This window comes from Stegostoma tigrinum, chromosome 1, assembly GCF_030684315.1.
Source record: "Stegostoma tigrinum isolate sSteTig4 chromosome 1, sSteTig4.hap1, whole genome shotgun sequence".
NCBI classification, from domain to species: domain Eukaryota; kingdom Metazoa; phylum Chordata; class Chondrichthyes; order Orectolobiformes; family Stegostomatidae; genus Stegostoma; species Stegostoma tigrinum.
The window spans coordinates 103201203-103489560 of NC_081354.1; the positions used below are offsets into that span (position 1 = coordinate 103201203).

Here is a 288358-nt window from a genome sequence, read left to right on the forward strand (position 1 = left end):
GGCCAGAGAAGCCCATATTTCTACATTTCAATGCCTTCAAAAAGTGCTGCTCCATTTGCAAATGTTGTTATCTTTAACAAAGATTAACCATTTCCAACAACAACCAAATTGTTTCCAGTAAATGTAAACACACTGGAAGCTAGGTTTAAACTCAATTACCGGAATGTCAAATCAATAGCCATCAAGAAATTTTAACTGAAACATAAGTAGTGATCAGACTATGTCATAAAGAACACAAAAAACAAGAGTGGAGTTCTGACCATGTAGTCTCTTGAGCCACCCCACCGTTCAATAAAATCATGACCAATCTTCAGCCTCAATGCCATTTTTCCACACTATCCCTCTCTTTTGATTCCCTTAGCACCCAACAATCTATGTACCTCATTGTACTATTGACTAAGCATCAATATCTTCTTGAATGGACAATTTCAAAGATTCATAATCTTTACGTGAAGGAATTTCTTAGACAGGTCTAATTTAGCCCATCCCTTTTTCTGGAATTAGGACCTCTAGTTCCATCTAGGAACTTTATGCAGTTCAGGGGAATTAACTCAGTACTCTAAATTCTGGGGAGTTACTGAATGTTTGACTCCTTGAATAAAATCAGCACAGATTACGACGATTCAAGTCATATCACCAGAGTAGGTTGGTTTATGTAGTATTTGATTACATTGATGGAAATGATTTTGAGAAATAGAGTATTACACAAGAGTCTCCACTTCCAGATTATAGTGTTTTCTTCTAAATCCTAAAGTGTATTGTTAAAGATGTGCACTCCGTTCAAATCTTTTCAGTTAAGTTTCTGCCTCTCCCAAAAAAATTAAAATAACATTCTTTGTGAAGGAAACTATGCTAAATTATCTTAACTTGTCTTTTCTCCTAATTTCAGATAATAATCGCATGCTATCTGTGATATATTTTTCTGATCATGGAACAGTCCTCACCTGGTTCCGTTCTTATGCATCCTAGGTAGACAAAGTGCGTATAAAAATTGCCTTTTTTGGACAAACCTTTCGCTGTTACCTGGGTCTTCATGAAGGATCCTTCTTTGGCCCTTTCTTAACTGCATAGTTTGTCTCAGGGACATAAGATTGAGCATCCACAGCTAATACTGACCTCCAAATTTCTCTATCCACCGTTTCACTTACCTTTCTCCCTCTTCACTGTCATGGAGAGAAAATGCTTTTCCAATGACATTGAACATAGAACTTAGAACATTACAGCACAGTACAGGCCCTTCGGACCTCGATGTTGTGCCGACCTGTCATACCGATCTCAAGCCCATCCAACCTACACTATTCCATGTACGTCCATATGCTTGTCCAATGACGACTTAAATGTACCTAAAGTTGGTGAATCTACTACTGTTGCAGGCAAAGCGTTCCATTCCCTTACTACTCTCTGAGTAAAGAAACTACCTCTGACATCTGTCCTATATCTTTCACCCCTCAATTTAAAGCTATGCCCCCTCATGCTCGCTGTCACCAACCTAGGAAAAAGGCTCTCCCTATCCACCCTATCTAACCCTCTGATTATTTTATATGTTTCAATTAAGTCACCTCTCAACCTTCTTCTCTCTAATGAAAACAACCTCAGGTCCCTCGGCCGTTCCTCATAAGACCTTCCCTCCATACCAGGCAACATCCTAGTAAATCTCCTCTGCACCCTTTCCAAAGCTTCCACATCCTTCTTATAATGCGGTGACCAGAATGTACGCAATACTCCAAGTGTGGCCACACCAGAGTTTTGTACAGCTTCACCATAACCTCTTGGTTCCGGAACTCGATCCCTCTATTAATAAAAGCTAAAACACTGTATGAATTCTTAACAGCCCTGTCAACCTGGGTGGGAACTTTCAAGGATCTGTGTACATGGACACCGAGATCTCTCTGCTCATCTACACTGCTAAGAATCTTACCATTAGCCCTGTACTTTGCCTTCCGGTTACTCCTACCAAAGTGCATCACCTCACACTTGTCTGCATTAAACTCCATTTGCCACCTCTCAGCCCAGCTCTGCAGCTTATCTATGTCTCTCTGCAACTTACAGCATCCTTCATCACTATCAACAACTCCACCGACCTTAGTGTCGTCTGCAAATATACTAACCCATCCTTCTACGCCCTCATCCAGGTCATTTATAAAAATGACAAACAGCAGTGGACCCAACACCGACCCTTGCGGTTCACCACTAGTAACTGGTCTCCAGGATGAACATTTCCCATCAACTACCACCCTCTGTCTTCTTTCAGCAAGCCAATCTGTGATCCAAACTGCTATATCTCCCACAATTCCATTCCTCTGCATTTTGTTCAATTGATGGAGCATTTAACGCTCCAACAGTTAAGTATTCAGAAAAAGAACTATTATCTTCCAATGCTAACACCAGCCTTAATATCCATGTCATAGACTTTTCTCGTATGAGTTTTCCAGCTAAACTACAATACACTCAATCTTGAAATTGTATTCAGTCCAAAACAGAGCATCTAAATTCTCATTTTTGACATGACAAACATTTATTTCTGCCTTAGTAATATCACTTGTGTCTGTCCTTAGCTCAGCCCATCTTCACTCAACTTAAATGAAACATTCATGTGTGCCTTTGACAGTTTCAGATTTAATTGCCTACTTTTTGAGTTTTACGTTTTTCACCCTCTATAACTATTGGCTCATTCAAAACAGTATGCTTAATCCTCAATTATATCAAATGCTCCATCATACCCATTCATTGTCTTATATTGACCATCACTACCTCTACGTCACAGACTAAAATTGTCATACTCATTTTTAAATCTTTCCAAGTCTTTATCTATGTCTACTTTTGTATCTTGCAACATTTAATTTGCCTATAGTTTCCATTTCTGGGACTATGTCGTGTTTTTGCTGAATCACTTAACTTTGCCATACTCTACACCTAGCTCCATATCTTTTAATTGCAGAAAAAAATGGCTTGGCAGTTTTATTCATTCCAGTTTGGCACAGAGGCAAGAACTAGTTCTAGACCCTGGAATTCCCTTCTAAATTTCTCTTTCATCCCTTGGCTTATTGAGATAGACTACAGCTCTATTCAATTGCTCATTTCAGGCAAGTGGGACTATTAATTTCAGTGATGCAGAACATATATCTTTTGTATGTTCCTCTGATTTGGGTCAGTCTAAGTTGGCAGTCATTCTTCAGCTCCATTAGAATGTCAGTGCTGAGTTTCAGAGCAACTTTCCTCGGATAGCTTCTATTTTTCAAATTTTCCAGGCAAGATCTTCTAGTATAGTTTGATTCGATAATGTTTCCTTGTACATAAGCACCTAAGTCAAAATTAGGATTTTGGCTTTCTCTCTCACTTTCTTCATGTATTCAGTGATTGCATGAATGTCTTTGCTCTGAAAACTGTCACATCCCAAACATTTTTTGCAATTATATGGTTCGCATGTCTATTGTGTCCTCAAGTCCGCCATCATCCTTAATGATATGGATCATTTTCTTCTCATTTGCCTGCTTACTCTGTCTCTGGTAATTTCTTGTCATTTATACATATTTTCCCCAGTGACTGAGCTTTTCACTGGGTAGACATTGTTTACTTGGATTTTAGCAAAGCCTCTGAAAAAGTTCTACATGTTAGCTAGTTATTAGACAAGTTAGTAAAATTATCGTAGGAGACAGAGGGTGTTCATGGAGGTTTGTTTTTCTCTCTAGAGACCTGTGACCAGCAGTGTTTCACAGGGATTGTTACTAGGCCATTTTTGTTTGTTATTTATATAAATGATTTCAATGAGAATATAGTAAGCATGATTAACAGATGACACCAAAATTGATGGCATAATGGACAGTGAGGAAGGGTTATCTAAGATTACAACGAGATTTTAACCAATTGGGTCAATGGGCTGAGGAGTGGCAGATGGAATTTAGTTTGGATAAATGCAAGATTTTGCATTTTGGTAATATGAACAAGGGCAGGACTTATATAACTAATAGTAAGGCCATGGGTAGTGTTGTAGAATAGAGAGACCTAGAGGTTCTGGTGCCTAATTCTTTGAAAGACTGGTTAAGAAAGCATTTAGCACACTTGCCTTCAGACCTTTGAGTATAGGAGTTGGGACGTCATATTGACATTGTTCAGGACATTAGTGAGGCCTCTTCTAGAGTACCATGTGCTGTTTTGGTCACCCTGGCATAGGAAGAATACTATTAAATTGGAGATTGTTCAGAAAAGTTTTACCAGGATGTCACCGGGAACGGTGAGATTGAAATGGAAAAGTAGGCTGGAAAGACTAGGACATTTTTCCACTGGAACACAGGAGGTTGACGGTGAACTTATTGAGGTTTATAAAGTCCTGAGGGACATAGTTAAGGTGAATGACAAAGGTCTTTACCCGAAAGCGGATGAGTTCAAAACTAGTGAGCCTAATTTTAAGGTGAGGAGAGAAAGATTTAAAAAGTACATGAGGGGCAATTTTTTAACACAGAGTGGTTCATGTGTGGAATGAACTGCCAGAGGAAGTGATGGATGCAGGTACAATTATAACATTTAAAAGACATTTGGATAAGATGGACAGGAAAGATATGGAGGGTTAGGGGCCAATTGCTGGCAGGTGGGGCCAGTTTAGTTTGAGAACATAATTGGTGTGGACTGGTTGGACCGAAGCGTCTGTTTCCATGTTGTATGACTCTGTGGCTCTTCAGTTTGATCCATATGCAAGATATTTCATTCTATGGTATCATTTTTTTGTTGTTGCACAGCATTAATACTGTTTTCCCCATGATTTAACCGAAGGCTTGCAGTTTGGATAGCGTTATTATATTCCTTGACCTCTTCCTCCATTACATTGATGACTATTGGTGCTGCCTTGTGCTCCCATGAGGAGCTTGAACAGTTTATCAACTTTACTAACGCCTTTCACCCCAACCTCAAATTCACCTGGCCATCTTCAACACCTCCTTCCCCTTCCTGGACCTCTCCGTCTCCATCTCTGGTAACCGCCTCAAAGCCAACATCTATTTCAAACATAGCTACCTTGACTATACCTCCTCTCATGCACCCTCTTGCAAGAATGCGATCCCATACTCGCAAATCCTCTGCCACTATCGCATCTGCTCCCAAGATACAGCGTTCCACTCCCTGATGTCCCAGATGTCTGCCTACTGCAACTTCCCTCCTCCATTGATCCAAAATGCCCTCAACTGCATCACTTGCATTTCCTGCACTTCTGCCCTCAAACACCCTGCCCTCAACAAAAATAAAGACATACCACCCCACCAACCTTTGCATCCAGTGCATCATCCTCCGCCACTTCCATCATTTGCAATCTGACCCAACCACCAAAGATATTTCCTTTCTCACCCCTCTCTGCCTTTCATAGGGATCACTCATTCTGTGACTCATTTATCTGCTCCACACTTCCCAACAACCCCACCATCCCCGACACTTTTCCCTGCAACCACAGGTGATGCTACACCTGCCCCTATACCTCCCCTCACTTCCTTCCAAGGTCCCAAACTATCTTTCCAAATTCAATTGGGATTCACCTGTACAACCTCCAACCTGGTCTAAAGTATCTGTTGCTCCCAATGTGTCCTCCTCTAGCAAGCAGAGACTTGGTGACTGATTCACGGAGCATCTGCGCTCTGTACGCTATAATCAACAGTACCTCCAGGTTGCCAGCCATTTTAACTCCTCCTCCCACTCCCTTGATGACATGTCCATCCCGGGCCTCCTCCAGTGCCACAATGACGCCACACACAAACTAAAGGAACAACACCTCATATTCTGCCTTAGGAGCCTACAGCCCAATAGCCTCAACACTGAATTCACCAGTTCCAAAACCTCCCCTTCCCAGCCTCATGCCATGTCCAACCCTCCCTCACATTCCAGCTTCCTTGACCTGACATAACATGTCCATTGCCTTCCTCATTTGTCTGCCACCTTTCCAATTGACCAATCTCCACAAACCCCTACCTGCATCCACCATCCTACCTACAATCCACCAGCCTCACCCCTCCACCCTCTGCTTATTTCCAAGCTCCCTTCCCCCTGCCCAGCCCTGCTGAAGGGTGCAAACCCAAACTGTTGACTTTCCTGTTCCTCTGATGCTGCCTGATCTGCTCTGTTCCTCCAGCTCCACACTGTATTGACTAATGTTACTGTAATCTTGTCCAATCAGAGAGTGTTTAGTACATTAGGGTGCACAGAGCCCCAGATCAAAATATAGACGGTCATCTGTTTTTTCTTTTAATTTAAAGAGCTAGTTTCTTAATGAGACTGAGAAACGAAAACTAATAATAGGGCCCTTGGTTCCTGCATCGGTTTTGAAATTCACATTGAAAATTCAGTACAGGTTTCCTGCCAAAATAACATTTTGTGTGGGTTTTTAAAACCGCTATCCTCCTTCACCTCCTAAACATCAAAAATATGCAAACCTTGCCCTGCTGTCCACATTTTCCATGCACTGGAGCCTGTAAGAAAATGACTGAACTTTAATTTGCACTTGTGGTTAGAATGCTTCAATGGCATCAACTGTGTCCCATGTCGACCTAAGCTGAAACTCTGAGTTCCTTGTTGAACAGAAGGGCATATCATTTTTGCATGAGTCACACAGTTTTTCCTCCCTGGTTATTTTTCTTCCCCAATCTAATTCAGATTTATATGCATTCCAAATGCTTTGGTCTAACTCAGGAGCCTATGGAAACTGCCAGGTCACACCTATACCATGTGGCTAGAGAGTTCATTGTCAAGTGCTCCATGCCTGCAGTAGGTAGTTGGCCATGACATAAATCTATGGAGGAGTGCTCCTCAGTGAAGTCTACGGGACATCATGGAAGTCAGGAAAACCTAGCACATTTAATCAAGGGGAGCCCCCCATATTAGCACCACAATGTTCAGCCACAGTCAAGCATCATGTCACACTGGGAGTCCATGACTCTGCATTCAAGGGCAAGATCCTGGTCAGTTCTTCATATCCATCATGGTCAGTCAGGGGAGGAGGACTGTAACAGTCATGGATGCATGTAGCCACCAGTTAGGACTCAGAGTATGTCTGAGCCAATACTAGCTGATCAAGTCACTCATGAGGATGGGCCATAAACATACCATCGGGTATGACTGCAGAAAGTAAGGAGAAGAGGGTGTGGTAGGCCAAAGGGATGTGTAGTTTGGCACTAACTGCCAATGTTTGGAACTTATGACCTCCATACACACTTTCCAGAGTAACCAGGTAAGACAATATATTTAACAAATTCATTTTTTTCAAAACATTACTCAATTTTTGCACTACCAAACAAGTATTTATTTAAAATATTTGTATAAATAATTCAATGACAGATAAAGCAGCAGGCAAGGAAGTGGAGAAAGATATCCTACATAGCGGTTAGTACCTGACTTTACTAGTTGACTGATATCTTAAGATAAGGTTAGTCCATCAGGATGAAAAGAAAGGACTGTTTCCGGCAGGAGCTACCCTGCTGGGTAAGTGTCGAGGTTGCATAACAGAACACTTCAGTCATAATGAGAATCTACCCTTAATGATGTACAGATGCCTTACAAAGAAGTCTTATGTAATTCAGATTAATATGCATAGCTGTTATTACATTGTATGTGATAACACTATTCTGTATCTCATCTGACCCTAGCTTCTACCAAAGGTGGCCATCCTTCCCCATTTGGTATCAGTAACATTGTCATAGAGTTATGTAGCATGGCAAAAGATGCCTTGGTCAACTCATCTACACCAACTAGATATTCTAATCTGATGAGGTTGTTGACTTGCTCGCCGGGCTGCTTTGTTTTTGTTCAGACATTTCATCACTGTTGATGTTACCTGGTATGGTGACATAACGTTTGAACGATAAAAGCCAGCTCGGCAAGTAAGACAACAACCTTACCCAGGCTACAAATCTTCACTAAAACTTTAAATCCTAATCTATCTAATGCCATTTGCCAGCGTTTTGCCCATATCCCTCTAAACCTTTCTTATTTATATAACCATCGAGGTGCTTTGTAAATGTTATATTGTACCAGTCTCCATCACTTCCTCTGGCAGCTCATTCCATACATGCACCACCAACTGCAAGCAAAAGTTGTCTCCACAGGCCTTTTATAAATATTTCCCCTCTCACCTTAAAGCTATGTCCTCTAGTTCTGGATTCCCCTATCCTGGGAAGAAGTCCTGGCTATTCATACTGTCCATGCCCCTTATAATTTAATAAACCTCCACAAAGGTCACACCTCAGCCTTCAATGCTCCAGTGGAGAAAATCCCTAGCCTATTCAGCCTCACCTGACAGCTTAAACCCTCCAATCCTGGCAACACCCTTTTTAATTTTTTTCTGCACTCTTTCTAGTTTAATAATATCCTTTCTGCAACAGGGCGACCAGAATTGTATGCAGTGTTCTAAAAGTGGCCTCACCAATGTCCTGTACTGCCACAACATGACATCCCACACCCCAACTCCTACACTCAATGCATTGACCTATGAAAACAAGAGTACCAAATGCCTTCTTCACTACCCTGTCTAAGTGCGACTTCACTTTCAAGGAAGAAGTCCAACAACAATCAGAAATGTTGGTGGCAGTGAATCTAACCAAGTTGTAGCAAATGGCTTTGCTGGTCACGATCAGAACAGATGCTGGCAGAGCATCTGGAAACACACCAACAATGTAGATTTTTGGAAGAAGGCAATCTTCCTTGGAGGAAAGGCTTCTTTAAGAGAATGCTTACAACTGCCAAAATGGATTAATTAATTGTGCCACATCAAATGGATCGTTTACTCAGTTAATCCCATTTAAAAAACCCATTTGTTGTGTTATAAATTTGACATCTGGCATGTTGAGTAATATTGAAAAATGTTAGACCTGAGTCATGCACATAAATTGAAGGACACCTCGCATTAGTTATTATTAATTGGCTGAAAATGAAAGATCATTTGAGGGAGCATTTCCCTCCAGGTTTTCATATGAATGAAAATAGGTTTCAGATAGGCGATAGAAAGTGAACTTTACGCTTTTAGCTTTTGTGCTCCTGAGATGCTACTTGGCCTGTTGTGTTCATCCAGCTCCACACTTTGTTAGCTTAGATTCTCCAGCATCTGCAGTTCCCATGATCACTTTACGCTTTCCTGTTTCCACTTTGAGGATGTCCTGATGTAGAGACTGAAATGGTTTACCAAAAGCAAAAAAGCTGGCAAACAGCACAGAGTTTTGAACAGGATTATCGTGATGGATTACTACACAATTGTACAGATTTTGAAAACCAAATGAAAATGTGACCCGAGCGTTTAAAATGGGGATTATGTTGTAAAAACACAAGGAAAGCTAAGGGACCCATAAAAACGGTGCTTTGGATAATACAGTAGAGAAGCCCAGTCAGCCTGACAGAGAGTTGGGTGACAGCCGCATGTCTGGTGGGCCCTGGAAATCCTTATCAAGCCTTACATTGATCAGGCAGTTAATTGTGAAAAGTTGTAGGGTACTTGGAAGTACATGGTAAAATAGACTTATGTCAGCATAACTTGATCAAGAGGAGGTCACGCCTAATAAATCCGTTTAGAGGTGGTAATGAGTAAGTTAAACTATAAAGAGCCAGCAAGTGTTATCTATTTGGATTTTCAGAATGCCTTTGAAAAGGTGCCATGCAGTAGGCTACTAAATAAGACACCCAAAAATTGCCAACCAACTGGTTGGCCCACATTTGAACACTTAAAGGACTTCAATTGTCTGAAGAGTGGGTTAATCATCTGCTTTTTTTCCCCCACCACTGGTAAAATGCCAGTGGGAACTACATCTCTATCAATCCAATCCCTCACCTAATGCTTGCTTCAGGGAGCACGGTAGAGTTCCAACAGCTGAGATTGCTTACATTTTCTCCAACCCAGTCTACCATCCTTCAAATCCATTTTTAAATCATATCAGAAAATTACGCAACCCATGAAATAATAATCTGATGTTACCACCCATTATAAACTCAAGCAGCTCCCATGCTTTCCCACATCACCATAAAGCCAGTTTGAAATGGGCATGTCTGCCAGGATCATCTGATAAAGGGCAAGATGACAGCCAACAAGCTTATGCCCAACATTGGAAATTGATCACAGGCATGTGGCCACTTCTCATTGTCAAGCTCTGCAGAAAAGCCTGTACTTCAAACCTCCTCCAAAGCATTGTGCAATGGTGATGTACTTCTTCCACCAAGTGCATGACCTCTAATATGACCAATAGCATCTCTTCGTAAACATTGGAGATCTCTGTGCCTCCTTAAAGGAGTTGCTTGTCTTTTGCCTGGAATGGTTCAAAGTCCAAAATGCGGTTGCTTCCTGACAGCTACAACACCTGATGAAAAAGAGTTCTACCAACAAAGAGCTACAGCTAAGGCATCCACACCTCTATTATGTTCCTGGAGAAAGAGGACTCAGGCTACCAAGTGACATGAAGACCATAAGGCCATAAGATGTCAGAGCAAAATTGGATCTGCTCCACCATTTGATCATTGTTGCTATGTTTCTCAGCCCCATTCTCCTGCCTTCTCCCTGTAACCCTTGATCCCCTTACTAATCAAAAAATTCTCTGTCTTAAATGCACTCAATAATCTGATCTCCACGGCTCTTTGTGGCAATTAATTCGACTGATACACAACCTTCTGGCTGAACAACGCTTTCTTCATCTCAGTTCTAAATGATTGTCCCTTCACTCTGAGGCCATGCCCTTAGGTTCTAGTCTCTGCTAATAGTGGATGCATCTTCTCCACATCCATTCAAACCAGGCATCTCAGCATTGTGTAAATTTCACTGAGATAACCCCCGTCATCTTTCAAACCTCCATCAACTACAAACCCAGTGTCCTCAACCACTCCTCATACGACAAGACATTCATTCCCAGGATCGTTCCTGTAAACACCCTCTAGATTGCCTCCATGGTGAGCACATCCTTCCTGAGGGATGGGGCCCGAAATTGCTCACCATATTCCAAATGCAGTTTGACCAGAGTCTTATACAGCCTCAGTAGCACATCTTTGCTGTTGTATTCTAGCCCTCTTAAAAATGACTGCCAGTATTGTATTGCCTTCTTAATTTCTGACTGAACTGCATGTTAACCTTAAGAGATTCCTGAACTAGGACTCCCAAATCCCTTTGTGCTTCAGATTTCTGAAGTCTTTCCCCAGTTTGAAAAAAGCCTACGTCTTCATTCTTCCTACCTCACACTTTCCCACATGGTATTCCATCTACCATTTCTTTGTCCATTCTCCAGCCTGTCAAAGTCCTTCTCCAACCTCCTCACTTCTTCAACGCTACCCATCCCTCCTCTATCTTTATGTCATCTGCACACTTAGCAGCAATGTCCTTTGTCCAGAACATGATGATATAACATGAATAGTTGTGGTCCCAAAACTGGCCCCTGCATAACTTCGCTAGTCACTAGCTGCCATTCTGAAAAGGACACATTTATCCCCACCCTCTGCCTTCTGCCTATCAGACAATCCTCTATCCCTGCCAGAACTTGTACATAACATCATGGGTTCTATTTTTATTTAGCAGCCTCCTGCGCAGTACCTTGTCAAATGTCTTCCAGAAATCCAAATAGTTTGTGTCCACTGGCTCTCCATTATTGAACTAGCTCATTACCTCCTTAAAAGAATTCTAACAGATTTGTCAGACATGACCAGCCTTTGACAAAGTTGTGCTGACGCATCCCTATTTTACCATGGACTTCCAAGCTCTCCACAATCTCATCCTTAATAACAGATTCTAAAATCTTACTAAGGAGCTAGGTCAGGATAACAAACCTATAGTTTCCTGTCTTCTGCCTCCCTTCCTTCCTAAACAGTGGTGTTACAATAGCATTTTCCAGTCCTCTGTGACCCTCCCTGTCTCCAGTGATTCCTGAAAGATGGCCACTAATGCCTCCAAAACCCCTTCAGGTTTCTCTTCAGTTCTCGACTCTCTTGAAGTTCTGGTATGCAATGAACGTCTTCCACCATCAAAGAACCTAGTTTTTTCCTCCACCACTTCTTTATTATCCTTGTAACTTCTCCAACATCATTTTCCACTGACCCAATGTCCACTCTTGCCTCTCTCTTACCTTTCATATATCTAAAATAAACTCTTACAATCTTCTTTTATATTACAAGCCAGCTTGCTGTCATATTTCATCTTCTCCCCCTCTTTTTTTAAATTATCCTCTGCTTGTTTTTAAAGGCTACCCAATACTTTGACTTCCCACTAATCTTCACTACATTGTGTATTTTTTCTATTGCTCTTATCCCGTTCTTGACTTCCCTTGTCAGACATGGTTGCCTTGTCCTCTTTTTAATATGTTTCTTCTTCCTTGGGATGAATTTCTGCTGTGCCTCCCAAATTACCCCTAGAAACTCCTGTCATTGCTGTTCCACAGTCTTCCCTGCTCAGTTCCCCTTCCAATCAGCTCTGGACAACTCCTCCCTCATGTCTATGTAGTTACCTTTACTCAGTTGTGATACAATTACGTCTGATTCCAGCTTCTCCCTCTCAAACTACAGGGTGAATTCTATCATATTATGGCCACTGTCCCCTCAGGTTTCTTCAACTTAAGCTTAACAAGTCTGCCTTATTACCAATCACCAAATCCAGAACAGGATGGAGCCAGTAAAGGTGAGTGTAGGTGGGGAGTTAGGGAGGGGATGGGTCAGTCCAGGAGGACGGACAGGTCAAGGGGGCGGGATGAAGCTAGTAGGTAGGAGATAGGGGTAAAACTTGAGGTGGGCGGAGGGGATAGGTGGGAGAAAGGACAGGTTAAGGAAGAGGGGACAAGCTGGGCTGGTTTTGAGATGTGGTAGGAGGAGGGGAGATTTTGACACAAGCTTCAATTCTCCTCAGATAACAAAGTGCAGAGCTGGATGAACACAGCAGGCCAAGCAGCATCTTAGGAGCTGAAAAGCTGACGTTTTGGGTCTAGACCCTTCTCCTCAGCCCTGTTTCACCCCCAATGGCAGCAGGGTAGACTTGCCTACAGAATTCATTAGGGATGTTTATGATGCTCTTTCAATTTTTTTAAAGCCTGGTAAAGCCTTTCATTTACTGAGAACAATGTTATGAATGCCAATGAGATACCAAATGTACCCAGTGGCCTATGCAAATCATCAAATACTCAGATTGCTTTCCAAGGTAAGGTGATTGCAACAGCCATAAAGATCCTCGCTTGTTATGAAGGCTAGACATATAAAAATAAGAAATACCCTTTATTGAATCCACAACCATGTTACTAAAAATATCAATGTTCCCGTTACTTAATCCAAAGTGAAGTCAGCCACCGGTTACTCATTCCCAGAACCAGTTCTTGTTTGTGCTGATTTGCATTTTTATTAGTATCATTGTTTAGACTCGTGATTATTATCTTAAATGTGAGCCACACAAATTTATTAAATTCTGACATTTACATTCCAACTGAAGCAGCAGCAATAGCCTTTTGAGGCTTGCCAATTTGAGCAAAGCATCCTTTGTTGCTTGGCAACAATACCTTACACTGCTAAAGGGCAATTGCATGCTTGCACTAATAATTTGCCGATGGCTCAGTTCCAATATATGATGTTTGCTGTTTTTGCTGTGGTTTTCCCATTTATACAACAGTTAGCTCATTTCTTAGGCATTAGACAATTACTCTAGCCCAAGTATTAAAGTGCCTAAATGATGTCAAATACTGGCAACAAAGATATATGCTGCCAACTCATAATGGCATCAAAGGTAGATTGTAGCTCTTGATGTCAATCATGTTAACGTAGGCATTAAACCTTGCACTATAAATTCCGTGCAGAAATGAAGCTACAGATCATTACAGACTAGAAAACTAGAAAGGTCACAAATTTATATCAGCATTTTAAACTCAGTGTAAAAAAAGGTTTGCTGTGAAGCTTTATGACCATAAAACATCCAAAATAATTTCCAAATTAACATGTAAATGAAGCATATGATAAAAGGAGTTAGTTGCCTCTAAATGTTTCTCAAACCTAACTTTTTAAAATTACTGTTTTTTGAAGAAGCAGGTATTCTGTCTTAATAAATTGTGGTAATATTTCACTTCATAGTGAAGCTTCATAGTGATTGTAGCGAGAGCATTTTTATGTTGGAAATCTTTAAAAATACTATTTTATTACACAATAAAGGCAGCGACAAGGAAATTAAATTAAAATTCAGATCTTGACTGCTGTTATAACCTAGGATAAAATCATAATTGCATTATATTACTAAAGGTTTCTTTCCTAAGGTATCAATGTACAATGAGATACATATTTTAGCATATTCTACCAATGGAAACAAGGAAAGAAAAACATCTGGTCTTAACTATTCCATGGCTGAGTTCATAATTCACTGTCAATGTTTCAGTCTCATCGCAGGATTGTGAAGGCAGTGTTGTAATCATGGATGAGACCCCAGAAGATGGCTGACTTTATTACACTTCTGGACATGACCAGCAACTATGTTACAATCTGGCTAGAAACCAACAAAACTTAACCTTGAAAATCTGGACAAAAAGAGAGAAATCTAGGTACTTATTAAAAGAATAAAGCCACAAAATTCCATGCCTTTGAACAAATACTACTACATGAAGTTGGAACGATAAGATTGATTATACATGTACATGTAAACTTATGTCTAATGTCTGGAAGTTACTGTGTGGTAAATATGGGTAAAAGCCAATGATCAAACACCCCATAGCACACATCAGCTATTAATAGGATCAAAACAGGTTCCATGATTTTTTAGCAACTATCCCCAGACTTCCTGATTTGCTTAATAGTCCAATGATAATACCCAGAGGCTCATGTTGATAGATGGTGAAACTTGAATTCAATTAAAAGAAGCCTGGGATTAGGAGTCTAATGACAACATGAAACTGTTGCTGATTATCAGGGAAAAAGAATGCCCATCTGGCTCGCTAACGTCCTTTAGGGAAGGAAATCATCTATCCTCACTTGGTCTGGCCTGTGACTCCAGACCCACAGTAATGTGGTAGACGAATTAGGGATGGGCAATAAATACTGGCCTGACAATGTCCCATTGATGAATAAACTAAAAAAAACGTCATAGTGGATCATCAAATCTCATTAAACTCTGCGTACGATTACAATTCCTCACTTTTTGCCAATTGAGCTTAAATCCCCTTCTCAAAAGCTGTCACACTATGGACTCTCTCACTGGCTACTCCTGTTGTAGTCAGTCACACTCCTATACTGGGACCACACTCCCCTAGATTTGGAAAATTGAATCCCAGTACGTTTTCACAAGCTCAACTCTGGCTTTTCGCGAACAGCTATCTTCACTATGGTAGTTCTTTTCTGATTCCCCCCCCCCCCCCCCCACCGCCCCACCCCCAGCATTCTAATCTTACTTAGTGTAAAAGAAAATTATGGAGGGGATTTTCAATTGTCACTCTCAGTTTTACTGACCCAATCGTGGCACCTAGCCTCTTGTGAGCCACTACACTTTCCAGAATTTTTGCAGTGAGGATTTAGAAACTTAGCTGAGGAATAACTCCTGGAGCAATTTCTGCTGGAGTTCTAATAGCAAATATATTCAACAATTCTCCATTTCTTTTTCAATTCTGTCTCACAATATTGCTTGGGTGCCTTCTCAGCAATTTGGCTCAAAACCAAAAATTATAACATGAGTCTTCTCTTGTATCCTTCAGATACTTATCTGCTATCTCCTTTGGCCTCCTGTTCAGTAAACTCAAGTTGTGATGAATGACTTATGAAAATGTTGTGATAGTTGCATCCTCTATTGCTGGACAGAAAAGAATGCTGTCAGCTAACAAGAATTGGTTCAAAATCTTGGCACAGCATTGCATTCATTTTACAGGTGGGCTTATTGAATCAAAGTGGTTGTGTGATAACTGATTCATTGTCTTATACAGGGTTGTGATTGTAGTTGAAACTGTTCAAACTACTGTTGTTTCAGGAAGAAAACTTTATTTTACACATAGAAGTCTGTGATGTGTTAGAAATTGTATTAAAAAGGAATTTGGTTGTAATACAAAAGACTAGGAACTAAGTGTGCCATGAAATCAGAGCTTGATGGCTTGCTCAAAGCAACAAGAAAACAATGGATGCAACAAGGAGATTTCATCACAGCAAATAAGAATCGAATACATATCCATTTAAGAAGAAAAATGTTTCAGCACATAACACATTGCGTAAAGAATCACTTGTTCTAAGAATCCATGACAATTCTTACATTGCTTATAAAACTGACAGCACAATGATTCAAATCAGATCAAGGTTAACAATTTCTGTTTAAGGAAATACCCTGGACTAGCATAGTAACACCTGGGCAACATTAAACCTTAAGATGACAAATCCACTGATGGTGCACACTGCATCATCTACTGGATGCAGTAACTGCCCAACCCATGACATGTGTCCTGTGACCTGGAAGAACAAACACACAACAGCAAGAGTTGCAAGTTCCTATCCAAGTCATATACCATCCTCAGATGTAAGTATATTACTGTTCCCTCACCATCTGTACTGTGGATGTACCTGCACAAGGAGTACATCACATTTTCAAAGGTAATTAAAGAATGGCAAGATTGTCAACAAATGGATAGAATTAAGTGAATCATTATCTTTTCAACGCCCACTTCCCAACAAGTTTAAAAGTAAAGATGATGCTAAAAAGATGCATACAGAAATTCAAAATCTTCTATCTCTAAAGTAATGAAAAATTACTAACCAGTTTTTCATGAAGAAGATTTTACTTTCAGACATCAGAATGAATTTGTGCCCCCTTACTGTCTATATATTTAGCACAGTAAAAACAGGCAAGGTGGAGGATCATTTCTGTTAATAACTCCACCTACTGTAATTTGTTAGCTTAATTAAAAGGAGAATCAGAAAGATTCTGGTATAGCTGCATGATCCACCTGTCCATTTTTTTTCTCTGCATGTCACTGGTAATGCCAATGCACTGAAGGTGCAAATCTGTTCCATCTACTGCAGAACTCATTGCTTAGACCATAGATTTACCTTGTGTTCCCCTTCTGGAATGGCATCTTTGACAGCTTTTGCCAGTTTCCAAAATTGCATGTGCTATCCAACAGTTTACGTACCTTCAGCTAAATAAGCAGGCATTAACACTTGACCATAAGAAGCTGTGAAATTTGTTAGGCTTAATTAGGCTATTGAGTGACACTCTGAACAATTATCCACAAAATATGAAAAAAAAATTAGTTTTAACAAAACGTATAAAGACCATTTAGTGTCACAGCCAATATCATAAGATGTTGTTATTTAAGATGTGTATTAACCCAATTGATGAATTACATTAAAGACAAGGAAGAGTTTTTGTTTGCAAATTGAGAAATTTTGACCTAATTTAATCCAATCTATGCTCTTTGCTACTGAAATCTTAGGAACAGTGATTATATTCAACTAGGAAATGTTTTTAAATGGAATATTATGTTATTACCATCCCAAAACATGCCTCACCTCAGAAAGAGAATCTGTTTGAATGGATACTTTATTCATGTTTCCTACAAAATTATTTTCCTTCTAATGTTTGAATTTTTACTGTGGGTGTTAATGGTTGTCTGTCAGTCCTTAACGCAATGTAATATCAAATATCCTTCTAAACTCATAATATGTATTCCCAGTCATCCATCAGCATGAATCATACACTCCCTTTTAAAAAGTTGGTGAGGAAGAGGTACATGCTCCCTACTGTTCCAAGTGATCAAACTAATCCTTTTATTTGTCAATAAGAGATAATGGGAACTGCAGATGCTGGAGAATTCCAGCATGTCAATGCTAGTTTATGTAGAAAACATTGTCAAAAATGCTAAGGGAGGATATATATTTGGTCTTTGGCAATATTTTAAATACTGTATTCAAATTACTACAGAAGCCAGTGTAAAATGTTGTCCTTTCAATGGAATCTGTAACAACGTGTAGAGGTAAAACTTTATAACCATGAATCTCCTCAAGCTAATTTGGCAAACTGGACCATGTCAGGAGGTCACTGATGATATACTCAGCACCTCCATTTGCAAGGATTATGTATCCAAAATCAGCACGTTTGCAAGCGTTAAAAAAAAAGCCGCTCACAGATGTTATCAAATTGTGATAGCTGTGGAAGCAGGCCATTCGGTCTATTGAGTCAACACCAGCCCTCTGAAGAGCATTCCACACTGACCTATCCCACCACCGTATCCCTGTAATGCTGCATCTCCCATATCCAATCCACTTAACCTGTACATCTTTGGACAATGGGAGGAACCCGGCGAAGACTGTGCAATGACTACTCCTGCAGAGGCTCGGGTGAGCATTTTAATGAAGCAGATGGAGCTGTTAAGAATGCATACAAAATGGTCGGCGTATTGAGAATCCTGTCGAAAAACCTATGAACAACGTCAAGGAGCACAGAAGACTGGCACAAACTTTCCATTTGGGATTTGCACAGACCAGAACCCGTTCTTTTCAATGAGGAAGTGGCAGTCAACTTCATCAGCATATCTGAGGCTCATATCCATGATTCAGTGCCTGATATTTCCATATCTCACCTTCATCTTAAAAGATCTTGTTAAGGCAGTGTAAGCTCAGACTAAAATCTTGCTGGATTAGTTTACTCTCAACATAACTACCAATTACACTGTTTCAAAAAATGTGCAGGGTCTTGTAGCAGTCCCAGCATTCAGTGCTCCAACAGAATACTAGGTCACTGAGACACTCTCTCTGGGTAATGGCAGTGGATTAAAGATCAAGAATCTGCTGTTCTTTCTTACAATGGCATCATTCATTCATTTACCCCTATCATTCCACCCTGTCAGCCAGGCAACCACAATGTCTGAACCATGATTAAACAGTCTGCAACCTGGCATTCTAGAGGGAACTATAATCAGGGTTAAACATGGCCAACCAACTGCAGAAACAGACCAGAGATGGCCACAATGGTACTACAGTGTACAGATGGGCTGGTTAGAAGGCTGGCTTTAATTCTCCATGATTTCATATGAGTTGTTTCTTTAAAAAAAACACTAATAGGCCCTTATCCCCTTTTCTTGGCATGCCCTCTTCACTTCACTCACATTTCATTCCCTTCATGATTCCATGCTACCTCCTATCCCCATTTCATCATCATGACACCACATCCCAATCTTTGCCATTCACCCAATATCGGCCATTGGCAGGCACAGGATCTAACTTGAATCTGAAGATAATCCTAATTCATGGGAATGAAAAATATGTAAGATCCTCACAATCCATAGAAATGTCACTCACAGACACTTAATATCAAAAGAAAATGCATGGTGGGTATGCTTATTCTCCTTGTGAAACTTAGGAGAATATGCTTCATATTCCCTTTATCTATTTTTGCTGGCAAAACAGAATGAACTGCAGTTTGCAATCAATGAAGAGAAAGTGTCAGTGACCTCACTAGTCCAACAGTAGATGGCAAATCACAGAATGCTGCAAATATGTCCAACTCTAGCCTAGAAGAAGTCAGATAGATTAAGAAAAATCATTGCTTCAGTCACCTTCATTTGGCAATTGGATTTGTCAAAATGCTCATTGTGTAACTATGACTGAGGCCAGCTAGCTTAGCACATCCTGTGCAAAGTTACTTGCCCTGTTGCATTCAACCACGTAATGATTAGATCTGACAATCTTTCAGCAAACTGATAATTTAAATTTTATGATGCTATTTTCCCCTGGCTGTTCCTACATTTACAAATTCAGGCTCAGTCTTTATTGAAATACAGACGCAAGATTTGAGGGCAGTTCTAATCTTGGGCAGTTCAAAAGCACTAACTAATAACTTGCTCACTTCATACCCTCTGAGGATGCTGAGTTCAAACAGCATTTGCATTCTAATGAAGTAATCACCACTTAGCACGAGCAATTTAAAAAGACCCTGTGCCACTTGCTTTTGGATGAGCGTCCTTTCTGTCTGACTGAGCAGGTTCAGTTCAGGAATCATCGCCTCCAAACAGTTTCAGACTTGGTAAATAGCATTCCCACAATTAATGTTCACCCATCTGATTCTGTTAGGCAAGTTTAAAATTACCTTCCCTTTTATGAAAAGCTTTTGAACATAAGCTTATTTCTAATGAAATATTTGGACATCCAGAAGGTATTTGATACAGTTCCACACACAATTTTTGTTTATAGCTTTCAAATTATATTTTAAAAAATAAGCACAACAGGCTGATAGAAATGGTCAATGAATAGGGGATGGCTGAAGATTCTGGGGAATCATGATACACCATCCAACAGGTCTGTTTCGTCAAGTTGATACATAAGACATCATTTATGGCTGTCGGAATTAGATTTGCAGGAGGAGAATATTAGATCAATGAAAACTGTCAGACAATCTCTGGTACATCATGCATACCATGGCCTGTGCAAAATGGCTCAATATGGTGATCTAAAAATGAAATGTTCAATGTTAAAGTTAAGACTGTTTGATCTCACTACACTTGTGCTGAGAGGACAGATTACTCTGTGAGCCTATCGCAGTAATTAGAATGTGATATCAAGTACCACATCATAAAAGATAAGCAAATGCACCACCTCTCAGCAAGAGTGAGTTGAAAGCTAGGACTGGTAATCCTCAATATGCCCAAAGTGATTTGCAACCTATTGCAGCACACTAAGCCATTTACCATGCAGTAGAGGAATGCTACAATGTATTTGCAGAATTAGGATCTCTTCCAGGAGAATACCAGCTCAAAGTATAGAACAGAATCGTAGAATCCCTACAGCGCAGGACAGGCCATTCAGCCCATGGAGTCCACACTAACCCTCCAAAGAGCATCCTTCTCAGACCCACCTCCGCTAACCCTATCGCCACAACCATGCATTTTCCATGGCTGATCCACCTAACCTATATATCGTTGGAGTCTATAAGCAATTTAACATGGCCAATCCAACCAGCCTGTAGGTGCAAATTACTGCAGTTGCTGGAATTTGTACTGAAAACATAAAATGCTGGAAATCATGAGTGGCATCTGTGGAGAGCGAGCTAAAGAAGAGTCACCTAACCAGTAATTTTGAAGTAAGGGGTTAGAATGATCTTGAAGAATCTATGAGTCATCTTGAGAGATATAATCTTGAATTCAGACCTGTGCTGATCTGCTAATTTAGCATCTTAGGACTGGATCATTTTTAACAGTCCATGTTTGCTTTCGTTACACCTCCACTATAAATTCTATTTAAAGTTGGCTAAAAATAACATAGTAACAAAGCAAAAAGTTAAACCAAGAATTAAATTAATATTTTCCGTGAAATTAGAGACAGGATAATTAAGCTTATAGCAATCACAAGTAAAATGTCTTTTTGTGTGTGAAGGTGCTGTTCATTTTCTCAGGTAATTGCATGATTTTTATGACACCATAAAATAAGCCACAGTGCCCGTAACTGAATATCAAATTAAATTATATTTTCTACTTTTGGAAATTGTGCTCCAGAAGCACTGTTTTCTTAACTGCAAATTTATGTTTGAAACTCAGACAAACAAGGGAACAACTGAATTCTGCAGGATTCTATCTTAACAGACCAAGGTTGTCTGACATGCCCAATTTGACTTGTAGCCAAGGGGGTACAAAAGGAAAAAAGCTTCAGATGCTGGAATCTGAAATTAAATGCACAAAATGCTGGAAATACTCAGCAGATTAGATAATGTATTCTTATACTTAGGCTTGTCCTACTGGAAATCAAGCACCATCATTCTTGGAGTTGTCACGAAAGTTAAACATCTTATAGAAGTACGCAGCATTCTTCTACTTACCTGCCATTTAGACTTAAATTGACAGAAAGCATGGGCCAGGTTTCTGTACTTAACAAGAATTGCGGTTTATTACAAGTAAATAGACTCTAACTACAGGTAAGCACTTAGGAACTTCTAACCTATATGACTATTCCCATTCAGACACAGGCAGGAAAAATAAAACAGATTTTACGCAGAGGGAAAGACAGCTTAGCGACATCAGGGGTCTCTGTTCACAGGATCTGCTGAAATGGTCCTTGTGCTGATCAGATGCTGCTTCCTCCTGATAGTTACACTGATTTGCACTGAGAACCGGCTCAAAATTGTAAAACAACATTTGACTTTTAATTAAAAGCCACAGCTTACTGCAACTGCTGAAGAAAAGGTAAACTAGTTTTCTTCATGCTGGAAGTAGCTTATATTGCAGAGTACTGAGAGAGCTCCTGAGTTGAATAGGCCTGAAGGCTTTCCTGTATCTTTTTCATAGTCCCAAGCTGATCAGCTACCTGAGGAATGCTTACAGGCAGGCAAAAAGCTTTCTTCCATTCGTCTGTTGACTAGCAGCCAGTTTTCAATCAGCTACTTCCTGCCAATCAAAGCTGTTTTTTACCGACAGCCTTTTGACACCAGCTCATCTGCAAATTACACCTCAACTGCAGTTGGAACCAGTTGTTGTGCAAACAATGTTTACACTGGGTGTCAGGTTACTTGCTTTCAAAGTGTGTAGCAAACCCTAAGCAATCTTTCATTTCAAAACATTTTCTCATTTCAGTCCAAAATGAAAATTACAGAAGAATAAAACAAAAGTATTTATACTGCCCAGAGTTAATGGGAACTGCAGATGCTGGAGATTCCAAGATAATAAAATGGGAGGCTGGATGAACACAGCAGGCCAAGCAGCATCTCAGGAGCACAAAAGCTGATGTTTCGGGCCTAGACCCTTCATCAGAGAGGGGGATGGGGGGAGGGAACTGGAATAAATAGGGAGAGAGGGGGAGGCGGACCGAAGATGGAGAGTAAAGAAGATAGGTGGAGAGAGTGTAGGTGGGGAGGTAGGGAGGGGATAGGTCAGTCCAGGGAAGACGGACAGGTCAAGGAGGTGGGATGAGGTTAGTAGGTAGCGGGAGGTGTGGCTTGGGGTGGGAGGAAGGGATGGGTGAGGGGAAGAACCGGTTAGGGAGGCAGAGACAGGTTGGACTGGTTTTGGGATGCAGTGGGTGGGGGGGAAGAGCTGGGCTGGTTGTGTGGTGCAGTGGGGGGAGGGGACGAACTGGGCTGGTTGACATTTCCACTCCCCCTCCCATTCTCTTGATGACATGTCCATCATGGGCCTCCTGCACTGCAACAATGATGCCACCCGAAGGTTGCAGGAACAGCAACTCATATTCCGCCTGGGAACCCTGCAGCCATATGGTATCAATGTGGACTTCACCAGTTTCAAAATCTCCCCTTCCCCTACTGCATCCCTAAACCAGCCCAGTTCGTCCCCTCCCCCCACTGCACCACACAACCAGCCCAGCTCTTCCCCCCCACCCACTGCATCCCAAAACCAGTCCAACCTGTCTCTGCCTCCCTAACCGGTTCTTCCTCTCACCCATCCCTTCCTCCCACCCCAAGCCGCACCCCCCGCTACCTACTAACCTCATCCCACCTCCTTGACCTGTCCGTCTTCCCTGGACTGACCTATCCCCTCCCTACCTCCCCACCTACACTCTCTCCACCTATCTTCTTTACTCTCCATCTTCGGTCCGCCTCCCCCTCTCTCCCTATTTATTCCAGTTCCCTCCCCCCATCCCCCTCTCTGATGAAGGGTCTAGGCCCGAAACGTCAGCTTTTGTGCTCCTGAGATGCTGCTTGGCCTGCTGTGTTCATCCAGCCTCACATTTTATTATACTGCCCAGAGTATTTTTTTTCTAATCATTTGTGGGATGTGGCTGGCCAGCGTTTATTGCTCATCCCTAGTTGCCGTCGAGAAGGTGGTGATGAGCTGCCTGCTTGAAACTCTGCAGTTCACATGCTGTGGGTTGACCCACAATGCTATTAGGAAGGGAATTCCAGGATTTTGACTCAGCAACAGTGAAAGAATGACAATATATTTCCAAGTCAGGATGGTGAGTGGCTTGGAGGGGAACTTGAAGGTGGTGGTGTTCACATATGTCTGATACCCTTGTTCTTCTGGATGGAAATGGTTGTGTGTTTGGAAGTTTCTGTCTGGGGATCTTTGATGAATTTCTGCAGTGCATCTTATATTCAGTACACACTGCTGCTACTGAGCATGGGTGGTGGAGGGAGTGGATGCTTGTGGATGTCGCGCCAATCAAGTGGGCTGCTTTGTCCTGGATGGTTCAAGCCTCTTGAGTGTTGCTGGGGCTGCACTCATCCAGGCAAGTGGGGAGTATTCCATCACACTCCTGAGTTGTGCCTTGTAGATGGTGGACAGGCTTTGAGGAGTCAGGGGGTGACTTACTTGCACCAGTATTCCTAGCTTCTGACCTACTCTGGTAGCCACTGTGTTTATATGGTGAGTCTAGTTGAATTTCAAGCTTCCAATGAAACTGACGATTCAAGTCTGTGAACGTGAAATAAGCAAAAAATAAAGAACAAAAAAAAAGTACAGCACAGGAACCGAGCCTTCAGCCCTCCAAACCTATTCCGATCATCATGCCCTAACTAAACTAAAAAAAATCTTCTGTCCTTATTTGGTCCATATCTTTCTATTTTCTCCCAATTCATGTAACCATCGGGATGCCCCTTGAATGTCACCAACGTGCCTGCTTCCACCACCTCTTCTGGCAGTGCGTGATGAGCTCTGACCACTCTCTGCCTGCAAAACTTCCCTCACATATCTCCCTTAAACTTTTGTCCCCTAAACTTGAACCTGTGCCCCCTTGTAATTGAAACTTCAACCCTGGGAAAAAGCCTCTGATTATCCACCTTATCAATGCCTCTCTTAATTTTGTAGACCTCTATCATGTCTCCTCTCAGCCATCATCTTTCCAGTGAAAATCATCCTCGCCTTTTTAACCTTTTCTCATAGCAAATGCCGTCAGGATCAAGCAAGTCCTGGTGAACCTTATCTGTACTCCGTTCGAAGCTTCCACATCCTCCTGGTAATGTGGTGACCAAAATTGTACACAATACTCCAAACACGGCATGACCAGGGTTTTATATAGCTGCAATATGATTTGCCATTTCTTGTACTCCATGCCCCAGCTGATGAAGGCAAGCATGTCATATGCCTTCTTAAACACCTTGGCCACCTGTATTGCCACTTTCAGGGAAGAGTGGACCTGCACATCCAGATCCATCTGTACATTAATATTCCTAAGGGTTCTGCCATTTACTGTATCATTCACACCCAAATTTGATCCTCCAAAGTGCATCACCTTGTTTTGTCTGGATTAAACCCTGCCTGCCATTTCTGTGCCGAAGTTGCTAATCTATCTGTATCCTGTTGTATCCGTTCACAATTGTTGGCACTACTAGCAACTCCACCAATCTTTGTGTCATCTGCAAACTTACGAATCAGACCACCCACATTTTACTTCAAATCATTTATACAGACTGCAAACAACAGAAAATCCAAGACTGATTCCCTGTGGAACACCACTACTTACTGTCCCCCATCCTGAAAAACAGCCTTTGACCACTACCCTCTGTCTTCTATGACTAAACCAGTTTTGTATTCACCTAGCCAGCCCACCCCAAATCCCATGTGATTTTAGTTTTTGTACCAATCCAACATGTGGGACATTATCACCATGTCCATATAAAGTACATCCACAGCCCTTCCCTCATCAATTATCTTGGTCATCTCTTCAAAGAATTCAATCAGCTTGGTGAGACATGACCTTCCCCATACAAAACCATACTGCCTGTCACTAACTAGCCCATTTTCTTCCAAATGTGCATATATCTTGTCCCTCAATATCTTCTCCAAGAACTTCCCCATCACAGACTTCAGACTCACTGGTCTATAATTTCCAGGATTATCCCTGCTTCCTTTCTTAAGCAAGGGAACAACATTGGCTAATCTCCAGTCCTCTGGAACTTTTTCTGTGGCCAAAGGGGATGTATAATAATAGTTAGATAATCATAATCCATTCAAATCACAAATGCAGAAGGTGTCACACAGCATATGAGGGGTAAAAAGAATAATCAATTGCACAAGTGGATGCATCAATATACTTTACAAGCAATAAATTACTGTTGAAGTGCAGTCCCTTTTGTACTGTAGGAACTGCAGCAGATTTGCACAGACAAAGTCTATTTAAACAATTATTTGGAAACAACCAATTTGATTTTTTTCTAGGATGTAGAGTACAGGGCGAAATATTGCCCAGGATATCAGGAATACCATTGCTGATCATTTCCAAAATCATGCCCAGAGATATTTTCCATTTACTTAATACATCACAGGGTCATCAGTATAATGTTTGATCCAAAAGTCAGCACCTCAGAACAATGCAGCATCCTCAGCAATGCACAGAAATTTCAACATAGGTTTCTATGCTCATACCTTGGTGCAGGACTTGAATATGCTGCAAACAAAAAAGTGGGACATTACCAATCCAGCAAATTACCACCCCATCAATGTACCCAATTGTCAGGGAGGAAATAATACCTGAGCCTGAGCGTACACCATCCTATCTCTGCAGAACACCTAGCACACCTAGTCCAAACAGTCCAAAGATGTGCAGGCTAGGTGGATTGGCCATGCTAAATTGCCCGTAGTGTTCAGGGGTGTGTGGGTTATAGGGGGATGGGTCTGGGTGGGATGCCCCAAGGGGCGGTGTGGACTTGTTGGGCCGAAGGGCCTGTTTCCACACTGTAGGGAATCTAATCTAATCTAATCATTAGCACAAATAGTTGTACCTAGGTGCATAACTCACCCACAAACCGCCTTTCCACATCCACTTTGTCAAGGAGTTCAAGATCTTATAGATGTCAATCAAATCATCCTTCACATTTCTAAGCTGTACTGGAAACAAGTCCAGATCTCCAACCTATTCTCGTTCTGGGTATCAATCTTGTAAATCTCCTCTGAACCATCACAAATGCATTTAAATCCTTTCTTAAACAAAGAGATCAAAACTGCTGTCAATAGTAGCCTCCATAACTGAGCATAGCATCCTTATTTTTCAGGTCAATTTTTCTCACAATAAAGGACAGCATTTCATTGGTCTCCTTTAGTACTTTTTTGAACCCACTTACTGACATTTTCTGACTTCTGCTGGAGCACATCATTCCCTCTCCACCTCAAAATTCTGCAGTCAGTCTACACTACAGTAATAAAGATAATGGGAACTGCAGATGCTGGAGAATACGCGATAACAAAGTGTGGAGCTGGATGAACACAGCAGGCCAAGCAGCATCTTAGGAGCACAAAAGCTGACATTTCAGGCCTAGACCCTTCATCAGAAAAGGGGGAGGGGGAGAGGGTTCTTAAATAAATAGGGAGAGAGGGGGAGGCGGACCGAAGATAGATGGTGGAGAAGGTAGGTGGAGAGGAGACAGACAAGTTAAAGGGGTGGGGATGGAGCCTGTAGAGGTGAGTCGGCTTCAGGTGGGAGGAGGGGATAGGTGAGAGGAAGAACAGGTTAGTGGGGCGGGGGTGAGCTGGGCTGGTTTTGGGATGCAGTTGGGGGAAGGGGAGATTTTGAAGCTTGTGAAATCCACATTGATACCCTTGGGCTACAGGGTTCCTAAACGGAATACGAGTTGCTGTTCTTGCATCATTCAGGTGGCATCGTTGTGGCATTGCAGGAGGCCCCGGATGGACACTTCGTCTAAGGAATGCAAGGAGGAGTTGAAATGGTTTGCGAATGGGAGGTGCAGTTGTTTATTGCGAACCGAGCGGAGGTGTTCTGCAAAGCAGTCCCCAAGCCTCTGCTTGGTTTCCCCAATGTAGAGGAAGCCACAACGGGTACAGCGGATGCAGTATACCTCATTGGCCGATGTGCAGGCAAACATCTGCTTGATGTGGAAAGTCATCTTGGGGCCTGGGATGAGGTTGAGGGAGGAGGTTTTGGGGCAAGTGTAGCACTTCCTGTGGTTGCAGAGTGTGGTGAGGTTGGAGGGGAGTGTGGAGCGGACAAGGGAGTCCAGAGAGAGTGGTCCTTCCGGAAGGCAGACAAGGGTAGGGATGGAAAAATGTCTTTGATGGTGGGGTCGGATTGCAGATGGCGGAAGTGTCGGAGGATGATGCGTTGGATCTGGAGGTTGGTGGGGTGGAATGTGAGGATGATGGGCAGTCTCTTTTGGTGGTTATTGCAGGAGTGGTGTGGGAGGGATGAGGTGCGGGAAATGCGGGAGACATGGTCGAGGGTGTTCTCAATCACTATGGGGGGATGGTGCAGTCCTTGAAGAATGAGGACATCTGGGATATACGGGAATGGAACGCCTCATCCTGGGAGCAGAGGAGGCGGAGGAATTGGGAATAGGGGATGGAATTTTTGCAGGAAGATGGGTGGCAGGAAGTGTATTCTAGGTAGCTGTGGGAGTCAGTGGGCTTGAAATGGATATCGGTTTCTAGGTGTTTGCCTGAGATGGAGACAGAGAGGTCCAGGAAGGTGAGGGATGTATTGGAGATGGTCCAGGTGAACTTGATGTTGGAGTGGAAGGTGTTAGTGAAGTGGATAAACTGTTCGAGCTCCTTGTGAACATGAGGCTGCGCTGATACAGTCATCAATGTAACGGAGGAAGAGGTGGGGTTTGGGGCCTGTGTAGGTACGGAAGAGGGGCTTTCCACGTAACCTACAAAGGGGCAGGCATAGCTTGGGCCCATGTGGGTACCCATGGTCACCCCCTTTGTCTGTAGGAAGTGGGAGGAATTGAAAGAGAAGTTGTTGAGGATGAGGACGAGTTCAGACTAATTTCTATTTCCTACCTCCTAACCTCATCCCACCCCCTTGACCTGTCCATCCTCCCTGGACAGACCTATCCCCTCCCTACTTCCCCACCCATACTCACCTCTGCAGGCTCCATCCCTGCCCCTTTAACTTGTCTGTCTACTCTCCACCTATCTTCTCCTCTATCCACCTTTGATCCGGCTCCCCCTCTCTCCCTATTTATTCCAGTTCCCTCTCCCCATCCCCCTCTCTGATGAAGGGTCTAGGCCCGAAACATCAGCTTTTGTGCTCCGACGATGCTGCTTGACCTGCTGTGTTCATCCAGCTCCACACTTTGTTATTGCCACTACAGTAATACTCTGCTTTTCTGTTCTTCTTCTCAAGGTGAATAAGTTTACATTTTCCCACATTATGCTTCATTGCACATGTTTTTGTCTCATTATTCAACCAATCTATATTGGTCTGCAACCTCCTTATGTCCTCTTCACAATGTATTTTCCGACCTGCCCTTGTGTTATCTACAAATCTAGATATGATGCCTTAGTTCCCATCGTTTAAATTATTGATGTAAGTTGCAAAAAGCCCCAGCACAAACCTCTTGTGAGATTACACATGTCATTTTCTGCAAATCAGAACAAGAATAATTTATGCATATTCTTTGTTGTTTTCCAACCAGTCAATGTATATGTACAGTAGTGTTACCTTCACACCATATAGGCTTCTACCTTGCACATTAGCCTTTCATGCAGCATCGTGTCAAATGTCTTCTGGAAATCCACGTGCAGTTTATCAATACATCCTTATCTGCAACAAATGTTACCCCTTTAAAGACATCCAATAAATTGGTTAATCACTACCTCCCTTTAATAAAATCATGCTGACGTTTCGCAACTACCATGAATTTTTCAAAGTTTCCAGGAACAGATAGCTTTGTGGATCACTGTGTGTCTATCCCTCGGGAATCAAAATTAATTTCTAAACTCTGCTTAGATTGAGTCCCTTCCTCTATTGTTTAGGTGGAACCTGATCCCCTTGGGATTTTATTTTGAAGGAATGAAAATATTGATCTTTACTGGCTTTTAATCCAGAAAGGAGTTTGAACTATGAGCTTGTCTTTCCAATTTAGATTATGATGAATCTCGGGTCAATTAATTGAAATCTCGCTCCGTTGCTCTTTTACAAACCTGCAGTGATTAGCTAATGTTCAATTCTCATGCCTGTTTTGATTAAAATTGATATATTTCTCACTCTGTACAAACAGGGGTGTTGTCAAGAAGAAACTATCTCCAGGATTGTATAATATAAAATACTGCCTCGGTTTTTAAGGGCTGTTCTTTTACCTGTGTTTGAATCTATATAACGCACTAGCAAGAGATAGATTGAAATTCATCGAGGTGAAGCTGATTGTTTTTCAAATAAATCAATTGTGCATTTGGTGAGATCTTGTATAGATTGTTGTAGCTGGTATGAAGTTGGCTTCTGCAGTGATCTCAATGGAGGCCACTATATATTTTCCTCTCACACCTTTTTTTTGAAATTGTTCACATTATGCTGCCAATCATTTACTCACCTAATATTTACATCCATGACAGCCTTAATGAAATGTTGTGAGATGCCATTAAGACCTCCAGCTAGCTCCTGGAATCACCCCAGCACATTATATTTCAAGGCAACTTGAACTGATATCTCCAGTCACCCTGAGGCAGGGTGGGAGGGGTTGGGGGGAGGTGGGATACTGAACATAATTCACCTTTTGCCTCTAGACCCTGTGCTCAGAACAGTTCTCCTACCAGTGACTGCCTGTGATTGTTGTTTCTCTCCTTCTGGCCCTCATACAGCAACAAGCCTCTCACTTGCCTGCACCACAAGTTGCTGGACAGCTGCCCTCTTCTGTTGTCTCCTCACTGAAAGAATCTCTTCCAGAGTACACTATTCTATTAGGAACAGTGATTAATCGATTCCTCTGCTGGAGTTCTTGCCCTGGATACCCCTGTCTCCAGGCCCCTTTCCCTCTCATGCTCTCTTTGTTTATTATGATTATATAAAAACAGTGAATAAATCTCACTGAATTTCCGCCCCCTCCAGCAGCAGACCTTACTACGTGTGGCCGAATCCTCCTTGTACCTAGCATAAGTCACTCCCAACATTTTTGCACACAGCAGCTGACCAATGCTGTTGGCAATATAATATTTAAACACAACTGCACCTTTGACAAGCACATTTGCCTGTCAGTTTCATGATTCAGAATGTGAGGCAGACTTCCATTTTAGATAACTCCTCATCTATTTATAATATGGGAGATTGACTTGATGTTGTCGAACAGCTAACCAAACATCATGGCATCTTATTTTAAACAGGTGCAGTGGGGATAAGGGCAGCAGATTCCATCTGACTTCTGGCTGGAGTACACATTGTCAGTTAGTGAATGCACATCTTGAACGCTAAGCAGAGAAAAAGAATCTCAAAAGATTTTAAACGGAGAGCCAGGAACTGCAAATGCTAGAAAACTGAAACAATCAAAGAAAAATACTGGAAACATTTAACAGGTCAGTGACTTTCCATGCCTGCTGGACACCTGAGCCTGACATGTATACCTGAGTATTCTCTATAAAATTGATACCTTTTCCTAACCATGTATATCAGCAGAGCACATACAATCTTACTGTATATGATGAAATTGCAGCTTGTGGTAATTTCCCTGATTAGTTTCCAGCTCTAGGAATAAAATCATCACATACACAGTGCATGGAAATGTGGCTTGAAGAAGCAGGCAAGCAAACTAAAATTTATACCCTCAGCTGAACCTGACTGAATCTACTCTTGAATTTAATTTGTTGTGAATGTTCACTATTTGATACAGATTATTTTCCCAATTACCAAACTTTAGCTGAAAGGACTTGCATACTGACCTTGTAAACAAACTGGCAAGGGCTTTCACAAAGTGTAACTGGTCAAGATAGTTCACTCACTAAGAGACCAACCTCCTGGATTATCTATCACAGTAATAGTGTTGTGAAGCCCCCATACTGGGCAGGGGTGTCCCCATAAATAGCAAACCAAACTCTAAAGATGTCATTGAAATATTAGCATTCTCCTAAGGATCCCAAAAATAATGAGATGTTCTTGGGTCCCGTCAAATTTTGGCACAGCCCTAGGAAATAACCCCAGCCTGTTCAGGCTCACCCTATGGCTCAAACCCTCCAACACCAGCAACATCCCTTGTAAATCTTTTCTGAGCCCTTTCAAGTTTAACAACATCTTTCCTGTGGCAGGATGGCCAGAATTGCGCACAGCATTCCAAAAGTGGCCTCACCAGTGTCCTGTATAGCCGCAACATGAATGAATGAATTAATTAATTAAACTGATACGGTCTGGTGCTTGCATTGCAATTCCAAATAGCTACAAATCTCTGTGCAGATTGCAAAATGAGTATAGATTTCAAGAAGAATGAGTTTGGTCAGTGGTGATTTAAATGAATGTTGTGGGGGAGGGGGGTGGTGAGACCAAATTCTTTGCTCCTTTTGTGATCTTCACCATCCAGTGCTTTCTTCTACATCAGTGCACGAGGAGGACCTTTTGGTGAGTGACTGGTAAGCTATCCTGCTTGCAATAAATAGTCAGTACACTTAAATATGGCAGGGCAGTTTAGCTGAGTAGAATTTGTAGCCTCTCAAGAATTATAAGCTACAGACACATCATGCGTCCAAGGCATTAGCTTGAGCCCTGGGTTTCAGAACTTGAGCAGCATTGGAGTCATTGTTCACTTGTGAGGCTGAGATCGACATGGATAGCCCATTTAAGGAGGTGGTAACATCACAGTATAGGATTGTGCAGATATATAAGAAGATGGTGACCACCAGTCAGAGTAAAATCAACAGGCAGGTAATGTAGATGTTACATACAGTGAAACCATGGGTAACTCACCCACACAACATGGAAAGACAAAGAGCAGGACCACAGAAACCTGACTCCAGGGTAGCAGACTGCCAGGGTCAAGAAAATCACAGAAAGACTGCAGGAATCAGCTGGAGGTTGTTGTCTACGTTGGTACCAATGACATAGGGAGTCAGGAGGATAAGGCCCTGGAAGCAGATTTAGAAGAGCTAGGAAGAAGATTGAAAAGCAGGATCTCTAATCAATAATCTCAGGATTGCTCCCAATCCTATACACTGGTGAACATAGAAACAGGAAAACTGAGAGTTTGAACACATGGGTGAAATTGTATAGGAGAGAGGATTCAGATTTCTGAGGCACAATGATACCTTGTTTGTGTGCTATCTTTTGGAAGTTTATAGTGTACTCTACCATGAAGTCCAATGCAAAATATTGGTTTTGGTTATATGCATCCTCCAATGGTTGTACACTTACTTCAGCATTTCCCTTTTCATTATACCCTTAGAAAGTCTTATTATTTATTTTAATATTTCTTACCAATTTACTTTCACAATCAAATTTCTTCATCTTTATTAGTCATCTGCTGCTGATCCCTACAAATATTTCCAGTCTTTTGGCCTACCAATAGTTTTTGCCTTTTTGTGTGTTTTAGTATGCGTCTGGATGCTCTCCTTGACTGCTTTGTTTAACCATATGTTGTTCAACATTCTCATCCAGTTTTTCTCATGTCCAAAATAAATTTTTGCAAAGCATTACAAAATGTCTGCTTAAATATCTGTCATGGCTTATTCACTGACTTTACCCTCGGTTTACCCAGTCCATTTCAGACAATTGTTTCTTCATACCTCTCTGACGCCCTTTATATCAGGTGAGGACACTGGTCGAAGACCCAAGTTGACCTCCCTCAAGCTGCATTCTACCATGTTTTGATCGAAACCTGCAGGAAGGTCCTTAACTACATGATCTCTTGTTAATCCCACATCATTACATCTCACTAGATTTAAAAAGTAGCCTGTTCCATGGTGGGTCTGCAGAGTAATCGCTCTAACTATGCTCTACCCTGGTGCAATCTAAAAATTTGTTTTACATGTCACCACTGGCCATCTGACTTGTCTTGTCAACATGTAGATTATAATCAATCATGACAATTGTAGTGCCCTTTATGCATGCCTGTGTCATTTCCCAATCTACAATTGTGAGTAGTGGTCATAGCAGAAAACAAAAATAGAAAGCAGACAAAGCAATGGTAAATATCAAATAGAATCAAAAATGAGAATAATGTTAAAAAGAATGGAGCAAAGGCATTCTAATTTGAAGCGACATGGTGTTCACAAAAGGGTTAGGTTTTTGAATGTGCAAATTCTAGCAAGTAGGGTAAATGATGGCCAAGTGTTATTATCACTTGCCTATTAATCGAAAAACTCAGGTAATTTTCTGACAACCTTAGTTTGAAATCTGGAAATAAGAGTCAATGATGACCATGAAACCCTGTCATTTTCAGGAAAAACCCATCTGGTTCACTAAGGAAATCTGCTATCCTTACCTAATCTGGCCTAAACGTGACTCAAGACCCACAACAATGTGGCTGACCTCTGGGATATTAAGAATGGGCAATAAGTGTTGGTCCAATGAGCCATGTCCACATCTACGAATGAATTTTTAAAAAAGGATATGATTTAATTGCCATTAGATAGACCAGGTGACCAAGGTTGGGGACTGAATATTCAAGGGTATACTATAGTTAAGAAGAATAAACAGCAGCTTTCATCATTCAAAGGAAATGACCCACTTAACTTTAACAAAAATAACAGAAGATAAGGGATTTTTAATGTACTGCTACTGTGCAACTTAAACTGTACCCCTTCAAGGCCCCACTAAATCACCATTAAGGCCCATTGAAGTTAACAATCAATAGAAAAAAAAGACAAGGTAAACAAAATTTGAAAGATTACAGTTTAGATTTCAATGGCATGCTAGATTGTCTCAGTTTTTTAAAAAATTATTTTAGTATTGATTACACAATGTCTGCAGATTGATGGCTGTCCTCTGTTTCTAGAGTTGATCTGGTGGATCTTGGCACTTTTTTGTTAGAATTCCTTCCTTGAAGCTTTCTTGCTTTTTCTATCTTTCTTCCAGCTGGAGATGGAGGGACAGAGGTTCTATTTTTGTCATACAGTGTGGAAAAGGCCCTTTGGCCAATCGAGTCTGCATCCACAATACCTATCACAAAAGGTGCACTCATCCCAATTTCCTGCATTTGTCCCATATCCTTGAATGTTGTGATATTTCAAGTGCTCGTCCAAACCTTTTTATAAAGGTTACAAAGTTTCTGGCCTTACTATATTAGGGAGAGTCCTCAGTTATTTTATAAATACATTAAATGGAAGAGGTTAACGAGGGTAAGATAGGGTTCGGTAGCAAACTCGGAGTCAAGCTGCAGGATATTGGATGGGTGTTAAATGAATGCTTCTCTTTGTTTTTCATTCTGGAAAAGGAGAACATTGATACATCCATCTCTGTAGATGAATGCGATTAGTTTGTAAGCTCTGGATGTTTCTTTCTGATGCCTTGGCACTTCTATCTTGTAACACTCTGAAGCTCAAATAGTCCGATTGCTGTCATCAGGCAGGTGGTCATTCTTAACGATACCATCATCATAGAAACCCTACAGTGCAGAAATTTGTCCCATTGAATCTGTACTGGCCCTGTGAAGAACATCCCACCAGTCCCCTACCCTATCCCTGTAAACCTTCATTCCCCATGGCTAATCCACCTGGCCTACATGTCCCTGGGCGAGACAATTTAGTGTGGCCAATTCATCTAATCTGCACATCTTTGCATATCATGGACAGATAAATCTGCATCTAGGAAGATTAGATTAGATTCACTAGTGTGGAAACAGGCCCTTTGGCCCAAACAAGTGCACACCGCCTCTTGGAGCATCCCACCCACATCCATCCCCCTATAACCCACACACCCCTGAACACTATGGGCAATTTAGCATGGCCAGTCCACCTAGCCTAGTCCACATCTTTGGACTGTGGGAGGAAACCGGAGCACCCGGAGAAAACCCACGCAGACACGGGGAGAATGTGCAAACTCCACACAGACAGTTACCCGAGGCTGGAATTGGACCAGAGTCCCCGGTGCTGTGAGGCTGTAGTGCTAACCACTGAGCCACCGTGTCGCCCAATATAAGATTTCAGCTCTTGTTACACCAGAAGGGTATGACAATGCCAAGTAATTGCATTTGTATTTAAAAAGGGAGTGAAAAAGGAGACTTTGGAATTAAAACTGGTTCTTCAATATTTTGTAGTCCGCATGCTTCATTTTGCAAAGAAGCACAAATATATATCAATCATAATTTTCTAGCTTTTTGCTAGATTTGAATGCAAGATTGTTCTGATGTAAAACATTGATTCAGCTATTTTGTGCAAAAATTGTTCATATTGCTGAGAAAGATGATGTGAGTGTAATATCAAGTACATGAATTGCTGAAATAGTTTTAGAATTTGGGATGTACATTATAAGAATTTGTTGAATTCTGCATAGGAAATGAGAAAGGGTGAATCAATGTAATTTTTTGTGTTGGTTAGTGCATGTGTTGTGTTTACCTGGTGATGAAACACATAAAAATGTCATTTCATTTCTTTAACGGCTGAGGCATGTAGGAGACCACATATTTTTTCCTTTTCTAGGACTAGAACTGAAATAGAGATACATAAAATCAAAATACCATGAGAGTTTAGAACCTTGATCTTATTGAATTTCAATTGGTACTTTATTAAAAATAAAGAACTGAGTTTATTATTCCTCTATTGCTTTACTTATAGTTGTCCTTGAAGGAATAGCTTCTGGAAATTGGGTTGTCCTAGCTATACATGTGAGGGTATACTGGTGTCTTATTTTCATATTCAGTAATCTTAGTTTGATCTCTGGTGATGCACTAAGTTTAACATTACTGTCATCAACAAATATTATGAAAAAATGTTTGGAACTTGTTCTTGAAACTATTCAATCTCCTCAAGCTTATTTGAACTTTGTATGATAATAGACCATACTACAAATCTTATTCCAGTTAAATCCCCACTGAGGAATTAGTCAACTCTGTCTAAGATAATTTGTGAACAAGAACTACTACTAACATTGTGGACAAAATGCCCCTCTTTAATTGCACTTTATAGAACAGAATGGGAAATACTGTCCATTTATCCCATTTATTAATGCTTTGATTTTTAATTCTCTCTGGAGTAGAACAATGTCATTCTCAGGCAAGGATTTGAGCAGCTGCCATGTCCCTTAGCTGTATCATTTGAATAAATGAGTTCTTCTACTTTTGCAACTCTCATCTACGTTATGCCCCTCTCATCCACTCACAGCAGGATTTACCTCTAGTTTCTTGGTTGTTATTAAAGTTACAATTTGATCTATGGTTTTTTCTTGTAGTTCCCATTCCATAATCATTCTTACAGACTCTGATAAGCCCCGTAGACCTGTTAGGCAGTTTACGGCATTCTAAATGAACATAGAACATAGAAAAGTACAGCACAGTACAGGCCCTTCGGCCCACGATGCTGTGCCATGGAATAATCCTAATCCAAAAATAAAATAAACCGAACCTACGTTCCCTTCAATTCACTGCTGTCCATGTGCATGTCCAGCATTCGCTTAAATGTCACTAATGACTCCGCTTCCACGACTACCACTGGCAAACTATTCCATGCTCTCACAACTCTCTGGGTGAAGAACATCCCTCTGACGTCTCCTCTATACCTTCCTCCTAACACCTTAAAACTATGACCCCTCGTGGCAGTCAATCCTGCCCTGGGGAAAAGTCTCTGGCTATCAACTCTATCCATGCCTCTCATTACCTTGTACACCTCGATCAGGTCACCTCTCTTCCTCCTTCTCTCCAGAGAGAAAAGTCCAAGCTCAGTCAACCTTTCCTCGTAAGACAAGCCCTCCAGTCCAGGCAGCATCCTGGTAAACCTCCTTTGCACCCTCTCCAAAGCCTCCACATCTTTCCTATAATAGGGCGAACAGAACTGGACACAATATTCCAAGTGTGGTCTCACCAGGGTTTTGTAGAGCTGCAGCATAACCTCGCGGCTCTGAAACTCGATGCCCCTGTTAATGAAAGCCAAAACACCAAATGCTTTCTTAACAACCTTATCCACCTGGGTGGCAACTTTGAGGGAGCTATGCACTTGAACACCAAGATGCCCGCTGTTCCTCCACACTGCCAAGAATCCTGCCTTTAATCCTATATTCAGCATTTACGTTCGACCTTCCAAAATGCATCACTTCGCATTTATCCAGGTTGAACTCCAACCATGAAGATGTCTGACTTTATTACATTAGAAATAGTTAGGCCTCCAGTTTTAATTTCCACCCTCAACATCTTCTTTTCTGATCTAAGAAGAGGTTCATGGGCTATTCCCAGCTGTACTTTTCCTTAGCCCGGTTGCTTGCCTTTCTTTAACTCATCAACCCTCCGTCCTTCCTGAGTTTTTGGAGGTGATGAAAAAATTTGTGTTGTTTTATGGATTAACTCATAATCATGAGCCATTACCACTGCCAGTCTAGCACTTGCAATGTAAGGTGTGTGATTTGTATATATTTTAACATCATTTGTTTTGAAAGTTTGGATTTGAACATGTACTGTGAATTTTAGTTGCTGCGCATCAGGGTGCTTAACAAATGATTTGTTAGTATTTCTGGAGCCAAATATTGTTTTTATCAGTATAAGGCAAAGAGCATCTGGGATGATAATGGGTATTTCTTTGCATTGAGAGAACTTTATGAGCAGATGGAGCAAATGTTGAGGACATTAGCTTGTTTTCTGTTTGGAATTTCTCTTTTGTGTTACAGGGAACGCTCATGGAGTCACAAAGTCATACAGCACGGAAACAGACCCTTCCGGTCCATTTCACCCGCACTGAACATACATCCCATTCGGACCTAGTCCCTTTTTTCAGCATTTGGTCCATATCCCTTTAAACCCTTTCTATTCATATACAGATCCAGATGTCTTTTAAATGTTGTAACTGTACCAGCCTCCAACACTTTCTCTGGTAACTCATTCCATACATGCACCACCCTCTGCATGAAAAATTGCCCCTTAGGTCCCTTTAAATCTTTCCCCTCTCATCTTATACCTATAGCCTCCAATTTTCGATTCCCCCCACTCTAGGAAAGAAGTCCTTGGCTATTCACCCTATCCAAGCTCCTCTTAATTTTATAAACTCTATGAGGTCACCCCTCAGCCTCCGGCCGTCCAGGGAGAAAAGCCGCAGACTATTCAGTCTCGCTCTATAATGCAAACCCTCCAGTCAGTGACATTCTTGTAAATCTTTTTGGCACCCTCCCAAGTTTATCTTTCCTAGAGAAGAGTGACCAGAATTATACGCAGCATTCTAAAGGTGGCCTCACCAAAATTCTGTACAAGCAAACATGACGTCCCAACTCCAATACTGAATGTTCTGACCTTCTTTACCACCCTGTCTACCCATGACTCCGTCTTTAAGGAACTATGCACCTGCAACCCCTGGTCTCTTTATTCACCAACACTCCCTGGGACCCTACCACTGCATGAGAACGTTTTGACTTTTCAGTTCACAGATGTCTTGATAGAACATAGGCATGTGAAACCATTTCCACTGAAGAAAGTTCCCCCAAAACTATTAGGAAATCAATTATTTCAGTGTGCAGGTTTTAGTTTAAAATTTCCAGACCAAAAGTGTTTGTTTTGTACCCTAAGGATGTTAATTGAAGCTGAGAAAGTCTAAGCTCAGTTGTGTGACTAATCAAGGAAGAGGCTACCATGCACTCAAGAGTGAGAATGAAAATAAATAAATGAATTAAACCTATAGAGGTAACTGAGAAGTAAACCTTGTCTTCTGTTTAAGTGCTATAATGTAGTGGTGTTGAGATATTGTATTTCTATTGTTAGTCTTGAAATATTTTTCACTTGCATTATATGTGAATAATGTAATTGCTTTTGTTCTATCTTTTATTTTGTGTAATAATCTTTGGTTTAATTGTTAAACTGCAATTTTGCATGCTTGTGTTTCTTTGAAAGACCGCCTTATTAAATGAAAAATAAAAAATAAAATCTTTTAAGCAAGTTGCAGACTGAGACTTGACTTGCTGGCTACTGACAACTGCCTGGATCATAATATTTGATGGTTCTTGTGGGATTTCAATTTAGAGGGCACTGTGCCTTTCTTTTTCAAGTTACAGGTGGATCTAGATGTAAAAAGACCGTGTTATGGTAGGGATTATTGTGCAGAATTTGAAGACGGATTTAAGTATTTGTAAGAGTTTTCTAGACTTGGAAGAAATAAGAATCAAAGTATTGAAATCTTTGACTAAAGCTTAAATAAGACATTTAACAGATGAATTAAAGGTATAAGTTGAAGGAAAAATTTCAAAACGATGAGATACATTAATTGTTAACCAACATTTAAAATTCAAAATAAAAAAAAGGAAATCTTAAAATGAGATGTCACTGCTGGAATCGGTGAAGACGCTGTTTGAAATGAAAAGACATGACTTAGAATTAAAAATAAAATAGTGTAACTTCAGGAAAAAGAAAAGCAAACAAAGCTGGCGAGTGAGGAGAAAGAAAAGTAGGGAGTAATGGGCACGGATAGAGAGTTGAGAAAACATGAAGTGACAAGTGATTCAAAAGAAAAATAGAAGGAGATTCATATTAATATCTGAGCAGAAGTGCTGAATATCAGTTGATGTGTAACTGAAGCCTATACGTTTATCTACGGTATGGTTTAATTAGGACTGATCTAAGTTTGGCAAGGAAAAGATCTCTGCTATCTAAAGATCCTGATTATTCTGTCACAATGACTAAGATAATACTTCATAATATTCAAAATATATTATCTCAATTCATTGACACAAGTCATCCAAATAGTTATTAGTCATGTTTGCTCCTAAGTCTATACTGAAAATAGCTTCCCATTGCAGGTTTCCTCTGAGGATAGTTTCTTGCTGCACACTACTTTCAGTACTGGTATAGTTTTCCACAGACCATGCTTTTATGATTTTTCAGCAGATGGTCTAGATTTCCTGAACAATTGCTTTATTCTTCTCTGTTGGTGCTCTAGATGCCCTAAATAGTTGTGTAATTGAAATCCACGTTAAAGATTTCATGAAATAATCCCCAAGATCTTTCCAGAAAACTGCTTTCCTACCTCTGTGGGTACATTTTGGATTAACTGAAAGCTAGGTTGACACCCCATTTTGCTTGATCTTACCAATCCTCAAGATATCTTCCCTCAAGATCAACTAAGAATGGGCCAGAAGTGCTAGTCCAGCTCAGTGGTGAAAATCTAGCACTGACAAGTGGCAATCATACTTGGAGCATCACAATTTCTCTTTTTATGATCATTGCCAAAAAATTGATGTATGACCTAGAAAGACTTTGAGCTACGGAAGCATAAATTTAGATTGAAGCTGACTCAAACTTACAAGTCCCTCAACCTAAGTCATTTCCTGCCATCCTCCTCTCTAATAAAGAGCTAAAAAGCAATTACTTTTCTTTGAAAAGCTTGTTTCTTGATTACATTAAAAGCTTTTCTGGTCTTTGACTTGTTGAACGTTTCGATTCCCAGCCACTTCAGCAGTTGAACTCTATGTTGAGTGTGTACTCTGTTGAAGGTGTTATCATTTTGAGGAAGGTCATAGACATTTGCCTCACAGGAACTCGAGGAATTCTGAAGACAGGTCTGTTACAAGCAACTGAGAAATAATAGAATGCCTCTCCTCTGTTTCCATATGGTTAACAGCAACAAATTTTTTTTAAGAGTTTGCTTGCCAATTCACAAAGGTTTAACCGCTTATGTTTTATGACTATAAAAGAAACATAGGTAGCTTGCCTGGAAGTTTCAAATAAAGTGAAGAATATTAATTGGACGTAACGTTAAATCTAAATTAGAATAATAAAAACCCTTCAGCTCTCACACAGAGAAGAGTACATTTCAAAGACTCTTAAATAATCTCAGAGTCTGATGGATGATTTTTCTTTGGTCTCTTGAAGTCATCATCACTGGAATGATTCTTAAATCATTTCTTGCAGCATGTGGATAGTCAAATATCTGGCAGGACTGAAGTTTACAGGATGAATAGCGAAAGGGAGAAAGGACCTCACTTATTGTCCCTTTGTCTTCTTTCCTTCTTCTGTTATTGTAGCCTGTGAAAAACAGTTTCTTAAAATACCGAGGTTTTAAAATGGGCCGCCCCACCTGCTGCCTCCTCCACCTGCCGTAATATTGTGAGGGTGCCGCAGAGGGTAGCACAGTAGGCATGCTCCCAGTGGCATGGACCACTGAGAGATGGGTCCACCCATTCATCTTACCATCTGTAATAGGCCCATAAACCTCAGCCCTTTATATCCTCCTCACAGCTTGCATTCCCACCTAACTTTGTATCATCAGCAAATTTAGGCTCATTTCTCTTGGTCTCTTCATCTAACTCATTAACGTAGATTGTAAATAGCTAAGAGCCCAAAACCAGTTCATGTGGCAGCCCACTTATAAACTGTAAATATTCTACGTTCTGTGCCTTGCCCACTGGCTAAACCTCTATCTGTATGAATATATTACCCCCAACTCTTCAGTCCTTATCATGTGTAATAATAACCTTTTATATAATAATGTCAAATACATTTTGGAAATCCAAGTACACGATGCCTGCTAGTTTCTCTTTATCTACCCGTTTAGTTACTTGCTCAAAAAATTCCAATACTTTTAACAGGCAAGAGCTTTCATGCATAAAAATGTCTTGATCAGGTGTTTGGATCTTAAAATTCCATTCCAGAGATGTAGCTTGTTATCTAGATTGATACAACAGCACCGAAAAATGGCTTGCACAATCAGAGCTACTGTATTCTAGATGAAAAATTAACCTAACACTCTACCTGTCACCTCCATTTGGCGTTATTTTGAAGAAAAGCAAGGGAGTTATCCCAGGTGTCCGGATCAATGCATATCCCTCTACAAACACTAAAATTACTAAAACAGATTACCTAATTATTATACCATTGCTCTTCAAATGTAGGTGTCCTGAGTTAGTCAAAATTTCACCCTATACTTCAAAATATACCATCGGGTGCAATTTACTTTTTACATGAGAACATGGATCAATCTTCGTATATTTTTGTAAGCATTTATTGACACTGGCATTACAATGAATGCTCAAACAGTTTCAGGCTCTCCCATTTTATAATGGTAAAAATAAACCACCTATAAGATGTCTTGAGGTCAAGAAAGATGTGACATAAATGTAAGCTTTTCCGTTTTGTTTTAGCTGGGAATTCAAATCTTGTTCTCTTCAGCATTCTTGCCTTCACAATACACCAGCAGGAATTTCTGCCTTAATAACAGGAACCCTAGCCCTCCCATGGAAGTTCATTAGCTCAGCTCAGGGAAGAACAATACCAAAGGGAAAACGGACATATTGTTTTGTTAAAGCAGAACTCGCCCCAATGACATCCTTACTGACTTGGCTTTCAGAAAAAGAAAATGCATATATGAACTTCCCACAATCAACAATGAAATAAATGATCCATATGTTTGTGAGTGGAAGGATAGAAATTGACAATGAAACTGAGGGAACTCACTAATCTTTACATAATGCTATAGAATCTTTAATGCAGTGAATGGTACTAAACTAGATTGCATTGACTGAAATGTGGAGACAAATGGAACAATGTAAACATCTGAAGAGACTCCTTTTGCAGGAGTATATTTGACAAGACAGGCAAGTGGGACTAGCTAAGTTGATCTTGCACAGAGTCAGCATGGATATAACCAACTGTTTCTGTGTTTTAACTATTCTATGATTCCAGCTACCTCAATAGTAGGCTGTATTCCAGCACACTTACAGCTTTTTACTACAATGTTAGATTTGACCACAGCCTGGATTTTTGCCATGTTGGGATGACTTGTGAGCCTATTTAAAAAAAAAGGTAAGTGAGTCTTCATTCTGAGATAATCAAACTCAGCCCCAGGCTTTTTAATTCTCCAGAATAATTCTCTATCTCTTTCTCCCAAATTAGCCAACTTTGTTTTGGAGATAGGCATGGTATACTGTTTTGCAATTTCATTGAGTCTGATCAGCTTTTAAAAGACTCATGGTTCACAACACCTCAGCGATGTCAGGAACCACAAGTGAGCTTTGTGAAAACAACGATGTAGATACCCAACCACACATGAGTAGACTCCCATCCCACGCCTTGTGCAGCGCATAGTATTCCCTGCTCCCCACTTACCTTTCTCAGCCACGAATACGTAATGAAGTTTGTCCGATTGCTCAGACATCAATTACTTTTTTGAAATGCTTGAGCCTGTCTTGGATTGAAAGCCTTGACTCTTTGATCACTGCTGTAATTTCCAGAATATTTACTTGTAAAAGGTTAAGGTTTCAAGTATTTGCTATTTTCATTACTGATCCGCTGAAGACTTTGGATGAAATATATTTATATTGACTTGTAGTAAAAAGTGAGTTGTCTTTTTAAGCAGAGAAACAGACAACTTTACCACCCAACAGTCCCTATGAATGCCTCCAATCTCTTTCCTGAGTTGACCAGTCTGACTACAACTCATAACCAGCCCAGTCCTTCCTGGCACTGTCCGGAGTGATGGCAGGCAGAGCCAGGAATCTTCTACTTGTCTCAAGAATGAAAATTCAAGCCAATGTACTGAAGTTTTGAATTAGGGCTTTTGAACCAACTCCTTTAACACGAAGCAAAATCATTAACAATTGAATCTGACTGAGTTGAATGTTGTACAGAATGCAGCGTAGAATTATTGAGCCAACAGTTCTGTGTTCATTAACTTGTGATTCTGAGTTTGAGATTCTGGCTAAATTGGCACTATTCACTGAAGTCAGTGGAGATGGAATCAGGTGAGATGTATTCCCACCTCAATATCCACTTTGAGTGCCTTACACACTCATACAAAGTCAAGATCTAATCTGTTCAGTGTACTCTCAGAAACCTCTGAGCATCCAATGGTTGCATTGTTCAGCACTGTCCAAATCTGATACAGCTGGATTTCAGATTTCCACTTCCAATAACATAGAGACATTGTGCTTGATTGGTATCAGTTTTAGCACCGCTGCTCCATCATATCATCATTTCACCAGCATAATCTGCTGCATCATACAAACAGCCCAAACAGCAGTTCTAACTCAAATGATATTGCTCCTTTTGCAAAAGACAGGTTCTCAGTCTACAATGCTGCAATGTTTCCAAACATTATCCTGTCACTTGAAATGTATGATCAGATAGCCAGCATTTCCCTAAAGGTGCAGTAACTCAGCTGAATCAAGATTGAGCAAAAGGAAGTGAAACATTATTTCCTCCTGCTCAAAGAGATGCTAGCTCTGAGACTGTGAGTACTCAGATTCACAAAGTCTTGTCTGACAAATTAGCTGCTCCACTACTTCATCTATTTTAGTTTTCCCTGTCAACTAGCATTTCCTATTCAAGTGGAAAATAATGAACAATGTCTCTATGCACAAGAAGGGATGAAGGTCAGACACTGATAACTATAACCAGTATTCCTCCTGCTATTCATGTTGATTTTGATGGAAATCAAAGTTTCAAAAAATGCTGTAAAATCTCACATACTGTACCCTATGATTAATCACCAGTTTGGATGTAGAGCAAATCATTCAATTTGTGGAATGCTCATTCTGTAATTCAGATATTCCATGATAATCTCACAGTCAGAACATAAATGTTTTACACTTTAATATCTAAATGTCTATAAATCTGTATGATGTCAACCTCATGGAAACTCTGGCTTTCTTCAGAGAATGTTAACAGTTAAAAATGGTCAATGTGCTGTCGTCTTATTGCCACACTTATCTATTGATTCAAGAGGAAGATGTGCGAGAATCATCATTTCAGACAGGCTGTTGAGAGGCATTTCAAAAATGATGGATAAGCCTACAACTTGGAAGACCACCCCCCCCCCCCCCCCCACCTCCTTGGAGGCAGTGGTTGCCATTTTCATGGGTGCAAAAATGGAGCCATATGCATTTCATGCTTGTGTATGAGTCACAAAAGCAGTTGGGCATGTAAATCATCAACTGTCTTCATTTCAGTTCGAGTTTGGTAGTCCAGGATTATCCAGCCTAAAGTGTTTGGAGGAGACCTGGTCTAGGCAGCTGTGAACTTCTTGCATTTATTCTTTGGAGAGAGAACATACCCTATTGGATGTGGTTCTAGGATTCATTAGGGTAAGGTAAACTCGCATGAAATAGAATCATTACAATTATTCTTTTCAGAAAGATATAATATTCTTATGGAACTGGTTGGCTTAGCATAAGTTCACATCAGTAAATAAATACCTTTAGTTTTTCTGTAAAGCACATAAATAATCACTAGAAATCTCAAGGTCTATTGATTCAGGCTTCTATGTTGATATTCCTAAGTTGATAGGACTGTGTCTTACACCTCATTATCTGCAAGAGTCTGGTAAGGGATTTCAAACAGCCCTCAGCATGCTGTAAACTAAAAATGAGTTACGATATTCAGAGAAGAGAAGACTATGCTGACATCTGAGGTTTGGACGCTTATTCATTGTTTGAAATGTTCAAACACATGAATGGCAAAGGGTAAACTCCCAACCCCTAGAAATAAAGTATATGAATGAGTGCTCGGAGACAGATCGCAGTCCTTGTTAGGCAAATGGGAGGATGGACAATGAGCAACAGAGGAAGGTAGGCAGAAGGGTTTTTCAACCAGATATTATCCCGATTTGCAAGCTTGTACCTTGCTGTCCGGAATAGTTAGGGTTGTGTTTCTAGGATGAAATGGGTATATGGGTACAAATTTGGCAGAATGGAAGGTGGTTGACAATTGAATGTCGAAATCCAATCTGACATTAGGTTTGTTGTGAGGGAGGCTGGTTTAATTGTCTTCTCAAATTGAGAGTATGTACTTTTGGTGGAGTCCTGAGGAAGCCCATTTGCAAATGGAAGGGATAGGATAGTTGGAATGGTTGCAATCACGGTGTGAAATAGTTTGCTGGAGGTATGTACTTCTGAATGGAGGCAGGTTAGCTTGGTGAGGGGCAGCACCCTTCTTCAGGCCTACAAACCGTACTAACTCTACAAAGCAACTGCTGGTGCCTCCCCTTTAATTGCTAACTTTCAACTGGCAAAGGAAATTCAGAGAGCTGGATTAAATCTGGAGCAAAGTTTAAAATTTGAAGCACACAGCCTTTCTTAAATATTTAATTAGGCCATTAGCCACCAGGAAGCAGCTTTCTTCCCAGCACCACTTCTCTTGCCTCCAGTAAAACTGGAATACCTAGTTTGAGGTGAGTTAGGCATGTGTTTGAAATTCTAAACCAACCATTTCTGGGGGATTAAAATTCTTTTTCTTGCTTTTGCAACAACAGATTTTTAAAATTATACAGAGATAATGGGAACTGCAGATGCTGGAGAATTCCAAGATAATAAAATGTGAGGCTGGATGAACACAGCAGGCCAAGCAGCATCTCAGGAGCACAAAAGCTGACGTTTCGGGCCTAGACCCTTCATCAGAGAGGGGGATGGGGAGAGGGAGCTGGAATAAATAGGGAGAGAGGGGGAGGCGGACCGAAGATGGAGAGTAAAGAAGATAGGTGGAGAGAGTGTAGGTGGGGAGGTAGGGAGGGGATAGGTCAGTCCAGGGAAGACGGACAGGTCAAGGAGGTGGGATGAGGTTAGTAGGTAGCTGGGGGTGCGGCTTGGAGTGGGAGGAAGGGATGGGTGAGAGGAAGAACCAGTTAGGGAGGCAGAGACAGGTTGGACTGGTTTTGGGATGCAGTGGGTGGGGGGGAAGAGCTGGGCTGGTTGTGTGGTGCAGTGGGGGGAGGGGACGAACTGGGCTGGTTAAGGGATGCAGTAGGGGAAGGGGAGATTTTGAAACTGGTGAAGTCCACATTGATACCATTAGGCTGCAGGGTTCCCAGGCGGAATATGAGTTGCTGTTCCTGCAACCTTCGGGTGGCATCATTGTGGCACTGCAGGAGGCCCATGATGGACATGTCATCAAGAGAATGGGAGGGGGAGTGGAAATGGTTTGCGACTGGGAGGTGCAGTTGTTTGTTGCGAACTGAGCGGAGGTGTTCTGCAAAGCGGTCCCCAAGCCTCCGCTTGGTTTCCCCAATGTAGAGGAAGCCGCACCGGGTACAATGGATGCAGTATACCACATTGGCAGATGTGCAGGTGAACCTCTGCTTAATGTGGAATGTCATCTTGGGGCCTGGGATAGGGGTGAGGGAGGAGGTGTGGGGGCAAGTGTAGCATTTTCTGCGGTTGCAGGGGAAGGAGCCGGGTGTGGTGGGGTTGGAGGGCAGTGTGGAGCGAACAAGGGAGTCACGGAGAGAGTGGTCTCTCCGGAAAGCAGACAGGGGTGGGGATGGAAAAATGCCTTGGGTGGTGGGGTCGGATTGTAAATGGCGAAAGTGTCGGAGGATGATGCGTTGTATCTGGAGGTTGGTAGGGTGGTGTGTGAGAACGAGGGGGATCCTCTTAGGGCGGTTGTGGCAGGGGCGGGGTGTGAGGGATGTGTTGCGGGAAATACGGGAGACGCGGTCAAGGGCGTTCTCGATCACTGTGGGGGGAAAGTTGCGGTCCTTAAAGAACTTGGACATCTGGGATGTGCGGGAGTGGAATGTCTTATCGTGGGAGCAGATGCGGCGGAGGCGGAGGAATTGGGAATAGGGGATGGAATTTTTGCAGGAGGGTGGGTGGGAGGAGGTGTATTCTAGGTAGCTGTGGGAGTCGGTGGGCTTGAAATGGACATCAGTTACAAGCTGGTTGCCTGAGATGGAGACCCAAGACATTTTTCCATCCCCACCCCTGTCTGCTTTCCAGAGAGACCACTCTCTCCATGACTCCCTTGTTCGCTCCACACTGCCCTCCAACCCCACCACACCCGGCACCTTCCCCTGCAACCGCAGGAAATGCTACACTTGCCCCCACACCTCCTCCCTCACCCCTATCCCAGGCCCCAAGATGACATTCCACATTAAGCAGAGGTTCACCTGCACATCTGCCAATGTGGTATACTGCATCCATTGTACCCGGTGCGGCTTCCTCTACATTGCAGAAACCAAGCGGAGGCTTGGAGACCGCTTTGCAGAACACCTCCGCTCAGTTCGCAACAAACAACTGCACCTCCCAGTCGCAAACCATTTCCACTCCCCCTCCCATTCTCTTGATGACATGTCCATCATCAGCCTCCTGCACTGCCACAATGATGCCACCCGAATGTTGTAGGAACAGCAACTCATATTCCGCCTGGGAACCCTGCAGCCTAATGGTATCAATGTGGACTTCACCAGTTTCAAAATCTCCCCTTCCCCTACTGCATCCCTAAACCAGCCCAGTTCGTCCCCTCCCCCCACTGCACCACACAACCAGCCCAGCTCTTCCACCCCACCCACTGCATCCCAAAACCAGTCCAACCTGTCTCTGCCTCCCTGACCGGTTCTTCCTCTCACCCATCCCTTCCTCCCACCCCAAGCCGCATCCCCATCTACCTACTAACCTCATCCCACCTCCTTGACCTGTCCGTCTTCCCTGGACTGACCTATCCCCTCCCTACCTCCCCACCTATACTCTCTCCACCTATCTTCTTTACTCTCCATCTTCGGTCCGCCTCCCCCTCTCTCCCTATTTGTTCCAGTTCCCACTCCCCAACCCCCTCTCTGATGAAGGGTCTAGGCCCGAAACGTCAGCTTTTGTGCTCCTGAGATGCTGCTTGGCCTACTGTGTTCATCCAGCCTCACATTTTAAAAATATACATATATTTTTGCAAGATTTGCAATGTGCATCCATTCATTTCAAAGCCTCCTGCAAAGCAAATACATTGTTATACATTTTAGATTTGTCTTGCAGTTTAATAGTGCAGTTCTTCATCTGCGGATTTACTCTACAATATAGACACTGTAAGACCATTACACACAGTTTGCTGAATAAGTCCATCACTTAAAGTTTGATTGAGAAATATCAAAGCATTGTGAAGATACTGTTTTACACATGTTGGTTGACTGAATCTTGTGCATTATTGTTTGCCTCCTTTCCTATTCCTTTCTGCCAGTTTCCTTCAATTGAGCTGTGACTTGGTGCACACTGTACTTCGAATGCATGCTGCAGCTGTTAAGTTGTGCTGATCAACAGTATTTTATTGGCTTTTCCAGTGATTGTACAGAACTTAGAAGGGGATAGGGAAATCCTGCAGGTAGAGGACATTACCATGGCAACAGGTGACACAGGACTCATGTCATATCTTTCAGCTATGAATCATTTGGATGTACAGCACTGAAAGCAGTGTTGCTATGTACAAGTGAAATAGGGAGGTGGTCTTCGAGCCACATTGTCTTGTGATGCTGAGCGCAACTATAGCCCTGTGGTGGGCAAAGTCCCTATTGCATTAAACTTATATGATAGCGGCTCATGATTAGGTATTCAACCATACATCACTGAATCAACAAAGGTTCATATCATCTTTTCTTTAAGGCACACAAGCTTAATATATTCCCATTTGAAAGGGGAAGTATCAAAGAAGGTCCCACATTCTGTATCAGATCTTACATGGTTTCCAAAATTTCAGAATCCAACGTATGTTTCAGGTTACCCAGCTATGATCCCATAGCCTTGAACAGATGCAGCTGAGTAAAGGTGGAGACTGCAGATAAAGACAGTTGTACACCCATTAGAAAAAACTGGATAAATGTTTTTTTGATGTTTGTTGATGTGGCATAGTTAGCCACAGGGGAATCACAAATTTTAAGGTCACACACACATTGTTTAAACTTTGGAGATTACAGGGATCCATATCAAACAGACAAAAGCAGAATTATAGGAACTGTAGGAAATAAAGCTAGACCAATTCACAGGAACTTTTAGAGATTGACAGGGCTATAAGCAATTATACATGATGCCCAGTGCAACATGTAAAACATATTTTGAGATAAAATGCAAATACACAATTGATGGGTTCAAAAACAACTTGATCAGAATAAGCCATTTTACCCTTGTGTCTCTGCAATTGCTGTAGCCAATGATTGATATTCTAACTAAAACAAAATATGAGAAAGAAGAGAAATACTCTTCAAATTAGTACTTGTTGATATTAATATAACCACAAACATAGAGTGTGGTTAATCACAGTGACATTGGGAAAGCAGAATTGCTGCAGATTGCTCTTAACTCTATGGCAATGACATAATTAATCTCCCCTAGATTAAACCAAACATTTATTCATTTAGCAAACATTTTACGTCATTTTTCTAGTTAAATGATAGCCTGAATTTTCATTTCTAAAAGTCAGTGAGTAAAGCATGAGTTTTTTTACAGAACAGTAAACCAGAGGTCTGGATTAATGATCTAAAGAGACTGTTATCAAAGCAGTAAAAACAGACTATTGAATATTAGCTTCTATCATCTGATTGTTATAACTGAGACCTGGCATGGACTAAAATGATTTTTATAAAGCAAGGTACATGGACCTTAAATGACTGGAGTTGCAATATTAGCACAAATTGAGGTAAGCGTCAGGAAACTTATGTAGAATAAATGAAACCACCTATATTATTATTTTTTATAATTTATTATTTTCATTAATATAATCATTTATTATTAATTATTGTCATTTTTATCTAAGAACATCAAAAGTAGGCAGCTGAGTCAGTGTTAAGAAATTCACACCTTGTCTTTTAGTTCACATGTGCAGGATAATTTCACATAATGGTAGATGAAAGACTCATCTTCTTGTTAGCCAGCTTGAACAGACAATGAATCCATATCAAGAAATACACACTGGACTATGTTCTATTAGCTAATTTGAGTAGCAGAGTAAAGACCATAAATTGGGAACAGCAATGTCTAAAATACAAAAATACACAATACACAATGGCCTGTTTACCTCCATCGTCATGGAAGGCAGTGCCTGGTGAGAAAAAAATGGGAAAAAAATCACAGAACTCAAAATCTCTCTTTCTCTGAAGTCAGCATTGAAACTGACCCTTTTAATTTCCACGAGTATGGTACTTCATTGAAGTCTACAGCTGGATGCTGAAAAGAAATAATAATATTGATTGACTGAAATGGGGTTTTAAAAGAAAGGAAGCTGATTTATCCTCGCCCTCAAAACAACATGAATTTAACTCTATCAGCAAAATATAAATGAATTCAATAAATCTAGAATAAAGATCTATAATTGTCAGCACTGTCTATGAAACAATTGTGTTGTAAAACAAACAAAAAGAAAGGCTTAATTTTCTCAGCCTCTGAATGACTTGGGCAATGGTGAGTCATTGTAAATAAAACGGTGTCAGAAAAATAAGATTCTCGACCTTGAGAAGAAAAAGATGGATTTTCCATCCAAGGTTTGAATGGCAAAGTGAGAATCTTACTACTGAGATTTGAGAAACCTATTTGCATGCATTTATATCCCATCAATACCCAATCTCACTTTAGAAATACATAATTTCAGCTCGTGGCTCCAGTTCATCACATGTTTCTCTAGGCCTCTATCTTGGTATGCATTTCCCAAAATCTCAGGATGCAGTGAGGAGGGCCTTGAGGAGCAACTGTTTGCACTTCACTGTCCACAGAAGTAGAAATCGAATATGCACGAACCCCATATCATCACTAAGGCATATTCTGGACTAACATGGAATAGAGTTATTTAAAACAAAGATCTGCAATGCTGGAGATTTCAAACAAAAGCAGAAATTGCTGGCAAAACTCACCAGGTCAGCAGCATCCATAGGAACCCTGAGTTCAGGTGAAGGGTCGCCCCTCTCGAGATGTTAACTCTGTTTTCTTCTCCCAGATGCTGTCAGACCTGCTGATTTTCACCAGCAATTTCTGTTTTTTCTTGAATGCATTTCTTCACTTCAATGCAGCATCTTGTACTAGCTTTCATTGTAATGCTGCTGTCAGGCCACTTTGCACATCGGGACTGGCGCCCACCTTGTGCAGAGCACATCTCAGGGCTCCTCATTTGCTTTCTTGATGCTCACTCACTTAATGTCTACTTGGATATCAACAGCATCTCCGTCTTGTCTTGCTTTTTTTTGTGCAATTCTGCCTCATTCAGATCTTATATGTTCACAGTACTTCTGTCTTGTCTTGCCATTCAGCACAGACATAAAGCCAGGTAGATCATCATATTTGTGAGCAGTAATTGGTTAAGGACATGGGTATATTGCTGCAAGGCACCATGCAACTTTAATGTCACATCTACAGCATGAGCCAGTAGCTTATGTGATAAAAACACAACAAATATATTGTCACATTCCAAAGTTTAAGGGGCATTTCATCCCAAGCTGTTCAGTGAAATGTAGACCACAGTCAGATCCTCAGACTCTGCTCACTGAAAGTCATAGGGAGCTTTCAGGTTTGGTGCTGAGGTAGTGTGGAAGTCCATTTCAAGGACTGGAGGTAGCATGCTGGCAGGGACAGAGACGGTAATTGTTAAGGGTGGGAGATGATAGTCCATTAGTGGACATGGGTTACTGTTTGGGGGATGCAAGGATAGCGGCCATCATTGAGACCTACCCTCACCCTGGCTCTGACAGCAGGAGAGACTGCTGCATAATGGTTGGCATGACTATAATGAAAGAATAAGGCTCAGGCAATAATATTGTCAAGTGATTTGAGAAATGAAAGCATTGGGTGAAACATGCAGATGCTCCAAACTGTTGAGGTTACCAGGGTGTGCAATGAAGAAAGGAGAATGACCAAACCTGACCCAAAACATCAACTTTCCTGCTCCTCTGATGCTGCCTGACTTCCTGTATTCCTCCAGCTCCATGCTGTGTTGACTCTGACTCCAGCATCTGCAGCTCTTGCTATCTTTGAGGGCAGAGCAAATGTTTGTTTTCTGTCTGAGCACACAGTTGTACTTGTGAGCAACATTATTCCCTTTGAAAGGCACCTACACAGCACTGGACATCTCTAACTATAGCATCATGCATGTGAATGCATGCAGCATCCAACTGAGTGGGCTACAAATCCTGGTTACAAGCCATCTTCTCCATGATTTTGGTCATTTCAAATCTTTGCTGGAGTCCTCCATGTGTTGGTGGCGCAGTGGCTCGGTACTTAGCATGTTGCCTCACACCACCAGGGATCTGGGTTCAATTCCAGCCCTGGGTGACTGTCAGTGTGACGTTTGCAAATTCTCCCTATGTCTGTGTGGGCTTCCTCCTGGTGATCCAGTTCCTCACAATTGAAAGCTGTGCAGGTTAGGTGGATTGGCCATGCTAAATTGCCAGTGGTGTCCAGCGATGCGCAGGCTAGATGGATTAGTCATGGGAAATGCAATGTTACAGGGATAGGATAGACAGGCGGGTCTGGGTGAAATGCTCTTCAGACAGGCAGTGTGGATTCATTGGGCCAAATGACCTGCTTTCACACTCTAGGGATTCGATGCGTCACTGTAGGCAGGAGAATGTTAAACTGCCATCTGATGTGTGTGACATGAATACTGACTGCTCACATTATTGAGGACCTGTTGTGATTCTGACATTCCCTGCATGAGGGGGTTCACTGGAATGGAGACCAATGTATCCAGCCACTGCAAGGCTGTCATTGCTGTTCCTGCTGTGTAATGAAGGTAAAAGATTGTGAGGGGGACCGGGTGTACAACTGAGCACAGGAGCAGTAGTAACCTCCTGCTGCAGTTGAACAGCTTCCATATGAAAAAGTCACAGCAGGAAGTCTCTACTGGATGCAGAGGAATTACAAGAGGAGCAGAGTTTATAATCCTTAATGCCATTTCCTCCAGATTGGTGAGGTGCAGACAGAGGGTGTCCTGGGACACCGTTACAGAATCATGGCATCTGCTGAGCAGAGACCAGTGACCTGAAGGACTTGGTGGCCATACTATCCCAGGGCTGTCAAAGTAACAGTTACACTAAAACTTTATGTAACTGGCTGCTTCCAAGGATGCACTGGACCTCACAATCCCCAACTCATAAACAAATTAAGGCGAAAAAAAAAGAGAACTGTTGATCTTGGAATTCAGAAACAAAAACTGAAAGTGCTAGAGAAATTCAGCACGTCTGGCAGCATCCGTGGACAGAGAACAGAGTTAACATTTTGATCCTGTGACCCTTCTTCAGAACTGTAGCTAGGAAAAGGTTGGTATATATGCTGAAGACAGAGGGTGTGAGCCTGCGTGTGTCTGTCAGGGGAAGAAGTCGGGAGGGATGGAAGGGGAGGGGGTTGGCACAGGAAGAGTATGTGGTAGTTGGAAATGGAGCTCAGAGAGAGAGAGAGAGAGAACAGCAGCTAAGGCAGGCAGCGGGATGGATAGTTGTGAACCAAAGAGAAAGAAACGCTGCAAATGGGGATCATTATTAGGTGAAAATGGGTTGTCAGTGATGAAATGTCAGCCCATATGATGGCAAATGTAGTGGTGTGAGAGTTGGGGTAGGACAAAGAAGGAGGTCCTTAGCTTCTGAAATGATTGAACTCAATATTGAGTCCTGAGAGCCACAGAGATCCGAAGCAAAAAATAAGATGTTCTTTCAGTTTGTGCAGAGCTTCGCTGGAGCACTGCAGCAAGCCTGAGTCAGAGATGTTAGCCAAGGAACAAGGTTAGGCTGTTGATTTGTTCACCGAGCCGGCTTGTTTTCATTCAGACATTCTGTCACCATGCTTGGTAACCTCATTACTGAGGCTTCTGATGAAGCGATGTTGTTCTACTCCACTTGGAATTTACACTGTCGGTTCTGTTATGGTGAATACCATCATTTCCAGTTTTGTTCTGTATGGGTTTGTATATCGGGCCCAATTCTATATGTCTGTTGATTGCATTATGGATTGAGAACCATGCCTCTGGGAATTCCCGTGTGTGTCTATGTTTGGCTTGGGTTACATTGTTTATATTGTCCCAGTTAAATTGATGGCCTTCTGAGTGTAATGATATTAAGGAAAGTTTGTCATGTTGTTTTGCTACGAGCTGTTACTTGTATTTTCTGATGGCTAGTTTCCTTCACGTCTGTCTGAAAGAATGACTAGAATAAGATTAGGGCCAGTCAAGGACAGTAGTGGGAAGTTGTGTCTGGAGTCCTAAGAGATAGGAGAGGCGCTAAATGAATATTTTTTTGTCAGTATTCAGACAGGAAAAAGACAATGTTGTCGAGGAGAATACTGAGATACAATGTATTAGACTAGACGGGATTGAGGTTCAAGAGGAGGAGGTGTTGGCAATTCTAGAATGTGTGAAAATAGATAAGTCCCCTGGGCTGGATGGGATATTTCCTTGGATTCTTTGGGAAGCTAGGGATGAGATTGCAGAGCCATTGGCTTTGATCTTTATGTCATCATTGTCTACAGGAATAGTGCCAGAAGACTGGAGGATAGCAAATGTTGTCCCCTTGTTCAAGAAGGGGAGTAGAGACAACCTGGTAATTATAGACCAGTGAGCCTTACTTTGGTTGCAGCTAAAGTGTTGGAAAGGATTATAAGAGATAGGATTTATAATCATCTGGAAAGGAATAATTTGATTAGGGATAATCAACATGGTTTTGTGAAGGGGAGGTTGTGCCTCACAAATCTTACTGAATTCTTTGAGTAGGTGACCAAACAGGTGGATGAGGGTAAAGCAGTTGATGTGGTGGAGATGGATTTCAGTAAAACATTTGATAAGGTTCCCCACGGTAGGGTATTGCAGAAAATACGGAGGCATGGGATTGAGGGTGATTTAGTGGCTTGGATCAGAAATAGGCTATCTGTAAGAAGACAGAGTGTGGTGGTTGATGGCAAGTGTTCATCGTGGAGTTCAGTTACTAGTGGTGTACCGCAAGGATCTGTTTTGGGGCCACTGCTGTTTGTCATTTTTATAAATGACCTGGATGAGGGCATAGAAAGATGAGTTAGTAAATTTGCTGATGACACTGAAATTGATGGAGTTGTAGATAGTGCGGAAGGATGTTGCAGGTTACAGAGGGACATAGATAAGCTGCAGAGCTGGGCTGAGAGGTGGCAAATGGAGTTTAATGTGGAAAAGTTTGAGGTGATTCACTTTGGAAGGAGTAATAGAGTAATAGAATACAGAGTACTGGACTAATGGTAAGATTCTTGGTGATGTCGATGAGCAGAGAGATCTTGGTGTCCATGTGCATAGATCCCTGACAGTCGCCACCCAGGTTGATAGGGTTGTTAAGAAGGCATAAGGTGTGTTAGGTTTTATTGAGTTTCGGAGCCATGAAGTCATGTTGCAGCTGTACAAAACTCTGGTGCAGTCACACTTGGAGTATTGCATACAGTTCTGGTTGCCGCATTATAGGAAGGATGTGAAAGCATTGGAAAGGGTGCAGGGGGGATTTACCAGGATGTTGCCTGTTATGGAGGGGAGGTCATGTGAGGAAAGGCTCAGGGACTTGAGGCTATTTTTGTTAAAGAGAAGAAGGTTAAGACGTGACTTAATAGAGACATACAAGATGATCAGAGGATTGGATAGGGTGGACAGTGAGAGCCTTTTTCCTGGGATGGTGATGGCTAGCACGAGGGGACATGGCTTTAAATTGAGGGGTGATAGATGTAGGACAGATTTCAGAGGCAGGTTCTTTACTCAGAGAGTAGTAAGGGCATGGAACGCCCTGCCTGCAACAGTAGTAGACTTGCCAAGTTTAAGGGCATTTAAATGGCCATTGGATAAACATATGGATGATAATGGAATAGTGTAGGCTAGATGGGCTTCAGATTGGTTTCACAGGTCGGCGCAACATCGAGGGCCGAAGGGCCTGTACTGTGCTATAATGTTCCATATTCTATGTTCTATGCAAGGATTGCAACAAACATTACATTAGCTAGCAGCAAAATGACACAATGAACTGGGGTCCATGCAGGTACCCATGGCCACCCCTCTGACTGGGAGAAAGTGACAGGTGTTAAGAGATGTTATTCAGTGTGAGGATGAGCTCGGCCAGGCAGGGGAGGGAGGTGCTGGGTGGGGATGGTTCATACCTTTTAACCAGGAAGAAGCAGAGAGCCCTGGGACCATCCTGATGGGGATGAATGTGTAAAGGGATTGCACATCCATGGTAAAGGGATGGCAACTGGATCCCGCAAACTGGGAATTCTGAAACTAACAATGCGTCAGATGAATCATGGATGTAAGTGGGAAGGAACTAAATGAAGGAAGGAAAAGATCAAGTCGAGGTAGGAAGAATTAAGTTCCATGGCGCAAGAATAGTCAGAAACAATGGATCTTTGTAGTCGGTCCTCTTTGTGGACTTTGGAAGAAGCGAGAAGTAGGTTGTGTAGGGGTGGGAGACAATGAACTTGAGGATGTATGGGGGAGATCAGATGAGATCAGTGACTGTCATGGACACAATAGCTGAATTGGCAATGCTGGCATCATGGTCCAGGGAGATAGGAGGAGAAGATATTGGAGAGCTGGTGCTCAGCTCTCGGCAATGTAAAGACCAGTCAACCAGGCTACAACAGCACTACCCTTGACAGCAGGCTTAATAACAAATACAGAGTTGTAATGTTTGTGGCAATCCTTGCATAGAACATAGAATATGGAACATTATAGCACAGTACAGGCCCTTCGGCCCCCGATGTTGCGCCGACCTGTGAAACCAACAAATACAGAGTTGGATCTGAGAGCATAGAGTGCAGTCAGTTCCCAGGGAGATAGGTTCAAATGGGTGAAGAGGGAGCTGAGAGATTAAGGTGACTGATGTACTTTTTTTTTACCAAAGCAATTTGTGCCAAATCACACTACTTCATCTCATTTACTCATCCTGAGACCCGTGTTGCAACCTGGGCAGTAGGCATTGCTAAAATTGTGGCTTATTTCAGGTCCAGAATGTGATAGACTATGAAACTATTTCATTCTGAGCACCATATCATCATGCAACTGACAAAAGGTCACATTCCATCAAAGCAAAAATCATCTGTGACCTTCGATGCCACATCCTAGCAGTCGGCACCCTGCCTCACAGCACCAGGGACCTGGGTTCAATTCTACCCTAAGATAAACGTTTGCTCACTCTCTCCGTGTCTGCGGGTTTCCTCTGGGTGCTCCAGTTTCCACCCAGAATCCAAAAACGTTCAGGTTAGGTGGATTGGCCATGCCAAATTGCCCATAGTGTTCAGGGATGTCCAGGTCAGGTGGATTAGAAATGCAAGGATAGGTTAGGAGGATGGGTATGTGTGGTTTGCTCTTCAAGGGGCTGCTGTGGATTCGATGGGCCAAACGGCCTGCTTCCACGCTGTAAGGATCCTATGATCCTGTGGAAGTTCTCATGATACTTGAAAACTGACAGGTTCCTGATTTTTTTTTTGCGCTTTACAAGGATGTTTATTCAGAGGCAAAGGCTACCCTCTGGTACCGTGGCTGATGCCTCCACTATTCACCCCTCAGACTGACTGCAAAGTGTGGCTACAATGCAGTCTGTACTTTGAATAGGATTATCGTGGAGCAGAACACGGGCCTCTTGAAGATGAGATTTCAATGTTTTCACTGGTCTCAGGGGGTCTTACAATACAAGACAGACACAGTGTGCTGCTCAATCTTAGCACAACTGAAGCAGGGAAAGGATAATATCAACAGTAGACTACAAAATGTAGGAACAGAGATAGACCAGTCAGCCCACTTAGCAACGCTGTTAGAGCCCTTACTGATATTCATTGTTTGTATTTTTATTCTTTTATTAATTTTGGTTTGTTGCTATGAACTGGGTACTATGAGTTAAAGATGTCTTTTGGACTGTGGGTAACAGTTTATGTTAAAGCAAAATAGACCAAATAGACAAACATTTTTCGCTCGCCATCCTTATCTGCATTCCGGAGGGACCACTCTCTCCGTGACTCTCTTGTCAACTCCACACTCCCCACCACCCCACCACACCCGGCACTTTTCCCTGCAACCCAAAGCAAGTGCTACCCTGCCCCTACACCTCCCTCCTCAGCCCGATCCCAGGCCCTAGGAAGGCTTTCCCCATCAAACAGATGTTCACCTGCACATCAGCTAATGTGGTATAATGTATCCGCTTTTCCCATTGTGGCCTCTTCTACATTGGGGAAACCAAGCGGAGGCTTGGGGGCCACTTTGTGGAACACTTACAATTGCTTCACAACAAACAACTGCACCTCCCAGTCGTGAACCATTTCCACTCCCCCTCCCATCCCTTAGACGACATGTCCATCATGGGCCTCCTGCAGTGCCACAACGATGCCACCCAAAGGTTGGGAAGCCTGCAGTCCAATGGTATCAATGTGGGCTTCACAAGCTTCAAAATCTCCCCGCCCCCAACCTCATCCCAAAACCAGGCCAGCTCATCCCTGCCTCCCTAACCTGTCTTTCCTCTCACCAATCCCCTCTGCCCACCTCAAGCCCCACCCCATTTCCTACCTACTAACCTCATCTTACCCCCTTGACCTGTCCGTCCTCCCCGGACTGACCTACCCCCTCCCTACCTCCCCACCTACACTCACCTTTACTGGCTTCATCCCCGTCTCTTTGACCTGTCTGTCTCCTCTCCATCTATCTTCTACCTGCTTGCCCCCTCTCCCATCCCCTCCCCCATTTCTGAAGCAGCGTCGAGGCTGAACATCAGCTTTCCTGCTCCTCTGATGCTGCTTGGCCTGCTGTGTTCATCCAGCTCTACACCTTGTTATCACAGACCAAACAAGTTTTTCTTTATTTGAGAGGCCAGGCCTGAAAGTTAATTGCATTTTGGTTTCTAATCAAAAGGTTCTGCAGACACTTCATCAGCAGCGAAGAGTGATGTTTAAACAGTGAGCATAAGTTGGCTATTAACAAGGTCAGTATCTGGGAACTGGTTCTAGCAAGTCTGTAAAAGGACCTTGTGCTCATGCAGATGGAAGATGTTGTAATGGTAACAGGGGCCTCGTGGAGGAGATGATCAGTCTGTCAGGCAGTGGTCAGTGTTCAAAGTGGGTTTTGGGCTGTGTTTTCTGAGTACAAGATCCCGCCTACTGATGCTACCACTTGAAGATTTGAAAGTTTCCTGCCTAATGTCCCTTGACCAGTTCCTGGAAGCTAAGAGAATAGAAATCTCAATTAGAAGTATCACTGCCTTTATCTGGGTGAACTGAAAATGTGACCCTGATCAACACCTTGAGGAAATCAACCAAGAAACCATTACCAATGCCTGTGGAACAACATATCTTGACAACCTTTAATCTAGCCTGTATTGTTATTTACTTTTATTTATCCCATAATTGTTTGTTTGTCTATATGTCTGTTGTGTGAATGGGAATGAAAACAAAGGAAAACTTTTTCTGAAGAAGGGTCTAGACCCAAAACGTCAGCTTTCTTGCTCCTCTGACGCTGCTTGGCCTGCTGTGTCCATCCAGCTCTACACCCTGTTATCTCAGATTCTCCAGCATCTGCAGTTCCTACTATCTCGATAACAAAGGCTTTTGAGTTCAATGCACAGATCAATTAGATTACACTGTTGCTATATTTGCCTACTGAAGTTATTGTATTGTTAATAAATTGCTGAGTCTTTTGTTTAAGATACACACTGGTGTCTGGAATCGATTATTCACAGTCTGAGATTGGTTATTCAAAACGTCTAGTTATGAATCATTGGGGTTGTAATTTTACTGTGTTGCAAATACAGAGGTAGAAATTCTGATTTAGTCTACCTGGCTGTCTCTGTGTCATAACAATACCACCACATCAGTATCTCTTCGGAACAATTAGGAGCCTCACAATAACAGTTCCAAAGCAGAGAGGTAATGACATTCAGAGGTAGCAGGAACTGCAGATGCTGGAGAATCTGAGATAACAAGGTGTTGAGCTGGATGAACACAGCAGGCCAAGCAGCATCACAGGAGCAGAAAAACTGATGTTTCGGGCCTAGACCAAAATGTCAGCTTTCCTGCTCCTGTGATGCTGCTTGACCTGCTGTAATCATACAGCTCTACACCTTGTCATCTCAGGTAACAATATTTCTGTCCTCAGTCTTTTAACTTCAGTGTGTGCGTAACATGTACAATGTCTGAGTGCTTTTCACTCTCTCTTCCTTTGTTTTTATTTTTAGTTATCAATTTAAATAAAAAAAACGAGTTATGCTCCACCAGTGAGACTATTGCAATACTCATTTACCAGTATTTGGCACATATCCTACTAAATCCTCACTATTCATGTACTCATTCAGATATATTTTAAATATAATTGTACCAGGTTACATACTTGTATAGGATAAACAAGGCAAAAGAAAACATGGTGAATGGTAAGATCCTGGGAAACACCAAGGATCAGAGAGATCTTAGCTGACATGTCCACTAGGTTCTTAAAGTAGAGGGACAGGTAGATAAAGTGGTTAGGATAGCAGATTGGATACTTGCCTTTTTTAGCTGAAGCATAGAGTTTAAGAGGAGGGATGTTATATTGGAACTGTTTAAACATTATTTGTGCCAAAGCTATTCAGTGTATTATGTGCAGTTCTGGAACCCACATTCTAGGAACGAGATGACTGAACTGGAGACGGTGCAGAGGAAATTTATCAGAATGTTACTTGGGCTGCAGAGTTTCAATTATAAAGAGAATTTGGACAGAATGGGGATGTTGCCTTAAAGCAGAGGAGATTGGGGTGGGGATCATGCTTGAGATGTATTATAAGAAGCATAGGTAGGGTATACAGGAAGAAACTTTACACCTTGGTGGAGGCATCAATGACGAGGGGCAGAAAGAGATGTGAGGGAAATGTTTTCACCCAGAGCGTGGTAGGAATCTGGAACTCGGGGCCTGTACAGGTGGTAGGGGCTGAAACACTCACCATTTAAGAAGTATTCAGATGTGCATTAGCGATTCCAGGACAGTGAAAATAAGCACTCTCTTAGACAGGGTTTCAACATTTTAAAAAATTCATTTGTGGAATGTAGGTGTCGCTGGCTGGGCAGCATTTCTTGCCCATCCCTAGTTGCCCTTGAGAAGGTGGTGGTGAGCTGCCTTTTTGAACTGCTGCTGTCCTCCTGCTGTAGGTTGATCCACAATGTTATCAGGGAGGGAATTCCAGGATTTTGACTCAGCAACAGTGAAGGAATGGCTATATATTTCCAAGACAGGATGCTGAGTGGCTTAGGGGGAATTTTGAAGGTGTTAGTGTTCCCACACATCTGCTGCCCTTGTCCTTCTAGATGGAAGCGGTCACGGGTATGGAAGGTGCTGTCTGGGGATCTTTGATGAATTTCTGCAGTGCATCTTGTGCATATTACACACTGCAGCTACTAAGTGTCGGTGGTGGAGGGACTGGATGCTTGTGGATGTGGTGCCAATCAAGCGGGCTGCTGTGTCCTGGATGATGTCAAGCTTCTTGTGTGTTGTTGGGGCTGCACGCATCCAGGCAAGTGGGGAGTATTTCATCACACTCCTTACTTGTGCCTTGTAGATGGTGGACAGGGTTTGAGGAGCCAGGAGGGTAATAACTCACCGCAGTGTTCCCAGCTTCTGGTCTGGTCTTGTAGCCGCTGTGTTTATGTAGTGATAATGGGAACTGCAGATGCTGGAGAATCCAAGATAACAAAGTGTGGAGCTGGATGAACACAGCAGGGCCAGCAGCATCTCAGGAGCACAAAAGCTGACATTTTGGGCCTAGACCCTTCATCAGAGAGGGGGATGGGGAGACGGAACTGGAATAAATAGGGAGACGGACCGAAGATGGAGAGAAAAGAAGATAGGTAGAGAGGAGAGTATAGGTGAGGAGGTAGGGAGGGGATAGGTCAGTCCAGGGAAGATGGACAGGTCAAGGAGGCGGGATGAGGTGGTAGGTAGGAAATGGAGGTGCGGCTTGAGGTGGGAGAAAGGGATGGGTGAGAGGAAGAACAGGTCAGGGAGGCAGAGACAGGCTGGGCTGGTTTTGTGATGCAGTGGGGGGAGGGGACGAACTGGGCTGGATTTGGGATGCAGTGGGGGAAGGGGAGATTTTGAAGCTTGTGAAGTCCACGTTGATACCATTGGGCTGCAGGGTTCCCAAGTGGAATATGAGTTGCTGTTCCTGCAACCTTCGGGTGGCATCATTGTGGCACTGCAGGAGGCCCATGATGGACATGTCATCTGAGGAATGGGAGGGGGAGTGGAAATTGTTTGCGACTGGGAGGTGCAGTTGTTTGTTGCAAACCGAGCGGAGGTGTTCTGCAAAGTGGTCCCCAAGCCTCCGCTTGGTTTCCCCAATGTAGTGGAAGCCACACCAGGTGCAATGTATACAATATACCACAATGGCAGATGTGCAGGTGAACATCTGTTTGATATGGAAGGTCATCCTGGGGCCTGGGATAGGCGTGAGGGAGGAGGTGTGGGGGCAAGTGTAGCACTTCCTGCAGTTGCAGGGGAAGGTGCCGGGTGTGGTGGGGTTGGAGAGCAGTGTGGAGCGAATGAGGGAGTCACAGAGAGAGTGGTCTCTCTGGAAGGCAGACAAGGGTGGGGATGGAAAAATGGCTTGGGTGGTGGGGTCAGATTGTAGATGGCGAAAGTGTCGGAGGATGATACATTGTATCTGGAGGTTGGTGGGGTAGTATGTGAGGACGAGGGAGATCCTCTGGGGGCGGTGGTGGCGGGGGCAGGGTGTGAGGGATGTGTTGCGGGAAATGCAGTCAAGGGCGTTCTCGACCACTGCAGGGGGAGAAGTTGCGTTCCTGGAAGAATGTGGACATCTGTGATGTGCGGGAGTGGAATGCCTCATCCTGGGAGCAGATGCGGCGGAGGTGGAGGAATTGGGAATGGGGGATGGAATTTTTGCAGGAGGGTGGGTGGGAGGAGGTGTATTCTAGGTAGCTGTGGGAGTCAGTGGGCTTGAAATGGACATCAGTTTCTAGCTGGTTACCTGAGATGGAAACTGAGAGGTCCAGGAAGGTGAGGGATGTATTGGAGATGGCCCAGGTGAACTTGAGGTTGGGGTGGAAGGTGTTGGTAAAGTGGATGAACTGTTCAAGCTCCTCTGGGGAGCAAGAGGCGGCGCCGATACAGTCATCAATTGTAACGGAGGAAGAGGTGCGGTTTGGGGCCTGTGTAGGTGCGGAAGAGGGACTGTTCCACGTAGCCTACAAAGAGGCAGGCATAGCTTGGGCCCATGCGGGTACCCATGGCCACCCCCTTTGTCTGTAGGAAGTGGGAGGAATCGAAAGAGAAGTTGTTGAGGGTGAGGACGAGTTCGGCTAGGTGGATGAGGGTGTCGGTGGAGGGGGAATTGGTCGAGCCTGCGGGACAGGAAGAAGCGGAGGGCCTTGAGGCTATCTGTATGAGGAATACAGGTGTATAGGGACTGGACGTCCATGGTGAAAATGAGGTGTTGGGGGCCGGGGAATTGGAAGTCCTGGAGGAGGTGGAGGGCGTGGGTGGTGTCATGGACGTAGGTGGGGAGTTCCTGGACCAAAGGGGAGGAAATGGAGTCCAGATAGGTGGAGATGAGTTCGGTGGGGCAGGAACAGGCAGAGACAATGGGTCAACCCGGGCAGGCAGGTTTGTGGATTTTGGGAAGGAGATAGAAACGGTTCGTGCGGGGTTGGGGAACAATGAGGTTGGAGGCTGTGGGTGGGACGTCCCCTGACGTGATGAGTTCATGAATGGTGTTGGAGATGATGGTTTGGTGCTCGGGGGTGGGGTCATGATCAAGGGGGCGGTAGGAGGTGGTGTCGGAGTGTTTATGTAGTGAGTCCAGTTGAGTTTCTGGTCAGTGGTAAGACTCAGAATGTTGATAGTGGGGGATTCAGTGATGGTAATACCATTGAATGCCAAGGAGTAGTGGTCAGATGGCAATAGCCTGGCATTTTAGTGATGTGAGTGTTACTTGCCAGTTGTCAGCTCAAGCCTGGATATTATTCTGCTTCGGTGTTTGAAGAGTTACAAATGGTGCTGAACATTGTGCAATCATCAGCGAACATCCCCACTTCTGACCTTATGATGAAGGGAAGGTCATTGATGAATCAGCTGAAGATGGTTGGGCCGAGGGCATTACCCTGAGGAACTCCTGCAGAGTGGCCCTGGCAGAACCCAAACTGGGCATCACTGAGCATGTTATTTCTGAGCAGATGCTGCTTGACAGCACTGTTGGTGACACCTTCCATCACTTTACTGATGATCGCGAGGTGAATGATGGGGCAGTAATTGGCCAGGTTAGATTTGTCCTGATTTTTATGTAGAAGATACACTTGGGCAATTTTCCACATTGTCGGGCAGATAACAATGTTATAACTGTACTGGAACAGCTTGGCTAGAGGAGCAGCAAGTTCTGGAGCACAAGTCTTCAATACTGTTGCCGGAATGTTGTCAGGGCCCATAGCCTTTGCAGTATCCAGTGTCTCCAACCGTTTCTTGATATCACATGGAATGAATCGAAATGGCTGAAGACGGGTATCTGTAATGCTGTGGACCACTGGAGAAGGTCCTATGGTATACGGCTAAGGATGGGTAGTCTGTCTCGCTTCATTGTTGTAACTGCAGTTACAATAAGATTCAATCATAAAGGTGATGATGCCAAATAGCATTACATTTACAAATGTTTTATTTCCAAGAAGTGTCACCTATATCACCTATGAGCCTTCATCTATTGTTCTTTCTCTGTACTATGTGTACTCTGAGCAGTTACTAATGGCTGGCAGTGACTGAAATGGTGCTGGGCTTTAAATGTGGAGCTGGTAGCACAATCCCACAAATTCCCAGCAGTGGGGAGGCCTTCCACTCCAGAAAAGGTGAACATAGAGCCACAAGGATGTGGAGTATACATAATGATGAGAGTACTGTCAAATTGCATGAGATAAATCACTAGAAATGAACACTTAGCCAAATGTTGGCAAAGTTTAGCCCAATTAATTCACTAATTTCTATTCGGGAAGGAAATCTATTATTCTTCCCTGAATAAGGCTGTGTACTACTACTCTCAGGACTAAGGCTGGAAGAGTGCAGTGTTATATTCATCCCACCGCTTGATGAGTTACAATATAAAATGAAAATAATTGTTCCACATACCAAAGTGACTAATTAAACATTCGCTGTCTGTATCAGGTGTTTAAGCAAAAACAGCTGTCAACCAGATTTCTTAATAAACTCAATTATGGGATAATTATCTAAACAAAAGTTATTCAAGCAAGATGTAATATTTGATTGACATATTGTCAGTAATATAAAATATACATACTCCTATAAATATCCTCAAAACACACATGCAATCTGTTTCTCTCTCTCTTTCTCTAGGAAAAAAGTGTGACAAAGCAGATTTCTATGCAGAAATAGACTTTCTGAAATAAAACACTTCTGTTTTCGAGAATAACCATTGGACAAAGGATAAAACTTTGGGTGTCCCATAGTCTGTTGCTCTAATGTTCTGGCGCATGTAATTGTCGCTAATTATGCACGATTGTCTCTGCAGCCTTGCAGACACAGCTTGCACAATCTTAATACAATCTTAAGATCTTCTTTCAATTTCTCTTTCAAAAGAACAAATAGGTTTCAAAAGAATAAATAGGTTCCGGCGTGAATTAACTTAAAGACCTTCCTTTTCAGAAATGGGAGAGATCTGTTGACATTTTTCCATCCCCACCCCTGTCTGCTTTCCAGAGAGACCACTCTCTCCGTGACTCCCTTATTCGCTCCACACTGCCCTCCAACCCCACCACACCCGGCACCTTCACCTGCAACCGCAGGAAATGCTACACTTGCCCCCACACCTCCTCCCTCACCCCTATCCCAGGCCCCAAGATGACTTTCCACATTAAGCAGAGGTTCACCTGCACATCTGCCAATGTGGTATACTGCATCCACTGTACCCGGAGTGGCTTCCTCTACATTGGGGAAACCAAGCGGAGGCTTGGGGACTGCTTTGCAGAACACCTCCGCTCGGTTTTCAATAAACAACTGCACCTCCCAGTCGCAAACCATTTCCACTCCTCCTCCCATTCTTTAGATGACATGTCCATCATGGGCCTCCTGCAGTGCCACAATGATGCCACCCGAAGGTTGCAGGAACAGCAACTCATATTCCGCTTGGGAACCCTGCAGCCCAATGGTATCAATGTGGACTTCACCAGCTTCAAAGTCTCCCCTTCCCCCACCGCATCCCAAAACCAGCCCAGTTCGTCCTGTCCCCCCACTGCACCACACAACCAGCCCAGCTCTTCCCCTCCACCCACTGCATCCCAAAACCAGACCAACCTGTCTCTGCCTCCCTAACCAGTTCTTCCTCTCACCCATCCCTTCCTTCCACCCCAAGCCGCACCTCCATTTCCTACCTACTAACCTCATCCCACCTCCTTGACCTGTCCGTCTTCCCTGGACTGACCTATCCTCTCCCTACCTCCCCACCTATACTCTCCTCTCCACCTGTCTTCTTTTCTCTCCATCTTCGGTCTGCCTCCCCCTCTCTCCCTATTTATTCCAGAACCCTCACCCCATCTCTCTCTCTGATGAAGGGTCTAGGTCCGAAACGTCAGCTTTTGTGCTCCTGAGATGCTGCTGGGCCTGCTGTGTTCATCCAGCCTCACATTTCATTATCTTGGATTCTCCAGTTCCCATTATCAGAGATCTGTTGTGCAGTTTGCTTTTCCTTCAACTGAATCAGGTAAAACTAGAGTTTCTCCAAGCCAGTTGCTGCTCCAAACAGCTCCAACAGGGTATTAAAGAAAAACAAGCGCTTATCTCTAATGTCCAAACTGACTTCTTTTGAAGGGACCACTCCAGGTATGACGACAAAGATCAAAATAAATCTATTTTTTCCACAATCTTTCAGACTATAGGTCCTTCAATATTAAATAAAATATTTTCCCAACATGGAAGAGCAAATGTGAATGTTCTTTAATTTCCACTGAACTAGATTCCCAACCACCTAAACTCTATTCAACAATGTGGATCAACATCACCTTAATTTTGGATTGAGAATGAATGCTGGCCTTACCAGCAACATCCACAATTTGTAAATGATTTTTTGAGAAAATATTCTGGAATGCACTGTCTGAAAATGCATGTACAGTTGCTCATAAAGCTTAGAATGAATTGATATGTTTGTCAACAGAACTTTCTGGAGCCTGGAAGGCAGATGACTCACAAATTCTGCAACGAAAAGCATTTGATTTTTGAGCAATTTTCAAGCATGTTGAATCAAAAGTGAAAACTAATCCTCTTCAATTCCTCCTTTGCTCCTTGCTATTTTGTATTACCCCTCAAGTCATTTCTCCTGCCATCTGCACTTTTTTCCACACTTGCACCAAATTCCACATAAACAGTCCTCATTCATTGCTTGACCTCCATGCTCCTGAAGTAATAACCTTTAAATACCTTTTTGACACGATCCAGTCTCAACCGGCCAGTTCGTCATCAGCGACAAAGTATGATACAAATACATGGTCAGTGCAAGTTTTTAATCTGAATACAAACTGAATTCCTACATTGGTCTCATGACGCACTCTCACCAACTTTTTGTTTAAATCTTCAGATTAGTTACAGTTTACCATCATTTTGCCATGCTGTTTGCTATCTCTGATCGTCTACTGCCCCAATCTTAGCTTTCTCCTAGAATTGCTTTTGCCTTGTTGTGAAGATGCTCACACACAATTGATAGATAAAGATATCAACCCAATGTTTATAGGTCCATGTCACAATTTTACGTGGTTTGGGAGGAAACTGAAAAGCATTCGAGTTCCCACACAGAGGAAATTGAGGTGTGGTTTAGATACCTTTACCCTGGCAAAAGGGTTGCTTCCGCTAATTCACGTCTTCCATGCATGCATTCCTCAGTCCTCTTGCTCCTTCTCTTTGCAGTGCAAATGTAGCAAATTTTCTCAGTATTACTTGCCAACAATTGGACCAGACTCAAATTTAATATTTGACTTTTAAGAAGCCATAAATTAGATCAGACCAGATATTCTCAACCCACCACCTCAATGCACTTTCTTAGTCCTTTTAGTTCACTGGCAATAAATATTTCCTGGAGGGTTTAAATGATTTTAAAAGCATAGTTTAGTGCTAACACTGCATGTTAGCACCAACTATTAATGCAAATCTTTTATTTACCAATAGATATCAAATCACACTGTTATTGCTGACCCTTCATAATTGGTCACTAAACTCAGAATCAGACAGAAGGCTCCACATCTAGAAAGCTAGTGAACTATTAGAAATGTTGCAGCACTAAACTTTATTATTCATTAAAAAATAACTCCCTCTCCCTTTTCAAATGAGCTAGCTATCATGTACATAGGTGCTCTTTATTCAATTTTATGGAGTAAAATAAACAAATTTGCTTATAAAAGAAATCCGAAATTGATTGTAAATAGTAAATCAGCTTGTTTTAATACTAGGATTTGAAATAAAACATACATGCAATTAACATCTTTCAGCACTTTGTGCATGGAATCTGTATTAAATTTACAAGGTTTCTTATTGTATTGTTCAACCCTGATCAAACATAATTTCAGCCAGTGACATTGTTGCCCATTCATGCAATATTGTTTATCTGTAAGATTCTTAACTAAACAATATTGGATTCAGCAGCTGTTATTATACACAGAAGCAAGATTTGCAGGCACCAGTTTGTTATTATTCACAGTGTATCCAGTTAGATTTCAGCAAATCACAATACATAGACACATAAAAGAAGAGGACACATAACATCAAACTGCACATGCAATTACCACAGGAATGAAGTCACAGCATTTTCATTTTGTTAAACTGAATTCCAGATTTTCTGGAGATACTAGATTTACTGGAGACACTAAAGTTAGTTTTATTTTTACAGCCCACAGTTACAGCAGAAAGAAAACATTTAAAAATTGGGATGAGAATGGCCAAGATTCAATATTGTAAAAGTGTAATAACTATTTTAATGAGTGGCTGGAAAAATGATTGCCATTTGTGAGGAAATAGAAGCATTGCTGCAAATTGAACTACTTAAAGTTAAATAAAATTTAATGATAGCTATCTTCTGTTGTTTGGTCCTACTTATAATTATTAAGGTCCTCTAATTTCAGATTGTTTTACCACAATTTAAACTAAAATGTTAATTAAATGAATAAATCACAGCATGCAACAATAATTTACTGAAATGGCTTTATCAGAATTTTAGCCTCACAATTTTTTCAGTAAGTCAAATATGTTGAGTTTTACCATATTGTTTCATCATGACATTTTATACTGAGGGCATTTGGTGTGGACATTGTCAGGGAATAAATGTTAGGGGTCATGCTTAATACTGTGCACAAAATTTACAGCACAGAAACAGACAATTCATCCCCAAAATATCTGTGTCAGTATTTTTACTTTGTGTAAGCGTCATCCCACCCTACTTCATTTTATCCTAGCAGCATATCCTTCTCCTTATTTTGCCATTGTACAACTAACTAGCTGCTAAGTAGGGGGGGTTAAAATAGTATCAGAGATAATGGGAACTGCAGATGCTGGAGAATTCCAAGATAATAAAATGTGAGGCTGGATGAACACAGCAGGCCAAGCAGCATCTCAGGAGCACAAAAGCTGACGTTTCGGGCCTAGACCCTTCTGGGCCCGAAACGTCAGCTTTTGTGCTCCTGAGATGCTGCTTGGCCTGCTGTGTTCATCCAGCCTCACATTTTATTAGCTGCTAAGTAGGTATGTCTGTGCTATTCACCACTGTATATTGTATTCTGTGAATGGCACCTAAGTATGAGTGATGGTACACACTTTTCATTGTTTTTCACATGGAATGCACATGACAATAAAGGATATTCAGAATCATTCATTGTGACTGTAGGTTCCATTTCTTAATTACTCTCTGGATAAATAAGTAGGCAGCACAAAACTACTTGGTGGAAAACTTTCTAATGTCATATATCTGTGGATATGAAATAAAATTCTGTGCTATCCAGCAAGCCACAGTGGCCTTGAAAGAAACATGGAGTTGTGAAAATAACTAGTTAACTAATAATTGAGTGCTCACTGTTGCTTATGCACAAATCAGACATGAGTTCCATGAGTGAACATATAAAATTAAAATCTAAATGCTAGAAGTTACTGTCTGAGATTTATTTATCATAATATGTGTGAAAACGGCTATCTTGCTATTTTGTTCATTATCCAACTGCACTGAATAGTGTATAATTACTCCACTGACATTACAGATGCTCTTCACTAAACTCACCATAAAAATATTAGGCCTTATCCATTCTAGTCTAAGTACTCTATAAATTTTGTCATAAGACGTAATTATTGCTAAACAACCCCTCCTGCACTGAAACTTAACATTTACAATGCGTGGTCACAATCCTTCAGCTGTAATTACTGTTGGAGACTTACAATTTTTAAAAACTTCCTTTGTCTGTTTCATCCTATTCTCCCTCAGCCCTGTCTTTCATTCCCTCTCTACCTTGCTTTCTGCACCTGAGCTGATATTAAATCCATTATTTTAAATTACATTTTTGCTTTTTATACACTGCTCATTCATGATCTTACATTATAACTGGCTGAGGAAATACCTAGTTTCTTGAACCATTCATTGAGGGCACAGATGGCCTTTAGAGTTCATCTATACTCAATTTCCTATCCTACTTTGAAAGGCCCCATTGAGTGCAAGTCTAATGCACACAGGTACTAATTAATCAGTGCTCAAAGCCCCAAAATCAGGCCCATCATACAATAGCTTTACTTATTTCAGAAGGGTTTAACTGAAGATAACGTTATCATATAAAACATTTCAGTACTGCTGGTAATAGTATGGCATTGAATCAGGTGAACTGGCTATTGGACTTATTAATATAGTGCCCTTGGCCTAATATCAATGATTTATATTGATTTTCAGTTCAGTAATGCCTTAAATATAAGATTATCTTCTGAATTCTCAAATCCCAAAATGGTCTCATCCTTCCCTCTCCTGACAACCATTTCAAGTCCTATGTCTCTCAAAGATCTCTGTACTCCTCCAATTTTAGCCTCATTGGATCCTCAACTTCAATCACTTTATCACCGTCAGCGATACTTCTATCTACCCAGCCCCAGGCTATAGTTTCCTCACAAGAGCTGCCCACTTATCTCCCACCCAGAAGATAGTCCTTTCTGACACATCATGGCTTCATGCAGTGTGACGCTTTATTGAATTTAGGATCTTTTTCTGTGCCAAATGTATGTAAATATTTGTTTAGGGATCTTGTGGCACAGTGGTAATGTCCCTAGCTTTGGGCCTGGAAATCTCTGTTCAAGTCCAAGTAATCATTCTTCCCAACAGGCTGGGTATAAAAAGAGTAAGTTGTTATTATTGATGTTCATGAGAATTGTGCATAACTTTATTTTCTGTGGACAGGGGCAACTAAAGTGATTAAGAGTTATATCACCTCATTAAATTGAAACAGAGTGAGCCATCTATGCCTGTGTCTCGGAGTATTTTATGTAAATAAACATAAACTATTGGAAATTTGAATTCTATAGACCAAAAATAGCAAATAGAAATCCAAAATCAGAGGATCCTAATGACCAACAATGGTTATGCCAGGGACAAATCCTATTTAAAATCTATTAAAGAGCATAGTACATCATCTTATTATGACCTGCTGTCTCCAATGCCATGAGAAACCAATGGTAAATTACCAGATTCAGTGATTGTATATTACTGTATAAATGTGACATGAACATAAAATACAAGAAAGATAAAAACATACTACGCACATCACACTGATGTTTCATAAACTTGGATAACTCACAGTACAGCAACCACCCTAGGGTCTTTAAGAACTGTAAAATAGTAGCATGTTACAGCAACAGGCTTGTTACAGAGGCACAGTCCTCCATTTGTAGTTAGTAATTCAAGTGTAAACACAATCTTTATGACTGAGTTTAAGGTTGATTACAAGTAACAAATAAAGGAATAATTCTGCAGAGTATTTCATATGTATTTTCATCATTAGCTAGGAAACCAGAAACATTTATAATAGAAAACTTTATGGAATGGGATTACGAGAGTATGAAATTCTTTTACAAAACATTTTTTTCAATTGATTTCATTCAAAGGGATATTGCAAAATATCTGTACATGGCAATTTTATTTTCACATGCTTATCTGTAAAATTAAACTTTGATATTTCCTTTGAAACCTTTTTTTTTATGAACTTGCCACGAATGGTAATTATCCATCTGAGTGAGCTTTATACTTTCATCATAATTTCAAAACCTGGACACTGAAATGTGGCATTCTATGGCTGAGTACAGCTTCAGGTATTTCACAATGCTCAAACGCCATACCTGTAGTAATGATGAAAGTCAAGGTCCAATAATATACAATTTGCCTCATATGCTCGAGCTTTAGCTGAGAGTGAAAGATGGCGGTTCTGAGTAGAAGGTTGACTATTTCCTGGCAAGTTTGCAAAAGATACTTCTAAATCATTTTTATTTTGTTTGAATACTACATACAAGAATATATTTGTAAATAAAACAGCTCTGTGATAAAGCTATTGAAGCATTTTTTTCTGTGTATTATTTCACAATGCTCACAGTTTCAGTTTCTACAAAGTTCACAAGGCGAACACTCACAGAAATGTTATGGAAAAAGACAAGATAGAATCATAGGAAACATTTACAGCCACTTGTCCCTGAAAAATTTCCATTGCAGCTTCTATAGTGAATTCTCAAATTCAAACGTTACATTACAACAAGATTACAAATGGACAAATTCACAGTAGTGTTAAGAATTGCTAAACATAATGGAACTCATTAATATTGTCCAATAATATACTGTTGTCTTAATGAATATCTATAATATCGAATACTGTAACCTTGTCATGTGACTTTTCTACATATCTGACTGCAAGATCTTATCATGCTACTTCTGCACCGACTTATTGTAGTTACAATTGAGCTCTGAAGATTTTAACAGTTCTCATAATATTTTCTAATGAATTGTATCAAGTAAAGTTTAATTTTCTTGATTCAATGTCCAGTGTAATTTAAATCAGAGTGCCATAATTAGTGTTACATTAGCATATTAATTTTAGGAGCACATCACATTCCAAATTTTCCTCAATTTCTTCCATTTTAGTCTTACTGTTTCACACCCACATTTCAGACAGGAGGGGAGGCAGGAAAAAGCTTTCATCAGCCTTTATTTCAGCATATTTTACATCTATCATTGTAAAATATGTTATTTCCTAACTAGCCCGTGGATCTAATGACAGGTCGGATCTGGAAATCAATGAAGTAGGAAATTATGGCTGACAATGGAACTTGATCGCAATGCATTATAGCATATATATTTATGAATTACAACACATAGCAGAAAGCAGGCCAAGTTTGGTGCAGACATCTTTCATAATAGAAGACAGAGGGATCTGGAAAATGTTCTTATTCCTTCAATAAACTCACTGGGAAATCATAAGGGGTTGCAATGACTAACTTCTTGTTATTGGAAAAAATTGCAAACTAAAACCTAAATGCAGTTTCACAATTACTTTTCATTTGTAGCACAGAGCAAATTTCTTGTGGTATGTTCAGAAATAGAATTTAATTTTCACTGTTTGTGTCATGAATGCAGCACTAGTTAGTTTGATCTTCAATGATGCCATTGTGAGATATGTGATAACTTGGTCACCACTGCAGACACCTTGCAGAGGTGAGAGACTTTAAATAGAGAAGAATCAAGCAGCAGTGGCAGAACTGTCAAATTCAAGTGAAGCTCCTAAAATTGCATGAAGCAAAGAAGGAAAAGTATTTATGTAATACTTTATTGGCTGGTCTTGTCTTTTTAAGAGAAAGGTAATTTAGAAGCATAGAGATGGCAACGTTACAACTGATTAGGTTTGTGACTAAATTATGACATGCACAATAGCTACTGTCCAACCCAAATACCTATTTTGTCGGGCATAATTTTGAATTTATATACATGCTTTATTTACAATAGGCTTTCAAAAACTTGTTATTCATCAGGATATGAAAATAACTAAAAATCTGGCTTTGTTACGAGTAAATCAAGGCTGTCCATTAATTTATATAAGAATTAACCTACATTTAAGTATCACACATAATCACATCTTTCAGGAACATTTTAAACTTTGTCACATAAAAAAAGTTTGAAAATGCATTATTGTTACATGTGAATGAATGCAAAAAGATCCCACTATCAACAAGATGAATGTCCAGCCAATCTGGTTTTAGTGATGTTAATTGGGAAAGAAATGCTGGCAAAGACACCAGGGCAAATCTCTGATCTTCAAATATTGCCCTTTTTTTTGCTTTTACATGAAACAAACTTTATTCTCATCCAAAACACTGCACTAAGGTAGCATTTCTTTCAGCTGTATACTAGTGTTGGATTCAATTACAAAAGAGATTTACCTTGATCATGTAGGAAAAGTTCCACTTTTAAAGAACTTTGGATGGGTTCTTCACATGCTTTTGCTTTGAACTATCCATCTCACTGTGCTTACTTCACCAACTGAATTCACTCTGCATCTTTCCTTATGTAAATAAGTTGGGAAGTAGGGCTTGAAAAAAACCTTTTGATTTAGAGGAATTAATCCTACCAAATAAACCAAACTAACAGATACTACCGCATTCTGCATTCCTAAATTTGCTTTTCTGTTTCTTCATCGATTCAGCACTTCACTTGATGTTCTTTTGTTTCAGAACATTGCTTGGGGAGACATTATCATGTAGAGTGTTATTTCATGACAATTCACTTAAAAGAATGTTTCCACATGTTTTCCAATTATAATTGGCCAGACTTTTGTAAAACATGCAGTTTTAGACATGGTCAAACATTGCTAAATTACGAGACAAAATATCCCCTCTGACAGCAATAGTAAATTTGTAGCTCACCTTCAGAGAGGCCATACAATGAGACATAGTCCAAGGCAAACATCACAATGAGCAAAAACAAAAAATATCAATTGCAATGCAAAGTTGCTGAACATCTCTTGAATGTGTTAATGATTGACAGTAGCTAAAGATAGTTAAGGCAGTATAATTAAAGAAGGTATTGATTTATATGGATAAAATGCATGGAACTTGTTTCCACTGCTTTAATATGTTTTAAAAATGGATAAAAGAAATGTATTAAAACTTCTACAGTTCAGGAAACATGTTCTGCAGGTGACAATATATTGACTGTTGACTTTAAATGTTTCTTTCAATTGATTATTAAATAATATGAAGGCAAGATTTAAATGGAAAACTTTGTTGGCTTTTGTATTTCTTCCACAATATCTGAACTGTTTTTTTAGAATTGTGCAACTGTTATAATAATGACAGCTAAGAATGTTTCGACCTGCGGTTACGCAGAATCACTTGACTGCCTTGGAACATAATTATGAGTGACCTTGCTTGTTTACGTGCTGATTTATAAATCCATTAAGTGTGTTTCTGGGATCCAGTACCAAGCTGCCTAGCTCGTGAGGAGGAGTAGTGCACACATGGAACACATCATGAGCGGCAGAATCAGGTTATGTTCTCGAGAGCTTGGTGTCTGGGGGAGCTTAACTGTGAAAGAGGTAGAGCCCAACATCCAGGGCCTGAAGCTCCTATGCGTTTGGGTTGGGAGCAGGGCCGTTATGTTTGAGGCAAAGTTTTGCACAAGAGGCAGGGGAAAGCCCCACTGTGCTCAGAGTAAGGTTGGAGTCCAGTCCACTCAGGGGGCAGGGGGCCAGACCAGGAGCAGCATCAGGACTCATGCGTTTTTTTTTCCCACCCCAGCCAAAAGCAGGTTGAGACTGCGATACTGCATTTTCAGAATTTTGACAAGCAGATTGAGCATCCCAAGGCCAAGAGTCAGGACGTGTCATTTAGATGTGATATACACTCATTAAAAGGCACTCCCCCCAGAGTTACGTGCACCTTTCTGGTAAAGTTATCTGCAAGAAAATCAATGGCCTTCATGCTGACTACATCCAGTGGTGTGCAACAGATGATGTACTGCACTTGCTGGAGTTAGAGGGCTGCTTTCTTGGGGAAGTATTGACTGACCTGCAATCAGCCATGATTAAGATTGAGTGGTGGCAGGCAAATTACTGATTTCATTATTTGAGAGATAAGATTAACTGTTGCTTGGAGAAGCATGGATTAATCTAGGATAGTCAGCATAATTTTGTTAAGGTGATACTGTATCTTACTAATTCAATGGAAATTTTTTGAGGAAGTAACAAGCAGGATTGATGAGGGTAGTACAGTGATTATTACCAACATAGATTTTAAGAAAGCATTTGTTAAGGTCCCATATGGAGACTGTTAAGAAAAATTAAAACCCCTGGTATAAAGGGGAATGAGAACAGTTGGATGTAAATTGGTTCAGTGACGGGAAATAAAGGGTAAAGGTCAACGGTCTTTTACAAATTGGTAGCAGTTTCCATTGGCATTCTACAGGACTCAGTATTAGGACCCTTGCTGTTTATAGTATATATCAATGATTTAGAATTAACTGTGGGAAGCATGATTGAGAAATCTGTAGATGACAGGAAAATTGGCCAAATAGTTGATAGTGAAAAGGACAGCTGTCAACTGAAGGGTGACAGCAGCAGTTTGGTTGAGTGGGCAAAGTGGCAAATGAAATTCAATCTGGCAAAGTGTGAGGTTATGAATTTGGGGATGTCAACCAAAGCAAAGTAATGCACAATAAATGGGAGGCGATGAGTGGGTAGATGAAGTGAGGGACTTTGAAATGCGTGCTCCGGGTCCCTGAAGGTGGCAGAACGGATTAATGAGGTGGTAAAGAAGACAAATAGAATGCTTTCCTTCATGGGCGAGGTATTTCATTCCAAAGCAGGGAAGCAATGTTGGAACAATGTAAGACACTGTTATAGGCCACAGCTGGTGTTTTGTGTTCAGTTTTGGTCACCAGAAGGACACAGCTGCTTCAGTGAGTACAGAAGAGAGTGAAAAGAATGTTAACTACTCCTTTGTCTTTTGCCTTCGGTCTCTACACCATCTGCCCTCTTGTTTGTTGTTTGCCTCTGCCGAAGGTGCAAGAAAGATTTTGGGAAACAGATTCTTTCAATTCTGAGGAAGTCATACCAGAGACTTAACATTAACTCTGCTTCTCTCTCCACATAACCGCCAGATCTGATGAATTTTCCATCATTCTTGGTGTTTCTATAAGAATGTTGCCTAGGCTTTAAAGTTGAAGAAAAAAAGGAAGTAGGCTAGGATTGTTTTCATTGAAAGAGAGGTGACTGATTGGTGGCTTGATTGAGCTGCACAAACTAGTGAGGAACTTGGCAACTGTGGATGGAGAAGACCTGTTTATCATGCTTAAAGCGAAAATGTTTTCATCCAAAGGCTGGTGGATATCTGGAATTCACTGCCTAATGTAGTGGCTGAGGTAGAAACCCTCAATACATTTAAAAGGAACCCAACGTGCACATGAAGTGTTGTAACCTGCAAGGCTACAGACAGTGTGCTGGAAAGTGTGTTGAGAGTGTAGCTAGTTTATTCAGCAATGACAAATACAGACATACGGGTCTGATTGACCTTGTTCTGTACTGTAATTTTCTCTGGTTCCACTGTACCTAAGAGATCCTTGTGAATAGCAAGCAGTATTCACTGAGACAAAGGGATTTCACTCTCTGAAGGTGCAGCTTTTACAGTGAGAGTACTGATAACAAATGTTCCAGATGTCACACTCACCAATCTTATACTCTCACATTTGCCACAAGTGTTTGCTCCACTTCATCAACTGCATGGTTGGCTCCTTGGAGACAGGGTTACCCACATAAGACCTGGCTACTGACACGAGAATGGAATGCACCCAGTACAGCTGAGGAGTGATATAGTGGTGACCATCAGAAGCAACAATAGAGCAGACTATTGGACTGCTGAATATTGCTTGGACCACACATGCAGAATGCCACATTACTCACTAGAATGAGTGTCCTAAATTGTTGTGGTATGTTATGCCCTGCGCAAACTTGCTCTGAAAAGGGGATAGAAATTTTCAGAGAGAGAGAGAGAAATCTGGCTCCCCGAATGAAGAGTGGGGGAAGCCAATGCTGTATGAGGGAGTGAGTGTTATAGAAGCAACAAAAGGTGGCAAGACAGTGGTGCAATCTGCAACACAGATCCAAGACAAATCATTACCACCAGAGTCAAGACTAAGAGAGGCACTACAACAGCTCTAAGTTGTAATGTACTATTGTGCTCAATTTGCAAGGAGCCCTTGGTATCATCATGGGTCTGTACATCTTTTTTTTATTGCATTGTACTTATGTTCTGGTGGTCGCACTGAATTTGGTATTCTCACTCACCGTGACTGATCCTGTAATTGTCAGTGTGGACTGATTTAAAGTAATTCATGTCACACTTATGCTGCTGATCAAACAATATTGCGATGTTTTTACCAGCAGGATTGGGACTTGACCCATTTAATATGGCAAATTCATGCAGCCTTTGGCGTCTGGAAGGAAAACTGTTGAGGGGCCCATCACAAACCAGCCCATATACATGCTAGATAACAATGTGTGAAGCTGGATGAACACAGCAGGCCAAGCAGCATCTCAGGAGCACAAAAGCTGACTTTTCAGGCCTAGACCCTCTCTGATGAAGGGTCTAGGCCCGAAACATCAGCTTTTGTGCTCCTGAGGTGCTGCTTGGCCTGCTGTGTTCAAACAGCTCCACACTGTTATCTTGGATTCTCCAGCATCTGCAGCTCCCATTATCTCTGCTCCCATATACATGCTACACTGGATGTCACATGCCCTTGTAATTCAGTAGCAAGTCACATGCGTCTCACCAGCATATCCCCCAAACATGCAATGCAAAGACCTTGGACATGTGGGCACCAGTAAGACATGGAATGACTTGGCTGCTGGTGCTCAGCCTCCAAGTAATTACAACCAGGTAAACATTCTTAGATTGACCCGCCATTCTCAGACACATCACAATAATCACCTGACTACTGACGTTGTGAAATATTGTTTTATATGTTCCATCCATTGGCCATATCGTCCAGAACTGATCAGGAATAAGATGCCAGCATTTGAACGCATACAACAATTGCAGTGACTAACAGCACAATTAAAGTTTTTTTAAAAAAAATCAATAAATTTAAAATAATCATCAGTTTACAGATGCACATACACAGTGATTAGGCATCTGAGCTACTTTTGCTTTTCAGACAGCTTGGTAAATTGTTTTCCCAATGGGTGCATAACCATTTAAGCATGTGCTCTCCCCAGACACTCACACTGTCCTGCAACTAGTACAATATTCACAACATGAAACAGCTCCCACATTATTCAACCCACATGTTCCACCTACTGTGAAGCTCACAAACCAACCCTGACAGGCCTCTACACTCACACCTTTACACTTATGTTCTGGTGGTCGCACTGATGCCCTTGAGTGCCACGTTACAGAGATTACAAATTGCCACTCAACCTTGCAGAACACACATTCATCTTCTTTCTGCACAGCCACCAGGTTATAGAATCAGCCTCATTGCTGCTAACCTGTGCTGAGATCTCCACAGAGGCCCTCCTTGTTGAGTCCTCAGTGATCCCTGGGAAACAGGACCTTCTACCTTTCCTGGATGGGCTGGAGGAGAAACAGCCCTGTGATCTGGATGGTGATGCAGCAGTAGATTATACACAGAGGTGAAAAAAAGTGTCAATGCCTCCAGCTGCACTGACATTCTTGACTTTCAGGGCTGAATGTCTGGCCGAATGCTCTTTAAATATGGTGCCTGGACCTTTGACCCCATAATGTAACTGCAGGGGAGACACTCTCATTCGCTGGATGATTAGCTCTGCTGCTCAGACATACGTAACTAATTAAAACTGAAAACCAACATAATTCCAATATTAACAGGTCACATATTATTTTAAATATTTTATTTATTTCAAATAAAAAGATGTAACAATGATGTGCCTCAGAAGCATTCTTACTTCCTGCACGCCTGTCAGACCACATGGAATCTCTCAATCTTTCCAACTCTGGCTGCATTGTTTTTAATTTCTCACTTCCCATCCAAACATTTCTGTCCTTGAACTGCATCCACCACAGGTTATATTCCATCTTGTCACACGTGGCTAACACTGACAAATTGCATGTCTACAAACCATTTTCTCTCAAATCCCAGAAGTTCCCATGGTACAGAATCTCCAGAGACTCACTTTTCAACATCCGACAACACAAGAGTACTTTAATGGGTCTTGCTCAGTTCATAATCACTCACCCTTCCTGTAGTCAGTGTTTTGTCCTTTCTGACTGTATAGCATTTACAGCAGAACAGTTTTGACTCTATTCTGAGAGCCATGTTTCAGGACCAAGATCTGTCCTAAATCTGCCAAACTGAAAACGGCTTTATTCAGAGAACCTTGCCAATTTTTGTTTTACATAAATTCCCAATGTTCTGAACTGCCAAGCAGAAAAGCTAAACTGACCACCCCCACTGTAATCAGCTTTTTGCATCTTAGCTGTATGTCGCATGGTAACACCAAGTTACACCGACATTTATTTATAAACTATTTATGTCACGATCAGAAAACTAATCAACCCTCTTCACAAATATGGGGCAGCTAGTTTGATCTTAATTGCACAAAATAACATTTCACGAAAGAAAACACAAAATCCTGAAAGCAAATGGGTCATCATCCATCCAGAATTCCGTCCTGGTACTCTGTGCTTCTCTGTTGCAGCACTGTGTTGGAAAACAGGGAAATGTTAGTTATGTCACTCTGATCTAGCTGGTAAGATCCAATTGTGAGAAACTGACGCCTAAATCAAATTCAGTTACCGACAGACAGAATGATCCTATGAAGCTACAGATCTCGTTATATGAGTTGACAGAGGTCTGTGAGCACCTTCTTGCTGAATTATAGGCAGAATGCACTGTTTCTCAAGTTGGTATCTGAGGCTCAAACATCTTCAGTTGCATCATCAATGACCTTGGTTCTTTCATAAGGTCAGAAGTGGGATATTCGCTGATGATTGTGCAATGTTCATGTCCATTTGCACCTCCTTAGATACTGTCTGAGCCCATATGCAGCAACACCTGGGTTGATAAGTGCAATTAACTTTTGCCGTACACAATACTTTAGAATTATCTTCTCCAACAAGGAAAGAATGTAATCAGCTCCCTCTGACATTAATGGCATGACTATTACTGAATCCCTCACCACCAACACCCTGGAGGTTACCATTGACCAGACATTGAAATGGACTGCCATTCAAATACAATGGCCACAACAGAATGGGAGTTCTGTGGCAGAAATTCACTTGCTGACTCTACAAAGCCTATCTGCCATCTACAAGGTAAAAGGCAGTGCGATGGGGTTGTCTCCACTTGTTCAGATGAGTTCAGCTCTATTAATACTTATGAGCTGCAAGACTTGACAAGTCAAAGCAATCCACTGACCTTCGATAGTCACTCCCTTCTTTACTGACGCACAATTTGCTATGTGCACCATCAACAATGTTTAAGGGAGGGCATTACCTGGAGGAGCATAGTTGCAAACAATGGTGCATGCAGTGTTTGATAATGATGGATGCCATAAACTCCCTACACTGAAAACTTCTGGCATGGCCTTATAATACTTATGGTAATGACCACAACAAGACAACTTAATAATAACCCTATTGCAGGCCATGCCAGGTGTGAAAGGAATGGCCATGAATTGGAGATTAAATGGCACACCTCGTACTAAAACTACTGACATTACTGAGGCACATATGGTGCACTGGAGTTCACTTGGCTGAGCAGTTCAAAACTTCACTATCTGCAGTTAATTAGTTGTGAAAAAGCCTGAGAAACAAGATCAGATAACTGGCACGCTGAAAGGAAAGGTAGTTTGCTACTTTTGTTATTTAATAAAGTTATTTCCTGTAAAAGAACCGATTCTGACCACTATGAACTGCACTAAATTCCCAACCTGCCTCTAAATTTTGATTTAATTCAAATTTAAATACAAGTTCCTGCTTTAGCAGTTCATTGCAAGATTCAATGCTTAGATGTACTGGGCAATGTAGTAGGTTTACACATATTTTGTCATCTCTTTATAAGTGTTCAATCCAGGCTAAGAAACAGAGGCTAAATTCAGAAATTTGGAGATTTAAACAATGCAGCTGTCTTAAAGGTCATTGCATATTGTAATAAGCCCATTACATTTCGAAGAAATAATTTTATCACAGCTTTAAAATTGTGTTGTAATGCTGTTTGAATGTTAACTGTGTGATATTAACATTTCTGAGGATTCTCATCTGCCCTCAACGCCTAATATTAAACTCTGTGTGGAAATCTTGGCCTGGAAATTCAGTTCTCCAGTCTTGCAGCTGGATTAAATAAATTGAGCAGATGTTTAAATCCCTGTACCTGCAGAATCAAGGTTGAGTAAGGGTTAATGATACAATTTTAATGAAAAATGGAGGCTACCAGGGCTGCAGGGTTTGATGGCCTGAAGTTCAGGAAGTGAGTATTGTATGCCTGGAGATCCAGTTTAATTCTTGTCTTGTTGTAGAGCCTAAGGATTCTGATCTCAGAGGCCCTGATTGTAATAGGTGATTATTATCTATAGAAACATTCAGAAGAGTGCCTACAATTATAGAACAATGTATCGATCTGCAACGATAAATCAGAAGATGGAAACTTACAAGTAAATAATTGAAATGCTGCATGAAATCATACCTGCCAAAACAAAAAGATAACCCCAGATAATACTGAGATAACAAGATGTAGAGCCGGATGAACACAGCAGGGCAAGCAGCATCAGAGGACTAGGAAGGCTGACGTTTCAGGCCTAGAAGAATACTGATCAGGTGTAGGTGACAACATAATGTGTGCAGCAGGGCTGACTATCAGGCAGCTCCAACAAGTCTGACAATCAATTAATAAAATAATATTGAATCTCACCTCAGGGAGCCTCAGTTGGCAACAGTCACATTCAAGTTTCTCTCCTCTGCCAGGTGATCCTCCATAACTGACTCTTGCCTTAAGGTCATGAGCACACTTTAGGGGAATTTTTGTGGATTTACACCCTGTCAGACTGGTTGGGTTATTTGCGAGTCAGGGACCTGATTTACAAATGGCTTTTCCTCTGTTCTGCAATCAGGGAAAATGGGCAAGATGACAGTTCCAAAGAAAGGATTTCTGATGAAAGATGCCACACTAATTGTTACAAGCACTCAGAGAGCTGTTCCATCCACAGGAATGGGGAGGTGTTCCAGGCAGGTTCCTCCTGGGAGGTCTTTGTGCTGGATCTGAGGACTGAATAGGGCGAGGCGAGTCTTCTCCAAGATGGGGAGCAGTGGACTACTCTTCAAAACAGCACAGAGAGAAATGGATGAGAAAGTCAGCAACAAGAGTATGGTGCGTCCAACCCGGAGACAGTTCATCTTGATGATCTAGAAATTCAGGGTGGTAGGACAGGGCAGTGCCACAACACTTTCAGCCACCAAAGCTTACACGCTGGTTTCTCTAGCTTTGTCCAGCACAAAATCCCCAAGACCAACCTACCTTGCAACTGCTGTCACTCTTCTCTCCTGACACATCTCACCACCTCACTACCCCCACCCCCCAAGCTGCGCAAGGCTTTCAGTAACATTTAGCCTCAGCCTATATCCTCTTGCACCTACCTCTCATTGTCACTTTTCACAAATGATGTCCTACCTTTCAGCTTCATCCCACTGGATCCCATATTCACCCTCCCTCTGGCCTTCGGAGGGTTCCGTGGCTGAAATGGCAGCTGCTGCTGATGGTACTGCTCCTGGGGTGGTGGGTGAGGTGGGGTGAGTGGTGTTGTTTCCGCTCTTGTCTTTCATCTTTCTTGTCAGAGTTGCAAAGTGGAGCGGAGTAAGCTGCACCTGAGATTCGAGGGAAGGCCAGCAGGAAGCAAGTGCAGCTGAAGATGAGCGAGCTGTGAGACAAGTGAAGTGTGATTTCCAACAAGTTGAGAGTCATATGTCCTGTAGTGACCAGAGTCTCCCGCCAGGCCATGGTCGCAGCTCTTCAGTGGAACTGCTCAGACAGAGCTTTCCATGTTTGTCAGTTTCCATGAACATCTTTTTCCGGCTTGCCCGCCGAGGACATGTAACCTGCCAGACAATCCAGCAGGATCACCAGCGAAACAGCAGTCATTAACTTACTCACTCGCACAATAATCCCCATAATCCAAAGCTCAAATATGCACATGATGTCCCAAACAAATCGAAAATTCAATTGACACCTTTCTGCTGAAACTTCCTTTTTGCAAATGGTGCATGTGCTGGGTATCTAGACTACAAAGGGATTGGGCAGCTGGCAACAAGCCTAAAGCAATCAATGCGTTATGGGTGAGATGACACATGCGCTGACACGTTCAAAATAGCACTGCAGAGCCAAATGTTCTCTGCCACAACATTAATTGGTACTTTTTTAGACACCGAAATTTCTACTTCAGTTGGAGCAGAGAGAATCTCTTAAACAGTAATTATGCTGATAGAATAGCTTAAGGTGAAAGGGTAGTCAAAGCAGGCAGGTGGTAGCGACAAAGCTAGAGGAGGGATAAATCTGTCTTTCCAGTTATGATTCTGTTTCAAGCTTTTTATTCGAGATGTTTGAATATAGTGTTTATAATACTGGATAAATTGAAGCAGAACGTATATTATGAAATATTCTATTTTACATTAAGTTTAGCTCTAGGTTGGTTTGGAACACTGTGAATTAAAATTGTGCAGGCACCATTTTTTTTAAACTGATGCCTTTTTTGTTACATGCTCTCAAGAATAAGACTTATTTTAAATCAATTTCTAATGTTATTGATGCTCAGGCAAGAAAAATGAAAGCTGAAATGAACTGAAGATATGCTGACAAAAATTGAATAGTAAAATATAATATTTGTTGTATAAAATTCAAATGACAGTCGCTATATCATGTCCATATGTCAAAATGCAGCAGATTCACTGAAATGTCTATATTATCGAATTATTAAGAAATGTCAGTATTTCAGTTTATTGGATTTGGGTACTCAGTTTAAATACTAAATGGGATTATATAAAAGGAACGTTATTTAATGTGGGCATTTTGTTGAATCGTACAAAAGATCTGCTTACATCCACATAAACGTGCCTATTGAATACACCAATAAAACAAATCTATTGTTGCCCATTTTCCATTATTTACATATCAGAAATGAATATAATGCTGGGGTTTCTCTTCATTATAAAAATGCAATATCCATCGTACAATGTATTTTTGGATATTATTTTTCCCTTGAGATTATGTTAGTATTTGGAGAAGCTGTACAATGTTCTATAGATATAGTTCATTATCGTTAGTTTCAAAATTAATGCTAAATCTTCATTTTCATTTGCATTTTAGGCTTTGTATTACTCACCATAAAGCATACCTGTGGGTTTTGAACCTTGGGTGGTTGCCAAACATGTAGAACAGTAACTCATGGGTAATTTAAATATACGGACTTGCCAGGATGCTAGACCAAAGCCACAGAAGTTATGATAAAAAAAACCTGATGTATTTATTAGACAGTTAGAATGCACAGTTTGCACTGATGCAAAGCTAAAACTTTTTAAAAATTGATACGAGTTGTGCAATACAAGTCAAATGCGAAGTCATCCCCAATAAAATTCAGGCAACTGACATCCTGGGCAAAGAATCAATTTGGGGCCAAGAGGATCTGCATCTCTATCAGTAATAATGGCACCCCAAGATGGTTGATGCCTTTTCTTCATATCATAACTTGCTGACCAAGATCACATTGATGTTAAGTGCACTTAGTCTTTATGAAATGCAAACATGGTCAGCAACTCATGAAATTGTCAGAAACACATGTATTGATCAGTTTTATGGTGAATTTTACATAGCCTAAATGAATACCTTCTTAGAAATCACATCATTTAGTGATGTACTATTGTAAAAATTCCTGTTTGAAAATGTGCTAAAGGTTAGCTGTGTTTATAGTTTTAGTCAAAATACCACCATGTTTCATAAATTAGAGTACAGGAATTGAGCAGAAAATGGGCTTGTTTGCAGCTCATAGTTAAGCATGTGACATTTCACATTCAATTTAGATTAGCTTTAATTCCATTTAGACTTTAGAACTAAATTGTTCTTCTTGAAATGAATGATAGGGATTGTCCAGATTTATCCTAGATAACTTGCGTGTACTGTCCAAGATGCAATGTGGGTCACATATCCCGTCAGCTGTCTGTTGTATGACAAAAATGCAAGTGTTAAAATGAATATAAATGTATGTATTTTATCAAATTTACATCTTGAAAAATATCATTATTTGAAAATGTGCATGACTCGTGTATATGGCACAAGAATTCAAGATAAGCTGCACATTTGGCAGTAAGTCAACTGATTCAAAGATGATTTCAACACAATCAAATGTTGTATAGGCTAAAATTCTACCACTGCAGATTTATTCATCCTCCTCTTATGTCACTGAATTGTAGTTTTTATAGGTAAAGGTACGCGATCCAATAAACCAGATTGAACAGACCGAATGCTGTAGGGAAGAATATTCTAGAGTAGGAATCAATTTTGGTTATACGGATATGTATTTGACCCTGCCTCCATGCGCCTGTACGACACTCCTCGAAACAGCAGAAGAAGCTCTTACAGTCTTTCCCATCCAAACATTCATAGCCATAGTCATCCCGTTCTTGTAGGTGTGCAATGTTGTTCACCTGAATTAATGTTGATCCTGGACGGACTTTAATAACAGGTGATTTCTGAAAATACAGTGGAAAATCACATTATATAATCAGTTTTCAGTCAGAATTTGAATTCTGCCAAGATCAATATATCAAAGATACAATATATCATAGATTAATGACTATCTCAGAGTCACAAAAAGAAGGGGACACGTGGATCTTTGAGTGGCTAATGCTTACAATTTGCAGCTCATCAAGTGTTATTCTTGACACTTCAGTGATGCACAGAATCATCCAGGACTGGAGGCCTTTTCATACCAAGTGCCTGAACCAACAACGTTTGTCCAATCTTTTTGAAACTTGCAACTGAATCCGCTTCCTTTTACACACTCTACTGCAGTTTATACATAAAAAGAACTCTTGTGATTCATTTGGGAATGATTTTAATTCTATGTCCTGCAGCTTCTAGCCCTTTAGCTATTTGTATAGAAATACCAGTGCAATAAAAATCATGAAACAGTCTTTAAAATATTACAGTAGCTACTGTTTCAGCTCATGGGTTGAAGAAAAGATTTAACCTATGACTGGTAAACTAATCTATGATACAATTTCTGTTCCCTTTATGCTGTCACAGCACAGATGGGAAAGCAATTGTGTGATCAGTCAGTGAATCAACATTTCTGGCTGTTTTGGTTCATTTTTCTCCCATTTTCTGGGTGAAAATATCTGTCATGTGATCAGTAATCCTCAAACAACTATGATTTAAGATAACAACTCAATAGCTAGAGTATACTGCAGCTTGAAGCAATTCTATAAAGCAGTAATTTCTCAGACATAAATATATTTCTAAAAGTAATTGAGAAAATAACATCAGCATTTTAAAAATTTGATTTAAAATGCAATCAATTAGATAATTTTATCCAGGTTTTTATGTTCTGTTAAAACTTGGATCTAAAAGATCTTCCAATACCATTTAGTTGAAATCAGTACTGTTTTGGGAGATTCATGAAAAAGCTAGATGCTTTCTGATCTGTCATGTCACGGAGTTTAGCAGTTAAAACTTGCTTACAATTTTCTTAATTATGCAATTTTATATATGCCAATCTTTTAAATAGAAATATTCGGAGGACGGCAGAAGTAGAAGAATCTGTAAGAATATAGTTACAAATCTGTGGCTGAGGCAGAGCAAAATAACAGATAGCTAAGAAAGCCTGAACAATACTTGACACAGTAAGTTGGGGCATTGAATAAAATAAAAACAGAACCATGGCTTCATGGAAGAGAAATTAAACCTGACAAATTTAGTTAAATAACAAAGTGTGAAGCTGGATGAACACAGCAGGCCAAGCAGCATCTCAGGAGCACAAAAGCTGACGTTTCTGGCCTAGACGCTGCTTGGCCTGCTGTGTTCATCCAGCTTCACACTTTGTTATCTTGGATTCTCCAGCATCTGCAGTTCCCATTATCTCTGACCATAAATTTAGATAAATTAATTGAGGATATAACAAGTAGGTTCCCTTATCAAAGAAAGGTTATACTGGCATTGCAGGCACTCCAGAGAAGGTTCATCAGGTTGATCCCAGTTTCAGAGGAACTTTCTGATGGGGAGAGGTTCAGTAGTTTGGAAGAATGAAGGACAACCTTATTGAAATGTAAGATTCTTTGTGAGCTTGACAGGGTAGATGTGTAGAAGTTATATGAACATAGCAACAAGAGTATGTCATTCTGTCCCTTGAGCCTATTCCACCATTCAATGCAATCATGGCTGATATGTGGCATAACTCCATATATCTGTGTTTAGCCCATATCCCTTATTACCTTTGCTTAAAAAATATTATCAACATCAGCTTTCAAATTAACAACCAATCCAGTATCTGCTACTGCTTTGCAATAGAGTTCCAAACATCTACCACCTCCTCTCCTGAACGTTTTGGCTCTCTTCCTCAGACTTTGTTCTCTATTTCTAGAATACCCCAACCAGTGGAAATAGTATATCTTTACTGAATCTGTCTTGTTATTAGCTTGAAGACTTTGATCAAATCACCACTTAACCTTCTAAACTCTACAGAAAACAAGCCTAATTTGTATAATGTCCCCACATAACTTAACCTCTGCAATCCAAGTATTATTCTTGTAAAGTTAATGCCATAATCTCTCCAAGGTCAATGTATCCTTCCTAAGGTATGCTGACCAGATCTGCTCACAGCATCCAAGTGGGGTCTAACCAGGGTTTTGTACAGCTGCAATATCATTTCTGTATTCTTGTACTCCAATCCTTTAGATATAAAGGCCAGCGTTCCATTAGCTTTCCTGCTTATTTTCTGCACCTGTTCTTGAAATTTTAAAGATCTGTACACCTGAAGTTTCTTTAGACCTCAACTGTATTTAATTTCATACAATCTAGAAAATACTCTGATTTGGCTTTCTTTGGTCCAAAATGGACAACCATACACTTAATTACATGGAACTTCACATGCCACAGTTTTGCCCATTCAACTAGTCTATCGACATGCCTTTGTAATTTTATGCTACTATCTACATTGTCTATGATGCTGCCTAATTGGATATATGACTTTCTATGCCATTATCGGAAACGACTATTACGAAGGGACATTATTTTAAATTGACTGGAGGAAGGTATAGGGGAGATGTCAGAGGTAGGTTCTTCACACAGAGTGTGGTGGGCATGTGGAATGCACTGCCGCAGTGGTAGTGGAGTCAGATACCTTAGAGACTTTTAAGCGAGTCTTGGTTAGGCACATGGAGGATAGTAAAATGTAGAGTATGCAGGGTAGTTTGATCTTAGCAGGATAATAGGTCGGCACAACATCATGGGCCGAAGGGCCTGTACTGTGCTGTACTGTTCTATGTTCTTATGTTAATTAATAATGTGAATAATTGAGGCCCTAACACAGACCCATGTGGCATACCAATGGTCACATCCTGTCAATTTGAGCACTTAGCCATGATCTTAACTCCCTGTCACCTGCCACTCAACCATGTCAGCAACTTGTTGTCAATTCTGTAGGCTTTTACATTACTTAGTCTTTTATATGAGATGTCATCAAATACCACTGCAAATCTATATAAATAACATGAACAGACATTGAAGAGGTGACTGAAGTAGTGAACAGGGCAATGAGATTTGTCAGGTGTGACCTATCTGTCACAAATCAATGCTGGTTCTCCCTAGTTAACTTGAGGTGCTCAGTTGCTCCAGTTTGATTACTGATATCAACAATTTCCGCACCACAGATGTTAGGCTGACTGGTCTGTAATTCCTTTGTTTTCCTCTTTCACCCTTTTTAAAAAGCAGAGTGACAGTGTGCAATTTTCCAATCCAGAAGGCGGACTCCTATATTGAGGGAATTCTGAAAGATTATAGTGAGGGTGTCTACAATTTGATCCCCTATTTCCTCAACTGAAAACCATCAGGTACTGAGGATATGTCACTCGTTAGTTCCATTTACTTCCTCATTATTGATGTATTATTTATATTAATTTTAATCAATCCCTGTTCCCAATCCACTAATTTCCCTGGGACTACCAGCAATCTACCTTCCTTTTCTACTGTAAATACGGAGGCAAAGTAGTTATTCAACATGTCTGCCATTTCCCCCTGGTCACTGACAACACTCAACTTTCAGCCTTTACTGAGTTAACATTGGTCCTGAACATCCTCTTACGTAACTATAAAATTCCTCTTCTTGATTTTGATGTCCCTGGCAAGTTTCCTTTTATAATCCCTAGACAAGCAAAGAACAAAGAACAAAGAAACTTACAGCACATGAACAGGCCCTTCGGCCCTCCAAGTCTGCACTGATCCAGATCCTCTATCTAAACTTGTCACCTATTTTCCATGGATCTGTATCCTCTGCTCCCTGCCCATTCACGTATCTGTCTTAAATGATGCCATCGTGCCCGGCTCTACTACCTCTGCAGGCAACGCGTTCCAGGCGCCCACCACCATCTGCGTAAAGAACTTTCCACGCACATTTGAGTGGCATGGTGGCTCACTGGTTAGCACTGCAGCCTCACAGTGTCAGGGGCCTGGGTTCGATTCCTCGGGTAACTGTCTGTGCGGAGTTTGCATATTCTCCTCGTGTCTGCGTGGGTTTCCTCCGGGTGCTCTGGTTTCCTCCTACAGTCCAAGGATGTGCAGGCTAGGTGGATCCGCCATGCTAAATTGCCCGTAGTGTTCAGAGGTGTGTGGATTATAGTGGGATGGGTCTGGGTGAGACGGTTCAAGGGGCGGTGTGGGCTTGTTGGCCAAAGGGCCTGTTTCCACACTGTAGGGAATCTAATCTAATCTAATCTCCCTTAAACTGTTCCCCTCTCACCTTGAAATCATGACCCTTAGTAATTGAGTCCCCCACTCTGGGAAAAAGCTTCTTGCTATCCACCTTGTCTATACCTCTATTGATTTTGTAGACCTCAATCAGGCCCCCCTCAATCTCCGTCTTTTTCATGTAAATAATCTACTCAACCTCTCTTCACAGCTAGTGCACTCCATACCAGGCAACATCCTGGTGAACCTCCTCTGCACCCTCTCCAAAGCATCCACATCCTTTCTGTAATGTGGGGACCAGAACTGTATGCAGTATTCCAAATGTGGTCAAACCAAAGTCCTGTACAACTGCAACATGACCTGCCAACTCTTGTACTCAATACTTCATCCGATGAATGAAAGCATGCTGTATGCTTTCTTGACCACTCAATCGACCTGCGTCACCACCTAAAGGATACAAGGGACCTGAACACCCAGATCTCTCTGTGCATCAATTTTCCCCAGGATTTTTCCATTTACCATATAGGTCACTCAGGGACAAATTCATAATCAAAAAATAAGCTGTTTACTGGCCGCTCTTTAAATCTTTCCCATTTAAGGCTGAGACAGATAGATTTTTAATCAGTAACAGAATCGAGAGGTGGGAAAGGTGGAGTTTAGGAGAATCCGATATTCCATGATCCCCTCAAATGGCGAAATAAACTCAATAGGCTGAAATTATTACTTTAGCTCCTACATCTTATGATTTTGTAGTATCTTGCCGTGCCTTTGTGCACATTTTCACTTTTGATTTTCCCTGTACATGACAATTTTTCCATGCCAAGGGAGGCAGAGGTGGGGAGGTTTGTTCAGATCATTATGACTATGCTCACGTGGAATTCGTAAGCAGGACTTCCTGAGCTCTCAAGTGACTGACATGATTCAAGTTGGTTATGCTTGTAATGCCTGGTTCATTATTCACTTTCTTCTATCTAATTAGTGCTCCAACTACTCCATACCCTAAAACGATAAGGACTTCAGGTGAATAAGTCAGAAGAACTGACAGCCATTTGACTTTACTCGCTGATTATTCATGAAAAACAAAACATGCTTTATATAATCATGATCTCACAATTTTGTCTGATCTCACAGGCATTGGAATCACAGAGCAGTCTGGGCAGGATAAAACAGGAAATCAGAATTCTAAACTTCCTGCATAAGTTCACACGGGCACTTACTCTGGATACCAAAGTGCATCAACAGTCTAAGGAGTGTCAGAGGTATCTCCTCAAATTGGAAGACTTGAGACAATATGCACAGACATCACCATCTTTCTTTAATGTTTTCTTGCTTACTAATAAGCATACGCCAGTTTATTGAGGATTTTTCAACTTCTTAATTAATCCTACATTGAAACCTATATGATTGTTAAAAACCATGAAAGGCAGGGATCGTAGGACTGTGTCCAGCAAAATCTCACCAGAATCAATTTTCCAGTCACAAAAACGTTCATTAGTCATTACCTCTTGTGTCCTACTACTGAGCCAATTTCACATCTGTGTTGCCACTTTCCCTAGGATCTTATGGACTTTTACATTTTTAACCATTCCACCATGTGAATTCTTTCAAACTCTCACTAAAATATGTGTAGACTGCATCAGATGCACCAAAACTGATTTTAATTTCCAATACTATTCATGTCCACTCTTTGTGTTCCTAATTTTCTTCTTAATTTAACAACAGCATGCAACAAAACTCACCAAATGGCATATCAGTACACATCTTGCTACAATAATGGTCACAAAATCTATGTTATGAATGTGCAGTACACAGTATTGTTCATGCTGTATGGCCAGCAACCAACTCAACCATTTTAATCACATAATTCTTTCAATAATGAAAACAGACATTGTAATCATATTACAATGTTATTTTTTCACTGACAATGTTTCCTAAATGGGTATCAAAGCCTTGAAATTACTGTATGATGACTAGCATCTGAAATGTCTGCTATGATGGCTGCTACTTCAACAGACATCAACACACTCTAATTCATTGAGAAAGAAAGAATTTACATTTATCAATGCACTCCAAGCAATTAAATACTTATGAAACATAATCTGTTACAATGCAATAAAGAGAGCAGCCAAATTTACTCTCTGCAAGGTCTGAGATTAAATGACCAGATAATCAACTTCATTGGTGTTATATGAGGAATGGATGTTATCCAGGGACCAGAAATTTCAACTTTTCTTTGAATAATGTTTCGGGATTTTTAACATCAATCCAGAAAAGCAGATGTTTAATGGCTGGTTTGGAAGCTCCAAGATATGAGACAAATGGATTTTGTATAATCATGCCGGATCTTTGTATGTCATTTCAAAGTAAAGTACAGTATTCTAAAATTCAACTTGCTTTCCTAAAACAAAGTTATTACTGATCTTCAGTCAAATAAGACTTTTTTTAAAAAAAAACTTACAGCTGGTTTGGATTTCTGCTTCTTTTTTTTGCTGTTATTTCTGTTGCTGACAAAATAATGCAGGGTCCCATACTCCATGAGAGCAGCGAAGACAAAAAGGAAACAAACAGATACAAAGAGATCCATGGCAGTGATGTAGGACACCTTTGGCAGCGATTTCCGGGAAATTGTACTGAGTGTTGTCATAGTTAGAACTGTTGTAATACCTAGTAAACATGGAAATAGTTATAAATACCATACAACACGTGAGACTTTGCCTTCACTTTGCAAAATTTGTTAGCATCAAAGCCCATCCAATGTCCTTCAATGTTCTTTCATTGGTTGTCTCAAATATCACTGCTGCATGTTTTTCTACATGCACACCTTCCGCAAGTTATCAGCAGGAAAGCCATGAATCCTAATTTTTCCATGGCTGTTAACATTAGCATTGCAATAAGAAGTAGCTGGAGAACTAACTGTAGGGAGGAACAAATAGATACAGGATCTTTGTCGCTGCTTTTCTATATTACATCTCAGTTTAAAAAAAATTTGTCAAGAGAATGTCAAAACCCAGCTGATCGAGACAATAAATTGAAGCATTACGCAGTACCAAGGTCAAACTTTAGATCTGTCAGAATGTCAGAGACCTTGCTTTGCAATTGGAAATAAAATCAAGAATTGCTGGGTAAACTCAGCAGGTTTGGCAGCTTCTGTGCAGAGACAGCAGAGTTAGTGTTTCAGGTCCAGTGACTCTTCTTGAGAACTGGATCTTCCATTTTGATTTCCAGCATCATTGGTTCTTTGGTTTTCTGCTTTGCAAATGCTTACCTGTAATTACATTCAGAAAAGTGTTTAACTAAAGTTGAATGCTTCCTGATTGTAGATTAGGCATCAGGTTGATGCTGCAAGGTTTAAATAAAGGGAAGGGCTGAGATTACCTGCCCATTTTTTATTTTGTGTGGTGAGTCTGAGGGAGCTATACATCAAAGAAGTACATGACCCGACGTTATTTTCCAACCATTTATGTTTTGCTGACTGGACATATTCATACGTAGAATACTATATATAGATGGGCGCATAAAAGAATGTGAAAATCAGCACATACTCCTTTAATTTATATTAATCTCAAATGCGATAAGGTTTTCTTTTTCAGTGGCAGAGCCTCTTCAATCAGTCATAGAGCACTAGCAAGTGGGAGTGGCATTTTGAGAAAGAACTGTGGGCTTTGGCAGCATTTTGGAATTACACTGCCCTGGATCACCATTGTTGCTGCAAACATAATCCAGCCCCAACCCCATGGCACTTCCTCGAAGACGCTGGGTGCCTTCCAGAAGACAAATCATAGAATCATAGAAGAATCCCTACAGTGTGGAAACTGGCCGTTCGGCAAAACAAGTCTACACCAACCCTTGGAGCATCCCACACAGGCTCATACCCCTATAAACCACCTAATCTACACATCCCTGAACCCTACGTAATTTAGCATAGCCAATATACCAAACGTGCACATCTTTGGACTATGGGTGGAAACCGGAGCACCCGGAGGAAGCCCACGCAGACACAGAGAGAATGTGCTAACTCCACACAGACAGTCGCCCAAGGCTGGAATCGAACCTGGGTCCATGGTGCTGTGAGGCAACAGTGCTAATTACTGAGCCACCAGGCTGCCTTGGTCACCTTTGTATAGGGCATTGTTTCTGAAAGAGTTAATATTGGAAACTGCATTAAGCTTCACCCAGTTTGATGATATCATACTGGGTTGGATGGGGATACGGTTTAAAATTAGTAAACTACTCTCAGTGAGCATTCCTGCACTTTTAGAATCTCATGGAATACAAACCTATGTCCACAGATCCTCTTATATTCTTCGTAACAATGCTTACCAAACTGATGTAATCGATAAACTAAGAATCTTTTCTTTTTTAGGATGCAGTAGTGGTTGATGCTCGATCACTGTAAGCCAATGACCCCTCTAAACCAGTTAGAGGAAACAGGCTTCCTTAGATACATGAGTATGACATGGCTATGAGTGATGGGTATCATTATTTCCTTGGTTGTAACACAAGGTAGAGCAATGAAAAAACTGAATCGACCCAGGAGAAGAAATTTCCAAACAACCAAATGAGTTTACAGCTTTAAAGAATTTACTGCTTCAAGAACTACCCAGTCAGACATTAGCTACATGCCCTTGACCAATTTACAGTCAAGTGAAACTTGTGAAATGATAAACATGGGAGAAACAACACTATGTTAGTCGTTACTTCAAACCTGGTAAGGAGCATAGAGGAATCAATGAGGGATAGAAAGAACTTAAAGACCAGTTACATCTGACAGTCACAGATTCCATTGGGAAGCCAGGATCAATTGCAGCATCCCTGGTTATAGGTTTACCTAGTAAGTCAACATATTAGATCCCTGATTGTAAAGTTAGAGCTCTTGTTGGGTAAGGGAAAATAGACGGCACAAAAAAAACATCAGGCTGAGAAGACGAGGAGTGAAAATAGGAGTATACAGCTCTCAATGAGCATTGTTGTCACATTGAGCAGGCACCACAAGGTATGATTCAACAGAGAAATTATGGCCCACTGAAGTACAGTACACCAAGGTCTCAGCACTGGGAACATTGTAAAACAGAATTAAGCCAACAAAAAGGGCAATTAAAAAATTAAAATGATGTATAACGGAAATAAATGATTGGAAGGTCCTTGACATTGTTGGAGGGTTGGAAATCCACACATATATTGCATTTCAAAAAAGAAGTTTTTTTTAAAAGGTCACAGGCACAAGGTTATATGTTGGGGGAAGTTGTGTTTGTGTATTAGGCCCTGAAGAGTGGGGAAATGGTCAGTTTTGCCCATAAATTGGCAGGAAACTTCTATTTTGTTTGTAGAAGGCTGGAAACCAGTTAATGGCTGCAAATAATTGGCAAAAATCCCACAAAGAAATACCATTTTTTTATATTATACAATGTAACAGGATTTAAAACTTTGAAAGAAGGAAAACAATAAAGCATTGCTACACTGCTCTGTGTTAAAACTTTCAGACAAGGGATATAAAACAGTGGTGCTACTTACAGAAGTAAATATTTTCATGGGAAAGATATTATAGCGGTGATAAGGTTAGGATTAGGGTTAACCCAAACCCTACTGCAGCATTCAAGATAACAAAGTGTGAAGCTGGATGAACACTGCAGGCCAAGCAGCATCTTAGGAGCACAAAAACTGATGTTTCGGACCTAGACCCTTCATCAGAAAAGGGGGTTGGGGAGAGGGTTCTGAAATAAGTAGGCACTTTAACATTCTACAGTGAGAATAAATAATACACTAGAAATAGTTGGCAAGAGAAATAATATTACCTGTAAAATCTGACAGCAGAGATGGATCAAATGGAACATATGTTTAGATTTCTTAGGGAAAACAGTTCTGGAGATACAGAATTGCTTCAAACAGAAACTAAAGATTGTACAAGTAAATACATAACTGTATTGAACAGGACCTACAGGTGATGATGTCATTAGTCGTCCAAACGGAAAAGACATATACATTTGAACAGGTTCTACAAGCTTTTGACAATTAATTCACTCTAACAGCAAAAATTACTCCAGAAAAATGTAGCATCTGGGGCAATCCATTGACAATTTCATTAATTATCTCTATTCACCGATATTGGACCAGACACCAACATCTCAGGGCATGTTCCATGGGCACCAATCACACATACCCATGGCATAAAGACTCAATATCAAGAGCCATGTGGGGCACCTCCAGCTTAACACAATGCTCACCTGGGGGCACAATGACTTTTTAAAGATGACGACAACACAAGGGATGCTCGTCCATCCTGGGATATCCCAACAGTAGTGAGCTGAGTCATTCCAGGTATGGAAAGGGATAGAATGGAGCTATCAGATGAGTAGGGATCCATAGACATGGGGTAGGTAGTTAATGAGATGGGTTTGGCAAGATGCGGTGAGAAAACAGACCAGGCCTTGCCGAGAGAAATTCTTAAGAAACATTATGGAATTCACACTATGTCAAAAAGAAAGAATCAGGGTCACCTAAGCGTCAGCGTCAGCTCTGAGGAACAACAAAGCCTTACAAGGACAAGCAGTGTTCAGTTATGAGAAGTGATTGATACATTTGTAAAACAATAGACCACTTCCAGAGGATGTGCAGAAGTATGCTACTGTTACCCATCAGAAAGAAGTTAAATGCCTACTCGTATAAATATTAATGCATTCAAACCAGCAGTATGAGAAAAGATACTCAATGCATTCCTAGGGAAGTTGGTGATCTAACTGATTCAAGTTTGACAGAACATGTTTACGTTAATGAACGTTTAACACATTTTAAGCTTGAATCAGTGTCATTGCCTTAAAGACTCAATTGCCATGGATGAAGAAGCAAATGTTGCAGCCTACAGAGATGAAAAAATGGTTCTCAACAGTCAAGACTAAAAGCTATACTACAAGCAATTCTGCAACACAAAATGTAAAGCAAAACTGAGGGTCTACGTGTATTTTACCAACAACATTTCACACTTTTCAGCCTATATGCATGCATTTGGGGAGGCAATGGCCCAGTGGCATAATTGCTGGACTGTTAATCCAGAGACCCGATAACATTCTGGGGACCTGGGTTCGAATCCTGCCAGGGCAGATGGCAGAACTTGAAGTCAATAAAACATGTCTGGACTTAAGAATCTAATGATGACCATGACCCCATTGTTGATTGTCGGAAAAACCCACCTGGTTCACTAATGTCCTTTAGGGAAGGAAACTGCCATCCTTACCTAGTCTGGCCTACATGTGACTCCAGACCCACAGCAATGTGGTTGACTCTGACCTGCCCTCTGGGCAATTGGGGATGGGAAATAGATGCTGCCTGGCCAGCGATGTCGTCATCCCGTTAATGAATAAAAATTAAATTGATCCCAAACATCCTTAAGTTGGCAGACGATATTCAACTAGTTCCAAGAACTCAAGAGAGTCCAGGTGATATCTAGTCCTTTCAAAGAGAAGCCAGTCAGAACACAGCTGGTCTAGTGATAAATTGCTATTATCCAACTGGTGAAGAGGCAGCAGGGAAGATTTCATTGGTCTTCCGCGACTCATGGCCGAAACTAAAAAGAAGAAAGGATCTGTTGGCGTTACCTAAATTGGCATAAAATAATTATTTCATATTGTCAACAGGAAGGAAATTTGACAGGAGTGCTGGAATGTTTTACATCCCTGTCGACACTGAAGAGCCTTTAAATGACTGAAATAAGTGAAGTTTGAGTGTAGGAACAAATACTGACGACAAGAATTTTCTTGAGTAGTATACGCAATGAGGAATATTTAACTGAAGCTATTCAGGCAGTAAAACTGTCAGCAGAACAAATTTGATTTACAGATTTTGCTTTCATGCCAGATGACGAGACAACCTAAATTCCAGAGGAATATTTAAAATTCTTCATTTTTCAAAGTGGAATTATCAGCGGTAGTGATAGGGATAATGTTTAGCCGCAGTCTTGCAGAGCCACGACTGAGGGCAGGAAACTTTCCAGTACACCAATAAATTGCCAGATGGCAAAGGGAAATGTGTTATCTAATCAATAAGTTTTGCAGAGTTTATGTACTTTGTTGCAGAATTATCAACAAGTTGAGAATAAAGATGTTCTTGTCCAAAATGAAGATGAACTGTACATGGCTCAATGGAAGCCAGACTAACATCCACAATCCAAGGCAAGGTCAAAAATGAATTAGTTGGTTCAGCTATCCAGAATACAGCAAAAACGAAAATATTTGTTTCCATTGAGCAGTTGTTTTCCACAATGCGTATGAAAACCACCCTTCCCCTTACCCCGATGTTATTTTCAGTCAATTACCCATTTCCACAGGGAGGAGCCTACTTCCACAGGGAGGAGCCTACTTCCACAGGGAGGAATTCATCTGTGAACAACATGCAGGAAACTAACATTTCTCCAACTAAGAAAATGCACTAAACAGTGTATAGGAAGAGAGTGATGCCCACCACAAAGATGCCCCAAGAGACAAAGTGTCCTTTAGCAGAAAGACAGTTTACAGGCCATGCAAAGCCAAGGTCAGAATGGAGGTGAAAAGTTGTCAGGCCAAAGAACGATCAATATCCTCAAGTTTGAAGAGAACACATTCTTCAAGAATTGTGAAACCTCCAGAGTGTGTGAATTTGTCGAGTCGAAGACCTGGGGGAAGATTGGGTATTGGTAGATATATACATATGAATGTAGAGATAGCAAGAACTGCAGATGTTGGAGTCAGAGATAACAAGGTGTGGAGCTGGAGGAACACAGCAGGCCAGGCAGCATCAGAGGAGCAGGACAGTTGATGTTTTGGGTCGGGACCCTCCTTCAGAAATGGGGGAGAGGGAAAGGGGCTCCAAAATAAATAGAGAGAGGACGGGTGGTTTCGGAGCTCCCTTCCCCCTCCCCTGTGTTCCTCCAGCTCCACACTGTATGACCTCTACATATGAATGTATGAGTTAACCAGGGGGAAAAAATTGGATGGGGTATTAATGATTCTGAAGGGGTTCATGCTAGAGACTGCATGAGATGCCACCATTCCAGATGTTGCCAATATTGGCTTTTGTGGGGCTAAGGCAGAATATCTGAGGATCTCATACGGTGAATAGCTTTATCCACTTGTCTCCTCATTGACGTAGGAACAATGTCTTCAAGCTAATGAAACTTGTACCTAATTCCTGTCATACCATACACTACGCTTGGAAATGATGCCACCACCAGACACATATTCCCCTCCCCTCCCTTGTCCACTCTCCACGAGGACCGCTGCCTCTGGGACACATTGGTCCACTCTTCTTTCACCCCCTAAACCTCCCCTACAGCCCTACAGCACCTTCCCCTGCAACCAGCAATGGTGTAACACCTGCCCATTTACTCCCCGCTCCTCATTATCCAAGGGCCCAAACATACCTTCCAGGTAAAACAACACTTCACCTGCACTTCCCAGAATCTAGTCTACTTCATTCACTGCTCTCAATAGACTCCTCTACATTGGGGAATCAAAGCTTAGACTGGGTAATATCTATATTCTACTCGCAAAAAAGACACTGAGCTACCTGTTGCTTGCCACTTTAACACATTACCCTGTTCCCTGGCCAACATGTCTGAGTCTGGCTTGCTGCAGTGTTCCAGGGAAGCTCAACACAAGGTGGAAGAGCAACACCTCATTTTCCACTTGGGGACCCTGAAGCCTTCCGGACTCAGTAACTAGTTCAATAATCTTAGGGCCTAAACTCTCCCATGTCTTCGACCCCTACTCCACACACTAGACCTTGTTATCACATAGCCCGCCATTACACACTACCTATTGTTAGTCACTAACAATTCCCATTAACAACTACTCACCCTCCTAGCCAGATCGTTATCTACTCCTTTTTCTGTCCAACTACTCTTCTCTCTCCCCTCGGGATTTATCCTATCATTTACTCCCTATCCCATCTCCCTCCCGATTTTCTGCATATAAACTAACCTTTTCCCAGCTACCATCAGTTCTGAGGAAGGGTCACTGGACACAAAATGTTAACTCTGATATTTTTCTTCATAGATGCCGCCAGATCTGCTGAACTTTTAAAGTAACTTCTGTTTTTGTTCCTGAAAATGACAGCTCAGTCTTGTTAAGGCTCAACAGAGATTGAACCTCAAGCAATGTAAACCACTGGATTCTTACACCCAGTCAAAGTAAAGAGCTGATGCCAACATTCTTTGACTGAAAAGTGCCACAGTCAGACCACAGCTTTATGCCAGGCAGAAGGCTTGTCCTGAGAGACATAAATATTATTTCAAAATAATTATGTATTGCAACAAAGCAACTTGCAATTACATAACACCTTTAACCTGGAAAACTGTCCTGAGGAGCTTCACAGGGACATAACTGAAAAACCAACACGAAATCAAAGATGAGACGATAAGCTATGAAAGTAAAATTATTGTCAAAGACGTGTTAATAAGGAGTTCTTTTAGGATGGTTTTATGAATGGAATTTCTAGAAAGATTTAGTGATAGAACAGCATTGTGGGTTTAAACAGCTCAAGGCCAGGTTCTAACCAAAAGTGAGTTGACGAAAGGAAATACGTACAAGATACCATTCAGAGAAAATAATTGTTTGACTGGTATTGCATAGAGAAAACACCACTATTCAGAGAATTAAACCCAGGATAAGAACTTAAGATAAATTTATTGGAGCAGACAACAACATTTAGATGAATGTGGAATGGTGCAACAGCTGATTAAGTGCATAATGGGAGCACAGGAAGTACAGTATGGTAAGTTTCTAGCGTAGGAAGAATGTATGTGTGTCAGCAAAACTTTGGATTAGTTGAGTTTAAAGATGGCAAAGACATCTATGAAAAAAAAGGAGACTGAAAAGAAGAGGTTTCAGGGAATGTCCTTGGTGGCTCAATGGTCAGCATTACGGTCTCACAATGCTATGGTCCAGGATTCGATTCCTGACAATGGAGGCAGGGATCATGAGATTACAACCAATGAGGAACAGAAGGTCAGAAAACAGATGTGGTGTTCCGTGATCTCGACTAGCGAGGAGTGGGTAACTCCAAAAGGAGGCAGTGTTCTGTTCAATCTGGAATCGAGGAGGGGAAAAGGTGGCAGATCTCCACATCCCTGCAAGCACAGTTGAATGATACGTGGGTTCAGTGGATTAGCCAGGGGAAGTTCAGGGTGGTAGGGGTAGGGGTAGGGATAGGGATAGGGTAGAATGCTCATCAGAGGCTCAGTTGGTACTTGATGGGCTGAATACCTGATTCTACATTGTACAGATTCTCTGCACCCCACCACAATTGTTGGTTTTAGGGTGGCATGGTGGCTCAGTGGTTAGCACTGCAGCCTCACAGCGCCAGGGATCTGGGTTCGATTCCAGCCTCAGCTGAATGTATGTGTGGAGTTTGCACATTCTCCCCGTGTCTATGTGGGTTTCTGCTGGTTGCTCTGGTTCCCCCACTGTCCAAAGATGTACAGGTTAGGTGGGTTAGCCATGGGAAATGCAGTGTTATCTGGATAAGCTAGTGGGATGATTCTGCATGGGATGCTCTTTGGATGCTTGTCGGTATGGATCTGCTGGGCCGAATGGCCTGTATCCACACTGTCGGGTTGCTATGGTTCCATGGAAAAAAATGTTTACCTTGTCTTACGGAAAGATATTGCTTGAGACTGGATGTCAGACAAGAAATCCAAAAGCACAGAAACAATGAAGTGAGAGAGAAAGAGACATGGCGGAAAGGTGATAGAGAGTTAAAGTTAGTTATCAATGAAGCAGTTGGAATTTTAAAGCATTCAATTATTATACAGGTTTTGCTACATGGAAGCGAAGATGCTTGCCAAAACACTGCTTAAAACAGTACTTCCAAGAAAATTGTTTCTGCTGCTTTCAGCAAAATAAACTGTTTGATTGGGCACAAGCCAGAAGCGGCGAGTGGAAAGTAAATGAATTGGAGCATAATTCTACCCGAGAAGTAGTCATCCCTGAGCTTCTGGCCCTGGACTTTGGCACTTTATCAGGCCGATTTGAAAATAATTGTAGTTATCGCAATATCCTACTTGTGATTATCTCTGAACTAAAAGGTACAGGTTCAATTTCCACCTGCTTCAGAGGTGTGTAAAACATTTTTTAACAGGTAGATTAGAAAATATGTATCTTATTTGAGTTGTATTTGCTTCTGAAGCCAAAGTATTCAATTAAATGAAGGAGTTCTTATGGCTAAAGGTATCAAAAAGTATAAGGTGAAAGCGTGAACAAGATACTGAGTTGAATGAACAGCTATGGCCATTATATAAACATCACAGCAGGATCAAAGCATCAAATGGCTTAATCCTGTTCCTATCTTCTATGTTTCTATGACTTATTTGTAACTTTGGCCCAAGCTAATGGAAATTTTCAAGATGACAGCCAAATACTTCCAAACCAGCTTGGGAAGAGAAACGTGTCCCAGACAGCATACGTGCATGTATTTGGCATTTTTGTAAACCTGCAACCTTCAGTATTTAAATTTGAAAATATTACTTTTGTTCAAGTTTGAGTTATGCGTCAATTTGAGCAATACTTTAAGGTCTACCTCGTTAAACAATTTCATAAACAAATTCTGAACTGATGACAAGACAGTCATATTAACGCTCCCAGTCACATCCAGTGTAAGTAGAAATCAGCAACTTGAGCCTTCTCAAACTCAATGCATTGTTTTGAAGAAAATGACTTTCATCTTGCACTGCTGTAATTATCGTTCAATCAAATTCATTTTGGGTAGAATAAAAATTCTTTAAAGGCTGAATTGATTAACCCAAAAATGGGCACAGGAATCTCAATAAGCAATGGCCTGGTCCCACTGAGTGCAATGCAGACAGTGCGGTCTTCCTGTTGCGTACATGATTACCACTTGCAGCGAACACTCACTGTGCTGTTCATTGGCTACTCGCATTGACCGGATTCAATATCACAAGTGGCTAGCGCCACTTGAAGCTAAGATAATAAAGTGTGAAGCTGGATGAACACAGCAGGCCAAGCAGCATCTCAGGAGCACAAAAGCTGATGTTTCGGGCCTAGACCCTTCATCAGAGAGGGAGATGGGGTGAGGGTTCTGGAATAAATAGAGAGAGGGGGAGGCGGACCGAGGATGGAGAGAAAAGAAGATGGGTGGAGAGTAGAGTATAGGTGGGGAGGTAGGGAGGGGATAGGTCAGTCCAGGGAAGATGGACAGGTCAAGGAGGTGAGATGAGGTTAGTAAGTAGGAAATGGAGGTGCGGCTTGGGGTGGGAGGAAGGGATGGGTGAGAGGAAGAACAGGTTAGGGAGGCAGAGACAGGCTGGGCTGGTTTTGGGATGCAGTGGGTGGAGGAGAAGAGCTGGGCTGATTGTGTGGTGCAGTGGGGGGAGGGGGCAAGCTGGGCTGGTTGTGGGATGCTGTGGGGGAAGGGGAGATTTTGAAGCTGGTGAAGTCCGCATTGATAACATTGGGCTGCAGGGTTCCCAAGTGGAATATGAGTTGCTGTTCCCGCAACCTTCGGGTGGCATCATTGTGGCACTGCAGGAGGCTCATGATGGACATGTCATCTAAAGAATGGGAGGGGGAGTGGAAATGGTTTGCGACTGGGAGGTGCAGTTGTTTATTGCGAACCGAGCGGAGGTGTTCTGTAAAGCGGTCTCCAAGCCTCCGCTTGGTTTCCGCAATGTAGAGGAGGCCACACCGGGTACAGTGGATACAGTATACCACATTGGCAGATGTGCAGGTGAACCTCTGCTTAATATGGAAAGTCATCTTGGGGCCTGGGATAGGGGTGAGGGAGGAGGTGTGGGGGTAAGTGTAGCACTTCCTGCGGTTGCAGGGGAGGGTGCCAGGTGTGGTGGGGTTGGAGGGCAGCGTGGAGCGAACAAGGGAGTCACGGAGAGAGTGGTCTCTCCGGAAGGCAGACAAGGGTGGGGATGGAAAAATGTCTTGGGTGGTGGGGTCGGATTGTAGATGGTGGAAGTGTCGGAGGATGATGCGTTGTATCCGGAGGTTGGTGGGGTGGTGTGTGAGAACGAGGGGGATTAATACAGTTTAACACAGTAATTAATACAGTTTCAATTTATTCATGTCACTGTTTCATAAATAGCTCAATACTTTGATAGTAGCAAGCAGACAGTTGTTAGGAATCAAGTCATACCTAATGACGTTCTCGCCGGTACAGCATCTTTATTAATCCAGAATGAAACCCATGACAGGACAACTGTAAGTGAGCAAGGTATGTAGGTCTGAATTGTGAAGTACCCCATTCTTCTACTTAGATCAAAGAATATTGTCATTATGACATAATCTCCTATGAAGAGAAAAATTAAATCACACTTTACTTAATTTGAATAACAGTATTTTTAAGGATGAGTTAATAAATGGGAACTGTTCTTCCAAATATTTGCTTGATCATCATTTTGACAGAATTGATTACACATCTTCTTTGATTACATTATAGGGTGTACTTGGAATTATTCACGAAAATAATGACATTCTGTGGGGGTCTTCTACGTGAACAGACTGGCGAGAGACTTTCCTTTAAATCTGTGGTGATTAACTAGTACATGGATGTTCTACTATATTTATTTACCTATGGTGGTGTGAAAATGAAACAAAGATCTCAGTGCCATTAGACGGACAAGCATTCATGGCCCATTTGATGCATGCGTGTGCAGCCCTCGATAACCAGGCATTCGGCAAAGGCCTGTTTCAAAGGTAAGACCTTCAATTTTACAAGTGAAACCAAGTAGTCTGGATCACTCAATTCCAGAAATTCCAAAATTCTAAGTTGTCAGATGAATTTGGTAGAGGATCAGCAGCATTTCACTTCATCATACTGACTATTAAATGTCAGGACCATGACCCGCCTGTGGGAGCAGGCCGGGATATGAAAATAATAGCGGGTACATCCCGGCATAAGTGCCTACTGACTCCATCAGATGCCTGGAAATTCTCATTTTGTCTCACATAGCTGATGTCCAGCAAAGGACAGCAACTGTTTTGTCCTGAGAAAGCAGGAATTATGGTGAAATGAATGATAAGTCTGTGGCTTTATTGACAAACAATCATTTTTCAACAGTGTGGACCTTAAACAAACACTGAAGCAGTGTCGGTAGAACTAAATGGAATCATTGAATCCTGAAGCGAAAACAAGGCTACTCCAATCTCTGGGCTCGTTGAAACAGCTAATCCATTTAGTTGAACCATAGTCGTTTCTTCCATTATTTTGCAAATTAATGCACAGTACATTTTTACGTCATTTACATTGCTAAATGGACACAAAAAAAATCAATGCTTTTTATCTGGCACTGATCAGGCCTGGGATGCAAGGCTCTGACTTGACAAAAAAGAACATCATTTTATACAGCATATAGGATTGTTTCCAAATAGTAGGACAAGTGCAGCACATACATGCAAGTCTCCTTCAAGTCACTGGCCATCTTGACTTGGAAGTATATTACTGCTTCTTCACTGTCACTGGGTCAAAATCCTGGAATTCCCTCCCTAAAGACATTGTGGGTGTCCTATAGCATATGGACTGCAGCAGTTCAAGAAGGCAGCTCACCACCACCTTCTCAAGGGCAACTAGGGATGGGTAAGAAATGCTGGCCACCCAGTGATGCTCATGCCCCACAACCATATAAAAAATAAAGGACGCTGAATGTTTGGGTCATCATTGACATGGAGTTGCAGCAAGCATAGTCATACGTTAATTTTAATTCTCAGGTCTACCTACCTGGTGATCACAATAGATAAGGCTTTTGACAAGCTTTTGGCATGGCAGACTGATTAAGAAACTGAGAGCACGTGGGATTCAGGACAATTTGGCAAATTGAAACAAAAATTGGCTTCGTGGCAGGATGCAGAACATAATGGTCAAAAAGTGTTTTTGTCATAGGAAGTCTGTGACCAGTGGCATACCACATGGGTTTGCTGTTGTGATCTTTGCTGCTTGTTGTTGAATGATCTAGACATTAATGTAGGAGGTATGATTAGTAAGAACAAAGAAAATTACAGCACATGAACAGGTCCTTCAGCCCTCCAAGCGTGCACTGAGCCAGATCCCGTATCGAAACCTATCGCCTGTTTTCCAAGGATCTGTATCCCTCTGCTCCCTGCCCATTCATGTATTTGTCTAGATAGATCTTAAATGACACTATCGTGCCCGTCTCTGCCACCTTCGCAGTCAATGTGTTCCAGGCACCCACCACCCTCTGCGTAAAGAACTTTCCACGCATATCTCCCTTAAACTTTTCCCCTCCCAACCTGAAATAGTAATTGAGTTACCCCAATCTGGGAAAAAGCTTCTTGCTATCCACCCTGTGTGTTCCTCTATTGATTTTGTAGATCTCAATCAGGTCCCCCCTCAACCTCAGTCTTTCTAATGTAAATAATCCTAATCTACTCAACCTCTCTTCATAGCTAGTGCCCTCCACACCAGGAAACATCTTGGTGAACCTCCTCTGCACTCTCTCCAAAGCATCCACATCCGTTTGGTAATGTGGCGACCAGAACTGTACGCAGTATTCCAAATGTGGTCAGACAAAAGTCCTATAAAACTGTAACATGACCTGCCAACTCTCGTACTCAATACCCCAACCGATGATGGAAAGCATGCCTTATGCCTTTGACCACTCTATCGACCTGCATTGCCACCTTCAGGGAACAAAGGACATGAACACCCAGATCTCTCTGTCCATCAATTTGCCCCAGGGCTTTTCCATTTACCACATAGTTCACTCTTGAATTGGATCTTCACATGAGAGACTACAGAAGACTTGAGATGAGACTAAAATTGGTGATGTGGTTAATAATGAGGAGGAAAGCCTTAGACTATAATGACAAGACAGGTAGGCGGATCAGATGGACTGAACAGTGGTAAATAGAATTTAATCCCGAAAAGTGTGAGGTGATGCATTTTGGGAAGACTAACAAGGCGCAGGAGTACACTTTGACTGATAATACCCTCAGAAATACAGAGGACCAGAGGGACTTTGGTGTCCATGTTCATAGATCCTTGAAGGTATATGGGATACTTGGCTTCATTAGTCAAGGCATTGAATTCAAGCAGAGTGAGGTTATGCTTATACAGAAGATTCACCAGGATGGTGCCTGAGCCGGGACAATTCAGCTATCTTGAGGCATGAGATAGACTGGAGTTGTTTTCTGGAACAAAGAAGGCTGAGGGAGATCTGATTGGTGTGTACAAGGTAGTGAGGACCATAGACAATGTAAATAGGGAGAAATGTTTCCCCTTAGTAGAGGAGTAAATAATCAAGGGACATAGTTTTAAGGTAAGGAGCAGGAAGTTTAAAGGGGATTTGGTGATTTTGTTTTCACCTCAAGAGGTGTAGATATTTGGAACTCACTGCCTGAAAGGATGGTAGAGATGGAATGATTAAGATATTTGAGAATTATTTAGACGAACACTTGAAACATCATAGCAAACAAGGCCAATTGCTGGAAAATGAGATGAAAATAGATGGATGTTTCTTTGCACTACAAAGACGCAAATCACAGTGGCCATCTGCCTGGAGAGGCACAGACTCATGCAGCACTGATTGCTTGAATATGTTAGACAGCTTCGTCTTCACTGGTTGTATCCATTAATTCAGGTTCAATTTCTACAGTTCCTTTTGCAGTGTGGCCTAGGCAACAGCCCTGAAAGGCCAGACCATAAACTGCACTAACTTGTCTGTCCCAGCAAGGTCAAAAATTACATGACACCAGGTTATTGTCCAACAGGTTTAATCCAACAAGTTTTCGGAGCATTGCTCCTCCTTCAGGTGTAATGAGAAAGGAAGCATCAAGACACAGAATTTATAAGCAAAAGATCAAAGGATTATACAACTAATGTGAGTGTATTTAATAATCCTAAAATGGCTGGCTGATTCCCCACTTTAAAAGCTTGATCAGTTAGAAAGGCGATATAGGTTTCAATTGATTAATATGCAAGTCTCCGAATTTCTTTCAAGTTAATGTCCCGAGACAACTAGAGGTTTTATCAATGAATACAAGAGACGACATCTCAGGTCAGACAATGCCCTTTTGGTGTGAGGCCTTGTTTAGAAACTGCGTTTTAATGTGGAGTCAGATTGGTTTTATTTCCAAAGCAGGAATTTAGAAAATTCCTGATCAACCCAGTCTGACACCGGCCCTCCACATCATCTCACAGCGAGAGCTAAAGTTGCTGGCTGTCAGGCGGCAGGGAAGACACCAGCCGAGCAGCAGTAGTGGGAGGGTGAATGCTGTCCTCCTGAGCCATACTCCAGCATTTTGCCCAAGCTGACAGTGTCTGCAGCCAACTAGGAACACCAGCATTAATCCTGGCTGTTGCCCAGCATGTTACTTGGGGTGCAAGTCTCCGTTATGATCACACCATTCAATGGTAATGACTGAGCCTGCAGCTGAGGTGCTATCATTGAAATACGCCCCCATTCCAACTGGACTGCCGAACACTGGCAGGCTCAACAAAACCTAACTTGTCTTGGACGGCAGCCTGGCATGGAGGTGCCTGCTCTTCCATGTGGCAGCTTCAGCAATCACCACTTCTATATTTGGTATTACTAAGTGCTCAGCCGAACCCACATGCTTGGATGTTGTCATTATCGGGTGTAATGCTGATTTTACACACTGCTTGGTTGTACTCTTCAACTTTCCTTAAGCTTCTGAGTTTAATGTCTTAAAATAATTTGGTGGTACTAGCACGTGCTAAATATTGTTTCACAGGTGCCAGCTACCTTTCAGTTTGACAAGCTGTGGTTTTTCTGAGAGTGAATTTCAACGGTATGAGCACTGCTGTTTTCACACTGATTAAATCCTCAAGCTGAACCTGATGCTCTCTTGACACACACGTCTAGCAGGTTCCCGACTGAATGAACAAAAAGGATTTCAGACTTTAGATTAGCTCGTCTGCTGAATTATGGGAATCCTACTGTCAGTTTAGCTGCAATAATTCAGTATCAACTAGATGATAAATTGGCCTGTTTTTGGATTTCATCATATAATGCAACACTTTGACTACATACCTATAAAGACAGGTACCAAAGGAATTATATTTTATCATACCATATTGTTTGATGACAATGTAATCACACTTAGCATTAAAAAATGGAAATTTGCTGTAGGATATTTAACATTTTTCCTGAAACATCAGTATTGTCTTACCGGACTGGGTGTGCATTACATCAGTTGTGTTCCTGAATCCATCAAATGCAAATTGATAAAGTCGCCAATGCTTTTGATGTGCAATTTCAACTGGATCTTTCTTCCAGCGATACACAATTTCATTTTTTGGGTATCCATCTGCAAAGGAAATTTATGAGAAATAGAAGAAAAAAGACATTAACTCTTACTGACTTCAAAAGTCTACTTCAAAAGCAAATGCCTGTAGTCAGTGGACAGATTAGTTTAGATTTTCTGCTTGAGCTTGGTTGGCTCAAAGGCATAACTCAAATGAAATGCTGTCGCAGATATACTGAGATTTGTTGACCAGCAAAATGATCACCTTAGTGATTACTGGCACTTACTCTAGGAGTCTTATATCAGGCTCTGATGTCAAACAATTTGAAAGAGTAATAAAATCTGTCCCTTCTTTGGGTCTCGATTTGGGGCTAAGCAGGTCAATGAAAGGCTTTGAATGTCTTATACAACCATTCATTAGCTTCTCCCAGGTGATCAAAGTTATTTGAACTATTTAACCCCAATCAGGATTGGGGCAATTCAATGTGGCTTGTCACTCTGCACATCGGCCAGCTTTACATTTCAGTAAAAGGTTATTGTAATTTAAGGTAATTAAGTGCCTTTCTTCATTAAAACACTGAGCCTAAGTTTTTGTCGGGCTCAGCCTGATTTTCTGACAACCCTGATGAAAGACAGGGTTGGTTCTTTCGTTTAACAAACTTTCAGGGTCAATGCCAATAGATGGAGATACGTCAAAACAAATGCAGCCTATTCGTGTCACAGTGAATATGAGCTATATCAAACTTATAGACTAGTGTTGCTTGGAAACTGAGTTTTCATGATGAAAATGAAACGTTTCTGTTTCTCCAGAAGGGGCAAGTAAAAAACTTGCCTCAGAGATAGCAGGAACTGCAGATACTGGAGAATCTGAGATAACAAGGTGTAGCGCTCGATGAACACAGCAGGACAAGCGGCATCAGAGGAGCAGGAAAGCTGATGTTCTGGGTCAAGACCCTTCTTCAGAAGATTACAAGAGAGTTGCAGTGTGAGAGAGATCCACTGAGGTCTTTCCAGAGAGAGGAGGGTAACTTCTTCAAGGTAGGCATCCTGAGAAGAGGCTTTGCAGTGGGGTTAAAATTTTATCAGCGATCGTAGGAAATGCAGATGCTGGAGAATCTGAGATAACAAGGTGTAGAGCTGGATGAACACAGCAGGCCAAGCAGCATCAGAGGAGCAGGAAAGCTGACGTTTTGGGTCTGGACACTTCTTCAGCTCTACACCTTGTTATCAAAAAAACTTGCCTGACATTTTTTCATGAAGTCACGTTTTGATCTTCATCAGTGAATGAATGAAGTGGATTATTGACAATTTCTTTAATGGTCAGGCAATTTCCTTCACCATTAATGCCTAAATCAGCAAAAATCTAAATCCTTTAAAATGTAGGATGGACATTCAGATTAACGACTGGGGACAATATATGGAATTGAGTTTACAATTTCTCAAAGCCTCACTAAACCTTTACTTCTAGAGATTCAAATAAGTTCTGCAAATGAATCAAAGTTAAACTGCAATCCATGCTTCAATGGGTTTACCTTGTATTTGGGTTTTGCTCAGGAAACATGGCATGAATTTTCTTAGTGGGTCAGCAATGCAGATTTGGGAAAACTTGCAGATCTAAGAACCAGAATTGGGAGAAAGTGACCAGGGAAGTGGTGTGGTGGGAAGGTGTAAAGGGAACGGAACAGGTTAACGCCATAAATAAATCGAGGCAAATTTAGGGACAGCATTAGTTGGGCAATTCAATCACATTTAAAAAAGTGTGAGAGTAAAATCATCTACTTGATGAAGTTGACACTGTTCTGACTGTGTCTTGGCAACTGAGGAATTAAGTGTATATCAAATCTCTAAATGTCCAACTGCTTGCCTTCCCTGGATTTGATGACCTAAGAGGTGCTTCTAATATGGTAAACCAGTCATTGTTGCTGCTTATTCAAATTGTACAGAAGCAGCACATTAAAACACAAAGATGTGGGCAGGCATTACAAACACAGCCATATGGCCACATCTTGGCACTAATGGCAGCTAATGATAATCTGTATCACGATTATCATGCCACGGGGCATTTATGATACACAATGCAAGTGGCACAGACCTTTGTGCCCTTATCACTCATCTATTGAAGTGCATCCACTCAATTCACCCATGATCAGTTTCCATAGGGTCATTCTAACTAGAATACAGCATCAGGGAGTGAGAGCAGCACAATGCATCTGTAGGAAACCATTTCCTTTCCACTACCCACCCCAAGTACCAACTCAAATATTTACTGATGAGATGGAAAAAATGGCTAATTCATGAAAATGCACAAATGTTTTAGACAGCCATGCAGACTACATGCCTCAAAACCTTTTTTGCTTTAAATTTGTATTGCTGGAATATCCCACAGAGTTCAGTATGTGGAAGGAATGGGAGATTCTGATTCCATGTTTAGAAATTTGGATCTCTAGATTCTGGTGGAGGAAATGCAGAGGAGAGACATCCTATATCGAGCTAGCCAGTATAACCTACTCCTGTCAATATGGGGGCGGGTCGATGAACCTATGACTGATAGAATGTGGAAGAGACTAACAAGGTAGCTGGGTGTCTATTTGACTGGTTCACTGATGACTGGTGATTGCCCAGACAGGGGTGATTAAAGTGATGGTAAAGTGACTTCAAGAAATGGTCAGAACGGTGGAAGCCATGCTGATGAACACAAGGGGACACTGACGTAAGAGGCAGTGTCAGGATGTGGCTGAATTATAGGGCAGTTTGGGATAGTTGCATCAGAAAAGTATGAAGGGCTCTACCTAAAAAATTTTCTTTTATTTTACCTCAAACAGGTCCTAGCTCTACCAGTCGCACACCCTCCTCAACCGGGTCAGGTCATCCCTCAGAAATCTGGAGGATGAGCAGATATTCAAGAAGGCACTGCAACAACAGAGCAGCTCACACTGCACCACCTCAGCGGATGGATGTTACACATGTTTTGATGTTATGGCACAAAGTGAATGCAACCACATTGTAGTGTATGAGGAGGTATCAGAGTCTGGTGCATTTATGCACAATTCTTCTCAGTGGAAGGCAGATGTCACAATGTTGCTCCAATAGGTAGCAATGGGGTTACTTGGGGTTACTGTTAGTGACATAGAATTTGTCAAATCAGCAGCAGATGTGTGGACATCTGGCAGATTTCCCAGAAGCAATGTGAGCTCCAGAATTCTGAGTCTCCTAGACTCTGCTCATAGCCTTAATACATAGAACCAGCATATTTGAGGGATCATTGGCAATCTTGCTGAAGGTGGGAAAGTGAAAAGACTACAGCCCAACAGAACGTAGTCCAGGAAAACACCCATAAAAAGTATTTCTGGAGGTCACTGGAGCCCAACAACAACTGACTGCAACTGGATGAAACATTGGAAAATGCTGGACGAAGAAACCGAGGGCTTTGTTACTAAGTTTGCAGATGACACAAAGGTGGAGGGACAGAAAGTGTTAAGGAAGCAAGGAGAGTGCAAAACAGGTTAGGAGAGTAGACAAAGATATGACGGATGGAATGCAATGTGGGAAAATATCAGGTGATATACCATAGTAGGAAGAATTCAGGCATAGACTATTTTCAAAATGGGCTTCAGAATGTGAAGCAGAAAGGGACTTGCGAGTCCTAGTTCAGGATTTGCATAAGGTTAACATGCAGGTTTAGTTGGCAATAAGGAAGGCAAATGCAAAGTTTGCATTCATTTCAAGAGAGCTAGAACACAAGGGCAGGGCTGTACTGCCGAGGCTGTATAAGGCTCTGGTCAGATCATGCTTGGAATACGGAAAGCATTTTGGGCCCTGTATCTGAGGAAGAACGTACTGACCTCGGAGGGGGTCCACAGGAGGTTCACAGAAATGCTCATGGGAATGAAAGGCTTGTCTTATGAGGAACATTTGAGGACGCTGGGTCTGTAGTTGATGGGAGTTTTAAAGGATGAAGGGAGGATCGCGTTGAAACTTACAAGTATTGGGAGGCCTGGATAGAGTGAGTGTGGAGATGTTCCTGCAAGTAGGAGAAACTAGAACCCGAGGACATAGCCTCAGAGTGAAGGGATTACCCTTTTAAAGTGAGATGAGGATCCTTGACTTCCTGATCCACAGGCCACAATCAGTAAGGATAGGCGACAACACTTCCTTCATGATAATCTGCGACATCGGTGTCTAGAAAGGCTGTGCACTCAGCTGCTTACTATACTCCTTATAGAATCATGACTATGTGGCCAAGTTCAACTCTAACTCCATTTACAAATTTGCTGATTACACTACCTTAGTGGGTCAGATCTCAAGCAACAAGGAGACAGAGTACAAGAAACAGGCAGATAGCTTAATGGTATGGTGTAAAGACAACAGTCTCTCCTTCAATGTCAGCAAAATGATGGAGCTGGTTATCAACTTCAGGAAGTGGAGCAGAGAACCTGCCCCTGTCTGTATCAATTATGCTGAGGTGGAGATAGTTAACAGCTTCGAGATCCTAGGAGTAAACATTATCGACAATCTAATTTGGTCCATTCACGTCAATGCGGCAATCAAGAAAGCACACCAACACCTATCATTTCTCAAAAGGCAAACGAAGTTCAGCATGTCCACGATGACAGTGACCAACTTGTATAGATGCACCATGGAAAGCATCCTATCTAGATGCATCATAGTTTGCTCTGCCCAAGACTGCAAGACATTAGTTAGCGTTGTGAACACAGCCTGGTACATCGCGAAAACTAACCTTCCGTCCTTGACTCTGCCTGCACTTCCCTCTGCCTCGGGAGGCACCCAACATGATCAAAAACCCCTCCCATCCCAGTTATACTCTCTTCCACCGGGCAAAAAATACAAAGTTTGAAAACACATCTTAACATATTTCCCTGCTATTATCAGACTCTCAAACGGGCCTCACATATACTAGTATTGATCTTTCTCTGGATCTTCTCTGCAGTTGTAACAATATTTTCTGCATTCTGTTCTATCACCCTGATGTACTTACATAAGGTACAATTTGTTTGATTTGCATGCAAAACAATACTTTTCACTGTATCTCAGTAAATGTGACAATAATAAATCAAATCAAATCAGGAAGAATTTCTTTAGCCAAAGGATGGCAAACTTATGGAACTCATTGCCACAAAAGACTGAGGAGGGCAAGCCCTTGAGCGTATTTAAGACAGAGATAAGTAAGTTCTTGATTAGTAAGGAAATCAACCATTACAGGGAGAAGGGAGGAGAATGGCGCTGAGCAACATATCAACCATGATCAAAAAGAGCAGACCTGATGGGCTGAATGGTCTAATTCTACTTCGATTTCTGACAGTATTATGGTCTAAACAATGGTTCTTGACCAAGAAGCACACTAGATTAATTGGTGTCTCCACCTTGGCAGGTTTCCAATCACTGCTGCACTCACCCAAGAGGCCTGACAAGGGTCAGCCTGGAGTATTGATGTTTGCAATCAGCAGCAGTGCTGACACCATTCTGGTTTGACATGGGATCAAAGAAGAAACTGTCAAATAACGGAAACATCATGAAGGCCTTTGATTCTTATTTTGCTTTGCAGAGAAACCCTTTAAAGGTGGAGGAAAGTTCAATTGGCTCAGTTGTGTATTATTGATTCCCTCAGCAATAGAAAGAGCCTGATACATAAATTCAGAGTTATGATAACATTTTAGAGCCACTGGCAGGTACGAAGAGGTAAGACTGTAATACAAGATGTTGCTCCACAGAGTGATATATGTCAATTATCATTTCTCAGGTTACCTTCAGCCACCTTCTGCATTAGTTTTCAGTCATATTTAGAAACGGCCTTTATGCTCAGCATATTCTTACTTTAGGAATAAGTTTAGTTTCAACAATTAGTTTTCATTTAGTTATTCTGACTTGATTCACCAAATGAAGAATTAAGTTCCACTTAGCTCAAGTGTGGTCAGTACAATACCGTACAGTCAAAATACACCTGTACTTCTGTGTTTAGTGGAAGCTGTAATTTAGCCTTGAAGCAAAATAAACAAATGCTGAAAGAGATCACTTTTGTGGTTGAATGGTTGCAACAATGTCCTATATTGGTTTACCTTGTAAATTAATTGTTTTAAATGGAAAATAGTTAAAGTATGAAACTAGTATATTACTTTGAAATTCGAATTAGCTTTGACATTTCTGTAATTTGCTGTGTCTTGCAATGATACTTTGTTACCTACTGTGCAACACACTTCAATACAATTATAGGGTTTGATTCATGATATTGTGACACTCTCTTGGAGAACAAAAACTATAGTTATCCTTCAACAATGACTTTGGTTAACTTACTAAATGTTTCCCTTAACTAAATGAAATTGACAGGCTGTGGAATCTCCCCGAATATTTGGATGAATCAGATGAGGCGTCTCTGGGCAACGTTGATCATTAGCAAATGATATTATAATTCTTTAAAGTGGACAACAAATTACTCTGGTGGTGATTCATTTTGGCAGTGATCTATAAAGTTAGTTTACTAAGTTATAACAAAAGAAATATTGACACAAGTAACTGACACAAGTCTCAAGGGATACAACCAGTCAGGAAATCATAGAAAGCAATGTAAGTAAGATAAGCATCACTCTCAAGAACATAGACACAAATTTGGCACAAGATGCTCAGCAATCCAGTTCACAGAAGGAAATGGAATGTCAGAGTGGCCGAAGGGTGGTGATTTATAATTTCTTGAAAGTGGCATCACAGGTAGACAGGGGCTTTTGGCATGCTTGGTCAGAGCTTTGAGTACAAGAACTTTTAGAATACTGCACCCAGTTCTGGTCACCCTGCTATAGGAAGGATGTTGTTAAATTAGAAAGGGGATAGAAAATCATTACAAGGATGTTGCTGGGATTGGAGGGTTTAGGTTACAAGGAGAGACTGGTCAGTCTGGGACTTCTTCCCCTGGAACAGAGGCTGACTTTGTAGAGGTTTATGAATTGGTGAGGGGCTTAGGTAAGATGAAGCACTAAGGTCTTTTCCCCAGGGTAGGGGAGTCCAAAACCAGAGGGGATAGGTTTAAGGTGAGAGGAGAAATATTTTAAAGGACCTGAGGGGCGACTTCTTCACTCAGAGAGTAGAGTGTGTAGGGATGAGTGCCAGAGAATGTGGTAGAGGCGAGTACAATTACAACATTTCAAAGGCATTTGGACAGGTACTTGAATTGGAAAGGTTTAGAGGGATACAGGCCAAATGCAGGCAAATGTGACTAGTTCAGATTAGGATACCTGATTGGCGTGGATGAGTTGGACCGAAGGATTTGCTTCTGTGCTGTATAACTCTATGACTCTATCTGTGAACAGAACAGAATGAGAGACATATGGCCAGACAGCCAGAAGTCAAAAGCTGCTGTCCTCAAGTGAGTTAATTGAAAATCACTGCTTTATTAAGAATTATTCCTTTCCACTTATTGTGCTTAATTTTAAAAATTCCGTGAAACATGTGAAATCATACTTGTACCTGGACTTCTTTTAAAATTAACAATAAACTTTTATGTTAGTTTTCCCAAAACAAACTCAGCCTATTCATTCAACTAAATTAAGTCTTACTATTAAACTAAATCTGAAACCCAAGACGACCCGGAGGTTATTTCTAATTGCCCTCTTTATTCTCCTTCCTTATATTCACTCCTTTGACCCTACCACCTCATTTATGTTTATGGTGCCAATGTGCGAGGACAACACTCCCATTTCATCTCTCTTTTGGTACATTGCCTAATGCTTCATTCTCTGACACACTGTCCTTCTTTCGTGCCAGCTAGGTTCCCAAATCAATAGCAGCATTGATCCTCCAAGTCCAGCAGAACCACCCTCCTTCCCAGTTGGGTTAAAGCCAGGCATTGCAAATTGGTTTTGTCATACTTCTCTGGCAGTAATTACAAGTTTACAAACACATCACTATCTCCCACCTACCCCTTACTCTGTTGTGCTTCTAGATACGATTGCACTGAAGTCAATGAAAGCTACGTGTAGGTGCAGCAAACTCAGAATCCCTTCAGTGTGGCAGCAGACCATTCAGCCCATCGAGTCCACACCAACCCTCCAAAGAGCATCCCACCCAGGCCCAAGCCCACGCCCTATCCTTGTGACCCTGCATTTTCCTTGGCTAACCTACCTAGCCTGCATATTCCTGGACACTATGAGCAATTTACTGTGGTCAATCAACCTAACCTGCACATCTTTGGACTGTGGGAGGAATCCAGAGCACCCAAAGAAAACTCATGCAGACACAGAGAGAATGCGCAAACTCCACACAGTCATCCAAGGCTGGAATGAAACTTGGGTCCCTGGCATGGTGAGGCAGTGGTAACCACTGAGCAACTGTGCCACCCTCAGAGAAGGGCCCATAGAATGTTAGCCTTTATCACAAGAGGAGTTGAGTACAGAAGTCAAGAAGTGTTGCTTCAGTTTTACAGAAGCTTGGTGAAACTGCAACTGGACTACCTGTGTGCAGTTTTGGTCATCTTATCTGAGATGGGGAAAAGGCAGAGAATGGAACTAAATGAATTGCTGCTTCACATTATCAACTTTGATGGTTTGAATGGCCTTCTTACATGCTGGAGCCACGTTGTCATTCTGTTTTTTCCAAAACACTAAATGCAACATATTTAGCCTCCGAGAATCTAGAATTGATTAAATCATCTCAATAATAAATTATTAAAAAGATTTGTTCACATGACTCAAGGTGAAACAAAATTAGTTTCTAGAAACTAAACAAAATTGTTAAAACATTTATATCAAATAACAGGGGGGGAGAGAGTTTCACGCCAACTATTTGAAAATAATCTTTATCAGTTTTTAACATTGCTGCGTAGTTTGTAAATTACTGGTTTGGGTAGGTTACTTTGTCCTAAGTAAAAGGCCAGCATGAAGTGAACTAACATATTCAAACAATAAAGCCACATTTGACTAATGGTGCCTTGAAGGATCATTGCACACAACAAGGCTACAATGCACCATTTAATTCTTTTAGGCCGTTATGTAGTGAAGTTAATGGCCTATCGATTACTTGATGCAGGTACCAAGTAATTTGCTGTTATTATAGCATTATTTATATCCCAAATTATTTTGTATTAGAAATAAAGACGCACATTATGCAACACTTACAGCTTGAGAATTCCAGGGGACAGGAATGATGATCCATAGGAAAGTCATGAAGCTGAAGATAGCATTCCGCATTGATGGTTAACCTAATGTGGCAAACATAAAATCATCAACTTTTTCCAATCAAAATTAATGTTAATGTTATTAATTAGTGTTAATTTTAAAGTACAAAGGAAGGAAAATTGGTGCCTGCTGTACAGAACTTGAGTAGTGCTTAAGAAGACACATATCCATGAAGCTTTTCATCTCATATTCATTAGGACAGGTGCAAGAATTTGAAATATTAAGGAGAACAATAATTTTCACTGCAGGAGAAAAAGGGTGTTGACTGGTTTGCAAGTCAGCTCTGATTGGTCAAGGTGTTGCTGCGGAGAATACACAAGGGAATAGCTGCAAAACCAGGATAAAGGGTGTGTATTTTTGCAGAGCATAGGGGTCCTGTCTATGTAATGTCTAGCAAGTGTAGGTGAGCCCACCCTGAACCAACTGATAATCATTCCTAGGTTGTTAATGTAGTTAGTACCCTCGGGGTCATTCAATAACTCACAGCAGCATACTTAATGTTGGACGTTGTGCTCTGAGCATTGCCAGCTGGGGCTTGTACTCTGGTCAGGACTCAGTCTGTTTTGAACAGCCTAAGAGATACGCTGTATGACTGAATCCATCAATTGTCGGGATATGTGACCTACGTACATGGAATTGCACTGACAGTGACATTTAAACACCACATTATTCATTTGTGTGGTAGGCAGAAAATCCTTTCGGCTTGAAGACAGCATCTTGTTAGTTGAAAACAGCACTTATGTTGCGACTGGCTAGTAACAGTGTACATTGGCTTGTTGTTCAGATGTTTGAGTCCCCTCTCCCTTCCAGGTTAACTTGAGATACACAGAGCACTTTTCAGGGCTGGCAGTGCTGGCCTTATGCTGATTCATGAACTTGTGTAACGTACAGTGTGCAGTGATTTGACTGAGATAGGTATTATCCTGCAGAATAGCTTTAATGAGCCCGTTCCAGCATCAAACTTGCATGGTGAACAAATGGCTCAGGGCCTATTCATGTTGGTTCCTGATAGGGCTTATCTTATTGCAGGTACAGCTATGGGAAGAGATAGTAGAAACTGCTTTCCTGAGGGAGGAGACCTTCCAGTCCCGAACACCTCAACTGTCCTCGTTTTTCAAGGACCGCAACATCCCCCCTGAAGTGGTCAAGAACACCCTCGACCATGTCTCCCGCATTTCCCACAACTCATCACTCACACTCCCTCCCCGCAACAACAACCAAAACAGAATCCCCCTCATCCTCACGTACCACCCCACCAACCTCCGGATCCAGCGCATCATCCTCCAACACTTCCGCTATCTGCAATCCGACCCCACCACCAAAGACATTTTTCCCTGCCCACCCTCATCTGTATCCTGGAGGGACCACTCTCTCCGTGACTCCCTTGTCCACTCCATACTCCCCTCCAAACCCACCACACCTGGCACTTTCCCCTGCAACCGTGGGAGGTGCTACACCTGCCCCTACACCTCCCCCCTCACCCCCAACCCAGGCCCCAAGAAGACGTTCCACATCAAGCAGATGTTCACCTGCACGTCTGCTAATGTGGTATATTGCATCCGCTGTTCCCATTGTGGCCTCCTCTACATCGTAGAAACCAAGCGGAGACTTGAGGACCACTTTGTGGAACACCTACGCTCAGTTCGCACTAAACAACTGCACCTCCCAGTCACAAACCATTGTAACTCCCCCTCCCATTCTTTAGACAACATGTCCATCATGGGCCTCCTGCAGTGCCACAACGATGCCACCTGAAGGTTGCAGGAGCAGTAACTCATATTTTGCCTGGGAACCCTGCAGCCCAATGGTATCAATGTGGACTTTACAAGCTTTACAATCTCCCCTCCCTCAACCGCATCCCAATGCAAGTCCAGCTTGTTCCTGCCTCTCTAACCTATTCTTCCTCCCACCTATCCCCACCTCCCACCTCAAGCACTACTCCCATCTCCTACGTACTAGCCTCATCCCGCACCCCCCCACCCCCGACCTGTCCGTCCTCCCTGGACTGGCCTATCACCCCTCAATGCTCACCTACACCCACCTTTACTGGCTCCATCCCCACCTCTTTGGCCTGTCTGTCTCCTCTCCACTTATCTTCTCCTCTATCCATCTTCTTCCTCTATCCATCTTCTATCACCCCCCCACCCCCATCTCCCTATTTATTTCAGAACCCCCTCCCCCTCCCCCATTTCTCAAGAAGGGTCTAGGCCCGAAACATCAGCTTCCTCTGATGCTGCTTGGCCTGCTGTGTTCATCCAGCTCTACACCATGTTAGCTCAGCTATGGGAATGCCAGTGAGTATTTGACCGGGACAGTTAAGTCTGTGGTAAAAAGTATTAAAAAGCCTAATTTAAGATTACCAGTTGGTCAGCCAATGCAGCTCACCTACACTTGCTAGAATCTACATATATTTGTATTACAGAACACACCCTCTGGAAACAGAGAGAATATATCTAGGCTTTGCAATTTTTACAACAAAATAAAGGTTAGGAGACAATAATTCCCCTTGTGTATTACACCATTTTCAACACCTTAACTAATCACTCTTCTTTCCTAAATTTAAACAAATGTTGGCAGACAACTATTCTCTGGTGCTTTTCAATCAGTGTCCTCAACCAATTAGAGTCCACTTGCAAGCCAATCAGTATGCTGTTAACTTTGCATTATAAACTATTTCTTTTAGAACATAGTCTTCCTGAATCTGTCTTAATGAAAATGCTAATAGGCTGAATTCACCGAGTAAATATTTTAATGGGGATGTTCATTTCAGAGTTTTTCCAAAGAAAATGGTACCAACTACTGTCAGGATCCCAAGACCTGAATGAGATCACAAATTGTTCTAAAACTTTGCATTTTTGTTTATTTTAACATACTAGACTAAATCTGCGACAAGGTAGCTACAGTTCTATAACTCCTGCATTTTAATGACAAAACTAAAGTGTCTATCCTCCTGGAATCTCCTTCCATTTTGTGACCCACAGTCAATAAATGCAAAAAAGCAGTTAGATGGTGCATCTCCTAAGCAGGGGTCAGCCAAGAAAGAGTGACTGAGGTTCATTGTACCGTAAGTGGTGCAATTAGATCAACAATTATGTTGTATAATAAATGGTGGTTTTTGATTAGGTCCATCAAAATTCCTCATTAAGTTGAAACTGACACATCCAGGAATAGTCACATGACAAAAACCCCTCTGTTTTATGCAGTCTATCTGTTAATATTACAGTCTATTAGTATCTAACACATGGCACTATAACCGGACTCAATGTTTAACAAACCTTGCCTCTAGTCTAAGTTTCCCTTGTAACCTAGTTTTAAAAATTGGACAAAATCTGGACACCACTTTAGAGGGAATTCTGCAACTTCAGCCAATTAAACCAATCTGAATTCAAGATCATTGGAAAAAAAACCTTCACTGGATGCTGTCCTTCCAGACTCAGACATTGATCACATGAAGTGATATTGCCACTTTGATTTTTAAGTTATTTGTAATTGTAGTACTTGGAGTATTGTGTTCAGTTCTGGTCACCACATTATAAGAAGGATGTGGAAGCTTTGGAAAGGGTGCAGAGGAGATTTACTAGGATGTTGCCTGGTATGGAGGGAAGGTCTTACAAGGAAAGGCTGAGGGACTTGAGGCTGTTCTCATTAGAGAGAAGAAGGTTGCGAGGTGACTTAATTGAAACATATAAAATAATCAGAGGGTTAGATAGTGTGGATAGGGAGAGCCTTTTTCCTAGGATGGTGACGGCGAGCACGAGGGGGCATAGCTTTAAATTGAGGGGTGAAAGATATAGGACAGATGTCAGAGGTAGTTTCTTTACTCAGAGAGTAGTAAGGGAATGGAACGCTTTGCCTGCAACGGTAGTAGATTCGCCAACTTTAGGTCCACTTAAGTCGTCATTGGATAAGCATATGGATGTACATGGAATAGTGTAGGTTAGATGGGCTTGAGATCGGTATGACAGGTCGGCACAGCATCAAGGGCTGAAGGGCCTGTACTGTGCTGTAATGTTCTATATAAACTCTATATAAACGTACAATGTATTTTATAGAACTTTTAAAATAGTAACTATCGTATTGTACAGCTATCTTATAGCCACAAAGATCGGGACCCCATGAATGTCCTAGATATAAATATTTCATACAGAATGAGAAGGTATTTTCGATTAATGCCAGTAGACATACCCAAAAAGAGCTGATTGTTTAATGTCAGATACTGCTAGGTTGGATGAAGTAGTAAGGCAGTATGGGATGTCTCTGAAGCGCCCAGTAAGTCCCTTTGCAGTCAGTTTCCATCACAAGGAGGCAGTGATATAGCAATAATATCACTTGTGCAGTAATCCAGCAACTCGGGCTTGAACTGAGATCACACGTTTGACTTCTGCTATGGCAGACAGTGGAATTTCATTTCAATTAACAAAACTACTCTGATAGTAACTACAAAATTATTGTACGTGTATTTGGTGAACTGATATCCTTTGGGGAACTAAACCGACTGTCCTTACATTGGTTTGGCCTACATGTGACTCCAGACCCACAGCAATGTGCACGACACTTGACTGCTGGAAATATCCTAGCAAGTTTCTCAGTTGCATCAAACCAATCCAAAGTCTAAAAGGAATGTAACTGAAAAAAACATTCAGTATTGATATAAACAATGACATCAAACCCTGCTCGGTCAATACTGCAAACATTGGGGAAATGAAGTGTAGTCTGGGTGCCTGCTTCGCAGAACAGCTACGTTCTGCCCCCGAAAGGACCGTGAGCTTCCAGTTGCCTGCCACATTAACGCACTACTCTATTCTCTGGCCAACATCTCTGTCCAATTTTGCTCTCGTGTTCCAGTGAAACTCAGTGTTACCTGGAAGAACGACACCTCATTTTCTGCTGGGGATCCTGCAATCCTGTGGACTAAATTGAATCAACAATTTTAGGGCCTGAACTCTCCCATGTCCTCGCCCCCTACACCACACATCAGGCCTTGTTATCATATAGTTTGCCATTATACACTACTGATCGTGAGCCACTAACAGTCTCCATTAACAACTATTCATCCTCCTAGCCAGATTGTTATCCACTCCTCTGTCTGTCCAACTGTTTTCTCTCTCGTTGGCCTCTAACCCCACCTATCATTTGTTCCCTACCCCTTTTCCCCACCCTATTTTCTGTATACAAGCCAACATTTTCCTAGCTACCAACAGTTCTATAGAAGGGTGACTGGACCCGAAACATTAACTCTGAATTTTCTTCACACAAGCTGGTAGATCTGCTGAGCTTTTCCAGCAATTTCTGTTTCTGTTCCTGATTTATAGTATCCGCGGTTCTTCCATTTTTGTTTAAGACTTTAAACTTCTCCTTGGAGGCTTTATGTCAAAGTTGGGAGAGCTGTCTCAGTATTAGTCAGACACCACTCTATCATAATTGTATGTATACAATTATCTCTCTGAGACAATAACCGAGGCACCACAATCCTGGCGTGTGTGAACACGCTATCCCACTCGCAGGACAGACCCAGCAAAGTTTGTGGCACAGTGATAGTCAAGAGTGAGCTTCCTGACAGTCATCAACATTTATTCTGGAGTCATTGGAAATAGACAATGAAGTCTAATGGCAACAGGTCAAACATATGGGACAAATTTTCCATTGTGGATTATTAAATGTCACCTTCATCCTCAAACATCACACACCCCCACCAATTCTACCCTCCCACAAACACTACCCTCTTACCCACACCTCTCAGCTAATACATCAGTATTCTTCCATGTTGGACACCAGCTGGAAGAAACACAGGGCAGCAAAGATATATAATGTACTCTAGGTATGGAACTTCATCATCCATCACCGAAGATGACTTGGCTATATCACTACTGACGGAAACAAAAGGAGATAGCTGCAAAGTTGGGTCTGTGGCTAGTCTACAAGAAGACCAACAACTGGGATAAAAAATGTTCTTGACTTTGGTTTCTTCAATTTTCTTACTGTAGATGCATCTGCCATGACAGTATTAGTAGGAGTAGCCTTTGTGGACAAAGGTCCATCTTCATATTGAGAGTATCCTTAATTGTGTTGTGTGACAATATCACCTTACTAAACATAAGAAATTATGAACAGATGTAGTAACTTAAACCTGGACATTCATTCGTCACTGTGGGCCATCAGCAGGCACAGCATTGTATTCAACCACAATCTGTAACCTCATGGTCCTATATATCCCCCACTCTACCATGACCATCCATTCAGGAAATCAACACTGGTTCGCTGAAGACAGCACTTAATTTTCTGCAATTTGACAAACCTTTCAATCTGTGGGTTAGTACAGCCTATAAACACTAGATGGGAATTGATACAGCCAGTCCATTGCAAGAGGGTTTGATGATGTCTTTCCAATGTCCCTCTGGGAGAACTGAAGGAAGTCCACACTTCCTGCAGTTCCACTGGCCACGGTGAATTTTTCAAACAAGTTAGCTACCCCTCCATTTCCACATTAGCTAATGAGTGTCTGAAGTAATGTGCAGAATTTGTCAGCATAGGTAAAGTTGCCATAGTCCTACTGGACCAGAGGGCTCTTCACTGATTATAGAGATAAATATTAATGGTTTTATTTGAGGGTCAACACACCTTATCAGCAGATTAAAAACAGAGTCTTTCGTAGGAACATAAGCAGTGCAAGAATTGAACTGTTGGCATTACTCTGTAGCACAAACCACATGCCTAGCCAACTGAAATAACTTTCTGTCCCACATCCAGACTGACCATTAGAATCCTAACCAAAAAAAACACTTGTTTTACATAAGTACAACTAATATTTAGTAAGTTGGCATAAATACAGCTATCAGAAGCCAGTTTCGTCACATCTGTCTCAATCAGAATCTCGTGCAACACTGTTTCTCCAAAGATTATGAGATATCATCAGAATGGACAGAGCTTTCTCAATGTTAACTCTTCCAGAATCAATACTCTGCACATCTTTCACAACACCTTTTCTTCACCCAAAGTTAATAATTATATATTCAATAGCTAGTGCTATTCGGGTGGATTTAAACTAGCTCAGAAGGGGGATGGGAAACTAAGGTGTAGTCCTAGTACACAGGAGGATGAGAGGAGGGAGGACATGGTCAGGATCTCACTGTCACAGGAGTGTGCTGGCAGACAGCAAGCTGGATTGAAGTGTGTCTACTTTAATGCCAGGAGTATCCGGAATAAGGTAAGTGAGCTTGCAGCTTGGATAGGTACCTGGGACATTGATGTTGTGGCCATTTCGGAGACATGGATAGAGCAGGGTCAGGAATGGATGTTGCAGGTTCCAGGGTTGAGATCTTTCATTAAGGTCAGGGAAGGTGGTAAAAGAGGGGCAGGTGTGGCTTTGTTGGTCAAGGACAGTATAACGGCGGCAGAAAGAAACTTTGAGGGCTTGTCTATTGCGGTGGTATAGGCTGAGGTTGCCGAGGAAGGTTTGTTGACTGAGTCAGTATGGGTGGAAGTTAGGAACAGCAAGGGAGCAGTCACCTCACTGGGGGTTTTCTACAGACCCCCAAATAGCAGTAGGGAGATCAAAGAACTCATTGGCCGGCAGATTGTTGAAAAGTACAAACGGAGCAGGGTTGTTGTTATGGGTGACTTCAACTTTCCAAATACAGATTGGAACGTCCTTAGTGCAGATGGTTTGGATGGAGCCGTTTTTGTCAGGTGTGTTCAGGAGGGTTTCCTTACTCAGTATGTTGACAGGCTGACGAGGGGGGAGGCCATTTTGGATTTGGTGCTCGGCAATGAGCCAGGACAGGTGCCAGATCTCGTGGTGAGAGAACACTTTGGCGACAGTGGCCACAACAGCCTCACATTTACCATTGCCATGGAAGGGGAAAGGAGCAGTTACCAGGGGAAGATATTTAACTGGGGTAAAGGAAACTATGATGCTATCAGACGGGAGTTGGGAAGTACAGATTGGGAGCAATTGTTCCACAGAAAGGGCACAGCAGACAGGTGGAGGCTGTTTAAGGAGCAGTTGTTGTGAATGATATATAAATTTGTTCCTCTGAGACAGGTAAGAAGGGGTAAGATTAAGGAGCCTTGGATGATGGGTACAGAGGTGCTTCTTGTCAATAAGAAAAAGGCAGCGTACGTAAGGTGGAGGAAGCAAGGGTCTAGCACAGCTTTAGAGGATTACAGGCTTGCTCGGAGGGAGCTCAAAAGTGGACTGAGGAGGGGGCACGAGAAAGGCTGGGCAGGAAGGATTAGGGAGAACCCGAAGGCATTCTACTCATACGTGAGGAATAAGAGAATGATCAGGGAGAAGGTAGGGCCGATCAGGGATAGCGTAGGGAACTTGTGCATGGAGTCTGAGCAGATAGGGGAAGCCCTAAATGAGTTTTTTGCTTCAGTTTTCACTAAGGAAAGGGACCTTGTTGTGAATGAGAACTTTGAGGAGCAGGGAAAACAGGCTTGAACAGATCGAGATTGAGGAAGTTGATGTGCTGGAAATTTTGGCAAACATTAACATTGATAAGTTCCCAGGGCTAGGCCAGATTTATCCTAGGTTGGTCCAGGAAGCGAGAAAGGAGGTTGCTAAGCCGCTGGCGAAGATCTTTGCTTCTTCACTCTCCATGGAAGTTGTACAGGAAGATTGGAGGGAGGCAAATGTTGTTCCTCTTTTCAAGAAAGGGAATAGGGAAATCCCTGGAAATTACAGACCAGACAGTCTTACGTCTGTGGTCAGCAAGGTTTTGGAAAGAATTCTGAGGGATAGGATTTATGACTATTTTGAAAAGCATAGTGTGATTAAAGGGTGTCAGCATGGCTTTGTGATGGGCAGGTCATGCCTTACAAATCTTATTGAGTTCATTGAGGAAGTCACGAGACAGGTTGACGAGGGTCGAGCAGTGGATGTGGTGTACATGGACTTCAGCAAGGCATTTGACAAGGTTCCCCACGGCAGGCTTATTCATAAAGTCAGGAGGTATGGGATACAGGGAGATTTGGCTGTCTGGATTCAGAATTGGTTAGCTGACAGGAGGCAGAGAGTGGTTGCAGATGGTAAGTATTCTGCCTGGAGGTCAGTGCTGAGTGGTGTCCCGCGGGGCTCTGTTCTTGGGCCTCTGCTCTTTGTAGTTTTTATAAATGACTTGGATGAGGAGGTTGAGGGATGGGTTAGTATGTTTGCTGATGGCACAAAGGTTGGAGGTGCCATTGATAGTATCGAGGGCTATTGCAGGCTTAAGCAAGACATTGACAGAATGCAGAGCTGGGCTGAGAAATGGCAGATGGAGTTCAACCTGGATAAATGTGACGTGATGCATTTTGGAAGGTCGAACTTAAAATGCTGAATATAGGATTAAAGGCAGGATTCTTGGCAGTGTGGAGGAACAGCGGGATCTTGGTGTTCAAGTGCATAGCTCCCTCAAAGTTGCCACCCAGGTGGATAAGGTTGTTAAGAAAGCATTTGGTGTTTTGGCTTTCATTAACAGGGGCATCGAGTTTCAGAGCCACGAGGTTATGCTGCAGCTCTACAAAACCCTGGTGAGACCACACTTGGAATATTGTGTCCAGTTCTGGTCGCACTATTATAGGAAAGATGTGGAGGCTTTGGAGAGGGTGCAAAGGAGGTTTACCAGGATGCTGCCTGGACTGGAGGGCTTATCTTACGAGGAGAGGTTGACTGAGCTCGGACTTTTCTCTCTGGAGAGAAGGAGGAAGACAGGTGACCTGATCGAGGTGTACAAGGTAATAAGAGGCATGGATAGAGTCGATAGCCAGAGACTTTTCTCCAGGGCACGACTGACTGCCACGATGGTCATAGTTTTAAGGTGTTAGGAGGAAGGCATAGAGGAGACATCAGAGGGAGGTTCTTCACCCAGAGAGTTGTGAGCGCATGGAATAGTTTACCAGTGGTAGTCGTGGAAGCGGAGTCATTAGTGACATTTAAGTGACTGCTGGACATGCACATGGACAGCAGTGAATTGAGCAGCATGTAGGTTAGGTTATTTTATTTTTGGATTAGGAATATTCCATGGCACAACATCGTGGGCCAAAGGGCCTGTAATGTGCTGCACTTTTCTACGTTCTATGTTCTATGTTCTATACATAGAACGACTGGCAAAGTGCCATTTCCACATCTCCCATGAGGATTTCACAAATGCAGGTGGTTTGGAGGGTTTCACCTCTTCCAGACCACGTTCTCTTCAGAAAGATTGATAGAGTCTTTGTGCGGAAGCCTGTTGTTTGTAAATCGGATCTTGACCGTGATTAGTCTGTAAACTGTTATCATAAAGGTCATTTCTCATTGGGTTCATCCCAATCAAGTATTAATGAATGCTTACTGCTCAATGAGGCAAGGTTCCTGTAGTCCCTGCATACACCTTCCTCTGCTCTCGAGACAATATACAATTATTACTGGTTCACTCTGTTACACTTCACTGGAGTGGCACATTGGAAGCCTTGATCTTCTTGCAGTCATCACAACAGCCAAAGGTGTTTTGAAAGTACTCAAAATCCTCCAATTTACCTGCCACTTAAAGCCAGGTTGACAGAAAGCACAGACCACATTTCTGCACTTAACAAGAATTATTATCTCTTAAAACTAAAGCTACAAGTAAACAATTATGAACCATTGACCACACACAGACACACACACACACAGATGCAGACGCACACAAGGACCTATCTTTCAGAGGTCTGACCATCTTATTCAGAGTCAACAATTTGTTCAGCTGCCTGGGGGCAGTCTACAAAGCTTTGTCAGAAGCCTTTGTCATTTACAATTGTTCTTCATGCCACAGGTGAATCAGCTACTAGCTGCCAGGCAAATACACTCACTCTGGTCTCTAGCTCCCAGTCTCTTTGGACAGCACGGTGGCTCACAGCTTCAGGGACCCGGGTTTGATTCCACCCTCGGGTGACTGTCTGCGTGGAGTTTGCACATTCTCCCCGCTTCTGTGTGGGTTTTCTTTGGGTACTCAGCTTGCCTCCAACAGTCCAAAGATGTGCAGGTTAGGTGGAATGGCCATACTAAATTGCCCATAGTGTCCAGAGATGGGTCTGGGTGGGGTGTTCTGAGGGTTGGTGTGGACTTGTTGGGCCAAAGGACCTGTTTCCACGCTATAGGGATTCTACTGATAACTCATCTCTAGTGACCTCTCCGCTACCTGGTCAAACAGCTGTTTAAATGTGTGTCAGGCAACTTAGTTTTAAAAACTGCGTAACCTTTTCCACAATCTTTGATTTTAAAAAGATTCCTTTTGTAATCTCAATGACCAATCAAAAATGTGAGAAATTAAAAGATACAGCCTTTACAGTTGACTGGTGGATGACTGCACTATTCCTACTGAGGTCCTACATCCATATCCGCTGTTCTGGGCACAACTCTAGCAGTCATCATGCACGATTATTATAACCAACAGCCTGCTGCTCCAGTTAAGGCTGCCCTTTTTTTAACAAATACTCTTATAGTCCCATTAGGTCAAATGTGTAGTTAATCAATTTCTTATAAGGAATTAAGTTTTTAAGCTTTTGCGCCCCCTCAGCAATTCTGATAGCAAGAAGCGAAAGAGGAGTGGAGTGGACCGCTAATTGAAAAAGGCTGTGTTTTCCATTAAAAGAGAATACTCACAATCACAAATTAAGGGAAAAGCTGGGTATGGGGTCATTTTTGCAAATTGGTTACATGTATAAATGTAGAATTAACCTCAAGCTGACCATTCTTTACTGAGCACCCAATTGGGAACTGTGGTGCACTGTTGGATATGACCACACGTGTGATGCCATATGTAGTGACCATTTCCACCTTTGGTGGAAGTGATATCCAATCTGCTTTACCTGTCTCCACCTTGAAAAATGGATGCAATAGGATAAGAACAGTCATTGAACATCAATAGGTCAATATCTGCTCTTTCCCATGGACTGGTAGGGATCAGTGGCTCTCTCTGCTCAAGTCTGCGACATAGTGCAAGTTTTAAAGTCAGCTATGAAGGCCTTGATCGCCTTGAGATCCCTGGCCTCTGACTGGCTAACCAAGCTCAGCTCTGCATTTGGTAAAAACGAGGTTACTCGGGCTTTCTTGTCTAGGATGTTATCCCACAGATAAACTAGAAAGGCCAGCCTTTAATCAAACAACAATGAAATAAAAAAAACAAAAGAACGGCGGATGTTGTAAGCCAGGAAACAAAACTGAAGTTGCTGGAAAAGCTCAGCAGGCCTGCCAGCATCTGTGAAGGAGAAAACAGAATTCATGTTCTCGTTTCCCACTTCTGAGGAAGAGTCACTGGACCTGAAATGTTAACTCTGTTTTTTCCTTCACAAATGCTGCCAGATCTGCTGAGCTTTTCCAACAATTTCTGTTTTGCATCAAACAACAGGTCGAAAATTGTGAAATGCTATTGATGCTTAAAATATGTCTACATGGCCACTCTTCGAGTCTTTGATCGGGTCACCCTTCCATTCAATACCAACGTTATTGGATTTTTTTTTGTTCTTGTCAGAAATGATTGAGCCTGTTTTAGGTTGGTGGCCACTGGATCACCGTAGCCTGAGCATATAATTCAACGTCACTAACAAATTCCTCATAAAATGTAAGGGTTTCAACAGTCATCTTGGAAAGAACATCAGTCATCTTTGTAGATTCTCTTGCACTTATTTGATTTTATTGGCAAACCTCGTAAGTCGGAGTAGGAACCTCCATCTAACAAGGTCAGGCTTGCCAAATTTTTCATCATCTTATAAGGAAATCAACAGCCTATGGCCCATCTGGTTCTCTCTTGCTCTTCAGGGAAATAGCTTTCCTTCCATACCGGGTCTGGCCTAAACATGGTCCCAGACCCACAGCAATGTGTTTGAGACTCAACTGCCCTCTAGGCAATTAGAAATATGTAATAAATGCTGGCCTGGCTAGTGACACCAAATGCTGTGAATAGATAAAAAGAAAGACTGATCCTGTCTTCTTAAAAACACTAACGTTCTTAAAGTATTAAAATCACTTGACTTCAAAAACCCTTCTCCTTCAGGTCTAATTCAATTCAAATCTCTACCGATGCTCACCATATTGCAGTGCCAGGTATCAGCACAGCTTCTGTATACCAATCAGAAGTGACTTGTGGCTGGGATAATTCACTGTCATCATTCCAATGTGTGGCACTGTCCCCATTTCTCAATGTCAAATGATTTGACCAAGCACTAAATGCCTTTGAATGAAGAGCCCCTGCTCCAACTACAAATACGTTCAGCAATACTGATGAAAAGCCCATTTTCTTGCACTTATCAGGACAGACAAAATGCCAAAATTCAAAATTTGTCTTGTGCATCTGTTCCAATGAATACAAGATGAAAAACTTTGAAAGCCTGCCTTTTTGTTCAGCAAAATTCAAATTCTGTACGACCAAGCAACTAGTTGTAAGGTTGAAGTTAGTTAGGTGTAGGGCACTGCCCAAAGAAATTCTTGCAATGATGTTTTGGGGTTGAGGTGTTTGGTTCTCAACAACCACAACAATCTTCCTTTGTAGCTTGTATAATTTTACCCACTGGGTTGTTGCATCCCCTATTCCCTTTTGGCTACAGTCAGACTAAGAAACTGCTTTAAAAAAGTGTTATTTGAAATGTACTTTACTGTTGTAATGTTCGCTGGTTTCACCACAGATCCAGTGATATTTTCACATTATGATGTTGGCTGTCCTTAAGCGCTGACGTTTCTTCCTCATCGAGTAATGCACTCACAAAAAAATGCCCAAGCAGAATTACACTGAACTTCATTCATTAGCCACACTTGAAAAGTTCAACCTAGTTTTCATGTAACTGGTCTTGATTAGCTGCCAGATCAGGGTTTGAATGTATTGCAAACAAACAGTCATTGCTTCAGCATTTAATATCCTCGTTGTAGGAAAGTATCTAAACCAATTTGAAAGATTTGTAACTAAGCATTACATTAAAATTTTTGACAAATGCAAAAATGCAAAATGAATCATCAGTGTTGATACACACGGGTTGGCCAAGTTCTATTGAAAGAACCTATCAACTGATGATGCACAGTTCCATACAGGTATACCTGTCATTTTGAGTAGCTGTTGCTAAAGAATGAAAATGGAAGAATATATTTCTAAAGGAAAACAAAATCACGTTAAAACTATAACAAACACACAAAATATCTGCTGAATTCAGGAAAATAATGAACACTTTCTGTTTGAAGTCTTTTGACATGATTTTACAGGCATACTGAAGTGGACTTGTTGCATTTAAAAGTCAGCTTGTGCATGGTCAGAAACAATGACTGAGACCATTTACAAAATAAAACCCACAGGGTTTGTCACCTGGTGCATTTTTCTCTTAAAGATTACGGTGAATCTTTTAAATTACAGATAGAATTTATAGAGATATTTTGTTAATTCCAGGAGAACTTTCCAAAAGAAACTGGATGATATCCTTGCCATTAATTCTCTAGTCAATGATGCTTAATAAAATATACCCTGTACTTAAAATTAATACGTAATGTTGTTGGCAGACATTTTTATGCATAAACAGATGATCAGTATATTTGTAGAACCATAAGCCAATTGACTGCAGATAGCTTCGGCACTGGTCCCACTGACATCAGTTTACAACCATAATATCACATGGAACTTTTAAAAACCCTGAGCTTTAATATCAATTAAATTCTTCACTTAGTTGAAAGGAAATAGAACTGCAGTATTTCCAGCTAACTGTTGATCCACAGCTTTTAGCATTTGTATCTAACTGCTTTACCTTAGCGTATACAGTATTTTTCCATCATTCCCGATTCGCAGCAATCGATTGGGAGTTGTTATCCAGTGAGCGTCTGATTTCTTGGAATTTCGGAAAAATGTGTCCGGGATCCAGATTTTGCCAACCATGTTACTATTTAGCAGGAGAACCTTCATTGTACCATTAAATTTCAGTCTGCTATCATACCAAGATTGCGCAAAAAATATGTCGATGGTATATTCCTGAAAAAAAATCAGAATTATATTCCTTGTACCTGCTACTTCAACATTTCCATTATTAAATTGAACTATATTTGCTTTATGCAGTCCATAAATTACATTCCTGTGTTTCACAATTATTTCAAGGTAATTTATTAAATCCAGCACAATAATAAACACAATGGACATGACATGCACACAAAATTGTTTTCAGCATCAAATCTAACTTCAGAACAATATCAAAACCTAAATGTAGGTGCAATAAACTTGATACTTCAAATGTTTAAAACAGAATTCAACAACAAATGAAAACCACACTTAATGATTATTCCTAAATATTTTTAAAAAGCCTACATTGAGTTTCATAGGCAAAAGTTTAAAAAAATGAACAAATTAGACAAGTCTTGAACGTCTTCAGAAAATTGCAAAAAATTGAGCCTGGTCAAGTAACTGAACAAATCTACATTCAAATTAATGTTTGCAATTTAAAGGTAGTACATAAGATACTTGACCAACGATGAGCTAGAGGAGCAGAATTGGGCCAATCAGCCCATCATGTCTGCTCCACTATGCGATCGTGGCTCATATGTTTCTCAATCCCATTCTCTTGCCTTCCCTCAGTAACCTTTGATCCCCTTATCAATCAAGAAGTTATCTAGCTTTGTCTTAAATAACTTCAATGACCTGGTCTCCACAACCGTCTGTGGTAATGACTTCCACAGATTCACTACCCTCTAGCTCTAGCTATTCCTCCACAAGTCAGCTCTAAAGGGTTGTCTCTTCACCCTGAGTCTGTGTCCTCAGGTCTTAGTCTCTCCTACAATTGGAAACGTCTCATCCATGTCCACTCGATCCAGACCTCCATCAAGTACAGAACCAGAATCCACAGTCACTCCTCATACAACGTGCTCTTCATCCCTGGGATCATTCTTGTAAACCATTTTTTTAAAAACCTCCAACTCCAGCACATCCTTCCTTAGATATGGGGCCTAAAACTGCTCACAATATTCCAAATGTGGTCTGACCAGAGACTTATAGAGCCTCAGCAGTACTTTACTGCTCTTGTGATCTAGCCCTCTTGAAATGAATGCTGACATTGCCATTTACCTTCCTAAGGTGAAACTGAGCCTGCATGCTAACCTTAAGAAAATCCCAAACCTTGAGAAATCCAAAGGCTTATCCCATTTGGAAAATAGTCCACACCTCTATTCTTCCTGCCAAGGTGCATAACCTCACACTTTCCCACACTGTATTTCATCTGCCACTTCTTTGCCCACTCTCCTAGCCTGCCGAAATCCTTTCTGCAGCCTCCTTGCTTCATCAACACTACTTGCCCCTTCACCTCTGTGTCATCAGCAAACTCAGCAACAATGACCTCAGTTCTTTCATCCAGATTGTTAATGTATAATGTGCATAGTTGGGACCTAATACTGACCCCACTAGTCACCAGCTGGCATCCTGAAAAAGACCCCTTCATCCCCTACTCCCTGCCTTCTGCCAGTCAGCCAAACCTCTATCCATGGACAAAAACAAAGTTGCTGGAAAAGCTCAGCAAGTCTGGCAGCATCTGTGAAGGTAAAATCAGAGTTCATGTTTCGGGTCTGGTGACTCTTCGTCAGAAGAGAACAATCCTCTGTCCACGCCAGCCCATAACACCATGGGCTCTTACTCTGCAGCCTTCTGTCCTTGTCAAAGTCCATCTGGATGGTGTCCACTGGCTGTCCTTTGTTTAACTTGCTTATTACCTCCTTAAAAATATTCTACAGATTTTTCAGGCATAATCTCCCCTTGACATTGCTGTGTTGACTTCGCCCTATTTTACTATGCTCTTTCAAGTACTTTGCAATCTTACCTTTAATAACAGATTCTAATACCTTGTCAAAGACTGAGGTCAGGCTAACCAGCCTATAGTTTCCTATCTTCTGCTTCCTGGCCTTCTTAAACAAGGGTGTTACATTAGCCATTTTACATTCCTCTGGGACTGTCACTGACTCCAATAATTCCTGAAAGATCACCATCAATGCTTCCAGAATCTCCTCAGCTATCTCCTTCAGAACTCTGGGTGTGGTCCAACTGGTCCGAGTGATTTATCCACTTTCAGACATTATAGCTTCCCCAGCACTTTCTCCTTAGTGATAGCCACTACTCTCGCCTCTTCCCCCAACTGACCTGAAGTTCTGGTATGTTTCAACTTTCTTTTTCTGTGAAAACTGATGCAAAGTACCTACTCAGTTCCTCCACCATTTCTTAGCTTCCCGTTCCTATTTCTCCGGCATTATTTTCCAGCAGACCACTGTCCATTCTTGCTTCTCCCCTTCCTTTTAGATATTTAAAAACAATCTCTTGCAATCTTCTGTGGTATTATTTGCTAGCTTATCCTTTTATTTCATCTTATCTTCTTTATTGCTTTTTATAAAAGAAAAAATTATCCTCTACTGGTCTTTAAAGGCTTCCCCTACTAAAATTCATCACATTTCTCTACGTTACCCTTTTGTCTTTGTGCTGTCCAGGATTTCTCTTGTCAGAAGTGATTGCTCCATATGTTTCTCCTTCCTTGGGATAATTTTCTGTCGTGTCTCCTAAACTGCCCTCAGAAACTCTTACCATAGCTGCTCCTCCATCCTCTCTGCTAGGCTCTCCTTCCAATTAACTCTGGCCAGTTCCTCCCTCATGCCTTTGTCATTACCTTTACTCAGTTGTCACACTATCACATCTGATTCAAATCTTCACCCTCTCCAACTGCAGGGCAAAGTCTATGGTCACTGATTCCTTCAGAATCAGCTCCCTAATCAAGTTTGCCTCATTACACATCACCAAACCCAGAATTATCTGTTCCGTCGTGGGCTCCACCACAAGCTGCTCCAAGAAAAACATTTCATAGGCAATCCACAAATTCCACTTTTTGAGGTGTGTTACCTGATTTTCCCTATTTGCATATTAAAGTCCCTACGATTATTGTAATAGTATCTTTCTCACATGCCTTTTTTATCTCCTGATTTATTTTCTCTCCCCATCCTGACTACTGCCAGGAGGCCTGTACATAGCTCCCATCAAAAGACAATATTGCATTAATTTGATACACAGAAAGGCACAATAGTTTATAAATGCTTCTGTTTGTCGGTAGTTTACTGGTCAAATATTTTCTGGTTATCAACATTCTGTGCTGTAACCTGTGAGAGAAACAGAACATTTCACTTACAGATCCTGGCTACCCACTTCACTTTTCTTCCTGTTCACTAACCAGTTTTTAAATGTGACCCTGCAACAAGCTTAAGAGGCCACTGAAGGTCACAGGAGTACATTTTATGTAAATTATTCATGTGTTTTATGCTAAGTGATGTTCTCTTCAGGCCATTTTCAGGATTATACACCCAGTTCTCAATATATCGTATGTTAAAAATCTCTGATCTATAAATGTTTAAACGTTGAAACAAATGAAGTCATACATGGATGCCTGAAATAGTTGTGCTGATTGCAACCAGGAAGGAAGTCAAGCCCATCCATTCTGAGAGGTTGGAGTGCCTGAATTCAGTTGTAACAACATGCCATGCAATTACTCGTCAAATTTGCAATTGTTCAACATTTGATATTTATATAATAACTGAAACAGCCATGCATATCAATGACCAGTTAGTGTTGACTATTGGGTGCAAGTTTTATGTTACATTTTAAACTATGGTTGCTGGATTTCCACAGGGTAATGCAATAGGAACTCAACAAATAAGGAGCAATATAGACAGCTATAGCAATTTTACAGAATATTATGCTCTTCCAACCTATATCATCAATATTGATTGATTTATTTTCACTGTATTTCAGTACACTTGACAAGCTTTATTTACGAGCGGTACAGGCAGATCATTGCAGGCAAAGGGTGTACAGATCAAAAAGACTTATACAGAGGGGTACAGGTTACATTGCACAGGACGTGCACTAGGCAAGTTCTATGTTAGCAAGATCAGCTTTATATGAGGCCAGAGGGTCCATTCAACAGTCTGATAACAGTCGGGAAGAAGCTGTTCCTGAATCTGCTCATGCATGTGTTCTGGCTTCTGCCTGACAGAAGAGAATGCACAATGGGTACATTGGGTCTTTGATGATGTTGGCAGGCTTTACATGGCAGTGGGCTGTGTAAATAGAGTTCATGGATGAAAGGTTGGCTTCCATGATGGTCTGGACTGTGCACACCACTTTCTGCAGTTTCTGACAGTCCTGGGCAGAGCAGTTGCTGTACCAGCCTGTGATGCACCCAGACAGTAGCTTTCAACGGTGAATCTGTAGAAGTTAGTGAGGGACTTTATGGGCATACCAAATTTCCTGAACCGCCTGAGGAAGAAGTGTTATTGTGCCTTCTTGACTATCGTATCTAAATGGGAAATCCTGAACAAGTTTTGTTGGTTATTGTCACTCTAAGGAACATGATGCTCTTCATTCTCTCAACCTCAGTTCCATTGTTGTAGATGGGGGTGTATTCACCTCCTTTCTTTCTGAAGTCAATGATCAGTTCTTTAGTTTTGCCGACGTTGAGAAACAGAATGTTTCATTGCACCACATTACCAAGCCTTCTACTTTCTGTAGTTTGACTCGTTATTGTTAGATATCCGTCCCACTACATGGGTGTTGACAGCAAACATGTAGACGGTGTTCCTTCGGATTTTGGCAACAACACAGTCTTAGGTGTGAAGGGAGTACAGCAAGGGGCTGAAAACACATCCTTGGCAGCTGTGGGGGCTCCAGTGTTAGGCATTATTGTGGAAGAAGCGCAGTTATCTTTTTTTACGCAAGTATAACTCCTGAAGAGTTATAGCATTTGGATAAACTTTATAATAGATTGTTTTGTTTCAAAGAAAGTGACAGATCACTAATGATGATCACATAATGATCATTGTGAATGATTAAAAATCATGATTAGTTATGGATTGCTGCTGCTTTAACAATTAAGTAGACTAGGTTAGCATTCTCTAGAATTAGAAAGGATGATAGTTGATTTAATTGAAGCATGCAACATTCTTAAGGTACTTGAAAGGGTAATTACAGGTACAAGTGTTCCCCCTGGGTGGGGAGTGTAGAACTATGAATGACAATCTCAGAAGAAAGGCACAGACATTTAGATTAGAACAGAGGAGAAATGTTTTCCTTTAATCATCATAAATCTTTAGAATTCATTATCCGAGAGAACGGTGAATACTCAGTTATTGAGCACGTTTAAGGCTTGAGCCAATAAATTTTAGGTATAATGGGAATGAAGGGATTATGGGCAGAGGCAGAAAAGACAGGGTTGGGAGGGAGAGTAAGGAAGATAAGGTTGAGGCATTTTGAATCAATTAGAGAGAATGCTGAAGGAACTCAGCAGGTCTGGCAGCATCTGAAGACAAAGAAACAGAAGTAGGCTTTTGGTTCTTATATGACTCTTTGTCGGAACACACCTGCCGAGTTTCTCCAGCAATTTTTGTGCTTGTTTCAGATTTACAGCATCTGCAGTATTTTGCTTTTTGTAAAAATTCGTTTGTGGGATGTGGGGTCACTGACTTGCTGATGATTAATGCTTGTCCCTAATGGCCTTTGAAGCTGAGGAAGAGCTGCCTCCTTGAACCATTGCAGTCCACCTTCTTTGGGTTGGCCCACAATGCTATTGGGGAGGGAATGCCAGGATTCTGATTCAGCAATAGTCAAGAAACAGCGATATATTTCCAAGTCAGGATGGTAATTGACTTGGAGGGGAACTTGAAGATGGTGATGTTCTGCTGCCCTCGTCCTTCTAGTTGCAAGTGGTCATGGGTTTGGAAGGTGCTGTCTGAGAGACTTTGGTGAATTTCTGCAGTGCACCTTGTAGATAGTACACACCACTGCTACTGAGCGTCGGTGGTGGAGGGAGTGGATACTTGTGGATCTACTGCCAATCAAACAGTCTGCTTCATCCTAGATCGTGTCAAGCTTTTGAATATTGTTGGAGCTGCACCCACCCAGGCGAGTGGGAGTATTCCATCACACTCCCGACTTGTACCTTGTAGACAGGTGAGTAACTCACTTCCTGACTTCTCAAAGCCTAAGTATTCTTAGCCTCTGACCTGCTGTTATAGCCATTGTATTTATGTGGGGAGTCCAGTTGAGTTTCTGGTCAGTGGTGCTAACACCATTGAATGTCAAGGGGTGGTGTTTAGATTGTGTCTTATTGGTGATGGTTACAGCCTGCCATGTGTAGCATGTATGTTACTTGCCTGGATGTTGTCCAAATTTTGTTGCATTTGAACACGGACTACTTCAGTATGTGAGGACTGGTGAATGCTGCTGAACACTGTGCAATCATTGGTGAACATCCCCACTTCTGACATTATGATGGAAGGAAGGTCATTGATAAAGCAGCGGAAGATAGTTGGGCCTAGGGCACTACCCTGAGGAACTCCTACGGAGATGTCCTGGAGTTGAGATGATTGACCTCCAACAACCATGACCATCCTCCTCTGGGCTAGTTATAACTCCAACCAGCAGAGAGTTTGCCCCCTGATACCCAGTGATTCCAGTTACGCTTCTTGATGCCAGACTCAGTCGAATGCAGCCTTGATATCAAGGGCTGTCCCTCTCACCTCACCTCTGGAATTCAGCTCTTTTGTGCATATTTGAGCCAAGGCTTTAATGAGGTCAGGAGCTGAGTGGCCCTGGTGGAACCCAAACTAGGCATCACCGAGCAGGTTATTGCTGAGTAGGTGCTGCTTGATAGCACTGTTGGTAACACCTTCCATCATTTTACTGATGTGTACAGGACAGACCGGGGAAAGTTTCTGCATTGTCAAATAGATACCAGCGTGGTAACCTGTTCTGGAAGAGAATGTTGAATGATGAAGCAGGCTCAAAAGATCAAAGGGCCAACTCCTGTTCCTATTTTTTTGTGTTCCTAATTATTTGAAGGAACACTGACAAGGCATGACATCAATTAATTGCGTTGCTTCCCAAGGCCTCATCATGGGCCTATAACCAGGTAAGTTAAGTGAAATACCAAGGTTCTTTGGAAATAATGTTGTCCAGCAGAAAATGGTGGAAGGAATTGATCAATTTAACCTGAGTGTCGCTTCAAACCATTTTCTTTCAGCATTGCGCAATAGTATTTTGAAGTATATAATTACCATTAGAGAGGCAGTAAAATACACATGAGCCCAAAGTTGCTAGTCTTAAGTGTAGGGTAGGATTTTTTTTCCCTTAAAAAAAGGCATGGCAGGGGTGCTCAGTGCTGTCTGCTGGAGAGTCTGCTGCATGTGGGTGACCTTAGATGATCCTGGCAGTTGAGATGAGCATATCTGCAGGCAGTGCCTCAGGTTTGATCAGCTCAAGTGCTGGGCTTCCCAGCTTGAGCATCACCTGCAGGCACAGCAGTGTACCCACCAGGCTGACAGTTACATGCATTGCATGTTTTTGGATGCTGTCATCCCACAGATTGAGCAAGTGCAGTTTGGGGAGGAATGGGTAACCATCAGTCAAAAGAAGAGGCTCAGTAAAGCCTCAGAGCATACAAGGCACTCAAGAATGATTCTTCTGTGTTGGAAAATGATGAGTGATGGAGCTCTGGGAAGTGCAGTCAGAATTAGCTTCACAAATAAGGAGTAGACAGAGAGAACGTCTGAAGGAGGTAGCAAACTCAAGAGTGAGCAGGGCACAGATGTGACTTTAGGATGGTGTGTTGGCTCCTTGGGACCAGAGTTAAGGATATCATTGAACTGCTGCATGGTATTCCGAAGGAGAGGGTGAACAGTCAGAGGTAGTGGGCATGGGCAGAAAGACTCACAAGATCCTGTAATAAGTAAGAATTTAGGGAGCTAGGTACAAGATTAAAATGTGAGCCATCGAAGGTGTCACGTGCTGGTAAATATAAGAATAGGCAGATAGAGTGGATGAAAATGTGGCTGGAGAGCTGGTGCAGGAGAAGAGCTTTAGATTCCTGGATCACTGGCTCTGTTTTTGAGGAAGGTTGGAGCTGTGCAAGACACAGCTTGACACAAGCCATGCTGCAAACAATACTGTTGTCGGGAATGTGGGTGGTGGGGTTGCTAGTACAGCTTTTGACTAATTTAGCTGGGAATACAATGCTGTAGAGATAAAATAGTAGGTGGTAAACAGATAAACATAGAAACATATAACCAAGTCATTCTGGCAGGCACAGCATATACTGTCAAGTTAAGGCTCAAGGGAGCATGACATGGTTAGGTGGCATTTATTTGAATGCAAGAAATCATGTAAGGCACAACATGTTGAAATGACAGAGATAATGGGAACTGCAGATGCTGGAGAATCTGAGATAACAAAGTGTGGAGCTGGATGAACACAGCAGGCCAAGCAGCATCTGAGGAGCACAAAAGCTGACATTTCGGGCCTAGACCCTTCATCAGAAAAAGGAGGATGGGGAGTGGATTCTGAAATAAATAGGAAGAGGGGGGGAGGCGGACCAAAAATGGATAGAAGAGAAGATAGGTGGGGAGGAGAGTATGGGGGGTTGGGAGGTAGGGAGGGGATAGGTCAATCCGGGGAGGACGGACAGGTCAAGGGGGTGGGATGAGATTAGTAGGTAGGAAATGGAGGGGTGGCTTGAGGTGGGAGGAGGGGATAGGCAGCCTTGTTTACAGAGATGGCTGAGGAAGGGGCAGGACTGGCAACTCAATATTCGAGGGTACAGAATCTTCAGAAGAGATGGGGCAGTGTAAGAGAGGAGATGGTGTTATAATATTGATCATCGAGTCAATTACTCCTATAAAGGAGTGATAATATCTTAGAAGGCTCCTCAAATGAGGTCATATGGGTAAAAACTAAACAACAGAAAAGGGAGCAATTACATTTTTGAGTATGTACTGTAGTTCCCAAACAATGTCAGGAAGAGGTTGAAGGGAAGATATGTAAACAAATTTCAGAGCAAGGTAAAAACATTGTAAAATATGTTAATAATAGTAAAGGTATTTCAATTACATAAGACCATAGACAGAAGAGCAGATATAGACCATTCAGCTTATGTCATTTCCACCATTCAGTGAGAACCATGGCTGATCTCATCTTCTACTCTGCTGCCTTTTCCCCATGACCAGATTCCCCTAATGATTAAACATCTGTCTATCTCAGCCTTGAATATACTGAATGATCCAGCCTCAATAGCCCTTTGCAGTAAAGAATTCTTCAGATTCACCAAACCCAGAGAAGAGATTCTTACTCATCTTTGTCTTAAAAGGGCATCCCCTTAACTTGAGATTATTCCCTCTAGCCCCAGATTTTCCCACATTGGGAAACAACATTCCCACACCCGAAACGTCAGTTTTTCTGCTCCTTTGATTCTGCTTGGCCTGTGTTCATCCAGCTGTACTCCTTGTTATCTCAGATTCCCCAGCATCTGCAGTTGCTACTATCTCATTTCCACATCTACCCTGTCAAGGCCTCGAAGAATCCTGCATGTTTCAATAAGGTCACCTTTCATTCTTCCATACTGAATCAAGTCCAGAGCAGATTTTGTGATAATGGGAACTGCAGATGCTGGAGAATCCAAGATAATAAAATGTGAGGCTGGATGAACACAGCAGGCCCAGCAGCATCTCAGGAGCACAAAAGCTGACGTTTCGGGCCTAGGCCCTTCATCAGAGAGCTGCTCTCTGATGAAGGATCTAGGCCCGAAACGTCAGCTTTTGTGCTCCTGAGATGCTGCTGGGCCTGCTGTGTTCATCCAGCCTCACATTCTATTACCAGAGCAGATTTTCTTTGGTTCCTCCTAATTCTCATCTCCATGCTGAATCACGGTGACATCACCTGAAAGCAAATTTCTAATTTTCTTTTGTTATTGCATGCTGGCAAACACAACTCTAATTCAAAAGCCCCCTCTTGACTTCTGCACAGTATTTAAAATTTCAAACTGACTTTTTGAAACCCTTTACCGGGTGAGCAGAAATTTCTTCCAATTAACTATTGGGAATCGTAAAGCCATTGTCCTCAGTACGCACTCAAACCTCCATTCGTCAGCAACTAACTGGACCATCTCTCTGACAGCTGCATATTCAAGCCGTCACTAAACCCACCTATTTCCACCTTTGTAACACTGTTCAACATTCCCAGTCTCAGCTCATCTGCTGCTGAAACCCTGATACATGCATTACTGAGCTTTAGATTTAGCTATTTCAATGCAGTCCATGTTGGTCTCTCACAGATACTATGCCTCTGTGAGCATGAGGACAATCCAAAATCTGCTGCCAAGTTCTATTCCACTATTAAGCTAAATAAAAACCAAAAGAACTGCGGATGCTGTAAATCAGGAACAAAAACAAAGTTGCTGGAAATGCACAGCAGATCTGGCAACTCTATTTTCTCCTCCACGGATGCCAACGTTTCAGGTCTGGTGACCCTTCCTCAGAGCAGCTCTGCTGCCAGACCTGCTGATCTTTTCCAGCAGCTTTGTTTTTGTTCCATTATTAAGCTAACAACAGAAAAGGGAGCAATTACATTTGCAAAAAGTTAAGTCAAGTCAAGCGCAACACTGATTTTAGAATTCTCACCAATATTTATAAGTCCCTCTTTGGCTTTAACCCTCCCCATCTCTGCAATCCACCTCCAACTCTATAGCTTGAAATATCTGTGTTCATCTACTTCTGGCCTCTTGAGTAACACCAATTTTACTTGCTCCACTGCCAGTGTTGCCCAAGGCTTTAAGTTCACAAATGTCTCATCCTGATTTTTCTACCTTACCTCTGCCTTTAAGTCACTCCTTAAAACTTAGTACTTTTTCCAAGCTTTAAGTCATTTGGCCTAAATTCCTCTTATCTGGCTTTGTGCCGTATTTTGGTTTATAATGTTCCTTTGAAGCTTGGGAAGTTTTATTATGTTAAACATGGCATATAGATCGTTGTACATCTTGCTATACCATCTGTTTGGTGGCAGCAGAGTGATTAAGTGATATGCAAATGATGCCACAAGGATACAAAAAGTAAATAGAAAAAGCACCACTAAAGTTGTTCAGGGCCTTAGTGACAACACCTGGAATACTGTGTGCAATTTCGGTATCCTTTTCTGAGGAAGAATGCTCTTGCACTTGAGAGAGTGCAGCAAATGTTTACCAGGCTGGTTCCAGGATGGCAGGTCTGATGCAGGAGGAGAAGTTAACTAGGTTGGTAACAAAAGCAAAGTTGCTGGAAAAACTCAGCAGGTCTGGCAGCATCTGTGGAGGAGACAATAGAGCTAACGTTTCGGGTCCGGTGACTCTTCCTCACCGGACCCGAAACTTTAGCTCTGTTTTCTCCTCCACAGATGCTGCCAGACCTGCTGAGCTTTTCCAGCAACTTTGCTTTTGTTCCTGATTTACAGCATCTTCAGTTCTTTTGGTTTTTAACTAGGTTGGGATTGTTTTCACTAGAGTTCAGATGAATGAAAGTGGAACTCAAGAGACGTTTAGAATTCTAACAGGCCTGGACAGGGTAGATGCAGGGAGGATGTTCCTGATGGTGGGTGTGCCCAGAACCAGGGGTCACAGTAGGAGGATCCAGTGACCATTTAGGACAGAGATGAAGAGACATTTCTTCACACAACAAGTGGTGAGCCTGTGGAAGTCATTACCACAGGAGGTAGTTGATGCCAAAACATGAACGTATTCAACAGGTGACTAGGTATAGCACTTGGAGCAAATGAGGTCAAAGGATATGGGGCGAAAGCAGGATTAGGCAATGGAGTTGGACAATCAGTCAGGATCTTGAAGAATGGAGGAGCAGGCTCAAAGGGCCGAATGGCCTCCTTCTGTTCCTGACTTCCATGTTTCCATCATAACTCAGACTAGATGCTATAGTATTGTTGCCCTGCCAGCGACCCATGTTCCTGTTGAGCGAGTTACCCTGCTAAGATTGCAATGACCTCTGAATTGTTACACGAAATGGGCATCCCTTAGGAGTTTTCCAACAGCTGCTTTGATGTCCGATGTTCCAAAAGCAATCACGACATGCTTCAACTCATTAGCAGAATGCTTACAAATAGCAATGCGGATGGATCAAAAGGATCTCATCTTCTGTCCTGTCACAGAGATCGGTAGTTAACTGATATGCTCAGTACACACGGGCACAGATGCAGCTATTGGGCACTTACTTCAAAAAGAAATTCTGTATCACCTGCAGAAATTACAGCAGATGCAGCCGCTAAAAGCAAATTACTTAAAATTCCAGCAACGGACATCCCTCAAAGCACATCAAGTTTTGCCACCCATACAGATAATAGCTATCTTCACCATCTGTGGCTGACCAGTAATTATTCAGCTACTTATTATTGTTCTTTGCTATTGAACTCAGGGACAAAATACAATAGCGATGCCAAGAACAAACACTGGTTCACAGCACATAAAAACAAACAAAACAACAACAAATGAGACGCATACTTCAGCACCAGAATATATTGTTTTAAAATCACTTTAATATTTCTTACAATGTGCTATTATTTTCAAAGTAAAGCACAGTTATCCAAACTAAATTGGAGGAAATGTACAGCTTTCTACAACAAAGTGGACAGGCTGGGACTTTTCTCACTGAGGTGTTTGGGAGGTGACCTGATAAAAGCTTATAAAATAATGAGAGGTTTAGTTAGAGTTAATGGTCGTTGTCTTTTCCCTAGAACGGGGTTTTCAAGGCTAGGGGACATATTTAAGGTGAGAGGAGATAGATTTAAAAAAGACATGAGCAGCAAGTTTTTCTTTTACACTGAGGGTGGTTTGCATGTGGAATAAACTTCCTGAGGAAGCAGTGGGTGCAGGTACAATTACAACATTTAAAAAGGCATTTGGATATGTACATGAATAGCAAAAGATTGGAGGGATGTGAGCCAGGAGCAGGCAGGTGGGACTAGTTTAGTTTGGGATTATGTTCAGCATGGACTAGTTGGGCGAACGAGTCTGTTTCCACACTGTGTGACGCCATGAATAAAATTAACTGTAGTAATGTGATGGCAAATGTATGTTATGATTAACATTTAATATTGTTTCTCTGATTTTCTAGTGTGCTTTACAGTCTGATCTCTGCCCAGCAGAGAAATGTTAGCACTGAATGTTCTGATTACTGTGTTTCTCAAACGTTTACCTCCCTGGCAATGGAAGCTAATTCCTGCTCAAAAGTTGACATGGTTGACTGCTTGATGATACAGGGTTTCAGATGGTTTCTAAATGAATTGAATTATGATGAAGTAGCTGACGCCTAAAGTGCTTGGAATGTTGCTGCAGCATAAATGTTGAGGGCAATGGTGGCACCCATCACCAATACTATCACCCTTCGGGGATTACATCCAACCAACTCCTCCTTCTAGCAGACAGCACACCTCGCTACTTCCATTCTGCTCGCTCATTCCCACTGTAGGATGACAGGACAACTGACAATGGCTTCTATACTTATTTGCCAGCAGAGAAAACTCAACGCCACCATTTATTTCAGTCCCTGTTAAAGAACAAAGAACACTACAGCAGGGGAACAGGCCCTTTGGCCCTCTAAGCCTGCACCAATCCAAATGCTCTATCTGAACCAGTCGCCTATTTCCCCAAGGATCTGTATCCCTCTGCTCCCTGCCTATTCATGTATCTGTCTAGATACATCTTAAAAGACACCAACGCGCCCACCTCTACCACCTCCGCAGGCAACATGTTCCAGGCACCCACCACTCTCTGCGTAAAGAATTTTCCACGCATATCTCCCTTAAACTTTACTCCTCTCACCTTGAAATCGTGACCCCCTAGTAATTGAGTCCCCCAGTCTGGGAAAAAGCTTGCTATCCACCCTGTTTATACCTCTCATGATTTTGTAGACCTCAAATCACATCCCCTCTCAACCTCTATCTTTCTACCGTAAACAATCCTAATCCACTCAACCTCCCTTCGTAGCTAGCACCCTCCACACCAGACAACATCCTGGTGAACCTCCTCTGCATCCAGATCCTTTTGGTAATGTGGCGACCAGAACTGTACGCAGTATTCCAAATGTGGTTGAACCAAAGTCCCATACAACTGTAACATGATCTGCCAACTCTTGTACTCGATATCTCGTCCGTTGAATGAAAGCATGCTGTATGCCTTCTTGACTACTCTACCGAACTATGTCGCTATCTTCAGGGTACAATGGACCTGAACACCCAGATGTCTCTGTGCATCAATTTTCCTCAGGGCTTTTCAATTTACCATATAGTTTGCTCTTGAATTGGATTTTCCAAAATGCATCACCTCACATTTACCTGGATTGAACTCCATCTGCCATTTCTCTTCCCAACTCTCCTATCTATATTCTGCTGTATTCTCCGACAGTCCCCTTCACTATCTGCTACTCCATCAATCTTAATGTCATCTGCAAACTTGCTAATCAGAACATCTGTACCTTCCTCCAGATCATTTATATATATCACAAACAACAGTGGTCCCAACATGGATCCCTGTGGAACACCACTGATCACAGTTCTCCATTTTGAGAAACTCCCTTCTACTACAAATCTCCTGTTATCCAGCCAGTTCTCTATCCATTTAGCTAGTACACCCTGGACTCCATGTGACTTCACTTTCTCCATCAGCCTACCATGGGGAACCTTATCAAACGCCTTAGTGAAGTCCATGTATATGATGTCCACAGCCCTTCCCTCATCTATCAACTTTGTCACTTCCTCAAAGAATTCTATCAAGTCAGTAGACCTTCCCTGCACATAACCATGTTGTCTATCACTAATAAGCCCATTTTCTTTCAAATGAGAATAGATCCTATCCCTCAGTATCTTCTCCAGCAGCTTCCTTACCACTGACGTCAAGCTCACCAGTCTATAATTACCCGGGTTATCCTTGCTACCCTTCTTAAACAAGGGACAACATTAGTAATTCTCCAGTCCTTCAGGACCTCACCCATGCTCAAGGATGCTGCAAAGATCTCTGTTAAGGACCCAGCTATTTCCTCTCTCACTTCCATCAGAAACCTGCGATAGATCCCATCCGGACCTGGGGACTTATCCACCCCAATTGCTTTTTAGAGTACCCAACACCTGCCACCTCCCCCCCATGCCGACTTGACCTAGAGTAATCAAACATCTATCCCTAACCTCAACATCCATCATGTCCCTCTCCTCAGTGAATACCAACACAAAGTACTCATTAAGAATGTCGCCCATTTTCTGACTCCTCCCATAACTTCCGTCGTTTGTCCTCAAGTGGGCCAACCCTTTCTCAAGTTATCCTCTTGCTGCTTATGTACAAATTAAAGGCTTTGGGATTTTCGGTAATTCTCTTTGCTAAAGACGTTTCATGACCCCTTTTAGCCCTCTTAATTCCTTATTTCAGATTGGTGCTACTATTCTTCCCAAGCTTTGTCAGCTTTCAGTCACCTAGACCTTATGTATACTTCCTTTTTCCTCTTTGCTAGTCTCACAATTTCACCTGTCATCCATGGTTCCCTAATTTTGCCCTTTCTATCCCTTATTTTCACAGGGACATGTCTGTCCTGCACTCTTATCAACCTCTCGTTAAAAGCCTCCCACACATCAAATGTGGATTTACCCTCAAACAGCTGCTCCCAATCCACATTCCCCAGCTCCTGCAAAATTTTGCTACAGTCGGCCTTCCTTCAATTTAGCATTCTTCCTTTAAAGGCTACTCTCATCTTTGTCCATCAGTATTCTAAAACTTACAGATTTGTGATCACTATTCCCAAAATAATCCCTTACTGAAACTTCAACCACCTGGGCAGGCTCATTCCCCAACACCAGGTCCAGTATGGCCCCTTCCCGAGTTGAACATACTGCTCCATAAAACCCTCCTAGACGCTCCTTACAAATCCTGCTCCATCTAAACCCCGAAACACTGAGCAAATCCCAGTCAATGTTGGGAAAATTAAAATCTCCCAACACCACCACCCTGTTGCTCCTACATCTTTCCATAATCTGTTTACATATTGGTACCTCAATCTCATGCTTGCTGTTGGGAGGCCTGTAGTACAGCCCCAACATTGTTACTACACCCTTCCTACTTGAGCTCTGCCCATATTGCCTCACTGTTCAAGTCTTCCATCGTGCCCTCCTACAGCACAGCTGTGATATCCTCTTTGACCAGTAATGTAACTCCTTCACCCCTTTTAGCTCCCTGTCTATCCCACCTGAAGCATCTATATCCTGGGATGTTTAGTTACTTCAGAAACTTAGCTTTTATAATTTCAGGCTTATCTCATAATACAAACTCAAACTTTACTATTCTGCATTTTATTTTTGTTTCATTTTAATAAAAATGTTGTTTTTCTATTAACTTCAGTTGCCCAAATACTCCATATCAGAACACACAATTATGGAGATAATGTTATTTGCAGCAGCAGAGGTTCAAATAACTTGTGGGTTTATTTTGACGTTGTTGCATTTCTTTTAAATCAATTTCCAAAATCCTCTCAGCAGATAATTTAAAGGAATAAAAGTATCAGGAAACAGAATGTGCCTCTAAGTGGGGAGGGTGGATGTTGTGCCCCCATTTTTGTCTCTAGCTAAAACAGGGCAAGTCAGAAGCTCATGTACTGCTGTTTAGAACTGACTGGTGTTATTCTGGATAACAAAGTGTGGAGCTGGATGAACACAGCAGGCCAAGCAGCATCTCAGGAGCACAAAAGCTGACATTTCGGGCCTAGACCCTTGAAGAAGAAGAAGAAGACGAAGAAGACGAAGAAGACGAATAATAATAATAATAATAATAATAATAATAATAATCTAGGCCCGAAATGTCAGCTTTTGTGCTCCTGAGATGCTGCTTGGCCTGCTGTGTTCATCCAGCTCCACACTTTGTTATCTTGGATTCTCCAGCATCTGTAGTTCCCATTATCGGCGTTATTCTGGAAGTGGGTATTTCAATACTGCAGCAATTTTTGGTGAGGCAGCTGTGTTGTGGAAACCATTCTAAATCACACCTGCAGAATAGACTATGATTGGCATTGGAGATGTAAAGAGTTTAGAAGGTGAATAAAAAGGGTGGTGCCGAATTTTATAGCACATTAGTAAATGCAATAGCTAGAGTTACATCTGGGCAGACTAACCTGAGTTAAGATAGCGTGACAAAGGTGAATGACTACTAATTAATAGTTATTACATCTTCCAACTAGTAAGGCATCAAATATAAGAAAGCCATTGCAAATGTAATAGACTTCAGATGCATTAGATTGGTTTATCACTTCAGGATGTCTTACTCTGTTTTGTACAATATTGAAAGGCTAGCCCAGCGTGAGATTAATCAATAATTGTTAAAATTCTCTCCAAGGCTTTCCCTCATTCTTTACAATAAGTGGTCAGGCATCTGTTTGATTTAATAGTCTGGCAAACGTCTAAGCTTGTTCATTATTTGTAGAACGGCTCAGATACCTGTTTAGGTGTTAGAAAGCATTGAAAGATGTGGAATCTTGTGCATGCCTTTAAAGATACTAATAAATTTTGTACTACAGGGTTTACTTATTCAACTATCCAATGGGAAGTGAGTATGTTGCCTGTGACAGACTTGCAAGATTTTCAAAGAAGTCAGTGCAGATTTGAATGCTTTTCTAAGTGATCTTTATTTATTTTGATAATCTTATGAACTTGCCAAAGAGTTTTAAAATATATGGCTCGTGAGATCGGTTCATTAGGTCGATACTAAGTGAGGGGCTGGGGGCTGGGGGCTATAAAAGGAACTGGCTGGGGCAAGTGATTAAAGTGTGATGGGTAAGAGGATGAAGTGGGAAATTATATACGGGGATGAAAGAGATAGGGAAGTTAAGAGACTAAACATGAAGGTTGATCTGACCTGAAAACCTCAGTTAAGTGGATCTTTTAACCAGGATGTCTCAGTATCGGCCTGCTTTTATCCCCACATCAGGCCTGTCCAACTCCAGGTGCGTTACTCTCAGAGAGAGGAAAAGTCTGCCTATAGCATTAGGAAAAGTGCCAACTCCCAATTCCCATCTCCATGATGAAAATTTGGTCTATCACAAAACTGAAAATGCAGTACTCATTCATCTTCCATGTTACCATGCACAGCAAAGTCTTAAAGGATCATGTTCAAAATTTAGTGAGTATTAATAAACAACATTAAAGCTAAAAGCAACTCAACAAGTTAAACCTACTTTACATTTTTGTGTTTAAGATTGACATTCATAAACTGTAACTGAAACAGTGACAGGATGTTGCTCTAGCTACTTCACTGTATGGTGTCCATTTTGTTTGAAGTGGGCTCACATACATAAGCAGAGGCAGCTTACAGCCAGAGTGGAAAACTATGAACTATTTATCATGCATGATATTGTTAGGCCTGTCAAATTTCTAACAGATTGAATGTTCAATCCCATTAGCGAGAAATGATCTACTTTAAGTTGGAGCAATTTTTAGCAGTATTGTTACAGCTACAAGATTATCGCAAAGTTTACATTCCTGGCATTTTCTTTTATTGCCCAACAAAACCAAATGTAACTAATGAGTATGGTGTACTTGTTCAACTGCCATCGTCAAGCAACATATAGAGCATAGAATTCAATCCAAGCAAGTTTCACTCTGCAGAAACAAAATGCCTAATGTTAACAAACTGTACACAAAATCATTAACTAGTAATGGAATCTGTTTGAAAGCCCTTATTGAGACAGACAATCTAATTTAAAATGAAAATGGAGAAGAAAATTGTGAGATCAAACCGACCTTGCTTTCTCCCCCCGCAAGAAAACTGAAACTAAAACAGAGATTGGAAACCATAACAGAGATAATGGGAACTGCAGATGCTGGAGAATCCGAGATAAGAAAGTGTGGGCCTGGATGAATACAGCAGGTCAAGCAGCATCTTAGGGTGCTCCTGAGATGCTGCTTAGCCTGCTGTGTTCATCCAGCTCCACACTTTGTTATATTGGAAACCACAACTTCTGGGGAGATTGAAACAAAGTTATCATAGGACACAACCATGCAATGCTGGTAGCAGTTGATGAGTTGTTTGGTGTAGCCAAATACAAGCTGAATGGAACAGAGACTGGATGCAGAAGCTGAGAATAAGCAAAGAAAGTTGCAGCTGTTTCTGAAGACTGTTTTGGGGGAACCTATGGCTGAGTTGAGCAGGCTCTGCAGACATGTACCATTTGTGATGGAGATCAGGCACACAGAACTTGTGTTGGTATTGTAATGCTGTCAGCGGAGGTTTAGGTTAAGTCCCACAAGGACAGAAGCTCAAATTCTTCAGGTGGAAGACACAGTTATGAAGGATTTTGAGACAGAGTCTGATGACTTGCATTCTGAGTATAGCCACTTCATTAAAATCAGACATAGTTCCATTTGTCATTTAATGGACAGTTTACAAGTGACCACATTTTGCCTATTATTTTAATGTTTATTTTACAATGATTTTGAGTTTTAGGGTATAGGAGACTGGGCAACATAATATTTGGTATTTACTTCAATTGACTCATTTATAGCAAGATAAAATTCTGTTTATAGCTGTTGAATGTTATGGCTTCAAATTGGAATTTCATTTCTTTTAAAAGTTACTGCTCTCCATTAAAATCACAGGACTTCACAGGTGTGTGTCAGCCAAAGAAACACAACAAAATTATGGGATTAATGATTGTCTTGCCTATTAGTATTTATTAAATAAAAGCCTTTTGCTGAAGCTTTTCAACTCAACTCATCAGGACAATTCGCAAGAATACCAATTCAAGGAGAAAGCCAACAAGGAGGAGTGCTAGGGAAGTCATGTATATATTTGTGTGTGGGAAGTCATGCCTGACAAATCTTTTAGAGTTTTTCAAAAAGGTAACCAAGAGACTAGATGATGTTAGGACAGTGGATGTTGGCTATGTGGACTTTAGTAAATCCTTTGACAATGTCCCCCGTGGCAGACTAGTCATAAAGGCTGGATTGCATGGGATTCAGGGAGAGCGAACTAACTGGACTCAAAATTGGTTCAATGTTTGAAGGTTTGGTCTCAGACTGGAGGCCTGTGACTAGTGGTGAGACCTTCGCTGTTTGTTATTTGCATAAATGATGATGTGAATGTACAAGGCATGATTAGCAAGTTTTTGCAGACAGTACAAAGTTAGCAGGCATCATTGATAGTGAAGAAGGTTACCAAAAATTACAGAGGGATCTTGATCAGATGGAGAAGTGGGCTAAAGATTAGCAAATGCAATTCAATACAGATCGGGGAGGTGATGGCCTAGTGGTGTTATCGCTAGACTGTTAATCCAGTGACCCAGATAGTGTTCTGGGAACCCGGGTTTGAATCCTGCGACCAGCAGATGGTGGAATTTGAATTCAATGAAATATTTGGAATTGAGAATCTAATGATCATCATGAGTCTACTGTTTAAGGTCGGAAAAATCCTTCATCAGTCGAGGCTTTGTGTACAGGAGTTGGGACATTATGTTACAGTTGCATAAGTCTTTGGTCAGGCTGTAGCTGGAGTATTGTGTAGAGTTTTGGTCACCCTGTTATAGGAAAGACATGGAAGGGGTGCAAAGAAAATTTACGAATATGTTGCCAAGACTAGGAGGCCTGAATTGTAGGGAGAAGTTGGACAGGATAGGACTTTATTTTTTGGAGAACGAGGGGTGACCTTACTAAATTGTATAAAATCAAGAGAGGCAAAGATAGGATGAAAGCACATAGTCCATTTCCCAGGGATGAGGAATTCAAAACGAGAGAGTTTAAGGCATAGGTTTAAAGTGAGAGGGGCAAGATTTAAGAAGGCAGCCCTGAGGGGCAACTTCTTTTCACAGTGAGTGAAACATATGTGGAATAGGCTGCCACTGAAATTAGTTGAGGCAAGTACAATAGCAACATTTGAAATGGTACACGGATAGAAGTGATTAGAGAGGTCTGGACCAAATGCAGGCAAATGGAACTAGCCGAGTGGGTACCATGGTCAGCAAGGACCAGTTTGGGCCGAAGGGCCTGTTTCTATGCTGTATTACTCTTTGGCTCTATGAGTGACGATTGTTTGGCAAGTGGACTTTGATGTGCAGAGATGTTTCCATGGAAGCTGCATCAACTAATAATGACTGACAATAGATGGCCAGGCTGTATTTAAATTTTAAATCAGGCAGATTGATCCTGAGTAATCAAGGCATTGACTTGAGAAATGAACAGACATAATGTGTGCCTGTTTTAATAAAATAGGTTGGTTCATTTTTTAGGGAAATGCTTTGATCCCTCAGACCAATCACCAGTTCACAGTGCTTACTGGCATCAGTGATGTTAGCACTAGAAATTTTTCTCGCCATTTGGGGCTGTTAAGTAATTGGATTGTATTTTGCCAGTTCAGCTTCAGATGCCATCTAGTTTGTCAAATCAAAATAACCAAATTACTGATGATCTCCAACTCCTTCAAGTAGAGAAAATTATATTTAGAGTTTAATATTTGTAAAGAAGAGGTATCTGACATTTAGGTACTTACCACCAGCACCTGAATGGTATATTTTTAAATTTTCCACGTAACACTTATTTACACACTTAACTGGAAGAAAACCCAAAGGTAAAGGAGGTGAGAATGGATACAATCTCTGCACATGTGGTCAAAGTTTAATATCTTGACAAATTTGTGTGGTCTGTTTATTTTATACTGATCTCCAGCATTCTCATTTATTGTCAAGGTACTGAAATAAATTATGGAAATTTAAGTTATAAGATGTGAGCCATTAAAATTAAAAAGGTTTTACCCACTGGTTTGTGCCTTAAAATATTTTAGAGTCTGTCAGAATTCTGCTAGTGAACTGATTTAAACTTGACCTTTCTAATTACTCAGTTGGATTAAAGCAGACAATAAAGTAGCTTTTCCTCAAACATGGAGTAGATTTTCTGAATGGTCCCAAATGACTGGAAAGATTGCAAAGGTCATATTATGGCCAACCGGTGACAGCACAGTGAGATTGCAGTTTCCTCCTCTCTAGGATCTAATACACGAAACTATTCCCAATGACATGGGAAAAATTTCCATGAGCTAAATTTAGGATAACGTAGTCAATACAGTGTGGAGCTGGAGGAGCAGAGAAGGTCAGCCAGCATCAGAGTAGCAGTTAAGTCAATGTGATGGGGTCCTGACCTGAAACATCAACTTTCCTGCTCCTCTGATGCTGTCTGGCCTGCTGTGTTCCTCCACCTCCACACTGTATTGACTCTGACTCCAGCATCTGCAGTTCTTGCTATCTCCTTCAGGACAATTCAGATTCTTATTTTTAAATCCACAAACCGAATTTCAACTGTACAGTAAAAGAGAAGCCAAGTCCAGATAAAAATAAGAGTATTCTATTTCCAAAAATGAATGATGATTATACTTTGGTTATAACATCAACCAGCATGAATGTGGGACCAAGTAAGCAACATTGGCCATTAAATTAGGAAAGTGCAAGGGAACATATATAAATGACTTCCCTGCAGACAAGGAATAAAACTTATGTCACTTCCACTGCCTATGATTGGAATGCCATTACCATCTGAAAAGGCCAATCATGCAACGTGGATTTTAGATTAAGGCTTGAAGGATCTCAAAGCAAGAAATGAAGATGTCTTACGAGGAAAGGCTGAGGGACTTGAGGCTGTTTTCATTAGAGAGAAGAAGGTTGAGAGGTGACTTAATTGAGACACAAAATAATCAGAGGGTTAGATAGGGTGGATAGGGAGAGCCTTTTTCCTAGGATGGGGACGGCGAGCACGAGGGGGCATAGCTTTAAATTGAGGGGTGAAAAATATAGGACAGATGTTAGAGGTAGTTTCTTTACTCAGAGTAGTAAGGGAATGGAACGTTTTGCCTGCAACGGAAGTAGATTCGCCAACTTTAAGTCGTCATTGGACAAGCAAATGGACGTACATTGAGTAGTGTAGGTTAGATGGGCTTCAGATTGGAATGGTCGGCACAACATCGAGGGCCGAAGGGCCTGTACTGTGCTGTAATGTTCTATGTTTAGGGGCATTTAAACAGTCCTTGGATAAGCATATGGATAATGGTGGGATAGTGTAGGGGGAGGGGCTTAGATTAGTTCACAGGTCAGTGCAACATTGAGGGCCAAAGGGCCTGTTCTATGTTCAAATGCTAAAACCATTCTGCTGAATTCAAATGATTGCAATTTTACTCAATGTTCATTACCACAAATGAAATTACCCTACAAGGCAATTTAATGGATAACAATGAGGAGCACATATGATAATCACTACCATTTTGACTTGAATTTGATGTCTACATTTCTAATAATGTATGTCACCATGCGATCACCTGCTCTTTCCAACTGAAGTATCAGTGATCAGACGGATGTTTACCCAGGAACTTGGAGCACAACCAAGAATTAGATGTCAGCTGTGTTGTGGAAACTAACAAGCACTTAACTTCTAACATGTTTTAAAATAATCTAAGCATGGACTTTTGCACTAGGCTTTAAACCACAATCTTCAGCTTCATATCCACTTAAGGGGAAAGAGAGTATTTAAGGCACAAGAAAGAAGTGTGCAGATATAGTAGACATTAGGGGCTGCATGTGTGGTACTTAAAGGCATAACCAACCCATCTCAAAGAATCAGCAGCACTAATCTGTTCAAAATTTAAACAATTTTTTTGGAGCAGTCCCAGGTAAAGTACCACAGTTGTCCTCACTAAAATTCTGAACATACCCAGTTATTTGTTTAGGAACGGTATTTAGAGAATCAGAAAAATGAAGGAGAAAATAGAAAAATTAATTCCTTGGGACTGTGATAACATTCTGCCAAGGAATTCATGAGAGTACCTAAGGAGTTTTAGGGCCTGTATCAATTAAGCACTGAACTACCCGCATCTGTATTTCACCACGGCAAACAAACATTATCAGGACGGACGTTGACCAGTTCTATCAAACGTCTGTGGAAAAGGTACTTGGATACTATTAACTCAATTTTTGTGTTGAAAAATAAAACTCTGTATACTTGCCTTGAAACAAGTATTGGGCATTTCTGAAAAATAAACATTTACCATAAAGTGCAAAAGCGAAGTTTCAAGAATTATCTCCTTACTCACTGATAAAATGAATGTTGCTGTAGCATGAGCTCTGAGAAAAATCATACCTGCAAATACCATATGAAACAGTGACCAATACAGTAAGTGCAAAAGTGAAAAACACATATCGCATAGAGAATAACTGACTTACCATATTGATCGCATCAACTGGGCCAATGCTGTTCACGTAGACATCACTTTCAATCATTGTTGGCCTCACTGGAAATGTATCATATTTCAGGTTGGAACCATAGCAGAGAGAGATAACAACATCTATTTATAATGCTTTTTGTGCAACTTTAGCAGACCAAAATTGTGTTTATCAAAAACTGTTTTTGACGTAACAGTATGCTATAAATAATTGTCTGATGTTAAATAGTTTTACAAGAAAAGTTTCATTTATTCTCATTTATAATTAAAGTTTAAACATTAAAAAACATTCTGCAATTGCAGTTGCATAATTATGTAAGATAACAATAGCATTTTTAAAAAACATTATCTATATATCCTGTGTTAGTGTTTATATTTGGCACTTTTAACTTTACAATTATGCTGAAAAAGTTAACATATTCCCTTTATCACTAATAACATGCTGCTTTGCAGGTTTTTAGGTGGGTCAGAGCTTCAGGTATCTGAATAGAGAAAATTATAATTAGTTCAATGGATTTTGCTGACTAGCCTCAGGCTAGAAAATGTATCAAAACAACTCACCCACTAGATGTACTTCACAATGTAATAACTTGCTTAACTAATATCGACCACCATTTAGTTACCAAGAAAATAAATGGTTTCCAATAATCAAAAGAATGAACACATTCTTTCATCTTATTATTTTACCAATAAACACAAAAAAGCCTAAAATTGGTATCTATACAGTGTGCAAGTATAAACACAGAAATCACCTCCCGAAGGAGTGTCTCTGGCCTGTTTTATATTCAATGATTAGAATCATCCACATCCAAGTGAGCTACATGCGGCTAGTGGTTCCTGTATTGGGCAGCATTGAGCTCCCAGTCACAGGGCTCTGCACCCAATTAAAGATGCAAGTTGGTTGTCCGGTGGCAGATTGAAATTCATCTTCTAATTTCACCTGATGCTCATACTCATTCGTGCTTCACCTAGCGCATACTCACAGAGGGTGGTACGTATATGGAATGAACTGCCAGAGGAAGTGGCAGTGGTGAGTACAGCCACAGTACATAAACAACATTTTCACAGGTTCATGGATAGGAAACATTGAAAGGGATATAGGCCAAATGCTGGAAAATGCAGCTAAATCAGTTTAGGAAACTAGGTGGACATGAAGAGACTGCTTGCACACTGTAGGACTCTGATTGGCTAATTCTCTAGAATGGTGCATCCTGTATTATTGGCTGTTGAAGACAGAATAAATGCTAGGTTTATGATTGATAGTGAATGGTGCCCATTCTATAAACAGCTTATTATTGTGAAAGAAAATTGAGCAAGGCTTAAAACTAGCTGTTAATTCACTGTAATCAAGCTATTTACTCAGAAATGAAACGTTAATGTATTATCACTGAGTGTAACTTGATATAATGCCACCAGCTTTCAGATTCGTTTTTCAGGATGAAATAAGACAGCATTACACAATCTGGACTGTTGGCTGAAACCCATTCGTGCAATAATGCAAGCAAGGCAGTTCATGATGTTTGTTGTAGGAGACAACAAATCATATATTGCAGGTTGTGATACAATCCTGGTTGTGGTTTGGGTAGAACTCTCACAGATACTCTTTTCTGCACTGAATCAAGGAGGATAAACTTCTGTTGCGTCTTAAATGAGAAGAGGGACTTGTCTTACATCACAGGATGTAATGTAAGACTCCAGCTATGTTTAAATGCAGTTACTTTGATTAGTCAGATATAATTACAAATCCAGTTAGTAAGGGATCTGCCAGAAGTGAGAACTAATGTTTCCAGTGGAAATATATGTTGGATGATCAATAAAATACCAATTTACATTGTACCATAGGTGAGCAAATGAATTTGTGCTTCGCAATCAGCTTGCGATTTGAACCAGCAATGATTGACAGTACTGACATGGATATGCAGCATGGAGTTAACAGTTTGTTCAAGGCTCAGCGCACACCAAGCTGCTATAAGCAGAGACAAATTTATTTGTCACCTGCAAATTTTGCCAATTGACTTGAATGACTGCAATGTTCAGACTTCCCTGGATAGGCTGCTAGAAACTGCTCATAATTCTGCTCACCTGCTTTCACGCTCTGCCATATATAATGAGAGCCACCTCCTATCAAGCAGGCAGTATGTTTCTTCAGAGAAAGGTATGTGAGATGCAAAGCCTGCCTTTGACTTGCTTTTTCTTAAGAGAGCCAACAAACATCCAAGGCTGAATCTGATCTGCACCCTCCTATAAACAATTCTCTTCTTTTTGCCTAGCATCAACAAACGTACCTTTAATAAAAAGAACATCTGGAGCTAACAGTTTCTTGTTCACACTGCCTCTTTTTAAAAAATCAGCAAATCCAGTTAGGCTACGAGATCAGCATCAATAATACATGGTACGATTGCAGTGCTGGATCCTGAAAATCTCCCCCTGCATTTCTCTGGGATCATTTCATTTAACCAAAAAAACAGGGTACAATGTCTTAATGATTAGCCCTTTCTGAATGCCTTATTGACTTCAGCAGATTTAAATTAAAGTTTTGATATTTGAACATTTTTAATATTTTTCAGCTGAAAATTCAACTCAACCAAATTCCCTCTTACTGTCTGTATTCTAAGCTTAACTCCATATGCCAATGATGCTCCGTGAATATAAAAGGGAAATATTTACACTGCTTACACGGGCGGCAGATTATAGCTGTTGTGAGAAAGCAAAACAATGTTTGAAAATAAAACTACATTTAATTCTAAATAAAAAATGGCAATGTCCATTCAAAATTCCAACCCAGTAATAGATTTACCTTTTGGACAGAAACATAATTTAGTTTGCTACCACTGTGTGAAATTGCTGACAATAGAATTTCAGCACTTAATATAATTAATTTGAAAAGGTGTGAAATGCAATTTTTAAAAGGAGAATTCTGTTGGGTATCTCCTGTTGATGATATGCATTAGTAATTCCTGAGGAATACGAGTGATTTCCATCCAGCTGGTAGGAAGCTTTCAGATTATGCAGATACATTGAGAAACTGCTAAAATAACCTAGTAGTAGTTATAGCTAAAAATTGCAATTCATTGCTGTAATATTACAATGACTGTATACACAAAAGGAAGCAACATGAAAATTTGGAAAATATTTATTGGCTGTCCGATCAGTCAATAAATCAGCACAATGTTAGACTCTGCTATATCAGCCAATATATGCCAGCTGCTCTGTACTTAAATCAATGGAGGCATCTGGAATCAGCGGAAATTTGCAATTTCCAAATTTTGTCATGGATGGGAAAATCATGGGGAACGTATTGGCAAACTTTCAATGTATATGACTCCATGATCCCCTGAAACACCACCAAATCCCACACTATCAACATCCTGGGTGTTATCATGGATCAGGAACTATTTGAATTCATGTGATTTTTGTTGACTTTCATGAATGTTTTCTCTCCTCAAGGCCTGTGTATTTTCTCAAGTAATCATCCCAATGTGCCTCATTAACCAGGTGCAAGCCCTCTATGGTGCTAACTCCATTATCCATTCACCCTCAGCAAAAAGTACTCAACACTGCCAGGACATCCTTGCATTCCTGTACCAGCACCATATTTAAGACACCAATGTATGCCTGTCAAGTACTGGTAGTCCAAGGACAAGTACAGAATGTGTCAGAAAAACTCAGCAGGTCTGACAGCATCTGTGAAGAATGAAATCAGAGTTAACTTTTTGGGACCAGTGGCCCTTCCTCAGAACTGATGGTAGCTGTGAAAACATTGGAATATATGCAGGAAATGGGGAAGGGAGTAAATGATAGGATAAAGGATAGAGCTCAAAGAGAGAGAAAAGCAGTTGGATAGACAAAGGAGTTGATAACCATTTGGCTAGGAGGATGAATAGCTGTAAAAGGGGACTGTTAGTGACTAACAATAGTTAGTGTGTAATGGCAGGCTGTGATAGCAAGCTGCCTGCATGATTAAATGAACTTGCCCCAAAACATGACACAAAGGGGAGCTGGTGGAACTTTGCAGGCAGGATCCTGGAGGCCTTGGTGGATGGTGAGGCTCTTTTCCACAAGACAGACAGAGGCAGGCATAGTACCAGCCCCTGCCAGCCTGGTTAGAGGCTGCTACCCGAGTCAGTGCAGTCTTAATCACTTGGATAAATGACCAGCAATGCTTCAATAATGTCAATGGTGCTCTCTGATCCATCAGGATAGGTGTCACCGTCTACTCTCTGCATCTTTACACTTAGTCTGCCTCTGCTGCTGCGCCTCTCTCACCAAGACTCTCACTCTACCACACTCACTGCTGCATGCAACATTTTCTCTCACTGGCTTTAACAACTCATTGCTACTACTGTTTAGTCGCTTGGGACATCTCACCACTTATCCCCCACATGCACCAACACTAAGAGCGGTGTCTCCCACTTTCATCTCACTCAATTCATCCTTTCTCTCAGTCCAATAGAAAATGGCCCAGTACAGGGCCAAAAGGAATGTCGGCAGCGGGGGAAGAATCTGAAAGCTCATCACTTCCCAGAAGAAAGGATCTTGACTCTTGCCTACAGTGGCCAGGACATGTCCTTTAGAGATACAGAATCATCCATGCATTAGCCAGCAAGGAAAAAAGAAAAGACTATCCATTATTATACTACTCTTCAATTATCCCCACTGAAAGTGTATTATATTTTATTGTTCACTCATGGGATGCAGGCATCCTTGGCTGAACCAGAACTTGTTGCCCATCCCAAGTTGTCCTTGAGGAGTTGGCAGTGAGCTGCCTTCGTGAACTGCTGTAGTCCATGTGCTGTAGATAGACCCACAAATGTCCTCAGTGAGGGAATTCCTGGATTTTGTACCAATGACGCTTGAGGAATAGCAATATATTTCCAAGGCAGAATGATGGCTGCAAATGAGAGTACAGGATGGTGTGTTGCCTCCCTGGTGCTAAGATTCTATATGTCTCAGAGTGCCTGCAGGACTTTCTGGAGGGGGATGGTGAACAGTCAGTGGCCATGGTACGCATTGGTACTAATGATGTGGGCTTTAAAAAAGGAATGAGATCCCAAAACCAGCATATAGAGAACTTGGAAGAAAGTTGAAATATAGGACCTCAAAAGGTCATTATCTCAGGATTACAACCAGCGCCACTAGCTGGTCAGACTAGAAACAGCAGGATATATAGGACGAAGACATGGTTGAAAACATGGCATGGGGGAAGGGTTTGATTTGCGGAGCATTAGGGTCAGTTCTGGGGGAGGTGGGGCCAATACAAACTGAACGGTTACACTTGAACAGGAGCAAGACAGATGTCGCTGGGGGTTAATTGGAAGAGCAGCTGGGGAGGGTTTAAACTAGGGTGGCACGGGGAACGCGAACCAATGGAGAAGGGCCAGGATTTGCAGAAATTGAGGGACGTTGAAACCAAAGCAAAGCAAACAGGACTAAGAACAAGAACATGTAGGGCAATGCTGCTGGAAAGAGCAGGGGGAGGTGGTCTGAGATGCAAGTGTTTTAATGGATAAGTGGAATAGGTAAGGTTATTGAACTCAAAGCTTGGATTAGTACTTGGAATTATGACATAATTGTGATAACTGAGACCTGTCTTAAAGGGACGAGTGTGTTCTTTGGGGTGTAGGTTAGATAGACCTTAGACTTAGGGTAAAAGTTGGCACATTTTGGGCCGAAGGGTCTGTACTGTGCTGTGCAGTTCTATGTTCTATGGTCCAGGATTTAGATATTTCAGGTATGAGAGAAAGGGTTGTAAAAGAGGTGGGTGAGTTGTGTTAATGGTAAAGGAGCATGTCACAGCTGTCCTAAGGGAAGATAACCAAGCTGGGACCAGTGTTCTAGTGAAAAGGATAAACAGGGTGGTCAACAGTGGTAAGAAATGAAATTAAATCAATAGCAAGAAATGAAATAGGATCAGATGATAGAGAATCCGTGTGGGTAGAATTGGGAAATCACAGATGCAAATAAACCATAATGAGAGCTATGTACAGGCCTCCAAACAGTAGTCAGGATTTAGGGCATAAGATATTTTGGAAGATAGAAAAGGTGTGTAAGACAGGCAAGGTTACAGTGATCATGAGGGATTTCAATATGCAGGGGGACTGGGAAAATCATCTTAGTGGATTGCAAGAAAAAGGAGTTTGTGGAATGTCTATGAGGTGGCTTTTTGGAGCAGCTTGTGGTGGAGCCCATGAGTAAACAGGCAATTCTGAATTTGGTGTTGTGTAATGAGACAATCATGATAAGGAAGCTTAAGATGAAGGAACCCTTAGGAGCCAGTGATCAGAATACAATTGAATTTACTCTGCAATTTGAGAGTGAAAAGGTGGAATCAGATGCCATGTTATTACAGGGGTGGCAATGGCCTAGTGGTATTACTGCTGGACTATTAATCCAGAGACCACGATAATGTCCTGGGGACCCGGGTTCGAATCCCGGCATGGCAGATGGTGGCATTTGAATTAAATAAATATCTGGAACTAAGAATCTAATGATGACTGTGAATCCATTGCTGATTGTTGGGAAAACCCATCTGGTTCACTAATGCCCTTTAGGGAAGGAAACTGTATTCCTGAACTAGCTTACATGTGACCCAAGACCCACAGCAATGTGATTGATTTGAAATCACCCTCTGGGCAATTAGGGGTGGGCAATACATGCTGCCTAGCCAGCACTGCCCGGATCCCATGAATGAACTAAAAAACACAGCTGAATAAAGGCAAATACAGACGCATGAAAGAGGAGCTGACTAGAATTGACGAGGAGAGATGCCAAGTAGGAAAGACTGAGGAACAGCAATGGCAAAGGTTTCTGGGAGTAATTTAGGAGACTCAGTAAAAATTTATCCCTAGGAAAAGGCAGCAAACTAAAGGGAGGACGAGGCAACCATGGCTGACTAGTGAAGTCAGGGGCAGCATAAAAGCATAAGAGAAAGCATATAATACAGGGAAGGGCAGTGGGAAGCCAGGGGATTGGGGAGCTTACAAAGATGAACAGAGGGCAACAAAAAAAGAGAAAGAAGGATGGAGAAGATTAAAACTGAGGGTAAGCTAGCCAGTAATATTATAAAATGCAAGAGTTTGTTTAGATATATAAAAGGCAAGAGAGACGCAAAAGACGACACACTGCTGGAAAACGATACTGGGAGTAGTAGTAATAAGGGGAAACAAAGAAATGGCTGAGGAACTGCGTAAGTACTTTGTGTAGTCATCAGTCGAACATGGGGTAATATCCCAAATTTTCAAGATAGTCAGGGCCAGAACTAAGTATGGTGGCTATCACCATGGAGAACGTGCCAGAAAAAAAACTTAAAGGCCTGAAGATGGATAAATCAACTGGACCAGATAGACTACACCATGGAGTTCTGAAGGAGATAGCTGAGGAGATAATAGAGGCGTTAGTAGTGATCTTTCAGGCATCACTAGAGTTAGAGAGGGTTCCAGAGGACTAAAAAATTGCTAATATGATCCCCATTTAAGAAGGGAGTAAGGCAAAAGATAGTAAATTATAGACCAAGATAGTAGGAAGGGGCTAGGCCCGAAACGTCAGCTTTCCTGCTCCTCTGATGTTGCTTGGCCTGCTGTGTTCATCCAGCTCTACACCTTGTTATCTCAAATTATAGGCAAATTAGCCTGACCTTGGTCATTGGTAAGAAACTGAAGTCCATTGCAAAGGATGAGATTTCTGAATGCTTGGAAGTGACAAATCTACTAGAATTCTTTGAGGAAATAACTAGCAGGGGAGACCAAAGGAGAGTCAATGGATATTATCAACCTGGAGTTCAAGGCAGCCTTTGACAAGGTGCCACACAGGAGGTTGCTGAGTAAGATAAGGGCCCATGGTGTTAGACGCAAGGTGCTAGCATGGATAGAAGACTGGCTGTATGGCAGAAAGCAGAGAGTGAGGATAAAGGATCCTTCTCAGGATGGAAACTGGTGACTGGCAGTGTTACACAGGGGTCAATGTAGGGACCACAACTTTTTTAAATTTCTATATTAATGATCTAGGAACTGAGGGCATTCTGGCTAATTTGCAGATGATAAAAAGATAGGTGGAGGGACAGGTAGTATTGAGGAGGCAGGAGGCTGCAGAAGGATTTGGACAGGTTAGGAGAGTGGGCAAAGAAGAGGCAGATGGAGTATACCATGAGAAAGTGCAAGGAAAAATAAAAGCATGGACTATTTTATAAATGGGGAGAAAATTCAGAAGTCTGAAGTACAAAGTGACTTGGGAAAGCTCATCCAGGATTCTCAAGGCAAACTTGCAGGTTGAGTCAGTAGTTAGGAAGGCAAATATAATGTTTATTTATCTGGAGAGGACTAGAATATAAAAGCAGTAATGTACTTCTGAGGCTTCATAAAAGCTCTGGTCAGGCTACATTTAGAGTATTGTGACCAACCTTGGGTCCCAAACCTCAGGAAGGATATACTGGCCCTGGAGCGGGTCCAGAGGACATTCACGAAAATGATCCCAGGAATGGAAAGCCTAACATATGAAGAATGTTTGAGGACTCTGGGTTTAGAAGGATGAGGGGAGATCTAATTGAAACTTGCAGAATACTGAGCAGTCTGGACAGAGTAGACATTGTTTCCATTGGCAGGAAAGACTAGAACCCAAAGGCACGGCCTTAGAGTAAAGGGAAGACCCTTTGGAATAGAGATAAGGAGAAACTTCTTCAGCCAGAGAACATGAATCTGTGGAATTCACGGCTTCAGAACATTGTTGAAGCCAGGTCATTGATTATAGTTAAGATCGAGATAGATAGGTTCTTGATTGTCAAGGGGATCAAAGGTTACTGGGAGAATGCGAGAGAATGAGTTTGAAAAACTTTTAAGCCATGATTGAATGGCAGAGCAGGCTTGATGAGATGAATGGCTTAATTTCTGTTCTTATGTCTTGTAGTCTTATAAATCAGAGGATTTGTGCAACTTGGCAATATGGGTAGAACTGAGGAATAGAACAAGTGAAATCACAATGCTGGGGGGATACTACAGGCCTTACAATAGCCAGGAGATAGAGGACAGAATATGTCATCAGATTTTGGAAAGATGTTAGAACAACAGGGGTCTTGTGGTAGATGGTTTTAACTTCCCCTATATGGACTGGGGCTCACAGCCAGGGGATTGGATGGGGCAGAACTAGGGGGGAAATTGGCAGATTGGATTCAGAATTGGTTGACCCTTAGAAGACAAAAGGATGGTAGTGGACGGAAAATATTCAACATGGTGCTCAGTTATGAGTGGTGTACCACAAGGATCTGTTCTGCGTCCTCTTCTACTTGTGATTTTTGTAAATGATTTGGGTGAAGGAGTGGAAGGGTGGATTAGTAAGTTCGCGGATGATACAAAGGTGGATCAAGTTGCGGACAGTGTGGACGGCTGTTCTAGATTACAAACAGACATTGATAGAACGCAGAGCTGGGCTGAGATGTGTCAGATGGAATTTAACCCTGAAAAAATGGTGGAGGTAGCTATTATGAGGGGGCATAGTTTTAAAGTGAGTGGAGGTAAATATAGGGGAGACGTCAGAGGTAGGTTCTTTACTCAGAGTGGTCGGGGCGTGGAATGCATTGCCGGAGAGGGTAGTGGAGTCGGCCTCATTAGGGGCATTTAAGCGGCCATTAGATAGGCATATGGATGACAGTATAAAGGTAGAGGTGGAGGTTGGATAGACCTTAGGATTAGTGTAAAACGTCAGCATAACATTGTGGGCCAAAGGGCCTGTACTGTGCTGTATTGTTCTACGTTCCACGGTAAGAATTCAGAAGAGGCACATTCCTGCAAGAATGAAGGATAAGTATAGCAAGTTACGTGAACCTTGGATGACCAGGGACGTTATGGCCTTGGTCAAAAACAAAACAGAAATCATTTATAAAGGTTTAGGAGGATAGGAACTGATGAAGCCTTTGAAGTGTATGAGCAAAGTAGGATTGAACTTCAAAAAGGAATTAAAGGGTTAAAAGGGGACATGAAGTCATTAGCAAACAGGATTTAGGAGAATCCCAATGCTTTTTATACATATATAAAAAGCAAAGAACCAGGAAAAGAGTGGCCCACTCTCGGGCAAAGGAGGGAATGGGTGTGGTGCTAGAAGAGGTAGGTGTGGTCCTAAACAAATACTTTGTGTCGGTATTCTCCAAACAGAAGGAATTGGTGGAGGAGATCTCAGGGAAGGGAGCATCGAATTGCTAAGCTAAGTTGATATTAAAAAGGAAGAGGTGCTGCACATCTTAAAAAGTACTAAGGTAGATAAATCCCCAGATCCTAATGGGATCTATCCCAGAATAGAGGGAGGCAAGAAAACAAATTGCTAGAGCATTTGGCCACAGGTGAGGTCCCAGAGGACAGGAAAATAGCCAATGTTATTCCATTGTTTTAGGAGGGTATCACTGATAATCCTGGAAATTACAAGCCTTTGAGCTTTACACTGGTGGTAGGGAAATTATTGGAAAGATTCTCAGGGACAAGATCTACACACATTTAGAAGCAAATGGGCTTTTTAAGCAATAAACAGCATGGTTTTGTGCAGGGGAGGTTGTGCCTCACTAAATTAATCAAATTTTTTGAGGTGACGGAGAACATTAATAAAGGAAAAGCAGTTGATGTTGTCATGGACTTCAGTAAAGCTTTTGACAAGGGACCGCTTGGCAGACTGGTACAAAAGGTGAAGTCAGTGGTATCAGATGTGAGCTGGCAAGATGCATACAGGGCTGGCTTAGTCATAGGAGACAGAGTAGTGGTGGAAGGATGCTTTTAAGAATGGAGGGCTGGGACTAGTGGAATTCCACCGGGATCAGTGCTGGGACCACTGCTCTTTGTGGTCTACATAAATGATTTGGAGGAAAACGTAGCTGGTCTAATTAGCAGGTTTGAGGATGATACAAAGATTGGTGGCGTTGCAAATAGTGAGGAGGATGGTCAGAGTGTCCAGCAGGATATAGATCAGTTGGAGGCACGGATAGAAAATTGGCAGATGGAGTTTAATCCGTGCAGATATGAGGTGATGCATGTTGGAAGGTCAAGCACAGGTAGAAATCATAAGTGAATAGCAGAACACTCCAGCAACACCAAATGGACCGTGCTGCCTCTGCGATCCTTGATGGAAATCTCTTGTCATGGCTACATACTGGGCTCAAAATGATCTTACACCTTCAACCAGCACCTCAGCCCTCCCTTTGTGCTGGCTGATTGTCATGACGTGCTGTTTGTCTTCCAATGCTTTGAAGATTAGATAGATTTGACATCATCCTGGTTAAGTATTTTTCTCATCTTCACTTCCAATTTGCTCTGCCTTGGCTCCTGAGTGTCCCTGACACGTGGCCAATGAGAGATTTTGAGAATACATCAGAGAAACGTGAAGCACATTCTGATCAAATGTCCCTTGATTCAATCCCAAAGTGTAGTATTGCCTGCTGTTTCTTTTTTTCTGTGTTGCTGCTCTGCCTAATCATTGAAGTGTTGTGACACAACGTGTGATTAAACGTGATGAGAGGGAGGGGGAGGAAGGGGGGTGGTGGGGGAGGGCTTCAGCCCTGCGCGTTGCTTTGGTCTCTATTGAAAAAGGTTGACCATTTGAGAGTTGAGAAAAGAAGACATGTTGGGGGAGGTGGTTTTTGGGCAGCTGAATGGAATGTTGAGTCAATTGTTTCTGATTTTATAGAAATTTTGAGTGAATGCTTGTGGGACTGGTTCCAAGCAGGATACAAGCAATTTTTTAGGCTGTCCTCACATGATTCCAGAAGGTGGAATGGAGACATTGCAAGTGGAATTTCCTTGTATCAGTGCCACAGTCCAGGTTGTACTGTCTTACAGGCAATGGTGACGACTGACATAACAATGACTAAGGTTCTCTTAAGCCTATGCTGTTGCCTTTGTGTTACAAGCGGCAGCCTCCTACTTTTAACGTTGAAAGCGTGGTTCAAAGATCATTGAAACATATAATTTTTCCGGTGAATAGCAATTAACCCAAAGTCATATATTCAAAATCATTGATTTTAAAAAACAAACAAATTTTTAATCCAATGAAATGTGAAACAGGATGCAAATCCTGAATCGATCCACGTTTCATAAGACAACAAGATATAAGAGCAGAATTAGGCCATTTGGCCCAATGAGCATGCCCTGTCATATGATCATAGCTGATGGGCTTTTCAATATACTTTTCCTGTTTTCTCTCCATAACCCTTGATACCCTTACTAATCAAGATCTTCTCTATCTAGGGCCCTCTCAGACTCCAGCAATTCCTGAAAAATCATCAATGCCCCCCCCAATCTCCTCAGCTATCTCCGTCAGAATCCTGGGACATAGCCCACCTGGTCTGGGTGATTCTTCCACCTTCAGACATTTCAGCTTCCCTAGAACTTTCTCTTACCACTGTCAGAGTCCTACAGCACACAGACAGGCCCTCTGGTCCAAATGCGTCCATGGTGACCACAATGTCCCTCATGTTAACCCCATCTCCCTGCACTTGGCACATATCCTTCTGAACCTTTCCAATCCATATATTTATACAAATGCTTTTTAAATGTTGTTAATCAAGAAACGGTTGGACACAATGGGCACTGTAAAGGCCACTGGCCCTGACCACATTCCGACAATGGCACTGAAGACATGTACCCTAGAGCTTGCCTCTCCCTTAGCAAAGCTGTTCCAGTACAGTTACAGCACTGGTATCTACCCGAGAATGTGGAAAATTGCCCAAGTATGTCCAATACATGAAAATCAGGACAAATCCAACTCAGCTAATTACCCCTCCATCAGTCTGCTCTTGCTCATCAGTAAAGTGATGGAGGGTGTCACCAACAGTGCTGTCAAGCAGCACCTGCACAGAAATAACCTAATCAGTGATGCTCAGTTTGGGTTCTGCCAGGGCCACTCAGCTCCTGACCTCATTACAGCCTTGATTCAAACATGGACAAAAGAGCAGAATTCCAGAGGTGAGGTGAGAGTGACTGCCCATGACATCAAGGCTGTATTCAACCAAGTGTAGCATTGAGGAGCCCGAGCCAGACTGGAATCAATGGGTATTAGGGGGCAAACACTCCGATGGTTGAAGTCATACCTGACACACAGAAGATGGTTGTGGTTGCAAGGAGGTCAATCATCTCAGCTCCAGGACATCCTTCAGGAGTTCCTCAGGGTAGTGACCTAGACCCAACCATCTTCAGCTGCTTCATCAATGACCTTCCCTCCTTCATAAGGTCAGAAGTGGAGATGTTTGCTGATGATTGCACAATGTTCAGCACCATTCATGACTCCTCAGATACTGAAACAGTCCATGTTCACACGTAACAAGATCTGGACAATATCCAGGCTTGGGGTGACAAATGGCAAGTGGCATTCGCACCACACAAATGCCAAGCTATGACCATCACCAATAAGAGACAATCTAATCACAATTCCTTGACATTCAATGGTATTACCCTCACTGAATTCACCCATTATCAACATCCTGGGGGTTAACATTGACCAGAAACTCAACTGGACCCACCACATTGGCAGAGTGACTACAAGAGCAGGCCAAAAGCTGAGAACACTATGGCGAGTAACTCACCTCCTGACTTCTCAGTGCCTGTCCACCATCTACGAGGCACAAGTCAGGAATGTGATGGAATACTCCCAACTTGCCTGGATCAGTGCAGTCCCATCAATACTCAAGAAGCATGGCACCATCCAGGACAAAGCAGCTCGCTTGATCGGCACTACATCCACAAGCATTCACTCCCGCCACCATCAACGGTTAGTAGCAGCCATTTGGACCATTGACAAGATGCACTGCAGAAATTCACCAAAGATCCTCAGAAAGCACCTTCCAAACCCCATGACCACTTCCATCTAGAAGGACAAGGGCAGCAGATATATGGGAACACCACTACATCCAAGTACCCCTCCAAGTCACTCACCATCCTGACTTGGGAATATATGGCCACTCCTGCACTATTCCTGTGTCAAAATCCGGGAATTCCCTCCCTAATAGCATTGAGGGTCAACCCAAAGCAGGAGGAATGCAGCAGTTCAAGAAGGCAGCTCGCCACCACCTTCTCGAGGGCAACTAGGGGAGGGCGAGAAATGCTGTCCAGCCAGCGACATCCACATCCCGCAAAATAAATAGAAAAAGGCATAATGCACTCATGTCAACCACTTCCGCTGGCAGCTCATTTCCATGTGCATACCACCCTGTGTGTAAAATAGTTGCCCCAGGTTCCCACGTATTGCTTCCCCTCTTATGTTAAACTGATGCCCTCCAGTCCTCGATTTCCCGATTCTGGGAAAAAGACAGTGTATTCACCCTATCCATGCCACCCATGATCTTATACACTCCTGTGAGATCCTCCCCCTTTTCAGGTTCCTATGCTCTATAAAGAAAAAAGGCTAGCTTGTCCAACCTCTCCCTATAACTCAGTCCCTTAAGTCCTAGCAACATCCTTGTAAAATTTCTTCTGCACCTTTTCCAGTTTAATAATATCCTTCCTATAGCAAGATGACCAAACCTGAAACGATACTCCAAGTGTGGCCTCACCAACATCCTGTACAACTGCAACATACCGTACCAACTTATGTACTCAATGCCCTGACTGCCGAAGGCCAGTGTGCTAAAAGCCTTCTTCACTGCCCTGTCTACCTGTGACTCCACTTTCAGAGAACTGTGCACCTGAACTCCAAGGTGCCTCTGTTTCATTACACTCCTTAAGGTCCTACTATTCACTATGAAACTCCTACCTTGATTTGACTTTCCAAAATGCAACACCTCACACTTTTCTATATTAAACTGCATTTGCCATTTCACAGCCCCCTTCCCCAGCTGATAAAGATCCTGCTGCAATTTTGAGAACCTTCTTCACTGTCCACGGTGCCGCCTATTTTAGTGTGATCTGCCTTGTACATTCTCATCCAAATCATTGATATGGATAACAAACAGCAATGGGCCCAGCACCAATCCCTGAGGCATACCACTAGTCAGAGGCCTCCAGTCCCCGACTCTTAAGAAGTTCTGCCAGGCTGCAAATGTAAACTACCCTACTCAGTTCTTCCACCATTTATTTGTTCCACATTACTACTTCTCCAGCCTCATTTCCCAGCCGTTCAATGCCCACTCTTGCCTCTCTTACCTTTTAGATATGTAAAAAATTTCTTGCAATCTTTCATATTGCGAATTGACTCTGGTCATTCATCTTTTCCCTCCTCATTAATTTTAGTTTTTCACATTATTAGCTTTATCACATTATATGACTATAATAATATATTAAATGTCTTACCTCCTATATCTGGTCTAAGTTTGTTGTCATATCCTTTCAATAAGTCATTCAGAATATTGGTGACATCACTTTCATGAACTCTTGGTGCCAGGACCCATGTTTTATTTAACACTGTATCTTCATAATCTTCATCATCTACTTTGTTTGCGCTAGATACACAAAAAAATGCACATCAGAAACAGGGTTAAGAAGTAATAAAAGACAATTGCAGCAGGAAATGACAGTGATCCACAAATTCAGAGCAAAACTGGAGAACACAATAATCTTTGACATTGTTCACTTGTGTAACACTCCACGTTTTTGTATTTCAATATATTTCTTGGCTGAATGTCAACACCAAGTAATTGAAGAAATACCTTGAATCATAAAAATCTTTCCAAAAGGTTCAATGAAAGAACAACCTAATTAATCTCATTTTTAATTTTCCCCCATAACCAAACAACTCAAGTACTTATGCTATCCTTTTCGAAAATTATTAAATATGTTTCCGCACTTTTGCAAAAAAAGGTGTACTTTTGCTTATAACATCTCACAGCATTAGAAAATAACTCTTGTTTCTCCTTTTGTGCCAATTATCATAAATATAAATGTTTTGGCTCGTAATCTGTTAGCTAATTTCTTCCCATTTTATAGTAGCTGTACAGAGCAATCGTGGGACCACATCTGAAATACTGTGGACAATTTTAGTCTCCATTTTTGAAACCAAAACACAACTTTTTCAGTAGCAATTGACAAAGTTCACAGATCTGATTCCCTGAATGAACGGCTTGTGTTATGAGAAACGGGTGAACAGGTTAGGCCTGTGCCCATTTAGCTTAAACAAACATTTAGAAGGCAAGTGCAGAAAAAACACCAACTAGACACAGGGTGGTGGTGGGGTGAAAAGAATGTTATAAAAGTGGAGGGCAGATGTCTGGGCTGGGGTGTCATGCTTTGGTATTGTGGCATTCAATATTGAAACTTCATGGCTATGAAGTGCCAGAGTGGCAAATGATGCGTTGTTACATTGTGTCGGATGGAACAGGCGGCCTAAGGCAGAAATGTCACTTGACAGCAGGTTTATTGAAATAGCAAGCAACAGCAAGGTCAGGGGCATTTCTATGGGCAGAGGGGAGGTATTCTGCAAAGTGGTCACCCAATCTTAGTTGGGGAAAATGGTCATGTCAGAAGCACCCAAGTGGCAGGTGACATCACTGGAACAGATGAGACAGAGATAAAGAAACTGGGGATAGAATCCTTGCAGGAAATGGGGTTGAGCAAGGTCTAATCCTGTTGATGTAGAAGTATCTAGAAGGAAGGATTGCTGGTTGCAAATTACCCACCCACAGACTAGAAGTGTTTAGCGTCTTGAAGATAAAATACAAATCGGCAGTGCTGTGGCCTGAAACTACAACATCAGTGATGATCAAGGTGACTTGCTGAATAGCTGATATGGCTTGGCTCCTTCCAGCCCAGGTAATATTTGTAGTATTTTACAGCAGGCCATTGGTTGTTAAGGGAGGCCACTGATACACACTTTTCTTTGAGAACTAATTACATTTCACTCTCCCTTGCCAGAGAAAGACGTTTTTCAACTTCAGATGTGATTTATGCACATGCACACAGCAGGAACCATGCTGACAACATAAAAGAGAGGGAAAATGTTTGGTGCAAAAAACAATGATGTTACTGCCTGAACAACATTGCAGAAGTCAGGAAAGTGGTGATCAAGATTCATACTGGTTTGTAGCATACTGTACAATCTCAATCTTATAAAGCAACAGCATTTGCCATCAACTCCATAATGAACAAGTTAGGGCTAAGATGACAAATTCAGAAGACTTAAATGGTATCTGTCTGTCAGGGCTATTGTAAAGAGATTATCAGAATACAACAAACACTATCACAATTCCTCATTCACCAACAGTCTCACACTATGGACAGAGCTTTCATTGCCAGGCAGAAGCAACTGACAGGCATGCCGGAAGGTATGAAAATGTACGCTGCTGTCAAACTGACATTTCTGTCTTAGGCCACCTGTTCCATCCAACACAATGTAACAACACATCATTTGCCACTCCAGCACTTTATAGCCATGAACTAGCCACGAACTAAGGGAACTATGGAGCTATGAGGGAGGAGCTGGCCAAAGTTCAGTGGTACAATACCCTAACAGGGATGACAGTGGAACAACAATGGCAGGTATTTCTGGATATAATGCAGAAGGTGCAGGATCAGCTCATTCCAACGAGGAAGAAAGATCCTAAGGGGAGGCAGGGGCGGCCGTGGCTGATGAGGGAAGTTAAGGACTGGATAAAAATAAAAGAGAAGTAGTATAACATAGCAAAGATGAGTGGGAAGCCGGAGGACTGGGAAGCTTTTAAAGAGCAACAGCGGATAACTAAAAAGGCAATACACAGAGGAAAAAAAAAAGAGCTATGAAGGAAAACTGGCCAAAAATATAAAAGAGGATAGTAAAAGCTTTCTTAGGTACGTGAAAAGAAAAAAAAAAAGTTACGACTAAAATTGGGCCTTTGAGGTCAGAAACAGGTGAATTTATTATGGGGAACAAGGAAATGGCAGATGAGTTGAATAGGTACTTTGGATCTGTCTTCACTAGGGAAGACACAAGCAATCACCCAGATGCAGTAGTGGCTGAAGGACCGAGGGTAATGGATGAACTGAAGGGTATTTATATTAGGCAGGAAATGGTGTTGGATAGACTGTTAGGTCTGATGGCTGATAAGTCCCTGGATACTTAAGGAGGTGGCTCTAGAAATTGTGGACGCGTTGGTAATTTTCCAAGGTTCTATAGATTCAGGATCAGTTCCTGCGGATTGGAGGGTGGCAAACGTTGTCCCACTTTTCAAGAAAGGAGGGAGAGAGAAAACAGGAAATTACAGACTGATTAGCCTGACATCAGTGGTGGGAAAGGTGCTGGAGTCAATTATAAAAGATGAAATTACGACTCATTTGGATAGCAGTAACAGAATAGGTCAGAGTCAGCATGGATTTACGAAGGGGAAATAGTGCTTGACTAATCTTCTGGAATTTTTTGAGGATGTATCTATGAAGATGGATAAGGGAGAGCCAGTGGATGCAGTGTACCTGGACTTTCAGAAAGCCTTTGATAAAGTCCTGCACAGGAGATTGGTGAACAAAATTAGGACACATGGTATTGGGGGCAAAATACTGAGTTGGACTGAAAATTGGCTGGCTGACAGGAAGCAAAGAGCAGTGATAAACGGGTCACTTTCGGAATGGCAGACAGTGACCAGTGGGGTACCACAATGTTCGGTGCTGGGACCGCAGCTGTTTACGATATATATTAATGATATAGACAAAGGCATTAGAAGTAATATTAGCAAATTTGCTGATGACACAAAGTTGGGTGGCAGTGTGAAATGTGAGGAGGATGTTTTGAGAATACAGGGTGACTTGGACAGGCTAGGTGAGTGGACGGATGCATGGCAGATGCAGTTTAATGTGGATAAATGTGTGGTTATCCACTTTGGTGGCAAGAACTGGAAGGCAGATTACTGTCTCAATGGAGTCAAGTTAGGTAAAGGAGAAGCACAACGAGATCTGGGTGTTCTTGTACATCAGTCAATGAAAGCAAGCATGCAGGTACAGCACGTAGTGAAGAAAGCTAATAGCATGCTGGCCTTCATTAGAAGAGGAATTGAGTATAGGAGCAATGAGGTCCTTCTGCAGCTGTACAGGGCCCTGGTGAGACCGCACCTGGAGTATTGTGTGCAGTTTTGGTCTCCCAATTTGAGGAAGGACATTCTTGCTATTGAGGGAGTGCAGCGTAGGTTCACAAGGTCAATTCCCGGAATGGCGGGACTATCATATGTTGAAAGAATGGAGCGACTGGGCTTGTATACACTTGAGTTTAGAAGGATGAGAGGGGATCTGATTGAGACGTATAAGATTATTAAGGGATTAGACACTGTGGAGGCAGGAAGCATGTTTCCGCTGATAGGTGAGTCCAGGACCACAGTTTAAAATAAGGGGTAGGCCATTTAGAACAAAGTTGAGGAAAATCTTCTTCACCCAGAGAGTGGTGGATATATGGAATGCTCTGCCCCAGAAGGCAGTGGAGGCCAATTCTCTGGATGCTTTCAAGAAAGAAATAGACAGAGCTCTTAAAGATAGTGGAATCAAGGGTTATGGGGATAAGGCAGGAACAGGATACTGATTGTGGATGATCAGCCATGATCATAATGAATGGTGGTGCTGGCTTGAAGGGCTGAATGGCCTACTCCAGCACCTATTGTCTATTGAAGTTTCAATAGCCAATAACATCCAATCCTGATGTCTTTGGTGTGGCCTGTGGAAGGTGATTGATCTTAACTGACATGAGACTGCAGATGATTGTGAAGATGATCTTAAGCAATTCTAAAAGTCCAAGCACAGAATGCATCATCATGGCATGGGCTACACAATGGCAGTGGTGGTACCATACAGGAACAGAAGAAAGAGGATTGTGACGAGGCTCATACACCTCCTCATACAAGCTCCACTGTATATTGTAAGCACAGCTGACTTACAACCTCATCTGTACTTTCCTGCTTAGTCCCCATATCATAGACTCCCATTGTTTCCAAGAACATATCACAATTTTGAATATACTCTGTAACTAATCATTTACAGGTCATTTGGAGATCTCAGAGAAAATTCCAAAGATTTGTGAAGAGTGATACAACTCTTCTTAATCAAACTTCTCAATGGCCACCTTTTTATTCCAAGATTAAATATTAGTGGTAGGCCCACTAAGCGAAGATACAGTCCCTGAATCAACTCAGTTGTGTTACACATCACAAGGAGGTCACATATCAAAATTTCTGGAAGATATGGGACTGTTCTAGTCTTCCTTTATAGGGCAGGCCTCTCATCCAAAGCATCTATTTAACAGTTGTAACACCCTCTCTAAAAGGCAAGTGTGTACTTACTTTGCTACAAAGACCAAACCTGATTCAGTACAGAAGTGTTACAGCCTTTCTCTGATCACGTCTGTATCGGCTCTTTAAACGAGCAGCATTACCTAACATTCCCCCCATAGCCTCACACATTGGATGATTGTTTGGACTAAAACAATGTCCTCGTGACTGCCTCAATTGACTCCACATTCATGACATACCATAACTACTCACTGTGTGAAAATGCTTTCTTTCACATTTGAGTTGCTCCTTTTGAAACTTACTCAAAATATATGCCCTCTTATTCCTTTAACAAGCAGGAACAATATGGTTTCACAGAAGATCTGTGAGATTGGAGCAAGAACCATTACACTTTGATGACTGGGAAAAAGTGGGGGGGGAAATAAAATCAACATCAGTGGTGGCAAGACTGAAAGTTTGAGATTTCCTCTCAAACAGGGCTCCGAATAGCTGGAAGATGATTGGTGTACAGCCCACATGCCCAGCCTCTGATGGTCAACATTGACAGGACTAGGGGGAAATCTGTATCTTGTGCCTTAGCATTTTCAGTGTCTCAGGCAGGTTTTGGAAATCTTTGGAAAACCAAAATTGAGAGAGGGAGAGAGAGGGGATAGCGGGGGAAGAGACTAATAACAGAACTCTATCCTGCAAAGTTAAGTTGATTATTAAGTTCACCTGCATTGTGGATGTATTCATTGGCATTACAGTGATTGAGAACTCTAGTGTAATGACCTGAAGTAACATAATGTGTACAGCACTGAAATATAGGAAACAAGTCTGCAACAACTGGTGTCCAAAGCAGTTACTATCTGTTAGAGTTAACTGCCATCATGAGTTAAATTTCATCCATCAACATGGATCTGTTGCTGGGAAGTGCTAACCAGTATTCCAGTTTGGTGCAATTCAGTGTTAAGTATATGGGTTAAGTCTAAGTTCTTAGGACCAAAGGGATCAAAAGGATACAAGTCAAAAGCACTTGGTAGTATATAAACCATGATCGTACCGAATGGTCGAGCAGGCTTGAAGGACTGAATGGCCTACTCCTGTACCTGCTTTAGGTTTCTGACTAACAGTAAATGTATATTCACTCTTAAGTCAAACCTGAAGTCTTAAAAAGGACTGTCATGTAACTCTGGTGTAACATAACTAGCTATTAAGTACAACGTAATAAATTTTGTTGGTTCATCAAGACTGAGCCTCACTTCTCCTGTAGACTGTTTTTGGGCATCGTATTATCAGATGTTATCAGTAACAGACTAATTATGAATAAAAAAGACACTGCAGTCAATCTACCGAAGGCATCTCAGACCCTTCTGATGGATATGATCATAACAGATAGCATGCTGGGAGAGCCAGTTTCCAAAAATATATCATAGTGATAGCAGTATGGCTTACGCCACATGTATCATGCAGACAGCTGGGAGGCATCATTGGCTCATATAATATGCTAAATGCGATCTTTTGAAGAAATTTTCAACTCTACAAAAACTATAACCATCCAAGAACAAGAAGTAGGAAGAGGGGGATTCCAGCCAGAAAACCATGCATTAAATATTCAGCAGCATGATAGCTCACAGAGCCAGTCAGTTTCTGTGAATGTAGCAGCCAGTAGTTAAAAAGGTTGCATATGCCTCCTGGTAGAAGCTCAAAAGAAGTCAGGAATTGTTAGGACTACCGAATAAGCTTGTGCAGAACTTGGAGAGTCTTACAAAGGCTACAAGGAGAAAATTATGAATCTTTATCATAGGATAAAGTAATCAATACTGAAATAAATAAAATAAAATTCATCAGTCAAAGTGTAAAAAAGTCTTAATAATAAGCATAATAAAATGTGAGGCTGGATGAACACAGCAGGCCAAGCAGCATCTCAGGAGCACAAAAGCTGACGTTTCGGGCCTAGACCCTACATCAGAGAGGGGGATGGGGTGAGGGTTCTCTCCATCTTCGGTCCGCCTCCCCCTCTCTCCCTATTTATTCCAGTTCCCTCTCCCCATCCCCCTCTCTGATGAAGGGTCTAGACCCGAAACGTCAGCTTTTGTGCTCCTGAGATGCTGCTTGGCCTGCTGTGTTCATCCAGCCTCACATTTTATTATCTTGGAATTCTCCAGCATCTGCAGTTCCCATTACCTCTTTAATAATAAGCATGTTCCTTGACGTGCAAAGATACAATCAATATTGAAAAATAAAGAAAGAAAGCTTAACTCACTATATTCAGTACACAGGCATTGTACTCGGTTAAAATTGTCAGAAAAAGCTGGTGAACAAATGTTTAGTAGTAAACATTTGATCATTTAAAAAAAACATGAAATCAGTGGTAAAATTTAACTTAAAACTGAAAGAACTGCCGATGCTGTAAATCAGGAACAAAAACAGTTGTTGGAAAAGCTCAGCAGGTCTTGGCAGCATCTGCGAAGGGAAAAACAGAGTTAACGTTTCGGGTCCAGTGATCCTTCCTCAGAACGTTGTGTTCTGAAGAAGGATCACTGGACCCGAAACGTTAACTCTGTTTTTCCCTTCGCAGATGCTGCCAAGACCTGCTGAGCTTTTCCAACAGCTGTTTTTGTTCCTGGTAAAATTTAACTAATTAGGTCAGAAAATCAAAAAGGTGTAAGAAACGCTTACTAAAAAATCACCATTTTGAATCAAAAACAATTTTTTTGTTCTATAACGAAGGAAAATCTTGGAAACAACAAAGCAGGAAAACAGCACAATGCCATTGGGCAGCTAGTATTGTGTTCAAGGTTCAGGAAGTACTAAGAGTTGTGAGGGACTCAAAAAGAAGTCTTTATACAATTATGAATTCATTACAGCTTACAATTGGATTTAAAAACCCATAAGCAGTCCTCACTGTGTTCAAATGCATACAGTTTAAAGGCAGAAAAATCCATGAATAGTACTGGATTGGTGAAGCACGCTATTTGTAGAAAGCCGATGTGCCTGTGAGGGAGTAAAGTTTCCAGAGTACAGGGGAACATTGACCAAGGAAAAGAAGGCAAGTGACCAGAGCAAGCAGAATCATTCATGTAGTCCATGACAGAGTGGCTCAAGAAAACGGTTCAAGGCCAGATCAGCAAGAGAGAAGAGCTGTGTTTCTGTTGTGACGTTTAATGCAAGTAACCAAGCGACATTAACATTTGGCATAAATTGTTGAGAGAATTCTGTCTTGCATCCATCTGTTATTTAATGTGCACTGTAGGGTGCTCAAGTCACCCATATTTGTCAAATACCATTCCTGGGTGTTACAGATTTTATTACTATTCCAACATTGCATAGTAAAGTTTATTGGTGTTTGTTTGAACCCGTGGAATTTATGACTTTTTGCTTTACAACTTCTTTGAATCTCACATTTTTCTCATTTAAAATTTAAAGACACTATCTCTAGCCAGATCATAACCTAAATGTGTTTGTCTTGTCCTGATCTTGTCTTGATCACAAAGCCATTACCACGTGAAACAGGTATATATCAAAAACAAAGACTTCTCATTTCTGAGCAGGAGAAACATGATTTCTTCTTAAAATTCAACAGAATGTTGAAGAACCTCAATCAGTTCATCTGCTAAATAGCTAACTCCACTCAATGAGTGGTACAGTGGGTGCCAGAAGAATGACTGCTGCATCAAGGAGGAAATACATATCATTCAATTTTAATTATGCTAAAGTACAACTCTTCCAGATGGAGATCAGAATATAGCACTGATCTTACACGTTTGCAGAAATTACTCAATTGTCTTCCATCCAGAAAACAAAACTACTAAAACTGATCATCAGATATTCTTGACAACACAACCACTGTGAGTAAGCCACAAGTAGGCTTTTAGTACAGTTGTTTCGAATTTGCAGTCCTAAAACAGCAGTCACATACTACCCCACCAACCTTCACATCCAGCATATCATCTTCTGCCACTTCAGTCACCTACAATCCAACCTCAAAGCCAAAGAGATATTTCCCTCCCCACCCCTATGTGCCTTCCATAGGGACCACTCACTCTGCAACTTTCTCGTCCGCCCCATACTCCCTACCAACACCACCACACCCAGCGCCTTTCCCTGCAACCACAGGAAGTGCTATACATGCCCCATACCTCGCCATCTGACCTCCGTCCAAGGTCCCAGACAATCTTTCCAAATCCGACAGGGATTCATCTACACATCCTACAACCTGGTCTATCATATCCATTGCTCCCACTGTGACCAAGCGCAGACTCAGTGACCGATGCGCTGTAAGCTATAATCAGCACCACCTTACAGTCACCAACCATTTTAACTTCTCCCACTCCCTTAATGACATGTTTATCCTGGGCCACCTACAGTGTCACAATGACACCACCTACAAACTGGAGGCGCAGCATTGCATATTCTGCCTCGGGAGCCCACAGCCCGCTGGCCTAAATATGGAATTCACCAGTTTTAAAATCTCCTCACCCCCAGCCTCATCCTACGTCCAACCCACCCTCTCATCCCTGCCTCCTTGACGTAATACAACCTGTCCATCTTCCTCCCCACCTATCTGCCGCAACCTTCCCACTGACCAATCACCACCAACCCCACCTGCATCCAACTATCACCATCCCACCTACCTTCCCCAGCCTCACCCCTCCTCTATTCCCCAGCTTCCGCCCCCTCCCTACTTCTGATGAAGGGTCCCAATCTGAAACATCGACTTTCCTACTCCTCTGATCCTGCCTGGCCTGCTGTGTTCCTCTAGTTCCACACTGTATTAACTCTGACTCCAGCATCTGCAGTTCTTGTATCTCTGAGCAGTTGTCTTTACTGTATATAACTGAACCTCAAAAAAAGATACTATCCAAAGGCATATGAGAATGAAAAGATCGCATCGTCCTCTTTGCTACCTGTAAAAGATCTCTTTCATTTCAGAAACACGCCATCTTCTTGAACATGATTTGAGGCAACAAGATCCTCAAGGGAAAAGAAACATTCTACCGAAACATCGAAACATTTGAAACCATTCCTGCAAAAAGAAACCAAAGATCCAAACTTCCAGCGTGACAATGAACCGAACATGTGATTTCTCTCCTCAAGCAGCAAATCTTCAACACAGCCAAGTCATCAGCCACTTACAAAGTGATCAATCACAGAGAAGATGGCTTGAAAATAAAGGTACTTCATTTATTTTAAAAAAAAGTGAAGTGAAGCAAGAATCTAATAGCCAAAGAATGGCTTGAGGAGAATGGTCACATAAAACAGCTCATACCTAAAAGGTTTAACGAATATCATAAGACATATTCTTAAGAGACTAAAAGCCAGAGTAACTATGGATGCTGGCAATCATAATCAAAATCAGAAATTGCTGGAGAAATTCAACAGATCTTCCAGAATCTGTGGAGAGAAAGCAGAATTAATGTTTCAGGTTCAATGACATGAAATTCTGATTGGATTCAAAACATCAACTCTGCTTTCCCTCTACGGATGTGGCCAGACCTGCTGAGTTTCTCCAGCAGTTTTCAAATTTGTTTCAGAATGGAAAGAGGCTGTTGCTGTTGGAGTGAACTAGCGTTCTGGTTCAGTTCAGTTTTGACATCACATATACACAGCTAACAGTAATATGCATTTACTCTTAAGTCTGGCCTGAAACTTGAACATGTAATGTACATGTAACGCAATGAGCTATTAAGTACTATGTAATAAACCAAGTCCAATTAATCGAGACCAAACCGAAGATTTGTGTGAGCATCCTTCCCCACTTGACATCATTTAATTTATTCTAATATCAATAAGGATTGATGACAGTGAACCTACTCAAGGCATCTCAGATGGTTCTAATGGACAAGACCACAACAGATATCACACTGGTAGAGCTGGTATCCAAACAAAAATTCAGTGTTAACTTGGGGAGAAAAACCACCTGCTTCTGGATTCTTTGAATGACAAGCCACCTACAATAACTTGGGAGAAAAATGATCTGTTCTTTCAGTTTAGATTTCATTGTCTGGGAGTTGTTATAGTTTGTTTAAACAACTAAGCTCATTACAAATATTTGGCTGATGTGCAGAAGTTTCTGAAACACAACATGAGCTGAACTCAGTGATAATGGGAACTGCAGATGCTGGAGAATCCTAGACAATGAAATGTGAGGCTGGATGAACACAGCAGGCCCAGCAGCATCTCAGGAGCACAAAAGCTGACGTTTCGGGCCTAGACCCTTCATCAGAGAGGGGGATGGGGTGAGGGTTCTGGAATAAATAGGGAGAGAGGGGGAGACGGACCAAAGATGGAGAGAAAAGAAGATAGGTGGAGAGGAGAGTATAGGTGGGGAGGTAGGAAGGGGATAGGTCAGTCCAGGGAAGACGGACAGGTCAAGGAGGTGGGATGATGTTAGTAGGTAGGAGATGGATGTGCGGCTTGGGGTGGGAGGAAGGGATGGGTGAGAGGAAGAACAGGTTAGGGAGGCAGAGACAGGTTAGACTGGTTTTGGGATGCAGTGGGTGGAGGGGAAGAGCTGGGCTGGTTGTGGTGAGGTGGGGGGAGGGGACGAACTGGGCTGGTTTTGGGATGTGGTGGGGGGAGGGGAGATTTTGAAGCTGGTGAAGTCCACATTGATACCATTGGGCTGCAGGGTTCCCAAGCGGAATATGAGTTGCTGTTCCTGCAACCTTTGGGTGGCATCATTGTGGCACTGCAGGAGGCCCATGATGGACATGTCATCTAAAGAATGGGAGGGGGGGTGGAAATGGTTTGCGACTGGGAGGTGCAGTTGTTTATTGCGAATCGAGCGGAGGTGTTCTGCAAAGCGGTCCCCAAGCCTCCGCTTGGTTCGCTCCACACTGCCCTCCAACCCCACCACACCCGGCACCTTCCCCTGCAACCGCAGGAAATGCTACACTTGCCCCCACACCTCCTCCCTCACCCCTATCCCAGGCCCCAAGATGACTTTCCACATTAAGCAGAGGTTCACCTGCACATCTGCCAATGTGGCATACTGCATCCACTGTACCTGGTGTGGCTTCCTCTACATTGGGGAAACCAAGCGGAGGCTTGGGGACCGCTTTGCAGAACACCTCCGCTCGGTTCGCAATAAACAACTGCACCTCCCAGTCGCAAACCATTTCCACTCCCCCTCCCATTCTTTAGACGACATGTCCATCATGGGCCTCCTGCAGTGCCACAATGATGCTACCCGAAGGTTGCAGGAACAGCAACTCATATTCCGCTTGGGAACCCTGCAGCCCAATAGTATCAATGTGGACTTCACCAGCTTCAAAATCTCCCCTTCCCCCACCGCATCCCAAAACCAGCCCAGTTCGTCCCCTCCCCCACTGCACCACACAACCAGCCCAGCTCTTCCCCACCCACTGCATCCCAAAACCAGTCCAACCTGTCTCTGCCTCACTAACCCGTTCTTCCTCTCACCCATCCCTTCCTCCCACCCCAAGCCACACCTCCATCTCCTACCTACTAACCTCATCTCACCTCCTTGACCTGTCCGTCTTCCCTGGACTGACCTATCCCCTCCTTACGTCCCCACTTACACTTACATTTACTGGCTCCATCCCCGCCTCTTTGACTTGTCTACCTCCTCTCCACCTATATTCTCCTCTATCCAGCTCCGATCCACCTCCCCCTCTCTCCCTATTTATTCCAGAACCCTCACCCCATCCCCCTCTCTGATGAAGGGTCTAGGCCCGAAACGTCAGCCTTTGTGCTCCTGAGATGCTGCTGGGCCTGCTGTGTTCATCCAGCCTCACATTTCATTATCATGAGCTGAACTCAAATTGGTAGTTTCAAAAGACTATAAAAGGGCATAAAAAGAAATGAGCGAATGTGAAATGTGTTGACTATTCAGAATGAGGATGCATCAAAGGGGAAGGCACTGGCATTGTGGTAATGTTACTGGTCTAGCAAACCCCATAACCCAGGCTAATGAGCTGTGGACACGGTTTTAACTCCCACTACAACAGATGTTGAAATTGAATTCAATAAAAAAACTAGAAAAGAGGGCTGGCCCAATGATGACGATGAAACCATTGCTGATTGTCCCAAACACCTTTCTGGTTTATTAATGTCCGTTAGGGAATGAAATCCTTTATCCTTTCCTGCCCTGCCCTGGTCTATATGTGATTCCACATTCGCAGTAATGTGGTTGACTCTCAGTGTCCCATGGGCAATTATGTATGGGCAATAAATGCTGGTGTGACCACTGATGCCCACAGCCTGTGAACAAATAAATAAATATTGACCGGGCTGGGAATTTCCTGTGTTTTATGGCCAGTACATACATGGACAATGTCCCACATTGCTGGAAAGATGCTGGTGTTAGAGCGGGACTGGAACAGTTTGGCTAGAGGTACAACTAGTTTTGGAGCACTAATCTTCAGCAGGAATGCTGGATTGTTGTCAGGGCTTATCCAGTACCTTTAACTGTTTCCTTATATCATGCAAAGTGAATTAAATACAAAGAAAAGCTGACAGCTGTGATGCTGAGGACCACAGGAGGAGGCCAAGATGGATCATCCAATTGGCATTTCTGGCTGAAGGCGCATGCAAATACTTCAGTTTATCTTTTTGCATTGAAGTGTTGGGCTCCCTCACCTATTGAGGTTGGGAATGTCTGTGTAGCCTTATCCTCTATTAATTGCCCACTCTTCATGACTGGATGTGGCAGGACTGTGTAGCTTTGATCTGATCTGTTAGCTGTGAAATCACTTATCCCATCTATTGAATGCTACCTCAGCTACTCGGCCTTCAGGTAGTGTTGTTGTAATGTCACGAAGTTGATGCTGCCTTCATGCAGGGTGCTCTTGTCATAACCTCCTGCACTCTTCACTGAACCAGGGTTGATCCCTGGCTACTGATGGAGAGGCGAGGATGAGACCCATTACATTTCTTCTTTTGTTGATTCTCTCAGCCCCCCGTTACTGTAGCAACTATATCCTTCAAGACTAGGCCAGCTCCTCAGTATTGGTGGCACTGGTATACGTCAATAAGGTTGCGTGCACCTTTGGAATTTGTGGTACATTGGGCCACCCAACATCAACCAGTCAGTTTAATTCCAATTGTCAGATATGTGGTGATTTGATACAACCGAATGGCTTGCTAAGTTATTTCAGAGGGCACAGTGAAGTCAGATACAGATTGGACCAAGTAAAGAATACAGCTTTTCCTGCCCTATATGACATAAATGAACAATGCGTTTTTATGATGATCAAGAATGATTTTATGGTTATCATTGACTCATTTTTAATTCTGAGGTTTGAAATCATCAAAATTTGAATCCAACCTTTCTGGCATGGTAGGTAGGATTCAAATCTACATGCCCAGAGAATTACCCCCATTCCCTGGATTACTTGTCCCCTGACACTATGACTAAATAAAAGGCAAAAGAACTGCAGATGCTGTAGATCAGAAGCAAAAGCAGAAATTGCTGGAATAGCTCAGCTGGTCTGGCAGCATCTGTGAAGACATTAGAGTTAATGTTTTGGGTCGACCCAAAATATTTTCCCTGATTTCTTTCAACAGATGCCGCCAGATCTGCTGAGCTTCTCCAGTAATTTCTGTTTTTGATACTATCACAAATGTCACCAGCGAGGTCCGTTTCAATTAGGCTCACTCATGTTCTGTGGCCTACAGTATCCACAATTGCTTTTTCATAGGAGGGTGATTAGTATGTAGATATGCTGGCTGCTGTTTCCAGTCATCCTTTTATTAATTGCCAGTTTATCTCATAAAAGTAAAAATTTTGAAAACACTTCCTCACTGGTGCATTTCAGAAGAGATCTTTGCCAGCGCTGTGCTCAGCCTGCAGATTTCAGAGTTTGGGCCTCAGCCCACTTGGCGCAGGATGCCCAATTTGGCAGTGAAAAATAATTTTCTCTTTGACGCAATAGCACATGTATGAGGTGATCTCTGTACACATTACAAATTTGAACCTGTAGACTGCACACTGGGCACAAATTAGATCCTCTGCAATTTTTCAGATCAGTCTTGGTTAATTCACTATCTTTTAATAAAGCAAAATGATTCTGTCCCACAAGTCCTTCAAAGCCAGCAGTGTCATCCTGAACTCCTGCCTGAATTTTAGTCCTAAATTAGCATGGGGGAAATTTCTACTTCTTCCATTGTTTCATATTCATAGAAGTCCACTTGGCCTATCGTGTTTACAGCTACTCCTCAAATGAATGACAAACTCTGCCATTTTCCCACCTTTTTCCTTTAACCCCATTCATTCTTCTTTACCAACTATTAGTGTAATTCTGTTCCGAATACTTGAATAAAGCTGCAAGCCCAGACTCTCCATTGCATTCCTGACCTTAACCTGGTGCTGCATGACTAAGTTTTCTTTTCTTTTGTGTTGCTATTGCTCCTTTTACCAAAAATTTCAAACCTCCATCCGCTTGTTCTGTGTCATTACAGCAGTGGTTAAGTTTCTCTCCATCGATTCTGTTCAGAACCTCATGATTTTGAATATGTCTATCAAATCGCCTTTTAGTCTTTTCTCCCAGAAACTGTCTGATTCTCTCTAATCTATCTTCAGAGCCAATGTTATGTTTCTCTCTGAACATTCTTGTAGATGTTCCTGCACTTTCCCCAATGTTTTCACATCCTCCCTAAAGTCTGGTATCCAGATGCAGTACTCCAGTTGAGGCCAAACTAGCAACCTATACAAGCTAAGAGTATAAAAATGTGGAAGTTATGCTATCTCCTTATTAATAAAGCTGAGAATACTGTTTATTTAATTGTTTTGTTAATCACACTATTAGCCTCGCCTGTAACCTTTAATGACCTTGCATGTCAATTAGGTCAGCAATACATGCATATTTCATGCTGAATACTTTAATCCATAAACTGAACATTCCTCAGAATGCTTGTTTCTCTTCCATCTGCGTACATTGCTTTTTGCTGTTCTTTTCTTTCGATTTGATTTGAATTTGTTATATCTCCTGATGGAACCACTCATTACCCCTGCAGCTACAAGTACTGTTGTCTCTCAGTATTACAGTAGTTATGCAAAAGCCTATCCATGAGCTTTTTTTCAAAAAATAATTCACTAAGGCGATGTGTATGAGTCATTAGTAGGACAAGTATTTATTCCCCATCCCTAGCTGCCCTTGACAAAAGGTGGTGGTGAGCTGCCTTCCTGAACTGCTGCAGTCCTCCTGCTGTGGGTTGACCCACAATGCTATTAGGGAGGGAATTCCAGGATAATCACCCAGTGTCAGTGAAGGAACAGCAATATATTTCCAATTCAGGATTGTGACTGTCTTGGAAGGGAACATACAGGTAGCGGCGCTCCCATATATCTGATTATCCTTCGAGATGAAAGTGGTGATGGGTTTGGAAGATGCTGTCTGAACAATCTTTGACAAATTTCTGCAGTGCATCTGTAAATAGTACTGCTGTTACCACCAATCAGCGGTGGTGTAATGAGCAGATGTTTGTGGATATACTTCCAAATCAAGTCGTGGATAGTGTCAAACCCCTTGAGTGTTGTCAAATATGCACCCATCCATAAGTCCAGTTGAGTTTCTGGTCAATGGTAACCCCGAGTATGTTGATAGTGTGGGATACAGTGACGGTACATGCTGTTGAATGTGATTAGATTGTCTTATTGGTGATGGTCATTTGCCTGTCATTTGTGTGGTATGAATGTCACTTGCCACTTGTCAGCCCAACCCTGGATATTGTTCAGATCTTGTTGCATTTGAACATGGATTGCTTCAGTATCTGAGGAGTTGCAAATGGTCCTGAGCAATCAGCAAACATCCCTACTTCTGATCTTATAATTGATAAACAGCTGCTCTGAGGAACTCTGGCAGAGATAACTTTTTTCTTCACGGATGCTGTCAGATCTGCTGAGTTTTTCCAGCAAACCGTTTGTTTTGGATGTGATCCATTGGTTATGGTATTGTTTAGCTCTCATGTTGCTGCTTATGCTGTTTGACAGCTTCACAGAGTTGAATCTTTATTTAAAGGTATGCCTGGTGCTGCTCCTGGTATACCTTTCTGTAGTCTCAAATGAGCCAGGGTTGATCCTATGGCTTGATGCTAATGGCAGATTGCAGACTGTGCTGGAGTACAATTCCAGCTAATTGCCCACAGCACCTCATGGATGCCCAGTCTTGAGTTGGTAGATTGGTGCAAAGTCTGTCCCTTTTTGTACAGTGCCACACAACACGATGCAGCTTCTGCTCAGTTTGAAGGCAGGACATTCATTTGAATGCAGCCTTGATGTTAAGTGCTGTCACTCACCTGTTCACTGGAATTCACCCCTTTTGTCTATGTTTGCACCAAGGCTGCTTTGAGGTCAGGGACTGAGCACTCCTAGCATAAATCAAATGGAGCAGAGAGCACTTAGTGCTGCATACATTTGCTTGATAGCACAGTTGTTGACACTTTTTATCACTTTACTGCTCATCAAGGTGATTTGGACAAACACACAGCACATTGTTTTATCCTCTGTTACACTGAATGAAGTCAAAGTGTCAGATGTAACTGACCAGATAACTTAATTCAGTCAGAGGAATCACTTAAAATAGGTCACCTCTTCAACCCAGGATCTAGCTTGCTCTGTTACCATTAAAAATAGCCAACTATTTTCTCCCAAATCATTTGAAGCTACTACTAGGTCAGATTCATAATATTAACTCATTGGCAAAAAAAGCAGAAGTGGTCGATTTTAAATGTATCTGTAAATAGAGAGGCAACCTATTTGTCATTTCCCTTTTAGACAGCAGGGCCCAGGATATTAAAAATGCAGAATGTTTTAAAAAAATAATACTGAAGCACATTTGGATCAATAAAAAAGTTTTTCATTTGGTCAATTTGCAGGTACCTCAAGATCACCATAACCAAATAAAATATGGGACCATGTTACAATATTTCAATAATTGAAAGAGGTGGAGTTCTTTGGAAAGCAGAAGGATTAGCTTGTAGAAGAGGGAAATCCATGAATCCAGAAGGCATCACCTTGCCTGCAGAGGATGAGGAAGATAAAAAGAAGATGGTCTCACTTCACCAATTACACAAACTCAATGCCAAAGGCTAAACTGAGTAAATATTTAACTCATGCTCAGGTCACTTTAAAAATGTCAGGACCCATGAGTTTAGGTTCAGTGTAGTAACCATACATTGAAAACAACATTGAGATCATAACAGTAATCCAGCAGTATTTGAAAAGTCCAAAAGATCCAAAAATGTACCAAAAAGCTGAACCCATGTTCTCACCAGGTATATCGCAATTTAAGTACTAAGCATTAAACAAAGAACTGTAGATGCTGGAAATCCAAAAAACCCAAAGAGATTGCTGGGAGAAACTCAGCAGGGAGGACAGAACTGGACTCAAAACATTAAGTCTGCTTTCTCCCCACAGATGCTGCCAGGCCTGCCTAGTTTCTTCAGCAATTTCTGAAGAGCTGAGTACTTTTACTGCATGGCAGCCATAAATGCAGCAGAGGCTGCTGATTCATAACTCCAGGGTTTATCTTAATTTTTGGAGATTATGAAAATAAACTGAGATGCATTCATTAAAATCAGTAGGTTAAAAGGAAGACTTACAATATATTGTTTTTATTTGTAAACGTGGCTTCCAACATTGAGAAAACTATGTGCCGCCTTAAAGTTTAATTTGTACATCTATAATGCGTGTTAAGGAGAGGAGATTAGTTAGCTCAGTTGGCTGGTGTGCGATGCAGTGACACAAACCACATTGGTTCAAATCCTATATTGGCTAAGGTTACTATGGAAGGGCTTTCTTAACCTTTCCCTTGGCCTGAGGTATGGTGACTCTCTGGTTCAACCAACACCTAAGGGGGGCAGCATATGGGCTACGGCAACTTTGAAGATAAGGGAGACTTAGTTTTAGCTTCACTTTAGATTTGTTCTGCAGGTAGTACCAGGGAATGTGAGGCATGTTGATAAATACATTTTAAATGATAGTTGTTAAAATCATTTTGAATCATGTATAATTCAGTGTATTAGGTAAAACGCTGGAGAGAGAAAAACGAGGCCAGACAGTGAGCGGATTCTGTCAAAGCAAACAAACAAGTGCCTTTAATTTAGTCTCAAAATTCTGGGCTGGGGGAAAGAAAGTGTCCCAAGTAGCTCAGAAAAAAAATCCCACAAGGCAGAAAAACTTATCTTTTCCAGCCCATCAGCTCCCATGTGTTTGTCTGGAAGTGCTTAGAATTCAGTAAGAAAGCTCTACAAATCAGTTACAGCCTTGCCAACTGAAGGGAGAATTTTAAAGTGGAAACAGTGTAATCATGGAGGTTTGAGTATTCATAAAGTAGCTAAGAAGAGTTGAATCTTTATTTATAATACAAACATGGAATATATGAGCAGGAGTGGATCATTTGGCCCAGCAAGCCCTCACCATCATATAATATGCTTGATCATCCAACTCAGTAGCCTGTTCCTGCTTTCTTTTCAATTCATTCACAGGTTGAGGGCATTTCTGGCTGGGCAGCATTTTTGCACATCCCTATTTGTCTAGAGGATTGTTAAGCATCAACCACATTGTTGTGGGCCTACAGTCACACATAGGCCAGACCAGGTAAGGATGGCAGTTTTCTTCACTAAAGGACATTCATGAACCATTAGACTCTTAATTCCAGATATTTATTGAATTCAAATTCCACCATCTGCTACGGTGGGGATTCATACCCAGGTCCCCAGAACATTCTGGGTCTCTGGATTAACAGTCCAGTGATACCACCACTAGGCCACTGCCTCCCCTCTTTCTCTCCATGAGGATTGATCCTTTCAGCCATCAAAACTATACCCAACTCAACCCTGAAAATAATGTTTTGGCCTCAATCATAAACAGGAAAAACAAATGCATCTTTTATCAATAAATATCTGAAATTAAGAGTCTAATGATGACTGAATCCATTGTCGATTGTTGGAAAAGCCATTTGGTTCACTAATGTCCTTGAGGGAAGGAAACAGCCATCCTTATCTGGTCTGGCCTAGACATTTGTGGTAGAGAATTCCACAGGCTCACAGATCCTGGGTGGCAAAACTCATTTCAGTCCTATATAGCCTACCCCATATCCTTAGACTGTGATCCCTGATTCTGGTTTCCCTGGTCATCAGGAACATCTTTCCTGCACTTACCTTGTCTTGCCCTGTTAGAATTCTATAGGTTTGAGGTTCCTTCCCTATCATTCTACTAAACTCCAGTGAATACCAACCAACGTGATTTAACCTCTTCAAAAAGGTCAGTCCTGTCATCCCATTAAATCAGAGCTATTTCTTAACAGAAAAACATTGGAGGGGAATGGAGGAAGGGCATGTCTCATGGACCAGAGGCCAATGTGGGGAGGCAAGGGCAAGTTTTGAACCCCGGCACGGTCTGGAGTCAGGGCCTGACATTGTCTAGACGCTAGGCGCTGACACAGGCTGGGGTAAAAAGTGCTTTAAATATACCGTAATTTTCTTCCCTCTATTCTTCTGTTGGACTTATTATTCTTTCAATTTTGTACCAAATACTTAAGTGTCTGTACCTAGGCATCTTGTACCTAAGATGGCACCATAAGCAGCAAGATTGCAAATTTTCACAGTACTCATTTGAGTGTACCTGATTACAATGCTAATTCAACTCAAAACAAAATGGAGCCAACTGGCCCTCGGGCTGATTTTCTGCGGAGTGGCAGTCAATCTTTCCAAGTGTACTTGTAGTATGAAGAAACTGCAATGTTGTTTTTTAAATGAATTAGTCTAATATTCAGTCAGTGATTACTTCTGTTGCTGATAGCAGAGTGTACTGTGTTGGATTTAGCAATGAAAAATATCTAGAGAATACAAAATTCCACGAATCTCAGAAGTAATATAAAAACAAATTGAAACTACTAGTGACTCAGTAGTTACTAACCGAGTTTGCTGGAGGATGTAGGAACAGGACGAAGTACAATTTATCTGCAAATACCCACGTGCTAGCGTGCATCTCAAACACCCATACAATCAACTGTTTATGAAGCATTAAAGCCTGATTTCAATTCAAAGTATTAGGTATTGCCTAAAGCAGTCAGACAGTGACATTATCTCAGCGTGTAGGGCCCAAATCTCATCATGCAATGCTAGCACTGACTCCAACTGAAGCCAGAGGGAAGAGATCCCAGTCAATGGGTAGAATGCAAACTGGTGGCAATGTTGAGCCACTGCTGGAATGTTTGAGAAGGAATAAAAGGTGGCAGTCAGGAAAAAGTATGCTCAGATGGGAGGTCTGGGACACAGAAGACTCCAGCTTTCTTTGCGGGCCAAGAGAACCTGCCAGTTGACAGAAGCCCACTGGTTGACAGTTATGTCAGCAGTCTCAAAACTCCTTAGGTCCTGATGGGTCTGCAGTTCAAACTGCATGCACATCAGATGGCATCAACAAGCATGCACAAACATATCAATTTGGCCATTCAGCCTATAGCATGAGAACTAAGAGTGGACAATTCAGCTCTGTGAGCCTGTTCCACCATTCAATACGATTATGGCTGATCTCAAGTTGACCTCCACTCCAGTCTCCTGCCTGCTCCAGTAACCAACAGAATCCTGCAGAGTAGAAAATGTGGTGGTTGGGGTGTGGGAGGCATTATGTTTAAAATCTTACTACTACCCTTGGGACTTTACACATGACATACTCGTTTCTGTTCTGGAGACAGTGAATGTGAACCAACCAAGCTTCATGATGAAAGCCTGATGGTCTGAAATACAGCTGACAACACTGATCCCAGTTGATGGTAATAAAACTGGATCAAACATGCTCCAGAGTAAAACCCAGCTCAATAGATCATAACTATTTTTGCCAATTCATCACGACAGTAGTCACTGAACATAAATGCACTTTTGGCAATCTCATATTCACCAAATAAAAACGTGTACACAAGGAAAGACTGGTGAAATCTCAAAAACAGGAAAAACAAATGCAACTTGAGATTGAATTCAAATCCCAGTCCCATCTTCATTCTTTAAATGTATTACTAAACTGATGAGGTTTGAATCTTTTTTTGACAAATTTCTGCACATTTACAAATTGTAATTTCTCCACTACTGTCAAGATACTCAGATACAAGATAACAAAAGCTCAGGGATTTTTCCAGCTGTGACACTGGACTAAGAACAACTCAAGTCTTCGATCCAAACCTGCTTGCAGTCCCTCTGGGTTCAAAAAGCTCCAAAATCAGTGAACACTTCAGCTAAAAAGGGCTAAGTAATTGCTGAAGCTACACGATTTCTTGGGAATTGGTTTTGACCTGCTGCTAAAATAAATGAGTTTCAGAAACTTAAAAGAAAGTCATCTTCATAGAACTAAAGAGAAAAGAACCTATTCACCTCAACTTTAGAGTCAAAAAGTTCCCCAAAATAACAACAAACATTACAGTCACAATAAATGGTAGTAGACTTGTTGAGTAGAACATTTCCTAGAGAACATTTCCCTGTCTTTATTCCTTTATCCTAGCTGGCAGTGCTTGGCAGCCATATGCCAGCCCAAAAGTTAGGAACATGGGGGTACTAATTACAAAAGTAGGAATCTTTCTTCTCAGCATATGTGCAGGCCATGAAATAAAATGACACTGGCCTTGATTTTAACTTGAGGCAAGTATGCAGAGGTCGGAATTTTTTTTAAACCCTAGGAGTTCAGAACATTGATTCTGGACCCTTGAGGTACAAGGGCATCAGATCAGCCAAAAGGCAAGGAAGACTCTGCAATGCCATGTACTTACCCCCCTGACCCCCATTTACAGGTAGGATCGTCAGATGGAGCCAAATCCAACAGGGGCGTATGGATTGCAAGCCAAGTTCTCTGGGGTGTGAGGTTCATTTCCCACACTATGCCATTGAAAAGACATGAATCTTTATGAATGGTGGATGATTCAATTGAGCCATTAGATAGTCAAATTAAATACCTTGCCATTTAACATTTTCAAAAAGCCCCACAAGCGATATCTCTGAATTGTAAATAGGTGTATACATGTTCGATAGCTATTCATTAGCATAACCCAAAACAGGAACAGTACAGTACAATTGCTGCTCGACTGCTTCTATTACCTGGCACTGTGGGGCATCAAGTTCATAATATTTCAACTTCTTGATGCAACATTAAGTGAATCCGACACTTCTCTCTAGGGATTAAGTACACAATGAGATTAAATACACTGAGCATTTACTAATGAGTATATTTTCATATATAGTGATATCGGCACTATTAGTTTTGGATCATAGGATCCCTACAGTGTGGAAACAGGGCCTTCGGCCCAACAAATCCACACCAAACTTCAGCATCTGTCCCAGACACATTCCCCTAAACCACCCTTTCCACACATCTTTCCTCGAACCAGATTTTGTTTCATTCCCTCATGGATCCTGAGGATTTTGAATGATGGATACACTGGTGAGTCTGCATGGCGGGTGCAAAGGATTTTAAAAAGGGAGGTGGGGTGGAATGGGTTTGCAATGAGCTAGAATGTAGACCATAAAAAGGACCAGTAACATAGGAATGGGGTGTCCTAAATGGCTTTTAAAAAGAAATTCTCTCAACATTATCCAGCCTGGCCTATGAATGTCTATCGACCCCTATATGGTGACTGACTCTTGTCTGACCTTCCAAGAGTGGCCCTAACAAATCACTCAATTCCAAGGCATTTAGGAGTGGTGAAAAATGCCAACCCAGCCAGACCTGCCCACAAGCTACAGGTGAGTGATAAAATACAAGGTTAATGAAGGAATTTAATGGTCTGATTAGTAAGTTTATGGATGACATGAAGATTGGTGGGGTTGCTGCTCGTGATGATTGTATCCTTTCACAACAGAATATAGAAAGATTGGGAACTTGGGCCCAGAAATGGCATATTGAGTTCAATCCAGACAAATGCAAGGTGATGCATTTTGAAGGATCAAATTTAGGTTTGAATTATACTGTAAATGGCAGAACCCTTAGGAACATTAACGTACAGATGGATCTGTGTGTGCAGGTCCACTGTTCCCTAAAAGTAGCAACATAGGTAGCCAAGGTGATTGAGAAGGCATATGACATGCTTGTCTTCAGCCATGCATGGAGTACAAGAGATGGCAAACCATACTGCAGCTATATAAAACTCTTAATACTCCAAAAGCGGCCTAACATGTGCAGTTTTGGTCACCCCACTACTGGAAGGATGTGGAAGCTTTGGAGACAGTACAGATAAACTCCACTAGGTTATTCATCCGTCACGAGGGCATTGGCTACGAGGCAAGATTAAAAAGAATAGGATTGTTTTCACTGGAAAAGACAGCAGCTGAGAGGAGACCTGTTAGAGTTCTACAAAATTATGATTGTGTGGATAGTCAGAGGGGGTGGGGGCAGCAGCAGGCAACAGATTCAAGGTGAGGGGGCAAAGGTTTAAGGGGAGATGTGAAAGAGTTCTCTCTTCTCTCTCTTCCCTCCCCCCCCCCCACCACAGTGATGAACCTAAAATGCACTGCCAGAGGTGCTGGTAAGAAGCAGGCATGTTGGCGACATTTAAGAGGCATCTGGATGGTTACATGAAATTGGGACAGAATAGAGGGATACAGACCAAATAAGAGCAGGTTTGTTTTTTAAGTTTAGGCAGGGCACAATGATTGGCACAGGACTGTAGGTAGTGTTCCTGTGCCGTATTTATAAGCAGAAACTGGAATATCTTCATGTATGCAAACACTAAAAAAGGTTAAAAATTGTCAGTTCGTATTAGAACATAGAACATTACAGCACAGTACAGGCCCTTTGGCCCTCGATGTTGTGCCGACCTGTCATACCGATCTCAAGCCCATCTAACCTACACTATTCCATGTACGTCCATATGCTTATCCAATGACGACTTAAATGTCCCTAAAGTTGGCGAATCTACTACCGTTGCAGGCAAAGCGTTTCATTCCCTTACTTCTGAGTAAAAGAAACTACCACCTGCACATCTGCCAATGTGGTATACTGCATCCACTGTACCCGGTGTGGCTTCCTCTACATTGGGGAAAACCAAGCAGAGGCTTGGGGACGGCTTTGCAGAACACCTCCGCTCGGTTCGCAATAAACAACTGTACCTCCCAGTCGCAAACCATTTCCACCTCCCCCCTCCCATTCTTTACATGGCATGTCCATCATGGACCTCCTGCAGTGCCACAATGATGCCACCCGAAGGTTGCAGGAACAGCAACTCATTCCACCTGGGAACCCTGCAGCCATATGGTATCAATGTGGACTTCACCAGCTTCAAAATCTCCCCTTCCCCTACTGCATCCCTAAACCAGCCCAGTTCATCCCCTCCCCCCACTGCACCACACAACCAGCCCAGCTCTTCCCCTCCACCCACTGCATCCCAAAACCAGTCCAACCAGTCTCTGCCTCCCTAACCTGTTCCTCTCACCCATCCCTTCCTCCCACCCCAAGCCACACCTCCATCTCCTACCTACTAACCTCATCCCACCTCCTTGACCTGTCCGTCTTCCCTGGACTGACCTATCCCCTCCCTACCTATACTATCCTCTCCACTTATCTTCTTTTCTCTCCATCTTCGGTCCGCCTCCCCCTCTCTCCCTATTTATTCCAGTTCCCTCTCCCCATACCCCTCTCTGATGAAGGGTCTAGGCCCGAAACGTCAGCTTTTATGCTCCTGAGATGCTGCTGGGCCTGCTGTGTTCATCCAGCCTCACATTTCATCATCTTGGATTCTTCAGTATCTGCAGTTCCCATTACCTCTGACGTCTGTCCTATATCTTTCACCCCTCAATTTAAAGCTGTGCCCCCTCGTGCTCGCCGTCACCATCCTAGGAAAAAGGCTCTCCCTATCCAACCCTGAGTATTTTATATGTTTCAATTAAGTCACCTCTCAACTTTCTTCTCTCTAATGAAAACAGCCTCAAGTCCCTCAGCCTTTCCGTGTAAGGCCTTCCCTCCATACCAGGCAACATCCTAGTAAATCTCCTCTGCACCCTGTATTGATTGGGAAACTGCAGTCGTGTCCAAAACTCACTTTCTTAGTAAGAACTCACTCAAGCACTTTGCCTGCCCATTGTGAAGCCTGCGCTAATATTGCTCAAAAGTCCATCTCCTCAGCCAGAATACCCCACTAAATGAAGTTTAAAAAAGTATTGTCCAGGGCTATGGCATTTCAAGAAACCTCTTTTTGATGCCAATATAAATAATCAGTCCAATAGTGCAGGTCCTCAGGATGTTACAAAATATTGAAGCTGGAGAACAAAGCACTGCTCATCTACAATGAGATGGCACGTACACAAGGTAACAGCCACTCCAATACCAACTTGGAGATAAGCAAGCAGTTGTATCACTTTCTGGCAGCAGGCAGTCCCATGTTGCAATGGCACATCAAGCTCAAATGAAACAATTTAAAGCCTGTGCGGCTGAATTACTTGAAGCCACTTTCCACTACAACCATATAGTTAAGAGGTTCTCTCACTTGGTTAACAATCTCAAATCTGGGCACACTTCTGCTCAAGAGATAATGTGAACTGCAGATGCTGGAGAATCCAAGGTAACAAAGTGTGGAGCTGGATGAACACAGCAGGCCAAGCAGCATCTCAGGAGCACAAAAGCTGACATTTTGGGCCTAGACCCTTCAGAGGGAGATGGGGAGGGGGTTCTGGAATAAATAGGGAGAGGCGGATCGAAGATAGAGAGAGAAAAGTATAGGTGGGGAGGGGATAGGTCAGTCCAGGGAAGACGGACAGGTCAAGGAGTGGGATGAGGTTAGTAGGTAGGAAATGGAGGTACGGCTTGAGGTGGGAGGAAGGGATGGGTGAGGGAAGAACAGGTTAGGGAGGCAGAGACAGGCTGGGCTGGTTTTGGGATGCGGCGGGGGAAGGGGAGATTTTGATTTGATGCCATAGGGCTGCAGGATTCCCAAGCGGAATATGAGTTGCTGTTCCTGCAATCTTCGGGTGGCATCATTGTGGCAGTGCAGGAGGCCCATGATGGACATGTCATCTAAAGAATGGGAGGGGGGAGTTAAAATGGTTTGCGACTGGGAGGTGCAGTTGTTTATTGCGACCCGAGCAATATTTAAAATAATCACCTAAAAAGCAGGTGCCAAGAATTGCAGCATGTATTTTAAACAGGCAATATACTTCATTGCTAGAGCAAGAAGTCTGCGTAAATATCCTAACTTTTTGCACTCAGTTATTGTGATTCACTTGACTATCGACTCACTAATGTAACTTATTGATTTAAACTTGGGTTAGCCTGCATCAAGCAATAAGGGTTGCTAATTGTGTGTGGTGTGTGCGTGAGCATCTGAAACAGGATTTTTTTTCCAAGCAATAGAATCAGATATTAACATGATTTGCATTGCTCCTGTAAAACTCATCACTTGTCAGCCTTTAAAATAGAGTTGTGGTTAGGAATTTCATTATTAGGCATTACAGAAGTTAGGCAGAAGCCCTGCCTAACCCATTGACTCAGGATTTCGATTGCCACATGCACAGGAATACAAGAGTACAGTGGACAGAGTACAAAGTCACCCTTCTCAATATACAATAGACAAAAGCTGAAATAAAGAAACAGCTAGATCCCTCCCTTCCTCCATCTCCTCCCACCACACCCCCAGCTCAACCTCTGACAGGAGTCCTGGCCTCCAGGAAAAAAGCCACAAGTGCCATCCCTCAGTTGCAAACACTCAAGAGGGCCATATCCCCAAATGCCACATTAGCTAGAATGCAACTGCCTCCACCATCAGGTATCCAAGTTCAACCATGTCCTACAGCCACACCACTGAGCCCATGTCACCATTTTCAGCACCATCTTGCCTCTACTGATGTCGTCGCCACAAGTCCATGTTGGGCCATTCACAGAAAGGATGTGACTGCAATGGGATGGAGTGTGAGGAGATTCACTAGGGTATTGCCAGAAGAGGAGAAGGAGGGGTAGTTCAGTTATGAAGCAAAGCTGGATAAGGACAGGCTGTTTTCCTTAGAGTAGAGAAAGGGGAGGTGGGGCATGATTGAAGTATATAAGATGGAGGGGAATGGACGTGGAGAGGAAGCTGCTAATCCCCTTCAGTTGGAGGTTCTATAACAAAGGGCACCATTTTTAAAAGTATGAAGTGCAGGTGGTTTAGAGGGGATGAGGGAATGAGGGAATGATCATTTCACTCAAACAATGGTGGGAATCTGGAATGCACTGCCTGGAGACAGAGCAATCGATGTGGGAAACCTCAACCTTTAAAACAGGGTATGGATGAGCATGTGAAGTGTCATACATTCAAGGCCATGGACCAATTGCTGGGTCAGTAGAATTAGGATAAAAAAACCAGCGCAGACCTAATAGGCAGGAAGGAAAACAGATTTAAATTCAATTTATTACTATCATATGTACCACTATGAAGAGAAGTATTGTTTTGCATAAACAGATAATTCATGGCTTTCATAAGCATATCATGGTATTGGAACAGAATGCAGAAGGGTGTCACAGCTACAAAAGAAGGTGCAGTGAATGATCAACTCTATATTAGGGGACTATTCATAATTCTGACTGCAGTCAGAGAAGTGGTTCTTAAATCTGTTGGGGCAGGTTTCATGGGTTTTTGAACCTTCTACCCAATGGAGGTGCAAGTGTATAAGCAGGGTGGGAGTGGTCTTGATTAAGTCCGCTGTTTTCCTGCAGCAGCAGGAAGTGCACACAGTCACAGTCAACAAAAAGAAAGCTGGTTCGTGATGGATTGGGGGCGGTGTTGCATTCACAACTATAATTTCTTGCAATCTTGGGCAGAGCAGATGCCATACCAAGCATGAGATGCTTTCAATTGTGTATCTACAAAAATTGTAGAGCGTCATTATGGACAATCTGGTTTTCTGTAGCCTGCTGAGGGGGTAGAGACATTGGCGTGCTTTGACTGCAGTGTTGACATGGACGGACCAGGACAGATCAGTGATATTTACTCCTAGAAACTTGACAATCTCAACCACCTCCACCTCAGCACCTTTGATCCAGACAGGGGCATGTACTTCACTCCACTTCCTGAAGTGGAGGACACCAGCTCCTTTGTTTTGCTGACAGAGGGAGAGACTGTTGTCTTTACACCATGCCACAAAGCAGTCTCCGGTACTGTCTTGTTTGCAATCCTACCCATTACTGTGTTATCATCAGCAAATTTGTATATGAATTGGGGCTGAATTTGGCCAGACACAGTCGTGTATGTAGAAGATTATTGTAAGAGCTGATGAGGATTATCATGGAGGTGTTGTTGCTGTTCCTTACTGACTAGTCTGCAGGTCAGGAGAGTTGAAGATCCAGTTGCAGAAGGGGTGGCAGAGTTCTGGAGTTTGTTTGGAATTATGTTGAATGCAAAGCTACAGTCAATAAATGAGAACTGATTCATTCATGGGCAAATAATCTTGTGTCTTCATTCAAGTGGGATAACTGTCTTCATATGTTGCTCAAGCCCTTTTAACATTCTCCCACTTTCCATCCAAATGAGGATCACTAGGTGAAAATGTAGGAAGAAAGGAGGAGTACTACAAAAGGATCTGTCTTCCAAATGCAAAAAGCTGCTGCTCAGGGGAAATGGCTTGAGGAACAAATTTAACTATTATTCAAAAATCCTAAACAAGTTATTTTACATTTAGTGAACAAGGCTTTATAGTACAGAAGTGCACTTCGTGAGCCTTTTTGAATGCAGATAGCAAGGATGAAGAGATATACTTTGAAAACCCCATTTCCTGTGCATCATTAAAACAGAGAAGTCAGTGTTTGTGGATCACTGTACCTCACTAACATCCTGAATATGGAGTGGATATGTCATCAGTTGCACTGAGGGCATCTTCAGATTTGTTATATAAAGGAATTTGGTGAAGTGGTCAGGCTCCAGGGGTTAATTGTTCTTTGACATGGAAAACAGAGATCATCCTTGCACCATTGTTTGAAGGTATCTTGGTTTGGAAGGAGGTCCTCATTCATTAAAGCCTCTGAACAATTAAGTTATGAAAAACTTAATATTCTTAATGTTGGGTAAATATTAACTGGGCATTATATTTCCTGCATTCCAACAGTCTGTGCATGTTGGAGCTGGAAAATCTAGTTTGCTTTTCAAAGATTACCTATCACAAATTTTCACTGACAAATAGGGCATCATCATACAAATGAAGAATCCACTTGCCAAAAATATACAAATTAGAGGTAGGAGACTTTTTGCCATTTGATATGTTCATGGCTGAATCTGATTAATCAACAATATAAAAGGTACAGGGGTAGGTGAAAAATGTGAAACAAGGGAACCATTCCAACTCTGCCTTCATAAGGAGCAAGAATAACCCTGGTTGCACTACTCCAAATGATTCTGTGGAATTCCAACCATTTGCAATAAATTCCTCATTCAATCTTTAGGAATGAATCAGTCCCTAGTGAAACTGAATCCTCAGTCATGTTCACTTTGACCAACTTGTACTTGCTAGATGCTACAAATACTCCTATGCACAGCTCACTCCTCTGAAGGAAAAAAGGCATTTTTGAAAAGTACAATGCAACAGGAAGTTATTTTAAGAAGCACAAAAAGTTACAACATAGGAACAGGCCCTTTGGCCCACCAAGTCTGACATGCTGCCAGTCCTTACTAAAATCCCCCTATTCTTCCAGGGGCCATATCCTTCTATTCATGTATTTGTCAAGATGCTCTTAGAAGTTATAGTATCTGCTTCCACTATCCCACCTCCCCCCCACCCCACCCAAGTAGCAAGTTCCAGGCACCTACTACCCTCAAAAAAAACTGACCACCTTTAAACCTTGCCCCTTGCTCCTTAAACCAATGGCCCCTGGTAACGGACTCTGCCACCCTGGGAAAAAGCTTCTGACTGTCCACACCTTTCATGATCTAGTAGATTACAATCAGGTTGCCCCTCAGCTTCTGTCCTTCCTGTGAGAACAACCCAAGCTTCTCCCACCTATCCTTAGAGAATGTACTCCATACCAGGTAACATCCTGGTAAGTTTTTTTCTGTACTCTCTCCAAAGCCAGCACATCCTTCTGGTAGTGTGGTGACCAGAATTGAACAATATTCCAAATGTGACCCAAGGTTCTGAAAACTACAACATTATCTACCAATTCTTAAACTTGATGTCCTGGCCAATGAAGGCAAGCTTGCCATATGCCTTTTGATGACTTTTTCTACCTGCATTGGCACTTTCAGTGGCCTATCTGTACACCCAGATCCCTCTGCCTATCAGTACTCCTAAGGGTTCTGTCATTTACTGTACATCTTCCATCCAGATCAAACCTTCTAAACTGCATTAAACTTTAACTGCCACCTCTGTGCCCAAGTCACCAACTGATCTATATCCTGCTGTGTCTTTTGACAGTCCTCATCTATCTGCAATTCCACCAATCTGTCATCAGCAAGCTTCCAAATCAAACCCAGTTACATATATTACAAATAGCAAAAGTCTCAATACTGATCCCCAAAGAATGCCACTAGACAGTCCTCCATTCAGAAACACACCCTTCCACTGCTACCCTCTTCTACAACTAAGCCAGTTTTTCTTTTAAAATCCATCTTGCAAGCTCACCCCTGACTGCCTGTGACTTTGCTTTCTGTAATAGCCTTCCATGAGGAACCTTGTCAAAGGCCTTACTGAAGTCCATGCAGACAACATCCACTGCTCTACCCTCTATCATCTTCGGAACTTCCTCAAAAAAACTCAAGTTAGTGAGACAACCTCCCGTTCACAAAACAATGCTGCCTCTCTCAAATACTCCATGATTTCCAGGTGGGAGTAAGTCTCATGGAAGAATCCTCTTTAATAATTTCCCTGCAGATAAGGCTCAAGCTCACCAGCCTGTAATTAGCTGGATTGCCACTTTTCTTAAACAAAGTAATAACATTGGAGAACAGCCAATCCTCAGGGACCTCCCCTTTAGCCAGTGAGGATAAGATTTCCCTCAAGGCCCCAGCAGTTTCCTCCCTCGCCTCAAATATTCTGGGGGAGAATTCCTATCTGGTCCTGGGGACTTATCTACCTTAAAGTTTTTTTGAAGACCCCTAATACCTCCTCTCTTTTGATCAAGATTACCCAACCAATCTATACTCTTCCCCACACTCATCCATCAAGTCCTTCTCTGAATATTGTGCATCAGGACTCATTTGATACCACACCTATTTCCTCTGGCTCCACACAAAATTCCATTCCTAGTCTTGTCCTTGAGTGGGCCAACGCTCTTATTCTTTATAAGAGTATAAAAAGCCTTGGGACTTCCCTTAATCCTGTTGGCCAATGACTTATGATTCCTTTTAGCCCTCCTGACTCCTTGCTTAAGTTTCTTTTGACTTGCCTTGTGGTCCCAGCCTCCTAGCCTTGATAAATGCTTCTTTTCTTTTTGATTAGGCTCACAATATCTCATTATCCAAGGTTCCCCAAACTTGCCATACTTTAATTCATCCTTAAAAGAACAAACTTTTCAGTCAAGTTCCTAGCAACTTACACTTGAAAGACTCTCATACCAAATGTTGATTTGACCTTAAACGTCTGCCTCAAATCTACAGTATTCGGTTCCTACCTGTTGGTGAAACTAGGCTTCTCCCAATTTAGCACATTCACCTGACAACTACAATCAATCTTTATCTATCAGTATCTTAAAGCTTATGAATTGTGATCACTGTTGCCAAACTGCTCCCTGACTGAGATAGCAACTACCCAGCCAGCCTTATTCTCTAATATTAGGTCCAGTGCAGCCCCTTTCCTAATTAGGCTATCTACAAACTGTTTCAATGAAGCCCTCCTAGATGCTCCTTACAAACTCTGCCCCATCCCTGAGCCCCAAGCACTAAGTGAGTCCCATTCAATGTGGGGGAAGTTAAAAATCACCAAACAACCCTGTTACTTCTACATGTTGCCAAACTCTGCCTCCATATCTGTTCTATCTCCTACTAGCAAACCTTAAACATTGTGATTGCACCCTTCCTATTCCTAAGCTTCACCCATATTGCCTCACTGTACAAGCCATCCAAGGTATCTTCCCGCAGTACAGCTGTGACATTCTCCTTAACAAGTAGCACAACTCCCCCACCCCTTTTGTATCCCCCTCTATCCTGCCTGGAATCAGTACCCTGCAACATGAAGCTGCCAATCCAGTCCCACCCTCAACCAAGTCTGTGGTATCAACATCATAGGTTTCAAGTATTAATCCAAGCTCTAAGTTCATCTGCCTTACCTGTTACACTTCTCACATTGAATCAGATGCACTTCAGTCTACTAGACCCACTGTTTCACAACCACACTGACAACAGCCCCTCTGCAAACCACCTTCTGGAAGAAGTGGCTGCATTAATGCAGATCATCCCCACGTCAGCCAATCAGCATCACCAATCTGCTGCCCCCTTCCAGGTCAAAAGCTATTATTTAATTTGTCCAGGCACTCTCCATGGCAGTGAGTCGATTTGAAAATTGGTCCATTTACCCTGATGAATGCAAGAAAGCCTTGGTATCATGTCTCTGAATATCAAGTTTGGACTACCAAGGAATTATGTTAGGAACCTTGCAACGAGTTCCTTAGTGGGTGAGTGTCTACCCTAAAAAAACTGGCCAAAGCTTATAGTCAGTGTTGTCAAAGAGACAGCACCCATGCTCAGGTGAACTGTATTATTTTGTCTCTTTAATGGTGGTGAAGCAACAACTGGTACAGTATCTGGCATCACTGTCAGCTCCAATGACATATTGCTGGCCTTAATCTAAGAGTTTATAGCTCTGACTCCAGTAACCATTTGCTAACATTTCTAACAATCTTACAATCTTCAAAAACTACAGGTAGAGTCTCTCCATGCTTCTGGCAATCTCCACAGCAACTTCACAAAACATTGGAAGTCAGCTTCAGGTTTCCCAACTGGAGTAAGTGTACCAACTTGAATTGTAAAGTAGCAGGAGCCAAAAAAAATTACTTAAGAACAAGGGAAGTAAATGCCACCAAACTATGTTTAACAGTAATTTCATATTCCAAGAAGTTTTGCATTATATCATAGGGTTATTAAAGCAAAAGAACATTTAGCCCAATAAGTGTATGGTAAATCTCTGACAAAGGAAACCTGGTTTCTCATTCCACAACTTCTCACCAGGCCATTGGCTTTATTCCATGATCATACTCTAGTTATCTAGCCAACTGAATTAACCAGAGGTCCACCCCCTCAAATATTAATCAATTAATATCATCTTTATGGCACTTGATTTTTTAAATGTAAGTGCTTATTATTTTGGGGTGTTGTGAATTTCTTAAAACACAGGCTAGAGAACTTCATAAACAGAAGTTGCTAAGAACCCCTACAATACCGTTTAGTTGAATTCTGCAATAATAAAAAAATTCTCAATTCTCCTTACATCCATGGGAAGTATGAACCACTGCCAGTCAGTTGATTCCGGTGTCTGCTGTATATTATCCAACGAACAGTGTCAGAGCTTTATCAACTGTGAAGATAATTGTGTGGTGGTCAGCTGCCAATGTCTCATTTGCAGGCTACATAACTGACTTTAAATGCCAACAAGAACCAATGCCAAACGCCAAGGTATGAGTGATTTTTAAACTTTTTCGCATTTACCATTGTTAAGTTGCTAAAGCTCTTCAGCAAGTAAATCTCTTGTTTAAAATCTTCCAAACTCTTTTCAGGAAGTTCTAGGAAACCTTTCCTGTAAAATGGAAGCATTAGGTCATATGTACTTGGGTCAGTTAAGTTTTTAAAAAATATGCTCCTGCAAACAGGTGCCTTGGGGTTTGGTGTGTCTAAGAGCTTTATTTTTAAAAAAAATTATCAGACTCCAATCTGAACACTGGCTAAGGGAATGGGGTTTCAGGCAGCTGACACCAGGAACCCAAAAGGGATGCTAATGATTGTCAGGAAAGGTAAGAAGAACATTGGCAGTATTGCTGAAAATTGACCTCTAACACTGTCCTGTTACGAGTGAAAACATACAGTTCCCCTCAAGTAAAACATGCTGTTAGAAATGCAATATTTTCCCCCTAATTCTCTGCAATCACCAATTACTCTGATCATGGAATTGGACATTTTCTTTACCTGGTACTTAAAGTCTACTAGTCAGCAATTGTATCAGTGATAATGGGAACTGCAGATGCTGGAGAATCCAAGATAATAAAATGTGAGGCTGGATGAACACAGCAGGCCCAGCAGCATCCCAGGAGCACAAAGGGTCTAGGCCCAGAGCGTCAGCTTTTGTGCTGAGATGCTGCTGGGCCTGCTGTGTTCATCCAGCCTCACATTTTATTATCATAGTCAGCGATTGGCTGCTTTGCCATAAAAATGAACCAGACTGTATCAACAGTACAAACAGGCGCTGTCTACAGGCAAACACAGAGGAACTAAGTCTGAATAATCAGAATGAAACAAGTTTAAAGTTAATTTATCAGATGTGGGTGTCTTATTGCATATCTTCAATTACCCATTGAATGGATGGGCTTGCCAGCACCTTTTCAGGGGCAATTAAGAGTAAGCTATGTTAAAGTTGGTCTGGAGTCTTACGTGGGTTGACCAGTTTGAGATGACAGATTTTTTTCTCAAAAGTGAGTAAATAAGAGGAGTTTTACAATCTACAAACGAGGAGAAGCAGACCATTCAGCACCTCTAGGCAACTCCACCATTCAGTAAGATCATGGCTGATCTATTGGTGTTCAAAATTCCACATTGTGCTATCTCGAACATTTGAAAACCTCAACTACCTAATTGACTCAGTCCTAAATATTTAACAACCCCATTTACACAGCCTATGGAATGAGATTTACAATGCCACACAATGTATGTGAGGAAAAGCTCATTTGTCCTAAAATCAACACCTAAATTTTAAAAAAGTGTCCCATAGTTCTGACTCACCTACAAAACGGAAACTATTCTGTACCTGGATAACAAAGTGTGAAGCTGGATGAACACAGCAGGCCAAGCAGCATCTCAGGAGCACAAAAGCTGACGTTTTGGGCCTAGACCCTCCAGAGAGGGGGATGGGGAGAGGGAACTGGAATAAATAGGGAGAGAGGAGGAGGCAGACCGAAGATGGAGAGGAAAGAAGATAGGTGGAGAGGTAGGGAGGGGGATAGGTCATTCCAGGGAAGACGGACAGGTCAAGGAGGCGGGATGAGGTAGTAGGTAGGAAATGGAGGTGCGACTTGGGGTGGGAGGAAGGGATGAGTGAGTGAGGGGAAGAACAGGTTAGGAAGGCGGAGACAGGCTGGGCTGGTGGGATGCAGTGGGGGAAGGGAAAAGAACTATTCTGTACCTGTCCAACTTGTCAAGACCATCTAGGATTTAATAAACTTAAAATCAGGTCACCCCTTACTCTAAAAGGAGCAGAAACAAGTCCAGCCTATTAGAACAGCCCATTCCAGGTACCGATCCAGTAAAAAACTCTACTGAATGATCTCCATTGTATTTAAAACACTGAATTAATTCTGGCCAAAACTGCACACTATTTGAAATGTGACATTACCAAAGGCCTGTTTTAAACTGAAGCACAACTACCTTTCGTGCTCAACTCCTCTCAGAAGGGCAGCATTCCATTAGACTTCCTGGCTATATGCTGTGCCTGTTTAATAGTTTTGACTAGTGCTCTACCAAGTCCCCTGCACTGAGAATTCTGCATCCAATTCTCCATTTAATTTAAAAAAATTTTGCTTTTTCCAATCTTCCGACTAAAGTGAGGAGCTTCACATTATACTCCATCTGCCAGACTTTGTCATGCTTCCTCAACCTATTAATTTAGCCTCAGCTTTCTCACCTCATACCTACCTTTCTTGGTATCATCTGAAAGCACATGAGCTCATTTTGATTTCTCATCTAGGTAACTGACTAGATGGTACAAAAGATGAGGCCCCAGAAGAGAGGTGAAAGGACTCCAACTGTCAGTTATACAGCACGGCATGGATGTTCTTCTGCCCATGTGTGCACCAGTCAAGCACACATCTATTTGACTTTCCTTCGCTTACCTTACATGCTCCAGCATTTGAAGTGCTCATCCAAATACTTAAATTGTATAGCTTCCTGTCTCCCCCACTTTGCCTGCAAGTGAGCATAAAAATAGAATCCCTTCAAGACATCCATAGCGCAAATCTATGTCCACTGGTCATAGGCCACCCCAAACAGGAAAGTTTCTTTCCATCAACATCCCATATTCAATCCTCCTCCCAGATTTTTTTCCCCCTCCTGTAGAAAATAATCATTTATCACAATTCTACCCATCTCACCAAGATGTTATAGATGGTCTGGAGTTTAAAGTTGTCCTTACTATTTGTTGTGCCAATGTCATACCCTTCCAACTAAACAGATACCAATTTATAATTTGCTAAAAATTTTCTACCAAGGCTAATAGAATACCAATCAGTTGTGTTTTTATTTTTCCCACAATATTTGCTGCAATCTGTTCTTAACTTTTCAGAAGGCATCTGAAAGCTTGCCAGGCACCCCTTTATTCACACTAAATGTTACTCCTTTAACAATAAATTAAGCAAGAGACTTCCCCAGAATTTTAACACAAAAACAGCTCTTTCCAATTACCTGAAATTTTTCTTACATACATGGTTAGAATATCTAGAGAGTGTCTAACACATTACTAATGCCAGGTGTCAAGCTAAGTGACCAATAACTTCCAGTTTTTGCCTCCTACCCTCTTTGTATTTTCTCATGAGGGATTTTTGCAAAGAGAGCATTGCACTTTGCAGCTCATTATTCTACGGCTTAAAGGAGCCAGTTTAAGAGGTGACAAACTGGTCAGCCTACAGCTCCTTCAGTTTACTTAATAAAGGCTTCCTTCAAGGCATTACAATGGAGTTTCCCTTCCACCTAAATTACACTTGTGACTTCATTAGCAAAGACAAAGATTTCAGAAATAAGTAAATATTTATTCTTTTAATCAATCCATCAATTAACTTCCCATTCTGTCTAGGGGACTGCAATTGTTTACATTTTTCATGTTTATGTTTAAAATATGCAGATATTTGATTTGGTTTTATCATTGACACTTGTACTGAGATAGAGGAGTGTTTTGTGTACTATCCAGCCAAATCATACCTCAGGCAATTACATTAGGATACCTGAACAGGGTAGAGAATGTGTTACAGGTGTAGAGAGGTCAACCGCACTAACAGACCCATTCAAAAGCCTGATAAACACAGCAGGGATGAAGCTGTTCTTGATTCTGTTGACACGATATTCTTGCTAACTACTGAAGTTCCTAGCTAGCTTTGAGAAACTTCTTAACCTTTTAGTGATTTGTCATTCTTCACATTGCGATCAATCTGCTAATTTGCCACTTTGTGCAGTTATGACCCCCCACTCCGAGCATTGTTGAAGCTTTGCAGTTCTTCAGATGCTGCTTTTGGGGATTCTTTACAAAAGAAGATACTTATTTTGAAGTGTCTCTTAAAATGTCTGCCACTGCACCTTTGATTCATCTTAGATCCTGGACAATTACAGTGAATTTCAATTGGCAGTAGGCTTGCTTTAGTTCTAGATATTATTGGATTGAATTCATCACCTACCACGGTAGGATTCAAACTCAAATCCCTGTTCCATGGCTCTCTTGAGTACTTGTCCATCACCTGATTATTGGTTGACAGCAATTAAGTTGTCAGCATCTTGCATAACTAAAAACAGCACCCAAGAAAGGAGGAAGAAAGTGCACCTGGTCAAAGAAATGCAGAGAATTATAAGCGCTACCTTGAAGCTTTGGAGAATATGAAATTTACACAAAATTGAGGTGTAATGACACTGAACATCAAAGTAAATAGAAATCAGTACATGTTAGCCGAGCAGAAACAGAGGACACAAAACACCTATATTTCTGATCTTGACACCAAACAAGACAACTTGGGAAAGTTAGAACAAACTCAAATGTAATTAGTATTCAAGTAGACATTTAAAAAGCAAGCAACACTTTTTCACTTGGCTTCAAATCAGTTTGTCAGATGCCTCAGTGTGATCAGACTTATTAAAATGATCATTTTCAAAAGGCGATTATAATAGAGGTTGATTAAGTCACTTCACCCAAATGGAAAGATACAGCTAATAACCCAAAAATAAAAATTGAGCAGTGCTTACAGTTCTCACCACACATCATCCAATCAGTTTGTAAATGTACCGGGAGCCAGCCTGAAGCAGGCAGAATGCAGTTGCCCAATCTGGTCCTGTTGATTTTCTGACTTGGAGAGAGACTGGAATTGTCCATGTTAAAGTCAACTTATTCCAGACTTAAGGAATGTGGCTGAGTGGCCTCCATCTTTCATTTTCCTATCAGCTCCTGAAGCCTTCACCTAGAAGGCAAGAAACTACTCTATTCAGGCAAAAGGACACCATTCCATCCTCCTGGTTTCATTGAAGGTCATGCATTGGACAACAACATTGCTAACTTAGAAGTAATGCCCACTGTTGTTGATAGGGCCCTTAATTGTGCTTCTGCCCTCATCCATCTTACAAAATTGACAGCATAAAATCCTTTCCTTCCCTCCCTGAAGTGGGGGGGGGGGGGGGGGGAAGATAGGGATCCCCTTGTCCTCACTTTTCACCCCAGTCTCCATATTCAAAAAAGGATCACGCTCCACCAGTTCAAGCATCTTCCCTTCCCAATTCTATTCAGCAGGGATTGTTCCCTCCTTGTCATGCTGATTCATTCCATTATTCCTAACATCCCTCAGTTTCTCATGGGAGATTTCTACTGCCATTGTGTAGAGTGTAACTTGTCCTTGCATCTCCTCCCTGTCAAGGGCCTAAAACACCTTCCAAGTGAAGCAGTGTTTTGCTTTTATTTCTTTCAATCTTGTCTACTATATCTGCTGGGTCACGATGCAGTATCCTTTACACAGGAGGGATAGAAACCCAAACTGCATTGAAGAATACCTTTGTTCCAAGAGGAAGTGACCTTACAAATTGTGTGTCACTTCAATAAATCATCTTGCTCTCACACTAGTGTTTCTTGCTCTGGCTACAATGTTCTAATAAAGCTCAACACAAGCTGAGGAATACCTCTCCCTTTCCACTTTTATAGCCTTCAGAACTCAGTTCAACAGCTTGACAGCAATACCACAGTTGTCCATTTTAATGGCACTTCCTTGGCCCCTTCCTGCCATCCCCAGTGTTTTGTTTACCTGGATTTGCTATAAATCAAAGCTGACCAATTTTCCAGTATTCACACCAATCTTTCCTTTCCTAAGAGGAAGAAAGATCCTTGCTTTTTTTCCTCCAGGCAGCTTCACTAGTCCCACTTCTTTCTCCTGCTTTGTCAGCAGGATTAAAAATAGAGTAAGGTGCTCAAACATTACCACTCCAGACCTGGAGTTTCTTCACCATTCTAGTCCATGACTGATGATCTCTCAAAGCCATATTCCCATACTATCACCGTACCCAATGGCATTGGTCATCAATTAGAAATCTCTCCATCTGAAGTAGTGATTGATCTTACACAGCCCTCTGGGATAAGAGAATTCAAAGATTCACCACTCAGGAAGTTCTCACTTCAGTCCCACATTTATTCTGAGTTTATTCCCTGGTTCTAGACTTGAGCCAGGGTCAACATCCTTTCTGTATCTAACAGTTTAAGAAACTTCCAAGTTTCAGGAGTTAAAACTCAAAAGCACATACTCTTCTCAAAACTCAACAGGAGAGCCCACCATTTACAGGAATCTGTTTAGTAATTCTCTGCTGCACTCCCTCTATTTCAATCTCAGTGTCCTATTTGCCTTCTGAATGGCTTGCTACATCAGCATGCTGACTTTGTGATGAATTAACAATCAGACCCAGGTCCCTTTGGGCATCACTTTCCAATCAATTACTCTCCATTCAAGAAATAATTTGCACCTTCATTCTTCTACAAAAAGTAGAAAAATTTACACTTAGTCACATTATATTCCATCGGCCATGCTTTTGCCCAGTCATCATGCTAAATCCCCTTGAAGTCCTTTTGTGTCCTCAAATCACATTCTAGTCAGACTTCAACTGTAAACTTGGAAATATTACATCACCAGAATCAGTACTTGGGAGATATCTCAGGTTACAGCTTGCCAACTTGAGAATCTCTCAGTTATTCTTCCTGACCATTAACCAATCCAAGCTAGTATATTAGCCTAACCCATACACCAATTAGTAATGGCACAGGGCTTGAGCCTGCAGATTGGAAGATTTGCGTTTGTAGAATATAATCATGATAGTGGATATAAGTGACCTCTCAGCTGAAGGTCTTTTGGTCTGAGTTAACAACTTTAGTCCAGAGTTAACGCAGATGGCTGTACAGCTGGTTTGTATACCAGCAGCACGGATTCAATTCCTGCATCATCTGGGTTACCATGAAGGACTCTTTCAATCTTTCATCTTGCCCAAGGCATGATGATGACCCTGAGGTTAAACCACCAGTCATATCTTTAGAGAGAGCAGTCCCATGATCTGGGCAGATTATGGTGACATTACCATCACTTAAACTGAATTCTTTTAGTTCTATGTTAACCTTAAAAATTTTGGGAGATTATCTTCAGAAAAAAGACAGCTAGAAAATTCTCTTGCTTGTACACCATTGCAATTTCTCAAGTTTCTCTATCTCTGCCTGTGGAGGAGGGCTTGAAGCTAAAATCTGTACAAATGTGTACAACGTCTTCATGTTTCTTGCTATTTTTACAGTGAACGAATAGAATGTCATCAATTCCTAGGATTTCCTTTGCCAAATGCTAAAATTTTATTTCAATCCCAGGATGAAAAGATCTTCTTTTACCCTTAAAAAAGGGAAGTTTAGTTTCTTCTAGTAGTCATAGCTCTCACTTTACTGTCACGTACATCTCTAATCTAGATCTCATCTCCAAATCCAGTTAACACAGTATTAAAAATAACTATCAAAAAGTAGATTAGCCAAATGCCAAGTGGTAGAATTCACTGTTAATCCTCCAACATCAACAGTCACTCTACAATCTTGGGTAAGTTGGGGCAGGAATCAGGCAGGACTTACAAACATGGGCAAGCCTTGACTTCAGAATTGAGAAACCTGAATGATTTACCCATATAGATGCCTGCTTGAAGCCATCCATAGCAGAGTTAAAAAAGACAGTGTGAATAAGCTTCCCTTTGGAACCACAAAAATTACCTTTTGGGGTTTTATTCTTTCCTTCAAACTCCTCTTCGTCTGAAGCAATTGTGTGACCTGTATCCTAAATAAAAATCTGATCAGATTTATAACTCAGGTTGTGGATGCTGTGGTCGGTTCGCTTGCCGAGCTGGTTTGTTAGTTCACAAATGTTTCATTACCTCGCTGGGTAACATTCTATCCTGTATCCTATACACATACCTCAAAATAAGATAACCAGGTGCAGAGCTGGATGAACACAACAGGCCAAGCAGCATCATAGGAGCACAAAAGCTGACATTTCAGGCCCAAAGTGTCAGCTTTCCTGCTCGACCTGCTGTGTTTATCCAGTTCTGCACCTGGTTATCTGGGATTTTCCAGCATGTGCAGTACCTACTACCTCAAAAATAAGCCCTGATTTGACAGGAAAATTTAAACCACTGACACAGACAAGCAAATCAAAGTTGAAAACTGGGGCAAGAGAGTCATCAGCAAGTCTCCTGGTGGATTTTAACTGCCTGACCATCCAGTGGCAAAGGATTTAGAGAGAAAACATAAAAATCACTATTTATCTGCAGAGATGACTCAGCATTCACCCTCTTCTTATTGACTTGAGGCTCTTCAATGAGTTGAAATTCCCAATGGAGCATGACCAGATCAAGAAAGCCTTCCTGATCCCAGGTCTCATATGTACTGAATTCAGAAACCCATTTCATGTTGAAGAAAGCTGTTGCACTAGAGTGATGCCACAAGACAGCCAAACTAATGGGGAAAGTTTAAAAACCACGAGAGCACTTGTCAGAATAAAAGCTTAAAAATTAGTGGGTTTTGCTAATGTTTCCACTTAAATAGCTTTATGCTTACTTTGTTAATAATTGGGTTAAAAATGCAAATTCAGTAAACAAAACCAGAAGTATTATGAGAGACGGTTTGATACAGCACATGTCTAAAAGGAGAAAAAAAATGACTAAATTCTAGTGCCTGATACTTCCACAAGCTGAGTCTCCAATACACTCTGCTTATAAGGGTGTTTTCTAAAAAAACACCAATACAACTGCATTAAAGCTGGTCATTCCATCTACCCAACCTTTGAGCTCCTTTCACGTCACTCCACACAAAAAAGTGTTTATAGATGTTAGCACAGTTTCAAAGCCAATTTGATTTCACATTTCCATGGAATTACACTAAACACTAATTTCACTAGTGGCCATTTCACAACTCAAGCTGCTGTTAACATGCATATTATATTGCTTCAGTTCCAACAAATTCTGCTTTAAAATAATTTTAAATTTATATTGAGGTCTGGGACAATTGGTCATTGAGTAAGCACAATTACTATGATCTGAAAAGTTTTGGGTGACTGAGTGGCAATCTGCATGTGATTGCAATCTCCTCAAACATGGAGAGACAATCCAGCCCCTTTAGAAGGGTGGTGTCACCCTTCCATTCCCTCAGATAGGGTCAGTTAGTGTAAAGGATTCAGCACCATAGCTAGTTTGAAAACTCCTCAGTAGACAAGGCAAATGGGAGGAGTTAGAGTGTATCACGAGTGTAGACTATGGGGGGGGGGGGGGGGGGGCGCTAACTGTCACTTAAGTTGCCACAAAACCCCAAGTATCAACAAAAAAAAGGGAGAATTCCGAGGGATTCCAGGCATAAAAGAACTGTCTACTAGAATTTACAGTTGTCTAAAATTCCCCATACATACAGTCTGCCATGTAAACCACTTTCATTTCATTCAAATTAAACAAGTTAGTCCTCTGCTTCAGCCCCAGAAGACCACAAAATACACTTAACAGTAAGGCATACTTCTGACAAGTTCAGATAAAAACCAATAAAGCTGTCCAATGGACAAAATAGCTACACTATTGACTGGCACTTTTTCCCCTTGACCTCAAAGTGAAAGTTTTTGATAACCAGATCAATTATGGTCCACAAGAAGCCATAGACAAACTGGTTATCATCAAGGGCTCCATACAAAAAAAAAGTGGGCAGGTGAGGAGACAGATTTCAAATCAACTACATCCAGAATTAGAACAGTATCCAAACTCTTGTGGGAGACTTGGAACCCGACAGTAATCCATATTTACTAATTTAGCTAACTGGTCCCTGGCAACACATCTTGGACATCCATATTATACGGCTCACGAGTTCAATTCTGAGGAAGGGTCACCAGACCCAAAACATTAAAATGTTTTCTCCTCCACAGATGCTGCCAGACCTGCCGAGCTTTCCCAGCAACTTCTGTTTTCGTTCCTGATTTACAGCATCCACAGTTCTTTCAGTTTTTATTTAGGATCATGTTGTGACAATTTGCAACACAACTATACTTAGTTTACAGTGTATCAGTTGACATTGTTGGTAAGGATTTCAAGTGGAGGCAAGCCATTAATGTACATATTAAAATGAGAACTTAAAATAGTGAAAATTGAAGATAAATAGCAATGCAGTAGCAGGTTACATTATTGTTGTGATTTTTGCTAGCCAGTGCTTTAAAAAAGCACAAAACCAAACAGTTGAATGAACTATTCCACAACTTTAATCGGGGAATGTGTGCTTGTCTCAAAGGATTAATAACGAAAGCCATTTCCTACAAAATCAAGCAACACATGGAATACTTCACTATGTAGTGAGGATGACCAATGTTGCTGCTAAATTATTCAAATTTCCAGAGCAGCCAAGCACCAGTAGTACACTCGGTCACACTAGAACACAACATTGCAAGTGTTTGTCACTTGCACTCATCTGCAGCTAGAACACAGTAGAATTTATTTCAAGCTCTTCCTAATCCCCCAAACACAAACATTGGCCTCCAGCCAATGTAATTTGAGATATCTTTAGAGAGCTGAATGCACTGGATATGGCAAAGGCCACAGAATGACAACATCCTTAAATGTGTCATATGGAAAAACATTTGCTCCAGAACTTGAGCATCCAGCCATGCAGTTCAAGTACAGCTACAACACTGGCATCTACTGGAATATGGAAAATTGTCCATGTATATGCTGTATACAACTCCCCCTCCAGTCTTTTCTAGATCAGTAAAGTGATGGAAGGTGGCAGAGCTATCAAGGAGTACCTGCTCACTGACTCAGTTTGGGTTCTGAAAGGGCCACTCAGCTCATGATTTCATTAGAGACTTAGTTTAAACATGGTCAAAAAAGCAAACATGAATTCCAGATTTGAGGAATGAGAGCGACAGCCCTTGACATCAAGGGTGCATCTGAGAGTGGGACATCAAACAGCTCAGACAAAACTGAAGTCAGGGTGTAGACTTGCTTGTGGAGCCAGTGTTTGATTTTCGACATTTTGTCACCCTGCTAGGTAGCATTGATGCACTTCCAATAAAGTGTTGGTGTTCTATCCCACTTGTTATTTACATGCCTTAGTTCATTGAGGTGATTGGCATCATGTCTGGTTGTTTTTCAGAACTCCAACACTTCACCAGAGGCAGACAGACAATATTCGTGAGCAGAGTGACAAAATGTCTGCAATCAAACATGCTGGCTCAGTGAGCAAGCCTACATATTCATCCATAACCAGAGTTACAAATCTTATCAAACTTTGAACTGAAGTCAGTGGAAATGGGGACAACTCTGCTAGCTGGAATCGTACTAGACATAAAAGGATGATGGTTATGGTTGAAGATCATCTCAGCTACGGGAGAACTCTACAGGCATTTCTCAAAGGTAGTGCCCCAGTCCTTCAGATGACCTTCCCGAAGTTAGAAGTGGGGCTGTTTCCACAATGTTCAGCACAAACTGCAATGACTCAGATCCTGAAGCAGTCAGTGATTACACTGCTGTTTTCCTGGACAGAGTGTTTTCAGAGCCACATTCAAACAATTCAAATTGACAGCATGGCATTATGCTCCTGATTTATACGCTGTAGATGCTGGTCAAGTACTGAAGGAGATGCTTTACCAACTTTTGGCTTACTGCTACGTCAACAACATTTATACTGGTTCCAAATTAATGATAACTCAAATTTCTGGAAGTTTTACTGAGGAAATATCATTTAATATCGTGATTAGATTAAATTCAGAGATGATCAAGTGAGATGCAGTATTGCTGGCCAATCATCTATTCAGTTTGAGGCTGGTTAGTGATTTGTGTGACTTTGCAGGCTCAGTACCAGATGTCTTGCTTTATTGGTGTAAATCTAATGATTTAATCTTGAAATGTAGGAGTCTATGTATTAAATGGAGTGATCAAGTAGCCAAAAGAGTAGTAAATGGAATTCACTCTGGAGAACTGATGGATTAAATTCAAAGAGAGCAAACTGGACAAAAAGTAGACATTAAAAGCCAATCTGAGAAGTACCAGGAACAATGTCCTTGAAGGATACATGCAATTTCCTGACGTTAGTCTATAGATAAAAGAATGTCATTAAGCTGCACAAAACACTCACCTGAACTCAGCACAGCATAACGCACTGGACGTTTTTGCTTTTAAAAACATGCTGGTCATGTCTTCCAAAGTTTGGGCTGGCTTTTCATGGAGTCAATGAGATATCTGATGTGTTTAAAAAAGTGGCAGCCAGGACTAGATTCTGATTCTGCACCCAGGACCCACACCCCAAACGCCCAACCCAGTCAGAGCTATTGCAGAGATAGTCCTCTGCAATTGTAAGGGGTGGTGGAGGGGGGGGTGGCACAGCCCAGAGATGTTATGATGAAAGACAAGTTCTTTCAAAAATGAATTTTTCCATGTCACCAACAGTACAATGTGCTCCTATTCCACATACCTCAAATGGCACCTCATACCCCCAATTCCTGTCTTGCCAGTCCAAACCACATTAATTGATATCCCAATGCAGAAGTGTAAAATGCATTTTTTTTAATCAGTTCCTGCTTCCTGTAAAGTTTGAAAGCAAGTTTGTGACAATAATCCATCTTACCATATTTAATGGTCCATAACCATCAGCCACTTCTGCACTTCCCCACCTCTATCTCACTAGCGTGGATCCTGGAGCAATGAGGTGCTTACCAATGTCAGTGCAAGCCTCAGTTCTACACTATGCTTGGGCTCACAGGAAGAGCAAAGAAATCACTAGTCATGTGATCTACATCACTTCCCATTGAAGTAAACTCACATACATTAAAGTGTACTGGTTTATTACATTCAACGGTGTCTCTAAAAAAGTAATGCTTTCCTTCAAGGTTAAAAACCTCAATTCCACAAACAAAACACATTCTTTGTCCCCTCCCCAACCCTCCAAATAATGGATTCCTCCCAATTTAACAAAAAGGCATTTGAAGTTTTACATTTGCTCATTGAGCATTTATAATTTCTCTCCTGTTTCTAACAGGACTCATTGGATTTCTCTAAACTGCTTTCGTTGCAGTCAACACCAGATTCTGGATTCCCAACCCCATTCTGGGTCCCATTATTCTTTACCACTGTCTCGTCCTGCATTGATCTGTACCAAGGTTTTAGATAATTTCTTCACTGCATCCTAGAGTAAAAAGTAGGATGTGCAACCTATAGGCTAGCACAGTGACTTGGATACTAGTGCCTTCATCCTGTTGTTTCATACAAATCTCTACCTATGGTTCTATCACCAAAACTAATAAAGTAATAGTTTAGCCACTTCTGCCTGACCTGGAGATAAAATGAGCATTGTCAGAAAAACTTAAACACCACTAGAGTGCCAGTAGATTAGAAGAGAAAAATGATGCTAGCTGTTTGCACCTCTGGAGCATGAGTATGTTTGAGAGATGATATAGTCACTTTAAGAGGTATTTTCATCCTGGTTTCTTGGAGGGGGATTGGGGACAGCTGCTAAGCAGTCCATTAGAAGAAAACTTGTGTAGCCTTGGAATTTTTTTTGAAAAAGGTTGGAACAATAAAAGCAGCCTGAATGAGTGTGGTCAAACTCTCACCCACAGAACCCAGGTTTGGTTTTCTCCTCGGTGGCAGAAGCTGCTGAGGTTGTGAAAAACTGCCACATCTCTTTGCTACAACAGAACGCTGGTGTTTTGTTCTCAGAATTAGCTTTCCACCTGGAAAATCCCATATGCAGACCTCCAATCAGTTTTCCAAAATTGCCCTTGGCCAAAGCTGTATATGGGATATTGGAACAGTTACTGTTTAGTGGTAAAATAATCCATTATACTGTGAAGTTTTCCAGTAGTCCTTAGTTAAGCCAAGTTCCTGTCTTTTGTTGTATTTTAACTATACTGTCTGAAAAGGTATGTTTTGCTTTAATTCAAGTAGTTTGAACAATTAAATTGCATCTGGAATAGACCTTTACATTTGCCTTTAAAATAAGATCTCAGGTCATAAGCTACTATTTAAACTTTAATGTGAGGGGGTCTGGTCTGGTCCATGACCTTTGTTAAGGACCAAATATATAGTTCTACAAATCAAGTAATCCCAACAGCACTAGAACTCAGTAGGTAATGCAAACAGTCCCTGAAAAGGAACAATGGATCCCAGGTGATAAAAGGCAACTCAGGCTTCAGTGACTGGTATCATCAGCAGACTTTGAAAACAGGATAGGAGGAATAAGTTGGCAAGACTGAGAAAGGGATTGCTCTCAGTATGCACAGGGACCCCCCCCCCCCCCCCCCAAAAGCAATGCAGTACCCTTTCCGTCCCACTTGTCCCCGTTTAAAGAAAACATTCAATTCCCCTTGCAAAATATCTGATGGGGCTGTGTGACTGGCAGAACAGACGCCAGGATACTTGAATGCTTACTAAATTTATAGAGCAGCCTGCTGATCCGGTTAGATTATGGCAATTTTACCTTTACATACCCAAGTATGTTTCCAAGTCGCCAAGTAGATGCAAGTGTTATAGCTGTACTGGAACAGCTCAGGGAGCAGAGTGGCAAGCTTGAAGCAAAAATGTTGTCAGTCCTATTGCTGGAATGTTGTTTGTGCCCACAGCCATTTCTGATATTGCACAAAGTGAACTGAACTGGCCGAAGACCAACATCTGTAATGCTAGGGACCCCAGGAAGAGATTGAGACTGATCACCAACTGATCACTGCTGGCTGAAGGTTGTTCTAAAATGTTAGTGTTAACAAACATGATATCCAGGATTGATATTTAAGCAGTAATCACCCAAATACCCCAAAGACACATGGAACTAATGGATTCTTCAAATGGTGTTATCTAGCCATGAAGTAGAAGATCTGCCACCTGAACATTGCAACAACATGATTGAACACTAGAAGGTCCATTGACAGATAGCAATTGCTCTTCTTGACTTAAAAATTCCTGAAGTCAAATTTCTAGACTTTCCTGAGCATGATTTTAATTTTAAATAACAAAGCGTGAAGCTGGATGAACACAGCAGGCCAAGTAGCATCTTAGGAGCACAAAAGCTGATGCTTCGGGCCTATACCCTTCAGAGGGGGATAGGGAGAAGGTTCTGATATGGGGTGGGGGGGGGGGGGGGGTAGGGAAGAAGGTGAACCAAAGATGGATAGAGGAGGAGAAGATAGGTGGAGAGGAGTGTGTGTATAGGTGGGCAGGTAGGGAAGGGATAGGTCAGTCCGGGGAGGATGGACAGGTCAAGGGGGTGGGATGAGGTTAGTAGGTAGGAAATGGAGGTGTGGCTTGAGGCGGAGGAAGGGATAGGGGAGAGGAAGAACAGGTTAGGGAGGCAGGGACAAGCTGGGCTGGGTTTTGTGATGCAGTGTTGGTGGGGTGGGGAAGTCGGGGGAAAAAGGAGATTTTGAAGTTGGTGAAATCCACATTGATACCATTGGGCTGCAGGGTTCCCAAGAGCAATAGGAGTTGCTGTTCCTGAAATCTTCGGGTAGCATCATCGTGGCACTGCAGGAGGCCTAGGATGGACATGCCGTCTAAGGAATGGGAGGGGGGGAAGCTGACGTTGTGACTGGGAGGTGCAGTTGTTTATTGTGAACCAAGCAGAGGTGTTCTGCGAAGCGGTCCCCAAGCCTCCGCTTGGTTTCCCCAGTGTAGAGGGAGCCACAACTCCTAAGCAGCTAAGATGCTGCTTGGCCTGTTGTGTTCATCCAGCTTCACTTTGTTATCTTGGATTCTCCAGCATCCGCAGTTCCAATTATCTCGGATCATGATTTTAATTTTAATGTTTAGAGACTTACTTTATAAGATGCATTTTTGAGCTAAAGAAGTCCACTGTTAAATGATTCTTCAAATACAGTGGAAACAAGAACATAGCTTTGAATGGTAGCAAAAGCATCAGAGTCTACTGGAATCTTAAACTGCACAAATGATTGTGTTCTGTCTGTCCAGTACATTCCCTGATCCAGGGTTAAAAATAAATGTGCCTCATTCAAACTGGTTTCACAGCTCATGATGACACACACAAATCCCAAAGTGTTGTGACTCAAGGGCAGACATTACATTGAGGGTGTGGGATGCAATATGAATCCTTCATCAGTTTAATTCTAGGGCTTAATTAACTTTTAAGAACAGACTGCTCTAGACATTGCCTACAGAATTGGGCAGTTCATTGGCATCATCCATTTAAACTTACAGTATTTCTGGATACCATTTTAAAAACACAACTTTTAATTCACTTAAGGGTAGATGTTAGTTCACTCCTCAAGCACCACACCCCCTCACCTCACCACAATAAAAAAGAGGTAATTAAAATCTTGCAACCACATTAAAAACCTCATTTGGAAGGCTTCTTAGGCTAGCAGAAATGCAATGATCCAAGTAAGTGTCAAACAACTTCTACTCTTTCCTCACATTAACAAAAGCAAAATGACAGAAGGGTGTGATCAATTTCACCTTTTGTCCAGTCAACCTCCACACCTTTCCTGGTGTGGAGCCGTCCTATTCACAGAAGAGCTGTGATGCAGGTGGTAGGACTTCAGGTTCTGGGAGCATTATGCTTGATTTGGGACCTGGTCTAGACAGTATTTGCAGCTCAGGAGGGTCAAGCCAATGTATGCAGCATGTTTTGCTGGTGCTGTAGGAAGGGATTTAAACTAGCCTGGCACTGGGAAAAGAACAAGGGTGTAGATTGAATAGGGAGAGAGAGAAGCAAAATTGGAAGTAGGAGGCTGAAAATTAGTTTAACTGGTCAACCAAAAAAAGCAGAAAACATGACCAAAAAAGTATTTGGTGGTGCTTAAGTGGTATTTATACCAATGCAAGAAGTCTAGTGAAGAGGTAGTTGAGCTGTGAATGCAAAGAGCTTGAATGGTGATATCTATCCTATCCTGGAACATGGCTTGAAAAGGCAGAAGTGACTGCTCATTGTTCCTAGTTGGAATCTGCAGGTGTGAAATGGAGCAGGCAGATTACAACATTAATTTGATTTACTGTAACATATACCCAGGTACAGTGAAAAGTTGTGTCTTGCAAGCAGTACAGGCAAATCATACCAAAGTGCCTAAGGGTATGAGAACAGGGCAAGGAATGTAATGTTACAGTTACACAGAAGGGGCACAAAAAGCAAGATCAATATTAGAGATTTGGAATTTGAGGTCCATTCAGAAGCAGCTGTTCTTGAACCTGTTGGCATGTGTCATTAAGCTTTTGTATTTTCTGCCTGACAGAAGGTTGGAAGAGGTTATAATCCAAGGGGGAGGGGTTTTTGTTGACTTCACTGCCTCAGAAAGACAGCCAACGAATAGATGGAGTCAATGGATGGAAGCTTGGCTTGTGTGATGGACTGGTCTGTATTCGCAACTCTAGTTTGAGAGTCCTGGGCACAGCAGTTGCCACGCCAAGCTGAGACATAGCTAGATAGAATGTATTCTACGGTGAGAATCCTTATGGACATGCCCTCTTCCTTTAGCTTCTGGGGTAATTGGAGGCATTGCTGCACCTTCTTGGCCATTGCAAAAAATGTGGGTGTTCCAGGACAGATCGCTGATGGTCACTCTCAACCATCTCCACTTCAGCTTTGTGGAACCGGACAGCAGCCTGTCCCGCACATGGCTTCCTGAAGCCAAATGACTAGCTCTTCCACTTTGCTGACATTGAGGGAAAGAGATTGTTATTTTTACACCACATCAAGCAATCTTTCTTGTAGTCTGTCTCTTCGTTACTTGAGATCCAGCCTACAAAATACAGCAAACTTGTAGATGGAATTCAGATGAAATTTGATCACAGCGATGAGTGCACAGGGAGTATAGCTAGGGCTGAGTATGAAGCATGCAGGTGGCCTTCAGTAGGCAATGAATTAGAGTTCATCCATGGTTTCTGCTTGGGAACATATAAATTAACTTCTTTGGCACACAGACCTCTACATATTGCTAATAAAGCCAGTGATGGTAGTGGCATACCCATCTAGAATGGCCACTGAATTCTTGAATATGGTCCAGTCTCCCGATTCCAAGCAATCCTGCAGAATATCTTCCACAGCCTCAGGTCAGCACTGTACTACTTTCTATATGGTGTCCTCATGTTTCAATGTCTGCATGAAAGTTGGAGGAACACAGCATTGTGACCAGAATTTCCAGAATGCTGACAGGATATGGAGCTGTATGTATCTTTGATGGTTGTGTAGCATTTGCCAAGGGCGTTCAGCCCCCTGATGGTAGCAGGAGACATGTTGACAATACTTTGGCTGCACCAGAGGCTGGCCTGGTTGAAGTCACTAGCTACAAGGCCTTAGAGCATTCTGTCTCAAGTCTATTTGTAGGGGTGCAAATTTCATCAAGAGCACTCTTCACTTCTGCAGGCGGTGGGATGTAGACGGTCATCAGGATGGTAGAACTGAACTCATGCGGTAGGTGGGAGGGACAGCACTTCACTGTTTGTTATTGCTCCTCAGACCAAGAATCACTGTCGCCATGTCTGTGCACCAGGTGGTTTTTGACTAGGAGGCAGATCCCACTGCCCCTGCCTTACCCAAGGACACTGTGCTGTCCATGCAGTGTATAAAAACTACATTTGTATTAGCTGGAGAGCATGTTATGCTTAAAAACAAATGATCAAGAGTGGCAATCCAGACTGAATAAGGGAAAATGGGGTAATCATTTTGCTGGAAAAGCATTCTTAAAATCTTAACGCCCACAGAAGAAGCCACAAGGAACAGAAGGTGTAAAAACAAACTTGAAAAGGTGTTTAAAAATCAGTAGCAACGTTGGTGGTGCTCTGCTTCCTTTTCAAGCAGTATTTGAAAGCCCAAAACAGGCAGCTTTGGCCTGTATCCAGGGAATAATCTTGTTACATGACAAGTTAAATGTTAGAGAAATAGCAGTTTGATGGTAACAGTCAAAACATAAAATCAAGAAAAAAAAGGATGAAGGTAGACTAGAAGAAGAAAGTTCTTAATATGGGTGTGGAGGAGTCCAAATTTCACCAAGTTGGAGGACTTAGCAAAATTTAAAAGAAAATAGCTAGTTGAAGTTAAGTCAGGGTTCAGAACATATGCTCCCACAAATGAGAAAAAGGTTTTCTTTTCCAAAATCTGCACCTACCTTGGATGCAACTGCAGCAAGTAGATTGGTAAGAACAAGTTAATTGTTTGTTTCTTTTTAAATTCCCTTCTTGGTTGCCTCACCACCTGCTTCAGACACCATCCCTGGCAATGATGTCCTTTAGGACTTGACAAGGTCAGTACTAAAATTCCCCACCCAGGATGTAATCTTAAACCTCACCATCCCTTAGTGCTTCTTCCATACCTACCCCCAATATCTGGAATAGGGCAGGGCAAACAAAAAGTGAGAAACTCAAAGGCAAATAGCAAGAACTCAATCTAGCAGAAGGCCTTAAATATTAGCGTGTAGAAGTAGTCAAGGAAAATAGTCAAAAAGTAAATACAACATGAAAAACTACAGGCAAGCTGTTGTAAGGAAACCCAATATATTTGCCTTGATAACAAAGACCTTCTCCTCTTCCCGTAGTCATCCTCTAAGAGAAGCAAAAAAAAAGTGTAACATGTCTTCCACTCGACAAACAAGGGCATTACTTTTGAGTACTCTACATCCTCACTGAAGATGGCATGATGCAGAAGAGGGAGTGTAAAATGTTGCAAACAATAGAACACTACGAAGCAATATTATAGAAGTGGGCTTTAGGGTCAAAAAGATGCTAAGCTGATCTGCAGCAGCTGGCGAGGAAAACTACGAACAACAGCAAAACAACAGGACCTCATCCTGAGGAATCTACCTAGCACAGATGCATCAGTCCACGAATGTATTGGTAGGAGTGACCATCACCTAGTCACTGGAGACACTGGATTCACAAGGCTTTGATAGATGTATTTTAATTAAAGGAATAAGGCTTACAGGGTGCAGTTGTGGGGGGGGGGGGGGTGCAGGAGTGTAATTGAGGATTCAGATCAGCCCTAAATCTCATTTGAAGTGATGGAGTGGGCCAAACAGCTCACTTCTGTTCCCAGGTCTTACTTTCTACGGTCACACTGAAGATATCCATCAAGTCATGTAACCCAACTACCACACTAAAATGGAATAAACCAAGCTGAACTAACAACTCCAACCAGGCATTGAAGAAGGACAGTGGGCCATCAGCAGCTGAACTGCATCCAATCAGAAACTTAAAAACTCTTGCCCCACAATATCCCTCACTATCACCTGCTGTGGGTGTTTTGTTCGGGGGGTGGGGGTGGGGGGGGTGGCGGTGTGGAAGGGCAGGCAGAAGTCAGCCTTGGGTTGAAGATTGCATGAAGGCATGCCAGGCATACACAATGAGCCATCAAGCTGGTGAACTGAAAACACTACTAGGCAGTGGCCTGGTATGACTGCTATAACACTAATCCAGGGATTCGGCTAATTTTCAGGGACCTGGGTTCAAAACTCTTCTCCCAGCATTCAAAGAAAAAAACAAACAAACATTCACATGCCATACTCCCCTCAGCTGAGGAATCAGCACTCCATGTTGAACATTTGGAGGAAGCACTCAGGGATGGTGAGGTTTAAGATTGCATCCTGGGTGAGGGATTTTAGTACTGACCTTGTCAAGTCCGAAAGGACATCATTGCCAGGGATGGTGTCTGAAGCAGGTGGTGAGGCAACCAAGAAGGGAATTTAAAAAGAAACAAACAATTAACTTGTTCTTACCAATCTACTTGCTGCAGTTACATCTGTTTATGAGAGCAAATCAGTAAGGGTGACCACCACACAAGTCCTGCCTCAATATTAAAGAATAATCTCCAGTGTGTCAGGTGGCACTATCAATGCTAAATGGAACAGACTGCAAACACTCAAACTGAGGACTGGATATCCATGAGACACTGTTGACGGTTCACAGCAGCATGATTGCACTCCAGTACAATCAGCAACCTCATGATCAAGTATATCTTCCACTCTACTGTAACCACAAAGCCAGGGGGCCAATCCAGAGTCAATGGAGATTGCAGGACAGCATGCCAGAAGCAGCACCATGCACATCTAAGAATGGTGTCAACCTGGTGAAACTATCAAACAGGACCACTGGCATGACAAACAGCTCGAGCAACAAGTGCTAGAACTAAGCAATCCCACAATCAAATCAGATCTGAGCTCCGTTGTCCTGCTACATGCAGCTGTGAATTAAACAATGTGAACAATTAAACAACTCACTGGAGAAGACTTCACAAATTTCATCATCTTCAATGATGGGGAAGCCCAGCACATCAGTACAAAAGATAAAGCCAGAAGTGCAAAGTGGATGATTCATCTCCACCTCCTCCACATGCTCAGTAGCTTTGTCACATTCAAATGAATACAGTGAAAAAGGTCACTGGACCTGAAACATGAACTCTGCTTTCGACAGATGCTGCCAGACCTGCTAGGCTTCTCAGCAACTTTTTCTTGCTGAAATTTAAAAAACAACCAAACAAGCATGCCAAGAGACTGAAGGCACTCATTAAAAATTCTCCAAGAAACTAAAATCCAGAGAGAAGAAGCATTTCAGAACAAAGTTTAATGAGCCCAACTGATCTTGAAAAATCAGGACAGAAACAGAAGTTAATCTTTATTTGATCCAGAATAATTGCAACAAAAAAACTAACCCAAGTGCAATCTGATCTTACAGTTTAAAAAACAGAATATTTGCATATGCTTCACAGTTTGTGAATAAAAAATTGATCAGTTTACCACCAGAAAGATAAAATTTGCATTACTGAGTGCCACATTTCAGAGAAGATTTATTTGGAACACATTTGAAACAAACAGCAATGATCAGAGCAGAAGGAATCAAGTGTTTCAAGTGAAGGGAGGACAATGGTAAGGCTACATACTGTTGACAAAGTGACTAAATATGCACAATATACATTTAGAATTTTAATACTTCAATGACAATAATTGGAAGCAAGATAAAATTGCAGTACATTGTTGGCAGCATTTGCAGAATCAGTCGACAGTAAATGAGTAGTATGAATAAAAACAAAAACAAAAACCAATGGCAGTTAGAAAGAATATACAAGAGTAGAAATTGAAATGGATGGTATCATACTGAAAAAGAATGGCTTGGTTTCTTCAGGGAAGATGGCAGATGGGTTGCAGAAGTTAGAACGACAGACCCAGAATAAATCTTATTTAAAAAGTCTTAAAGAAATTCACATTTTAAAGACTTAAAGATACTATTTTCTACTTTCCTGCATATCTCAGGAACCTGGTCAGTAATGGAAGACCTGAAGACAGACAAAACAGAAAGCCTTTGAAGTGTGGATACCAAACATGTGTAAAATTCTGTACGCAGGCTGGGGGACAAAAAAGTGGTACTTGAAACTGCGAGGGGAAGCTAGAACTGTGCAAGAGACAGCTAGAAACAAAAAACTCAGTATTTTGGTTGTTTACCAGAGAGAGATCTCCAAGGTGGGGCCAACAGAAAGAGGTGTAAAAGACACAGCAGGATGTCAATTTGGTCTTAAGCAAGTAACAGTGGACACAGGAGCACAAAAATGTTTAGCACAATGACAGACCCGATATCTTCTTGTAGCTATTCCCACAATAACATCCTAGTTTATCACACCAAATCATTTCTCAATCTTCTGGAATTGACTTAAGTTGTTACAAATGTTTGTTGACTTCTTCAGAAGAAAGCCCAGACTGGTCAGAAACAAGTAGCAGGAATCTAGAAACTTCAGCTGTTTGAATTCCAGTGCTGTAATAGCGATTTGTTATCTTTAGGGTGCTAAGGTACATCATGGTTATCAGTACATCAAAATAAAAGAGATATTTCATTCATTGTGCTTAAATGGTCATTTCCAGGCAGTGAATAGCAAAGAAGAGCAGTAAGCCATTAGCTCAGGATACTACTCCCACTGCATTGCCACATTCCATTAAGATTATGGAATTGGGCCTGCACCTGCATCAGGCACAACAGTAATTTTGTAAGGCATCTTCAATGCAATTAAAAACAAACATGCTCTTGAAGCATTTTGGCATTATAAACATTGCATGACACCAAGCCATAATATGGTATTTAGGTCAGGTAACCCAAAAAACAAAAACCAGTCAAAAAGGTAGGTTAAGGAATATCTCAAGGGGAAGGTTTAAAAAAGGTCTAGGGAGGGGGATCCAGAGGTTAGCTAAATTACAGCATCTGGTTTTAATTCTTGATACATGTATCAAGAAGCATTGGTGGGAATTTTAAAAGTCAAGATTATGCTTTACTCAGAACCAAAAGCAAGTCAATCTGCTGGATGAGGAGAAGTGAGCAGAAATTGGTTCAGATACAAGCAGCAGGGTTTTGGGACCGCAACTTTAGTAAGGGATGAATGAGAGTGATCAGCCATAATTTGTATTATTAAAATCTAAAACAATAACAGGTCAAATCATATTTTGAAGTAGACGAGGCAGTAGCACAGTGGTGATGTAACTGGACTAGTAACAGAGCCCCTAATGGATGTTATGTGGGACATAACCCCAGTGGTCATAATAAAAAATTAGTGAACCGATGTCCTTGAGGGAAGGAAATAGGTCATTAATACCTGGTCTGTCTTCAATGCAACTCCAGACCCACAGCATGCCTTATTCCACTGCACTCTGAAGTGGCAAGAGTAAGCAACAGGCAACAAGGGATAGCAACACCCATATTCAATTACAAAATAGAGAGTTATTGTGCTCAGTATTCAACTTCAATATTGATCACTATGCATCCTACATAGATGATAACTGAGGACCTTCTAGAGACAGAATGGAGAGTCTGCAATCAGGTCTAAAAAATATTCTTTAGCTCTACAGAGAGAAGGCACCAAGGCCAGAAGTTGTCCTTGGTTTCCTGCCTAGTCTTCATGCAAAGTTCAGTCAAATTTGACTGAAAATGCCCTGAGGCTTTGTAAGTGGCCCAAGGTAGAGTAGATTTAAGCAGCTGCTCCTCCTACTGTAGTGAGTAGCACTGTACATGCCAAATGCCAAAAGTATAAGAGGAAATCTTACCCAAATAAAACTGAATTATACAACATGCACTTATATTGCAGTGCTACCATATCTGGACAACCAACTTGTGAAAAAGTATTACTCAACTGATTAGGCAATGGATGAGTTGAATTTGTCTCCAATGTTTGTCATTCAATGAATCAAAGATAATATCTATCAATGTTAATTTTGCATTTGGTCCATGTATTATTTTCAATTCAAAGGCAGTTATTTGAACTCAAATTACCTTGTAACCAAACACTTGGTAACAAGCAAGTTTAGATTTGGTGTTCTGTTGTTGATTAGTGTGAGCAGCTGCAGTCTTTTGAAATACACATCATATGCAATATTTCGTGGTCAAGGAAAACAAATTTTATAGTATAGTTGGCGGCGTGCTGATGTTAAGGTAGGCAATTTTACCCACATTATTTGCTATCCTAGTTCCCTGGCATAGTTGAAGTGATTTCTTAGAAAAGCTGAAACAGAAAATGATCTTTTCAGTCTCTTGAGCACATCGAGCTGACAATTTCATAATGTCTCAAATTAGTCTCTTGCCACTGTTTCAATGGAATGCTAAGTTATTTCCTTGTTCAATGTGATAGTAAAGTGCTAAAAACATTTTATAAACACAAAAAGTGTCCAAGTTAGTGTGCTGCAAGACTGTTGAACTTAATGCTTTTAAAAAGAGTAGTGACCTCCCAACCAGATTGATGAACTTGGGTAGCTTTGTTTCTGTGGGAACAGTGAAGCCCAAGTTGGTTAAATGTAAAAAAGTATAAAATGTTCACATCTGTGGATTATGACAAGAGCATGTGACAACTGTGGGGAGATCAAAATCTACGTATTGATTGTGAATCACTCAGTTTACTACAGTAATCATCAAAACCCATTTGTGATCAACACAGCTTTCACTAGTTGGGGGAAAATGGACTGGGGTGACTTTCTTGATGGAAAACCAAACTCAAAACCAAAAACAAGCCTCATTTGTACTAGATTGAGTTTCTTATCCAGTGAGCAGTTTACAACTTTCATGGTAGATACAGGACCTCAAAAGAGTCTATGAAACTGACAACCTGTCAAGTTACTCAAGTGGCCTTATCTTAGAAGTCGAAAACAGAGGCAGCCTGTCCATGCCCCAGCTGAAGAGGGCTTGCAGTTTCAGGAGCTATTTGTTGACACAGCCCTCAACTGTTACCAAGTAGCATCAGTGCTTCACGGCTTCTACATGTCATTATTACAAGGGTGGGAGCCACAAGAGATCAGTGGGGAGCTGGAGGAACACAGCAGGTCAGGCAGCATCAGAAGAGCAGGAACGCTGACATTTCATATCAGGACCCCTCTTCAGAAAAGAATGGGAGCTGCAAGTTTAATTTGCCTGAGATTCCTAGAGTTCTGAAATGATTAGCTGTCTTGGATATCAATGTTAGTTTTCTTGTAATGGAAAAAAGCTTTAAAAACTCTAGATACATAGGGGATTCTTTTAATAGATATTTAAAATACAATTATATTTCAGTGAGCTGAGAATTTCAAGGAGGCTGGATGATTTGCTTAGCTTTGGCACAAGTCGAAGTCTCCAGGGCAACCTTCAACATGGAAGTCAGTTTGGAGAAGTTATGCAATGGAAGCAGTGAATCTTTGGAAGCTAAGAATCACTGACTGATTCCTTCTCTAGGAACTAGTCACATAAGTACATAGGGCTTTAGATGTATAACCAGAAAGTGAATTAGTTTGAATAAAGGCTGCCTACAAAAGTGTTATTTGTCAAAGATGCTTTCAGGCTTATATTATTTACAGTCAAGTTTATAGCTTATGTAATTCTCTTAGTCAGTCACTGGAAGTTTAATTTTTTTTGAAGGGACCGGTCTCTACTGGGATCAAGACAAACCAACTGAACAGCCATCTGGTCTGGAATTTTCTGAATAAAGCCTGACCTGGAAAGGGTAGAACGAAATAAAATATTTAGCAATGTTTAGCAGAACATGGTAGATGCCTCCATTACAATAGGTAAATAATCAAGTTTGGGAAAAGGGCGCTCTACTGTTCAATCCAAATACTAATTTCTTAAAATATCACCTTTATTGTAAAAAGAATATTTCATTCATACTAATAATTACCCCGGCACTTCATTTAACAAGGTAGGATTGGATTGGCAGGACGTGGCTGTTGCAATGTAGAAACAAGTGTTAGTTTAATTATGAATTGGGTATTCCTTGCAGATCCATAAGCAAAGTACACCTTCATTCAAAGTAGAGTTCAAACCCCAGCAGCATTATCTCCACTGATGGATACAGGCAAGTGCCAAATCCACTTCAATCAGAAGTGAAGGTTGGGGGGGCAGCTGAAGCTAAGTGAAATCCCATACTGTTTGCACCAATCTGTCAAAGACTGGCCATCAAGCCAGTTTCCTAAGGAGTCCAACTTGCTGTGACAATATAGGTCTTTAACATCCTAGAGCTGTAGATTAAAATAGAGCTTCTAATTGCTTTTCTTCACCCCGAGCACATAACTAACTAGAAACGTCTAGACTTTATTATACTGGAAGGATTTATAGGCTCATGCAAGCTGTTTGACAGTTTTTGAATCCATTTTCCTTGGCCAGCATGCCCAGGAGTAAGATTCTAACTTGTTCTCAAAGTTAGAAACTAAGTATTTCCCACTACGTCACAAAACCTCAAGAGGCCATACCAGTCTGATTTTCAAAGAGTGAATCCTCAGCTGCATTCAGGAGTCTCTAGCTAGTTCTTCCGGCCTGCTACACACCCACCAGTAGCTCGATTAGAACAGCCAACTCAGCTAAAGAACATGCGGCACTATTTAACTGCCTTGTGACCATTGGAGCTGAGGGTTCACAATGAGAAAGATTTGCACATCACAGCAAGGTGACCTGCAGCAGCCAGAAGTTCCAGCACTCCTCCTGTAAGTTAGGGAGAACTGTGATTCAAGCAATTGACGATGGAACATTCCACCATCCTCACCAAAACAGTAGTAATGAGCACCCCCCAAAAACAGCACTGATAGCTTCCGAAAGTATCAAAATGAGACATGCCCAAATTTGACTTGTTTCTTACAAATGTTATCAGATATAACCTCGATACCTATTTGGTTCCCAATTTGAGCAAGTTAATCCCACAATCTGCAACTACAGATTCTATGACAAGTGACAGTCACTTGTGCATGACTAAGCCATGCCATTTTATAGCTGGTTACCTTACATATGATTTTCAGTATTAAAAATTACCTAAAGATACTTCACCAAATTGTAATATCAACACAAGCTAAGGAAAGACAATAGAAGGAAGGAAGGAACAAGTAAACTTTCAGTGAGGTTTAAAGAAGTTAAAGAGGAGCTGAAGGTGAAACTGTCAAAGGGGAAAAAGATCAAAAACTAAAAATATACAAGTGGCTAGAGTCAAAATGAGGAGTATTGGGGGGACACTGCAGAGGTAGAAAAGGTTATAGAAATGGGGATTACATGGTCACAAAGTGAATGGAACAGTGAATTTTAAATTTGAAGTCTTGTGGGGTCTTAAGCCAATGCAGTTCAGCTGCAAGTGGGTCTTCATGCAGGAGAGAAAATGCAGGCAAATTTTTGAATAAGCTGATGCCTAGAAAGCAGAGAATGGTGTTTGATCAAAAGAACATTGGAATAAGTGAACTCTTGAGGTGACAAGAGTACAAATGCAGGGTGGGGGTCAGGAGGGGAAGATTGGGGAGGGGTTGTGGTGGCAGTATTAGTAGATCAGCTCAGACAAGGTGGTAAATGAATTTAGGAGAGGAATATGAACACAGTTTCTCCAGGAGAGCTTTGCTTGGGGTCAAAAGGATCTCAATGTTGCAACAAGTCTGGTATAGCCATATCATTAAGTGATAGCTGTGGGGAGCAGCAATGGTAACTGTTTGTAAACAGTCAAAAGTCTATTAGGAGGGTAAAATGTAAAAGAAAACTTGACATAAACTCACTGCCATTTAAAAGGTGGTGGCTTAACATTTTAACAAAACAGGAGGTTTTGATGGCAGACATCTGAAGAATAGCACCCAACAACCATAAGGCCGGCATACATGAACTGATAATTTTAAAGTTTAATTTTCAGGATGGCTGTCTAAAGCAGATGTGAGGCATTATTTGACATAATCAAACAAAAAACATTCAATTCCTTGGAAAATAACTCAAAGTGAGCAATATGATGGGATCACAATTTGATTGCCTTCTTGACTGAAGTTTAAAAAAATTATAATTCTAGTAATCCAACAGCAAAGAACCCTTGAAACTACTTCAGAACAGACAGGTTAACAGTTTCTTACACATCACTAACAACAGGAGTGAATATCATCCAGTGAAACAGAATTTAAACATCTGCATAAGAACACTGCAATGGAATACTACACCAAATAATTTCATCATAGCAATTTTGGAGTAAATTTCAATAACACATCAAAATTTGTTTAAATTTATAACACTGTACAGCATATTAAATCCCAATCCTATAGTGTATTGCTTTGTAATGATCAGAATTGACCAAATCATGGTAGCATTTAGCCATCAGATTAGCAAAACGTCAAAAATGCACATGTTCAGGTAATTAATAGATGACAACCCAGTTATTGTATAAATATGCTTTACAGCATGTTATACTGGGGTAAATTAGCGGCACATTGAGAATTTAAATAAATAAACATTGTAGAAGATACAACCACAGCAGTTTCTGATTAACTTGCATGTTGAGGCTACATATAAAACGTAGACTGAATCGGTTACAGCAGTTATCCTGGAACAGCTTTCAAGGGCACTGCTGCATACATTTATGTATAAGATTGAATTGATGTGCAAGCAGTGTACCAAGCAGGAAAAAAAAACCAAGCTCCCTTTGTCAGGCGCAATTGCAACATTTTTTTGACCAGGCACTTACCAGGCTCTCAAAACAAACACCACCAAAATAGAAAGATACAATTTGAACGAAAAAGAAGAAGGTACGTAAAGCAAAAATGTGAAAAAACAATGTTTCTCTGAACCCATCGTAGACAATATTGATAGGAAAACCCTGACTCTGCTCCTGTATAAGAATCCAAACCAGCCTGCGACCGGAACTATACCGACAAATGCTAACAGACAGGAAAAACAACCACAGAGCTTCGCGAACCCGTCTATAAATTATAGCAATAAGCTTTCCTGCAAATCAGAGTGGAGTGGGGTGGGACTTGCAAGCTCAGTTGTGATTCACAATCAATTGCATAGAAAATTTGTTGTGTTTCTGTTAAAGATGTACTATTTGCAAAAAAAACTGCGATATATCCTTTTTATCTAAAGCTTAACAATATGTAATTCTGATCATAAAGCGTTTGTCTAGCATGAGTCTAAGCGGATGTGTTAAGAATTTAAAATAGTATATGTATCTGTCTCTTAAAGGAGTTGATAAATGTTGATAATAAATTGTACAATTATTCTAATGCAACTGTATTCACCAAAAATGTACAATGGAGCTGGGTATGGCCCGGCCAATGAGCACAGATGGTTAAAATGTGTCAATGAAAAACAAATCAGAGTTAATAATGCTTCGATGATAATGGGAACTGCAGATGCTGGAGAATCCAAGATAATTTTGTGTGGAGCTGGATGAACACAGCAGGCCATGCAGCATCTCAGGAGCACAAAAGCTGACGTTTCGGGCCTAGACCCTTCATCAGAGAGGGGGTTGGGGAGAGGGAACTGGAATAAATAGGGAGAGAGGGGGAGGCGGACCGAAGATGGAGAGAAAAGAAGATAGGTGGAGAGGAGAGTATAGGTGAGGAGGTAGGGAGGGGGTAGGTCAGTCCAGGAAAGACGGACAGGCCAAGGAGGTGGGATGAGGTTGGTAGGTAGGAAATGGAGGTGCAGCTTGAGATGGGAGGAAGAACAGGTTAGGGAGGCAGAGACAGGCTGGGCTGGTTTTGGGATGCAGTGGGGGGAGGGCATGAGCTGGGCTGGTTGTGTAATGCAGTGGAGGGAGGGGACGAACTGGGCTGGTTGTGGGATGCAGTGGGGGAAGAGGAGATTTTGAAGCTGGTGAAGCCCACATTGATACCATTGGGCTGCAGGGTTCCCAAGCGGAATATGAGTTGCTGTTCCTGCAACCTTCAGGTGGCATCCTTGTGGCACTGCAAAAGGCCCATGATGGACATGTCATCTGAAGAATGGGAGGGGGAGTTAAAAAGGTTCGCGACTGGGAGGTGCAGTTGTTTGTTGCGAACTGAGCAGAGGTGTTCTGCAAAGCGGTCCCCAAGCCTCCGCTTGGTTTCCCCAATGTAGAGGAAGCCACACCGTGTACAGTGGATGCAGTATACCACATTGGCAGATGTGCAGGTGAACCTCTGCTTAATATGGAAAGTCATCTTGGGGCCTGGGATGGGGGTGAGGGAGGAGGTGTGGGGGCAAGTGTAGCACTTCCTGCGGTTGCAGGGGAAGGTGCCGGGTGTGGTGGGGTTGGAGGGCAGTGTGGAGCGAACAAGGGAGTCACGGAGAGAGTGGTCTCTCCGGAAAGCAGACAAGGGTGGGGACGGAAAAATGTCTTGGGTGGTGGGGTCGGATTGTAGATGGCGGAAGTGTCGGAGGATGATGCGTTGTATCCGGAGGTTGGTGGGGTGGTGTGTGAGAACGAGGGGGATCCTCTTGGGGCGGTTGTGGCGGGGGCAGGGTGTGAGGGATGTGTTGCGGGAGACGCGGTCAAGGGCGTTCTTGACCACTGTGGGGGGAAAGTTGCAGTCCTTGAAGAACTTGGACATCTGGGATTTGTGGGAGTGGAATGCCTCATCCTGGGAGCAGATGCGGCGGAGGCGGAGGAATTGGGAATAGGGGATGGAATTTTTGCAGGAGGATGGGTGGGAAGAGGTGTATTCTAGGTAGCTGTGGGAGTCGGTGGGCTTGAAATGGACATCAGTAACTGGCTGGTTGCCTGAGATGGAGACTGAGAGGTCCAGGAAGTTGAGGGATGTGTTGGAGATGGCCCAGGTGAACTTGAGGTTGGGGTGGAAGGTGTTGGTAAAGTGGATGAACTGTTTGAGCTCCTCTGGGGAGCAAGAGGCGGCGCCGATACAGTCATCAATGTACCGGAGGAAGAGGTGGGGTTTGGGGCCTGTGTAGGTACGGAAGAGGTACTAATCTACGTAACCTACAAAGAGGCAGGCATAGCTGGGGCCCATGTCGGTGCCTTGGCCACCCACTTTGTCTGTAGGAAGTGGGAGGAATCGAAAGAGAAGTTGTTGAGGGTGAGGACGAGTTCGACTAGGCGGATGAGGGTGTCGGTGGAGGGGGACTATTTGGGCCTGCGGGACAGGAAGAAGAGGGCATTGAGGCCATTCGCATGAGGAATACAGGTGTATAGGGACTGGACGTCCATGGTGAAAATGAAGTGTTGGGGGCCAGGGAATTGGAAGTTCTGGAGGAGGTAGAAAGCGTGGGTGGTGTCACGGACGTAGGTAGGGAGTTCCTGGACCAAAGAGGTGAAAATGGAGTCCAGATAGGTGGAGATGAGTTCGGTGGGGCAGGAACAGGCTGAGACAATGGGTTGACCAGGGCAGGCAGGTTTGTGGATTTTGGGAAGGAGATAGAAATGGCCCGTGCAAGGTTGGGGAATAATAAGGTTGGAGGTTGTGGGTGGGAGGTCCCCTGCGGTGATGAGGTCATGAATGGTGTTGGAGATGATGGTTTGGTGCTCGGGGGTGGGGTCATGATCGAGGGGGCGGTAGGAGGAGGTGCCGGAGAGTTGGCGTTTGGCCTCGGCGATGTAGAGGTCAGTGCACCATACTACCACTGCGCCACCCTTCACTGCAGGTTTGATGGTGAGGTTGGGGTTGGAGCGGAGGGAGCAGAGGGCTGCACGTTTGTTAACAAAGTGTGGAGCTGGATGAACACAGCAGGCCAAGCAGCATCTCAGGAGCACAAAAGCTGACGTTTCGGGCCTAGACCCTCTCTGATGAAGGGTCTCAGCCCGAAACGTCAGCTTTTGTGCTCCTGAGATGCTGTTTGGCCTGCTGTGTTCATCCAGCTCCACACTTTGTAATAATGCTTCGAGTCTGGTGACTCTTCCTCAGAACTCTGCCTCAGGCATTAGATGGAGTGTCAATCAAAAGAGCTATTTTTCTCCTGGATGATGTCGAGGTTCATGAGTGTTGCTGAAGCTGCACTCATCCTATTCTGAGGAAGAGTCACTGGACCGGATAGGTTAACTCTGATTTTTCTTTACAGATGCTGCCAGATCTTCTCAGCTTTTCCAGCAACTTCTGTTTTTGTTCCTGATTTATAGCACCCACGGTTCTTTCGGTTTTTAAACCGTGTCAGTCACTGATTCAATCCCAATATGAACCAAAATCACTGGTTTCTCTGACAGCACTCAGTTCTTTACAGAGGGTTTTGTGGCACAGTGGTAGTGCACCTGCATGCAGGCCAGGAACTCTGCGTTCATGTTCTACCTGCTCTTGAGATCTGTTATAATAAATCTGAATATGTTCCTACAAAACTAAATCCTACACCTTGCTAAGCGGATCCTGTGGTACTTCTGGACCATGAGGCCTAGGTTTCTAGTCCCACCTGCTCCGGAGGTGTGTAATACCATCATTGAAAAGGCTGACTAGAAAATATTTATAAGGTATATACTGGTGTGACAATACCTAAAAAGGTCATTTTGTCCTAGGTTTTTTTGAAGAGAGGTTGTAAAGGCAGAGGGAACAAAGTGGCCACGGGAGATGCCTTATGTCAACAATCAGGGAGGCTTTTACGTTGTTTTTTCTAAAACAGTTGTTACAATGTAAGGGAATTGACCAGTTCTCACTGATCATGCGTTCTAGTTTTCGCTGTAGCAGACAGAAGCTGTTGAGGTCCCAGAAGAGTTGGAGCCTCAATAAGATGATTCCTACCTGCTACATTCTCTGAAATGTCTCTTGATGTTATTTCCTCCTGGAGTGGAGAATTGCCTGTAAGAATCTCTGCCTGAATTTAACTTTTTGCTAAGGGGTATGTTTATGGAATGTTGCTACACTAAAACAGTTAATTAGTAATAAGTACTGTTTCTATTATTTAATTATGTTTTCCAATAGTTAAGATACCCTAAATTCCTCTTTCTTTTGTTTGTATTTTAACTATAGTATTTAAATAATTTGTATTTTTCTTAACATCGAATGGCTTGACCAATAACAGCATATCTGGAACATGCATGTCACATCTACCTTTAAAATAAGAAAAAGTTAGGGTCTAGGCTACCTTCTTAAAATATTTTGAGGGGGCCTGGTCTAGTCCATAACACTAGACTGAGTCAACCTTCAAAATGTTGACTAAATAAGTACTAACTTTGACCAGCATACATGCTTTTGTTGCATAGAATTAATCAGTCAATTCAGATTAACTGTTTTTTTTCAGAAATTACATTTACTTTTCAAAATGTTATTTCATGGAATGTGGGTGTCACCAGTTATACTGGGCCAGTTTTATTACTCAGTCAATACAGTGTGGAGCTGAAGGAACTTAGCAAGAGTCCTGATGAAGGGTTCCAACCTGAAACATTGACTTTCTTGCTCCTCTGATGCTTCCTGACCTGCTAAGTTCCTCCAGCCCCACACTGTATTAACACTGACTCCAGCATCTGCAGTTCTTACTAACTCCGAGTTTTACTACTCATCTTTAAATGCCTTTGAGAAGGTGGTGGTGAGCTGTCTTTTCAAACTAATGAAGTCCATATAGTGTAGGTACACCCAGGATTTTAGTCCAGTGACAGTGAATGAACAGCAATATATTTTCAAATCAAGAGGCTGTGTGACTTCTTTGGCAAACTGCAGGTGATAGTGTTCCCCTGTATCTATTTCCATTATCTTTCTAGATGCTGGAAAGTATTATCTAAGAAGCTTTGGTATATTTCTATAAGGTGTCTTGTCGATGATTCACACTGTTATCACTGTGTGTTGATGATGAAGGGAGAGAATGTTAAAGGTTTTAGATGGAGTACCAATCAAGAGGGCCATTTTCTCCTGGATAGTGTTGAGGTTCTTGAGTGTTATTGAAGCTGCACTCATCCAGGCAAGTGAAGAGTATTCTATTACACTCATGAAAACAAAATTTGAGCTCTCCCTATCTGAGCTAACTCTAACGCAGTAGCAATAAATATGGCTGCTGGACATAGATGGGAGGTCACTGGAAATTGTAACATTATTTCAAAACTTGAGGGATCTTTAGAAACATCAGTGGGAATTGCAGTGAACTAAGTATACTTGAAAGCATTCAAGCCTGCAACTCGTAACCACAAATCATGGAGCACTTGAAGGAAGGCATTTCTGTCAGCAGATGATATTAAGAGTAAAAGTGCCAAGAAGCAAGATAGTTTGATCATTTAACAGTCAGACATGTTGAGCACGTTATTTTGTTAAGGCAATGGAATAGTTATTGCACAGTGCAAACAAATGAAGGAGTACTTTGTTTCCTTTCATTGAAGGAAAGGGATTTGTGGCATTATTGCATATGGATGGTCAGGTAGTCGTGTACTTTTGAAAGAATTAGGTGATGCCATCAGTGTAATCTCATGTATTGTGATACTCTTGTGTAAAGGTATCAGTTCTATCTTAAAATAGTTACCACTGAACTTTGTAATTCTTAAGGGAAGTTAGCCAGTCAATCAATACAGATTATCCTCATGTTTGTGCTAGAGTTCTAAATTTTTTTTATTCTATGAATAAATCTTCTTCTGATATTTGTTCTCTCAGAGCTCAGTCTTGTAGTGTTGTCAGAGTTCATGTAATATCACAAGAGAGCTGATCATCATAGCAGTTAATGCGCAGTATTGGTAGGATATTTCAGAATATTGCAATGTCTAGTGCTCAAAGAAGACTCTTTAGTGAACTCTGGAAGATAATTATCATTGTGTTAGTTAAATCATTAAGTCCAGGATTGAAGTCTGCAAGTGAACAGTAATTAATTCAGAGTGCTTCAACTCACTCTGCAGCATAGAGCATTTCCTGTTTGGGCAAAGGAAGTGGCTATACTATGTTTGATAGAAGTATAATCATTAACTTCCCAGTTAATATGCTTTTGTGGGATGGACCCACTAGTTAAAAAATAAAAAAAGTACATGAATCTAAAACTAGTTATGAAAAATCCATGATAACAAAGTGTGGAGCTGGATGAACACAGCAGGCCAAGCAGCATCTGAGGAGCACAAAAACTGACATTTCAGGTCTAGACCCTTCATCAGAAAAGGGGGATGGAGAGAGGATTCTGAAATAAATAGGGAGAGAGGGGGAGGCGGACCGAACTTGGATAGAGGAGAAAATAGGTGGAGAGGAGAGTATGGGTGGGGAGGTAGGGAGGGGATAGGTCAGTCCAGGGAGGACAGACAGGTCGAGGTGGCGGGATGAGGTTAGTAGATAGGAAATGGTGGTGCGGCTTGAGGTGGGAGGAGGAGATAGGTGAGAGGTAGAACAGTTAGGGAGGCGGGGACGAGCTGGACTGGTTTTGGGATGCAGTGGGGGGAGGGGAGATTTTGAAGCTGGTGAAATCCATAGCATTTTAACAACAGTGTAACCTATCTCTACTGAGATAGCAGTTCTAATCCAAAGAGCTTGTGAAACTGCTGGTTTTGTTCTCAGTGTTCTTCAAGGCTTTCTGCTGTTGAATTTAACTCCCTTTCACACTTTTGATTTTCAGAAAGAGGGTGGTAAAAACATAGAATTCACCAGCATCGGGAGTGTTTGAAGCAAATAGTATAAATGATTTTAATAACACACTCAATAAGGATATTATGGCGACATTAATAACAAGTTATGTTTGTACAGATAGATGAGAAAAGACAAGAGTGACTGAGTGGAGCAAAATCACCAGTTTGGACTGTTCCTGTGCAGTATCGCTTAGAACATAAAACATGTACAGCACAGAACAGGCCCTTCAGCCCACAATGTTTTGCCGAACTATTAGCCTACTTTAAGATCAAAACTAACCTGCAACCCTGTGTAAAGAACCTACCCCTGACATCTCCCTATACCTTCCTCCAAGCACCTTAAAATTTTGCCTCTTCATGACAGTCATTTCCACCCTGGGAAAAAGTCTATGGCTGTCCACTCTATCTGTGCCTCTCATCATCTTGTACACTTCTGTTAAGACACCTCCCATCCTTTTTCGTTCCAATGGGAAAAGCCCTAGTTCCGTCAACCTTTCCTCATAAGACCTGCCTCCATTCAAGGCAGCACCCTGGTAAATCTCCTCTGCACCCTCTCTAAATCTTCCACATCCTTCCTATAATGAGAGGACCAGAACTGAACACAATATTCCAGGGTCTAACCAGGGTTTTAGAGAGATGCAGCATAACCTCATGGCTCTTAAACTCAATCCCCCTGCCAGTGAAAGCCAACATAACAGACACCTCCTAACAACCGTATCAACTCGGGTGGCAACTTTGAGGGATCTACGGACGTGAACCCCAAGATCCCCCTGTTCCTCCACACTGCCGAGAATCCTGCCATTAATCGTGTATTCTGCATTCAAATTCGACCTTCCAAAATGAATCACTTCACACTTTTCTGGGTTGAATGCCATCTGCCACTTCTTTGCCCAGCTCTGCATTGTGTGAATTATTCCTATGTAATTTCACAAGGAATATTCAAGAAGTGATTTGGTGAGAAAATCTATTGAATATCATTTTTGAAGTGAAATGGCCAGGTAGATTGACAAAATGTTTCCTTTCATGATCTTGTGTAATGCTATATTCCTAAATGCAATCTTTCAAAAATTTTTTTTAACTTTTTAAACTTGTCTTAGACAATTATCATATTTATATTAAACACCTTATTTTGACTTCTGTTATTGCAATTTGAAATGTCTTCACTATAGAAAATTTGGAGGCAATAATTGTCTAGTATATGAAGTACCTAAGTTCACCTCAAGTTTCAATTTTATTTGTATCTTTACTGGATCTCATTTCTTTTCTGACAGTCCACTACCTATTAAAGTGTGTGAGAAAAATACTTTGGTTTACATGTGCTGTTGAGCTTTTACCAGTTCACTCTTTGTACCACTTTCTACTATTTTTCAGAACATTTCTAAAGTAATCAAAGCCCTTCCAATTCTTTTTCATATTGTCCAACATCAAAATGCTGTAATCCTGCTAATGAATTAATGTTAGAATGAAGATTTCCTTGCCAGGTGTTACCTAAATTTCTGACTGCTTAATGTATGTTAACGGCAAAATAGACAGGCGGAGAAGCTAGTTCCCACTTGTGTCTGATTTTTGGGAACAAAACATATGGGGTCAGAAAAGGGATAGGATCTAATTTTCAGGCATGATTCCTCACCCTAAAATTTACACTGGCTCCTAAAGTGTCAGCTAATGACTAGAAAGTGACACAATGCTCCAACCCTTGAGAAAGTGAGTAAGTAACTTTATTAAGTAATGCTGGCTTTAGGACAATGATAAATTTAAAATAAATAAATGGATAGTGAAACTTCATTTTTGTTTTCTGGATATAATGTGGCCTAAATGATGGTACTGTAAGGCACTGGAACAGATATGTTTCTCTTTCTTCAGTTATATTAACGTCTAACCAGAAAGAGTGGAAGTTCTCAGCATATCTAATTTCAAAGCAATTCTATTGGTTCCTGCTGGCCTAGCATCACTTCTTGCCATTCACATCCCAGAACTTATAAAAAGACTAACTCACTCCACTAATACTGGCAAGGAGTTAACCAGCGCATTAGAAGTTAAATACCATCTATAGTCGGAGCAAGGTTTATATAGTACCGTGTACCTACATTTCCACACCAGCTTCAGCTGTGCGTTCAAATAGTGTAGAAAACCCAATGTATCCCTTACATTTATAAAGCCTCAAATTTGACCCAAGAATCATGACTGTCTAAATGTTTCACTTTGCAAACCACTCTCCTGTTGTGACACGTTTTATTTCATACTTCTAAATCTCACCAATATGCAATTACTGTGAAAGTGTGTCCAAACCCACCCATCATGGGAAAGTGTCATTAATTTGACGATTGAAAGTGTTATAAATCTATATCTTATGAATGATGTGTTGTATGGTCTAAGAGAACAGGTTTTGTGATCCACGTGTAAACATTGAGCTGAATTTTACAAGGCACAGTTACTTCCTCGTTTCCGTCACCTCAGAATAAAGGAGCCAGGAGGAGTCTGTCTGCCTGTGATTGTGCCGCTGCCCCACAGCCATTTAATTCTGGCAGCAACACTAATTTCTTCGAGGTGATACTCCACTCTATCAGCCTTATAAAGCTTCTGGCCAAATAGCTGCCTAGTGCTAAATGGAAAATCGTGACTCCGAGCTGATTTATAGGCAGTTTGACACTGAGGAGCCCTCATAAGGCTGAAGTGAGTGGTCTCAGCAACAGGATAGGGAGCTAGTTCGAGAGGCCTGAGGAGACCTAACGTCTGGACAAGACCTAAGCAGGTGATGAGGGAAAGAGATGAGGTGCCTTTGCCTGGTTGTTAAGGCCTCCAAAAAAGGAATCACGACCTCCTCTGCTGTTTACCAGATATCAGCTACAGTAACCAGTTCTCCATAAGGCGTGGGCATCCCCCTACCCCAGATCAATTGCAGTGGCTACCGGATAAGGCCCTTAAATGACCCTTAATTAGCCTCCAGTTAAGTCTTAATATGGCCATGAAAGAGGTCAGGCTGTCTGGCACCTCTCACTATCTCTGTAAAAGTTCACATGGGTGGAAGGTTAGCAGATCACCCATTGGATTTTCCAGATCCCTTGTCTTCAAAGCCATTTTTAAGAAAACATTAAATCCAGATCTCAATCCTACTCGAACTTTTGAATGACAAGTAATGCAATCTATGTGCTTTGAATAAAATCAATCCACAACTGCGGGGAGATGGTTTGCTGAATGCTTTCAAACAGCTGAACTTTAATTCACAAGTTACAAAATTACGTTTAAAAAAATGTTTTAAATTTTTACAAAGTAGTGATGGCTCAAGGAAGACATGGCAAAATCATTTAATGAATTGAGCAAGTCCAAAATATTGCTTCAAATTGGTTCCCACTCAGCACCCCGCACTGAAGTGAGAATTGTGTCATCAATTTGAATATGTTTCCATATTGACTTATTCGGTCATAAAATCAGATCGAGCCGAAAAAAGTTATGTATGGGCCTCATCTCTCCTTGTCTACACTTGCTCAAGTTTATGAAACAGATTTCAGCCAGCAATTTATTCATGCTCTGTTTGTTTTAGTTGGTCTTAGGGAGTTTTAGTTGGTATAATAAGCAGAAATTCCTTACCGTTCTTGACAAAGACATTTTAAGTAACAGTTTTCACAGATAACTCAGTCTTATGCTAGTTCTTCCACTGATGGTACGTTCACCCAAATTTACACCTGACTGCCGAATGATAAATAGACATGGCTTCCAACGATTCATCCAGGAAATTACTTATTCATTACTTTAGTGCATTGCCATGCTTTTGAACCATGTTTAAATGTGAATACTATTATTGTGATGAGAGCCAGTAGCCAGGAAAAAAAAATCCCCATTTGGAATAATAAAGCTATTTAAAGTGAATGAATTTATCGATAATCCCACTGCCTTGACAGCAAGTAGACTGATCTCATGGCTTCTCATCTGATTGATCAGTTAATTTATTGCCATGTGTACTGAAATACAGTGAAAAGCTTTGCTTGCGAGCACTACATGGAGATCATAGCAAACAAACAATGTACAGATCAAAGAGACTTAGACAGAAGCATACAGGTTACACTGCACAGGGCATGTGCTAGGTGAGACCAACGTTAGCAAGATAAATCCTTATTTGAGACTAGAGAATCCATTCATCAATCTGATAACAGCTGGGAAGAAGCTGTTCCTAAACCTGCTGGTGTTTGTGTTCCGGCTTCTGTATCTTCTGCCTGATGGAAGAGGTTGTAGGAGGTCATTACCAGGATGCAATGGGTCTTTGATGATGTTGGCACCTTTCTGCGGCAGCGAGCCCTGTAAGTTGAGCCCATAGATGGAAGGTTGGCTTCCATGATGGTCTGGGCTGTGCGCACCATCTTCTGTAGTTTCTTACGGTCCTGGGCAGAGCAGTTGCCAAACCAGGCCATGATGTACCCAGACAGTATGTTTTCAATGTTTATATCTATACTCATGATCTCATTTCTTGCATGTTGTTCCAAATTATTTGAAAACCAAGACAAGCTGCCCTTTGATCAAAGATATCAGGGTTTCCTAAGAAATAAAAATAGGATTAGGCCACACAGACCTCGGGAAGGCATTAAATCCAAATCACAGCTGTATTTGACCTTCAGATGGATAGGTAATATATTCCAGAGATAGTGAGAACTGCCGATGCTGGAGTCTGAGATAACACAGAGTAGAGCTGGAGGAACACAGCAGGCCAGGCATCATCAGAGGAACAGGGAAGCTGACGTTTCAAATCGGGACCCTTCTTCAGAAATATAGAACATAGAACATAGAAAAGTACAGCACAGTACAGGCCCTTCGGCCCACGATGTTGTGCCGTGGAATAATCCTAATCCAAAAATAAAATAACGTAACCTACATTCCCCTCAATTCACTGCTGACCATGTGCATGTCCAGCAGTCGCTTAAATGTCACTAATGACTCCGCTTCCACTCTACCACTGACAAACTATTCCATGCGCTCACAACTCTCTGGGTGAAGAACCTCCCTCTGACATCTCCTCTATACCTTCCTCCTAACACCTTAAAACTATGACCCCTCGTGGCAGTCAATCCTGCCCTGGGGAAAATTCTCTGGCTATCGATGGGGGGCGGACAAAGGGAGTTCTGAATAAATAGAGAGAGGATGGGTGAGGCAGGGGAAGGTTGGTGGAATGGTGATAGTGAGTGCAGTTAGGCAGTGGTAGGGATTTGTCAGTGAGGTGGGAAGAGCTATGTGCTTTGAACCAAATCAATCCACAATTGAAATATGCTGTACCATTCAATAAGACCATACCTTTCATCTCAACCCTACTTTCCTGCATTATCTCCTTCTCCTTTAATTCCTCAAGTATCTATGGATCTCTGTCTTGAATATACTCAATTTGTGAGCATTCGGAGGTCTTTCGCGTAGAGGTGGATGACCATGCTAAATTGCCCATAGTGTCTAGGGAGTGGGAGGCTTTGGAATGCACCTCCACAGGTCCCTGAAAGTAGCATAATAGATTGAAAAGGCACTTAAGAAAGCAAACAAAATATCGATTGCTGGAAAAATCCATCTGGATCACTAATGTCTTTTGGGAACGGAAACTGTCATCCTTACCTGGCCTGGCCTACATCAGACTCCAGGCCAATATCAATGTGACTGACTCTTAACTGTCTTCTGGGCAATTAGAAATGATCACTAAATGCTGGTCTAGCCAGTGATACCTACCTCCCATGAATTAATTTTTAAAAATCTTTCCCTTTATTAGCCAAGGTGTAAAAGATAAGAGGAGGAAAGGTTATGTTGGGTCTCTATTGAACATAGGTTAGGCTATAACTTGACAGCTAGTTCTGGTCATCTGACAGGATGTGTAACTGCACCAGTGAAGAAACAGAGGAGAAACATGAAGATGTTGCCAAATCTGGACAATTGCCACTATGAAAGAATACTGGACTAATTCTGGTTGTTGTCCTTGGAACAGAGGAGGATGAACAGAGATTAGAATGTGCGAGCAAAACAAAGTTGATGGAAAAGTTCAGGTCTGGCAGCATCTGTGAGGGAAAAAAACAGAGTTAACGTTTCAGGTCTGGTGACCCTTCCTCAGAACATAGCTTGTGCAAGACCTGGATATTCTAGTAGGCCCTATTTCCCTTAACAGTAGGATCAGTGAATACAGGCATAGATTTAAAATGATTCATAGAAAAATTAGAGAGAAGATCACCCGCACGCATAAAGTGACTTCAATATTCTTTCACCTTTCTCTTTGACCACTACATCAGGGTGCTACATCAGCTGCCGTACCTGAGCTGGTAGAAACTTGCTAATGACTAATCCACCTTGCATAGATGAGCTTGCTGGGTGGGCTCTGGTGGTCCGGATCAAGTGGTTTGCAGACTGCTGGCAGTCTGCCACAGAATCAACCTCTTTAGCCCGAGCTAATAGAATAGAGTCATTGAGGTCTTCAGCAGAGGGGGGAACGGATTTGCAAGAGAATCCCGAGAGGACATTTCCTGAATGTCTAGCTGTCATTCCTTCTCGTTGTTTTACAGTTTGAGGGAATGGAGGCAGTTCAGGGGAGGGTCACCAAATTGATTCCAGGGATGAAAAGGCCGTTGTACAAGGGGTGGTTGAATAGTTTGGGCTTGTACTCACTGGAGTTCAGAAGAATGATGAGGGGGCCTGATTGAGTTATATAAAATGCTAAAGGGGATTCATCAGGTGGACTTTGGACAGACACTTCTCTCTTGTGGAACAATCTCCAAGAGGTCATACTGTCATAGTCATAGAGTTATACAGCACAGAAACAGCCCCTTCGGTCCAACTTGTCCATGCCAACCAGCTATCCTAAACTGAACTAGTCCTATTTGGCCCATATCCCTCTAAAACTTTCTTATTCATGTGTAGGTCCAAATGTGATGAAAATGTCGCAATTAAACCAACCTGTAACAGTTACTTTGGCAGCTTGTACCATACATGCACCAACTCCTGTATGATAAATTATCCCTCAGATCCCTTTTAAATCTTACCCCTCTCACCTTAAACATATGCCCTGTAGTCCTAGACTCCCCTACCCTAGGGAAAACACCTTGGCTATTCACCTTATCAGTGTCTCTTATGGTTTTATAAGGCTCAATTCGGGCATCCCTCAGCCTCTGATGCTCCAGGGAAAAAAGCCCCAGCCAATCCAGCCTGTCCTTATAACTGAAACCCTCAAGTCCCGGCAACATCCTTGTAGATTTTTTTCAGTACTCTTTCCAGTTTATCAACATCCTTTCTGTAACAGGGTGACCAGAATTGTATGCAATATTCTAAAAGTGGCCTTACCAGTGTCTCATACATGACATCCCAACTCTTGTATTCAGTACTCAGAGTGATGAAGGCAAGAGTGCCAAACACCTTCTTCACCACCCCATCTGCCTGTGACACCACTGTCAAGGATCTATGTACCGGCACCCCTCGGTCTCTCTGTTCGACAACAGTTCCTAGGCCCCTACAGTTAACTCTATAGGTCCTGTTTTGCTTTGTCTTCCCAAAATGCAACACCTTTATCGAAGTTAAACTTGATCCTCTACCCGTTCGCCCACTGGCCCAGTTGATCAAGATCCCATTGTACTCTTAGATGAGCTTCGTCACTGACCCCTACACCACCAATATTGGTGTCGTCCACAGACTTACTAACAATGCCTCTTATATTCTAATCAAAATCATTTTAGAAGTGAAAAACAACAGTGGACCCAACACTGATCCCTGTGGCACACGACTGATCACAGGCCTCCAGTCCAAATAACAACTCTGTACCACAACTTTCTGTTTCCTACTGTCAAACCAAATAATTTATCGGATTGGCCAGATTTCCCTGGATCCCAATGTAAGCTAACCTCACCAATCAGTTGACCATGCAGAACCTTATCAAAGGCCACACTAAAGTCTGCTACTCTGCATTCATTTTTCTTCTTGGTGTAGATATGGGTATAGAGTGAGAGGAGGTAGATTCAAAACAAATGAGGAGAAACTATTTTTCTCAGAGGATTGTGAATCTGTGGAACTCACTGCCTTAGAGTATAGTGGAGGCAGAATCAATCAACATTTTCAAAAAAGAAATAGTTATGTTTCTGATAAAAAGTGGGATAAAGGAAGCAGGAAAGTGGAGCTGAGACCAGGATAAGATCAGCCATGATCATAGTAAATGGCAGACCAGGCCCGAAGGGCTGAATTTCCAACTCCAGCTCTTAATTCCTGTGTTCCAGGCTCTCTTGGCCCCCTCTCGCTAAACCAATGAATGAAAGATTCTGTGGTTCAAGTGTTGGAGTGAAGGTCTGAGTGCTGACTCTTCAGTTTTACCTGGTTCTCCATGATAGCTGCCCCTGGTCCATGGAGGAAGCTACCCAAGCACCTGTTTTGCCTGTCCAAGCACTCAGAATGTGAGGACCCTCAAGGTCCAATTGTACTAACTATGCTCTTTCCAGGCGAGTGCAGGCTGGAAGATTATGATACTTTTAAAGATCAAGAAATAGTCACTAGAAAGATGATTTTAAAAAAAATGTAATTTATGAAATAAAACTGGCACAAATTATAAAGGTGGATAGCAAATTTTCTACAAGCATATTGTTACAAAGTCGTGTAGACTAATCATGGATTGGAAGGCAGGAAGGAAGCTCGAATTTGTTTGTTAAAAGGTAATAAGGGAGAATAGTGTGCACCTGCTTTAAGAGTTACAGTGCTTTTCTAAGCTTACAGGTTTATACAGTAATAAAAAAAAGTTTCTGTATGTGGCTGAAGATGTACAACCAGTTCTGAAATTGAAACATATATCAATTAGCCATGTGTTTGGAAACATTAAGCTTTTTTTGATGCTTTGGCAACTACTTGGAATCAACCAATTAATCTAACCCAAGCACTTAGTGTTTGAAAGCTAATTGAATTTAAATCTGATGGTTTTGATAACCTCAAATCAAAGTTATTATAAGAAAGTTGATATGTCATCCGAGGTATATAAGCAGAGGGTTTTTGAACATCGGTCTGACAGCAAACTGCCACTTAAGAAATAAGCATTTATTTCTCACAAGAAATCACTAAGTTCTTTAAGAAAGCATCACCTATCCATAAAAGGTACTTCCAGTTAAGAGTCCTCACAGAAGATTTCATGGAGAAAACATTCCTGACAGACAGATCATCAGGAGACAGGCATTTATAACTTCAGAACAATAGAAGAGAGGCGTGCAGACTTTGAGAGATTCAGTTTTATTGTATTTTCTTATTACTTGGGTTTATATGTGTGGGATTTGTGTTTATTAGAACATTGTGCCAATAGAATTTAGTTCAATTAGGGAAGAGTTAGTAGCTAAGGGGGAATTGCTCGGTTTGTTAGTAATTTTGTTAGTTTGTTTACTGTTAGAGTTAAATAAATAAATTGTTACTTGTTACTTATAAAGTGAGAATCAAGGATTTTCTGTCACTTAACCTCCACTTTTCTGTAATAGGCTAACAGATTTGATGAGTTCAGACAAGCTTTTCTGTGTGTTTTGGGTTTAATTATTAGAAGGGGACCTCTGCCATAACAGATTTGGGGCTTGTGTTTTGATTTTAATTAACAGAGGGGTTTGACTTTCCCTTCCTACCAAATAAAAGGAAAGAGAGTAGTTAAAGTGAATGTTGGGCCATTGGAGAATGAGACTGGGCCATTAAGAGGGGGGTACATAGAAATGATGGAGTCACTCAATCAATATTTGGCTTCAGCTTTCACTGTGGAGGACTCCCAATAGTAACAGGTAATGCAGAGGTCACAGAAAGAGAGAAACTTAGAATAATCACCATCACTAGGGACAAACTAATGAGTGAACTATTTGGATTGAAGGCAGACAAGTCCCTGTGGCCTGATGGCCTATATCCTAGGGTTTTAAACGTATTATCCACGGTGATAGTGGATCCACTGGTTATAATCTTCCAAAATTCCTTAGATGTGGGGAAGGTTCCAGTGGATTGGAAGAGTGACAATGTAAAGCTCTTATTCAAAAAAGGATGGAGGCAGAAAATAGGAAACTATAGACTAGTTATTCATTATGTGTCACTGAGAATGTGTTAGAATCTATTATTAAGCAAGAACTATCATGCCATTTGGAAAGCACAAACCACAATCCATCAGAGTCAGCATGGTTTCATGAAAGATAAATCACTTTTGACTAATTTGATAGAGTTCTCCAATGATGTAACAAGCTATAAGGATAATGGGATCCTCTAGATTTAGTATATCTGTACTTCTAGAAGACATTTGATGTGACATCACAAGAAAGGTTAATTTACATGGTAAGATCACATGGCATTAAGGTAATTTATGATCTTGGGTAGAGGTAGAGGCCAACCAACAGAAAGCAGAGTGTTAGATACATTGGCCTTTTCTGGCTGGCAAGATGTAACTTGTAGGGTGCCACAGCGCTCAGTTCTCATGCTTCAACTAAAAACAATTTTTCTATTAACTCGGGTGCAGGGTAGAAAGTATTATAGCCAGATTTGTATGTGACACTAAAATAGGTGGAAAAGTAAGTTGCAATGAAGAGATTTGAAACCTAAAAATGAATGTGAATAGGTTAGCCAACTAAGTCAAAATTTGGCAGATGAAGTGTGATGTGGATCAGAATGAGGTATCCATTTTGGTCAGAGGAATGGAAAAGCAACTTATTATTTAAATGGAGTGAACCCTCAGAGTACTCTAGTGTAGAGGGGTCAGGGTGTCCTCATGCATGAATGACTGAAAACTAATATGCAGGTACAGCAGGTAATAAAGAAGGCAAACGGAAGTTTGGCATTTATTGCTAAAGGACTAGAGGATAAACGTACCAAAGTATTGCAGCAATTATACAAGCCATTAGTGAGACTGCATCTGGAGTACTACATACAACTTCAGCTCCCTTGAGAAGGGATGTGGTTGCATCAGAGGCAGTTCAGAGAAGATTTATTTGATTGATTCCAGAGATGAGGGATTTGCCTTCTGAAGAGAGATTGAGCAGTTTAGACCGATAATCTCTGGAGTTTAGAAGAATAAGACGAATTCTAGTTTAGGCATATAAGATGCTAAAGGGGATTGACAATATAGCTGTGGAGAAGATATGTAGAAACAATCTATAATGTGAGATCAGAGTTTTAGGGAAAGGGGCAGCAGCGATGAGGACAAATTACTTCTCTCAAAGTATTATGATATTATAATCTGTGGAATTCAGTGCCCAAGTGTGTGGTGGCTGCTGGAATATTGAGTACATTTAAGAAGGAGATACACAGATTTTAATATTGACAAGTTGAAGGTTTAGACAGAGCAGGCAGGAGAGTGAATTTGAGGCCAAGATAACATCATATCAAATGGTGGAGCAGGCCTGAGGGACTGAATTGCCTGTTCCTGCTCCCAGTTCTTATTTTCTTACAAAGTGCAAGATAATGATAACTGTAGAATTTCACATGTGAAAAGTATACAATGACAATCTATGGGATACAAACTCTGACTACAATTCATCTTCACTATGTCATTGACTGTTAATGATTTTGATCGTAGTCATCTCTGTGAACCAGAGGCACAGGCAATCTTAAAAGTGTCACCAGTGGCTAAAATTAAAATAAAAGTGGCTATAATTCATAGAAAAAATCCAAGGACTCAAGAGCTATAAAATGGTGTGGTGCTGATTTCCTCTTACCTTGAACTGTAAGTATTTACCCATGTGCTCTTATAAGCAGCACTACCTTTCTTGAATGAGGTGGGGAATGAGTGGCGGGGTATGCAGTTTCAATAATCTTACTGCATTTACGATCTCTTACTCTATTTGCACACCATGTCCTGAACTGCATACGGCTGAATAAGGTCCACTATGTCAAAAGTCCATTCAGAGGCATTTATGGTCCTTCTTGTAGGAGTCATTCACATCTAGGTATACTGAGGACTATGCTCAACTGACATTTGAGTGTGAAGCATGTAATAGCTGCTCACGTTACTGAGGTTCTGTTCTCGATGTGATGTTCCCCACGTAGGTTCACTGGAACTGCAACCAACAGATTCAGCTACAGCAGGATCTATCACTGTGGCTGAAGTGTAACAAAGCCATAGAGAAACTGAAGTATACAAATGTGAAGGCAAGCTGAAGACCCACACCAGTTGCCACTGTTCTGCCACAGAAAATAATCAGTACTGAATGTTCCCTTATGATGTGGTGAGGATTCAGGAGGCTCAGGTTCTATCATCATCAATGTCATTTCCTCCAGATGAGCAAGGCACAATATAACTGAAGATTGAGGCTGTCGTCACAAGGCTGTACTGTCTATTGGAATGGGTCTTCCAACCTGAATGACCATTCTATGCAAGTGGCTGCTTCCATGGTTTTACTGGGAAACTCTATAGGAACACTTTACCTTCAGTCACAAATGTATCAAAACTGTTTCCAATGTAATTTGTATCAGATTATACCACTTCATCTCGTTTCCCTATGATGAGGTCAGTGCTGCAGCCTAGGAATAGGCTTTGCCACAGTCATAGCCTGCCCCCAGATGCAGGGGTGTGATAGGCTGTACACAGTTCACACCGAGAGGCCCACATCATAATGCAGCTGACTTCATCAATAGGAACGGGTTCCATTCTATCAATGTACAATTCACCTTGACCACTAATGCCCCATCTTAAAGTTTTGTGCTGGGTACCCTAGAAGCTGCCATTATAGTTATATCCTTGACAACTCTCATGTTCTACTTTGTTTCAATGCTCTACAAGGAAGTTACTGGGAGACGAGGATTATTTTGTAGAACCATGGTTGGTGGCTCCTTTATGCAAGCCCTGACTATAACCAAATATACAATGTAGCTCAGATAACAAAGTGTGAAGCTGGATGAGCACAGCAGGCCAAGCGGCATCTCCCAAGATGCTGCTTGGCCTGCTGTGTTCATCCAGCTTCATACTTTGTTATCTCAGATTCTCCAGCATCTGCAGTTCCCATTATCTCTGATACAATGTAGCTCATTTTTCCACCAAAATCATTGTAAAGGAAAAGATAGGTCTTCCGAACATGAGGTTCTAATCCTAGGGTCATTCCATCGGGGTACTTTAAGTAAGATATAGGCAGAACCTTCTGCATTATCCTTGCAGTGTGGTCCCCTCCATAGCTAGAGCAGACAGAGAGGGAATTTGATAGATGCTGAACAACTGGGAGAGCAGGAGCAGTCTTGTGGATGATAAGAACATAAAGCAGAAGGAATATCGCCTTCACCACGATAGAATGGTACAGCATCAACTACAATAAGCCAGAGAGGACATAATTGGCATGCACTTCCAGTAGATCTGAATTGGCTGAAGAGATCATTAATGACTGTGAATTTATTTTGTTTGAAATGTAAGCAGCCCTGTTAGTTCCCAGAAGCAAAGTCTGTTTTCATAGTTTTTTTTTAAATTTGCTTTCTCTGTTGTTCAATAAAAGTTAATGTTTTAAGTCTGATATAATTTGACCAATCACTTTGCTTGGTAGGCTACTGTCTAGTTTAGCTAATCATACTATCCACAACCTAATGAGATTTACCAGGCAAGAACTAGCCATTAGTTTGCTTGCTAAATGAAAAATCCAAAGTTGCTTTTTGACAGTCCCCACCACTCATACAGACATTTTGCTAATACTGAACTAATCTTAATGGCTATGCTGTGAAAGTTTTGCTAAAAATGGAATGCAAAGATAACATATATTTCGATTCATGACAACTCAGTTCTGTGGTACTACAATTATAAAAAGAAAACCTAATCTCACAATGTAGGATCCTTTGTACTGCTTATAATTCCAAGATATGGATGACAGATTTTTAATCCTAAATCATCCCAATCATTATTATCAACAGTATATTTGAACGCAGGGCTACCTTGGTCTTCAAGATAACAAGGTGTAGAGCTGGATGAACACAGCAGGCCAAGCAGCATCAGAGGAGTAGGAAAGCTGACATTTTGGGCCCAGACCCTCCTTCAGAAATTTTCTGAAGGAGGGTATGGGTCCGAAACATCAGCCTTCCTGCTCCTCTGGTGCTGCTTGGCCTGCTGTGTTCATCCAGCTCTACACCTTGTTATTCTCAGATTCTCCAGCGTCTGCAGTTCCGACTATCTCTTATCTTGGTCTTCATTTACCACCAGTTTACATGATACTACCTTTCCTACACTCTAGCTCCTTTTTCTTATCTGTAAATTTTGAGCTGATTTATAATAGAATTAATATTCTATTTTTCCATGTACTGTTTTAATACATGTAAATACATCCAATAAATTTTGTCTTTGAATACAATTTGACCTCATCTGTCGTTGCAATATCGCTTTCTTTCACACTATTATTCAAAGTAACCAGCATAATTTAATATCAGCAGAGGTATCCTAGCAACTAAATTTCTGCTACCTTTTTTTGAGTCTAAGCTCCTATTATCATGCTAAAGGGATTTAACTAAACCTCTCAGTTAGGATCTTACCTGGAGAGCCTGTTACACACACATGCAGATTTTTTTTAAACTAATAAAACATTAGGTAATAAAAATGTTGATTGTCAATGTACTTCATCTGTTATCGCACATCAAAAGACAACAATCTGGACTGGTTTGTATGAAATCAGAATGGAAGAGATGGACCCTGCATTGTTACAACATCTCAGAGTGACGTGATTTGACAGCTGGTGTGTGGAAATCTGTTCATATAATTAGACACTTAAGATTTCGATTTGAAGTGGAAGACATGGGTCTGGGTAGAAGAGATACAGAATAATGCCAAAATATTCATGGAGTTAGAATTGAACATTTCCAATTGGGAAAACCTAATCAAGAAGCCCTGGAAAAGGTCAGGACGTCAAAATATAAAGGTAAATAACAATGAAATGGAAGTAAGCGATTAAGAAATGTTAAGCTAAAACTAAAAACAAGACATATACACAGCGCTAATCTCAATGATTCATCATTACAAAAAACACATTGGACACAGATCCTGATCTCTGATTTGGCATTGTTTGAAAGCTTATGTGCAGTACGCATGACTTAGAATACCCATTTCTCTGTCCAAAAGGTTTTGGAAATCATGAGTATGTTATCCATAACTTATTATTTATTGATTTTCTCTCATGTATTGAATTGTGCAAATCCAAGCATTATTGGCAGGGACTGCACAAAACTCAAACTATATTAGAGAGGGAAGCAATATAAGACTTTAAAATTTGCAGCTGATACTTCTTGCCTACATGAATGCCATAGAATGTTTAAATAGGATGAGGAAAGAGACTCGGGACACAGCTACTGTAATAGGAATTTATAAAACGTTGAAGAGAAAAGATTAATTTATCACAGCACAACAAAACTGGAAATTGAAGGCTATATCTGTGTCTCAGTAAAGGCACGTAAGTGGCCATGGACTCAGATTAGACATGAGTTTTAGATAGTTGATCTTAACTAGTAAAATGAACCAGAGATTAATGATAATATTTTAGAAATACTGGAAAATAGAAAGAAATAGACTGCACCTTTCCTCATGAGTTCATATTGATTTTTCCTTTTTCTCTCTCTGTCACAAACACACACATACGGACACACTCACACCTGCACCTCTCCCTACGTGTTTCTCTCTGGGAACATACATGCATGGTAAAAACAATTCTAAGCTTATAATATGAATCATGTATAGATCACAAAGATAACTTAATCACAGAACTGTTAATAAAATATTTGAGACATTATTCATCAAGTTCCTTCATTAGTTGTAACTTTCTTGACTATGAAATACTGAACTGGCTTAGTTTGTAAGATGTGGACCACGTGTCTCTGACATTTGGAACAGAGTTGGTTAATAAATTCATTGGACCATTATGGTGATGAAAACTAGCACATAAAATATAAAATTTAGCTATAGTCACAGTGACAAGTTGATAGAGCAAAGAAAAATTTAAGTGTGATGCTGCAAATTTTCTTAAGAGATGACAATCTAAAGATATTCTGTTGAAAATACTTATACAATTCTTGCCATTAAAATTATGACACATCTGGATTCTTCATTTCATTGTGTAGTCTTATATTGGTTTTTATTGGCTCACTGCTGAAGATTTGAATATTTCTTCCATTAAAATCTTCCATTAAGCATCCAGGAGGGTTTTCTAGAGCAGTATGTATGTAGTGCAACTCGGGAAGGGGACATACTGCACCTGATATTGGGGAATGAGCCTATCCAGGTGGTTGATATTACAGTAGGGGACTCCTGTGGAAATAGTGACCACAATTCTGTAAGTTTTACAATGCTCATGGACAAAGATGAGAGTGGTCCTAAAGGAAGAGTACTAAAGTGAGGGGAGGCCGACTATGCCAAGATTCGGCAGGATCTGAGGAATGTAGATTGGGAGAAACTGTTTGAAGGTAAATCCACATTTGATATGTGGGAGACTTTTAAGGAGAGGTTGATTAGCATGCAGGAGAGACATGTTCCTGTGAAAATGAGGAATAGAAAAGGCAAGATTAGGGAGCCATGGATGACAGGTGAAATTGTGAGACTAGCCAAGAGGAAAAAGGAAGCATACATGAGGTCTAGGTGACTGAAGACAGACGAAGCTTTGCAAGAATATCTGGAATGTTAGGCAAATCTGAAACAAGGAATTAAGAGAGCTAAAAGGGGACATGAGATATCTTTAGCAAACATGGTTTAGGAAAATCCCAAAGCCTTTTATTCATATGTAAAGAGCAAGAGAGTAACTAGAGAAAGGATTTGCCCACTTAAGGACAAAGAAGGCAAGTTATGCATCAAGTCAGAGAAAATGGGTGACATTCTTAACGAGTACTTTGCATCGGTATTCACCAAGGAGAGGGACACGACGGATATTGAGGTTAGGGATAGATGTTTGCTTAGTCTAGGTCAAGTCGGCATAAGGAAGGAGGAAGTGTTGGGTATCCTAAAAGACATTAAGGTGGACAAGTCCCCTGGTCTGGATAGGATCTATCCCGGGTTGTTGAGGTAAGCGAGAGGAAATAGCCGGGGCCTTAACAGATATCCTTGCAGCATTCTTAAACACAGGTGAGGTCCCAGAAGACTGGAGAATTGCTAATGTTGTCCCCTTGTTCAAGAAGGGGTGCAGGGATAATCCAGATAATTATCGACCGGTGAGCCTGACGTCAGTGGTAGGGAGGCTACGGGAGAAGATACTGAGGGATAGGATCTATTCCCATTTGGAAGAAAATGGGTTCATCAGTGATAGACAACATGGTTGTGTGCAGGGAAGGTCATGTCTTACCAACTTAATAGAATTCTTTGAGGATGTGACAAAGTTGATTGTTGAGAGAAAGGCTGTAGATGTCATACACATGGACCTCAGTAAGGCATTTGATAAGGTTCCCCACAGCAGGCTGATGGAGAAAGTGAAGTCGCATAGGGTCCAGGCTGTGCTAGCTAGATGGATAAAAAAACTGGCCAGGCAACAGGAGACAGAGGGTAGTAGTGGAAGGGGGTTTGTCCAATTGGAGACCTGTAACCAGTGGTGTTCCACAGGGATCTGTGCTGGGACCACTCTTGTTTGTGATATACGTAAATGATTTGGAGGAAAGTATAGATGGTATGATCAGCAAGTTTGCAGATGACACTAAGATTGGTGGAGTAGCAGATAGTGAAGGGGACTGTCAGAGATTTCAGCCAAATATAGATAGACTGGAGAGTTGGGCAGATAAATGGCAGATCGAGTTCAATCTGGGAAAATGTGAGGTGATGCATTTTGGAAGAGCTAATTCAAGAGTGAACTATACAGTAAATGGAAAAGTCCTGGGGAAAATTGATGTTCGGAGAGATCTGGGTGTTCAGGTCCATTGTTCCCTGAAGGTGGCAACGCGGGTCAATAAAGTGGTCAAGAAGGCATATGGCATACTTACCTTCATCGGATGGCGTATTGAGTACAAGAGTTGGCAGGTCATGTTACAGTTGTATAAGACTTTAGTTCGGCCAAATTTAGAATACTGCATACAGTTCTGGTCACCACATTACCAAAAGGATGTGGATGCTTTGGAGAGGGTTCAGAGCAGGTTCACCAGATGTTGCCTAGTATGGACGGTGCTAGCTATGAAGAGAGGTTGAGTAGATTAGGATTATTTTCATTAGAAAGATGGAGATTGAGGGGGGCCCTGATTGAGGTCTACAAAATCATGAGTGGTATAGACAGGGTGGATAGCAAGAAGCTTTTTCCCAGAGTAAGGGACTCAATTACTAGGGGTCATGAGTTCAAAGTGAGAGGAGGAAGGTTTATGGGCGATATGCGTAGAAATTTCTTTACACAGAGGGTGGTGGGTGCCTGGAACGCGTTGCCAGTGGAGGTGGTAGACGCAGACACAATAATGTCTTTTAAGATGTGTCTGGACAGGTATATGGATGGGCAGGCAGCAAAGGGATACAGACCCTTAGAAAATATATGACGGGTTTAGACAGAGGATCTCACTTGGCGCAGGCTTGGAGGGCCAAAGGGCCTGTTCCTGTCCTGTAATTTTCTTTGTTCTTTGTTCTTTGTTCTTAAAAGACTTATTTGGAAACATTCAAAAGCAAAATTTTAAAAGGGTCATTATTACAGTTTGTTGCCATTGACTGTTTTCTCCTGGCTTCTATTAAGTTCTAGATTTGTCAATTTGACTGCAGTAAAATTGCTTCCAGCACCGATTCAGAATTGTGGGATGCAAGTTTACTTAAAGTCGCATGAGACTAAAAGATGAAAATGCAGTCCATAGTTTCAGCATTATATGACTCATACCCATTTCAAATGTTATCTTTTTGATATGTGCTTATGAAATGGTTGTTGCCAAGGAGACAGGCATTATTCAAGATTAGACCATTATAGCAGCAAACTGAATGAATTCTTATTGTGAATTAACAGTAAGAAAACAAATGCTTGAGCAATCTACCCACTTTAACTAAGCTGTAAGGTTTTCAAATCACAGTATGGTGCCATAAAAAAAATATTGAACAGCGCAATTTTGCCACTTCATTTATTTTCAATCCATATCTACATTTCATTTCATTTGCCATGCATGGTCAGTGCCTAGTATGTGAGAGTTTTGGATGAGTCAGTGCTCTGGTGTCTTGCTGCTGCAATGTAATATATCACAAAGTAACCAGGTTCAATCTCCCACACAGATCGTGGAACACATCAACTCAATTGCTTTCAACTTTCCAATACAGAACAATAGATACCTCACCTACCAATATGAAAAATGCCAGCATTTGTGAGCATTGAGTTCAGTACAAGACCCACCAAACATGCAATTAACTAAATTATATTCAGACCCAAGGACAGGATTTTCCTTGTAGGCTTCCAAACACAACATCAAACACAAATGGGGGTTAGAATGCCATACTCATTGTGACTTTCCCTGTAGCAGCCAATTAATGACCAGTAGGAGGGCTCACTGTCCAAAAATGGACTTTTAAAGCTTGAGGGCCTATTGGAGGCCTTGCTGCTTCCAAGTAGCAGCATGCTGCAAAGGCAGGTAACTCAGCCAGAGAGAACTTTAAATTAGATGCAACTTTTTCAAAATGCAAAAGTGGAATGGGATTGGGATAAACTTGAAGAATTGTCAAGCCTGTCAGTGAATCTGTTTTTAGTATTTGACTCCATTCCCTGGGAGTAGTTAAAATACAGCCTCAAGTTGATTGTATCCACAGCAAAATAAATCCACCATTGTGTTAAAATCACAGAAGATTGCCAGGTACAAATTGAATGCCACGACATCTGTAATAAATATTATAGATGAAGGCTCAAAACACATGCGTATCATGATCAAAAATCTTCCTGAGGTGACAATAGCAATTATCTGTCAATCAGTTGAAAACGGTTGGCTCAATTATTACTAATTACTGTAGCAGGAAGCTGAACTATCTTGTGACTTTCGAAAGCGTAAGAGACAAGTTTTTCAAACCATAAAATCATAAAGGGTGCATATTCAGAAGATTACACTTAGGACAGGCTGAGCTTGCAGTGAATTAGGTTCTCATGGGAATTCAAAGCCTTGGAGAAATAGATGTTTTGAATATTAACTATTGGAATCTGTGAAGTGTGTTAATTATTCATCAGATTTGCATGTAAAGTATATCAACTGTCATCTAAAGAGGTGAAGACCAATGCAATACATTGCTGTTATTATATAGGATGAAAAGCAAAAACAAACTAAAAAAATTTCAATGTTTTTGAGAAGATTGGTAGCTCGAGTTGAACATGAGGTTTTAGCCTTGCCCACAGAGCCAGAGCGTTTAATTGCTGATGTTTTGTCACCCTGCTAGTTGACATTGTTAATGCACCTCCAGTGAAGCGTTGATGATCTGCCCTGCTTGTTATTTATATGCCTTGGTTTGCCGGGGTGGTTCTGTTTTTCAGTGGTTCGTATATCAGGTCTAGTTCAATGTATTTGTTGATGGAATTCTAGTTGAATGTAAGGTATTTCCTGACATGTCTCTGTTTCGCTTGTGCTATTATGGATGTGTTGTCCCAGTCGAATTCATGTCCTTCTTTGTCCGTAGTACTGAGACTGGTGAGAACTAGTTGTGTCTTTTCAAAGCTATTTGGTGTTTGTGTATCCTTATTGTCAGTTTTCTTGCCGTTTGGCCTGTGTAATATTTCTCCCCCTTCCGCACTTCACAGACACAACAGAGATTATCACAACACTACTCAGACACCTAGCTACACGGATGATTCCTGGAATGGTAGGTTTAACACATGATGAACGGCTAAGGATCCTGGGATTGTACTCATTAGAGTTTAGAAGGTTGAGGGGAGATCTAATAGAAACTTACAAGATAATGCATGGCTTAGAAAGGGGTGGACGCTGGGAAGTTGTTTCTGTTAGGCGGGGACACTAGGACCCGTGGGCACAGCCTTAAAATTAGAGGGGGTAAATTTAAAACTGAAGTGAGGAGACATTTCTTCAGCCAGAGAGTGGCGGGCTTATGGAATTCATTGGCATGGAGTGCAGTGGAGGCCGGGACGTTGGGTGCCTTCAAGGCAGGGATCGACAAATTCTTGATCAAGGGCTACGGGGAGAGTGCAGGGAAGTGGTGTTGAAATGCCCATCAGCCCATGATTTAAATGGCAGAGTGGACTTGATGGGCCGAATGGCCTTTCTTCCACTCCTATGTCTTATGGTCTTATGGACCACAAACCAACAACCACCCTACAACAGCTACTGATGAACATAAAGGATCCCATATCCACAATCAATAAAACTAACATAATACACAAAATAACATGCAAGGTCTGTAAGAAACATAAACATGAAAAGGTGGAAAATAGGAGTGAAAGGGTGACAAGTAGCCAAGATAAGGAATGAATGTTGGGAATGTCCCAAGGTCTCCTCCTCAAATCAGAAAGGAAAGTATTGAGAATGGAGGTAAGAATCAAAGGATGAAATATTTCCGTTATTACGAAGTGGAATGTACACATTCAGAGTGTTGGCAACTGAGAAGAAACATGAGACTTATTGGAGTTTATAGGAATTAATCCAAAGTGTAAACTCAAAAGAATAATACCATGGCCAGATCACAGCTTTAACTATAACTCATAGTCCAGAGCAGAACATTGCTGTGAGCCCAGCAGTACCCAGGGTAGGTAAGAGATATAATAGGTTTATGATGGAAGGGAAAGTACTCCCCTTTTGGTGCTACTCAAACTCTTTTGCTGGAGAAGCATTTAGATTTCCTTCTGGAGAGCGCAATGAAAGCCAAATTACTCGTACTTAAGACAAGTGGAAAGTAACATTCCTTCTAAGTTGTGCTTCAATACATGTGTGCAGCTCCTCCAAGGCTCCCTGGACAGCAATTGTCACCAGCAGACCAGTCATAACGTTGACTTCCGGCTTCTGATTTCACTGCTACACATGGGCCTTGCAGGGCAGAATTATGAGGGAATGCTAGTGAATGTATATCCCAGTCCAGTGTTCAATTCGAGTGACTTACAGTCTAAGACTAGTGGTAGACTTGGTAGTTACAGGTGGATGGAGTTTACTCCTGAGCAATGATTTAGCAGGAGTGACAGCTCTACAGTAGGAAATACTTCGACACACAAAGTGTGATTTGGAACCCTCTTTCACAAATGGCAGTGGATGCAGGATCAGTTGTCAATTTTAAATATGCAATAGATCATTCTTTGTTAAGCACAAGTGTTAAGTGATATGGGCAGGTATATGGAATTAGGCCACAGATCAGCCATGATCTCATTGAATGGTGGAACAAGCTTGAAGAGTTGGAAGTCCGATTGCTGTTCCTTTGTTGTAGTTTTACCTAAAATAACAGAAAATCCAGTTGTGGCTGAAGAGACAGAACAGTAACATGAGCAAGTTCCAAGTGTTTGTTCTTCATATGCAGTGACCTGCATAAAGTTCACTAAATAAAGTTCACCACCAAAGTTCAAGCAGCTGTTAGGGTAGCTGGAATTCCATTTAAAAACAAGAATAAATCAAATGAAGTGGCATGCCTTCATTAATTGAGGCTCAGGAAGCAGATCCAGAGTTGAATAAGTCAGCACAGAGAGTTCGCACTGAAGCTACAACTGGGAGTTCCAGAATGCTATTATACCAGATGCAGAGTTTTGATGGAGAAGTGGAGACATCCTCACAGACCTGTGGATGGGGAGCGAACTGTTGTTCATCTAATATTGGTTGATTGATTGATTAATTGATTGTTACGTGTTCCTAAGCACAGTGAAAAGCTTGGTTTACAAGCAGAACAGGTAGATCATAGCAAGCAAGCACAAACAGAACGTAGAGTGAAAGAAGTGATAATGGGAACTGCAGATGCTGGAGAATCCAAGATAACAAAGTGTGATGCTGGATGAACACAGCAGGCCAAGCAGCATCTCAGGAGCACAAAAGCTGATGTTTCGGGCCTAGACCCTTCATCAAAGAGGGGTCTCTAGACCCGAAATGTCAGCTTTTGTGCTCCTGAGATACTGCTTGGCCTGCTGTGTTCATCCAGCTCCACACTTTGTTATCATAGAGTGAAAGAAATCTAGACAGGCACCCAAGTTACATTGCACAGGGTGTGCGTGAGGCAAGATCAACTTTGGTAAGATCAGCATTATTTGAAGTTAGAGAGTCCATTAATCAACCTAATAATGGCAGAAAAGAAGCTGTTCCTGAAACTGCTGGTGTGTGTTTTCAGGCTTCTATATCTTCTGCCTGATGGAGGAGGTTGTAAGAGATCATTACCAGGATGGGTCTTTGATGATCTTGGCAGCCTTTCTGCCAAAATGGACTGTGTTAATGGAATCTATGGATGGGATGATGGCTTCCATGATGGTCTGAGCTTTGCACACAATCTTCTGTAGTTTCTTACTTTCCTAGGCAGATCAGTTGCCATCTAGTGCTACCATCTAGATTTTATATGGAGATATTGCAAGTAGCACTTGAAATCCCTGTTTTCGGATATGTAGGAATACAGAAAATACAAGCATTGATGTACAGGTATTTTCCATGGACATGACTTTGTAAAGACTTAGTACAGTACTCTAATACCTGTCATACATATCAAGTAGTGGGAAAACCTCAACATGTCATTTAACCAGCAGCTTTGATACCTATAAAGAACCATTCAGTTAGGTATTATTAGACTGCGTGGGATCTTTACTGAAATTGAAACCAGGACATCAGGATATTGTTACATTTATGGATATGGCAATGCAATTCCCAGAAGGTATTCCTTTATACAGCATCATAGTGGAAAGTTAACTCAATATTTTTAGTCATTACGGGCCACTAATCGACATATATGATCCGATCAGCATTCTAACCCTATGTCTAAAGAATTCCAGGACTAAATCAGTACTTTGGGTATTAAACTGTTGAAGTCAACAGCGTAACATCCATAAAAACAGGGAGCTTTAGAGAGATGCAATTAAACTCTCAAAACCATGACGAAGGCATATTGTCATGAATACCTACAGGATTGGGACAAAGGTTAGATTTCTAACTGTTTACAATCAGAGATTCCCCAAATGAATTGATGGGTTTAGTCCAGTTGAATTCGTTTATAGCCAGGAGATCAGATTAAATTTAATTAGTGAAAGTTGGTGAAACAAAAATGATGAATCCTCAATGTTGGATTACCTGTCCATATTTCTAGAAAGAGTGATAGGAGATATAATGTTACTCAAGAGCATTTGAAAGTTAAACAGGCAAAAATGAAAGAATGACAGAAAAATGTTCAGCAACTAGAGTGTTTCAAATGGGAGATGAAATATTGTTAATGTTGCTTTTGGAAGGTGAATCTCTGGCAGCAAATTCAGTGGTCCATACAAGGTACATCCCCTTGATCATTGGTAAAATAATTAGTTATGTCATATAAACATGCTAGAAAGGTGTAATCTCAGGGAAGATGAAAGCAGGAGCAAACGTTTCAGGTGGTAAGAATTGAGGAGGATGACAGAGACAATAAGTATGAGGTAGAAGGGGAGGTAAACAGCTCTCAAAGCAATCCTTCTACTAATTGATTCGCTGTCATGGAAATATTAGGACAGCTAAACATTTTATCCTCATAGTTAGATGAAGGACAATGGGAGGCTCTTATCAGGCTACTTGGGAAATGTAGGGTAAGCTGTAGAGATACACCTGGGTGTAAGTGTTAGGTAGGCAAGATGTGGATGTAGGAGAATCAGGGCTAATGAAACAACTCTTTATCAGTTTAGCCCAGACAAATGAATTTAAGTGGAAACAGAATTTTAACGCATGTTGGAAAGTCACTTGACTGAGCCTAGCTGGAGTTCACTAATAGTGTTGGTTACTAAAACTAAATGAGAAATATTTGTGATTTTTAGGAATAAATTAGTTTCATTGGCATTCATTGAAAAGTTTAAAATGTAAAGTGCAAGGCTACACAGATAGAATATTTTGCTTCAACCATTTAACATAAAGATTATTCACTTTGCTGGAAATTATAGTGTCATTGCAGTTGTATTGTCTAGTGTCTAAACTGATGAAATAAGTAAAGGGTTTAAGAAATGGTAAGACTATACAAGATTTTCTACCTGGAGAAATAGGACTGAATGTAACTCTCAGATTTTGTGATGTGTATACCAAATAACTTGTCATAAAGCACATTTTTTTAAAATGGTGTTTCATATTTTAAGGGCAGAGACATGTAAATATCATTGTTTTTTTAATCTTTCTATAAGCATTTGTTTTTGATTGTGGATTGAAACTGGAAAAGAACTATCTAAAATCAAAGTCATGAAAAGTAACAAAACCAGAAAATACTGGAGCAGCATAACAGGTCTGGCAGCATCTGTGAAGAGAGGAACAGAGATAACATTTTGGGTCCAGTGACCCTTCGTCAGAACAGTTCTGAAGGAGGTTGTCTGGACATAAATGTTGGCTTTGCTCTCTCTTTGTTTTTGTGACCTGTTTGTTTCAGATTACCAGCAGTTCTTTTAATTTTTGTTTTGTCTGAAAAGTAAGCCCTTTTTTCAGCTTTTAATATCCAATGGGAATTCTTCTAACAAAATATTTTATTTATTTTTACTTCTTCTAGGAAGTAACATCAGAGAGTAATGATATTCTAAGAATTAACGACTGCTTTCTGTAGTTTTCATGAAGTTCAATGGAATTATAGTTTCATGACTTTTTTTTTCTTTCTATTTTCCAACTTTCACCTTTGGGCAACTGACCACTGCAATTATGTTATATTCCAGTAAGCCAATTTGTAAAAGATAAAGCTGGAGTCAAACTTGGCATATTTTCACAACTGTTTATTCACAGAGTTTCAAATTACCAGCATACACCTCATTCTAGCAATCACCACTTATCTCTATGCCGATAAAGCGAGACAAGTGGCCATCCAGCACATGCAATTAAATACAATTAATGTACATTTCATATTAGAGTAGTGGGGAAGCTAACATTTTGTGATTCAATTTGTTTAGTTACAATCACACAATTAAAGTACATTCACTGATCAATCTAATAAATTATTCTGCTTAAATATCACCAAGACAGATCTTGGGACTGTATCCTCATGTGACTCTGCTTAGATTCACTTGATAAAGAAATGCACGATGGAATTGTGAGCAGAATGATGGCAACATGCTAATATTTCCAAGTTCCAGCTGTAAGACCTAGGGGCCCAGGTCAAGGTCATTCTCATTTTGTGACTGTGAGGACATGCAGCCTTTGAGGACAAAGAAGGTAGAGTTGATGTATTTCCAAACTATTAACCCTTAGCGAGAAATCATACTCCTGGCTGTCTTCCTATACTGGTGAATTTTAAATGTTTAGAAGTGCATTTCGATATTCTTCCTTTTGACATTCATCACTAACACTAAATGATGAGGAATATTTCACCATTTCACACTTTTCTCCTTGTACACTGATTAGAGCTTTCTGAAGTACTGTGTTAGTTTTAATATTACTCTGAAGTCAAAAGTAACTTTTTCTACTACAGCTTTTGCCTATAATGCATAAAGGATAATGTGAACAGTTTCCAAGCATTTAAACACAGCAGAAATTAAAAAGACAAACTTCAGATAGCAAGATAATAAAATGTGAGGCTGGATGAACACAGCAGGCCCAGCAGCATCTCAGGAGCACAAAAGCTGACATTTCAGGCCTAGACCCTTCATCAGAGAGGGGGATGGGGTGAGGGTTCTGGAATAAATAGGGAGAGAGGGGGAGGCGGACCGAAGATGGAGAGAAAAGAAGATAGATGGAGAGGAGAGTATAGGTGGGGAGGTAGGGAGGGGATAGGTCAGTCCAGGGATGATGGACAGGTCAAGGAGGTGGGATGAGGTTAGTAGGTAGGAGATGGAGGTGCAGCTTGGGGTGGGAGGAAGGGATGGGTGAGAGGAAGAACAGGTTAGGGAGGCAGAGACAGGTTGGACTGGTTTTGGGATGCGCTGGGTGGAGGGGAAGAGCTGGGCTGGTTGTGTGGTGCAGTGGGGGGAGGGGACGAACTGGACTGGTTTTGGGATGCGGTGGGGGAAGGGGAGATTTTGAAGCTGGTGAAGTCCACATTGATACCATTGGGCCGCAGGGTTCCCAAGCGGAATATGAGTTGCTGTTCCTGCAACCTTCGGGTGGCATCATTGTGGCACTGCAGGAGGCCCATGATGGACATGTCATCTAAAGAATGGGAGCGGGAGTGGAAATGGTTAGCAACTGGGAGGTGCAGTCGTTTATTGCTAACCGAGCGGAGGTGTTCTGCAAAGCAGTCCCCAAGCCTCCGCTTGGTTTCCCCAATGTAGAGGAAGCCACACCGGGTACAGTGGATGCAGTATACCACATTGGCAGATGTGTAGGTAAACCTCTGCTTAATATGGAAAGTCATCTAGGGGCCTGGGATAGCAAATGGCTCTTAAAAAAAACTGAGCTGAGTGAATGTCTAATTTAAAGGGAATTTCACCAACTATGTACACAAGCATTGAGACATAAGCTCAATGAAGTCAGGCACAGAGTCCTCCCTTTTTTCTTTATCAAAGAGAAAATGAATATTTGAAATTATTCTCTTTTAGTGAAATTTGTAAAATGATGTTAATAACACTTAATGAAGAGGATGAGCCCATGAAAAACTGAAACTTAAAGATCCAGTCAGGAGCTAGAGAATGTGGTAGCAGTCAATGTCCATCATCTTTGAGGGTCAAGATTCACTCCATTCAATTAGTAATTAGTCTATCCTAACTTAGGCCAATCAGAATGTATCAGAATACAATTGATCATGCAGTGGGTTGGGGCTTAGAAAAAGTTAATAAGTAGTAGCTTTCAATGACAAAGCCTCATGAGAAATATAAAGTTATCCTATCATCCAATCGGGAGTGGAAGGCCGTTGAGGCTTTGGAGAGAGACCATTGACTGAATATTGACCTGTTCCCTCACTGGTAAGCAAGGGCTATTGGATGCCTACAAATTTTCTGCCCTGTTTCAATAGGTACTAGGTTTAACACAAGTAAAGATTCCTGAATTACTGTAACAGACTGTCTCCTGTTTCCTTGTTAGTTAAAAACTCAAATGTATAAATAAATACTGAATCTTGAATATAAACGATAAGACCTAGATGTTATGGACCAAATCAAAACCCTTCAAAAAATATTTAGAGGATAGCTTAGATCCTAAGTTTTTTTCTTATTTAAAAGCTATTGTAAGGCTTGTGTTTATGATGCAATTTGATTGGTCACGACTTTAAACAAAACACATTTTATTTTTGCACCACAGCTAAAACACAGACAAAATTAAAATTAAGAGAAAAGAATTGGCTTAACTGTAACTCTGCTGAAATGCTGAACAAAGTTATATATATATTACATACTGCTAATTAATTGTTCTAATATAGTAGCATCCATAAACACACCCTAGGCAAAGGCAAATTCTGTAAAATAGATTGTTTCACTTGAAAATTTAGTAGCAAGAAGAGAACCCCAGCTTTTAGGTGTAACAGAAATGTTTAACAGCTTCCACATTAGGCTTCAAGACTCCAGCAGAAATCTAAACTAACAATCCTGGTTCTGTGGGAGCATTTCCCCACCCATTCAGGCTGCTTCTATTGTTCCAACATGAAAAAATCCCAAGGCCTCACAGACTGTTTACTTTATTGGCTTTGAGCAGACCGCTCATCACCTTTCTTCATAAAAATACCCAGGACAAAATCCACCACTTACAGCCATAGTGTCATCACACCACAACTAACAGAGATATACATTATTAGGTCAGAAGCCAATAACATGGCTGAAAGGATTTTGGATTTTGCACATATATAATACAGTGGCTCCTGATTTTTTTTACATCACCTACCAAATCCTTCATCCACAAAACTGGTCATATCTTAGTGGCTAAATATAGGTATGAACAAATTGTGCGTGTTCCGATGATCGACACATTGTGACTAGGTGTTTAGCAATCGCAGCACTAGGGGTCATTCTTTGGCATTTTTAGTACAGCTTTTGAGCAGTTTTAAATGTAATTCCTACTGATGCCTACTCTATATTGTCTGCTTTTCAGTGTGTTTTTATGACATAGTTACAAATAACTTTGAAATAGAATGGCTTATGGAATTGTCAATTCCTGAAGATGCTGTGTCTTATTTGCATGACTGAGGGTTAAATTAGTTGAGACTCAAATTTTCACACCCAAAGAAGAAGTAAAGAATATTCTTTGCTTCATTTCTACCAATTAATGCCTGTTTTAAATTGGATGCATTTCCTTGAGACTATGAGGACATGGCGTCAGGAAATGAGTGTTGTCAGGCAGTTTCTGTCTAACATCTGGGTTGTGCTAATGGACGATATAATGAGTTCACTTTCTAATGAGGATTCCACTGATGGTATATACGAGGTTAACTCACCACTGATAACATGACATGCATGAAATCTGACATCTGAGATCCGGAATCAGCTGTGTGGTCAAGTTCCTCAGATTTTAGGTTGAAACAGATGTTGTGCTGTGTGAAGGGAGCTTTAGACCTGTATTTAGTGCCTATTATATCTGAACCGCTGGTGCTTCACAATGACAGTGGGCATGAAGGGAAAACAATGCTTATCATTTAGGCATGCAGAAGATAACATCCTACCTTTGTTCTGAAGAGGATGCACTTCCCTTTCTACAAATTAATAAGTTTTGAACTGTTCTGATCAGGGAGGCAGAGACAGGTTGGACTGGTTTTGGGATGCAGTGGGTGGAGGGGAAGAGCTGGGCTGGTTGTGTGGTGCAGTGGGGGGAGGGGACGAACTGGACTGGTTTTGGGATGTGGTGGGGGAAGGTTCTGATCAGGGAATTACCCTTTCCCTGATAATTATTTTTAAACAGCCTTTCAAACTATAAAGTGTCAGTTAAGTCTCAACAGAGATTAGAAGACATGATTTTCAGCAAAAATAAAGGAAAGTGAAATTTTGAACATGTTAATTGTTTAGCTTTTTCTATAATTCCTGCAAATGGCGAACAAAACTGACATGGACTCCAGTTTCAAAGGCACTTGAGTCAGTTCTTTTAGTTTGCAAGTGCAGATTTGTGAATTTTGTACTGCTGAAGTTTTTCAACAAATACTTTTGCTCCAGCGTTGGAAGAAGTTGACAAATACATCACCAATGGAAGCTGATTATGACAATTACACTGCTATCTTTAAAGTAGGAGAAATGTGCTAAGGTGCTGACCTCACTCAATCTGTAGAAGTGATAGTTGCATGAGGTGTAAACCCTTCAAAACTTCTACAGCAATTTAAGACAGCTTGTTGCCTGTTTATTTAGTAATGTTTTAAATGTTAAGGTTGTTCAGAAATGTTGCCATTGTTAAAGTCTTTATGATTAATTTAGGCTGGTGTCCTTGAGGAGAATGGCCTGGGCTTTATAAAAGAAATAATGAGTCTGTCAACTGTCATTATTAACAACAAACGAGGCAGTAGCTTGCAGCGTCTGCACATGTGCAGTTCAATATGGGGAACCAGAAGTTGTTGTCTGAGTTTTCCTGCTCCTCCAGAAATTTTGCAACATTGGTATCTCACTGAAAAACATGAAAATCCTCATTGAATAAGACAAAAAAGTGAAGACTTATCTAGTCTAATATAATTTGTAACACTCTGATAGGTTTAAAGTATTTTGAAGAATACCATTGGTGCTTTTGAGGTAAAGTCATGGTCAAGCTGGAATCTTTAGCTGAAGCTTTGGGTTAGGCCATGATATATGTAAAGCAGGATCTTGGCTGGGCTTTAAAACCAGCACTAGGAATGGCCACATATAGGCTTGTTCGATAGCTGCTTGTGGCTTAAAATGTCTGTCGACACTTGTTACAGAAGCTGAACCATAGCATGGTGACTCATGCTTCAAGGCCCTCTTCTGACATTGACCAACCGTGTGAGAGTAAACAATAGCATCAGGTGTGGTTTGAATAGCATCTGGAAACAGACCCTTCGGCCCATCAAGTCCACACCGAACCTCAGAGCCCCACCCAGACCCAGACTTGGGGATTTGAAGTACTACTTAGAGGGCTATTTTAAAAAAAACAGAAGTCTGCAGTTCCTGGAAATAAATAAAAGAGACAATATTGGAGAAACTCAACAGGTCTGGCAGCATCAGTGGAGAGAGAAGCACAGTTAATGTTTTGCATCTGTTATGACATCTTCCAAAATCAACTGTAGATTCTGCCCTGTAGAATCATTTCACAAGGTTTACTTCTGTGGGGTTCCTGAATCTTCATCTCTTTCACACGCTGACTGCTCAAGTAGCCTTCTTAAAGTTGTGTCTGAAGATTTCTTCCAAGCTCCTTGGAATCTGCACTACTACTTACCAAGTTGTATGATAGATTTTCACTGCATCCACCTTGATTAAAGGTACATAAGAGAGATTTCCAGCCGTCTTCCTCCTTTTATATTAGGATCTAAAGTGGCTGTTTGGTCTATTGTGGTAGACGAAACCACTCCATAGTTTGACAGAAAGTACACTCTTGTCTCAACCAGGCTATAGCTTATTGGAGCTGAACAACCACGTACAAGTTATACTGATACAATAGATGCTAAGGAGGGATGCCTATGTCTATCTTCTGCGTCTTCTATGAGGTCCAGACCATATCATATCATCATATTGGGCAATGCCTAGTAAATCGCTCAACATTAACCCGTTTAGAGAATAACGCTTTGTATAATAGTAACATGGTCATAACAATGAAATGGCAAGAATATTATATATGAATGAATACTGACATATGATTTACTTGGCCACAACAGCTGAGCTCCATTGTTATAATTTATTTTTAATCGTTGGCTGAGAATGCTTTCATCTTCCACAAGCATTATTTGCTTTTCTGATGAGTTTACATTTCTTGGATTTGGAATTTCTGGACGACTTGTGCCATAGTTCCTTTATTTCCTTCAGGGTCTTTGTGGGAATCTTTTCTTTTCTGCAGTCCTGAGATTTATTTCCCTTACCCTTTACAGAGCTATGAAGATCAGATGACCAAAGGCCCAATCTATGGACTGACAGTTTGAGTTGAGGGAACAGGATCAGAACTAAAGTATAAAATATGGATGAAGTCTTGGGAGAAAGTCACGAGTGCTGAAGATGGAAGTCTGGAAATGGAAATTTAGCAAAATATTGGTTCTGGTTTGAGTAATTGCAGAAGTGCAATGGGGAATAGAACATAGAACATAGAACATTACAGCACAGTACAGGCCCTGCGGCCCTCGATGTTGTGCCGACCTATCATACCGATCTCAAGCCCATCAAACCTACACTATTCCATGTACGTCCATATGCTTATCCAATGACGACTTAAATGTACCTAAAGTTGGCGAATCTACTACCGTTGCAGGCAAAGCGTTCCATTCCCTTACTACTCTCTGAGTAAAGAAACTACCTCTGACATCTGTCCTATATCTTTCACCCCTCAATTTAAAGCTATGCCCCCTCGTGCTCGCCGTCCCCATCCTAAGAAAAAGGCTCTCCCTATCCACCCTATCTAACCCTCTGATTATTTTATATGTTTCAATTAAGTCACCTTTCAACCTTCTTCTCTCTAATGAAAACAGCTGTATGCCTTCTTAACAGCCCTGTCAACCTGGGTGGCAACTTTTCAAGGATCTGTGTACATGGACACCGAGATCTCTCTGCTCATCTACACTGCTAAGAATCTTACCATTAGCCATGTACTTTGCCTTCTGGTTACTCCTACCAAAGTGCATCACCTCACACTTGTCTGCATTAAACTCCATTTGCCACCTCTCAGCCCAGCTCTGCAGCTTATCTATGTCTCTCTGCAACCTACAGCATCCTTCGTCACTATACACAACTCCACCGACCTTAGTGTCGTCTGCAAATTTACTAACCCATCCTTCTACGCCCTCATCCAGGTCATTTATAAAAATGACAAACAGCAGTGGACCCAACACTGACCCTTGCTGAATGTATGATTTTGTTTATTTGTTCTGGAATCTGGATGCTGCTGACTAGCCCCAATCCTGACATTGCTCAAGAGAAAGGTGATAAGCTGACCAGTGCCTTTTATAATTTTGGAAGGCCCTCCCTATTTTTATACTTTGTTCCCTTTGAAATAAAACACACCAATTTTCTTCCCTATTACTTTTGAAATTGGATGCTGGCTTTCTGTGGTTTATGCATGAGGACTCCCAAATCTTTTGGTACTTCAGATTTTTGCAGTCTTTCCCTCTTTAAATAACATTCAGTTCCTCTTGTTTTTGCTGTCAAAGTGCATTTCCCCACATTATATTCCATCTGACTAGTTTTTGCCCATTCACTTGACCTGTCTTTTTAGCTCTCCAGGCCTTTTGTCATTTTCATCCTTTGCTTTTTCAACTACTTCTGAGTAAATCTGCGAACCTGGCGATCATACACTCACTTCCTTCATCCAAGTCACTAATACTTATTGAAAATAATTCTGGTGCAGCAATGATCCCTTTAGCACTCTAGTAGTTACAGCTAACTATCCTGAAAATGCCCCCGATCCAAAATCTTTGTTTTCTTTCAGTTATTGAATCCATGCTACGATATGACCTACTACTCCATGGGCTCTTCAAATTCCAATATGAAGTAGCCTTACCTGAGGCATCTAATCAAACTCCTTTTCAAAATCAAAATATACTAAATCTGTTTGTTCCTCTTTATGTATCTTGCTTGTTACCTCTGCAAATAATGCTAATAATTTTGCCAGTTGTGATTTCTTTTTCTCCATGATACTATGGTGACTCTGTTTGATCATATTAGGTAATTCTATAAGCCCTGGTATTATATCCCTTATAACAGACCAGTATAACATTTCCCCAATGCCAGACATTTAGCCATCAAGCTTAACAGCTGAAGATGGTTTGGAAATAGAGGGATTGAGTTCAAGAGCCATGAAGTTATGCTCCAGCTATACAAAACCCTGGTTTGGCCACATCTGGAGTATTGGGTCCACTTCTGGTCGCCTCACTACAGGAAAGATGTGGAAGCGTTGTAAAACGTGCAGAGGAGGTTTACCAGGATGTTGCCTGGAATGGAGGGAAGGTCTTTTGAGGAAAAGTTGAGAGAGCTAGGGCTTTTTTCTATAGAACAACGAAGGATGAGAGGTGACTTGATAGAGGTGTACAAAATGATCAGAGGTATAGATACAGTAGACAGCCAAAGACCTTTTCCAAGGGTGGAGGTAGCTATTATAAGGGGGCATAGTTTTAAAGTGAGTGGATGTAGATATAGGGGTGATGTCAAAGGAAGGTTCTTTGCTCAGAGAGTGGTAGGGGCGTGGAATGCATTGCTGGAGAGGGTAGTGGAGGTGGCCTCATTGGGGCATTTAAGGGGCTATTAGGTAAGCATATGGATGATCGCATAAGGTACTGGTGCAGGTTAGATAGACCTGAGGATTAGAGTAAAAGTCTGGCACAACATCATGGGTCGAAGGGCCTGTAATTTGCTGTACTGTTCTATGTTCTGAAAATATTGTTGAAGCTGAAACAAAAATTCAACAAGCTACTTGTGACAGCAGCTATGTTATATTTGTCCAATCAGCCTGTTTCGCGATGTTATTGCACATGTCTGGAACAGGTGGGACTTGAACCCAGACTCCAGGTCCAGGGGTGGGAACACTACCACTGTGCCACAAGAGAGCCTATGCACTTTTAAACTGGCATTCTTTATTGGGGAAATATGGTTGTAGATATTTCTAAGTCAACCTATTCAGAGACATTATTGCACACTTCAGGATCACGTGGGACCCAAACCCAGGCCACCTGTGCCACAAGAGCACTGGCTCTTTTATATCAAACAGAAACTTGGGCAATGGAGTTATTTCTGCAATCAGTCTCCTGGGCACGGTTCTCAGGGAATTGTATGGTGAGAGATTCAGAAGTGTTTGCAATTCCTGAGGCCTTCTGGTGTTATTGCCACAGGTCCCAGCTGCACTCCAGTTCAGATGCTGAGAGGGGCATCGAGATGCTGGCATCACTTGGCCAGCAAAGGTTGGCAGAGGACTCCCAGATAAGCAAGTGACTGCCAGATCAGGGAGTTCAGATGTGGGAGAAGGCTATTTTGACAAAGGGCCAAGTAACAAGGAGGAGGAGCTTCAGTTGATGCATTTTCCCTATCAGCAGGAGGCCAAAGAAACAAGGTAGGATTGGGCAGGGAGGTGGGAGTGAGGTAGTGTAAGCATTGTATAAATCATCCATGAGTCAGCTAATTGCAAACAGCTTATTGACATTCTTTCATCTGGCTTGCAGAACTGGCTGGCACACAATTTAAAGGAGCAACAACAGAGCCAGTGGGGACAACATCACCTGCATGTTGTCAGTCCTAGAGAGGCAATTCTTTCCTACAAATTGGATCCAACTGAAAACAAATGCTGGCGATCACAGCGGGTCAGACAGCATCCAAGGAGAGGAAACAAGCTAACATTTCAAGTCTAGACGAGTCTTTATCAGAGCTCTGAAAAGTCATCTGGAAGAAGGGTCTAGGCCCGAAACGTCAGCCTTCCTGCTCCTCTGATGCTGCTTGGCCTGCTGTGTTCATCCAGCTCTACACCTTGTTATCTTAGACTCAAAGTTAGTTTGCTTTCTCTCCATGGATGCTGCCTGACCTGCTGGGTTCTCCAGCACTTTTTGTTTTCAGCACAGAACCCATGGCAGTAAGCCATGGTGAGTCCATGGGGATGGCTCAGTGGTTGGCACAGCAGCCTCACAGCGCCAGGGACCCGGGCTCGATTCCAGCCTCAGGTAACTGTCTGTGTAGAGTTTGCACATTCTCCCTGCACCTGTGTGGGTTTCCTCCGGGTGCTTCGGTTTCTTCCCACAGTCCAAAGATGTGCAGGCTAGGTGGATCTGCCATGCTAAATTGCCTGTAATGTTCAGGGGTGTGTGGGTTATAGGGGAATGGGTCTGGATGGGATGGTCCAAGGGGCGGTGTGGACTTGTTGGGCCGAAAGGCCTGTTCCCACACTGTAGGGAATCTAATCTAATCTATTGGTGAGTCAACGGGGTTATCAATGTATAATGCTTCAGTGGGGTCAGTCTAACCTCAGTGATTAGAAAGCTTTTAGAAAGAATAATGAGCAACAGAATACATTTGCACCTCGAAAGACAGGGATTAATCAGGGATAGTCAGCATAGATTTGGTAAAGGAAGGTTATGTTTGACAAATTTTCATTTTTTGAGGAGTTAGCCAGGAGTGTTGATGAGGGGAATGCATTTGATGTGGTTCACATGTACTTTAGTAAGAGTTTTGATAAGTTCCTACATGATAGACTGGTCACAAAAACAAGATTCAAGAATAAGTGACACTTTACATCCAAAATTTGTTGAGGGATGATTCTGTTTCTGGAAATTCCTTTCCTTTTCGGATTCCATGGGGCTTGGTGCTGGGGACCTTGCAGTTTGTGATACACATGAATGACTTGGACTTAAATGAAGAGGCTAAGATCAAGAAGTTTGCAGATGTCACAAGAAGTATTAGATAGCGGGGAGGATAGCAGCAGGGTAGCAACAAGCAAAGCACAGCAGGACGTCCAGGCCCTATACACCTGTATTCTCCACATAGATGGCCTAAAAACCTTCCGCTTCTTCCTGTCCCACAGGCCTGACCAGTCCCCCTCCACTGACACCCTCATCCGCTTAACCAAAGTCGTCCTCACCCTCAACAAACTTCTCTTTCGATTCCTCCCACTTCCTACAGACAAACGGGGTGGCCATGGATACCTGCATGGGCCCAAGCTATGCCTGCCTCTTTGTAGGTTACGTGGAACAATCCCTCTTCTGCACCTACACTGGCCCTAAACCCCACCTCTTCCTCCATTACATTGATGACTGTATTGGCTTCGTGCTCCCACAAGGAGCTCGAACAGTTCATCCACTTCACCAACACCTTCCACCCCAACCTTAAGTTCACCTGGACCATCTCCAATACCTCTCTCTCCTTCCTGGACCTCTCTGTGTCCATCTCTGGCAACCACCGAGAAACCAATATCGATTTCAAGCCCACTGACTCCCATAGCTACCTAGAATACACATCCTCCCACCCAGCTTCCTGCAACAATGCCAACCCCTATTCCCAACTCCTTCGCCACCGCCACATCTGCTCCCAGGATGAGGCATTCCACTCCCGTACATCTCAGGTGTCGTCATTTTTCAAGAAACCGCAACTTCCCCCCCGCTCCCCCCCCAAGTGGTCAAAAACGCCCTTGACCGTGTCTCTTGCATTTCCTGCAACTCATCCCTCACACTCCCTCCCTGCAATAACAATCAAAACAGAATCCCCCGCGTCTTCACGTACCACCCCACCAACCTCCAGATCCAATGCATCATCCTCCAACACTTCTGCCATCTGCAATCCGACCCCACCCCCAATTTTCCCTCCCCACCCTTATCTGCTTTCCGGAGCAACCATTCTCTCCAGAACTCCCTGGTCCACTCCACACTCTGCTCCAGCCCCACTACACCTGGCATTTTTCCCTGCAACAGCAGGAACTGCCACACCTACCCCTACGCCTCCCCCGTCAACCCCAGCCCCAGGCCCCAAGAAGACTTTCCACATCAACCAGATGTTCACCTGCACATCTGCCAATGTGGTATACTGCATCCGCTGTTCCTGTTGTGGCCTCCTCTGCATCGGGGAAACAATGCGGAGGCTTGGGGACTGCTTTCCAGAACACCTACGCTTGGTTCGCAATAAACAACTGCACCTCCTAGTTGCGAACTATTTCAACTCCCCCCCTCCCATTCCTTAGACGACATGTCCATCATGGGCCTCCTGCAGTGCCACAATGATGCCAGCCGAAGGTTGCAGGAACAGCAACTCATATTCCGCTTGGGAACCCTGCGGCCCAACGGTATCAATGTGGACTTCACCAGCTTCAAAATCTCCCCTTCCCCCACCGCATCCCAAAACCAGCCCAGCTCGTCCCCGCCTCCCTAACCTTTTCATTCCTCCCACCCATCCCCTCCTCCCACCCCAAGCTCCACTCCCATCTTCTACCTACTAACCTCATCCCGCCCCCTTGACCTCTACGTCCTCCCCGGACTGACCTATCTTATCTCTACCTCCCCACCTACACTCATCTCTACTGGCTCCATCCCCACCTCTTTGACCTGTCTGCATCCTCACCACCTATCTTCTCCTCTATCCATCTTCTATCCGCCTCCCCCTCTCTCCCTATTTATTTCAGAAGATCCTTCCCCTCCCCCATTTCTGAAGAAAGGTCTAGGCCCGAAACATCAGCTTTCCCGCTCCTCTGATCCTGTTTGGCCTGCTGTGTTCATTCAGCTCTACACCTTGTTATCTCAGATTCTCCAGCATCTGAAGTTCCTGCTATCTCTGAAGCACAGAAGGTGTTTACCAAAATGCTTCTAGGCATGAATAATTTCAATTAGGGGGATTTAAGAAGTTGAGACTGTTCTCCTTGGAGAGAAGACAGCTTAGAGGAGAATTGACATGTAAAAATTATTGGGCTTGATAGAGATATGGAGAAACAGCTTCTGCTCTTTGAAGAATGAAGAACAAAATTGCACAGATATAGAGTGATTTGCAAAATGAAGAATTGTGTTATGAGAAGTAGCTTTTTCATACAGAGAGACTTGAGGATGTGGAATGCACCACCTAGAAGTGTTGTGGAGGCAGGTTCAATTGAGGCATTCAAGTGAGCATTGGATAATTATTTAAATAGAAATAATGTATAAGGGTATGGGGAAAAGGTAGGGCATTGGCAGGAGGTAATGATGCTTATTTGAATCATAGAATCCTACAGTGTGGACACAGGCCATTCAGCCCATCAAGTCTATGCCGACCCTCCAAAGAGCATCCCATGAATACTGACACTCCTACCCTATCCCTGTAAACTTGCATTTCATGTGGCTAATCCACTTAGCCTCCATATCCCCAGATACTATGGGCAATTTATATGTGCAAACTCCACTCGGGCACTACCAGAGGTCGGAATCATACCCATGTCCCTGGCTCTGTGAGGCAGCAATGCTAACCACTGAGCCATTGTGCCGCCCAAAAGTTGTGAATTGACTCGAGCTATATTGGACTCAACTTTACAATCCTCTAACTCATAGTCAGTTGTGTTATTCATTATGCCAATCACCCTGTCCATCGAAGGGTCAGCATGAAGGGTCATATGGCCTTCTTCTGTACCATAACAATTCTGTGACTGTTTGTCTGGTCAGGTCGACACAGCATTGATTAGTGGAATTATAATGGTAAGTTGTGAGGCAATGTGCTTGGAGAGGGTCAACAAGACATGGTTTACACTGTGAGTGGTAGGACTGTGAAAGTACTGAAGATCAGAGGGTCTTATTTGTGCATGTCCACAGAACCCTGAAGGTAGCAGGGTAGGTAGGTGCTTAAGAAGGCATATGGGTTACTTGCTTTTATTAAATTATTTTTACTTGCTTTTGAGAGTAAGAAGATTATGTTGGAACTGTTAAACACATTGGTTAGGCCAGTAAACACAGAAACATAGAAAATAGGTGATAATGGGAACTGCAGATGCTGTAGAATCCAAGATAACAAAGTGTGGAGCTGGATGAACACAGCAGACCAAGCAGCATCTCAGGAGCACAAAAGCTGATGTTTTGGGCCTAGACCCTTCATCAGAGAGGCTGATGAAGGGTCTAGGCCCGAAACGTCAGCTTTTGTGCTCCAGAGATGCTGCTTGGCCTGCTGTGTTCATCCAGCTCCACACTTTGTTATCTAACATAGAAAATAGGAACAGGTGTCGGCCATTTGGCCCTTCAAGCCACCTCTGCCATCCAGTATGATCATGGCTAGTTATCCAACTCCATACCTTGTTCCCACTTTATCCTGACACCTTTTGATCCCTTTAAGAACTATATCTAACTCCCTTTTGAAAACATTCAATATTTATGCATTAACTGCTTTAAAACATTGAACATACTGTGCACAGTTCAGGTCATTATGGGAACTATATGACTGCACGAGTGAGTATGCAGATGGGGACTTACCAGGACGCTGTCAGGGCTGGAGGGTGTGCGTTATGATTACAGATTGGACAAGCTTTTTTCTTGAAACAGCAGAAATTGAGAGCGTACCTGACAGAGGTCAATAAGATCATGAGGGGCAGAGAGAAGGGAAATGAAGAATCAGTTGTGGGTTTGGAGTCACACGTAGTTCACATTGAAGAGAGAGAAGAGAATCTGCCAATCTTACCAGTTGTTAACCAGCTGGGCTTGTTTACAAGCTTGGTTGTATGAGTGCCGTTAGACTCTTTTTAATTCTAGATCTTTAACTTATTCCATTCAAATTTCACCATGTGCCATGCTGAGGTTCTAACTCCTGCCCTCAGAACATTAGACTCGATCGCTGGAATTTGAGTCCGGTGACTTTACCACGACAATACTCCCTCCCCTGGGGGTAGGTACATTGAGTAATCTCGAAGGTCATCAGGCCATTTTCAATTGCATGTGGTAGAGGTCACTTTCAAAAATGCACTGGCAACTAATATTAGATTTTTACTACATCTGTGGAAAAACATCATTAAGCCACGTGCAGGCTTTTCAAACTCTGTGAGAGTGTACTGGCCATTTGAGACATTGCTAAGTATAAAGTTTTGGCCTCTTTATTTAAGAGAGGATTTGAATGGATTGGAGGTGGTTCAGTGGCGGTTTGCTAGATTGACACATGGAAAGAGTAGGCTGCCTTATGAGAAAGATTGGACAGGTTGGGCTTGTTTTCAGTGGAGTTTAGAAGAGTGGGTAGTTTGGTTGAACTTTATAAAATCCTGAATGGTCTTGACAAAGTGGATATGGAAAGACTGTTTACCCAAGACTAGAGGACACTGATCTAAAATTGGGGTTGCCCTTTTCAGATAGAGATTAAACAATTTTTATTGTTTTAGAGGGCTATGAAACTTTGTAACTCTTTGCCTCAGATGGTGGTGGAGCTAGCATCACAGGGATAGGAGTAGGCCATCAACCAATTGAGCCTGCTCCACCATTTAATATGATCATAGCTGTGAACACTTCTATCCACACAATTACCATAACACTTTACACCATCTATAATCATATATTTATCAACCTCTACGTTAAACAGAAGCAAAGACTAAGTTGCTACATTCCTCTGGAGTATGGCTTTCTAAAGTTTCACCACATTCTGAGTTAGGAACTGAGGGCATTCTGGCTAAGTTTGCAGACGATACAAAGATAGGTGGAGGGACAGGTAGTATTGAGAAGGTGGGGAGGCTTCAGAAGGATTTGGAGAGGTTAGGAGGGTGGGCAAAGAAGTGGCAGATGGAGTACAACATGGGAAAGTGTGAGGTCACGCACTTTGGTAAGAAGAACAAAAGCACGGACTATTTTCTAAATAGGGAGAAAATTCAGAAGTCTGAAGTGCAATGAGACTTGGGAGTTCTAGTCCAGGATTCTCTCCGGGTAAACTTGCAGGTTAAGTCAGTAGTCAGGAAGGCAAATACAATGTTAGCATTTATATTGACAGGACTTGAATATAAAAGTAGGGATATGCTACTGAGCCTTTATAAGATGCTGGTCATGCCACATTTGAAGTATTGCAGGCAGCTTTGAGCCCCTTATCTCAGGAAGGATGTTCTGGCCCTGGAGTGGGCTCAGAGGAGGTTCACAAGAATGATCTCAAGAATGGAAAGCTTAACATATGAGGAATGTTTGAGGACTCTGGGTCTATACTCATTGGCTTTGAGAAAGATGGGCGGGGAGATCTAATTGAAACTTTCAGAATACTGAATGGCCTGGACAAAACGGATGTTGGGTAGATGCATCCATTGGTAGGAGAGTCTAGGACCCGAGGGCACAGCCTTGGAATAAAGGGAAGACCTTTTAGAACGGAGATAAGGAGAAACTTCTTCAGCCAGAGAGTGGCAAATCTATGGAATTCACTGCCACAGAAGGCTGTGGAGGCCAGGTCATTGAGTGAATTTAAGACTGAGATAGATGTGTTCTTGATTATCAAGGCGATCAAGGGTTACGGCGAGAAACTAGGAGAATGGGGTTGAGGAACTTATCAGCCATGATTAAATGGCAGAGAAGACTCGATGGGCCAAATGGCCTAACTTCTGCTCCTATGTCTTCTGGTCTAAAGTGTTCTTCACTCGTCTCAGAACTAAATGGCTTCCCTCTTATTTTTAAATTGGCTCCCATGGTTCCAGACTCCTGAACTAAGGTAAACACCTTATCTGCATCTATCATGTCGTTTTATGTCGTTTTATGTATTTAGTGGTTTGGAATGAGATTACCTGTCATTCTTATAAAATCTAGAAAATATAGGACCTGTTTGCCCAATTGCTCGGGGTAATCCCACTATTCTGGCACCATCTGGTAAACTGTCAGGCACTTCCTTGAGGCACTAATTACTTGCTGGGATAAGGAGGTTAAATCCATGTACAGTACTCCAGGTGCGATCTAACCAAGCCAGTATAAAATTGGAACAAGACTTCAGTATTCCTGTACTCCAACTTCTTTGTGAGAAAGGCTAACATTCCATTAGCCTTCCTAACAGCTTGCTGCACCTACCTGTCAGCCTTCAGTGATTTAATAACAAGACCCAAGCCTCTTTGCATATCTACCCTCTCCAAATTCTCACCATTTAAGAACTACTCTACTTTCTTCCTCCTACCGGGGATGACCTCACATTTTTCCACATTATATTCTATCTGTCTTGTTCTTGCACAATTACTAAGCTTGTATAAATCCTCCTGAAAATAGTTTAGCTCTTCCTCATGGCACATATTCCTGCTTAGCTTTATATCATCAGTAAACTTGGAAATATTACATATGATCCCCATGTCCAAAACATTGACTCATATTCTGAATAGCTGGAACCCAAGTAGTGGTCCTTGGTCCCAGCCTGCCAGTGTGAGAATGGTCCATTTATTCCTACTGTCTGATTTCAGTCTGTTGGCTCATCCTTAATTCATGCCAGTAGCTCCTATGCAATGTAGTTTACTTTTGCTAATCAAATCATCTGGGGAGCATTAAGAAAAGCTTTCTGAAAATCCAGACATACAGTACTCCATGGATTCCCCTTTATCAATTTTGTTTGCAACTTCCTCAAAAAACCCCAAGTTTGTTATACATGATTTTTCAATTGGAAATCCATGTTGACTGTGCCCAATCAGATCATTTTTTACCTGTGTCAATTTTTTCATGTCCCGTACAATAGAATCTAGCATTTACACTAGTGTGAATATATGGCTAATGGTCTGTAGTTACCTGTTTTCTCCCTTGCTTCTCTAGTAAATAGTGAGATGACATATGTGAGATGACATTTGCAAATTCCAACCTGCAGCAATCATTCCACAGACTATGGAATTTTGGAAGATGATTACCCATGCATTGACTATCTCAACGGTCACCTCTTTCTACACATCACAGAGTAATAAAGCGCGGAAACAGACCCTTTGGCCCAGCCAGTCCATGCTGACCATAATCCCAAACTACACTAGTTGCACCTACCTGTACTTGGACCATATCCCTCCAAACCTTTCTATTCATGTACTTATCTTTTATTTGTTAAACATTGTAACTTTACCCACATCCACCACTTCCTCTGGCAGTTCATTCCACACATGAACCACTTTTGTGTTAAAAAAAATTGTCCTTCATGTCTTTTTTTAAATCTTTCTCCTCTCACCTTAAAAAATATGTCCCCTAGTTTTGAAGTCCCCTGCCATTGGGAGAAGACA

At 41.7% G+C, this 288358-nt stretch overlaps 1 protein-coding gene across 1 annotated transcript; it reads right to left on the reverse strand.

Annotated features, from left to right (window-relative positions):
• Positions 1-80006: 80006 nt before the first annotated feature.
• gabrg1 (gamma-aminobutyric acid type A receptor subunit gamma1) lies at positions 80007-238192 on the reverse strand. The gene is made up of 9 exons (XM_048544870.2): positions 238025-238192; positions 174948-175096; positions 159698-159765; positions 135406-135626; positions 120625-120707; positions 111431-111568; positions 106419-106571; positions 94750-94955; positions 80007-88081 (listed from the first exon to the last, which is right to left on the reverse strand). Exons 1-9 carry the CDS (start codon positions 238129-238131, stop codon positions 87806-87808), a joined length of 1401 nt encoding a protein of 466 aa, XP_048400827.1. The 5' UTR covers positions 238132-238192; the 3' UTR covers positions 80007-87805.
• Between the last annotated feature and the right edge of the window lie 50166 nt (positions 238193-288358).

Bases quoted from the DNA above. Each gene is read 5' to 3' on its own strand.
- gabrg1 (XM_048544870.2), bottom strand. From the start codon at position 238,131: ATGGGTTCAGAGAAACATTGTTTTTTCACATTTTTGCTTTACGTACCT. The intron at 159,766-174,947 runs GTAAGACATTTA...ATACATTTCCAG, and splicing joins ACTTAGACCAGATATAGGAG to TGAGGCCAACAATGATTGAA. The intron at 111,569-120,624 runs GTAAGTGTTGCA...TTTCCTTTGCAG, and splicing joins TCCCCTGGAATTCTCAAGCT to ATGGATACCCAAAAAATGAA.